The sequence below is a fragment of the Ceratotherium simum genome, chromosome 14 (assembly GCF_057802395.1).
Source record: "Ceratotherium simum simum isolate JZ-2026a chromosome 14, ASM5780239v1, whole genome shotgun sequence".
Lineage (NCBI taxonomy): Eukaryota > Metazoa > Chordata > Mammalia > Perissodactyla > Rhinocerotidae > Ceratotherium > Ceratotherium simum.
The window spans coordinates 50,073,752-50,343,366 of record NC_141913.1 but is presented as its reverse complement, the minus strand read 5'-3'; the positions used below and the strand labels follow the sequence as shown (position 1 = coordinate 50,343,366).

Sequence of the window (269,615 nt, the reverse complement as noted above, 5' to 3'; positions counted from 1 at the left end):
AAAGTTTAGGGATTAAGAAGGAAGAAACAAAATTGTCATTCTCAGATGACATGATTGTGTATGTAAAAAATCCAAATTAATATAAACTTAGAATCTGAAATTAACGTTATAGGATATAAAGTTAATAAATAAAAATTATTGTATTTGTATATTCTGGCAACAGTTGCAGATTGAAATTATGAAAACGATACCAATTATATTAGCATCAGAAAGCATCAAATACCTCAAAATAAATCTGAAAGATGTGTAACGCCTCCACGTAGAAGTAGAAAACTATGAAACATTACCAAAAGAAACTAAAGTAGACCTGAATAAGTAGAGAGATGGGCCCTATTCCTGAGTTGGAAGACTCACTCTATCAAAAACATCAATTCTAGCCAAATTGATTCTAGATTTAATGCATTCCCAAATCCACATCGGGGTGAGATAGATAGATAGGTAATCTCCAGAAACAAAAATAGATGCTTAATAAATTATTGATTGAAAAAAATATTTTATAGTTTGAACGCTTTTTGTAACAGTGTATTAGCTGTGTCTTTCTGTCCATTCATCCGGATATCTGTACATATACATTGAAAGATATCAGGAATTATTTTCACATTATGTTAATTATGTTGTTTGTGGGTAGTGAGATCTGGATTGATTTTTTTACTTTACGTCTTTCATCTCCTTCAGATATATTTTCAGATGTCACCCTTTTAGTAAGACCTGGTCATCCTATTTAAAATTGCAATCCCTCCTGATGCTCGTTGTACCCATTCCCTGCTTTATTTTTCTCTGTGGCACTTATCATCCTCTAACATACTATATAATTTACTATTTTTCTTGTTTGTAATTACTCCTACTAACATGTATGTTCCATGAGAGCTGGGATTTTCTTATCTTTTTTTTTTTCTCTGCCATTATCTCCAGTATCCAGAACAGTGCCTGGTGCCTTATGGGTGCTCAATAAATATTTTTTGAGTGAATGAATCTTCCTATTTTTTCTAAGTTTGAATACTTTACTATGAGCCTGTATAATTTCTGCCCCCTCCCCCCCGCCCAATTTTTACTTGAAAAAAAGAAGAAAATTAGGAGTGAAAACAAGCACACCAAGAAATTAGCAGTGGCTAAATCTGGGTGATTGATAGAAATATGGATGCTTGTTAATTTTTTCTTTGTTTTTATCTTTAGATATTTTAATTTCCCAAAATTAAATTTTAAAAAATTTTTAAGGAAGAATGACAGTCACAGCTGATTGCAGGAACTTGTCTCCTCTTCTGGAACCCCATGAAATAACAGAAAAGGTTTTAAGAAGAGAGAGAGAGAAAACCAGAACAGCAAAGATATTCATCAGACAAATGTACAGTCATGGCGTCACTTAATGACAGGGGTTTTCTGAGAAATGCATCATTAGGCTATTTCATCCTTGTGCCCAAACATCATAAAGTGCACTTACACAAACCTAGATGGTATAGCCTCTTACACACCTAGGCCATATGGTACTAATCTTATGGGACTACCATCGTATATGCGGTCTGTCGTTGACCAAAACATTATGCGGTGCATGACTGTACCTTGGAGGAGTGCTGTTCAGCCAAATGCCTCCCTGGTTTAGGGAATGCCCCTAGCCTCCCATTACAAGAACCAAAGTGGGGAGATTCTATTTTTCTTCATCGCTTGGCAGCCATCACCTGGGCCCTTCACTAGCCTTGGCTTGTGCTGCTACCCAGGTCCTTCAATCTTGAACACCTCAAAGATGGCAGAACATTAAAAACAGGATCGTAACAGCATCAACAGCATCTAACTGGATGAGAATCTGGTAGCTCATGGTGAGACAACTAATTACATTGTCTATGGTTGCATGGAATAAAGTGCCCAGTGAGGACAAGACATTGGGGAACTACTTTGTGGCTGCTGTAGAAGAAAATGAAGGTGTGAAAACTTTAAGGGCTTCTAGTTGGGGTCAAGGCAGGGTTGGAAACCCGGGGATCTCCAGTGATTATACCAAAAAACATTGCTTGCATCCACAGTACTAAAGTAATAAAGAGTGAAACTCAGTATTTGATCCTGTAGGTTGCTAAATTATGTCGGTTGAATTCACAGATTCACCAAGTTTTTATGTGAAGATAAGGAAATTTAGTAGGCAAAGAGCAGGATCCATAGTATTGAAATGTGTATATTTGTGAGAATTTGAAGGATTCTGAGTATCAGGAAATATCTGGAGGACTATGTGTGGGAATGGATTATGTTGGTGATCAGCCAAGAAAAGGAGAGTCTGATTTCAGATGTGATGGAATTTATCAATATGGGTTCAGCCAACAGAGACTCTGAGTTTAGTATTGTGATTTGAGCTACTGAGAGTGGTTTTGTTTGTTTGACTGATAGAAGAAACTGAACTCAACAGTCGACCCCCTCTGAACTCTAACAACATATAATGTGAAAGAAAGAACCCAACATCTTTAGGAAATAGAAGTGCTGGAGTGGATTTATCACGTGAGGACCATTCACAAGACCAGAACGTTCCTGGAGAAGATCCAGAACTCAGTCCCTTAACCAGGGCTTTGATGGGTGAAAGGAATGCATTCCAAAGTGTTTTACTGGCTCTTGGATTTAATTGGAGCTAGAAAGAACCTTTGGTTGCAGAAGCCAAGTCGTGGCAATTTGCCAGCACAATTCAAGTGGACTTGGTCACCACATTAGGGCTAGTGTGATAATCAGAATGGTCTTTCCCACAGAGATCTTAAGCAATAATTCAGTGATGATAGGGTCCCTAGGACCAGAATAAATGGCAGCTCAGCTCACTGAAGTGTACTTCATTAGCTTAACCAAAAACAGAGGCCTGACTATCATAAGAGGGCACTTCACTCAATTTCCAGACCACAATCAGGTCATCGAATCTGTACCACTTGAAAGAGGTGGAGACTCAGCATTGGTGAGGAAGGCTCCTGCAGTAACATCACAAGTACATCCTGTGGTCTTCCTTTCAGCCTTCCCCAGAGGGTCTGAGGCTCCTTATTAAGGCTGCTATGAAATAGAGAAAGGAGATGCTCAGGCTTTGGGGGATTATTGGACACTGTCTCTGAGCTAATATTCTTCACTGGAGACTCAAGAAAGTCATCACGGTGCACTGTTCAAGAGGGGATTTGTGGGAGCAAGCGATAAATGGAGTGGAGTTTTGACCAAAGTCTGCACCACAACAGGCCCAGTGGAACTCGCAACAAGTATCCTCAGCGATGGTCAGAGTCACCATGGCAGTTCCCTGGTGCGTAGAATAAAGGTTAACAGAAAAAGAAGGGCCAGAGAGAAGCCCCTGGAAATTCCACCTCGTACAAATAAAGAAAAGCAATATTTACAACACTAGGAGAAATCACAAATTCTTGCCACCATCAAGGACATGACAGACATGGGTGTAGCATTATCTACCAGGGGCCCATTTAACAATTTGGGATGGACAGTGCAAAAAATAAGTAAATTTTAGGGAATACCAGAGTGTACATACTTTATATGTTCTTCTGTTTGCCTAATATTTTATAATAAAAAGATATATCTGAGATAATTGAGAATTGAAAGGGATGTGGAAGAAAGGATACAGACGTTATATATGCTTAATCTTACAGAACAGGTAGTAACGCCAGGCTTCAAAAGTTGATGGAGCAAGAAAAAGGTTTAAAAATATTAGAGTTTCAAAAGTAACCAATAAAAGAATTCTAAATGGTGATATTGACTGTCAAAAATTGGGAGGGACAGGGGCTGGCCCCATGTCGTAGTTGTTAATTTTGGCACGTTCCGCTTCAGAGGCCTGGGTTCTCGGGTTCAGATCCCAGGCATGGACCTACACCACTCGTCAGCCATGCTGTGGCAGTGACCTACATATAAAGTAGAGGAAGATTGGCAGAGATGTTAGCTCAGGGCTAATCGTACCCAGCAAAAAAAAAAAAAAAAAAAAAATGAGAGGGACAAATGAGGAGTTAATGTAAGTGAGCCCAAGTCTCATCTATTAAAATAGGAAACAGAATAATGTCTAAGGTCAATAAATCGAGATACAGTATAATGAGCAGACGCAGAGATAACTCCGAAAAATGACTTCAGTTCTGTATTGCTGCATCGTAAGTCATTCCAAAACTTCATGTTTAAAACACTAATTATTTTCTCTCTTGGTTTCTGTTAGTCGGGAGCTCATGAGGGCTTGGCTGGGTGGTGCTGGCTAGGAGCCTCTTGCGCAGTTGTGGTCAGACAGTGGCTGGTGCTGGAACAGCAGAGAGCTGAAGTATCTGGGGGCAGTGGGACATCTCCCTCCCTGGAGTCTCAGGGCCTCTCCCCGTGGCCTCTCTGCGTGGAGTCATTTGGGCTTCCACACAGCGTGGCAGCCTCAGGGCAGTCAGACTGAAGGCTCCAGGAGTAAGTGTTCCAGGGAACAAAGCAGAAGCCATATCGCCTTCCATGACAGCCTCAGAAGTCACAGTGTCACTTCTGCGGTACTCTGTTGGTTGAAACAGTCACAAAAGCCCTCCTGTTTCAAGGGGAGAGGGCACAGATCCCACCTGTTGCTGGGAGGCATATCAAGGTCACGTTGTAAGAAGAGCATTTGAGTTGGAAGATACCGTGGCTGTTTTTCAAAAATAAAAGCTGCCACAAGAACCAAACCTAAAAAATTGAAAGTGATTACCCCTGGTGGAGTCGGGAACTGCTGATTTATATTATTGGCCACGATATTGTTTATTTTTATAACCACATGCAGTTATTCTTTTGATTAAAAAACAAAATGAAAATTAAAACACCACAATCACCAAAAGACAAAACAATTGCAGGATTAAAAAAATTATAAGGTATTATCTATGCTGTGTAAAATATATACATGAAGAAAAAACTGAATGTAGAAGTATGGCAGAAATCTAGTTTCATTGAGAACCTTATGTGTGCTTGGCTCTGAGCCTCTTGTGTCCCTGCCCTCAAGAAATTTACAGTCCAGTTAGAAGGAAAGACAAATGAATCAACAATTATTGTGCAACACTTTGAGTTCAATAACAGATATGCATAGGGTCCATGTAACTGTCGGCGAGAAACATCTAAAGAAGACTAGAAAAAAAAGCAGAGAGGGAGAACCTCATTTGCCATCCATGGGGTAAATATTACATCAACTTTTTGTTCTGAAGCTAATAATTTATGGGAAAGATTAAGCATTTGCCCTTCATTTTTAAGAGAAACAGTGGTTTATACCTAGTTGATAAGGGAAAGTTGGCGCTCTGAACAGAAGAATGCCCTCTAATAAATGCAGAGAGAACAATAGAATTGAAACTGCCCTGTGGCAACCCCAATGAAATAATTGATCCAGGCAAGGATCGTCAATGGATGCTAAAACTATTGAGTGAAAGACAGAATATTTACATGGAATCTGTTTCCTGCATAAAAAAAAAAAAAAACACTCAAAATCATAGTGGCTTAAAACACCCTTTATCATTTCTCATGAGAGGGATCGCCTCTGCTCCACATGGTGTTGACTAGGACCGCTTGACCAGGGCTGAAGAATCCAAGATGCCTTCACTCACGTGTCTGGTACCTCCAGCTGGGCTGGCTGGGCCTCTCTCCTTCGGGTAGTCCAGTCTTATCATTCAGTAGTCCAGCCTGAGTTTCTTTACTTGGTGGCTTAATCCCAAGAGGGCTGGGAGGCATAAGGTAACATTGTAAGAAGAGCATTTGAGTTGGAAGCTTAACCTCTTAAGGCCAGGCCCAGAAATAAGGAAATATCGCTTCCACCAGATTATATTGGTCAAACCAAGTTATAAGGCCAGTCCCGATTCAAAGGGTGAAAAATAGATTCACCTACGTCCTGTCCCTTCTGGACCAGACAGCTCTTTGACAATTTTTCTGTTACTTTAGGGGATGTTGAAATTATGGGCACTCACTGGTGGCAAGTCTAAATTTCAGTACACAAACTCCAGTAGGCAAAAAGTATCATATTTCTACATTATCATTAAATCAAAATCATATTTCTACATCATCATTAAATCAAATCGAAATCTGCTGTGCTGTGCTGTCAGCAAAATCACTGTGAGTCTTTATTAGACCTCTTCCTCAAAGGATTGTGCTCAAGTACAAAAGGCTTCTACAGCGCTCAGGACAGGAGATAAATCTCTATCTAATTCATCAAGTCTGTCCTTTACATTGTTCAAGTCCATACACGGCCCTCGGCTCCCTGCTTCCATACCAGGATGAGCATCTTTCCAGGAACCAGAAACCACAGGGCCATCCTGTCTGAGGCTTGGCCACTGGGGGAGTGGGTGGCTCTGACCCTCAGACCTCGTGAGGTGAGAAATCTGTCCCCATTCCCGCCTGTAGCCTACGAAATCTCTCCTCTTTTATCCTGTTGCTCTCAAAGGTATGTAGCTTAATCTCTTCAGTGACATGAGACATTAGGACTTGTTGGTAGGGGGAGCCAGAAGAAAGGAAAATATTTTACAGGCGATTATGCTTTTGCTTGTTGACACAATGCAAGGGAAGCCTGCTACCTTCACACACAGGAGAAGAGACAATGCAGAGAGGAAAACCTAGTATCTTAATAACCCTGCCACGTATTATGAGGTCATCCCAAGAAGATGTCATGAGGAAAGTCTGGAGCAGTTATCTCTCTCTGAGGGATAGAATTGTTACTAATTTAATTTTTTTCTTTATTTTCTTATTTTATGAAGTAAGCGTCTCTTATTTTTTTGTTGTGTTAAAATATACATAACATAAAATTTACCCTTTTTTTCTAAGTTTACAATTCAGTGGCATTAAGTACATTCACAATGTTGTGGAACCATCACCACTATCCATTTCCAGAACTTTCATCAACCCAAACAGAAACTCTCCACCCATTAAATAATAACTTCCCATTCTCCCCTTCCTCCTGCCCCTGGTAATCACTATTCTACTTTCTTTCTCTATGAATTTGCGTATTCTAGGAATCTTATATAAATGGAATCATACAATATTTGCCCTTTTTTATCTGGCTTATTTCACTATGTTGTGACATGTATCAGAACTTCATTTTTTTCAAGCCGAATATATTCAATTGTATGTATATAGCACATTTTGTTTATCCATTCATCTGTTAATGGACATTGAATGGTTTCCACCTTTTGGCTATTGTGAATAATGCTGCTATGAACATGGGTGTGCAAGGATTTCTTTGAATCTCTGCTTTCAGTCCTTTTGGGTATACACCTAGGCATGGAACTGCTGGATCATATGGTAAGTCTGTGTTTAATTTTCTGAGAAACCACCAAATCGTTTCCCACAGTGAAGGCACCACTTTACATTCCAACCAACAATGCACAACGGTTCCAATTTCTCCACATCCTCACCAGCACTTGTTATTGCCAAGTTTTGTTTTGTTTTTTGTTTGTTTTTTATGATAACCATCCTAACGGATGTGAAGTATACTTGTTATTTTTAAAAATCAGAAAAAATCTTGTAATCAACAACTTATAGAGACTGAGAATGAGGTGATAGCCTGTTTCAGACTGATGGCAGCAGGGCTGTAACCCCATTAAAACGTCTGTTATTCATTCAGTTGGTCATGCTAAGACAATCTTTACAACAATTTTGATGTTTTTTCTTCACTGATTTTTTTGCATTAATTTTTATTTTTTTTAAATACTGTCTTAAGATGTTATTTATCTTCATTACTGAGTTTTTGGGCATCTCCTTAAACTTTGTGCCTGAGTCAAGTGCATCAGTGGCTTCACCTTCGTCTTGTCCCGCAATGTTTATAGACTGGAAGCAAAGCTGGAATTATCAGAAATAACGTCAAATTTAGTTGTCAAGGGCTTTCCTTCGTTAAACCTATCAAATTAATAGCCACACATATTTTACACTACAGCTTTTGAGAAAAAAGCTCCTGCTGATGTGCAGGACAGGAGGACTAGTCTAGTCATTCCACGAGTAGCAACAAAGAGTCATTATTTGGGATGATTCTTAGCTTATACCAAAAGTAAGCTTTTTTGTAGTCGGGTCTAAAATCTAATCAGGTTTATTTTACCTTTTGTATAATGCAAATGCTAGAATTTGAGGAAAGTACAAATTATATCTGGGTTTCACAACACCTGAAAAGGGAAGTTGTCAGGGTGAGGGTTGGGTGATACGTGTTGTTACAAGTTGGGTTCCCCAGAAGCCAACAAGAGGTGGAGTTTGGGGGGCAAGATGTTTATTACAGATCAACACCTGTGAACAGAGGGAGGAGGAGGCAGAACTGGGCAGAAGAGCAAGTCAAAACTAATATAGAGAGTTCCTGTATAATCTTTGCAAACTTCCCCTAGGGTTAACTTCTTATATAACCATGGTACAATTATCAAGCCAAGAAACTAACCTTGGCACAATACCACTAACTAAACTACAACTTTATTTTAATTTCACCAAGTTTTCCACTAATGTCCTTTTTCTGTTCCAGGATCCAGTCTAGGATCCCACACTGCATTTAGTCATCATGTCTCCTTAGGCTCCTTCAATCTATGATGTTCCCGCAGTCTTTCCTGTTTTTCACAACCTTGACACTCGTGAAGAGTTTTGGCCAGGTACTTTGTACAATGTCCCTCAATTTAGGTTTGTCTGATGTCTTCTCTTGATTAGACCAAGGTTGTGGATTTGGGGGAAGAAAAGCACATAGACGATGGGCCCTACTCATTGTATCAGATGGGAGGACTTGACACCAACATGTCTTATGCTTTGTGATGTTGATCAACCTTGGTCATGTGATTAAGATGATGTCTGGCAGGTTTCTCCACTGTAAAGTTACTATTTTCCTTTCCACACTCTGTTCTTTAGAAGCCAGTTACAAGTCCAGCCTTAGGGGAAAGGGAAAGAAATTAAGCTATACCTCCTGGAGGGAGAGTATCAAAGAATTTGTAGGGATATGTTAAAATCACACAGTATTTAATAAATATTTGGGCAAGATGCACTGAGGCTATGCATTATCCTATTTCTCCTTAAATTTTTACCCTCTTGTTTTAACATGTGTTGGTCGCTCTTTCCTGAAGCAGCAATTATTACTCGGTGTCCTAATGGTGATTTTCAATTCCCCTCATTCCTGCTACATTTATTAATTGGAATTCTTCTGTATATAAGAATTGCCCTTTCTCTCTCGTTTTCAAGACTGTTTCTTTCTCATTTTGTTTTTAATTTAGAGGTTTACGTGATAAGCTGAACTAGGGAAGTAAAATCTGTATTATTATTTTTAACCTTAATTTATGAAGTATTACAAATTTAGCTAGATTTTTTTTGTAAAAAAACAAAAAATTATTCCTGAATGTGGCAAATAGTGCCTAATGATGATGATGGACTGATTATGAAGAAATGAATACCAAAATATTTGTACTCATTTTATTTGAAATATGATTCAGTTTTGAAGTCATAATTGATGGTGAAGTCCTAAAACAGTAGTGGGTCATTATTAAGGAGATGTACTGACTCATGAAACAATGAAACCACCAAAACTTAAGTGGAATTTACATAAACCATAAAGAAAGAAGTTCAAAACCAAAGGAATTATTTGAAAGAAGATTAAATCATAAAGCCAAGAGAGGCACATGTGAACATCTGGGCTTTGCAGATTTTTTATAAAGTAGCAAGCCTGTTTGCTAAGACTAGAAACCCCTACACAATTGCTGAGACATTGTCACCGACTAACTGCCTCAAAGGAGGTTTCAGAATCACTTAACTGCTTTTCAAAATGGTTCTTTTTTTAGTTATGTTAAGAGCTGCAATTACCAACCGGTCCAAACCCCACCACCAGTGACCCCTGCACAGATGGGCCAAGAAGTGTCCCAGGGTTCATTTTAATATTAAGATCTCCACCCCAGGAGGAGCTTAGGCCTTATTACCATAACACGCCACGTATGTGGAAGCATATTTTCCAACTGCGCCTGCGTGAGCTCATACCCACCTCTGCATGTGATGAGGAAAATTCCCTTTTGAATATTCATTCCCCATCTGAAATAAAACGTCCCTGCTTTCCTCCCTCAGGCAGCCGTGGCTTTGGAAATAATTCCCCATGGGATCCTTATTTGCTGTAAATAAATTTTGCTTTGTGTGACAACTACTTCTGGTGAAGGCCGTGATTCTAACTCACGAAGAAGTGGACCCACTTTGGTTCGGTAACAACATCAGTGAAGGACTGCATCAAAGATGTTTGCTTGGAAATGTTAGTTGAATCTGCATCAAAGAAGGCAGCTAAAAGACTACTTTCCAATGAACCACAACTTAACAATTCAGGAACAGAATACCAATTCATAGAACAAGGAAAGCCAGCTAAGTACTTTTATTGCAACTTGATGGATGCACAGATATTGGTAACACGGCAATTCTTTTAATATATATGCAATTTTAACATGATGATATGAAGGAAAAATTCTTTATTTCCAGTCTCATTGCTGACACACACGACTAGCTCTGAGCTTTACAAAACTGTGAAGGATTCCTTTGTCAACACATAGCTTGTTGTTAAATTTTATGCAGGAATGTGCTCTAATAGGGCAGCTGCAATGTCTGGAAAGCATCCTGGAGTTACTTTGATTAAGGAGCTTGTGCCAGAATGTAAATAAATGCATTGCTCCCTTCTTACTATGAAAATTATCAGCTGAACCAAACTGTATGCTTAGTGAAGTAGTAAAATTTGTGGATTCCATAATGTTTATAAGTTAAATTTGAAATTATTTAATGAGACGATGTCTTAGTCAGCTAGGGCAGCCATAACAAAATACCATAGACAAGGTGGCTTAAACCACAGAAGTTCATTTCACACAGTTCTGGAGGCTGGGAAGTCCAAGATCAAGGTGCCAGCGATTCAATTTCTGGTGAGAGCTCTCTTCCTGACTTGCAGAATTGCCTTCTGGCTGTGTCCTCATGTGGTGGGAGGGGCACAGGGAGAGAGAGACATCTGAAGTCTTCTCTTATAAGGACATTAATCCTATCGGATCAGGGCCCCACCTTTAAGACCTCGTTTAACCTTATTCCTTACTCCAAATACAGTCACATTGGGAGTTAGGGCTTCAACACGTGAATTTTGGGGAGAACACAATTCAGTCCACAGGAGATGACATGGAAGCTACTGACAAACAGCTGAGACATTATGATTATTGAGGGGAAAATTTTCAGTGTAATAAGCCGATCTGGACTGAATTTTTTAAAAGCTGTGAACTAGACAGCTAAATTTGCTTATTTGTCTCATTTTTATGGTATTTTAATTATCTTAATAAACTTTCATGCAAGGGATAAGTGCAACATGTTTTTCAGTGGCTGATAAAAATTGAAGGGCCAAAAGAAAAATTAGAGGCTTGGAAGAACTGAGTGTCTACAGATTGTTATAACAGCTTCCATAGTTCACAACAATCATCAGTGAAGTCAGTGATGATCTTGTATTTTGAGAGGTTTGGTGGATTGGATCGGAGATGTAAAAGAAACTTTCCAACCCAAACGAGTGGACTGAACGTATATTTTATTATATAAAGGAGAGTAAAGGCGATAGTCCACAAACAGATCCGAATAGATCAAATAACAAGAGGGAAATGACACAAATCGATCAGAAAGGGAAACACCAGATTGACCGAGATAGAAGCAGATTCGAATAGGTCTTATAATATGAGGGAAAAACATCAGATCGATCGGAAAGGGAAACACCAGATCGACTGAAGGGAATTAACACAAATCGACCAGAAAGAGAAACAGCAGGTCGAACAAGAGAGAAACATCAGATTGGTTACTCACAACATCCACGCCCCTGCGCCGGGGAGAGTCCCCTCAATTGACACGGCTAGGCTAGGTGGGAGTCCAATCGTCAGAGGTCCTGGGCAGGGCGTCCCCTCCACAGGTGAGACTCTCACCAGGCTTCAGTTTCCAGCAGTTTATATAGCATCAGTAATCTCTAGAATAAGCGTTTGCAGAGTAAGCATTTAGTGTTCCCATGCACAAATGGTTATCAGTTGCCTACGTGCACTGAGCTCCCTGGCTATCATCCCAGCCCGGCACAAATGGCCAGTCCGTCCGGAGCCATGATGCCCAAAGCGCCTTGTAATCTTACAAATTGCAACTAACTCTGGGGGAGAAGAGCCAGTCCCCGGGAGAAAGGCCAGTTCCCACCACACAGAAAGCAGCTTTATATTTCTTTGTGTGCTGGTGGCTGTAGGTCCATGGAACAGCCAAACATGGCTGTACTCATGTCAAGACATCTTGATATTGTGATTCGTCGAAAATTATCGTTGAACCCATTAAGAATTTGGTAGAACATTTTGAATTTTATTTTTCATCAAAAGAAGATCCACTCATAAGAAATTCATGGATCTGGAATCCATTTATTTCATCAAAAGATAGTGTACATTTGATCTTAACTTTACAGGATAAATTATTGGAACTCATAACTCATGAAGGAATTGCAGATGAATTTGGAAATACAGCATTTAGATAAAGTTAGAAATGAATATCCTGAACTTGATGAAATTACTTTAAACTTTTTTCTTGTCAATATTTCTGAGATTTTTTGGGGAGAGTGTTAAAACAAACATTCAAATAGCTTTGGTATACATTATGTCTTCTAAGTTGCATTGGCGATAACCCAACCTACATTAGATAAGTAACAAGAAAGAAGCAAGCTCGTTGCTCCCAAAAACCTCCACATATACATGTTCTTTCAAAGTGTGAATACAGACATGTAATATGAGGAATTGCCATTTAACTCATAATTTTTTTTCGTTAAGAAAGCAAAATGACAACCAGTTACCAGTGTAATAGCGTTTCAGTTATCTATTGCTTCATAACAAATAATTTCAAAACTCAGGGGTTTAAAACAACAACAACCATTTATCTCACTCATGAATGTACAATTTGGGCAGGGCTCAATATGGATGGCCCGTCTCTGCTCCACGCGGTGTCACTGGGAGATGGAGAATGAACTCTCAAAATGGTTCGCCCACATGGCTGGCAAGTTGGTGTCAGCTGTTGGTTGGGAGCTCACCTGGGACTGTGGGCTGGAGGCCTCAGTTCTTCTTCTCATGGACATCTCACAGACTGCTTGAGCTTGCTCAGAGGATGATGGATCAGTTCCAAAGGTGAGTGTCCCAGGAAAAACAGGGAGAATCTACATGGCCTCTTAGAACCTATTGTAAGTCCAGCAGTGTCATTTCTGCCTTAGTCCATTGGTCAAGGCAGTCACAAAGGCCCAGCCAGGTTCAAGGGAAGGGGATGTGCACCTCACCACTCAATGGAATGAGTGTCGAGGTCACATTATAAAAGAGCATATGGGATTGGAGATATCATGGCAGCCATCTTTGGATAATATTGTTCGCTAAAATATTTCTCTATATTAATCACTTTTATGCATACTTTCAACGAAGAGCATGTACAGTTTTGTCATTCTTTTTCTGTATATTATTTTTGTTCAGATTATATTTATTAAAATGTATTTTTAAGTCTGTTGACTCTAGTAGTAACTCATTAAAGTTTGTATTTTGCATATCTTTGTTTTGGTTTGGTTTCATTTCGTTTTTCTTTTTTGTGTGTGTGTGTGAGGAAGATCAGCCCTGAGCTAATATCCGTGCTAATCCTCCTCTTTTTGCTGAGGAAGACCAGCTCTGAGCCAACATCTATTGCCAATCCGTCTCCCTTTTTTTCCCCAAAGCCCCAGTAGATAGTTGTATGTCATAGTGCACATCCTTCTAGTTGCTGTATGTGGGATGCGGCCTCAGCATGGCCGGAGAAGCGGTGCGTAGGTGAGCGTCCAGGATCCGAACTCACACTGCCAGTAGCAGAGCGTGCACACTTAACTGCTAAGCCACAGGGCCGGCCCTCATTTTGTTTTTCTAATTGGTTTGCAACAGAGAGGACATGGAAGAGGAACCTGGACATTCAACGCAGCTTGAGAAGCACTGATCTCCACCAAGAGTGAAAAGGGCAGCACTGCCTGGGGGACACCCATCAGCCCTGCATAACACTGGGAACGCTTGAGACTCAGAAACATCAAGTGCTACGGAAGCAAGAGAGAATGTAATCATAGTATCTATAGAGTGGTAGCATTATTTTCCCTCTTCCTTTTTTATACCTCTCATTAGGAAAGTTTGTGTTATTGTTCCATTCACCTCTATAATTACACCTTATTTAGCTCCATATCCCTCTGCTTCCTCTGATAATGTCTTAGTCCTTCACCATAAACAATGATAAAATTTACATACTTCCTCTTCCTTCTCAAATCATCTGGTTTGAGTCCATAATATATTTCTTTTTTTAAAAATTATTTTATTGAAGTCACATTGGTTTATAACATTGTGTAAATTTCAGGTGTACATAGTTATATGTCAGCTTCTATGTAGACTGCATTGTGTTCACCACCAAAAGTCTAGTTTCCATCCATCATCATACGTACATGCCCCTTTACCCCTTTCGCCCTCCCCCCACCCCTTTCCCCTCTGGTAACCACCAGTCTGTTCTCCTTATCTATGCGTTTGTTTGTTTGTTTATCTTCCACATATGAGTGAAATCATACAGTATTTGTCTTTGCCTGACTTCTTATTTCACTTAGCATAATACCCTCTAGATCCATCCATGTTGTCGCAAATGGCAAGCTTTCATCTTTTTCATGGCTAAGTAGTATTCCATTGCATATATAACCACATCTTCTGTATCCATTCATCTGTTGATGGGCACTTAGGTTGCTTCCAAATCTTGGCTATTGTGAATAATGCTGTGATGAAGTTAGGGATGTATATATCTTTTCCAATTAGTGTTTTCATGTTCTTTGGATAAATACCCAGAAGTGGAACAGCTGGATAATAATATATTTCTTACTGCTTACCTTCATGGTGTGAACTGTTCACACATCTATTGATTTGGCAACTTTAAATGATATCTTTGGACTTCAGTTACAAATGAGGCAATTAGTAAAGTCACTCTACCTTCCATATGTTTTCTTCTTTCCCCTCCCAAAATATGTTTTTTTAATTATTCTTATCTTGTTAAGGTATATAACATTTATATACCATTCTTTACCCTCACAGTTACATTTGTTTTAGTCTTTGTTCTACTATAAATATATCATTTCTCAAATTCTCAAAGATAGTCCTTTTACTATGCTTTTCTCAGTCATCTTTTGGCTGGCTGAAGTTCCTTCTATAGTTGCTATATACTGAATGAATAACACATGAATCCCCCCAAATTCATGTGTTAAATCCTAAAGCCCAACATAATGGTATTTGGAGGCGGGGCCTTTGAGAGGTGATTTTGTTCTCATGAATGGGATTAGTGCTCTTATAAAGAGACCTCAGAGAGCTCCCTTCCCCCTTCCACCATGTGAGGACACAGTGAAAAGACACTGACTATGAACAGGAAAGCAGGTTCTTACCAAACACCAAATTGCCAGTGCCGTGATTTTGGACTTTCAGCCTCCAGAACTGTGAGAAATAAATTTCTGTTGCTTATAAGCCACCCAATCTGTGGTGTTCTGTTATAGCAGCCCAAATGGACTGACAATAGCCCTTATACTTTCCTCAAGAAGCACTCAAGGGAAAAATATTTCCTTGATTATTACATATTCAATGGGTAAAATACAGATTAGCTGGATATAAAACCTTGGCTCAACATTCTTTCCTTGAGGATCTTATGGACGTATCATTGTTCTCTCATGTTGAATGTCACCATGGAGAAATCTAAAACTAGCCCGACTTCTTTTATAAATAAGTCACCTGCTTTTTTTTTGCCTGAATGACCAAAGTCTTCATTCTTTTAAAATCCAATGTTTTTTCCTAAAGGTTTTATAGTTTTACATTTAAGTCCACTAGTCCTTCTGTATTAGTCAGGGTTCTCCAGAGAAACGGAATAAATAGAAGATAAATATAAGATTTATTATAAGGAATTGGCTCATATGATTATGGAGGCTGGCAAGTTCCAAGATCTGCAGGGTGAGTTGGCAAGCTGGAGACCAAGGAAGTGCCGTTGTTTCAACTCAAGTCCAAAGGCAAGATAAAATGCCAATGTTCCAATTCAAAGACCATCAGGCAAGAATAATTCTCTCTTATTTGAGGGAGGGTCAGCCTTTTGGTTCTATTCAGACCTTCAACTGATTGGATGGGACCCACCCACACTGAGGAAGGCAATCTGCTTTACTCAGTCTATAGATTTAAATGCTTATCACATTAAATACACTCTCACAGAAAAACCCAGAATAATATTTGACCGAATATCTGGACACCCCGTGGTCCAGTCAAATTGACACATAAAATTAACCATCCACCATCTGAGTTAATTTTTGCAGAAGATGTAAAGTTCAGGTAGAGGTTCATTTTTTGTCTATGGATGGCCAATTGTCCCAGAACCATTTCTTAAAAAGGCTACCTTCCCTCTATTAAATTGCTTTTGCACTTTTGTCAAAATTCAGTTGGCTGTATTTGCATGGATCTGTTTTTGGGGTCCATTGATCTATGTATCTGTCCCTCTGCCAATACCACACAGTCTTCATTTCTGTAGCTGCATAATAAGTCTTGAAATCAAGTAGACTGATTCCTCCCACTTTATTCTTCTTTTAAAAAAATGTTTTAGCTATTCTAGTTTCTTTGCCTTTACATACAAATTTTAAAATAATCTTGTCTATACAAAAAACCTCACTGGGATTTTGATAGGAAGTGCATTAAAACAGTTTGGGTAGAATTGACATTTTTTTCCCAATTTTTTTATTGTGATTAAATACACATAAAATTTACCATCTTAATCATTTTTAAGTGTACATTCAGTAGTATTAAGTACATTCATATTGCTGTACAACCATCACTACCTTCATCTCCAGAATTCTTTTCATCTTGCAAAACTGAAACTCTGTATCCTATTAAACAGTAACTCTCCATGACGCCCTCCCTCAGTCCCTGGAAACCACCATTCTACTTTTTCTTTTTTTTTAATCTCCCCTTTCTCACATGCCCCAGGCTCTGGTAACCACCATTCTGCTCTCTGTTACTATGAGTTTGGCTTTTTTCTTTTAGGACTCCACATATAAGTGAGTTCATGCAATATCTTTCTTTCTGTGTCACAATATTTCTGTGAAATTTTTTTTGTATTTCACTTAGCATAATGTTCTCCAGGTTCATTCATGTTATCACAAATGGAAGAATTTCCCTATTTTTTAAAGCTGAGTAATATTCCATTGTATATATATGTATACCACATTTTCTTTATCCATTCATCCATTGATGAACATTTAGGTGGTTCTAAAACCTGCTGATGAAGTCCTAACAGGGGCTATAGTTAGGCTGGGAGGATATGGGGCTGCAGTGGTTGATGGGATTAAGGTGAAAGTTTGGACGAAAATTGGGACACTTAGACTCTATGTGAAGCAGTTGCGTCTCCTTCATGTGAGTGTACTATGGGAACGGATTTTGTGTCTGACTGGGGAAAGTTTCCCCTATCTAGTGTCATAAAACAGAAGGCAGGTAAATCTGCCCTTCAGGCAATATTGATTGGCCATGCAAAATGGGAACCAAAAACGTTGCCCGAGCCCACACACAGGTTGTTAACTTTAAACAGTATAGGATACCTGGTGGACAAAATATGTTATAAGACCCATGTCTGGTTTGTTTATTTGGATTTTAGGGGGTGCATATTCCACATCTGGAAATATTGCTAGATCCTTTCCATAAAACCACTTGAAAGAAATCCTGGAATCCTTTCTCAGACCGGGGCTTATGGCAAAAGGCTCTGAGCACCACCTATCAATGACTACTGAGATTTTGGACCAGAGAATTTCCATTTAAGGGGCAATTACTAGCTTGCTATTGGACATTAATCGAAACTGCCCCAGTGACTGAAGGACATAAAATACTCTTGAAAACAGAAACACGCATAATGTCCTGAGTGATGTTAGAGAAACATTCTAATGGAGAAGGCAGTGCCTAGAAGAGCTCTGTAATAACATGGAACTGGTTTTGCAGGAACATGCCACTAGGGGAATGCAAAGAGGTAACACGTGTTCACGGCAGATAGACTCTTTCCCCCTAGGGCCGACTTTGGAAGCACTTGAGGAATTGCTGGACTTGTAGCTACTTGGGCAGTGCCCTGTGAATAGCTCTCTATTGATCAAAAAAGAGCTGCCTGGTTTATAGATGGCAGTTTCAAGGTGAATGGACAGTACCGTGTTTGGAAGGCTGCCACTCTGATGGAAGAAGGTAAAAACAAATCAGCTCAGTGGGCCCCATTACATGCTGGGAGCCCCTCTGTTTGAGTTTTGAACCAACTCATGGGCAGTGGTTATTGTCTTGGCCGTGTGGTTAGGTAGAAAAGCAATGGAAAGCTGGCCTATTAAATGGATGCCTGTAGGGGGCATGGCCCTATGAAAATCACTATGGGAATTCTAGGGGTACACTAAAGTAGGGCATGTCTCTGGTCATCCTAGAAGGAGGATGGGAAGGTGATTGGAACCAGCAAGTGGATATCCTGACGTGCTTACGTGATGTGGCTCCTACATCCATGAAATAAGTGGATGTGGGGGGCTGCAGCAATGCAGAGAAGGAATGAATCTAAACATTGTCCTCTTGTACCCTCTGGGGCACAAAATGCCACTAAGAACTTTTCTATCTGCTGTTAAGAACCGCAGAGGCTGCGGATGGCTATGTTGCAGATTCCCCGGGGGAAGAGCTGGCAGTTCGACTGATCCTCGTAGCCATCAAAGGCTACAAATGGGTCTTGACAGAAATAGACACACTTTGGACTGGACTTTGCATGCCCAGAGGCAGAGGCAAATGCTCAAAGTACTGTCAAAGGACTGGACCAGAAGATATTGCACCAATTTGGACCTCTGAGTAACATTTCTTCAGATCAAAGAACACACTTTACAGTCCATAGTGTCCAACAGTGGGCAAAGAGATATCACTTCAAATGGACATATCATGTTGCATATCATCCTCAGAGTAAAGGGCTAGTAGAGAATTGGAACGGGCAATTGAACGTTTGTTGATTAAAACGGGAAGGGGAGATAAAGGCACAGAAGGGCTGACTTACACACCTTCATGACTTCACACCTCACACTCAGCATGAGGGTGACCAAGGGAGGGTCTTCACTAGATAGATTTCCCCACTTTTCTGAGGGATCTGGAAGAGAAGGGGTTAGGGAGAATGCTGGTATGACTCTGCAGTTCTTCCCATGAGAGACGATGGTGGTATGACTGTATTTTTCTCTTTTTTCTCCACATTGCCTCAATTTTCTTATTTTTTTACCTGATGCAGTAGTCCCAAGGACCAGGGCTTCAACTGTGGGTGCTGGAATCAGGATGATCCCTAAGCAAGAAACTGTAACTAGACTTTTAAACCTTTATACCAGAATTCCTAAGAGGCTGATGGGGTGGATTATGCCTTTGCTAATCTGGCAAAGTTGGGATTAATAGTGAATGCAGTTGTATTGGCTAGTGGTTGAGAAAGCCCACTAGTTGTGTACCTATGTCACCCTACCCTATATGAATGGGAATGGACTGAGGGGGAGGCATATGGTAGACTAGTATTAGTGTTGGCAATCTGGAACAGCATAGTACTAGGCTTAACCCAACGTCCCTTCCAACAGGGAAAAGATTGAGTAAAAATAAATCACAAATAGAGAGAAGAAGAAATAGTAGCTGAGGGTAAAACAATGAATAAATGGATTATGCAACAAGGAAAATCCAATTTTCCTTGAAGGAAGATCAGAGCAAGAGATGGTATTGTCTCTTAAGAGAGCTCAGTTATACCAGATTCCTGAAACGGTGAAGACTGCTCCTGTTTTTGGAAACTGACAGAGTTGAATGGAAGCCTGCAAACCTGAGTGGCATTGCTTTGGGAGACATTTTGATCATATGAAATGATGATGAGCTGGACCAACTGTTGACGATTGAGTGAAACTCGAATAATGTGCCACTATCTTCTGACTCGTATTTTTCAGGTTACGTCTACTACCCATACCGAGAGGCAATATGGTGTAATGCTGGCGTTATCTTATCATTAAGATGGAAATACTGATATTGATAATTAACTCTATTGGGAAATTGAGTTAAGAGCCTCCTACTCCACCCTGCCTCCTCCAAATGTTAGGCATATGTTTGTTTTGCTGTAGGAGAGCTTTGGATAAAGGCCTGGTGGTGGCCTGCATAATAAAGAATTTGGCCTTGCCCAAAGAGAAGGTCTGGCCTTTGTCTTTGGCTTCTGGGAGGTAATCCATGCCATACCTGATAGACATGTCTTTGTTTAGATGAGGGATGGCCAAACTGGATTTTAAGGTGGGGGCTGGCCATGCCAGAAAGACCAACCATGTGATTTAGGTGGAAGCTTTGTGTTGTTATTAGTTGACCCAGGGACTAAGTTCAGTCACGTGGGCAATCAATCAATCATGCCTACATAATGAAGCCCCAGTAAAAACTCTGGACCCCGGATAAGCTTCCCTGGTGAGCTTCCCTGGTACTCCATGCATATTATCACACACCAATGCTGGGAGGGTCACACATCCTGACTCTGTGGGAGATTGATACCAAACCACTTGATCTCAAATTCGTGTGCCCGATGTGCAATAAGCCAATCACTGAGACACCAGTGCTTGCAGATTGAGAAAGTTTTATTTGAATTGGCCAAAACGAAACTGTGGAAGCACAGGTTCTCTCAAATCTGCTTTAAGGAAAGAAGAAATCAGGGAGTCTTTACAGAGCTAAGGGGCTTGGGAGGAGGAGTTTTGGAGAAACAAAGGGGAAGTCCATGTTTCTTTCACTCCAGATAAGCCTTTGGGCAACCAGACTTCCAGGCATCAACGGCAGCTGAGGCTGGTTATCTGGTGGTTGTAACTTCCTTAAAGGCATTCTTTTTCTTCTGCAAAACAAGCTCATAAATCCTTATGACCCTTGAGTCACCCCTCAGATTAAACAAGAAAATAGCAAATTAACAAGATTAACTTCTTTTTATCTGTGTCTGTGTTGGGAACAAGGTCAAAGGGTAACCCTGTTCTTATTACTGTTCTTATTACTCTTATTACTTACTGTTCTTTACAGTAACCCTCAGGTACCCAGCTTCAGGATGGCAACAGAAGTTTTGCATTTGGAGCCCTCTAGACTTTGCCCTATGCACTTCTTCCCTTGGCTGATTTTGATCTGTATCCTTTTCCTGTCATAAACCATAACCATGAACATAACACCTCTTAGTGAGTTCTGTGAGTCCTTCTAGAGAATAATTAAACCTGAAGGTGGTTTGGGAACCCCCCAAACTTGAAATTGGTATCAGAAGTCTTGGAGACTGTGCCCTCAAATGTTGCAATTTGGCTATCTCTGGGCAATTAGTTAGGAAGAAGAAAAACTCAGATCAATTGCTCTGCTCCTGAGCCCCTTAGTATTTCTAAAAATAACAATAAGAAGGAAAAGCAAGCAAGCAAACAAAAATATGTGCCTTATGCACATCAAAACCAGAATAAAATGTCACTTCTCACTCATTAGGAAGGCTATTATTAAAAAGATGATAAGTGTTGGTGAGAAGGTGGAGAAATTGGAATCCTCATCCATTGTTGGTGGGGATATAAAATGGTACAGCTGCTTTGGAAAACAGTTTGGCAGTCCTAGTTAAACATAGACTTCCACAAGATCTAGCAATTCTACTCCTAGGTATGTACTCAAGAAAAATGAAAACCTACGTCCACACAAAAACTTATACATGAATGTTCACAGCAGCATTATTCATGATGGCCCATAACTGGAAACAACCTAAACGTCCATCAGTTGATGAATGGATGAATGAAATGTGATATATCCATACAATGGAATATAATTTGGTGATAAAAAGAATTTAGTCCTGATACATTATACAACATGGATGAACTCTGAAAACATTACGTTAAGTGCAAGAAGCCAGACACAAAAGGCTACATATTTTATAATTCCATTTATATGAAATATCCAGAATAGGCAAATCTATAGAGACAGAAAGATTGGTGATTGCCTGGGACTGGGCAAGGGTTGGGAGGAAACGGGGAGTGACTGCTAATGGGTACAGGACTGGTTGGGTGTAACCATATGTTCTAAAATTGATTGTGGTGATGGTTGCACAACTTTGTGACTATACTAAAAACCATTTATAATGAACTTTAAATGCGTGAATTGTATGGGATGTGACCTAGATCTCAGTAAAGCTTTTTTTAAAATCCCTGCCTTAGCAAAGAAGATGAACTCTCCACTTCAACGAAATTCAATCATCTGAGTGATTTTTTAAACTATGTTAAAGGCCTTCCCGGTCCTCTGAAAAGCGAAAGTGGACTGTGACCATTTTTTAAGTACGCCAAGAAAACCTGAAATGGAGCCCGGGATTTCAGAGCTCGATCTCACGGCTTCCATATTGTAACAAGCTCGGGCGATCCGAGAGCCGGTGTTCAGAATGCTCTGGAAGCCCTCCTCCAGCTCCTGGCCCGCAGCACTCGGCGAGATGGCGGAACTCGCAGGATCGGAGGGGTTCCGACCCCGCGACGCGCGGTTTGGGGGGGTTCTGGAAACCTGCTCTCCGCGGTCCTAAGAAGTACCCTCGACCCAAAGCGGAGCGTCCCCCAGCCCTTCCAGAGGCACTCCCAGGTGGCGCAGCCAGGGCTGGCCCGCTGCGCAATCGGGGAGCTCCCACCTCCCCAGGGGAGGGTGCGGGGCTCTGTCTCCACGCTGGGAGGATTGGGGACCCCGGAGCGCGCAGCTCCAGCGGACCCCGGCCTGGCCTCCCCGCCTCTGGAAGCGCCGCCCCGCCGCGGTCGCGCCCTCCGCCGGCTCCTCCTCTTCCCCTCCGGCCGCCGCCCCGCCCCGCGCTGCGAACCCAAACAGCCGGCTCCTGCGGCGCGGGCCGCGCGTGACCGCCGGGCGCCGCCGAGCCCCGCGCGCCTGAGCCTGCGCCGCCCGCCCCCGGCCCGGCCCGGCCCGGCCGAGCGATGCTGCTGCTGGCGGCCGCCTTCCTCGTGGCGTTCGTGCTGCTGCTCTACATGGTGTCGCCGCTCATCAGCCCCAAGCCCCTCGCCCTGCCCGGGGCGCATGTGGTGGTGAGTGGCCTCCTGTTGCTGCGCCGCCACCTCCCGGCCCGCTCCCCTGGCGCGCCGGCCCGCCGCCCAGGCCGGGCCGCCCACGTCCCTCTCTCCGAATGGAGGGCCACCTGCCGCGGTCCAGCCCGGCACCGTCCCTGCGGAGGGCCTCGGGGACCCGCCCTCCGCTGCGTCTGGCTCCTCCCAGGGCCGGAGAGCGAGGCGGCGGGGACAGCGCCAGCGAGCCGGGTCCCGGCGCTCCGGGGGCTCCGGCGCGCTCGTTAATCCCCGGGGCATCCCTGGGATGTGGATATTTTTGTCCTCAGTTTTCCCGATGAGTCAACTGAGGAACAGAGAGGCTGAGAAACTTTGCCAAGGAGACCGCGGTCGGTGGCCGTGCAGTCCTGGCCGGGTCGCGAGGAGGCGGCGGCAGGGAAGGGGGTCCCAGCCGCCAGGACCCGCCGGGCAGCTCGGAGCTGGAAGATGGCCTGTGCGAGTGACAGAAAGAGCAGTTGCCAAAGGAATCCAGGAAGTGACTCACTTGGGGGAAAAATTGCTCCGAACCCAGTAGGCTGGCAGTCCTGGCCAGCGGTGTTGGGACGCTTCTGTCGCGTCTACACCGCTTGTCTTTCTAAGCTCAGCCTGGGGTCGGCTGATGGCTGTTGCAATGCAGTTCTCTGTCTTCATTCCAGAGTCAGAGGGATGAGCTAAGCGACCTGGCTAGTGCTTCAGGAATGAAGGGGATGTGGATGGGTTTGGTTTGTTTCTTACCGGAAGCTCGTGTCTTCAAATTTCCCTTTTCTGCAGGTGTGGCATCTTTCTTACACTGAGAGAGAATGCCTCCTTACCTGCGCCCCGCGCTTCACCATTTGCAGTGGCTTTCTCAACCGTTTTCTTGTCTGGATCTCACAACCCCGAGGCACGTTGAGGCTGGAGGTTATGAATAAGGAGAGTTAGTTGCTAAGCTGGCAGCACCAATCCTCCTCTGCTGGAGGTGACATGGGGGTGTCTCCGCTGGGGTCCAGCCTCCCCACTGAGCTGTGATGGGATAGAATGGTCATTTCTTTTAGTGTGCCTTAAATCTGGACAAGAGTTTGTGAAGGAGCAAACGTATTTTCTTTAAATTCTCATTTTTTAAAACTATCAGTATATTTCCAACTCCTGCTATTCCTGTTGTGGAAGATAATAGAGGAGGGGAGTGTAAATTCATTAGAGAGGAAGAGAGAAAAGCATCACACTCACAAGAGAACTGCCTCAAAAGCATGGCTTCCAAAGTTAAGAGTCTTCCATGCTTGCAATACATAACTTGAAAAAGGTAAAACTAAAGGCAGTAATGAAAAATTTGAGTCAGTATTTTTAAAAGAATTTCACTTAACCTGGATTCTAGTCCTTCCCCCGCATCATGCTGGGCTGTAGGTAAGATGATAAACAAGTCTGCTGGGATGGACCAAGAGGAATTTCTTATTTTCACCATCCTGTTTTAATACGCCACTAAAAATAATGTGAGGATGACATGAGTAATTCACATGATGTCACCATCTGTCTTCCTTTTTAATCTCATAAGAAGAGTGAAAGTGTGATGCTTTTTCTTGAGGTTCGTTGGGACGAGACTGGGTGTTAGGAGAGGGAGCTACTGTTTAGAATGTCTGCTTTTGTGGCAGTGTGAACAGACTTAGGACATAACTGTTTATTGTATCATTTTTAGAACAGTTCTTGTATACTAGTGTTAGCTCCCTAATTACAGTGGCAAAACTGCGGAAGTCACGGTATGTACTTACTTAAATCGGCTTGTTTTTAAAAAACTTTAATTGACTTGGTGAGAACTGGAAAATCAAGTCCTCGCTGTTTGGTAATGGCTGAGAGCAGCTCTCCTTACAGCAAACCACCCCCTCTCTTGCCCTCAAGAAGAGGTGTGTGGTGTGATTAAAGAGAGAGTAGCATTTCCACAATATTTGCAATGAATAGTAAGAAGGAGTGATAAAGAAAGGCAGTTAAACTGTTATCTGCAGTGGCCCATAGCTGGGCTCAATTGACCAGTTGTTAGGCAACTCAATACATAGTTACCATTTTTCTTAGGCATTATGAAAATCTGTTGTATTTTTTTATAACAGTCAAGAGTAACATAGCCTAGAAGTGATTTATGTATATTCTTAGATAATTGACTAGAAAGTTAGTTTCCCGTGAACCATGATTCAAAAGTTGAAGTCTTATTTTGGTTCTTATGGAAAAATCTTATAAGTTATCAGGTTGAACAGTTCTTTGCTGTGAATTTACACAGCTAGCTTACTTATTACAATCTAGAAAAAGGACAACAATAATAACAATAGCTAATATCTACATAGCACCTTAGAGCATGTAAATTTTCTCAATAACCTTGTAACTTCAACTTCCATTAGTTCATTGAATAACAAATAGGGAAATTTTATTTGCAATTTTTTTTGGCATTGTTTCTTTCAGGGAAATGGCATCAAACAACATATTGCAAATTAATGTAGGCAAATATTTATTTAGCAACTGCTTATGCAAGGCACTGTGCTGGAATGAGAGAGATGCATTGGACTTGGTACTCGTCCTCAAGGAACTCACAGTCTGGCAAAGGAGCTAAGATGTGTACATAAGTGACTGTGCACAAGGTGGAAAGGGACAGGTAGAGGAGAGTCAGGAAAAGGTTCTTGGAGGAGGGGACATTGGAACTGACCACTACAGGGTAGGTTGGATTTGGAAATGTAGGTGTGTGTGGGATGTTGGGTGGAGGGACATCCAGGCAGCAGGAACAACATCATAAAACAGCCGGGACATTTTAGGGATCCTGCTAATTGCTGTGCAATTGGAATGTCTGGTGAAAAAGAATAACCTCCGGTGAAATATCTCGATAGCAAAGAGCTCCTGAGAGGCAACTGTTAGCCGGTGAACAGGTATATTTTGACAGTAACCTGTAGATAATTGGTTAGTTATCTGCCAAAGAAATCTCTTCAGTGGTGGGAAGTTGAGACTAAAGAGAAGTGGGGGAGGCCTCCAAGAGTCCCATGAAGATGGTACATTGTATAGGAGGGGCTTCGTGATGATTTTAAATCATGGGATGGGGTCAGAGATGTTCATTACAGCATGACTTAAATCTAACATTAAAATATTCGAATTAATCAAATGTCTGACTATAGGGAAATGGTTGACTAAGTTTTGATACAGCTATTTAATGCAATATTGTGAAGCCTTTTGGTTTTTTGACATAAGACATTACGAATAATTTTTTTTTAGGTAGGATACAAAAGCCTGTAAGGACAGATGCCTCTCTGACACTTCCCTTCCCCCTTCATATGACAACCCTGGGCTCCCACTCCCCTGGCCCATATTATGTAATTTGCATACGGAAAATGACTAGAAAGATCATGTTGTGTTTGTCTTATTAAGTTAAATATAGAGAGAGTCCTTCGTATAGACCAGGAACTGTGCTAAGTGCCAGGAATATAGTGGGGAGCAAAAACAGGGTTGGTATTTTTATGGAGCTTGTGAGGCAGTGATGGGAAAGATGGTGGTGAATCAGATAATCACACAAATAAATGCATGGCTGCTGGATGATGTGAGTGCCATAAAGTAAAGAAGAAAAGGATACAGTGCTGAAGAGTGGGTTGAGGTGGGGGTGGGAGCAGTCAGTGAAGGCTTTCCTGAGAAAGTGATACTTGAGCTGAGCTTTGTTGGGTGAGTAGGTGCCAGCTGGATGAAAAGAGGGGAGGAGAGCGTTCCTGGCAGAGGAAATAGAATGTGCAAAGTCCCTGTGGTTGGAGAGAGCATGGAACTGAAAGACAGCCAGTATGGTTGAGCTATAGATGGTGAGGGGTAGAACGGTGCACGAAGAAAAGCTTTACCTCTCTGTATTTCCCTGTAATCGTATATTACTTTATAATAAGCAGTCATTTAAGAGATCATAAGATAAAAAAAAATAAAAGATCATAAGATATATGTGGGTGACCATTCTTTTTATCTCTAGTTGAGCTATTCATGCATAGGAAATATGCAGTAAGGAAATAAGATTCATTTGGATTTGGACTCAGAGGCAGACTGATGTATTATTTATGAACTAGATTTATAGGGCACTTTCCCTCCAGTGAACTCAGAAAAATATTATAGGCGTGCAGTTTATAGTTCAGTACTGAAAACGATCTAAGCAGCAGGCGCTGCCGACAGTGTCATGTTTCATATTTGCACTTACTCCATTCATTCAGGTTGGGATGAAGAAGCTACAACAGCTAAAGATTTAGTTCTCATAGATTGGTTTGTAGAGCTCATCCTAGTTATTTTAAAGAAACTTCCCACAGAAGGGACATTTCAAGTGCTAAGCAGATTTTGGTATTTTTGCTTTCAGGTTACAGGAGGCTCCAGTGGCATCGGAAAGTGTATTGCTATTGAATGCTATAAACAAGGAGCGTTTATAACCCTGGTGGCACGAAATGAGGTAAGTCTTCTAGGTACGTTATTCCTAACTTACTTATTCTACTTTAAATTAGCCGAGGAGGCTGTACAAACTTCCTGCCTTGCTGGAAATCACTAACATCTCTGGTTTGAGGTGCGATTCCTGGACCACTGGTTATTTCTGGTATTCAGGACAAAGACTCTGGGTTGAAATCAGGTCAGCTCTGTAAATGTTTATTTAGTGCCAGCAACTGTTAGGCAACATCATAGACACTGCAGATCTTGAGGTGGGAGAGGCCAAGACAGGTAAATAGCACACCTGGCCACAGGAAGCCAGGGAGGGTGCTCCACCTGCCCGAGGTGCCAGCAGAGGTGATCGGGGAGCTGATGCCTGAGTCTTGAAGGATATGTAGGTGTTTCTCTATAATTTGCTTGTGACGTGATACGTATCTCTAGTGAAACCCAGACCCCACAAGGGAATCTCACTGATCTCCAGCAGTTGAGCAAAACATTTGTTTTTCTGCATTGAGTCAACAAGAGGTCTGTTTTTCTTTTTTTCAGGGTCTGTTATTCTTGCCAAAGTTATTTCCGTGGCCCAAAGCAGTGGCACTGTATTCACAGGAACAGTCGTGGAGTCCTCTTGCTCCACGGAGAGGGGCGGGGCCGTGGGGGATGTGACCAGGGCTGTATTGTCCACTGCTATTGTTCTGTGCTTGGCATGATGCTTGGCTCATAGCAGGTGCTCAAAACATTTTTTTTGGATGCAGAAGTGAAGGGAGGGATGATGGAGGGATGGGAACGCCAGTGTCGCATCGTTGCTTGGGGATTTTGGACTCCCCCATGCAGAAGGAGGGCAATAGTATGGTGACTGCCTGGGTAGGGGGTGCCCAGTGGACGGGCAGGCCATGGAGGGCTCTGGGGGAAATATTTAAATAATGACACAAAATTAGGCTTGGATGTCCATAATTTCTTTAGAAATTCAAGGAAGGCAGAATTAGCTACCTTTTATTTATACCCTGACTTCTCTGACAATGAATTTACTTTGGCATTGAAACCGCCTTATGGGAACAAAAACACAGCTTTAATAAAATGGCATTTTCCGAGATTTAAACAATTATATTTGACACGAGACAGATGAACAGGAGATGAGGAAGCCGGCGTGTCAGGTGTTCAGAAGTTCATTCTGTGGTCCTTGCGTTGCTGGAGGTGAATGAGCAGACGAGCCTTCTGGCGTCGAGAAATTATTTATTTTCTAATGTAGCTTTTTATTCCAATTTTGGCAAAGTCAAGTTGTGTGTACGTTTATTAATAGAATAATACAATTGTATTATAGGTATATTCGTGTTTGGAGAACCTGCATGTCTTTCTGAAGGATTCCTCTCCCCTTTTGTTTTTCTCTGGCTGTCAGGATGTATTCAAATTACAACTTTTATAGCAAATTAAGACACTGTAAACTGATATCTGTCTTCTTGAAAATGAGTAAAGCAAGCAAAATTGAGACCTTGGAAGAATAACTCAATTACATGGTTAGATTTGCCTGTCTTACGATTATTTTTGTAAGCAGCCAGGCATAGATTTACCCAGTCCATCTAAAAAGTGCTTTTTAATATATCTGCTTGTATAGTGGAGAAGGAAAATATTGGACCATCTCTTACGAAAGCACTCTTGACATGGAATCATGTGTACCCTTGAGTTTGGGAAGCATTGCGTATCAATATGGTTGTTCTTTTCTATATCCAACTAAATGATGTTAGATCAAAACCTTTATTAGAATTACTGGCAATTGATACTGTCATTTGGGATTTTGAAGTTCATTTATTTTTCGATTATCTTTCACTGCAATGAATTTTAAAACTTGCTATCCCTTAGTCATAGCTTAACATACTTTCAGCTTCTTTTTTGCATAGACTGTGGTCCGTAGCTATGCAATATAGTTGCGATCTTGTGTGTTTTCTAGAATTTGATAAATACTATACAAATAATTGCTTTTTCTCTTCTTTTAAACAAACAAGCAGACAGATAATCACCAGAACTAATTGTTCTTTATTGCTTTCAGGACAAGCTGCTGCAGGCAAAGAAAGAAATTGAAAAACACTCTATTAATGATAAACAGGTAAAATTACTGCCTTCAGGATGCATTTTCTGTAGAAATCAGTACAATCATGTAAAGGAAAAAAGGGGCTGCTTCAACTGTGAATAGTTCATTGAAAACGGGTAGGATTTTCCTGATTAAAATACATATTAGACTGTTTTTTTCCCAGTTTTATTGAGATATAATTGACATACAACACTGTATACGTTTAAGGTGTGCTGCATAATGATTTGACTTACATGTATTGTGAAATGATTACCACAATAAGTTTAGTGAACATCCATCATCTCATATAGATAAAAAAAAAAAGAAGAAAAAAATTTTTTTTCCTTGTGGTGAGAACTCTTAGGCGTTACTCTGTTAACAGCTTTCATATATGTCATACAGCAGTGTTAACTGTAGCCAGTGAGGTGTACATCACACAGACTGTTTTTATAAAGGTGAAATTTTTTGAATTGTCTAGGAATTCAGGTTATAAAAAAATGTATAGATTCTCATACATATATGCACACAAATGATCAAATAACTGAATGTTTTACTAGAAGATGATTTCATTTCAATTCTTTATTTAAATGAACTTTATAAAAACATTTAAGGGACAAGGAGCATTTAAAAAAATTTTTTTTTTGGGGGGGGCCAGCCCCATGGCATAGCGGTTGGGTGCGCGCACTCTGCTGCTGGTGGCCCGGGTTCAGATCCTGGGCGCACACCGGCGCACCGTTTGTTGGGCCATGCTGTGGCGGTGTCCTGTATAAAGTGGAGGAAGATGGGCACAGATGTTAGCCCAGGGCCAGTCTTCCTCAGCAGAAAGAGGAGCATTGGCATGGATGTTAGCTCAGGGCTGATCTTCCTCACCAAAAAAAAAAAAAAAAAAAAGAATTTTTTTTGGTTATGGAATTTTTGGATGGATAAAATGATGTTTGTGTGTGTGTATATATATATATATATATATATATATATATATATATATATAATATATATTTCAATATAAAACATAGTAACAAATTAATAACCACATACTCATCACCCAGCTTAAGAAATGAATTTCCCAGGGGCCAGCCTGGTGGCGTAGTGTTTTAAGTTTACCTGCTTCACTTCAGTGGCCTGAGGTTCACGGGTTCAGATCCCGGGTGCAGACCTACACACTGCTCATCAAGCCATGCTGTGGCGAGGTCCTACATACAAAATAGAGGAAGATTGGCACAGATGTTAGCTCAGGGCTAATCTTCCTCGCCAAAAAAAACAAAAGAAGAAGAAAAGAAATGAATTTCCCAGGGCCTCTGAAGCCCCTTCTGTGAGCCCATATCAGCATATCCTTTTGTCTCCTTCCTAGAGGCAACCCCGCAACCTGACTTTTGTGTTAATCTTCCTTTGCTTTTCTTTATAATTTGACCGTAAGTACATGTGACCTTAAATAGCATATTGTTTACTTCTGCTTCTCTTTGAACTTTATGGTATTATTATTTTTTTGACAGCTTTATTGAGATTTAATTCACCAACATTTAAGTGTATAGTGGTTTTTAGTATATTCAGAGTTGCACAGTTATCACCAGAGTCAATTTTAGAACATTTTCATCAGCCCATCAAGACCACACCCATTAACAGTCACTCGCCATTCCCTTCCAACCCCTTCGCAGCCCAAGGCCATCACTAGTCTACTTTAGATTTGTATCACATCGTTCCTTACATATTCTTGTGCAACTTGATTTGTTTACTTGATACTGTTTTTAAAATTCCTCTATGTTGCTGCATGAAGTGATAGTTCATTCATATTTTTACTGCTATATGGTATTCTCTTGTATGTGTAGACTACCTTTTGTTCATCAGTTCATCAGTTCTTAGGTGGTTTCCTGTTTTTTTTGTTAGTTTATTTTGTTTCTTGCTATTACTAAAGTTTTTCTCTATGTCTATTTGTGCACATGTGCAACATGGAATATAGCTCGAAATGGAATTGCTGAGTTGTCTGTACATGTATCTTCAACTTCACCAAAGTGGTTACACTCCCACTAGTAGTGGCTGGTGGCTCCTGTTGTCCCACATCCTTGCCAACACTTGGTATTGGCAGACTTTCTAATTTTGGCTTTTCTGATGGGTTTTAAATGGTGTTTCATTATAGATGTAATTCCCTCTTTTTTCCTCCAGGATATCTTAGAGATCTTTCCATGTCAATAAAAATAAATCTGCCTCATCTTAAAACTGCTGTGGCATAGTATTGGGTACACCAGGGTTTATTTACTCAGTTCCGTGTTGGGCTGTTTGCCTTTTTTTTTTACTATTGCATTCTAGGCTGCAGGTAGAAATTCTCATCCACATCTCCTTGTGCACGTGTGTGAGTTTTTCTCCAGTACCGTGGCCTCTTCCTGTACCCTCTTCTCTGAGGCCCACAAACATTGGAAAGCTGCCAGATCAGCAGATCTCCCCATCTTTTTTTTCACTTCGTGTAACTTCTGGTAAAGAAGGAAATAGCATCTAAAACCATGAGCTTGAATGCTCCTGACAGAAGGCCAGTCTCGCCTGCTGCCAGCCCCGTCTCTCTGCTCTGGACTTCTTCGTCTTTACTCCTAGCCCCTCTTCGTCCGTCAAAAGGCTTTAGGTCCTGTGGAAAGTTTAAGGGAAGGGAAGATATTCAGGGCAGGAGCAGGCAGGAAGAAGCTGGATCCTGCTGCTGAGCCCAGAATGGGCTTCTTGCTCAACCACTTAGCATAAGCAATTCCCGGGCCGGCCCCGTGGCTTAGTGGTTAAGTGCGCGCGCTCTGCTGCTGGCATCCCGGGTTCGGATTCCGGGTGCGCACAGACGCACCGCTTCTCCGGCCATGCTGAGGCCGTGTCCCACGTACAGCAACTAGAAGGATGTGCAGCTGTGACATACAACTATCTACTGGGGCTTTGGGGGAAAAAATAAATAAGTAAAAAAAAAAAAAAAAAAAAGGCGTAAGCAATTCTCCTGTGGGCGTTTTTTTCCTGGTACTAATCTGTTAACTTTTTTTTTGGAATTTCACCTATCTGTGGTATAGATTTTATTTATAGTGAATGATCTAGTACTATATAAAAAGGCATGTTTAATAATTAATCCTATGATTCCTACTCCCTTTTTAAAAAAATATCTTCTGCATGATGACATAGGGATGAAATCTACCCCTCTGGTCTGGCACACTCCAGGTTCTGTTTGTGAAGGGGGCTGCTTCCTTTTCTCAGGAATTTGGGTCACTTGGGTGGGGTTCCTTCTTGCATTAAGTAAAACTTCCTGCCTGCTGTAACAAATCCTAAGGCAGTGGGTCTCTTTTCATTCAACCCTTTGGCCTCCAATGTCGCAGCTTCCTTTGTCATATCGTGGCTTCTTAGAGTTGGGCGAGATCTTGGTCATCACTGGCTTCTGACACCCTTATTGTACACGTGAGGCCACTGCAGACGTCTCAGCTTCTGCTCAGCTAGTAAATGAAGGGACCGGACTGGAACAAAGGCTTCCCAGGTGCCAGGCCTGTTCTTTCCCCCACACCACGCTGCCCTGGACTCGCAGCTACGCTTGGGTGCGTATGGTTGATATGGGCGTGTGCCCTCCTGTACACACGCATTCTGTCTGCCCCTTAGCTCGGCGGCCAGTCTCAACAGCCAAGAATTCATGGAAAGACTGAGAAATCAAGAACACCTTTCTGCTTCTCTCAGTAACCCGCCTTGGAACGTAGAACATTCCTATGTCAGAGGCCTAAGCTCTGCTTTGAAAACATTACCCAAAAAGGAAAATTAAAACAATAACTCATTATTTGTCCCTATTGTGTTCTCAGCTTCTGTTTCATAAATTTCTGTCCAAGTAAGCACCGGAATATGTGCTTTTCCCCCTTTTTTTCCCCCTTCCTTCCTCCCTCTCTTCCTTTCTTCCTCCCTTCCTTCCTTCCCTCCTTCTTTCCTTTTCAAAGACCAAACGGAATTGTTTTCCATGGTAAGCACAGGCTGAGCCCTTCCTGCCATCCCTCTGTGCTGCGAGCCCCAGTTTGTCCGGGTGGGCTCTGGGGCTCGGCTTGGTGACCCCTTGTCTAGAGAATCTGTGAGTGGCTGGTCAGTCCAGAGTCAGGGATCTCAGACAAAACTCAGAGTGAACCAAATGTGACTTGGCTCCCAGCTCAGTTCCCACAGGCCCCCATCGACCCTAGGCCTTGTAAGATAATGTCACCTGGCTCAGCCTCCAAGCGGGGGCCTGAACGCAGGTGGCTTCTGGAAGGAGGTGGTGTTTGCCTGTCCCTGTTCCACCTGCTGATGCAGAATCCCAGTAGGACAATCATAGCTCTGATATTGCTTCAAGGGGAGTATTTTTTAAACGTATTTATTAGATTTATTTTTATTCTTATTAACAACTTATGATACTAACAACTTGAGATATAATTTATGTACAATTTATGTATTCTTTACGTAATTTGTGTGTTCTTTTCAACAACTTGACGTATAATTGATGTACAGTAAACCACACGCATTTGAAGAGGACAGTTCGATGGCTTTTGACAACTGTCTGCATGTGTGAAACCACCACCAACCAGATAGAGAACATTTCCATCCCCCCCCGGAGTTTGCCTCTGCCCCTTGCAGTCCGTTCCTCCCTCCACTCCTGGTGGCAGGTGGTCTCTGAACTGCTTTCTGTCACTATAGATTAGTGGCATTTCAAGAGGAGCCTTTTTAGACTTTTTTTTTTTTCTATTTCCAGCTTTATAAAGTATAATTAACAAACAAAAGTTGTATATATTTAAGGTGTTCAATGTGATAATTTAATATATGTTTACATTGTGAAATGATTACCACAATCAAGTTGTAAATCAAATCACCTCACAGTTATCATTTTCTTGTGTGTGTGTGGTGAGAGTGCTTAAAATCTTCTCCCTTAGCAAATTTCAAGTCTACAATACAGTGTTAATAACAATAGTCACCATGCTGTGCATTAGATCCCCAGATCTTATTCATCTTATACCTGAAAGTTGGTACCCTTTGACCAACATTTCTTAAAACATTCTTTTGAGTTTGCTCAAAAGAGTTTTCTGTGAAAACTGCCAAGAAAATCAGGCTCTACTGATTGCATTGTCAGCAGATTTCAAACATTGCGGTCTGTACATCCGAAATTGGACTCCTTATCTATTAGAAAGGATTGGCTTTAATAAAAAAAAAAAAATCCTTTAAAAATAGTTTCAGACACCTGCATAGCTTTGATCACTTTTTTCTCTCTCTAACAGGTGGTGCTTTGTATATCTGTCGACGTCTCTCAAGACTATAGCCAAGTAGAGAATGTCATAAGACAAGTAAGAGGCTGGGCTAATTGGAATTAATTCACTTGCCTTTCAATTGGTTCTTACCATGTTGGTATGTGGCTTAGAATTGGTAAATCTTTCCTCTAGGTTTAATCATTTTCTAGATTTTATTTATTGGCTTTCATTTGCTACTGAGTGATTCTTCTCTTCTCTTTCGTAATGCCTGCTCTAATAAATTTCTCCAGGCACAGGAGAAACTGGGCCCCGTCGACATGCTTGTAAACTGTGCAGGAATGTCCCTTTCAGGAAAATTTGAAGATCTTGAAGTTAGTACTTTTGAAGTAAGTAAAAATTTGTTTTTTGCTTATTGGGGTAGCCCGTATGCTGAAAGTAGACCAAGGCCACGGGTAGAGGCTTTACGAATGAAATGGATGAAATGCACTGGGATTTAATAGAAGCTTTAGAAGACTAGAGGAAGAGGCTGGGCAAGGTTTTGGTCCCAGTGACCATCCAACCTTAAGAGTTTAGACAAGTCCCTGAACCTCGGTTTCCCCAGCTGTAAAATGGGAATGAAACCTCCAGTCTGACACAGATTCCTACAACAATTCACCGAGGTCATGTCATCAAGAGGGCTCTTTGTAAGCCAAGAGATGCTGGATTTTCACGTCAAGTATCAGTATTCTTAACAATGAAAAACCAAAACAGTTGAAGAGCAGACTCTTTAGAGTTCTCAAATCAAGATAAAAAGATAATGCCTCATATATATGTTTATATTTTTAAACAGATTTGCCACGGCACCTCTCTTAGTAATTTATTTTAGCCTAAAGATATCCTAAAGAAATGGACATCAGATGTGAAGTCTTTCTTAAGTGCAAAACATTTTTTCAGTTGACACTGCATCAACCATCTTTTTCTTAATGGTCTGTTGAGCCTGCATCGTAGTAATGGGTTTTGAATGCTGTGCTCTGCAAAGTTAAATTGCATTCCCCTTTCAGAGAAAAGAACACTGTTGGAGCAGTAGTTGAGATATGTTGCTTCTGGTGGACTGTGGGAAAGCACCGTCAACTCTATGATTTAAATTCAAGTCAGGGGAGTCCAGATGTACGTACAAGCAGAGTGGTGCCTCACCTGGACTCGAGTGTCTGAAGGCTTCTTTATCAACTAGGCATAAAAGATAGTTGTCTTGACCTGTGTACCTTTATCTGTAAGTAATGAAAGGGAGATTTTGAAGATTATTTCAACAGCTGTGTAAAGAATCAGTTTGGGAAAATACTTATATAGTAGTCTAGGCATGAAATGATGAGGTGAAAGACTTTGGAGGTGGCCAGCAAAAGAGGAGTTGTGTGTGTGTGTGTGTGTTTGCGCGAGTGTGTATGTGAAAGATGATGTGGAGGGAGAATCTCACCTTGACTGAATGTGAAGGGCAAAGAGAGGATTGAGGTATAGGTAGTTGTATGGTTGTAATAAATAAACGCACAACTATAACACTAGGACCTTGGGAAGTGGGCGTGTCTGTTAGGGGGCAGAGGGCGTGGGAATTGTTTACAGTTGTGTGTCTGGTGGAAGTATGAGGATAATTGAGTGAATGTTTTGTGGAATTGTGAGCAGGAATAGAGGAAACTAAGTGTATGACACCAGGTGAATGTGTGTGGGTATCAGTGACAAGGAGAAAATGTGAAGCAGGTGAAATGAAGGAAGAAAAAAGTATGTAGAGAATATGAACCATGTTGAAATATAAAAGACGCGCAATTCTAATCTTTTTGAGAAAACTCAGTGTACTCTCAACCTTCAGTTTCCCATTCACACTGTTTCCTTCCTTCCTTCTCTCTCTCTCTTTCGTTTGAAACAAAACAATCACAACTTATTTCTTCTCCAGCGCCACCAGCGTCTTGTCCACACCTCCGCCCACCACGTAGACGGTTGCTCTGTGCCCAGCAACAGGGTACACTAGAAGAATAGGTGGTCTTGGGCATCAGACTAAACCAGTTTTAAATCTTAGCTCTAATGGCTTCAAGGCTAACCATTCACTAGCTGTGTGATCTCAGGCTAATTCTTTTTTCTTCTGGCCTCAGCTTTTCTTCCGATCTCAGCTTCAACCTCCATAAACTGGCTGTGCAGCTCCCAGAGCTATGAGGATTAAGCAACATAACGTGTGCATAATGCTTAGCCTACGGTAGCTGCATAGTAAATAGTAATGTCCTTCCTCGCTTATTCATTCAACCCACAAATATTCAAGAAAGCTTCTAGTGAGACAAGCATTGTTCTGGGTCCTGGGGATGCCGTGATGAACAAGAAAATCAAGTCTTGGCCCAGGTAAGGTAGGACAGACTGTGCAGGAGCAAGCCGCTTGGCAGTGTGATTTCAGACTGAGTGAAGTGCTGTGGGGGAGAAACGCAGGGAGCTGTGATAGAGAGAAGGGGCGGGGTCTCCAGTAGGTAGGATGGAAGGAGACACAGCCTCTGGGGTCTGCGGGCTGAAGAATGGGTGCAAAGAGACCAGGGAAGAGACCCCGGGTAGAAGAGCCAGTAGTGCAAGGGCCCCGAGGTAGGAAGAGCTTGGCAAAGGCGAGGAATAGACTAGGACTAGACACTAGCTCCCACCTGTGTGCTGGGAGCTACCCGAGCGATGGCAGAGTCGGGCAGCAGCCAGATCTGCTGGGGCCTTGCAGGTTACCACGAGCAGTTTAGATTTTAATCCGAAACCTTTGAAGAGGTTTAAGCTAGGCTAGGGAGTAACATGATCTGCATTTCTATTTTTAAAGGATCTTTCCGCCTGCTGTGTCAGGGAGACTTTTAGGAGCTTTTGGGGTAGTCAAGGCAAGAGATGGTGATGTTGGGAAGTGGATGGAGGTACAGTCGTGGGTGACCATGGAGGGGCGGGCAGAAATCTGCACAGGAGAGGGGCTTAAGCAGCTGATAGGGGATATTGGAAGGGGCCCCACCCCCAACGAGAACTGGCCTTCTAAAAACGAGGAACGGTTAACTCCAAACCTGCTGCCTGTATTCCAGTGACAATGCCTCACTCTCTCTGTTCGTGGCCCTCCTATGGAACGGCCCCTCTTCCCCTGGCTGCCCTGAATGGAGGCAAGAGGCCACCGTACTCGTACTCTGGGGAGTGTCACTTTCCAAGGCCATTATTTGCCCCTCAGCTCTCTCCTGTCTTAGTCTCGGTCACTTGCATTGTTCTAGTCAAGTCCAGGAATGGGCTTCTCATCAATGAGCCCTGTTAGAACACACCACATTTGATGCATTTTCTGAAGATGAGTTCATTTTTATTTAAAATGAATTCAATCTCAATTTTTTGTTTGGTTGGGTGTTTTTAGTTTAATTTTACTGAGGTTCACATGCACTTAAATTGCCTGTACACAATACTTTGTGTGTGTTGTCACAACTCATTGCTGGCGGATTTAAGCGCATCCTATGTGATATCGCAGGGAGAGGACTCCTGGAAACTTCCACCTGGTTTCCTGTGGACTTTGACCTGGGGGACTTTTGCCCTTGCTGATTTTCTTTGCATCCTTTCACTGTAATAAATCTTTTTCATGAGTACACTATGTGCAGGCTCCTGGGAGGCCTTCCAGTGAATCACTGAAACTGGAGGTGGTCTTGGGGAACTCCAACACACTTCTCTTAATTTTCCTTTTTAATGGATTTCTTTATGATTTCTTGGAGCTGTATCTTGTTTTATCTACTTGTGGATATTAATGAGAGTTATTAATTTTTGATTGGGATTACATTGACTCTGTAGATGCATTTGGGGAGAGCTGACATCTTAACAATGTTGAATCTTCTAACCCATGAACATAATACATAATCTCCATTTGTTTATTTATTTATTCATTCATTCATTCATTGATTTTTTGGTGAGGAAGATTGGCCGTGAGCTAACATCTGTTGACAGTCTTCCTCTTTTTGCTTGAGGAAGATTGTCCCTGAGCTAACATCTGTGCCAGTCTTCATCTATTTTGTATGTGGGATGCTGCTACAGCATGGCTTGTGTGTAGGTCCATGCCTGGGGTCCGAACCTGTGAACCCTGGGCCACCAAAGCAGAGGGTGTGAACTTAACCACCATGGCTGGCCCCAGTATTTCACATTTTTGATGCCAGTGTAAATGGTATTTTTTCATTTCAGTTTCTGAGTGTTCACTGATATTATAGAGAAATACCATTGCTTTTTGTGTATTGATCTTGCAATCTTGCTAAACTCAATTATTTATTTTTTTATAATTTTATTTCTTTATTTTTCCCCCAAAGCCCCAGTAGATAGTTGTATGTCATAGCTGCACATCCTTCTAGTTGCTGTATGTGGGATGCGGCCTCAGCATGGCCGGAGAAGCGGTGTGTCGGTGCGCACCCGGGATCCGAATCTGGGCCGCCAGTAGCGGAGCACGCGCACTTAACCGCTAAGCCACAGGGCTAGCCTAAACTCAATTATTAATTCTAGTGCTTGTTAGATTTTCTACATCCAGGATCATGTCATCTGTGACAGTTTTACTTCTTACCTTCCCATCTGGATACCCTTATTGCACTGGTTGGAACTTCCAGTGCAGTGTTGAATGGAAGTGGTGAGAGCAGACATTCCTGTCTTGTTCCTGATCTTAGGGAGAGAGCATTCGGTCTTTTACCACTAAGTATGATGTTTGCTATAGTTTTGTTTTTGTTTTTTTGCTAGATGCCCTTTATCAAGTTGAGAAAGTTCCCTTCCATTCCTAGTTTGTGAATAGTTCTTGTAAGGAATGGATGTTGAATTCTGTCAGATGCTTTTTATGCATCTATTGGGATGATCATAGAATCTTCTGTTTTAGTTTGTTAATATGCGAATTATATTGATTGATTTCCAAATGTTAAACCAATCTTGCGTTCCTGGGATAAACCCCACTTGGTTATGATCTATTCTCCTTTCTGTGTTCTTGAGGGATAGTAGTTGTAGTTTCCTTTTCTTGTAATGTTATCTTCTGGTTTTTGTATAATGGTAATGCTGGCCTCATAACATGAGTTGGGGAGTATTCCATCCTCTTCAGTTTTATGGAAGAATTCGTGTAGAACTGATGTTACTCTTCCTTAAATGTTTGGTAGAATCTACCAGTGAAGCCTGAGATTTTCTTTGTGGAACAGTTTATAACTTTAATTCAATTTCTTTAATAGATGTAGGGCTACATCTGTACCTTCTTATCTATTTCTTTTTGAGTGACCTTTGGTAGCTTGTGTCTTCCAAGGAATTTAATTTCGTCTAAGTCATGGAATTTATTGACACAAAGTTATTCATCATATTCCCTTATTATCGTTTTAATATCCAGAGTTTGTAGTGATGTCACCTCTGTCATTCTTGATATTGATCATTTGTGTCCTCTCTCTTTCCTGACCAGTGTCACCAGAGGTGTATCAGTTTTATTGATCTCTCAATAACCAGCTTTTGGTTGTATGATTTTTCTATTGTTTTTCTGTTTTCTATTTCATTTATTCCTTCTCTTATTTTTATTATTTTCTTTCTTCTGTTTACTTTTCTTTTGCTCCTCTTTTTATAATTTCTTTAAGTGGAATCTAAGGTCATCGATTTGAGGCCTTTTTCTTTTTCTAATACAGATATCAGTGCTACACATTTCCACCTAAGTACTGTTTTAGCAGTGTCCCACAAATTTTGATATGTTGTGTTTTTACATTCATTCAGTTAAAAATATTTTATGATTTCCCTTTTCATTTCTGCTTTGACTCTTGGGTTATTTGGAAATATGTTATTTAGTTTCCAAATATTTGGGGGATTTTCCAGAAATCTTTCTCTTATTGATTTCCAGTTTGATTCCATTGTGGTCAGCAAACATACTTTATTATGATTTGAATCCTTTTAAATTTATTGAGACTTCTTTTATGGTTGAGAATATAGTCTATCTTGTAGCTGTTCTGTGTGCACTTGAAAAGAATGTATATTCCACTGTTTTGGGTGGGGTATTTTTTCAGTGTCAGTTAGGTCCAGTTGACTGATAACAGTGTTAAGTCTTCTATATCCTTACTGATTTCGTGTCCACTTGTTCTATCCATTATTGAAAGAAAGGTATTGAAATCTCTGGATGTAATTGTGGATTTGTCTGAGTATGTTTTAGACAGAGTCATAGTTGAGACTCCTGTCTTTCAGCCCTGTTCCTGCCCTCCTGGCCCAGGGGTACTTGGTGCTGCCTGAGCATTGTGGGGGTTCTGTGGTACAATCTTCCTTTCTAGTTTCTGTGCTCCTTGCTTAGCATTCGCCTTTCAGCTGTTTTAGTTATCACTCATCATTCTGTTTGTCAACTTCCAAGATGTTATTGCTGTTATTTTCTTTGTTCTTGTGGGTTGTTGCCAAAGGAAAAAAAAATCTCTTTACTAAGATTTTAGTGGGGTCTCTGAAGGGAGCAGAAGTAAAAACATGGGCTCAATGTGCCATCTTTTTTCAAATACTTTTTAGAGCCTTTTTATTATCAAAACAATATAATGCTTTTTTTTGTGTGTGTGAGGAAGATCAGCCCTGAGCTAACATCTGCCAATCCTCCTCTTTCTGCTGAGGAAGACTGGCCTTGAGCTAACATCCATGCCCATCTTCCTCCACTTTATATGAGACGCTGCCACAGCATGGCTCGACAAGCGGTGCATCGGTGCACGCCCGGGATCTGAACCAGCGAACCCCAGGCCGCCACAGCGGAATGCACGCACTTAACTGCCTGCACCGCCGGGCCAGCCCTAGCAATATAATGATATTAAAAGACATTTTGGGAAAAAATGGGAATCCCAACATCCTAACACAGTCATTTACAATTTTCTATATTTCCTTGGTTTTGCACCTGTGCACATGTACTTTTATTTAATATTTGAAATAGTTACCGTCACAGTGCACAGAGTTTGCTCTCTGCTTTTTTTAAATTTGTAGCATAAATATTTCTCCCTGTAGCTCCTGGTGTTTCTGGTCTTCGTTTCTAAAACTTACTCTAATAGATCTAATATTTTTATAAGACTTTTAATATAGAAATATTTTAATGCAAGTTTTCTTAGATTTTCAAGTTAAAATGTAAGGTTTTTAAGAGTTCCCAGGATGAAAAGGAAAATATATTCTTGGTAACTGTGTAAGCTCTTACCGATCATAATATAAGAGCTAACATTTATTGAGTACAAATGTGGGTTGGGGGCTGCCCTTATCTTGTGTTCCCTCCCCCAGTCCTTGCAACAGCCCTATGAGATAGTACCAATATTAACCCTGTTTTTGCTGTGGGATTGAGTAGAGTGCCTGGCTTTTCTTGTTCATCATCGAATAGGGAGTAAATGGTAGAGCCAAGGCTTCAAACCACAATCCATGCTGTTAACCACTGTCCTGGTCTCTCTGTGGTATAGGACTAATAGGGCTGGAAATATTTGGAAGCTCCTTTCTAAAACTCTCTCTCAAAAAGTATTCCCCACAATATGCAGTGTACTTTTTATAAGGAGAAAACTAACTTTGACCGGTTTTCAGTAAAGACATAACTGCTGTCATTGTGAGAATGCAAGACTAGATTGAAATGGGCTTCAAATGGGAGATCCTGAGCATCACGGCTCATTGCAAGATCGTTTCATCATTCATTCACTCAGCAGATCGACTGAGGTCCTAGTCACGTGGGCTCCATTGAAGAACTCGAGTCTAGAGAGCAGACAGAATTCCCATGGAGCACAGCCTCGCGGCTTTGACCTTGCTCACTCCGCAGGCCTCTTTGTTCCCTGCAGAGACTGATGAGCGTCAATTACCTGGGCAGCGTGTACCCCAGCCGAGCGGTGATCACCACCATGAAGGAGCGCCGGGTGGGCAGGATCGTCTTTGTGTCCTCCCAGGCGGGCCAGCTGGGATTATTTGGGTTCACGGCCTACTCTCCCTCCAAGTTTGCCATCAGGGGATTGGCTGAAGCTTTGCAGATGGAGGTAAACGCTGTCTTGTTTTATATTTATTCCTCAGCTCAGCAATATATGTTCCCATTTAGTTTGGACCTTCTTTACATGTGTTGCATTGAATTAGATTTCTAGATTTGACATCAGTGAAAGAGAATTGGCTCAGCCCCTGAATTTTGCACTTAATGTTTTTCATTGCATAAAGATTATAGTTGTGATAGAGGCAAAACGGTTGTGAGGTTTTTGCTTGCTTAATTTAACACGCAAAGTGCTACTGATACCTTCATAGTATTATTGGCCTAATGCTGTGTGAGTATGTGTAAGGTTAACCAGATTTCTTTTTCTATAGAGATATTTCTTTAACAAAAATTCTGGCCTTTATGTCTGAATAATAAAATTAGCATGTGTTTGAGGGAAAAGCTTAACTAGCTACTGTCTAGCTCTCAGCTTTTAGACAAATCATTTAACTTGGTCTCAGTTTCCTTATCTGTACAGTGAGAGGGTTGGACTAAAAAACTTGGCTCTCCTAATACTTATATTTTAATATCTTACAGAAATATTGATGAAAGTGAATGCTTTTTATTTTCACAGTTGATAGGACATTTTGTGGAAGAAGGGTGTGGTTAGGATGAGCATCAAAATAAGTACTTGTCATGATGTGACAACCTTACTCGTCAGCCGTGTGAAGTAGACTTCTGCATTGTTGTCACTTGGGGAGGCGTAGAGAGCATCACATGTACCTACCCAAAATCACATACTGAAAAAGGCAAGGTCAAATTCTTTCTATTGTAACATATCCTGAAATATAACACTACATCATGATGTTAAAAGCCCAGAAGAGAATTCATTGTGGCCAGCCTTCTTATATTAAAAGTGTGATTTGGGGATCCTGTTTAATGATTTAGATCAGGGGTTGGCAGAATTTTTTCTGTAAAGGGCCAGACAGTAAATATTTTAGCCTTTAAGGGCTAGATGGTGTCTGTCGTAACTACTCAAGTCTCTTGTAATAGCAGGAAAGCAGCCACGTGCAATATGTAAATAAATGGGGTGGCTGTGTTCCAATAAAATTTTATTTATAAAAACAAGTGGAGGGCCAGATTTGTGCTACAAGCCATAGTTTGCTGACCCCTGATTTAGAAAATCCCCAGAAGAGCCCTCGATGGTGTGTGGCAGAGTGCCACGCTGCCTAGATATTGGACGAGCATTGCAGTACAGAGGAGTTATCTGGTTAGTGACAGAATCCTGATGGGCCACTTAGGGACTGATAGACTGTGCCGTCCTCACCCCAGAGGAACCAGCCACAAATTTCATTTTCATCAACTTGCTTCCTACTCTTAATCAATAATAGGTCATTATAGTATGTTTAGCCAGTAGGGCATGTATGGCTGTGAAATTTCAAACAAGAATATTGGTATTTCTTTTGCAATTTTTACCTTGAAAAGTCCCTTTGTGAATAACTTTTATTTTTATAACAGTTTTGTGAAATATGTGAGGCAGATATTATGCCATTTTATAGATAAGAAAACTGAGTGTTCAATAAGTTCACTGAGTTGCTCAAAGCCACATTGTGACTTTGGGACAGAAATGGTAACGAAGCCCAGGGCTTTTGGCTCCCTGTTGGCTTCTCTTCTGCAGTCGATGATGCACCTCTAATTCAGGTCAGAAGCTGCCCGATACATCTGGCTGGTTGCCTCAGCCCTTTGCTGTGGTCTTAGATAGCTAGTAGGTGAAGGGGTTTTTTTGTAATGAAAAAGCTCCACATTAGGGCTTTTTGTCCCTAAGTCACATCTTGCAGAGCTACTTCAGGATTCACTAATACGGGGCAAAGTGTACGCTCTGGGTGGCCTGGTTTCACCTCAGGTAGAACAGGGATGTTAATAACGAAGAGGGAAAAGAATGTGAGTTGCTAGTACAGAATCCCTGAAGCTTCTTTGTGACACGTGTGGTTCACATGCTGCAAGTAGCTGGCCTGGACTTGCAAGTTTGCCTGACTTTTATCCATATTTGGGATCCATTAAAAATGTCCTCATGTAAACAAAAAATAAAGTAAGCATGTTCCATGAAAAATAGGTTTTGGAGGAAATAAATTCAGTAATCAAAATCTAGTTTGTTCACAGTAGAACTTGCATCAAAACAATTATTTGCCTACAAACTTGGGGTGTTGTGGTTTTGAAACCTGGATAATTAATTCAGTCTGTTTTGCCAACGTGGTTGTGTTTTCTGTGAATGAAACAGTCCTTATAGAATTGCTCGAACTCTAAGTACTTTTGGTAATCCTTTTTGGTTTAATTAACTCTTAAGTCTTCCTGTCCACCCCACCCCTTGCCCCCAAACTAAAGTAGGACCCTAGAGATGTTTTATATACAGTGGAGAATTTTGAAAGAATGCTTTGTTTCCTTTTTTGTCTTTCCTTTTTTTTGTTTACTCAGTTTTTTAGGTACAAATACATTCTTTAAAGATTTTAAAAGTTAATCTTTTTGGAAAGCAGACTTTGGAGGTGGATTATAGCCAAAGATGTAGTAACAGAGACCAAGTAAAAGAGAACTAGGTGTCGTCCTTTCTACTTCTCTTGTCCCAATCATGCTCCCCCTCCCTCTAACTCCATCTTTTCCCACCATGGTCTAAAAGTAAGCTGAAACAAATTCTGGAGCTTCATCTCAACAGCTCTGATCCTCTCTCCAGCCCCCACTTCTTTGTTTGGATGGAATTAGGAGCAACACATTTTAGGTGGGATTACTTTGATAAGATAGTCATGTACTGCATAACAATGTTTCAGTAAACAATGTACCGCATATGCAAGGTGGTCCCATAAGATTAGTACCATATAGCCTAGGTGTGTAGTGTAGTAGGCTGTACCATCTAGGTTTGTATATGTACTGTAGGGGAGGAAGAAATTTTCCTCCACCCTTCTAGGTTCTTCTGTCTGGTCTAAAAATTAAATTGACATGAGACAGATTAACAGCAGAAAAACAAAGAAAAGTTTAATAATGTGTACTTGGGAGAAACCCAGGAAAATTGAGTGACTCGACAAAATGGCGAAAGCCCTCACCTTAAATACCATCCTCAGCTGGAGACAAAAGAAGATGTTGGGGGTGGGAAGAGTCAGGGACTTGAAAGGGAAGAAAGGCAATTCACACACAGGTGAAAAGGAGCAAATGTTTGGAAAACAAGTGTTTGGCCACATAGAAACAGAAGGACACAGAGGGGAGCCCAGCAAACAGCCTTTTCTAGGTTCCTCCTGTCTACCACCTAGTTCATGTTATGCTAAGGTGATAGCTTGCTTTCGGAGACAGGTTTTTGAATCTGAATTCTTTTAGGCACTTAAGGGGAAGGGAACAAGAAAAACTTTTGTATCTTAAAAATAATCAGCCTAGGGGCCGGCCTGGTGGCATAGCGGTTAAGTTCGCGCACTCCACTTCGGTGGCCTGGGGTTCGCGGGTTCGGATCCCGGGCGCAGACCTACACACTGCTTGTCAAGCCATGCTGTGGTGGCGTCCCATATAAAGTGGAGGAAGATGGGCACGATGTTAGCCCAGGGCCAATCTGCCTCAACAAAAAAAAGAGGAGGATTGGCGTCGGATGTTAGCTCAGAGCTGATCTTTCTCACAAAAAAAATAAATAAAAAAATAATCAGCCCAAGATAATCTTCATGTTAAAGATTTTGGGGTGGCAAATGTTCTTCCCCTTCAGTATACTCTATGTGTTCTGACAACAAGAAAATCACCTACCAGTGCATTTCTCAGAATGTATCCCTGTTGTTGCGACACGTGACTGTAAATCAGTTCTTGATCAAGTGGTTGTCTTTCTGATTGAGGCAGAGTCCAGGCAGAGGGGAGAAAGTGACTGTAGGATGGGAGTGGGGTGGAGCTGGAGGACAGAGAATGGGCAATCAACAGGAACAAGGAGAAGCAGACAGTGACTAGGAAAGCAGGGGAATCAGTTAGTGAAGTCCTGGCTTATAATTCTTAGAAAAAGTGGTGATCTCTGGGAATCAGCTCTGTCTTAGCAAGAACAAGTGAAGCCAGAATAACTTCATTTCCTTTTCTGCTGGGGTCATGGGGTTAAAGGAAGGTGTAGATGTAGTTTAGTGTATTTAGATTTCAGCAAATCGTTTGACCAAGAGTTTTAGGAGACTGTAAGCTACATGAGGGCAGGGATTCTTTCTGTTTTGTTCACATCCATATGTTTCATTCTTAGAACTACACATAGTAGTAATTCAATAAATATTCATTAGATGGATAAATAAAATGGGTGGGTTATTAGCCACTGGAGGTATCCAACCATGAGGTGAGAGAATCATTTGGCTCCATGATTGTAGAGAGGATACCAGCACTCAGAACAGGACTAGAGTGGTTTCTCCCAACCCCAGCAATCTGTGGTCCCACGCCAGGAGAAAGCTGTTCTGAAAGCTGTTTTAACCATTTGGAAGCTCAGCCATAACCTTGAGTTTGAGAAACTCTCCTTTGAAATATCGTCTTAACGTTAGCTTGTATACCAGAGTCCTTACTTACTGCAGGGGAGAGGGGCAGAGGAGCAGCACAGAGACAACCACGTCTGAGCAGGCAGCTTTAGACTTTCGATGGGCTTTCTAATTACCAGTTAGTGGCTTTTTGGGTGACGTTTTTCTCCTGTCTGTGCACAACAGAGGGCGAGGCCGTGGGAGACAGTTTTTAAAGTCACTATCTCAAAGCAAGTGGAAGAGAAGTTGCTTGCTCATCAGCCTCACTGCCTGGCTCGGATCCAGAGCTATTTCTGAGCATAGCTGGGCCTTGAAGCTGCGTGCCCGGTTGGTGCTGAGTGAATGAGCTCTCGCACGCACTGCAGCCCAACCAACAGAGACGTCGCCCTCTGCTATTGCACTTTCCAGGCTGGCTGGCCGGGATCTTCTGCCTGCATGCTTCTGCTGACCTTTCTAGCTCCTCCCACAGCCTTCAGAACTGTGCTTCACAGGAGGAACTAGGGAGAAAAAGGGCAACAGGATAAGAAGGGATCCTGGGATATTGTTAGAGGCTGTTGCATGAGGAAGCAGTATTGTCACTTTTCAGCCTCCTTAAGACACACAGTGGCCTGTCTTACCATCAGCTGCCTGTCCACTTCCAACTCCTGTAGGTGTTTTCACGGAGCTGAACAGTGAGCCAAGAGCCAACAAAAGTCATGGCAAAAAGATTCTGATGGTATGAACCACCACGCCTAGAGTCACTAAGAGGCAGGGCAAGACAGGAGCGTGGAGCAGGGCTGCTGCAGGGCAGGGTCTTTGGGAAGGGAGTGTCGGGTCTGACTAGCAGGAGAATCTTCTGGAATTGTTGGGGGTGTGTTTATGAGTGAGAAAATTAAGTGTGGAGGCCAGGAGGTGAGGTAAGCAAGCCTAAGAACCTGTTCTTATGCATTAGAGGAGCCAGGTAGAGTTCCAGATAGGGTGAGGGAGCTGTGGAGAGAAGCTGGGAAGGAGTTTCGACATATAAGTAAGGGATGAAGTGCAGGAGAGGTGCATGGCTGGCCTGACTCGGGGGTTCTACCCCGGGAGAGAATCCTGTTGGCTGCTTCTGTGGAGAAGGAAGGGACTCCCTAATGGGCAGGAGCTGGTTGCATAGGGAGTTCCTGAGCAAGCAAACTTCTCAGAGGATGGATAGTTCTAGACCTGGGTCCGGAGTGACACAAGAAGGGCATAGGCGAAGGGATTTGGATGATCTCAACATATTTTGTGGATGAAATCAACACAAGAAGAGTTTCAGAAGCAGCCATGGAGGAAAACAGATTTGCAGTCTGGTGATGGAGGAGCAGAGCTGTCCCGTTGCCTTGAACACGGTGCCTGAGTGGTGTGCGGTGGGTGCGGAGAGTGAGTGGACTCCCTTTCGCACTGAAGCTCTCCTCATGGGCAGCTCCCAGCGCCTCTGCCTGGTCAGCGGGAGTGGAAGAAACTTAGAAGGAGGTGAATCTCTGTACCTTAGGGCCAGCTGCTTTCTGGAGTAGAGGTCGGGGTGAGCTTTTTGGCTTTATTTCTAAATGATCTGCATAGAGAGGAGTTGCCTGACTCAGTTGGTGGTCATTCTCCTCTTACAGAATCTCCGTGTTGGTCTTGGCACCTCTTGAGAAAATCAGGATTGTATTTATTACGTTTGTCTGGCAGCCAGTGCAGGCTGGTGAGGGAGGATGCGGAATTGTATCTTGTTTACTGCAGAGGCAACTGTTGTTTCTGAAATGCAGGTGAAGCCATATAACGTCTATGTCACGGTTGCCTACCCGCCAGACACAGACACCCCTGGGTTTGCAGAAGAAAACAAAACAAAGGTAAGTAGTCCTTTCTGTGCCCCATTTCGAGGCTTTAACCTTGTAAACCTCTTTGCCTATTCTCTGTCTTTCCCTGCAGCCCGCAGGCATTTTCATCAGTCAGAAAATTGATTGGCTTTCAATTTATGTGCTGGCTAGAGGCCTCTGAACTTTCTGGAACTTCCATTGGAATCTTGGAGAATGCAGCCATATTTTCAAAGCCCCTGATTTTTGCTAATAATCTTCAAAACCTTATTTAGTTAATAAGATGTTTTCTTTATGTTGGAGAGTACAGTCTGTATTTTTAACTAACGACATGGTATTTTTGAAAATAAGAACTTAAAGACCTGGTTGCCTAATCCCTTGTCTCCACCTGAAAGTCTTATGGGCACCTCAGACTTAATGTTTCAGAAGGGGGACTTTTGATTCCCTCTTACTTCCCTTCATTATTTTCCATCTCATTGCTTGGCGCCCACCACTCACGCAGCTGCTCAGGCTAGAAACCGTGAAGCCAGCCATGATTCTTCCTCTCATACCACTCATCCGGTTGATCTGCAAATCCTCTTGGCTTCACTCTCAGAATATATATATAAAATATATATTTTTTTTAACTGCTAATATCACTACCATCCTAGTCGTGATAACCACTGATATTTTGCCTAAACTGCTCTAATGGTCTTCGAACTGGTCTGTCTGCTTCTGTTCTTACCTCCCTGGGGTCTGTTCTTCATAGATTGGCTAGTGATTCTTATAAAGTTTAAGTCAGGTCTTGTCACTCAACTCTTCAAACTGCTGTTGTGCAAAAAAACACCAAAAAACAGAAACAAAAAAACACCCTAAAAGACCAAAAACCTCTTGTGCAGCACAGTCCGATAGAATGTTCTAGAATGATGGAAATATTCTATGTCTGCACTCTCCAATATGGTAGTCATGTGTGGTTTTTGAACACCTGAAATGTGCCTAGTGAGACTGAGAAACTGAATTTTTAATTTTATTTAATTTTAACTCATTTGAAGCTGGAATTAAATAGCACATGTTGGTATTGGCCACGTATTGGGGAGTGCGCCTTTACTGGTTCCCATCATGCCTATAATAGAATCCAGAGGCCTTGAGGCTTATTAGGTACCACTGTGCCTGGACCTTGGCCGCTTGCCCACAGCATTTTCTCCTCTTCTTGCCCTCAGCCACGCTGGAGCCTTGTCTGTTCCTTGAGCTTGCCCGACCTGTTCCCCCCGCGAGCTTGGCTCTTGCTGCTCTCTCTCTCTGGATGTTCGAATGGTTTCCTCCCTTGGTTCTTTCCATCTCTGTGCAGATGTCATCTCAGAGAGGACCTCCCTGACCCTCCTTATCTCAAATATCATTCCTGGGACGTCACCATCCTCTTCCCTGGCTTTATTTTTCTCCATAGTGCTTATCACCAGTGGACATTGACATTATATACAGTGACTGTCAGTCATCCTGAGCTGAATGCAAGCTCTGCACTTTGTTCAAAGGAACCTTCTCTTTGCCTTGACACATAGTAGGCACTCTGAGCACACAAATAAAATGGAGAAGAAAGGCGTCAATCAGAACGTATCCCCTTGACCTGGAGTTGATTGGTTTTCTTCTCTTTCATAGTAATGCTCGGTGGGCGTGATTCTCCACAGCGTAAGAATTGGCACTTATGGTTCACAGACTGTATATTTGCAAAAAGATGTTTATGATTTAAAAGCTTTTTTCCCTATTCGTTTCTCTTTGGCTCTACCTCTTAAAATTATTGCTATTTCAAAGAAGTAAATTTAAGCCAAATGCCCTGTCTTAGAATAAGCGGGGATCTGCTCAGCAGATTTGCAACATTTGGTGAGCAGCCTTTTAGTTTGAAGCCAAAGCTGACAAAGGGTGGTGATTTCCCTGTGAAGATTTGATTTTGATGTTAAGTTGGGTCTTTTGCCTCCAGTAAAATGTTGGGCAGACTTCTCCAGGTAAATAAAATTCTACCTCCGTCTTTCAGCCCTTTAGGGGGCACCATAGTGCTTTTAAATCGACTGCCTAGCTGACCACATATGGTTATGCGGGCCCAGTGGTGGGGAGAATGAATGGTTGAACCTTCAAAAGGGCCTTCCTCTTAATTCAGGTTCATCAAGAAATACTTGATTTTTATGAAGTGCTATGCTTTTCTATTTTAAGAAAATATATTCTGGTTTTTATTTTATTTAATTTTTTCAAGCCTACGTGGTAAATAAAATTTATAGTTTCATGCAGTTTAAGGTTTTAATTTTGAAACTTCTAATTGAAACTCCCTTTTAAAGAATTTTTGAGCGCATGTGTGCACGTTGCTTCAAAGAAGATTAAAAAATACATGAAAAAAAGACCCTTCCCACAAGGAACTTAGGAGGTAAAATGCAAATACGCAAGTAGGTATAATATATGTTAAGGCAGAAGCGTTGAAAGGCGAGAGAGAAATTACTGCCAGTTAAGAAATCAGGAAAGGCTTTTTAAACTAGGTGACCAGTTGAGATGAATCTTTAACCACCCTTGAAGAACACAAGGCTGAGATTTGGGGTTCTGCTGCGCCAGCCCAGTGATGAGCACACAGCCACACTAGGCCCCACGCGGTGTTTTCTCTTTCAGTCTCCTCATTGCCTCCTCTGCAAGTGATTTAAGAAACAGCTGCTGTTGTTGAATGGGGGCTGGGTTGGGACCGTCCCTGCCCAGGGCCTCAGCTCTGTCCACAGGCATAAGTCCTCTGCCGGCCTGGGAGTATGGTGAGAATGGAGATGCTCGTCCTAAGAGCAGACTCACTCGGAACACACGATCTGGGCTCTGCGTAAACACCACTGGTCAAGTGTCTCGCCAGCGGTGAGGATTCAGAGCGGTGTTTCTGGTCCTGTACCAGTGACGTGTTCTCATTCTAGCTTTGATGGTCCTCATTGGAGCTGAGACCATGCATGTCCTACAGAGAATGGTGAGGGCCTTCTTGTCTTGCTGCAGCTACTAGGCTGAATTTTATACAATATCCGGGTAGAAACTGATGTAAAATCCGGGTGGACCTAATTCTAAAAGTCGAAATCTGCCCCAGAGTAGAAAACTGGAATTATTTATAAATCAGGGGGAGGGGCTGTAAGAATTATTTATTAATTTAATGGGCAGTAATGGTGTCGATATGTTCATTTTTCCCACCTTTAGCCTTTGGAGACTCGTCTGATTTCAGAGACCACATCTGTTTGCAAACCAGAGCAAGTGGCCAAACAAATTGTTAAAGATGCCATAGTAAGTAAAATCTTTGTTTTCTTATTATCAATAGTTGCAGTACTGTATTTCTGAAAAGATATATGTCCCAGGGCTTATTTCAAAATATAAATGATTGTATTTTTTGGTCAGTTAGATACATCATATCTAATATTGGACTCTGCTTTTCTTCCTTTAGACACTTTATCAATTCCATGTTAATTAGCAGGCTCCTGGAAACTAATTAGGTATCTTAACCTTAGGAATAGATTGATTAGTAAGGATGTCTGGTTCTTTAAAAGTAAGATTCGGTTCTTTAAAAGAAAATGAGACTTATCTATGATGTATAAACAGTATACACTGTATACACTGTATACTGTATATGGCGTGTTGCCTCTTCTTTCCCACAATATTTTCAGTTTTAGGTTATTTTCGGTACCTTATCGCCAGACTCATTGATTAAGGAATTTTTCTTTCACTTCGTGCTTCCCAGTATCATTTTCCCAAATGTTCACTAATAAGAAAGTGCAACCAGCCCACTGGGCCGTCATCCTGTCAACCCAGCCTCATGTGCTTCCCGGCTGCTGAATTTATTTGGAGTCAAAAATAGTATCTTTAGAAACCATGTGCTATTTTGTAGAATGACATATGTGCCACAAGCTTTTGATAACATTGTTATTAACCCACATGCAGAAAGATATACATTTATGAGGGATGTCTGAAAACCTTAGGCCCACATTGAATTTAGGAAATTTGGGGGACCACTGGGGTGAGAAGTGTCAGCACGCTGTGCACCAGCCTTGAAGGAACACACAGACTGTTGCGTGAGGCCGAACTGAGCAGACTACAAGAAATATCGAACTCCATTAAAATATGTACAGACACTGGAAGAACTTTGCCCTGATTGTATTCAAAGGCACAGAAAGATGCCACCAAGTGATTGGGCTGACTTGGTGTTTCCTGCTTATCTCAAGTCAAAGCAAACACACTCTGTGGTTTTTTGGGGGTTTTTTTTGGTGAGGAAGATTAGCCTTGAGCTAACAACTGTTGCCAATCCTCCTTTTTTTGCTGAGAAAGATTGGCCCTGGGATAGCATCAGTGCCCATCTTCCTCTACTTTATATGTGGGACGCCTGCCACAGCACGGCTTGATAAGCGGTGCATAGGTCCATGCCCAGGATCTGAACCTGCAAACCCTGGACTGCCGAAGCAGAGCGCGCAAAGTTAAACACTACGCCACCAGGCCGGCCCCACACTCTGTGTTTTTTAATGATCTGAAGTAGCTGTTCGTATTTTGGCGTGATTCATGTAGTCTGGTAGTTTTCAAACTTTTCCATCTCTTGACCACTTTATGCTCTAAATTATCGACAATCCCAGAGAACTTTTGTTTACATGGGTTATATTTATTGATATTTTCCATATTAGAAATTGAAACTGTATAATTTAAAAATATTTATTTATTAATTTAAAATAACAGTAATAAATCCCTTACATTTTAATGTAATTTTTACAACAAAAATTGCTTTTCAAAACAAAACTTAGTGAGAAGAGTGGCGTTGTTTTACGTCTCACCAGTCTCTCTAATGTCTGTGTTGATAGAAAACAGCTGGATTCTCCTAGCTGCTCTGCATCCAGTCTGTTGTAATATGTTGTTTTGAATGAAGGATGTAAAGAGAATCTGGCCTTACACAGATATGTAGTTAGAAAAGGGAGGAGTATTTTATAGGCTTCTCAGAGAACTGTGGACATTCGTTTTTGATATTAAACCCAAAACCCATGAATAGTAGTTTCTTAAAGGTTAATTGCAATGTGGAATTGGAAATTATATCAATGTACTTTTTGTTCTCTGTTACATCAAAATCCATTGGCCTTGGCACTTTGAATGTTTTGTACCCATTCATGATTTTGTAACATGCATTAGTCATTTGGAAAATATGGGTTCACTGAGTTATCAAAAAAATTACGTTCATTATCTTGCTGCTGATCTTATCATAAAAGTCTTTACATTTTTGTTTTTGTTTTTGTTTATTTTTTGTGAGGAGGATCGGCCCTGAGCTAACATCTGCCAATCCTCCTCTTTTTGCTGAGGAAGACTGGCCCTAGGCTAACATCCGTGCCCATCTTCCTCCACTTTATATGGGGCGGCTGCCACATCATGGCCTGACAAGCAGTGCGTCAGTGCGCGCCTGGGATCCGAACTGGCGAACCCCAGGCCGCCGCAGCAGAGTGCGCGCACTTACCCACTTGCGCCACCGGGCGGGCCCCCAGTCTTTACATTTTGGAAAGCTGACAATCTCATGATGGCAGATGAAAGTTTTCACAAATCTTAACTTTTCCTTGAAAGCTCAGATTTTAACATTGACCACAAAGGTTGCCAGTTTTCCCGGAAGCGACAGGCTCATTTTATTCATTTTCCACAAAATGTCATCCAGATACCCAAGTCTGAATAACCATAGATTGTCTGTGGTTCTTTCACGTAAAAATGGTGTTCTGTGAAAAAAGCGGCAAGTGTCACACCTTAAACGGTGGCAGGAGGGCTTTCTTCGGGGCAGCCGTGCCCTTTCATCACCGTACACAGCAGAAAGAAGTGCTGGGTGCCTACTCCTCTTTGTGTCACACAGAATATTAAGAAGACATGCCCTTAAAGGTTGAGATTTAATAAAATGATTAATTTTACTGTTTTATCAAGGGCATTTTAAAGCAAAACTGATGTTTTAAAGTTTTTAAAAGATTTTCTAAAATATCTATTTTCTTTGTGTATTACTGCAGGTGTGTGTGGCAGTGGAGAGGCACCACTGTCTTGGTTCGTGCTGATGAGCCAGCAGTTTTGCCCATCAGTGCAAATGTCACTCGTCCAAAAAGGCAATTAATGTCTTAGTATTATTATGACAATCGTTTTGTCCTCATGGACCCCCCTGAAAGGGTCTCAGGACCCCCAGGGTCCATGGACCCACATTTTGACAACCGCCCATCTAGCCGTTCTAGCCCATCTGCCAAGGCCACGGTCATTTATGAGCTGTGGTATGTGCTTTGTTACCCTCTTACCCCCCCTAAAGCGAATGGGCACACTGCATTGTTTCTGATGTGTTGTTTATTCCTTTACATGTTACTCCTGTTGCCTCTTTCTTTTCTCTTCCTTCTCTTGTAGCAAGGGAATTTTAACAGTTCCATTGGCTCGGATGGATACATGCTCTCCTCCCTGACCTGTGGAATGGCTCCTGTAACTTCTATCACTGAAGGGCTCCAGCAGGTGAGCTGTGCCTAGGCCGTCAGACAGATGGACAGACAGACAATGCCTCTCATTAAACCTCAATGAGAAAAGGCTCAAAGAAGACTCAGTAACTTTATCTGAGGATGTGAAGAATTTTTATTGATGGTGTCAACTTTTTCTCTTCCTCGACCAGGGATAAGTCAATAGGAAATAGGTTAAAGGTATAACTTGAGGAGTTGAGGTGGGAAGAAGTCTTCTATGCTGGGCACTGTGGATACAGAGATCAAATGCTGTCTCTGCTGTTGGGGTGTTAATCTGGGTTCTCATCTGAGAATCCCTGATCTGAAGTGTTTGAAAAATGAAATTCTTCTCTGTCTAGAGTAGTTTAGGGGTGGCCTTGCCTAAAAGTACTGGGATATTCGACTGGAACACGTTTTCTAGGGGAGTCAGGCCACAGATAAATAAGCTGAGGAAGATACAAGTCAAGGATTCAACACAGTCCCTGCCCTTACAGAAATTGTAGTTCATCCATAACACGCAAAAGTTAACTGCTCGTTGGTGTGCTCGGTGCCGTGTTTGCTACTAGAGACTCAGAGGTCAGGTCACCTCTCTGACCTCAGGGTGCTTACAGTCTATGGGAGACACTGATACAAAAGGTGACACTAACACAAGGTAATGTAATGAGAGTTATAATCGAGGGGTTGCTCTGGAGAGACAAAGCCATGGATGATGGAGGGTAGAGGGTGGGAAGGCTGCCTACACTGATGGGTAGTTGATGACAAAGGACTAAATTCTGTGCAGTACACCATGCCCAGATTGAAAACCCAAATGACTTAGGTGTGGGTTTTCCTCCCTCTGGAATATACCCACGATTTTGTGCTTCTCTCTTAGAGGCAGACACTGTATCGTATGTAAGCTCTCTGAGGACAGGTCCACACTCTTGTGTTTACATTGTACCCCTCGCAGCCCAGCCTGACACATAGTACGAACTGAGAATGCCTGAGCAGAACCAACTCGTGAATTCCGCACCATCTCTGTGGGCGGTCTTGCCCGTTCTCCCACTTCTGTAGGAGTGATGCCAAATCTCAAACTTCAGCCCATACCTATTTCCTGAACTCCAGTTCTGTATAAGTTTCTTGAGACGTTTTCCCTGGGCTGTGACTCTGCATCTCCAATTCAGCATGTCCACAATAAAACTTGTATCTCCCCAGCATCCTGCCCTCACGTCCTGTCATCGATTCTGTATTCTGTCTCCGTGATGGGTGTTCATGTTCACTCAAGGGCCCAACCAGAAACCGGATGTCCTCACTGACTCCCCTCCTTCTGCCCCTCACATCAGGGATCAGATCCGTCTCTCGTCCCTAGTCCTGGGTCCGATCGCTTTTGCCGGCCCTGCTGCTGCCCCCACAGTTCAGGCCTAGGACACCGCCGTTGGCTCCTTGCCCAAGTTTCATGCTCTGTGAGCCAGAGGTTGTCAACTGGAGGCCCGCAGGCCTGTAAAACCTTTTGTTTGGTTCATCTGGTGTGAGTGTGCTTGTTAAAATAAAATAGCTTTAAAATTAGATTTTCTATAAAAAGTCCAGATTTTGGACTTTTCTTGGAAAATCAGAAGGCCTAGGGCTCAGGGTCTGCATTCTCACCTGGCAGCAATCAGCTGCTCAGGGTGGCAGCTGTTCCCATTACACAGGACACAGTTTCCTAATTCCTGTGGTCTTACAGCACCTGCCCCCGGCCTCGGGTACATTCAAGTGTGCCATCACGTTTTCCATGCTGGTTTTCTAAGCTGCAAATCTATCTTGCGTAGCAACCTTCAGTGGCTCCCCAGTACCATCAGGATAAGGCTTCCATTCCATCGCATGGCACAGCCCTCTGACCTCTGACCCCACTTACCCTCCTAGCCACTCTACTTTCTTCCTTGCCGCTCCTCCTCTTTCTACAACTTTGTCTGTGTCCCTCCATCCCCAGCCTTCCCTTGTCCGACTAACTTCCAGTCTTCCTTCAGGTCTCATCTTAAACATTGCTATTTTCAGAAAACTCCAAGACTAGGTTAAATGCCTGAGACTTACCCCCATTTTAGCACTTTATTCTGCTGTATTATAATTGCTTTTTCTTGAGTTTTTTTTTTCCTTTTGTTTAGTTTTTTTAATAATAGGCATGTTTTTTAAAGCAGTTTTAGATTTATAGAAAATTTGTCTGGAAATTACAGAGTTCCCATATACCCTCCGCTCCCCCTCCCCGCCCCAGTTTCCCCTATTATTAATACCTGGCGTTAGTGTGGTCCATTGTTACAGTTGATGAGCCAGTATTGGTACGTTATTATTAACTGAAGTCCACAGTTTACATTAGAGTTGACTCTCGATGTTGTACATCCATCCTGTGGGTTTGGACCAGTCTATGACATGTACCCACCATGACAGTGTCATACAGAATATTCACTGCCCTAAAAGTCACCTGTGCTCCACCTCCTCATTCCTTCCTTCCTCCTTTTGAACCCCTGGAACCACTGATCTTTCTGTTGTCTCCATAGTTTTGCCTTTTTCCAGCTTCCCTTTGGTTTTTACATTTTTCAAAGTTATCCTTGCACACACTTCAGAGAATCAAATAGTTTTCAAGGCTTGTTCTGAAAACCAGCAGTCCCTCCCTCCATATCCTCCATTTCACCTTTCTCAGAAGCAGCTGCACTCATTTTAGCTGGGCCGCTGATATTTACCTCCGTATCTCTAGATTCTGTACCTCCATGGCCACTTGCGCTGTTTCCCAGTGTGGGATCAGGTATTGACTTCTGACATGAAGGGTGAAGCTTCAGCTCTCTTCCATCCCCTCCTCCTCCCACTTAGACCCACCTCTCCTCCATCCTCAGCCTCCCTTTTTTTTTTTCCCCCAAAGCCCCAGTGGATAGTTGTATGTCATAGCTGCACATCCTTCTAGTTGCTGTATGTGGGACGTGGCCTCAGCATGGCCGGAGAAGCTGTGCGTCGGTGCGCGCCCAGGATCCGAACCCAGGCCACCAGTAGCGGAGCGCGCACACCCAACCGCTAAGCCATGGGGCCGGCCCCTCCCTTTTGTGATATTGGGATTTTGGTTAGATCTGTATTTGAGATAATCATTATTACAGCTATTTAAATGCAATTCACAGCTGAGCTATGTGATATACCAAATTAATTTTTCTTTTTTGTACAACCTTTTGTTTTCCCTGAAACTATTATTGGCCTTTTTCTATGTATTATTAATAATGACTGTCTTCATCTCCTCTCAGAAATACCAGGTACTCTATCAGTTTCACCTTCTAGAAGGAATTGCTCCTGGAGCCTTCTGACCTGCCCGTCAGGACTGGCTGCCCCCATGTCTGGTGCATGGCTGACCGTGGGCCTCCCCATCGCGGTCATCCTGGGGAGCCTTCTGCCTCTCTTTTGTATCGAGCCCTCTGCTTCCCTGTATCACCTGACATTGCATTTCTTGGTTGACCCCTCGCTTGGGCTGTTTACCTCTTCTAGTGGCTTTCTGAAGAAAGGGTGCATGGGAGACAAATTTTTTGAAACTTTGCATATTTAAACATGTTTCTCTTTCTAGTTTTACGCCTTTCAAAAATTCCATTTAGAGGTGTTGTAGTGAGAGTCTTAGTGGAAAGAGTGAAAGTTAATGGATACGGTTAATTGCTGGTTTAACACTGAAACAGTAATGACCTTTCTCCAGTTGATGGTCTTTCCAATTATGGGATAAGCCAGTGAAGGGCAGGACTGTGTCTGTCTCACCACAGAGTCTCGGCACCTAGCATAGCGTCTGACTTTCGTGCTCAGAACATAAACATTAAACCAAAAAGCCTTGAGATGCTGGAGTAGATCTTCCCTAGTTATTAGGACCCTGAGACTACTAAGAATACCTATTTTGTTCTTTGTATAATTTGAATTCATTAATTGGACAAATATTTTGTTTTTACAGATCTGGCAGGCACTGTGTAGACGGTGGTGCAGAGCAGATAGCTTCTGTTCTCACTGTTCTTCTGACAGTTACAGAGTTTTCATGATACTTATTTTTAGAGAAGATTAGAAGATTCATCTTAGAAACTGTTTATTAATAAAGACATATTCTAAAATCCCTTGAAATGAATGGTTCTGTTATACCGTTGGATGAGCTCAAAGGTCTGTCTCTCTCTCACAGGTGGTCACCATGGGCCTTTTCCGCACTATCGCTTTGTTTTACCTTGGAAGTTTCGACAGCATAGTTCGTCGCTGTATGATGCAGAGAGCAAAATCTGAAATTGCAGACAAAACTGCCTAATTCTTACCCCTCGGAAAAAGACTGTTTCTAAATAATCTGAACAGCTTGCTGCTAAATGGACCCAGATTTTGGCCTCCAGACACTTATATATTGCTTTTGAATATGTGAGATTGGACCACTGCTCTTCAGAACCTGGCTGCAAGCAAGGGGATAGAAATTCAACTCCAGACAATATTATTAATACTATGCAAATGTGGAATAGGAGACCCATTTGATTCTCTGAGGTGGAGAGGTGATGACGGTATGGAGTGTGAGCAGGGTAAAGAACAGGATTTCGGAGTGATCATTGAAATTTTTCCTATTTATTCTCTTTTTCCCCATAGAGATCAAGTCCAGAAATATACTTTATGACACATAAGAAGTCTTAAGGACTTTTTAAACCTTCCATGAAAGGCAGTTTATCGGTTTCTAAGGCCTTTTTTTTTTCTTTTTAGCTTGGTGTATTTTATTCAAGATGAGTTTTACACATTGCCAGTGAGTCTGAATGCATAATAGTGTCCCTGACTCACTCTGCTGCTGGTGGACCCTTGTGGCTTCTCTCTCTCTTTGATCCCGTAAAACTACAGTGGGGATGGGAGAGGGCAGTGCAGTGGAAGAGGAGGAGATAAATATTTTCCAGTAGGAAGAATAAAGATTTCTTGCCTACTTTAGACTCGAATGCGTAGGGCACTTTTCGTTTTTCACTCACGGGGAAAGGCAGCCCCCTAAAATGTTTTCTGAAGAAAAATAAAATCCTAGAAGCTTAAAAGTTTACAATTTCTTCAATGGCCATGATGACCTGAAGTCCTATTCCATTATAGTGTCCTCTCATTCTTGCCATCTCTTCCTTTGCAATTTTGCTTATACTGCTATAATATTTTTGTAAGAAAGAAGAGCAGTTAGAACTTTTTGACTTAACTTTTTAAATTAATTCATGAATTAATTAAAAAAAGGAAAAAAATTAAGAAGTGTGACATTCTTCCCCTTGTAGCATATATGTAGCTTTTAGGAAAGGCTGATGAGAGGATATTTAAATTTCACTCATTAAGGAAAAAAAGGATGACAAGGCTGATTTTGAAGATACTTGTTTTTGAAATAAAATGATCACCGCTTTCTTTCTATGACTCCTCCACTGACCCTGAGAACATTCTCTTTGAACCATGTGGTAAGGAAGCCCAGTCATCACTCTCACAGTATAGCCCTGGAAATCCTCTTGGTCCCGGGAATGTTGTTTCCAGATTACAGGCTCCGTTGTTCATTAGTGGATTTCCACAATAAGTGCCTATGATAAGTTTTAGCCAATGTTGCCACTTCATCCAGTCGTCGTATGTGCTCCTCTGACTTGAGGATGGTCACCTTCATTGTGATGCTGTATCCCTTCCTTCTTGCATACACAGTAGCACATTCCAGTTCACTTTGGTGAGAAAAGACTATTGCTTTTGTTTTTTTGTGTGTATGTGTGAGGAAGACCAGCCCTGAGCTAACATCTGCCAATCCTCCTCTTTTTTTGCTGAGGAAGACTGGCCCTGGGCTAACATCCATGCCCATCCTCCTCCACTTTATATGGGACACCGCCACAGCATGGCTTGACAAGTGGTGCATCATTGTGTGCCCAGGATCCGAACCGGCGAACCCTGGGTGGCTGCAGCAGAGCACGCGCACTTAACTGCTTGCACCACTGGGCCGGCCCCATGAGACCACTGCTTTGGAAGAAGAAACTTTTTATTCTTAAAAAAAACACAGTTCTACAAAAGATTAAAGACCTAAAAATTATAGCAAACCTTTTTTGCTCTTGAGTTTTTCAAGCTTTGACTTTAAAATGACTTAATTTTTAAAAAGTAAGATGTTTAATGGCTTTAATCCATGGTGTTTTTTTAATGAAGATCTGAGATTGGCATATTTTAAACACTGATAAAGACAGAAGAAAGTATTATTTAATGTATAAGTTGCTTGAGATGACTTCATTGCAGTTAACGGGAGTGAGCTGATGCCATAATGGTTTCATGAATCTTTCAGTCTTAGGGAGCCATCGTCTGCAAACTCTTTTGAGTCATATTGTACAGCCTCTAAAATGGAGTATTGGCTGTATTTGCCTAATTGGCAGAAAACAATTACATTAATATCTGGATGTTTCTCAACTTTATTATTTTCTCATAAATGTTCCTTGAATGTTGGCACCTTCTCCTGCTGGTGTATATTAAAATCTAGTCCAAGATGGTGTCTCATTTAATAAAATTACCTATTTAATAATAGTTATTTCAATATACATTTCTTAAGGTATCCTAATAGACAGTACTGTCACCCTAGGTAATCTGCCTGAACAAATTTAAGAGCCCCTGTTCTATGGTGAGAGATATTATCTCCAACCCAACTGAAGCTCAGACGTGAGAGCAGATTTGTGGAGGTCATAATGTCAGAGAATGGGCTTCTTTGTCAGTGACGTCAAAGGTCCACAGTCCTATATCCAAAAGGCTTTGGAAAGGTGGTATTTTTTTTTTCTTTCTAAATTTGGTGCCGTAATTCATTTGATAGCAAAACCTGACATGAACTGACGTGAGATTATGATAGTTTTTATTTATGCCACTTTGTGGACTGTTCATTAATTTCACCTGAAGAAATACCAATGGGTTTGTTTATAGATACTGCCTCAGACTCTGTGGTGGTGTTTTGTAATATCCATTATATGCCTCATATTACCTTTTCAAAATCCAAAAAATGAATTCTGAAACACATCTGGGTTGAAGGGTTTTGGATAAGGGATTGTAGACATTTAAGCAGCATCACACAATGATCTGATTTCATCCAAAACATGAAAATATTACAAGACAAATTCTATTTTTTATTTTTTTTGGCTCAATTCTTGTACAACTTTTTTTACACTGACTTTTTTTTGCTCAAGGGAAGAAAAAAAGTCTTGAGTCAGATTGTTAGGGAAACTATTGGCTTTTTTTTTTTAAGGATTGCATTGATTCAACACTTTTATATTATACTCAGAAGCGGATGAGTCTTAACTGTGGCAGACGAAGTTTAATCAGAATTCTGTTGAACTGTTAGCTCTCTGTAAGTGACTAACAACAGCTTTTTATGCGAGTTTCAGTTCTGAAATGTCTGCCTCTGCTAGGTTTGGTTGTACTGTTTTATTATCGTGTGTTTGTGAGTATATTTATTTAAAAATGTTTAATGTCATTCAGCCATAGAAATTCCAGAATACGTTCAAGGACCCTTCATAATTGAAAATCAAGGTATAAAAAATAATCCTCATTTCTTTTTACAAAAACGAAGTCAAGGGAATTGGTCTTTTCTGTATTTTTAATATTTGATTTTCACAGCTGAAAAGAGAAGAAATTAAAAATGCTGTTCGTGATGGTCTCTTTACATTAATACTTGTATATGTTTAGTTATAAATCTTTATTTGGACCTGTTAGACCATATATTGGTGATTCTTGGAAGTGAAACGTTGAGAGACCGTTTTTAATATTTAGATGACAAAAGCGTTTTGGTAATAGTTGCTTCAATTCAAAGAATTGTATGCCTTTGTCTTTCTAGAAGAAGGCAATATATTAATTTTTTTTACTGAATTATATCATCAACTGATTTAATTTCATTACATCATTTCTAATTTAAACATGTCCTACTCACTTGAGGACACTTAAATATTCATATTTTTTGACGTAAGATGCTTTATATCTTTCTCATTTTCTTTAGTTCTTAGTAACTCAGCTCTACAAAGTACCTACTAACCATAACTTTCCATATTTTAGACTAAATGGTGTTTAGTTCAGGGCAGTGACGGCAGATCTGATATTTTGAAGAGATAATAGCTATTATATTTTACACTCGCTTGATGTGAAAACTCTAAAGACATTTTTAAACTGAGAAGAGTGCACATGGCTATTTTGATATATATTAGAACTTGTGTTTGCTACTTTAGAAGCTTTTGTGCCAGAATTGTAACCTAATTTTCATATCTTGTATTTCTGAATCACAAAAAAAAAATAAATGGGGAACAAGCTTTACGGATTTGAAAACTTATTTTTCCAGAAATTTGTGTTTTTTAGGAGACACTTGAAGCAAAACACAAACCTCTTCCATAACATTATTCTAACCTTGCATCTTAAACGCTTGCCAGGGCTTGATTTTTATCATTTTTCAGAAAGTAATATTTTCAGAGTAAGTGCTTGGTATTCTGAGCTCTTGTTTTAAATACGGTCTGTGTTTGTGTGACTCTGGTGTGGAATATATGAGTAAGAGAGAAAGAAATGTGGAATTCAGTAAAATTTCTTAAGTAATTATGTTTCATATACAAATAAATTATTTCCCATACTTTAAACCTTCATATTCTAACAAAGAAATATCTCCTAGACTCTGAAGGGCGTAGAAGACTGATATGTAAAAGAACACGCCTTAATATTTCTCAGTCCTTAAATAGAAAAATTTTGGTCACATTGAGAAGAGATTCCTTGGACATCTTGGTTTGCAAACTTAGCCTTTCTTTAAATTTGAGCAATTTATATACATAAATGGCATATGATACCACTTCTACAATTTTTATGCTTGGATGTTTAAAAAGAAAAATATTTCTTGACTTCTGTTCCACTCCTCATTTTATACCCTCCATTTCGCTCATTTAACATATATTATTGAGTGCTTATGATGACCTTGGTATCCAGGCACCCGGGACACAACTCTGCATAAACTATTTGTCCCTCCCTCGTGGCAATTACATTTCTTGTTTCTTTCCCTGCCCCCTCACTCACCCATCTGAAGGCTCTTACAAGTCTTCCTGGAGAAAGAGGAACCACTCCCCATTCCTTTCTTCAGCTTGGGCCTCTGAATTTTATGCCACAAATATTTGAATGCCAGGCACTATTCTAGGCTGGGAATGCACAAAGGAAAAATATGGTCCCTGCCCTCAAATAGTTTATAATCTAGTGAAAAACACATATGCTGGAAATTACACTGTGATCCAACAACAGCTGTGATTAAGATAGCACAACTGATGTTGGAAATGTCACCCCTTCCAGGCACTGTTGTGAGTGCTTTACATGTAACTCATTTAAATCATACACTAACCCTATGAGTAGTACTGTTTATATCCCTGGGTTACAAATGAGGGTACAGGCACAGAGAGGTTAAGTAGCTAGCACAAGGTCACAGCTGCTAAGAGATGGAGCCAGGATTCAAACCCGTTTTCTGACTTTTAAGCTCCAATTCTGTACTAAACCTTTTCCAGTGGCACAAGTGGAATCTTTGGACTGCCCAGGAAAGTCAAATATGGTCTCACAGAGGGAGAAGTTCTTGAGATGAAACTTGAGGAATGAGTATGAATTTGCCATGAGAAGGTTGGGTGCATTTCAGGGAGATGAGCAGATGTGCAAAGGCAAAGACATGAGAGGTCTTGGCATATTTCAGAAAGCACACTAAGTTAATATAGCTGCAAGAAGGGAATGTAGAGGAAAGAGGGGGGCACCCAGGTGGTAGGCTGGGGCCACATCATGCCATGCAGAGGAGTTGAGATTGTAGCCTCTGAAGAACTTGGAGCAGAAATATGAAATGGCCAGATTTTAGCTTTAGAAAAGATCATGGTTCCGCTTGAAATGTAAGGGGTACTGAGTCCTTGGGCCTTGGCATAAACAATCCCCATGAATTTGAAAGATACCATATTAGATACATATTGTTATGGGTAGAGCTGTATACCCACAAAAGATATTGCTGTCCTAACCCCCAGTACCTATGAATGTGACCTTATTTGGATATGGGGTCTTCATAGATATAATCAAGTTAAGATGAGGTTATTAGGGTCCTAATCCAATATGACTGGTGATCTTATAAGAATAGGAGAAAACACACACAAAGAGAATGCCATGTGACAACAGAGGCAGAGATTGGAATGAAGCAGTTGCAAGCCAAGGAACGCCAAGGATTGCCAGCCACCACCAGAAGCTAGGAAGAGGCAAGGAAGATTCTTCCCTAGAGCCCTCAGAGGGTGTGTGGCCCTGCTGCCATCTTGATTTTGGACTTCCGTTCTCCAGAACTGTGGGAGAATAAATTTCTGTTTTAAGCCACCTAGTCTGTGGTACTTTGTTATTGCAACCCTAGGAAACAAACATATTAACCTTGATTTTTCTAAATGTGTTCATCAGCAATTAATATCTGTGAGATACTGTGCTCTGTGCTAAAGAGCATAAGAGAATAAAAGTTAGTTATTGCACATAAGAATGTAAATTCTTTGCCTATTCCCCCTCAATACCATGACGTCTCACGTTATTTGGTTCTATTACTGTAGTTTCAATCCAACAAGAGCAATAGGCATTTGAAAAGTATAAGACAAGTTTCTACTCGTAGTTTATTTCACTTTAAATGCCAAGTCATTAATTTGAAAGGAAAAAATTGCCACAAGTGAATTTCCTGTGCTTTCCTTTGTAAACCAAGGTAAACATTATTTGCCCACTACTAAATTTGCAGAGCAGCATGATTTATCTGCAGTTCGTTGCCTAGTTTCAAAGGTCGTTGCTTAATTATTCTAAACATCTTTTGAGGTTTAGGACCCACCATAAATTAGTCAGGTGGGTTTCTCAGTTAAACCAAGGCTTGTTGGTTTAGATTTGGCAAAAGAGTTTCCCAATGATGACAAGGATGGTTTGAGAGCACACAGCAGACGACTTGGATATGATCACTCTTAAAGAAGAAAGGCTCAGAGCATAAATGAATGGGGAACGGTATTACTGTTAGTATTGTTAACTAATACAAATTGGGAGTTAGCATTATAATAATAACATTGTTATGTAATGTTTGCCAACAAAGTATGCAAACCATCTGAAAGAGCATGACACTATTTAGCATAAGAATTTATAATATATAAGATAGTTATATCTCTATAAAGCTTGAAACAATCATGTAGAAGACACTTGAAATTGGCAAGTGGTGTTTTGGATTGCTTATCTATGCCTGTGGGATGTTATTTTTTAAGCAGTTCATTTTTCTCTTATGCAGGCTACGTAGACTTCTTGTTTTTTCTTTCCCTCGTCAGTTCGTTTCGTTTGTGGATTTATTTCCACTTCAGTTTGCCTAAATGGTTTGGGGTCATGTTTTATAGTTTTAACTCTTTCATCTTACCTATTAGTCGTCAATTCCCTCTCAGTTAATGGTGTCTATCCTCATTTTAAATAAAAAGTCTAAAAGTTGGGAAGATTTAATACATACCTATATTAAACATTAGTATATCCAGATTAGAATAATGTCCTTTTCGAATTTCATAAACTTTGGGAACATTTATGTTGGTGATGGATGAAGAGAACTTTCTGCATGATGCTGTTAAACATCAACCAGTAGGTGGCGAAAACTGGCAATAAAAAGCTTTTTGTTTGGCAGATTGGAGAATAAAGAAGGAAAACACAGGCCTTTCAGACTCTGGATACAAGCTCCACTCCCTGAATCTTGTTCTTTTTCTTCCTGGTGCCACCCTCCTGCTAGAATCCAGCCAGACAACGCTGGCAAAAGGGTCGTCCATTAGCTCTTAAAAGTGGAATACATCTTGGGAAATGAAAAGCCCACAATGCACACATTTAGAAGATTGTTGGAAGGTCTTTAGGATTCAAACCCACGACTCCTGACTCAGGCCAGTGCCTCCTCCACTATCTCACGAATACCTGCAGACAAATAGTTAATTCACACACTTCTGAAGAATACTTACCCTCATGCTTTAAAGTGGAATCTAAGAAACATGGAATCTGAACAGAGGAATGGTTTCACTCTTTTGAGTGAAAGAGATCCAGAACATTCCCAGGGAATATATAACCTTAGTCAAGGACTGTAACACAGACCTGTCCTGAGAATGTGTGGTTATGGTCAAGATGCCACATAAGGAATCAGTCTCGGAAAATCTGTAAAGTGAGGCTCTGTGGAGCAAAGGAGGGGAAAGAAATAAGGAAGCTTTTCTTTCTCTGGGAATGGGGGTATCCATTTCCTTCTGGCTGCCCCCTTTGCAGAAGTACAATCTCTTTTCCAGCTCTGCCCTCTCATTTCCTCACTCACATGCTGGGTCTCAGAAGCACTAAGGCTTTCAATTCCTCTTAAGTAATTCCGGGAGTTTAAGACAAGGTTCTGAGAAGATCCTTAAACCATTGTGTTGTGGCATTAGTACGGTTTCTACTACTTCTGTGAGAACATATCCGGGGTCAGTGTCTATCTCCATGCCAGAACACCTCCCCGCCACTGCCGTGGATACAAGGGGACCCTGTCACAGCCATCAGAAGACAGAACCAAGCATTTTCCTTCATCCCCTCTTGCCTGGATAAGAAGTTTGTACCAGGCACCCATTCCTACATGCAAGAGGTTGGCACATTGGCTGATTGGGTAAGATAAATGAAGAAATGGAAATAATTTGCTGTGCTTATTTTGCTTAAGAATGGATGCTTGATTTTAGACTAGGAATGAGACAAAATAAAGAGCGTCAGAACATATCTGTACACATTGCTGTGCTCACTTGCCATGTTTCTATAACCACAATAATCCAGTGTCCCTGTATATTTGTACGTGAGCCCTATGAAGTAAGGGGCCCTGCTTTCAGTAAACATTTTTTCTGGGCGCTCTATTTGTCAAGACGCTTAGAGGGAAAAAATAGTTAAACACGTGCAACTTGACTGCCCTCTTGTGCTTTTCTCCTAGGGGCTATTCATGCTGATGAATTAAAAAATGTGTGTGCTTGTGTGTACATATATGTGTGTGTATGTACAGATAACTCGAGAAGGTGCGGCCATCTAGGATTGGCGGCTCGGTCACCGTGGAGGCCTTTGGAAACCCACTCACCCCAGTGTTAGCCCTGTGGGCCTGCAAGTTGCCATGTAGACCTCTGCGGCGTCCAGCCCCAACCCAGGGACGAAATTGTGAGTAGAGGAAAAACATTAACTTAACCATTCTAAAGCCCGTGATATCCCCCACTGCCCCTCCCCGGCCTGCTGAGGGCTGTGTCTGGCCTTGGTCACGGATGGTGTCTCCTGTGTATGTTCTGCGTGGACACCTAGGAAGCAACTTGCAAGTAAACACGACGCTGGGGGCTTCTCTTGCTAGTCAGCGTGCAAAGTCGCCTCTCTTCACGGGAGAGCATCGCTGAGGTCCCTCTGCTCGAGGTCAGCACTGGCCTGGGTCTTCTCCCCGGCGGCCGAGCGCTGGTAACACGATGTGTACACCCACCCACCACACACACACACACACACACACACACGGTTAGAAAGGGTGGAAGCGATTCCCTTTTCCAGCGCTTGTTTTCTCGGCGCACCCACCTCGCAGCCGCCGCCCCGGCCGCGTGCGGGTCCCCGGGTGCCCCGGCCCCGCTCCGGCCCCCGAGCGCGCGCCGGGCCCGCCGCAGGCCCGAGGAGGCCCCTCGCACACCCACCGCGCCGCGGCCGCGCGGGAGGCCTGCGCCGCCCGCGCCACCCACCGGCCGGGCCCGGCGGGCGGAGCGGGCTGGCGGGCGGGGGCCGTCCCGGGCGCGCCCTCCCGGGCCGCGGCCCTGCGCGCCATGTGTCCCCGGCGGGGCGCGCCGCTCCCAGCCCGGCCGCGGCTCCTTTAACCGGGGAGGGGGAGCGGGCGGAGGGGGCGGCGGGGCGGCTCAGAGGAGGGCTCTTTCTTTCTTCTTTTTTTGAATGAACAGAGTGACGTACGTACAGGAAACCAGTCGGTTCGAGCGGAGAATGAAGTAAGAGGCCAGGGCCCCCGCCCGCGCCCGCCCCCTTCCTCCCCGCCCCCTCCCCCGCCCGCCGCGCTCGCGCCCGCGCCCTCGGTTTCCCCGCCGAGCCGCCGAGCCGCCGCCGCCGCTGCCAGCCGAGGTGCCGGGCGCCGGGCCCTCCCCGCCGGCGCGGCCGTCATCGCCCGGAGCGGGTGCGCGGCGGGAGCGCGGGGGAGGCGGCCGCCGCCAGCGCCGCCGCGCAGGAGCAGGAGGAGGAGAAAGGGTGCGCAGCCCGGAGGCGGGGTGCGCCGGTGGGGTGCAGCGGAAGAGGGGGTCCAGGGGGGAGAACTTCGTAGCAGGCATCCTTTATAGGAAAAGAGGGAAAAAATAAAACCCTCCCCCACCACCTCCTTCTCCCCACCACTCGCCGCACCACACACAGCGCGGGCTTCTCGCGCTCGGCACCGGCGGGCCGGGCGCGTCCTGCCTTCATTTATCAAGCAGCTTTTCGGAAAATGCATTTGCCGTTCGGAGTTTAATCGGAAGAGGATTCCTGCCCCCGTGCCCGGCTCGGCCGCCGGCCCCCAGTCCCTGTCTCTCTCCCGGGGAGGCGTGAAGCGGTCCCACGGATAGAGATCCATGTCTGTGCCCGCGCGTGTGTGCGCGCTTGTAAATTGCCGAGAAGGGGAAAATCACAGGACTTCTGCAAATACTGGACTGAAAATTGTAATTCATCTGCTGCCGCCGCTGCCTTTTTTTTCCTCGTGCTCTTGAGATCTCCAGTTGGGATTCCTGCGGATTGACATTTCTTTGAAGAAGTCTGGGAATCAATTTGGAAATTCTCCTAATTTTTACCGCTTCCCCCACCCCCTCCTCAACTCCTGATTCATTTGGAAGTTTCAAAGCAGCTATAACCGGAGAGTTCGGAGGATTTTTGGAATCTTTGCCTTATGCATTTTTATTTTCACAAAAAAGGAAACTTGACAGAGGATCATGCTGTCCTTAAAAAATACAAGTAAGTTCTTTGCACAGGAAATTGGTTTAATGTAACTTTCAATAGAAACATTTGAGATTTTAACTTTAAGTGCATTCGAGTAAGTTTAATTTCCAAGCAGTTTACTACATTCTTTTTATCTGTGTAACTTGGAATGTGTATGCGCTGCTTTCATCCAGTGTGTGAGGGAAAATGCACCTGATTTTGACTTATTAGTTTTTTTCTTAACCTTTCAGCATCACGGAGGAAGTAGATTGATATTAACAATAATTAATAATAATGTGCCTCATGAAATAAAGATCCGAAAGGAATTTAAATGAAAATTTCCTGCATCTCATGCCAAGAGGGAAACACCAGAATCAAGTGTTCCGCGTGACTGAAGACACCCCCCCATCCAAGAATGCAAAGCACATCCAATAAAATAGCTGGATTATAACTATTCTTTCTTTCGGGGCCGTGGGGCGGGAGCGGGGGCGAGAGGTGCTGTTGGTACCCAGCTGCTTTTCCTCGGGGCAAGGATGGCGCACGCTGGGAGAACAGGGTATGATAACCGGGAGATAGTGATGAAGTACATCCACTATAAGCTGTCGCAGAGGGGCTACGAGTGGGATGCCGGAGAGGTGGGGGCCGCCCCCGCGCCGGGTATCTTCTCCTCCCAGCCCGGGCGCACCCCCGCGCCCGCCAGGACCTCGCCGCCGCCGCCCCCGGCCGCCCCTGCCGCCGCTGCGGGACCTGCGCTCAGCCCCGTGCCACCTGTGGTCCACCTGACCCTGCGCCAGGCCGGCGATGACTTCTCCCGTCGCTACCGCCGCGACTTCGCCGAGATGTCCAGCCAGCTGCACCTGACACCCTTCACCGCGAGGGGACGCTTTGCCACGGTAGTGGAGGAGCTCTTCAGGGATGGGGTGAACTGGGGGAGGATTGTGGCCTTCTTTGAGTTCGGTGGGGTCATGTGTGTGGAAAGCGTCAACCGGGAGATGTCGCCCCTGGTGGACAGCATCGCCCTGTGGATGACTGAGTACCTGAACCGACACCTGCACACGTGGATCCAGGATAACGGAGGCTGGGTAGGTGCACGTCTGGTTGAATGTGAGTCTGGGCTGGACCTCTCAGGTCTGAGATGCGGTGGTTGGAGTGTGGATGGGCCCCTGGGCCAAGGGCAGGCTGATGAGCCAGTGAAATAAAATCAGGTTTGTTGCTTCCCCTGTACAGAACTCTCCCTGCCAACCCTGTGACCATTTCTTTCCGCCAAAAGTGTTTTACTTGCTTGTCAGCCGTTGAGGTCCAAAGATTCCGCATTTGCTATTCAGTAGGATCTCGGGATAAATGGAATCCCTTCAGAGTTTCTCGAACTGGGGGTCCAAGGATCCCCAGCATCACAGTTACCTGGCCTGAGTACCTTGTTAATATGGGAGATTTCAGGCACTACTCATGAACCAGACCCAGGTTGGGTCCTGGCAATCGGCATCTTAAACAAGCCCCCCTGGGAGTTTCTTCTTTGTACTAAAATTGGAGAACCACCCAATTAGAACAGACTTCACCAGAGGACCAAGGGCATGAGTTTTCTGACTCACTTGGTAAAATCTACCCAAAGAGGAAAACCAGTGTAGTCCCTTTCCCTGGAAAACTTAGGTGTGTTTGTAAAGGGGTGAGTTGACTTTCCCAAAGTCCAAGGACTCCAACCTACAGTGTGTGCCACATTCCCAGTGGCAGTGACCAAGTGTCTTGAAGAATTTGGCTATGGATGTTTACTTGATCTCATCAGTGACAGAATTTGCATTGGCTGTGTACTTTGTGTTCTATAACTGGTGTATGATTTTAAAGTTTACTGGAATTTTAGTATCTTTTACTTTTCACCATCTAGAATCCACATCATTTGGTGGTCTCCTCTGCTGAAAAATCTTGCATCTACAGTATCTATATAAAGGGTAGAAGAATTGATTCTTAGCTGTGGATTCTCTCATGCTCTGACTGTAGGTGAAGTGATTGATGCCTGGAGTTTTGAAGAACAGCTGTGAGATGATTTTTTTTCTGGTACTGTGCTAGATAGAGCTTCCATTGCGTTACCATAAAGTTCTTTTTTGTGTGTGATTCTTTGAGGGAGGGGTGCAGATCCTAAGACTGAAGAATTGTAATTGATATCTACACTTTGTATCTATAATTATTAATTTATGAAAAAGTAAAAGAGGAATAATTCTTGTCTGAAATTCTTTTAGACTTTTTTTAATCTGAAGAATTATCTTTGAAAAAGGATGCACTTCAGTGTTTTTTTTTATAGTCTCTAGGGAGAATTACTGATGTTGTTGTTTTATAGGACCTAACAGAAGGGAAAAGCCTAAAAATGACTACAAGTGGATTCAATTTCAAGAAGCACGTTACTACAGTTTACAAAATATGCTGATATTAAGGGGCTAAAGAGAGAAAAGGCCAAGAAAAGTAGCTGACTGACATGAACATTTGATCCTATTTGACCAAAGTTGACGAAATATTGATGCCACTGTTCAATGCTTGAAAGTAAAATTAACCAAAATATCCCCCATTTAAATCTCTAAAATTTAGAGACTCTTTATAAATTCTTTGTTTTTTGAGATCCGTATTATCAGATCTTTAGTGATTCTGGAAGAATTCACTAAAGGTTGAAAAGAATATTTTTGTTCCATGTTTGGTTAAGTAGGTGGTTTTATTTTTAACTACCATAACCAAAAAGGTAGGGACTTCCAGACTCCAAAAGGATCATTTTAAAACCAAAGTAAAACTGATTTAACAGTTTTACTATTTCATATTTTATGAAAAAAGCATTTTAAAATTTTCTCTTTAGCTGAAAGAAAGCCAAGGTGGTAACTGTCGTCTATCAAGTAATTTAATAAAAAGATGGGAAACAGAGGTGTATGTTTATGATAGAAATTAAGATATAACCTTGATCTTTGTTGTTGAGTTGTGGTATATTAACATCTCATATAGTTGAGTGTTCTTTTTAAGTGAAGGCTCACTTTTTCCTCCTTTCAAAATAGAGTTTTCATAATAGAGCCTATCTTTGTGGTCAACAGGTATCTGAGGTTGATAAATGTAGAGGCTACGTTTTATGATGCCAAACCACAATGACATACTGTAGAACATGATAACATTTTTTTGACAAAACTTCTTATAGTAAAAATAAATCATATAGAAGCACAAATGGCTGATGGTAAAATGTGTAGTTTTCAGAACAACAGATAGAAGGATGATTGTATGGGAAAGCAAAGGAATTTGGCCAAAAAAAAGTATATGTTGGGAAATGCAATCATAAATGGACACTTTGGAATAAAAGTGGTAGAATTTGAGAGTTATGAGTGATTATCATTTCAAATGTGTGTTATTAATCTAAATTTTTATTTTAGGCATTTAGCATACAGACAGATTTTCCTCCAAATTTGCATCAGTCAGGGCTGCATCTCTAATAATATGTTGCTTCTTATGGTGTAAAGTACTCTTAATAACGATGGTAAAGTTTCAGAAGAGAGCTGGCACATTCTTTTGACATTTGACAGTGACTTGCACTGTTTCCAGGACTTAGTGCATCAGCTCATCTGCTGAATATGTACTAATGGGGGCTTTAGACTTGAAGTCACTTTTTTTTCTTTGCTGCTGCTGATGCAAAATCAGAACCTTCTGAGGCTGAGGAAAACTCTTTGTGTTCCACGTTCCATAACACGGAGAAAGCAGGGCCTTGGAATGAGAGGCGTCTGAGAGATGGTCCCAGAAACCTACAAATTAAATAAAGACTAAAGAAGAAATTACGTGTAGAGTAGAGTGTGGTTATATTCCTAAGTCTGAATAAGGCATTGTGTGGCATCCAGAGAGAGGCAGGACAGAGGGAACAGCGAGACAGCAGCAGTTCTAAGAAGTGTCTATGACCCTGCTGCTCTGGGTGTGGTTTACAGATCAGCAGCATGGGCATCACCTGGCAGCTTCTTAGAGATGCAGAATTTCAGGTCCCACCCCAGAGCTACTGAGTCAGAATCTGTGGTTCACACAACCTACAGGTGTTCACAGGCACGTTAAGCTTAGAGATGCTGGCTGCCATCATCTACCGTTGATTCCTGGGGACATCTTTTAGGAAGAAAGACAATCTGAGATGGATCCTACAGTGTCCCTTTCCAGTGGCCTCACAGGTTCATAGTTTACCTAGAATATTGACTGTTTCCCAGATGTCCACCAGAGTGATCTGACCCTGGGAAGAAATAGGTTGGAATGAGTGAGAGAGAGGAGATTAATTATTATAAGTTCAGTCCTCTCAAGAATGTTTTTCATGGTAGCTATACAATTTGTATTGGCATCACTGACCACATTAAAGTAAGATAGTTTTTCTACTTGAATTAAAAGCAGGAGATTTAGCTCCTTTAATAGCTCCCTTAGTTGTTATTGCATCCCTTTGTAACACAGTTTAAATTCTGTGAACGAGTTTACTGGTCCTGAGACTGCTTCAAGGTGAAGGGGTTCTTACAAGCAAAGGGTTGAGTTACGGGCAAGTTGATGGTGAGTGAAAATTAACAGCACTCTCCAAAGTGAGAAATGTGAGAACATTCAGCTTCGTGTCTTAGAAGAGAGTGAGATGTGGACTACTAAAAGAATGAGATGGCTTAAACAAGAGATTGGCTTCATTCTGTTGATGAGATGGTGGTACGACTTTTTCGTGTGTGTGTCTTTGGGTCTTTGTGGTTTCGGAAGACAGGAACTTACTTCTCCACATCCAGTAGAGGTTAGCTTCCTTTTTATTAGTTGGTCAGCAAGCAGTTTCTCTTTTCTTTATGTAATCCACCTCCAACAAAACATTTGATTAAAGCAATACCATTCTAGTGCCAGTGTGCAAAACGCGTGAAAAAGCATCATTTTTCTAGTGGCTGAGTATCCAATGCTTATGGCCAATTTTGGCAGCAAAATGATAGCATAAAAATAGCCTGAAGATGATCCAGTCTTAAATAATGTATTTAATGATGAACTTTCCTTGGGAAAGTGCTTCTTTCTGCCTGCTAAGAATCACATGACCCCTTTCAATAATGTATTTTGGAGGGAAAAAAAGACTTTATTGCTCCTAGAGTTTGCAGTCATGTGCTGTTGAGTGATTATATTTCTGGACCTTTGTAAAGTTTTATAGTTGATTCAGATTTCTTTTCTGTTTCAGGGCTTTTGTTGCTATTTAATGTCCGTTGAAAACATGGTTTTCTTTTTGTACATCCTGTTACATTTAGCTGTGCTTTCTAGTGAGAACTGATTGATCTTTTTGGCAATCTTTGATTGAACTGGTACATTTCAGATTGCTTAAATGTCATTAGGCCACACAACACACTAGGTAACAGAAAGCCACAGATTTTTTTTTTTAAAAACCAAACTCTTATAGTTTTTCCTTATCTCTACTCCCAGTCCTAGTCAGCTTTTTGGAGGAATGATAAATCCACTCACAAAGCAGGTGTGTGGGTGCTGTGTGTATTAATAGGGGTCTCTCCCACTCATCACACCCCCACACCCATTTCTGAGGTCACTCATCGTGTCTTAGCAATAGTTTAGTAAAGCACTTTCAGAAGTGCATTTGTACTAGAAAAACAACACTGTCTTTGTAGTGTACAAGTAGAAAGGTATTTTTCCCCCCAGAGATATATTGTATTTGAGGTTCAAAGGTTCTGTTAAACCTTTTTAAGGTAATCTAATATCACCTTATTCAGGTATAGCAGTAACCTCAAAGGCTAGTCACCTTTTCCTCCAGCTATATAGAGGAGACCACTCAGTGAATTTACTTCACTCTGAAGTTTCTCTTTCATCCCTCTTGGTTTAATTAAAACAAAATTAGTGTTTGACCTCTAAATGGGATTACCAATGAAAATCATCCAATGACGGAGACGCTTGTTCGACAGACACGATCGCAAGTCTTATATGCCCGATCCTGGGTTAGGTTGGGGGCACAGGAAAGAAAGCTTTACCCCTGCCCTCGATGACCTCACAGGCTGGTGCTCTAGGTGTCTGAGTAAAGTCATAGTCACCACGCAGCCCGATAAGCATGATCCTAGACTCTGAGATTTAGAGGGAAAAAGAAAAAAACTAAAAAGGTGTTATTTTGCATACACTTCAATCTTTATCTAAAAAAGTTATTTCTAACCATATGCCTGTTCATGTGTGCATTAGGCTTGATTTAAATAGGAGAAGAAATGTGGAGAATTTTTAAAATACTCTATAAGGCAGACATATTGCTGAAGAGAACTGAAAGGCAGGGGGAGTTCCCTTGTTAAATATTTACCCATTAAGCACTCTTTATACACGTTAAGAAGACTTACTAAACACTAGCCTGCAGTTTTTAAAGTATTTCATTAATTCTTTTTAAGTCAGAGACAATCAAGGCTCTGATGAGGATGGTTAGAATAGCTTAATTTGAAGAACTTTCTTAAGTCGTTTTTGTATGCAAACATACAAGTAGATTTTGAACCAGAACAGGGGATCTTCCTTCGGGAGAGATAAAACAAAGCTTTTGTTTTGTTTTGGTTTTAGATTATAGTACTGTTCTATTTATTAAGAGGCTTCTCTTCCAAAATGCTGGTTATAGACATTTCTAGTCCACTGTAACATTTGTGTTCCTGAAGAGCAGGTGTTTACCACCTAACTTCACGCATTTGTGGTCCTCTGTCTTTAAATGGAGATTGTAAAACTTCTGAAATTACAACAAAGCTGTTTTCATTTTTATAAGTCTTTTTATAGGTTGCCCTTGTTCTGATGCATGTTCAATTCGATAGTGCCAACACTATTTCTCTGCTCTTTATTTGCCAGGCAAAAGATAAACCCAGCTGTCCTTCAGTGAGAATGGTGATGGAAGGACTGTTCCTACCTCTCCCAAGCCATTTGGGCTTTCTCATCAGGACCCCACCCCAACCTCCATCACTGTCCCCTACCTGCCCATCATCCCACCGCAGGGAGACGTCCTAGGTGTAGCTCCTTGTTACCTTCCAGTACGTGAAGGGTAGGGTTCACCTGAAGAAAAGAGCATCAGATAGCAGCAAGAGGGAGCAGAAATGGGGTCTGATCAAAGCTAGAATACACCCCCTGCTCCAGTTTTGCTAGAGGCAGCAGGGCAAGGAAAAATTCTGTCGACAGATCCGAGATCATAAATTCCAACCCTGTGCAGGGAAAAGATAGAATCTGCTGGCAGAATTTTCACTTGCTCTGATCTCTGCAGTGAGAGATTAGAGGGGGTCATACTCTAGCCTTAGATAAGTTTTGACGAACTAAACTTAACTAAAATAGCTTATACTAAAGACTACTTCCCCAAACGCCTTCTTCAACATGTTAGAAAGGGAATCTCCCTGACATGCTGGTGTGGCCATTTGTAGCAACATAATAAGAGCCACTTGGGTGATTTTCTTGGGTGATGGATGGGATTCTATGAGAAAGTTCCCTAGGGAATGTACCTCTCTTCCACATTGCGCACGGAGCATGCACTTCCCTGGGAAACTCTTTATTTGGAAAATTTTTGTTTCCATTCTGCTCCTTGTTTTGCCTTCAGAATTTCAGGGATAGAGCCATATTCCATTTTTAGTTAATAATCAGCTCCTCAGCTCTCTAGGGCTTCAACATAATGAGTCAGGAACTTATGACCGACTCCACTCTCCTCTTCACTATGTCTCCTGAAAACAACCCGAGGACCCACTGTGTCAAGTGAAGCTTTAATTTTTCAAGGGAGATTTTTCGATTGAGACCAACACATCTTTCTTGTGACAGTTCCAATGACTATATTTCTCTGTTTTTAACTGTCGTTTCTTAAGCTACAAAAGAGTTTGTAGAGTTTACAAATGGAGAGTTTACAAATTTTAATGCTTGTAGCAACAAACAAGGGATCGATGTTACCGGTTGTCTTTTCTTGACTTTTTCCAACTCTTCTTTACAATACTAAGATTTCTTCTGCTTTACAACACGAGGAATGTTATATCTATGTATTAACTCTGAAACTGAATTGTAGCCATATGTTCCACTTAGCTGCATTAGAATTTTCTAAGAGACTATGGGACAGATACTTAGTCCTGTTAATTCAATGCCTGTTTACAATTGGCATAGGAAAAAAATTAATGACAAATTATATCATCAGCTTTAGATATTGATTTTTTTATCCCTTTGGGGGGAAAAAAGCAAATCCATAAAGGATGCCAGTTGGCACTTCTGAGTCTAAAGTTTCAGGACTATCTCCTAGCCATTTCCTTTATGAATTCTTGCCAGCATCTCTTTTTTTTTTTAACATTGAAAACTTTTGAGGTGGTTTTGAGCTATTTGATAAAATTATAAGTATAGTGAGGGCACAGCCACTTACTAAATATTAAAGTGACAGTATAAGGAGAAAACGATTTGAAGAAATCTTAATCAAGGAAAATGAGCAGTTGTTCACAAAACTTAACCCCGAGTGCCTAGTAACCAGGTCAGTGATGGAAGTGGAAAGGGTTATAAAGAGCTTGTTATTTCGTATAGCATGTGCACGAACTGTTTTCATTGAAAAAACATTTATTGAGGGCCTACTCTGTGCAAAGCTCTGTGCCAGGTGTTTGAGTAAAAAATGTGTAAGATAACCTTTGCCTTCAAGGAATTTACAAGCTGTGGTGAGACTAAGATAAGTATGTAAATTGCTGTAATCTTTGACACTCTTTAGTGGATGGAGAGATCGGGTCTCGCTAGAAGGGGATCTGGAAGAGTTTCGTGCAGGAGAGAATAGGTAGGAGATATAAAGAAGGGCATTTCAGGTAACTGGCCTGGAGGTGTCAAAGCAGGCAAGGATGTATGAGGCGTAACTGAGGAATTGTAAAGAGTCTGACTGGACAGGGCATAGAGATCTCTCATGAGCTAAGACTGGGTCCTAATTTGAGAGGTTTGTGTTTAACTTGGTAGAGGTTAAAAGGATATTGAAAGGGTCCTGAGACAAGGCGGGATGTGTGGGCTTTCGGGAGATCGACAATGACTAAGGCTGGACAGTGGAAGACCAGGTAGAAGGTTTGAACCATGGAGGTGGAGTGGAGAATGGAAGAGACAGGACAGATGTGGGAGTCGAACCACAGTTTCAGAAGTGGAACCAAAGGATTTACAACCGCTTGGATGTGAGGAATAAGGGAGGGAAAGAAGCAGAGGACTCGTTTCAAACCTAGCTGGTTCAGAAACTGATAATTGTCCTTAAGAGAGAAAGGAAAGGTAAGAACAGTTACTGTTTTGCGGGGTAAATGTGATGAAATTAATTTTGGACATTTTCAACTTGAGCTTCCAATAGGATAGATATACAAGTGGAAAAGCCCAGTAAGCAGTAGGCCTTAAGGATCTGGAGCTCAGGAGAGAAGCTGGGCTAGAATACAATATGCCTTTTCCCCAAAACTGTGTAAATTTCCCATTTTCTTCATTTCCAAAAGTGGTCCTTACTGCCACTGCTGAGTCTGTCTTCTTTTATTACTGCCTTTCCCCAAAGTCCTTTGTAGACTTCTGTGGATTGGGTGAAGGTGATTAATGTGGATCTTTACTATTCTAAGCTTGGCTCCCCACTACCAGTTTGCCTACTTAAAAAATAATTCAACTTGAGTCAAATAGGTGTTGTTCCCATATCTTAATAGTATCCTCCATTTGTGGCTCTAGGTCTTATACAATCAACGTATTCTCCTTCACTGGAACTTCCTCATTTAATAAAATATTTCTCCTATTAAATTTAACCTTCACCTAGCATAGTAGATAGTAGGTGCACACAGTGATTATGAATGAACGAATTAATAAAATGATTTATTTTAGAGGCACTTTGGGCATCTAACTCATCCTAACCAACTAATGTTCTCCCACTCCCCTTATTATAGAGTGTATGTGTGTCCCATCTTACAGAGCCGTTAATATTTAACAGAAAAGAAAAATACCTATTAAATGTTCTGATTTCATCCTTCATCATTGAATTGAAAAAGTATGACATTCATATCTGAAGAGAAATCTTCTACATTTTGCTTTATATTAAACATTCAACTTTTATTACTCCTAAATGCTAACAGTAGACCAGCCTATCGATTGTCACATTATCTGTTTATACAAAGAATGCATAAACACAGTCTACATATGTATGCATAGTTACTCTCAGTCCTTGTGTTTCATATCTCAAGCCCAGTCCAGTCTGTGAAAGTCGTGATATCTGAGATTATTCATCACCTTGTAATTAAAGAAATCAGGGCTTGTCTGTGGTCATCACAATGGAACAAGGTGGTTTTTTTCCTTCTGGTTAGTGTTGTAGTTCAAATATAAAAGAACTACAGCATAAAAGTCACAAAGATAAATGGTCCCCTAGTTCCTCTCTCGTAAGAACAAGCAGCCAGTTGAAGGTGGAAATCAGCTCAGTGTTCCCAGAGGTGAGAGAACCTAAGATTTCATTTCTCCAGACACTGACCAACAAGAAGACCACCAAGGATGTCATGGATAAAACCACTGGCCTGGCAGCTTTGGGCTGAGTCCTCTGTTCTGGTTGAAGTGAGTATTATAGCCTTTCTGTGGTTTTAAGAACTGGTGGAATTTCTGTTTTGAGAATTCTCATCCCTTGGCATGAAGCAAATTCAAAGCATTATTGCTCATCATTTGTCATCTGTTTGAGAACGATTGTATGATTTGTTTACTTGTAGTGAAGCTTGACCGTACTTCTCTAGGGGCTTTTTAAAAAGAGGGATGTGTCAGCTTACAGATTTGTCCCCATGAATGAAACCACAAGCAAATTTTCTTCTCTCCCCCATCCTCCCTTCCTCCCTCTTGTTTCTTCAGTGGCCATCTGTGCATTATGTTCCCATTGCCAGGCCCTCTTCAAGTGGCTTATCTATGAGTGAATTCAGAAACTTCAAATTATAAAGGACACCCAGATAATTGGCCTGTTCTCCGAAGTATCTGTCCCCTGTGCTGCTGCCAGATTCCTTCTTAATGAATACATCCAGTGACAGTGGGATTCTTGAGCTTGTCTGTATCCGTGAGAAAATGAGCTTCCCTGCTTTGTAACAGCTTGCGGCTCAGGGAAAAAAAATGACAGCCATTGCACAAGTTTCCTTTGAATGTAGTTTTCTTTCCCATAAATGATACTTTGAGAATACACTTAAGGGGTTATTAGTTTTCCATTTCATGCTTGGCCTGTGTGTGAGAATAACACAAGCTGTCACTGCAAATCAGCAACTAAACACGCTTTGTCTGGTTAATGTGAGCATTTAATATTTGGCTCAATTAAAAATTAACTGATGAAAGTACATGTCAAATGGAATTTGAACACACCTTTTGTAAGGAATATTGGAAGGGCATGACCAATGAGTAAATTAGTGGTTTTAAAATGTGGAGACTTTGGGGAAATTTAATATGAGTTGAGACACTTGACTCTTCCTTCAAACCTCTCTACCTGTTTGGCTCGGCACAATATTGAAGAGGATGTCCTCATTCTTCTTATTAAGGACCTACTTGCATCTCTGTGTTTTCTAGAGAATAATTGCTTTTTTGCGCTGGATCGTACAATTAAAGCAGACAGAACAGGAGATCGGTTGTTCGTTTATCCCACACATTTTTTTGTTGAGCGTGTGCTGTAGGCCAGCCCTGGGGAAGTGGGAAGTGGGAACCAGACAGACATGGCTTCCAGTCTGGGGGGTAGAAATCATAAAACAGCAACTAGGAGAGAAGAAATGCAGCAACAGTGGGGGCATTTATTAGAATCAAGGAAGTCTTCCCAGGAAAGGGGGATGAAGCCTGAAGGATGAGCTGGAATAATCGTAGTGAAGTGGGAAGGAGGAGCAAAGTGTGGCCAGCAGACAGAACATAGAGAACAAAGGCGGGAGGCAAGAGAGCACATGGTGAGCTGCAGGAACTGAGGTCCAGCCCGGCTGGAGTGAGGAGTACAGGAGGGTGGACCAGAAAGGTGATGCTGGAGATGTACCACTATGGAGGGGTTTACTCTAGAAAGGTCACTATGGCTCCACTTCATTCAGTTCATGAGACTGGGGAGAAATGAGTGACAGGTAGGAGGCTAGCTCAGTAAATGAGCAAGAGACCATGTGCCTGACCCAGTGGAATGGTGGTGAGGATGGTAAGAAATTGATAGCTTTGAGCAATGATTAGGACTAGAATGGAGAGATTTTTAGGAAGATGGAGTGATCGAGGGAACGCTTCAGAACATTGCTCACTTCTTCAGTTACAGTGGTCTTTTTCTGTAATCGTTTTGAAAAGAATGTGGTCATTGTTCTGGTTATATATGAGTATTTTTTTCTTATTTCCCATTCTCTTAAATCAACACTGCCTGGTTGAAAACTTTATTTTGTTAGAATTCACATTGTAATAAATCTTCATTAACAACCAGTTCACAAAAGTGTATTTGAAGAAAGAATTCAATTATGAAAGGCAGTTTTCATAGAATTTTCCTCAAGGTGAAAAAGTTACAACAATGGTATCCTGCCTCGATGGAGGATTTTTAAGTTTCCAAAGGAATTCTGCATCTGTTGGCCCATTTGGTCTTCACGACAACCCTAGGCGAGGCAGGTATTATATTCCCACTTCTCTCTGCCTTCCTTTCCCCACACCCTTTCTGTTATTTGTTTATTCCCTTGTGAAGAGAAAGCTTTGCCTAACAAAGCTACGTGAGAGCCAGTAAGTCAAGAGGAGCCGGTGTTCATTCCCAGACTTGGAGTCCAGTAGGTATTTCTTTACACTGTGCTGCTTCTCTTGGTTTGTTTTCATAAGGACACCAGACTCCTCAACAGAAACTTAATCAAGTATATCTGATTTTGAAAAATAGTATCCTCTTACTGCTTTTTATCTCAAAAATTTTCAGGAAAATTAAAATGTAGTCTTTTGTTTCCAGTTGTTTTCCCTCCTTTGAGTCAGCTTTTGAAGAGTGTTTCGTGTTTACAGCAGAGGGGCATCTCACCTCTTGCCATTTGATGTCCGCACATTTGAGCAAGACCCCCTGGGTGTGCTTGTGAGCTGGCCGGGCTTGACCATGTCAGCCCTCCTCAGGGGACAGTGCTATGATGGATATGAGAGTTCTCTAAACTCCGTGTGAGGGGTTCTGGGAAACAGCCCCTTTCAACAGGGGGCAGGTGGAATTATATGAACATAGACGATCATTTTTGATTGTTGGTATCTAACTAGCAATCCATGTTTTTATTTACTTTTAAAATTGGGCTCCTCTCTTTAGATAACCAACATAAATTTGGCGAGTGAAGGGCTCGTTGAATTTAAAAAATAGTGGAGCCTTCATGAGTAGGAGTTCCATAGTGTCTAAAGGGCATGTGGCTGTGTTAGTTCAATTTCATTCATTCAGGAAATATTTCTAAGCATGCTGGAGCTACCACAGAAAACATGACAGCCCAGTTCTGTCTCTCATACCTCTCATGAATCCAACATTGTGGGGAAGCCAGAACAGTAAATAGGCAAATAATTAACAGTATAATATAAGGTCTACAGTGTAACAAAAACAGGACAGATTGATACAGGAGTGCTGATGGGGCAATACTAACTTCTTGTATTAGTTTTTGAGGTTCTTCTAGTAGTATTGCAATGTACACAGAAGAGGTTAAATGGCTTTTTTAACTTAGCTGAAAATGCAGTGTTCTACCTTAAAATTAATACATATATTAGTATAATACAGCCTGTACATCAGTTTAAAATGGGTTACCATCGCAATATGGAATTAAAGACGACGTCTACTATTTTTGGCTAAAATGTCTGGAACGCTTTTTGCTTACCCCTACTGATCCTTCCATTTTCCCCATTTCTGTTTATCACAACATTGGTCAATGGCCTCAGTCACTGAAAGTCGGGAGGAAGGAAGGAAAGTAGCATTTATTGAACCCCAATATGTGCCTCACTCTGGGTTTAACACTTTTATGGATAGGAGATTATTTAACCCCAATAACCTCTCCTGAGGGTAGGAAGTGGAATTACAGATGAGGAAACAGAGGTTCTGCAAAATCAAGTAACTTTGCCTAGTAAGAGGCAAAACCAGATCCTTTTTTGGGCAATCCAAGTGGTGATTGATGACTTCTGAAACTTAAAGAAATTTTTAAAAATCTAAAACAGAAACCTATTAAAAAATAACAATTTGATGTATGTGACTTTTTGGTTTCTTTTGTGTTTCTTTAGGAAGCCAATTAGTCATCATTATTTTAGTAACTAGGAGGTAAAATCTTTCACAACACGGATTTAAAATATTCTTTCATAGTTAAAAAAAGAGAAAGAGAAACATTTCATTTCTGTCTGTTTCCTCTTTGGCTCCAATAGTCTGTATATATAGCCTTTGAAAATTAGGGAGTAATCCCTGCTTCATTCCAAGACCAGACACCTGATTCAGAAGCTCTCCCAGGGGTCAGCGTGTGTGTGTGTTGGAATAACAAATCCACAGTGCTTTCCCGGTTCAAGAGAAATGATCTCACTGTCCAATTGTAACCTGCCTAATGCCTTAATCAAAAGGTGGGAAAAGTCTGCGGTTTTACCTCTGATGCGATCGTCAAGCCCTTTGCTGTTCTTATTTTAGGCATGACCTTAGTGTTTTTTTCCAGAGTCCAGAGGTGGAATGACATGTTACTCAAGTTTACAAGATGATGATGTATCTGTTTTTATATTTAGCTGTAAATTTTATTCTACTCATAAACAAACCCACCTTCAGCAACCACGGTGTATCAAGGGAGAGTTATTTCCATCCCCCTCAGTTTAATTTGGATACATTTGGCCTAGAACAGCACAGTGTTTCCATAATAACATTTGAACAGGATGCTGCTGTGTTGATTTGCGGGGCTCAGGGAGTTTCAGCATGGGCCAGGAAACTACTTTCTTGAAAGAAACATTAAATACAAAATTCTGACAAGATAGGAAACTCTTACTAGGTTCCTTATTAAAACCCATCTCTTTTTTTTCTCATTAATGTACACATCTCTTTCTGTTGTTAAACACATATATATTGAATACTTAACTAATTTTAAGTTCATGTGCAGAATAAGTAACTCAAATTCAGAAGAAAAAACCTGTTTTAAGGAGTTTCTTTAATAAAGCATATATAAATAAAAAATCAAACATTTCTCCCAGGCACAACATGTTATAACTTTTAGAGTAGAACTTCATGGTATTTCATAAGGAAGCAGAAAAGGAAGGGAAATTATTCAGGCAGAGGGACAATAGTAACCTTTCATTAAGCGAGACAGAGTTCAACCCCAGGCTCCCCAAACCCTGGGCTCTCTGTTAGTTGAACTGAACATGCCACCAGCGATTTCCTCTCTCTTTTATGAACCAGACTGCTTTAAAAATGTTGGTCCAATATAACCTAAAATGTTTAATTTATAAGCTATAACCCAACAGTATAATATTTAAAAGTCTGCTTCATGTATTTTTACAAATCCTTAAAATCCTAATGACTTCAGATAATTAGGATCTTTGTTGTTTAATGTGATCTCTTAGTTATGGGGATTGATCTCAGGACGAGGGAAGGGTGGATTTGGATTCTGTGCCCAGGACGAGCTCACTGGTTTCCAGTGTGAAGAGGAGAAAGCTCTGCCCTTTCTTGGCCTCAGTTCTCCCTGAGATTATTCATAACGTCTGCGTGCAAATGAAGAGCGCCCGTTTGTCACCAGTATTGTAATTTGTGAATAAAAGGCCTTGATGACTGCAGAGTCCTTTAACACCTTCAGAGATCTCTGTTGAGCAATTATGATGATCTAAACACAACTAGGAACTAGGAAGTAATTTCAACCCCTGCTGTGCAGAAGGATGCCACAAAGTTCACGTGCTGAAGTTCACACCCATTACTCATAAGAGCTTAGCCATCATTCTTAAGAGGTTTGCTTTTTTCTTTTTTTAAAATATATATAGTGGTAAAATATACATACCATAAAATTTACCATTTTAATCATTTTTAAGCGCACAGTTCAGTGGCATGAAGCACAATCACAATGTTGTGCCACCATCACTACTATCCATGTCCAGAACTTTCTCATCACCTCCAACTGAAACTCTGTACCCATTAAATAATAACTCCACCTTCCCGTCACCCCCCAGCCCCTGGTCACCACTATTCTCCTTTCTGTCTCTGTGAATTTGACTATTCTAAGTACCTCATTTAAGTGGAATCACTATTTGTCCTTTTGTGTCTGGCTTTTTTCACTTAACATAATGTTTTTAGGGTTCATCCACATTGTAGCGTGTGTCAGAATTTCATTCCTTTTTAAGGCCTAATAATTTTTCCACCCAGTTATTTTTTTAAATATCCTTTTTTCCCCCAGCCCATAGAAGCAGCAAATACTGTAAATTAGTACTGAGCTGGCAGCAGAGGGCTAGCAAATTATTAGAAAAATTATTTTAAGAGTCTGACTATGAGGAAGAAGATAAAATGCTGTTAAAACCGGCTCAGGAACTAAAAAACACAGCTGTCTGAGGCTTCTCTGTGTGGGGCAGACAGTGATGAAGATCACAACAGCATTTGAGGTTCTCGTGGCCTGTAGCACGGTACAGTCTTAGTTATTCCTAATGATGCTGCTGAGTCATCAAGACAGGGTTATTTTCCACAGAAGAGTGGAAGAGTTCAGGGAAAGTGGGTAATAAGTTTCAGAAATATCTCCATTCCAAATGGTTAAAATTTTTTAAAAGTTTAATCTTCAGTCATCTGAAAAATCCACTTATGTGAAATGATTCATTCCAGAATGTGGTGGAAGAGAAAAGGCAAAGTGATAGCAATGTAAAAAAAATTAAAATAGGCTAAAAAACGTGAAATGGCGTTTGCTTACCTGTTACATTCCTTTTCTTCTCCTACCTCTCTTTTTAGAGTAGAGTGTTAAGAGGAGCTTGACTCCAGTGGATATGGATATTGTTCTTTCTGGGGGAGTTTTTGCTATATTGCTATATCTAAAGTATCCACTCTGTGCATCGGTTACATTGTTTGCATATTTAGAATAGCTGGCCTCGCCTACTGCCTGACGTATAGAGTGGCTCGTGTGCGGAGCTGCCTTGCGATGCCTTAACTCTGAGCATCTGCCTCATGACTGCAATTTGCAAGCACTGCACAATAAAATGTGGTCATTTGTTCATTCAACGTTCTCTGTGCCTACTAGGTTTCTGGACTTGATCTCTGGCCTTGTGGAGGGCAGTCTCCTGGGGAAACACACACAAACAGAAATATTACAATTCAGTGAGTTTCTCCTGAGAAAATTAAGGATGGCTTCACAGAGGTGGTGACATTTGGCCTGAGTCTTGAAAGATAAGTAAGAGCTTTCTCTGAGGAGAACGGGAAACAGTTACATGAGCGAATAGAGTAACAGAGGGTCTGACAAGTTCTGGAATGGTAAAAAGGTCAGTGTAACAAGAATGTAGGTGTGGGATGGAATGGAACGAGGTGAAGCTGAGGGATCATCGAGGCTGACTTACTAGGGCTCTGAGTGTCTCCCCAAGGAATTTAGATTTGATCTTTCATGTAGTGGAAAGGCCAGTGAAGGTTTCTAGCTGAACGGTGAGTGACATGAGCAGAATTTTGTTGAAGAAAATACTGCTGGTAGCAGTATTTTGGTGGGGGAGGGGGCAGCAGAGGGTGGAGGAGGCCGGATGGGAAGATGGGGCAGGTGTTCATCTTAGGATGGCACTGAGCACCTGCCTCTGGACACCTGCCCCATCTTCCCACTGGGTTGGGAGCACTGTGAAAGACATGTCAAAGGTAGAATCAGCAAGGTTGTGCTTCGGAGTTGAGGGGTATGGATGTGATTTGACCACACCGGTGATCAGTGATGCTCAGTGCTTAGCACAGGGCAAGCACATGGTAGGTGCCCAGTAAATGTCTACTGACCAACTGACAATACAGACAGCTGACTGTGCAGACATTACAAGCAGTACAGTGTCAAAGGGACACCCCAGCTATACCCATGACAACCAGAAGTTCATAGGGTGTGTATTCCATGCCAGACACTTTCTAAATGTTCTGTCTACATTAGCGCATGTATTTCTCATGACAGTCTGTCCAGGGAGGTTGGTGTGGTTTTACCTTGTCTTGCAGATAAGGACACACAGAGGCTTGAAGAGGTGACTAATTACAGCTGCTGTGGTGGTTGAGCTGGGATTTGAACCCAGGTGTCCGAGGAGTACTTGGTGCTTTTAATCACAATGCTCTGTGCCCTCTCTTCTCCTGGAATTTCCAGGAAGCTGCTTCTATCAAGGCCCCAGAAGGAGGACTCGGGGCAAACATAACCAGCGGCAGGATGCAGAGAAGCCTGTTTAGGAAACCATTTATCTCATGTAGACGTACCATCTGAGATGACCTAAGTAGAAAGAACAATGGCAGTAATAACAGCATCCCAGTCTTTCCCTGGCATCGGAAACCAGTTTTGTAATGGAAATGGAATTCTCTGGGAGATAGTCCTAGAAAGAAATAGGCAATTGAGATAAGATAACAAAATGTAAGAGTTTCAAATTGTTTTCTGTGTGTTTTCCCCTCCGCACTTGCCTTCTCTGTTGTGTCATTTACTTTGTCCACTTGCCATCCGTAGACTGGGTCCCTCAGTCCCAAAGGAAGAGAAGGGAGTGTGTGCATGTGGAGGCGGTCGCCCCTTGAGTTTGCCCTCAACATACCTGGCTAAAAGGAGAAGGATCCTTCAGGGTAAACTTTGCTTTTGGGATGGAAGCCTGTGGCTTTCTGGAATGAAGGGTGGGGAGTTTGGTTTCCCAGGTGGCTCACAGGCCGGAATCCCAGCTCTGGCATTCAGGTGTGTGTGGTCACGGATCATCACAGCCCCAACTGAAGCTGTGTTTTCATGCCGTAGGTCAGAATCATATAAAATAAACTCTTGTCATAACAAAGGATGCAGCAGCCAGATTACATCTCTGAGTTCCTTCACTCGTTTACCCTGGAGAACACTGATTTTCATGTCAGGGTGGGGAAGGGATTCCATTTTTATGCTGATTCTAATTGGGGGCCTGTCTTGCTCTGTCACCTTCCTAAATGGTGATAAATAGTGGTGGCCATAGCAGCATGGAGAGAGTGTGGCCTGGAAACCCAGCCAAGCTGTCTTGGCTCCAGTTTTATGCAAATTTGCTTAAGAGAATGCAAATGATTTTGCAATGATATGGGACCCAGGGACAAGTACTCATCTGTTTTCAGCAGTCTCCCTGGGCTTTTAGCAGCGGCCACTTTAGAAGCAAGGACAAGTCTGCAGTGAGGCAGGTTACAGGCAGTTTGGGAAGGAATGGCTCACACCATCAATAGAGACCTCGCCTGGAATTTCGTCATGAGCAGCAACTTTCCCTTTGGCAGCCTGCAAGCCAGGACTTCTGTGTTTTGAGAACGTGGAAAGGTCAATACAGACTAATGCCTGTTAAAAGTCCTCCATTCTTTCTCTTATCCTCAAGATATTTCATGATCACAGTATATGTCATTTGCTTGCTACAAGGCACTGTGCTAGGAACTGGAGAAAGGCTTGTGTGCACCATCAAAGTGTGGACCCATAATGCCGTGTCTAAAATCTACTCCTGCACTGTCCAATATGGTAGCCACGAGCCATGTGTGGCTACTGGGCACATGAAATACGGCTAGTCCGAATTGAGATGCAATTAGAGTGTAAAATACACACCAGATTTCAAAGACTTAGTTTGAAAAGATGAATCAGACTGTTTCATTAGTAATTTTTATGTTAATTGCTTGTTGAATTGATAATATTTTAGATATATTGGTTTAAATAAAATGTATTAAATGCGGCTACTAGAAATTTAAAATTGCATACATTGCTCACATATTTTTATTGGACAGCACTGGTCTAGACTGCTAACCATTTGTTGCACAGGATGGTCACCTTTTTATTCCCATATTTGAATATTATTATATAGGAGGGTAGAAAGACCTTTTCTGTTTCCACAGATGGGGTACAGTTTAGACAGTTTCATGGCACGTTGTGTAACTCTTTACAAAGTGTGTTCACATCGAAGTTCTTGTTGCTCCCCTTGTCGATCCACTGAGGTGGGCAGGGAAGGCCTCGGCCACGCTATTATAGGAGAGTATGTTGGAGAATAAGAGGGGGGCTTGCCCACCTGCTCTAAGAGTTGGAGCTGGCAGTAGAACTTCACACTTTCAACTTCTAGTCCAATGCCTGTTAGAAATAAACTAAAAGTTTCCCATGGAAATATTTGCTTGTGTTTCTATACCAAAGATAATAGAACAGGGTGCTATTTAAAAGTAAATATGTGTGTATGTTTGTATCTGTAAATGTACACAAGCATGTCCTGCAGCTGGCTGGTATGACACATTAATCAAAGGTGGTAGCAATATTCAGTGGAGAGATTTGACTTATTGGTTGAATTCAACTAACGGTTGAGTTTTTGGACCCATCAGGTCAAGGGCAGGGGAGGGGTAAGGCATGTTGTCATGACAAGGGGATGTTTTTTTCTGTTGGACGTCAGCTATTGTCATGTCACATTCCTGGCAGCATGAAGCAAGGTTGGTGGGTCTCACCTGTCAGGCTGGACACTGAGTTCAGTCATCCGAGGGATGGAAGGACAAAGCATGTACCCTGGACCAAAGAGACAAGGGATCAGATCCAAGAAGTCACTTCTGAGTTATTTTACTCCCGGCGCTTCTAACACCACACGTGTAGGGGTTTTCCTCACACCAACAGCCAGTTCTCCAAATCTCTGGACATCAGCTAGGTGTTCCATGATTTAATTCAGTTTTGACACTACCTGGAGTTAGCATCAGATCCCACAAGTTTAGGGCTCAATCCCACAAGACTACCCCCACTTTAGACACCAGTTGAAAGTCTGGGCCACCCACGGGTTCTCACAACCCCTTCCTCACGTTTGGTAATTGTTAGAACGGTTCACAGGCCTCAGGAACGTACTTTACTTACGATGACTGGTTTGTTGTAAAGGATACAACTCAGGAACCAAGTGGAAGAGATGCATAGGGCAAGGTATAGGGGAAGGGGCTGGAGCTTCCATGCCCTCTCTGGTAGCACCACCCTTCTAGCACAGCCTGGAAGCTCTCAGAACCCTATAGTTTAGGGGTTTTAATAGAAGTTTCATTATATAGGCATGATTGATTAATTCATTGGCCAATGGTGAATAACTCAATCTACAGCCCCTCTCCCCTCCCCAGGAGGTCAAGAGTGGGGTGAAAGTTCCATCCCCTTGTAAGCATGCCTTGGCCTTTCTGGTGACCAGCCTCTATCCTGAAGTGATCTAGGGGCCCCCAGCCACCAGCCATCTCCTTAGCATATCACCACTCTGGAGATCAAGGTTCTTGGAAGCTCTTGTGTCAGGAACTGGGGACTAAAGCCAAATATTATAAGAAAAGATGCTCCTCTCACCCCATCACTCAGGAAATTACAAGGGTTTTAGGAGCTCTGTGCCAGGAACCGGAGACAAGACCAAATATTTATTTCTTATTTTATCCCAATATCACACACCCAGTACGGACAAAGGGTGGGGAGGTACCCTTCCAGGGAAGACGGGAGAGAAACTGTCAAGGCCAAGCATAGGAGGCGGGTATGGCAGGTGAAATCAGCGAAGTATGGAGGGCACTTAGGGCCAAGGGTTTTGAGTTTCATCCTTCTAACTCTCTCAGGAACTTGCCGTTTGGGCATGTCACACACTTTTCTGAGGTTCAGTTTCTTCATCTGCAAACAAGGGAGTTGGGTTAGAGGGTCTCGCACTAAAATTTTGTGATTCTCTGTGTTTTGAAGGCCAGAGAATCAGGAAGAAGAGTATTGATAAGCTGTCAATGATAGCATCGGGATTTGGATCTTACTGCTGTCCTTTCTTCTGTCTAATATACTTGGGGGCCTTGAGATCCATGGTAAATATAATCATTGGCCTGGACCCTTCTGTTGGCCCTGAATGAGACAAAGATGGGGTCTAGGATTAACTTACAGCTGAGCCAATAGACACGTATTATAGTGTAATACCTAAAAACACTTATACTTATTTGTCTTTCTTGGCTCTCTCTGTTCTCCTCAACCCTGTACTTTCTGTGAGTTACAATTATTTATCTTATATCTTGAGAGTCTAACGTAACACTGGTAGTAATTCCCCCACGTGGATCATCTGCTTTAGTAAATCACTGCTGTTCTCGGTCTACAACTATTTTCTCTACCCTATACTTCCTATGAATTAAATAGCTTCTGGGCCATAGATGAACAACATAAGAATTTAACTACTTTTTCAAGACTGTATTTTAATTGCGTTTAGTAGGTGAGGGGAGACAAAAGCCCTTGGATCTTGAGATAGCTCTGTATTTTATAGAGAATCACCCCAGAAGCACATTCCCCCACTGAGGGTTCCAGCCCCCATTTCCGCCTCATTATACTTTGCTTAGCACTGAGAAGGCTGGCATTGTTTCTGTTGGAATGAAAAGATTGGCAGAGCTGCCCTAGACAGCAGCCCCGCAAAACACTGTGGCAGAAGGTTTGGTCTACATACCAAGACAGCCCGAGTATTAATTGCATTCTCTGTGATCACAAAAAAGGTGCTGAATTATTCTCTTCATGTTTTAAGAATGACAGGCTTTTGCTCTGCCAGCTCTAAGCATAGTGGTATCACATGGCAAGGAGATGCTAGATTTGGAAAAAAAAAAAGGAAGCATAGAAGTGAAGATCTCTCTGGTAGGCAGCTAGTTCTTAAAAAAGGTCTAAAGATGAACTGTTTCATAATTGGTGCCTGAAGAAGGTCAGGAGCAGGAGGAGGAACTGTTTCCATAAATTTACAAGATCTATTAAAACACTTTTCCATTTTGAAATCTCACTTTAAGTTTTGACATGGGACTTTTTGATTTGCCTACTAGTTTGATCCCATTTTCCTTTGTGTTTGTGTGGACTGGCGAAAAAGTGGGCGTGGTGATTTTTATATGTCTTTAATTTCCCCCAGGCCCTGAACAAACACACTCATGAATATTCCAACTATCCAGGGTCTTCCAGATGTGCTATGCTCTCACATGCTGCTGTTCCTTTGAGCGTGTTGTTCCCTCTGCCGGGAATATACCCCCTTCACAGCCCACGCTCACACATACACCGCCCAGCACATGCACGGGCTCTTCCTGGTCACTCTCATCTCTGAACCTGTGGAGGATGTTTCATCAAGAGCTGTTTGTGGTGATTTAACTGGGTTGCGAGGAGAATAGATAAAGCAGGTGTCAGCCTGTGTATTGGGGATTTTCCTATGCTGAAAATTGTTATTCTGTGTAGCACCCCACCCTCCCTTCACAAAAAAGAGAAGTACAAGCATTGCTCATGTTCAGGGTTTGAGTATGTTTTGATTTAAAATGTTCAGTGGATCAGAGAGCATTTCATTCTGGGCAGTGCCGTCTGGAGAAGTATGTTGATTTCATATGATTAAACCTCATCTTCCCATCCCTGCTGCTTGTGTACTCTCTTGTGGGGCAGGAGTCAAGGGGGAACAACCACTGAGAGCCTGGCTTGGCCCTGATGGGAGGAGGGCTGGGTCCAGCCAGCGGCTGGGGTCATCTCTGTGCGCGTCACATGTTCACAGGAGGCTTAGAGCCCAGCCTGACTCTTCTGAACTTCCCCTGCCAGAGCATACCTCCATCCAAAGTGAGCCTCCAGCAGCCAGCAGGCCACGGTAAGAGAGACATCACTGACATTACTTGTCACCTGGAACAGGAGGAAGATGCCCAGACCATGGAAACCTTCTGTCTACTGGCCTCTTTGCCTACTGCACGCAGTAGAGAGCTTGCTTTTTCAGCCTAGTGCGTGGTCTCAGAGAGTGCTTCACTCGGTGGAACCTTCTGCTGCAGAAACCTTTTCTGATAGTCCCTCCCTCCGTGTACACACACACCTGTTTCACCCACAGAATCAAGGAGAACTGTTAAGCCATTGCTCAGTGTCGTATCTCGGGGTCGAAGAATCATTCATTCAAGGCATTGGTGAAAATGGTCTTGCCGTTCTCACTTCTCTTTGAAAGAATTGCCTTCTTTTGCCCATTTCCAGAGCACCTGCTTGGTATTGTGCATTAATCCTTCTGTGTGCAACCCCACTCTTTATTATCAGAATGCAACTCCCAACCTAGGATTGTAAATGTAAGTGGAATATATAAAATCTGGATTATTTATTAAATATATTGCACAATTCAGAAGGAAAGCCTTTCTAAAATTTTGGATTTTGTTTCGATGTTCACTTCGATCTATTAGATGGCTGTTCTTTCATATCTAGGATGGCCATAAAATTTATCATCCAAGCTGGAATACTTGTGAGAGTGAAAAGAAGTGTCGTTAATCATTGCACTGGGACATCAGGGTAAACTGGGATCGCCCCAGGCAAATTGGCACCTGTAGTGATAACCCTGAATACATCCATCTTTTTAAGGATTGGGCATGAATTTTTTCTTTTGATTTTGTGCTGAGTCCTTCCAGTATTTTTCTGAAAACCAAGGGAACTGTTTTGTAGGTTTCTGTGTCATTATAAACCACCCTCCAAACATATCCACTGGAACCACTCTAGTTGAGCCCTTAAGTCTTTCACTAGGTCTTATCCGGACTCTTCATTTCCACCCTTGTGATGTGGCCACATCGCATTTTCCCATTGCCTGGCTCTCCAGTGAGCTTAGCACTGCTTTAAAGTGACTTCTGGCCTTCGTGGACTCTAACTGAACTTCCTTCCCTTGGGATTCTTCTATTTCCCTAAACCGCCCTTGTAGAAATCATTTCTTTGTTTAGGAGTCTAAGAATAGGAAGAAGAGACATAAGCTAGATTTTGTGTCTGTTTTAGTAAGGTTGTCTTCCACCTTTCCAACATGAGAAAGCAATGCATCTAAAAATCCTTTTAGCAGTTTTTTCTATTTTATTGAGAAATAAAGAAATAATACCCCTGTGTACTCCAGGGCCTTGTATGATAGTGTGACAAAAAAGGTTCCAAATAAACTGAGTAGTGCAAAAGCTATTTGCTCACCTTTGTGCTGTTGAATGTGCTTTTGTATGTTTGTTTACAGGTTGGGATAGGACTTCTTGGTTTAAATGGCAAACTCCAAGAGGGGGGAGCTCTGTTTAACTTTCTCTGAATGATGCCCAGAACAGGGCTGTGGACCCGTTGATACTTGATGAGTAGGTTTCCAGTGCTAATGACAATCTGTTGAAGAGCATCAGGCCATATGTGACAGTAGCTTGTCCAACTAAGTAATGTTCCCATCAACACAGTCTTGTGAGTCTTCGGTAAGAAGAATGATGACTTTTTGAAAAATGTAGACTTTTTTTTGTAACCATGAACTTACATCTCCCCAGTCAAAATAATAATACATCTTGAGAACAATTTATAGATTCTTTCAACAAATAAGGAAGAATGAAAACCAAGCGTGTGCGCCTCACGAATTTGATATTGGGAGAAAATCAGCCTCATCTTACTAAATGATGCTTGTGAAAACCTTATCCATTTTTTTGCTTTTTTGCATTTTTCAATCTGCAGCTAAATTAGGCCACAGGAAAAGGATGGTGTACCTTCAAAGAGCCAGTTGGGTTGGCTGGGTTCTTTCTCTTCATGGAAAACAGCTGTGGGTGCCGAGGGTAGAAGTCAGGCTTTAGTTCCATGCAAAGGTGGGAAGGTTCGGTCTTGAGAACATATTGCTCTTCTGTGGAGGAGTTTGCAGATGTTGAGCTGTTTTATCAACATCTTTGAGGCGTTTGAAATGTGTTGATAATGACCTGGGAAAGAGAGACGGGCGGGATGAGGGTGGGAGTAGGAAAGAAACATTCATCCTACACAGTGCTCATATCTTCTCTTGTTTTTGTGTCTGTGGTGACTGCAGATTGAATGAATTAGGTTATTCGTTTCCATTGCCTTCTGCCGAACAGAAGTACTTATATAAGCCTATCGTTATTTTTTCCCGCTGAGTGAAGCATGAATTAAGTCGGTGACAGGAGAGCTGTCCAAAGCCATGGGTTGTATTTCTCTCCTTCCATCATGCTATCTCTCTCAAGTGGAATTCTAGCAATGGAGTCTAGCTTGAGCTTTGTCGGAAAGGATTACTACTATTGCCCTTATTATGAATGAGGTGTTGAGGTTGTTTTCTTTATTTCAAGTTAAATACCAGTTTTAGGAATTCTCTTTTGCTTTGAAAAATGTGTTCTGAGGGACTATGTTGAGTAAATGGTTTGGAAGTTTCTTTAATACTGTTTACTGGGACTCCTCTCTCTCTTTTTTCTGACTCTCTTGTGGGTGACCTTCTCCACCCCCACAGCTTCAGTGTCACCTATATGCAGCTGATTCTCAGATGGGTATTTCTGCAGACTCTAGTTCTGCTTATATCCTATTACCTGATGAACATTTCCACCTGGATTTCTTGTTTGCAGCTGAATTTTAACATTAAAAAATTGTTTAATTTTTTAATTCAGGACTGAACTCATCATCGTGCCTCCAAAACCTTTCTTGGACTCAATAGTCTCTCTTCATGTCACTACCATTCTCCTGATCACCCAGTCTCAAAAACATAGGATGCATTTTTACTGCTGCTGCTCAGCTCCCTGTGGAAGGAGTCACAAGGCCCTGTCATTTCTGGATTCCTCCATTCCTTGCTAGTCTTGCTGCCACCACTGTGATTAACTCTTGCCTAGGTGATTCCATTAACTCTGCTCCAGTCTCTCCTCACTCCACTGTATCTTATGCTTTGTAACAGATTTGATTGAAATTCTTCCCTGATTAAAAAAAAGGCTCCTCCTCTCCTACAAGATAAAGGAGCCCACGTGCTGTTCAAGCTCCTCTCTAATTGTGAATTTTCAGCATTCAGCATTCCCTGCTACTCCTTAAACCCATCCTGTCTTCTCTGCTCTGGGGGTTTTTTTTCCTGCTATTTTTACATCCTAGAGTACTCTACTTTCGTCCAAGTTTTCCAAAATTTGCCATCCCTTAAGGCTCAGACCTCCTGGAGGAAGGTATCCCTGTTGATGAGTGACCCCACTGACCTCTAAATCTCTACCACCCTTCCAACCTCTGTTGTGCCTCCTTCCCACCTTCGCCACATGCTCTCTGATGTGGCTTTGATATACATATGTTTGCTGTCCTTTTCTTTCTTCCTGTCCTAGGTTATAAATGTGTTGAGGCCCAGGGCTGTGTCTTCTGCGTTTGTGTATCCACCACTATGCCTAACAATGGTCTTGCACTTGTAAGTGCTCAGTGATATTTGCTCAATGAATGAATGAATGAATGAGTGGAGTACAGTGGCTTTGCCAACTCTTTAAGACTGACTTACTTCTCTCCTTGCTTCATTCATCCATTCATTCGTTCATTCAACAATTATGTGTTGAGAGCCTACTCCAGTGCTGAGCATGTGGATACATCACTGAGCAAAACAACATTTCCTGCCCTGAAGACGCTTACGTTCTAGCTTCTTCCTAAGACTCACCATCTTTGCATTCACTCTACTCAGCTCTCAAAGAAACAGGAAGCAGTTATTTTCAATGTTATTGACTTTATATTTTGTGATTCTTTGATTAAACTTTGCTGCCAAGAACATTATGCCTTCTTGGTAGTTTGCAACTTTGAGGTTCTGGTTCTTAAAATTGGTTACACATCCCCGTGGCTGCAGGGGTATTGAAAACGGTACTTATTTTCCCTGCCTGACTGTTAAATCAAGTCATTTTGCAAATTGTTCTGGAATACAGGAGTCTCCTTGATTTCAGTCATATCTGCAGCACTGCAACTTTTGCTGGGCTGCTGCCAGTTGACTAGGAGCAAGTCAGTGCTCATCTTCCTTTGGTTATTTGCTACATGTTATGAAACAAAACAGCAGTGCATTACATGCTGGCACCAATAAGAATGGAAAAAAAGGTTTTTCAGTTTGATCTGTATGTTACAGATAAGGAAGAAAACACTTTGGTGTATAGATACATGAAAATATGGTAGTGTTAATGGCAAATGCATTAATGGGGAATGTGCCTGAAATCTTTATTGGATCAGTATCATTCTCTTATTTGTGATTTTAAGTGACTGTCAGTCACACACACACACACACACACACGCGCGCGCGCGCGTGCTTGCGCAACTCAGAATAATCTAATGTGCTGTCTCCACGTAGGACTGTAGAGCCACAAGTTCTTTTCTATGGTAGCTGCAGTGTAGCAGTGCAGTGCAGGTGGATAGATATTGCTTTCAATGCCCAAACCTGACAATTTTGTTTTCAAATTCCTGAAAACTAAAAAAAGAAATCTTGGTGACATAAATATTCCAAATTCAGAATATCCAAACGTGAACTCATCGACTTCCTGCTTGAGCCTGCTGTTCGTGTCTGTTCTGTCTGGTTAATGAGATCACCATCCACCCAGACAAAGCCCACACCCGTAAATCATTTTCAGCTTGGTTTTCTGGGAGACAGAGCTTTTCCTGGGTGATCACTTAAGATCCTTTCCAACTCTAAAAATCTGTAGTCTACAGTTCTGTGATTCCGTCATCACATGTATGCCCCCCACACACCTGAATCCCACCTTTGAAATCTCTCACCTGGATCCCCGCTCCTTTTTTTTTCATCCTGCTATTTCTGTAATTCAACCTCTCTTTACTTCTTGACTATTCTGTAATCTCTCAGCTGCTCTCCTTGTTGTTTTAAAATTTTATTTTTAAATTGACATACAGTAAAATTTACTGTTTTGTGTCTACAGTTTTGAGTTTTGGCAGATGCACAGAGACATAACCAACCCCCTAATCAGGACTCAGAACAGATCCCTCACCCCCTCATGTTGCCCGTTTGTAGTCAAAGCCTCCTCAACCCTTAGCCTCTGGCGACTGCTGACTCCTCTCCATCCCTGGAATTTTGCTATTCCAAAATGGCATATAAATTGGTCTCCCTCTCTTTGAGCACCTGTTCCTAGCCCATCCATTCTCTTTGTCAATGCCATAATATCTTCCTAAAACACCTACATCTTGAGAAATCCTTAATTTCTCTGAGCTCCTGTTTCCTTGTTAGTATGTGACTGGGCAAGAGTATAAAATTATTAGCCTAAAGAATTCTAATAGTTTCTAAGAAGCTTGACTCTCAAGAAGACCCTTTGTCTTGCTAATTCAGCTGTTGGGAAAACCAGAAAAGCAGTAAGTTTCTCTAAGCAATTGTGCCCTAGAGCTATTGGTGTTGGAGAGAAAAAAGAAAGAGGGAGAGAGAGGAGAACAACTACTACAAGGAGCAAAAAGTTGGGGGGAGAGGTGTCCGTAGAGGAGGTTTAGGATGAGAGTCACTGCGAATGTGCTGTCATCTCCTCAGTGCCCTCAGGAACCCTGCAGTAGAGACCCACATTCCTTCAAGTCCCTCAGAGCTGTGTGCGGTGCCTTTTGAATAGGTCTTCGTATTGAGAAGGGAGTCAGGAGACCCAGACCTACAATGGGGATAGTAACATCTACTCCATGGCGTTACCATAAAGGTATCAGGAATAGCAAGCTGGCGCTGTGCCTGGCAGTTGGGTACTAAGGAAATGTTGACACTCTTCCCAAGATTCTATGCCGTCTCCAACCTCTCCTTTTATGTTCCACCCCTCACCTCAAAATTGCCCAATCCTAGCTCTTTAGCTTGGTATACAGGTATACCAGTCCTCATTCCCACTGACCTTCTCTCCTCGCTACTTCCTGCCCCTCCTCCCCGACCCCTCTGCCCCAATCTCATGCTCTTTGTTGAATCCTCCTGTCTTCCCTTCAGTTGGAATTCACCTCTCCTTTGTCTACATTCTCTTTCTGTTTATATAAAGTACAGTAGGTTTTGTATCAGTTATTCATCTATGTCTCTATACCCCCCTTGAGCTGTGTAAAAATTCTCAATTCATATTTGATGAAATGAAATTAATTCCTAAATAATCACAGCAACTTTGAGAGTAGTTAAAGGAACAGTAAGGCATATCTGTTACATCGTGCTCCCATTTTGTATACAAGTAGCATGCCTGTTATGGGGGAGGTTTTGCTCTTAGAGATTTCCTGCAGTTGTGAATACATCAGCCGGTCTGTTTTCAAACAGCTGTCATTTGGTCAGAGCTCATCAGGTGACCTTTTCATGCACACAAGATTAGGACACAGTCCAGGTGTATCCAGCGAAGTATGGGCATCCCCGCACTGACAAAGCTTGGCAGGCTGCTGTTGCAGAAAGCGGAGGGAGAGTGTCCTCTTTTGGTGGCGGGACCTGCTGCCACTGTACCTCCCACCCTCACCCCATCCCCATCAGTTTGTCAAATTTAAGTAGCCAACAGAAGGCAGGGAACACGCAAACACGCTGGCTAAATAAAGTTGAGTGAGTGCCTTTCAGTATCATCCAGACCCGTGCTGAGATGCAGAGCGCCCCCCCCAGACACACACACACACACATTTGCCCTCCACGTAAACTGGCACCACTTCACATCACTGTCTCTCCCGGTACACGATGAGCCTGTTTGTGAAACCCAAGCCCAGGATTCTGTTCCTGTGTGAGCTGTAGCTGTAGCACATGGCTGACATATGTTCAATTTGTGGTGCGCACAAGCCCCTAGAACACCTCTCCCATCTAGTACCTCACCAGCAATTACCCATCTTGTATTTGCATATGTTCCCCTTTCGCAAGACTGTGGGGAGGATGCAGTCTGCAGCTGCCTCCCTACCCAGATACAGCTCCAATAAGACCATGCGTCCTTGGGGAGATGTCAGGAGAATCGCAAGGGCCCCTTCCATCCCCTGGAGCTCAGTTCTAGAGGTCAGCCAGAGAGGACGCAGCAAGGACAGAGCCCCCACCGACATTTCTCTTCCCACCAGCCCATCTCCACGCAATGGCCTTCAGCAGGGAACAACAACCCCTCTTCCCTCGCTAGGGGAGCTGAGTACACACGGCCCTTGGATGAGTGAGAAGTTCCCCGAATGATCTTTATTTTTCCATTTAAAAGGAAGCCTTGTTTCAGTCTCCTTCTCTCCAGCTGCTGCATTTTTGCCCTTTTTGGTCCCTTGGGTGGTACAGCTGCTTGTGGTAGGCCCTGAAAGGCAGAGCGAGGTGAGGAGCCCGGGTTGTGAGACCTCTGCTCCTTGGGGATGCTCTGCATCTGTTGCCAGCAACACTTTTCCCTTTCTTCTTGGCGTCTCCACTCACTGGAGTGGAGCCTGTTGGGAGCCAGCCCCTCTGGCCTTCTAGGATTCTCCTAGTCTGGAGCCAGAGCTGTATAAGCCTGACCTGGGCCTGAGGGGAGGGTGGTTTTAATAAAAACCCACATTTCTTGTTCCCTCAACCTGGAATACACTGCAACCAAAAATTGAGTCAAGATGCCCCTGTGCCCTAAGATGTTCACACTACGAGGGTAGCACAAAGTTCTCTGCTCTGAAATTTTATGCTCTTGAGTCATGGATTTGAAGCTACCTTTTTTGGATTTAAAATTTCAAAATGATGAACTCATTTAAAGTTCCCTGTTGAGGGACCGGCCCAGTTGCATAGTGGTTAAGTGCGCACTCCACTTCGGCAGCCTGGGATTTGCAGGTTCAGATCCAGGGTGCGCACTGACTCACCGCTTGTCAAGCCATGCTGTGGCGGCGTCCCATATAAAGTAGAGGTCAGTGGGCACGGATGTTAGCCCAGGGCCAGTCTTCCTCAACAAAAAGAGGAGGATTGGCAACGGATGTTAGCTCAGGGCTAATCTTCCTCACCAAAAAAACAAAACAAAACAAAAAGGTCCCTGTTGAGTGTTGGGAGCCTGCCGCATAAGTACTGCAGAGGCTGCATATGAGACCGGCATACGGGATTTCATGTTGAAGCAGTGGGCTCAGGGCATACCCTCGCAAAGCTCCCCTTGTTGTGAATGACCCTTGTGAGGAGTCTGAACACCTTTGGTACAACTCAGATCCTGGGAATATCTACTTCTGGGGCCCCCAAATTGGGGACACTGTGCTCAGCACAACATCTGGGTCCGTGTATGAGAGCCCTGCAGAACCATTTGTGACCCTTCCCTCCACCTCTGCTCCGGTTTTGGGGATTCTTAGGCTTCTTAGTGGGGAGGAAGCGGTGGCTGACTATGGGGCTCCTTCCGTTTCTAGGAGCACCAGTCCCCTCGGCTCAGCCCTGGCTTCATTTGTCTGCCTCATAGGGCTTCAGGGAGTTCCACGCCCAGAGGGACGGCCCTCTGGCCCATACTGCATCTCATTTTAAAATGGCATGGGGCATCTTGACCAAATTTTTGGTTTCTCTAGACTGAATGTGTCACCCCAAAATTCATGTGTTGAAACCTAACCTTCAATGTGATGGGAGGTCGGGCCTTTGGGAGGTGATTAGGTCATGAAGGTGGCGCCTTCATCGATAGGATTAGAGCCCTGGTAAAAGAGACCCCAGAGAGCTCATAGGACACAGTGAGAAGACAGCTGTCTATGAACTAGGAAGCGGGCTCTCACCAAACATTGAATCTGCTGGCTCCTTGATCTTGGACTCTAGAACTATGAGAAATAAGTTTCTGTTGTTTATAAGCCACCCTATCTGTGATACTTTGTTATAGCAGCCTGAAGGGACTAAGAGACGGGGGTCCTCAACCTTGGCTGCACATTGAAATCACCCAGGGAACATTTAAAAATTCCGATGCCCAGGCCACATCTCAGATCAATATAATCAGGATATCTGGGGTGGGGTGGAGAGTGGGACCCAGGAATCAGTATTTTTCAAAGCTTCTCAGATGCTCCCTTGGGCCAAGGCTGCCTATGTCACATTTCCAAGCACTCAATGGCAGGCCCATCGGCACCCCTTTTGTTGACCTGCAGCCATTGGGGTGACAAAAGCTGGATTCTGGTTGCCCAGAAAAGTAAAGCTTCTTTTCTGTCGCTGCAGAGTCTGAAGTCAGATTTTCCATTGGAATAGGAAACAGATGCCAAGTTTATTTTAAAAGTGTTCTTGATCTACCTAAAACGAGGAAGTATAAAGAATCCTGTGGGAGCAGTTTACTCTCACATTCGAATGTGCCTTTGCTTCCTCTGAACCAGGCCTGGTGGTTTTATCCATTACTAGAGGGGCCCTGTGACTTAGTGGGAACATAATTGAACTGAAAATTCTGGGGTCGTGCATTGGGTGACTGGGAAAGTGATTGAGACGGTTTTTCACCAGACAGTGGAAAGTAATTTGGAGAGACTACGGGTCCCTATAAATCGCACTCTTTGCTGTCATGTTTCTAAATTGGGGTACGTATCTCACAAGCAGAGAATCTTCCGTGGCTGATTATGTCCAGTGATTATTTGTTTAAATCTTTAAAAGAAGAAGAGCAGATACAGTACATTTGCACTCATTTAACTGTGCAAACATTTGTAGGCTAAGAAAATAAACAACTAAATTGGTGGTTTGTTTTATTACCAAACTGGTCAAGCTGCATAGACAGGCAAGAGTCTAGCTCCTAGACTGGAAAAGGTGAAGTATTCTTGTCAAGGAAGACTAACACCTTGAAAAGCTTTACTATTGGTTGAATTTCACTGAAATCCGAAAGTGATCCATTTGATAGCTAGCTACCAAAGACCTTTAGCGTGCACGTGGAATGTTTTAATTCTGAGAGATGGGGTTTTCAGGATTGCCAATGACATTTGTTTTGGCGTTTGGTGTGTTTGTTGCCATATTTATTGCCTTTAGTTCCTAGTGGGAGTAGTTTTCTGCTCCTAATTACCCAAAGGCAAGAAAAAAAATAACTAGAATTAAAAAAAGAAAGAGGAGAGGAACTATGTCTTGAAGGTTTCATTAATTGCAAAATGAAGTTAAATGGAGCGTTCAATAAAAGTACTTCTCAGAACTGATGGAGGGTTTCTCAGAAAGAGCCCGTTACAGCTGGATCCTCTAAAGCAGTGGAAATCCCAGGAACAAAAGCCAAATGCCTGGGAATTGAGTTTCAGAAGAATTTTGAATTGGTGCAGCTCGGTAATTTACAAAATGGAGTGGAATCACTGACTGTTCTAAAATCTATTCAGCTGAAATGGGATAATACATTTAGCTTACACGGACCATGCACATTCAACTCTTGCTATTATTATATTTTTTACTGCCATTTATTAATCATTTTTCTGTGAGCCAAGGCCTGTGTTTTGACATTCATGATCTTAGTTTTGATGATTACAAAGACTCAGTGCCTTTCACAGAAGTCATTAGTAGATTATGGAAGGCTGACTGGGTGGTGTTTCAAGTAAGTAAGATCTGTAATGACATTTGAAATATTATTTAGATGTACTTTAAAGCTAACCTCGAAAATAAGATTTCCATTCCACTGACATGCTTTACAAATCAGACCTCTATTCAGGAGGAAGAAAGAAAAATAAATGAAGTCAACTTTCTTTATTGCTTAAACCGTGGGCTAAACTGGGTGTTTGGGCAGATCATTTTTAAGGTCATTATAAGCTATTGCATGCGTATCTGGGTTTTTGAAGATTGGCAGCAATTGTGATAAACTTCTAAGGTAAATTTTGATCCTTTGGCATATGAGAGAAGTAACTACTAATTGCATCTGATGGACTGAAATTGCAGTTTAAACATAATCAGAATTGCAATTTAAACATCATCAAAGGGTGACCTGCAGCTTAACTTTCTTAATTACACATGTTGAGAACTTGGGATAATAATACCAACTGAAATAAGTTATTGTCAGGTAATATTAATGCCCTTTTAATCAACTATAATCTTTACCTGATCAGCGTTAAGCTTACCTTAGCTAATTAGGGCTATGGGCTACTCAAACTACAAATAGAATACTCAGTATATCTGATAGTATTGTTACTGCTATGGACTAATTTTAGTTACTTTTTACCGTTAGAAACTCCCATTGGTATTTACATTGAAAAATGAAATAACTTAGGGAAATTGTTAATTGACGGTTGGATGGAGTCATAAAAAAAAAACAACTACCAACAGCCAGACAAACAGTCGTGAGGCTATGTAGATGTGCTGTCTTCTCTCTATTGTGAACATGTTAAAATTAACTTTTCTGGTTTGCGAGTGTACCTTAAAAATAACTGCTGCCAGTTATTTATTTTTTTATTTTTTTGCTGAGGAAGATTGGCCCTGAGCTAACATCTATCGCCAACCTTCCTCTTTTTGCTTGAGGAAGAGTCACCCTGAGCTAACATCTGTGCCAGTCTTCCTCTATTTTGTCTGTGGGTCACGGCCACAGCATGGCCACCGATGAGTGGTGTAAGTCTGCAGCTGGGAACCGAATCCAGGCCGCTGAAGCAGAGCATGCCGAACTTCACCACTAGGCCGTGGGGCCGGCCCCATTTATTTTTTTTTAATTTTAAAGTAGTTTTTAAAATTGTGGTAAAATATGTATAACATACAATTTACTATTTTAACCATTTTTAAATGTACATTTCAGCTGCATTAAGTACATTCACATTGTTGTACAGTCATCACCACCATCCATCTCCAGAACTTTTTTCATTCTCCCAAACAGAAACTCCGTACCCATTAAACACCAACTCCCCATTTTCCCCTCCTCCTCAGCCCCTGGCAACTGCCATTCTACTTTCTGCCTCTATGAATTGACTACTCTAGGTACGTCATGGAAGTGCAATTATATTTGTGTCTGGCTTCATTTCACTTAGCATAATGTCTTCAAGGTGCATCCAGGTTGTAGCAGGTGTTAGAACTTCCTTTTTAGGGCTAAATAATATTCCGTTATATGTATAGACCACATTTCTGTTGGGAACATACCAAGTGGCGGAATTGTTGCAGATGTCATGCCAAATGGCTTTCCAATTTGATTGTATCAATTTACACTCCCACCTGCTATGTATGAGAGTTCCTGATATTTTGCATATACTCCAAACTTAGAATTGTCAGTCTCTTGATTTTAGCATCTTCATAATGGTATCACATTGTGGGGGTTTTTTGCATTCCTCTGATTACTAATTATTTATTACTGGTTGCTTTTCATATGTTTATTGATCATCGTCTTTTGTGATGTGCTCATTTAAGTCTCCTGCTCATTTTTCAACTGTGTCGCCTGCCTTTTTCTTAGGGATTTGTAGGAGTTGTTTAAGTCTTCTGGACTGAACCCTTTAGTCATATGTGTTGCAAATATCTTCTCCTCTTCTGGATCTGCCTTTTTACTCTCTTAACAGAATCTTTTGATGAAACAAAGTTCTTAATTTTAATATAGCCTTATTTATCATTCTTTTCCTTTATGGTTAGTGCTTATTGTGTCTTCTTGAAAATCTCTCCTACCCCAAGGTCATGAAGACTTTTCTCTGATATTAACTTCTAAAAGTTGGATTGTTTTGCCATTCACATTTACATTTATATAATGCACCTGGAATTGAGTTATGGGAATGTTTTGAGCTGGGAGGGCAAAGTTTTCTTTTTTCCCACGTGAGTATCCAGTCAACTCAGCCCCATTTACTGGGGGAAAACGTCTTTTTTCTAATGCTCTGCTATTAGAATTTTCAAAAATTAGGTGTCTATATATGTGGGGGGTCTGTTTATGGGCTCTCTTTTCTATACCATTGGTCTATTTGCCTACACCTGGGCCAGTGCCACACTGTCTTACTTGTTACCACTTTGTAAGTCTTGACATCCAGTAGAATAAGTTCTTTGCCTTATTTTCTTTTCCTCGAGTGTATCCTAGCTGTATTTGGCCTTTTGGGCTTCCCTTTTAGAGTCAGTTTATCAAGTTCCACAAGAATACCTATTGGGATTTTGATTTGAGTAGCATTTCTTCCTGATAATTTCTGAATAAAATTCATTTCACGGAAGCAGGGTGAACGGGCAGTGGCATGATAAAAACCAAAAACCAAGAAAAGAATAAGGAAGGACACTCTTTGGCCGTCACCAGCCAGGATTTAGTGATCCTAAAATATCTATTTTGTTTTTTGGGTGGCATTTGTTGGGTATGGAATTGTGTAAGAAATAATTTTTTATTATTTTTTGAGGGACTTTGCCTTCAATAATGGAATATTTGCCTCCACAGTGTTTCTGTACAGTGAGTAGAGAGGATGGGCAGAGTCTCACAGATTAGGGAGAGCGCCGGTGTTAGAGTCCATTCCACACAGCTCGCCCTGAAAAGATGGTTTTTTAAAAAAATTTACCCTCCTCCTTCTCACTGGCATTTTTCCCTTTAATGCTCTTTACTGGGCAAAGGATTCGGCATCACTGGAAGAAAGAGCACATTTTGCAGCAGTGGTTATGGAAGAATTTGCTGGTTCCCAGGGCAGCTGAGCCCTTTTGTCAGACCAAACTTCAGTTTGTCTGTTTGTTTGTTCCTCTCTTTGTCAACAAATGTTAATAAGTGCCTTGTATGTGTCAGGCACTGTTCCTGGTGGTAGGGAACAAGATAGACAAGTTCTTGGTCTCATAGCACTTAATTCTAGTAGCAAAGTCAACAAACAAGTAAGTATAAAATTTAATGTTGGGCAATGGTAAATTCTATAGAAAGAAAAAGGAGAGTGAGGGGACAGTGGGAGGGAACGGAGGAAGGTAGCCTTGTGCATGTCTGAGAGACTCACCTTCCAGAGAGAGGCCAGGTGGAAGGCCCAGGGCAGGAGCTGGGCCCGTTCAAGGATGAGCAAAGAGGAGGCTCAGAGTGAGATGGAGAGGTGGTGGGAAACGAGCTGGGGGGAAGCAGCCCTGCCAGACCCAAACCTCGCTTTTTATGACATATATTTAGTCACACTCCTGTTACTCTCCTGCAATGAAATTTGTAGAAAATACAACCTACCTACCCACATAATTACACACCATCAATACAGTGCTTTAGCCATAATATATACAACAGAAGAGTCAATTATAATAAAATGAGGATTTCAACATGTCTGTGTGGGCATGACTACACTGGAAGTCCTAACGGTGTGGTCATATGCTTTGCCCCCCCACGTAGGATCGCTGGGAACGTGGCAGCGATAAAGGCAGAGGGCTGCAGATGTGTTACATTGGCGACTCAGTGACCATCAGTGTCCCCTTTAGTGATGTGATATTTCTGAAGTGGCGAATACTTCTCAGGAAAGTTCTAAACAAAACAAAGTACATTATCTCCTAGTGCGTTCCTAGAAATTCAGTGTTTATGAAAATCGTGGAGAAAACCTTTTGTGTTGACATGTAAAATGGCCTTAGGTTTTTACCCAAAGGAACGTCCAGCGTACATTGGAAAGTCATAGGGGACATGGGACCTTTCCCATGCATTTCAGGTGGTCCAGCCTGTCTGGCTCCCTCCCCTGAAACACTACTAATGACCCCTAATTGTCATGTGACTATGCAAATAGTCCCCATGGGTTTCTCGACTGCCCCTAGGGACGGTTCTCCTCCTAGCCAGAACCACTGTAGAGCCTGGTAGATTCTTGCAAGGATTTTGGATTTTGTTTTCCATGATGGGAAGCCAGTGGACAGTTTTGAGCAGGGAAGTGAAGTGGTCTGCCTTAGATTTTAAAGGAGTCTCCTGACCATAAACGAATGAAGTGGAGACTGAGGTTTCAGCGTCCCTCAGCGAGAACTTGTTCCCCGAGAGTGAGCTGCAGAGCTGCCGAGCTGACCTCAGTCTTCCCTGCCTGGAAGTCTGTCTGTCTGTCTGCCCCAGAGCTGTCTAAATCAGCTGTGTGGGCATGTCTGTGTGGGCATGACTACACTGGAAGTCCTAACGGTGTGGTCATATGCTTTGCCCCCCCACGTAGGATCGCTGGGAACGTGGCAGCGATAAAGGCAGAGGGCTGCAGATGTGTTACATTGCAGATGTGTTACATTGAGATGCTTACAGAGGCCCTGTAAGCATCTCAGCAGAACTTTCCTGTCCATGGCAGCGTCTTGTCTTTGGACGGTGCCCCAAGCCCTTTACAAGTACAGGTGTTGGCTGTCACCTCAAACAGATTTCAACGGCGTCCCCCCACATAAATACGCCTAATCTGTTTTTACTCCCCTTCCCACAAAATAAATAACAGATCCATGCAAAGTGGTTAGAAGTAGCTTTGTAGTTGAACTTCACACTGGGGTTATTTTTCTAGGCGGCCTCTCCCTCCAAGCCTCACCCGCTGCGGAGCATACGCAGCCCTCTTGGATATGCCGCCATCTGCTCCAGGGCCTGCGATCGCAGGAACATTTCCTGTAACTGGAATCCCCCGTGCCAGGTCTGCCAGACAACAGATAGATAATTGGATAAATCCTAAACTGGAAACTGCGAACAATAAATGAGAAAACTACACGTGATGTAGTGTGCACGCTACTCCGAGCGAGGCTGTTTACATATGAAACTACTTAAGCCAGTCCTTTATTTTTCAACAACAATGAAACTCGTTTAGTCATGAAACTCAGGGGCACCCTCAAAGTGTGTTAAGAAAAGAGTCAGGGCTATATTGTATTTAGCACCAGAATGGAAAGGCACGGTCCAAGTTCTGGTCCATCCTGTGGCTCCCAGTGGGTTTAGGGATGTAGAGGAGAAGGACGGTAAGGATAGTGCCCCTTGTAACTTGTCATGCTTGGGTGAAGGTGTGGCAGGAGTGAAAGGCATTATTATGGCTGTTGTGTGTGTGTTTTAACGAAATCTAACATTATTTAAGATGGCCCTCAGTAACTCAGTGGTCTTCAGGTCACCTAAACTTTGGCTATCAAAAATTATTTCCAGATTTTTTGATAAAAAGGATATTGGAGCAGAAGAGTGAATGTGTATACCATAGTAGCTGAATCAGTGCTTCCTCAGGGACCACTCACACACTTAGGAAGGCGGAATCTGTTTCTGTTCTTACGTGTGCTGGTGAACTAACGTTTGGGTCCTAAAATGTAATAATAGCGGGACTACGTTCTTTACAGCTTGGGCATAACTGGACTTAGAATTTTCTGTTTAAAAAATTAAGCTTTTATTTAGATTTACCGATTAGGTTGACAAATACCTGGATTCAGCCGAGTGCCTGAAACTTTCTTCCTCTGGGCTCGGAAGGTGGGGCTCATGGCAGAATCACTGCAGGCTCCACACACAGTGCCAGCACTCAGATGTGGCAGGTTGAAGAAAACTTTATTGCTTCAAGAATACAGGAGGGAAGAATTCAAACATTGACCTTTGTAGATATCCAGTGTGGGAAAAGTGTTATTTAAAATACCTTAAAAGGTTAACTCCCATGGTAGATGAGCCTAATCAAAGTTTACCAGGAAGTTCAGAAATCAGGATATGAAATGATAGGCATGAAGGAGTGATCCAAATTTGTCCAAATCAGAAGATGGAGAGAAAATATATATTTCTGTTTTTCCTAATCTTGAGGGAGATGGGAAAAAAGAAAAATCAAGTCTCAAGAATGGGGACTGAGGATGTAAAGTATGAAAATGGCTTTCTGGATCCCTTCTTGAAAAAAAAAAACAACTAGAGAGTTTCCAGAAATGGCTTTTTCCTCCTCACAAATGTGTTTTTCTTCCTTTTTGAGGAATATCATCTCAGTAATCTTAGTTCTTCCTTTTATCCTCTCCTTACTATTCATTTGATCAGAGATGCCTTTAAAACCAAGAAGCAGAAAGCATCTTGATTAGGAAGGTCTGAAAAAGATAATCTGCTACCATTGCTGCGGGGTCCAGAGAACACCGTGTAGACAAAGCCTTGGAAGAGATGAGTCAAGCGAAAAGTTTGGGGGCGTCAGAGTTAGGGGGTGGCCACAGCCTTTGATCATAAACCATGGACCATTAGAGCTGGAAGGAACCTCAGAGCCCCCTTGTTCAACTCCCTCATTTCGTAGATAAGCAAAATAAAGTCTACAGAGCTAAAGAGACTGCCAGAGGTTGAACAGCTAATTAGTGGCTGAGTTAGCAATCTAAGGGCAGATTTTTGATGAGGAACTTTCTGAAGCTCTTCAGAGAAGCTCACATAACTGACACTGAGAGAGTAGAAAGGACTGGAAGCATTTTTTTTTTTTTTGTCATAGGCTGTTTTAATTCTTTATCATTGTCAATTTACTTTGGTTTGTCTTTGACCTTCACGACCCCCACCAGTAAGCATAAATTGTAGTTGTTAATATGCTTTCCTTGATATGTTTGTGAAGGACTCTCTTTTTAAGAAGTTAGTGGGGTTTAGAAGGGAGAGTGTCTGTTGGGCATTGCATACCTCTATTCTGCGATTCAATCCAGAAAAGCCTTGGAAGTTCCTAGTAGGTTGACACAATGCCAGCCCCGGGCTCTGGTCTGCAAAAGTTTGCATGATGCATTCTCCACGTGCATTGGTTGATTGGTTTTGCAGGTAAATCTAACCAAGACAAAGCATTCTGACACCGGCATTAGCCTTGCTGTTCATGCGTCCAATTTATACTCTCTACGTTTTGTCTATAAAATTTGCCACTTAAAAAGAACTATCCTTTCATAGAAAATGGACTTGATTTTTTATATATGTATAGCATTATGGAAATGTTGCTGCATACCCAGACCCTCCTAAAAGATTGGGAAGCTTGTTTTTATTCGATCCCTGTCTTTCCTGTGACTTTAGACAAGGTTGTAAACAAGCCTTAATGCAAAGGGACTACCAAGAGACACACGACAGACACAGCCTCAGAACTAGAAATTGAATTTATAGGCAGTGAGATAGCATAATTAGTTTTTATATTTAAAAATATCTTCAAACCAGAGGAGTCTGTTGTGTCAGATGGAGAATGGAATTGACTTGGAATCTCAATACCTCAAATAACAGTTTAGTGGAAACTGTCTGTTTTGTATAAAATATATATGTAGATTTGCTGTGTGTGTGTGTATATATATATGTATACGTAATATATATATTTCTCTCAAACATATGCGTTAAAGTGTTAGTTCAAGTCCAAAAATTCAGATTGCACAAATCATTTGTACTTAGAATTCTTAGCCTTAAATGTTGCTGATGTAGCTAAAGATAATCTGATTAGCCCACTATCTGCCTTTCTTCTTTGAGTAGTTATTTGGCGTTCCAAAATCAAACAAACAGAAAACTTTTCTGCTTTTTGCATGGAGAGCAAGAACGGTATCTGATGTTTCAAAGTTTTATGTTTTTTATCCAACTGTTGTTCACTACAGAATGTACATTTAAAACACCATGTGTAGGTAAAACAGTGAAAGACCCGAGAATATGAAGTGTCTGCTGATGTTAAATATGTGTAAATTCATCTTACCTTCTGTAATGACAGTGTCTTAGCCACTGGTCTCTGTCATTCTGAATTGGCAGAAACCAGATCCCGGTTTTGGATCTTGAACAGATTTTTTTTTTTCCGGGGTTGCATCACGACTTTGGGAGAGCATCCTGTCTGCGATGGGCCGTCTCCCCAGCCTGGGTCAATGGGGACAGAGAGAAATAGCATCTGTCAGCTGTGCTGACGTCTCCCACATGTGGAGTCACTGGTTCTTTGCTGAGGGTTCAGCTAATGAAACTGCCCCTGCCTGTGGCATCCTCGTTTCCACAGAGAAAAGTCAGAATGGGAGGAACTTGTAAACGAGAGAAAACCATGCCTTCCTCCTCACTTGCTTCTCTCTAGTCTGCCTTCAAGCAAAGAGAAGTCAGAAGCATGAACCTTTTGGTACCTGCTCTGTGGCTCATGGGAGGATTTCATCAACCTGCGATCTTTGTCTCTTTCTCTGCCTTCTGTCGTAAATCTCTGTTTCAAAGGGAGAAAAAGAGCTGGTTGTTAAAGCATAAACCTCCAGATCAGCTCTTGTTACATCAAACCTCAAGATGATGTCCAAAACCTTTTGTTGAACTGAAGTGCTAGATTGGTTTGATATAACTGAGCCATTCATCACCTGGGGATAGGAAATCTTTCTATTGCAAAAAAGTGGCTGGTTGGTTGGTGTGTGCATGTGTTTGCGTTTGTAGAAAGTGGGATGGGCTTCGGAATAGCACTTGCCTTGTGGGGACTGAACACAGAAAGCGGCAAACCCCGATATACCTAAAACCTAGAGAAAGTTGGGGAGGGGAGCTCATCAGTACTTTTAGAGCAGTTTTCGTTCAAGTACAAAGTCTCTCAGTTGCTGGAAGTTTTCAGTGTCAGATCAAGTTTTCTTTCTAGCACCCCCGTACCTCACATGCTTGTTTGCCATCTGTTCATTTCCATTGCAAACTGCTCTTTTACACGATGTTACTTGGTGTTAATTAGAACATGTGTCTCTTTGTTATTCATATGAGGAAGGAGTTAATGATGATTTATGTCCCTTTAATTGGTTTTCCTCCAAACTGTTATATGTCATTTATTGTTTTATAAGAACTTCAAGAGAATGGAAAGAGGAACTATTATCCATAGTTTTAATTGTATGGGTTTAAAAAAAAAAACAAACAAACTAGGCCTAAATGTTTGGTGTTTAAAAAATATGGTCTTTCAAGTTCTTATTGTCGTAATGCACAAGGGAGTGTTATTTGCTGCTTACCAGTGAACATTTATTATTACATATTATTCTGTGTGTATATTTATACTTGTGTATGCACATATGTATATATATGGGTATATGTATATGTACGTGTATATGTATGTGTGTGTATATACTTATTTTCCCCTTTTTTATACGCAGGGTGGCAAACATACCTGATGTTCTGCTTATGTGTTTTTTCACTTAAATACATTGTGGAATTCAGTGCATATCAGGAAGTTAAGAGCCAGCTTCCTCTTTTTTTGTTAAAGCTACCTTGTATTAATGTACTATGACTTATGAACTAGTCCCTTACTGATAGACATTTAGGCTGTTTCCAGTTTTTTCTGGGACAGACAACGATGGAGTGAATAGCTTTGTACTACATTATTTTGCATATCTACAGGAAAGAAATCCTAGAAATGGAATTGCACCAACCAAAAGTGAGTGCATTTCTCATTTTGATTGATTCTGTTGAATTGCCCCCCATAGAAGTTAGAAGTTTACGGCTCCACCAGCAGTATGACTAGCCATCATCTTTTTTTACATTTGTGAAAACAATAGGTGAAATAGCTATCTCAGTTTATGGTTTAGTTAGTCCTTTATCTTATTTTAAGTGCTGTTGGGTATAATGAGCAATTTAAAGTAAAAGATAAATACTTGGACTTAGATGCACATGTATAAATTACAAAGATGGAAATCTATTTGTGCATTTTACCCTGTATCTCCTCAAAATATTAGTAAATTGTATCTGGTTTCTAGTAAATTAGACAGCTAATTTATATATTGCTGTGTTATTAACAGTAAATATGCTATAAATGTTGGAACATACCTGCTATTCTCCTTTTTATGATTACAAAAAGCATATTGCTGAGATCAGATTTCAACTGAAATTATTTTTCAAAATAATGCATTTCAAACAAATCTAATCAGGCTTTGATTTGTAAGGGTACATTACCTGATATCTTTTAAGATACAATATTTCAAGTCAATTAAACTCTAACATATGTTGCTTTTGACTAAAAGTATGCAGATTCTAGAGAAAGCACATTTTGACAGACATGATGAAAAAACTGTTCTTTTAGAGAAAAAATGGCCACTTCGTTGACATTTTTCTTTATGTTGAGCTTTAGATGAAAATCCCTTGTGGCTAATTGTAGTGACTATGGCCTTGCTATAATAACTGAATTCATCTGGATGATCCCAGGACCCCTATTAGAGAGTGAGGTCAGGGGGCCTGTTATTTAGGTTAGGTCTTCTGGTCCATATTCTTTGCTTGCTCTCACAAGTCACATAAAATCTCTACAAGTGGGAAAATGCATTGTCCATTTCTTGGTAACTGAACTTTCTATCTTATAGTTTGAAAAGGCAAGCCTATAATTTACATAGTTCAAGAGTGAACAATAATCTAGGGCTTACATGCCATTTTCTTTCCCTGGAGAGTCTCTAGCTGTGGTTTCTTCAGGAAAAGAGGTGGCTTCTTTGGCAAGTAAGAAATGTGAAAAGTGAGCACCTGTCACCTTGTAATGGTAGGGGTTTCCCTTTGGGATAAATATACTTGCCCTTGCAACAGAGTTTGTGAATAATATAATGGGAATATTTCTATTGTCTAGTCAGGAAATCAACCAGTCTCCAAAAATGAAGTTGCCTTAAATGTTTAATGGCAGTTTTGAATTGTTGAAATATTCCACACTGTCATGAAACCAATTTCAATCCTCCCTCAAATCTAGACTCACAAAATCTTAGAGCCAGAAGGAGATCTGGAGATATCTAACAGTAATCCCGACTTTACAGGGGAAGAAACAGAAGCTGAGAGAAGTTTAGGATCATTTTAGTGAGTGAGTGAGGAACAAAGCTGGCACTCTTGAATCCTGGCCCCAGATGTCACCTGGCTACATTGTTCCAGAAATCTTGCTTAAATATGATTTTTTTTTTTTTAACTAGAAAAGTGTATGCTCCTTTAGAAGTCAGTTCTAAGGTCTCTTAGTAAAACTCTTCGGTAGGTGGACTTAAATGGGGTTGTTTTTGCTGAAGACTCTCAGCAGGAGAAAACCACAGAACGCCCTTTCTAAGAAACACCTAGACAGTGCACCTGTTGAGACAGGCACATGGAAAAATGTCTTCAGGGATGCTTCCCATGGAGATGCACTTGAAGGACAGTAACAGCTTTCTAGTGGCTTCTGCTGTGTGTGAAGAGAGAAGCAAAGGGGGTGGGGGGGAGGAATGTTGGAAAAAATAAAGTCATGGCCACTGATTAGCTGGGACTAGTCAGAAATAGGTTGCTTCATGTGAAGCATTTAAGGAAACCTCTTGTGAGGACTTTTATCCTATTTTTAGGAAGGAAGGAAGAGAGGGGGAAGAGAGAAAAAGAAGTAAGAAGGGAGAGAGGGAAGGAGAGAGGAGGGGAGGGAGGGAGCATGAGTCTTACCTGCATCACAGGTAATTACCTTCTCAAAAGTCTCTTACTTGGACCAAAGGGACCATTGCCATTTGGTGGCAGCTGCCTTAACCGTAGTCCAGAGTATTTAAGTATTAAAAATTTGTTTGGTCCCTCCCAAAGCTATATTTCCAGCCCGATCCTTCATCTGAAGTTTAGACACCTACAGCTAACTAAGATTACCTATGAGACATTTGAGCCTCAACAAATCTGAGACTTAACCTATCATCTCACCCCCACCCCCAACCAGTTCCTTTTTCCGAACTCCTTACGTCAGTGAGTTGCATCGCAGTCCTCCAAATTGGCCATGTCAGAACTCTGGAATTAGCCCTGGTTCCATCTTCTCTCCCACCCCACCCCCCTCCACGCCACAAGCCGGGTTGATTCCGCCTCCTTTGTGTCTCCCGAATGCTTCCTCCCCCACTGCGCCTCGGCCACTGTCTTCATTCACAACCTCATCCTTTCTTCCTTGAGTTGCTGCGGCGGTCTCCAAGTGGCCTCTCTGCCACCCAGTTTTTGCCTCTCTCCAACTTGTCTTCCAGACTGTTGCCAGAGAACTCTTTCTAGGAAAGCCTGTCCAATCGTGGAATTCCCCTGCCTGAAATGCTCCGTTTGCTGCTGTTCCCCACAGAGAAACTGTCCTGACTGGTCCGTGCTCACTCCTTTGGCCATGCCTCTTGCTCTTCCCCATCCTCACAGCATTCACTCCAGCCACCCCCAGCTGCCCTCAGGTGCACCAGCACAGTCCCCTACTCCCTGACTTTTGCACATGCTTTTCCTTCTGAGCAGCACATTCTGCTTCCTCTTCCTTGTCTAATTCCTAGGATCTTTCTGATCTCAGCTTAGATGGCACTTATTTAACAAACACTTGTGTACATTTACTGTGTGCCAGGCGCTGGTCTAAGGGCTTTACATATATTCATTCATTTATTCCTCAAAACCTCAGGAGGAGAGAAGGATTATTATCTCCATTTCATGGATGAGGAAGCTGAGACCTGGTTGAGTGAGTGGTGAAGTAGTTTCTCTCACTAGCCCACTGGCTGCAAGGCTGGGCCAGAAGCCAGCTTTTGCCACTATTTGGCACTTGATTTGGGTTTGTATGTGGTATATATCTATACAGATATATGTGTGTATCCATTCATATATGTGTGTGTGTGTATATATATAATTTATTTTTTGAATAGGTAATATTAGCACATATTATTAAATTCAAAAGATACAAAGTATACAATGACAAGGAAGTCTCCCTCCTACCCTTGTATCCCACCCAATTCTCCGTGGAAGCAACTACAGCTACCAGTCTCTTATGGAACTTTCCAGGAGGTGCGTACAAATAGATATGTATACACTGTATAATTTTGTTTTTACATTTGTGATAGCTTGTTCTGCTTGCAGTTTTTAATTTGCTGTGTTTGCTTAGCAATGTTCCTTGGGGCTTGTTCCATATCAACAGATTAAGAGCTTCCTCTTCTCTTTTATGGTGAAATAATAGGCCATTATGAGGATATACCATAATTTATTTAATCAGTCTCCTTTTGTTGAATATTTAGATTGCTCTCAAACTTTGCTGTTACAAACATTGCTGCAAAGATTGGCTTTCTATAGGCATCATTTTGCACACATATGAGTTTATCTGCAGGATAAAATCCTGGATTTGGAATTTTGGGTCAGAGTGTAAGAACATTTATAATTTTGATAGATAGTGCCAGACTGTCTTCCTAGTGGATGTGGAGAATAAATAAATAAATGGATACATTTATTTTCTCAGTAATTTATGAGAGTGCCTCTCCCCTCATACCCTCACCGTCGCATGTATAATAAAACATTTTGGTGTTCACCAATCCTAATCCTTTTAGTCTGCATTTCTCTTATTATGAGTAAAGTTTAGTATCTTTTAATGTGTTTGTGAACTATTTTGATTTTCTTTTATGTTAGCTGACTCCTCATTTGGCTTTGTTGGATCTTTTCTTATTGATTTATAAGCATTCCTTATATATTAATGAAATTAGCCTTGCTCTATGATTTATGTTCCAAATACTTCTCTGGTTGGTCATTTATCTTTTGTCTTTGTTTATGGTGTATTTTTCCCAGGCAGAAAATTTTTATTTTCATGTAATCAGATTTATCAGTTTTTTTCTTTTATAGCCTCTGGGGTTTGAGTCATAGGGGGACCGGCCTGCCCCACGCCTAGATTATAAAATGCTACTCCATGTGTGTGCGTGTATGGGTAAAGTTGTTTCAGAGAGAGAATCAATCAAGTATAATAGCTTGGAAAACAGATTCTGGAGTCAGACTGACCTAACTTTTAGCCCTGGCTTCATCTCTAACCAGTTCTGTATCCTTGGATGAAATGTTTAAGTGGGTCATTAATGTCTGCATCCTCGGGTTACCATGAAGATCAAATGCGAGAACAGAGGAAAGTGTCCTCTATTTAATTACTGATAGCTGCCTTTATTGTTTTATTACTTCTCTCCAAGTTCAATAATAGTTGCACAAGGACAGAAGCCTTTTCTTCTCTTTCTCCTGCGTTCCCCTTGCCATCAGGCCCTCCCTCACCCCCCCAGCCCACTCCCCACCTCAGGACGGTGCTCTGCTGGAAGCGCATGAGTGCTCATTTTGATTGCTTCACTGTTTATTTTGACTTGAGGGGGAAAGGCCTGGAGTTCTGGCTGGAGCCACCTGGAGTGCCACAGGTGCTTCTCCACGGAGTCCTCACTTGCCAGGCATCTGTTCTCCCAGCTCCTCAAGGACCCTGGCGCCTTGCCGGATCTTGAAGCTTTGTTTCTTTCCATGGGTCATCAGCGAGAGTCCGTGCTCTTCCCTGTGAACCACCCCGCAACCCCCTGCTCTGTAGGTCCCCTTGCATCTGTGCCTTCCGCTCTGTGGACAGTCTTCCTCTGGTCGTGTAAAAAGTCTCCTCATCTCCCGTTGCTGTGTCTCTGCGGGCTGGTGCCTTTCCTTTGCCTGTTCACATTCTGAGGGGACTTGATACAGTCCACACAGTAGGGGCCCAGTAAATACTGTGAGCAAATGAGTGGGGAGGAGTAAGAGGTTTGGGGTGTAGGTACTGATCGTAAGAGCCGTAAGTCACTTGGCTTGATCTCTATTCTGATCAACCATGTTGGAAGAGATAATCCAAAGTAGCAGGTTTTTAGTGGATGATCACCCTAAAAATTTCCATTTATGTTAGTTTCTGTTAATATTTACTAAAATTTTAGTTAGTTGTCATAAATGTTAACTCCTTAAAAATGTTTAATGTTATGCAAGATACCAGTGCCTTAGAGGCAGAGCTGAAAATTAGGCCATAATTTCCTGACTCATCTCTGTCGCTCTCTTTAATTCTCCTTTGCCTCTTGAAGTATTTCCTTTGTATACTTAATTTTAGCAGTGGCCCCTTGACATTCCAGTGGTAGGAGATGCAGTGAAGCAGTAAGGTCATCTCATATTTAAATTTGCCAGTGTCCTTACCATTAATAAAAAATGCTTGGAGCACAAGTGTCGAGTTTTAGAGTGAGGTATATCAGATGTTAATCATGACTAATCCGAAGCCTGTTAGTACAGTGCCAGGGAGGGAGTTTTAAGGGCAAAGGCACAGGACACATTATGAGGAAAAAAACAAAAGAGGAAGTAAGACGTCTTACTATTTTGTTAAATTTAACATGAGCCCCTACTATGGGCAAAGTGCTGTTGGAGATACAAAGATGAATAAGTCACAGCCCCTGAACTCAAAAGCAGGACTACATGCTGAGCACTCTTCTTATATTTTTATGTTTGAGATTTGCAACAATCGTAAAGGATGGGAATCTTTATTCCAATTTTATGGGTGAGGAAGTTGAGTTGAAGAGAAGTTGACGTTGATCCCAAGGAGATCGTGGAGCTACGATGAAGATGGTGAACCTGGTGTCAAAGCCCAAGGTATCCAGGCGTATTACATTGCCTTCCAGGAACTTACAGTCCAATAAAGGGTAGAGGGTGATGAACAGCCATGTGACTGTTTTCAGTGAAAAAGTAAAGTAATGACATAAAAATAAGAGAAATGTACTTATACCCTTGAGTTTTCTCAAGGTTGAGGTTTTGGCTCTAGGTTCAATATGGTGAACAGTCAAGAGAGAAAGGTCACTCATCAGCCGTCCTGCTCCCCTAGCCCCGACCTTAACAAAAGATGCCTCCTTACCACCTGACTCACCTGCAGGTAACAAAACAGGTTTTAAAATATGTAATAAAGAAGCACTGCTTGTTCCTTTCTGGCAGCAATCCCGGCGGAGGTAAATCTACACTGGCACTGCCTGGGAACCTGGGCCCAAGGTGTTAATGGAAAAAAAATGCTTGAGGTTCCTGAGTGCCCATGGTATGTTACTAGAACATTCTGTAGCTTTAAAAACTCTAAGCCCTCATTTCTCCCTACCCCATAGCTATTCCACATGTTTGGGGATAGATCGTCTCACCATCCACACTGGATACCCCTAAATGTTGACATTCACTATCAGCACAGAGTTTTCTTGAAAGGATTTCAGTCTCTCTGTGAGAGATTTCAGTTATCTCCCCTCTTGCTTCCAGAAGTAGCTTCTTTACCCCAACTTGAAATCTTGCTGTATTCCTAAGTGTTTTGAAAACAAAATGTGCAGTGAGAGAATTCCTGCTTTGTGAATATTGGATCACTTCGTTCCCTGGCACAACAATCTCTCCTTTGTATCAAACTTCTGAGAACAGAAGTTCTAAATAACATTTTTATATTCCCTGTTGATATGAGCTCTTTATTTTGGGACAACAGTTCGGTCCTTGTTCCCCTGTCAAGTTCTGATGTACTTTCCTCTTCTTAAATGACAAGGATGCTCCTGACTCACAGCCTGGAATTGCACTTGTGTAGTGGTGATGAGTGGGGCCTGCCCCCTGGGACTTTCTTGTTGGGCCTCTCCTGTCTGCAGTGAGTGGCCCATGTCATTGTGGGATGGCTGACTCGTCGGAGCAAAGGCACCTAATCCACTGGCCTGACTGTGAGCTGAGAGGCTGAGCTAGCCAGTTACAAAGAGACCAGATGGGCAGACAGACCAAAATAGCCACTTATCCACCTTCTTCCTGGAAACACACAAGGGCTGCCCCAGAGGTTTGAGAAGGCCTAATTTGGTTAAAAAACCAGCACTTACTCTGAACAGGAGGTTGAGTTGTGACCCTGGCATGAGGGTCCCCAAGAATGTTTATATTTCTGTGTAAGTTTCAAAGCTGTCCCTTTTTCTTATTCATTTGACAGATACACGTCGAGTTGTCTTACACGAGGCAAGGCTGCCCTGCGTGGCTCTCTTATAGCTAATACAAGGAGCACGTTGGCTCTGGTGTTTTATCACTTTGGGTCAGAGATACGTTTCTTGCTCCTTATTCCTTCAGTGGGTATTTATTTCGTACTTCCTGTGGGCCAGGCAGAGTGCTGGTTTTCTCCCTGTCTGCCTTGCTCCGGATGGGAGTGGTGGGAATGGTGGTGGTGTTTTCCTCCTTGGAGGAAGGGGCGATGTTTGGTCTCATGCACACCCCAGCAGCTGGTCCTCAGTACAGCCAGGAGAGCGCCTTGGAAATAGGTGCCCCAACGGAAGACTCCACTAGCCTTAGGCACTGGGATGGACTCGATTATTTCTAAGTGGAAGAACATTCTACTGCTCCTATTTAACCTTTCCTTGAAACTAAAATGGGAAAATCACTCTCTGAACAGACAAGCTCAGGTGATAATAAAAAATCCCCTCTACGAGGCAGCCTGACAGTACCTGCATTAGTCAGGCAGTGTTTGGATAAGAACAAGCCCCTCGAGGCGGAGTGGAACCCTTCTCCAGACCTTAATTGATTTTTGTGTTCGTTCTGCTTCTTTTAATTCTTTCTGGAAAAAGTGATTTGTCGTGTAGACTGGCTTTACGTGTTATAGGCACTGTATTATGTAATACCGCTCTTATCGAAGGATCATTTCTACTTGTTTTGCCTTTTTTTTTGTTCTGATCCAGCTCATGTTTATTTTTCTTTTTCATTTTATTTCTTCTTTTTCATACAGTTATTGTTCCTCTTATTCCTCCCACTTCATCAACCTGCATCTTCTGCCAGGGGAATGGGAGGAGAGAGGGGCACTTGGTTCATTCCTGTTTTTTTTTTTTTTTTCATTTTTAAAATCAGTTGGCTGGACATCTTCAGAAATACTCACCTTTTCCCTAGTGAGTTGGTTACATAATGTGTAGCCTCATTCATAATAGATCTGACCCCTAACCTAACCCCCTGGGTCATGTTCCTTCCTAAGGATTAAGGAACTGCCCAGGCCTGGTTGTCCCTTTGGGGTCTGTTCTGTCACTCACCCCTGCTGACCAAGGTGAGCCTGGCTCATGAACAGGGCAGCTCCTGATAGAGGTACCCTGTTATATAAGAAAGTTCTGTAGAATAGTAGCTACTAAAATCTCTTTTGGTAAAATGAGGTTGCAAAGCCCTCAATCACGTGTCTCTTAAACAATTTACATAATAAATCCAGAACTTGGAGCTCCAAAGGGTGTTGGCATGTTTTCACTTATGTTGCTAGGGAACTCTGCCTGTGTCCTCATATGATACACTGCTCTGTGTGTGTGTGCATGTGCGTGCGTGTATGTATGGAATGAGAAAAATGAGATAGTCCATTGTTATGTACTATAGGGAAAGACTTGTTAGGCTTATACCGTAACTAAAAAGACAGAATTTGTTTACAGCAGTATTAATGTGACTAAGAACCAAATAGATGAGATGTAGCCAGGCATGATCAAAGCACATCTAATATATCAGGTTTCTGGAATGTTTGAGTCTAAGGGTTTGGTCTTCATCATGATATGTTGAGAGGTGATGTTTTAAAAGCAAGCTAGGAGAAAAGGCTGCTGTGGAGAAGGGTAACTGAGACAGTTAGAAAGCAGATGTGTGTGCTTGAATGTAGTCAGTTCTAAATGGATCCACACTCTTCTGTCTGCAAGGCTGGAGGGAGAGTCCCGTGAAAGGTCACATAATAAAAATCATGCCATTCTGTTCTTTCCATTCAGTCTAGAGTCACACATGCAGTGGCTCTGTGGATTGTGACTTGATTTCTCATGGGCACAATTCACACCTGTCTTTGGAAGTCCATTCCAGGTGACCTTGCCACCTCCAACATGGAAGGGAAGACACTTGCTGAGTCTGGACATCTGACAGCCAGGTGGGTGGGGAAGGTAACCCCCTGGGTGGCTGTGAGGTGTTACCCATGGAAACTGAAGGCTGGGATGAAAATAAAAGCAAACTGTTCCCCTTGGGAAATGCCTTGACCGCAGTCAGGATTCTCCTCCTGATAAAACGCCGCCCCTTTCTTCTGCTTGCTGTGTGCCCGTCCGTGTGATTGCTGTGAGACATTTCATTCAGTTTTCATCCACCTGGCGTGGCTTCAGTGCCAACAAACAGCAAGGTGCTCCCCAGCTGTCCGGGGAGCTGTGTACAAACAGACCAGAGCAAAGGCCTTAGTGCACACATGCCATATTTGTCTTCTGCATTCTGTTTCTCTCCCCCTGGCGTGTTAGGCACACTAACACGCTGGCCTGCTCTTTCTGTGATGGGGGCTGGTGCCCTTGTACTAGGTTCCACAGTCATCAATAGGCCTGTTCATGTGGGAGGTGACAGCACATTTTGCCACAACATTACAGGCTGCTGGACTCAATGTGAGCATTCTTCTTGGAATGAGCTAAGGGCATGGCACTTCTTACGGCCGGGAAAGTCACAGCCCACACCACAGATCCAAGATACTTGATCCAGGCCACGGGGAGCACTTAGCATCTCTTTTTGTGGGTTAGACAAAATTTGATGAGCAAACGTGTGTGATTAAGCTCTATTGTGAGGTTTTCCCATAATGTATAACCTAATCACTGAAATCTTGCTCAGGCGTTGTTTTGCATGTTAATCTGCAAAGGAAGCCAGTGACAAGCTCTGTGATGTTCTCTGTTTTCACTGTAGTCGATTTGGAATCATCCAAGTCAGTAGGGGAAATTACCATCATTGATGATACAAACCCACAAAAAGTCCAAAAATACATTGTGTTTGATTTTGAGATGTGGACAGCAGGCGAGTGGGCACCCATGTGTTCAGACATTCAGCCACTGAGCATCCTGGCTTAACTCCCTCGCTGCTTGGCTCCGGCTCTCCCTGAAGACAGACGGGACAACGTCCAGGAAGTGTGCACTGGAGAGGAGAGGGCAAGGCCAGGGGGACGGGCGGAGGCGGTGGTCATCAGTCCTCAGAGTATAGCATCAGCTGTGGAGAAAGCTGACTTTGGCTTTGATGACATCACATGGATATTTTATTTATACTTTTTTAAGATCAAAGTAACACGTGTGTGGTTAAAAAGCCAAATAGTATGGAAGGCATTTAATAAAAATGATGGCCCCTCTGCTGCTGCTCTCCTCCCTTAGGCCCACTTCCCAGAGACAACACCTTTTAACCTCCCACCCTTGTGAAGTTCTTTTGGTGATTACCTTCATATCTTTAAATAATATATGTATACCATTTGTACTAGTGTCCTGGGGTGGCTGTAACAAAGGACCACAAACTGGGTGGCTTAAAGCAATAGAAATGTATTCTCTCGCAGTTCTGGAGACTGGAAGTCCAAAATCAACGTGTTGGCAGGGCCGTGCTCCCTCTGAAGGCTCCAGGGAAGAAGCTCTGCTTGCCTCTTCCGGCTTCTGGTGGTGGCAGTCGATCCCTGGCATTCCTTGTCTTGCAGCTGCATCTCTCGTCTCTGCTTCTGTCGTCGCATGTGTTTGTCTTCACCCGGTGTTTCCGTCTTCTTATTAAGACACCAGTCATTGGATTTGGGCCTACCCCAGTGACCTCATCTTAACTAGATTACTCTGCAAAAACCCTATTTCCAAAAAAGTCACATTCACAGGTACCAGAGTTGAGACTTGAACATATCTTTTGGGGGGACGCAATTTAACCCATAACACCACTCTTGCTCAGTTTATAAACGTTTGGCTTTGTTGACTTCGTTTTAGCGTAAATGAGGCTTCTCTCTCTTACTCAGCCCCATCTCTCCCCTGAGCACGTTCCCTCCTTGGTTATGTCACTCTTCTCAGTTCCTTCTCCTAAAGGACATTGCTTATGTTTCAAAGTCTTGAAACTTCATTTCTTTTTCTATTAACCATAGAGAGCTTCACTTAATTGCCCATTAAAAAATTGAGAACATTAGATCTTCTGACTCTTCTCCCCTCTCCCATCTCCCAGCCTCTGTCAACTAGTGCCAAGGTCAGTAACACCTGGGTTCTTTTTGGTTAACTGAATGGTTAAGTCCTCTGCCATCTGTCTTCAGACACAGAATCGATGTTTGCCTATGGCTCCTATAAATGGGATCTACAAGTGGAAAACCAGTAAACAGTGTTTTCATTCTTGATTGTTATGATGATGTCTGCTGGATTATATTGTCTTTGTGTGCCCTCTGGGTTTTAATTAAAATTCTTTCTACCATTTGAAGGGTGACAATATAGTGTATGTTTGTATAGAACTTTAGAATCTACATTGCATTTGATTTTAGATGGCAGCAGACTTTCCTAGCTGAGTTTGGAAACTCCATTTATTAGTACAGCTTGAAATCCTTTTGCATTACATGTTGAAATGAGGCTTTGTGCCTTATTAGGAATCATTTGATCACGTGAAATAATACCCATGTGAGTCTCTACTCCTTATGAGTTTTTAACAGCAGGTAACTCATTCTAAGGCAGTGCTAGTCAAACTTTTGGATTTCAAAACTTTTTTTTTAAATTTAGTATAGAGGTGCTAACTTCTTATTTTGCCATGTTGGGATATTAAGAAATCAGTTACTGTTTACTCTCACTGGTAAAATAAAGAACATTTAACACCAAAAAAGTAGGAAAGACATAATCTCGGAATAAATTACACTATTTTTAAATGGAATGAATTTAACTTGAAAAGAAAAACTTACTACCTTCCCTAATTTTTCCCATTTCGTGTAGACTGGTAAAAACAGTCTGAATGGAGGGTGTCCTGCATCAACCTTGTTTAGTGGACATGTGTTGGGTTAAATGGATGATGAGTATGACTGTTAACTCTCCCCTTATTCTTGACTGGTTAAGTTGATTCATTAGAGCCCAGTACAGAGACACTCAAGACCAGGGGGTGGGCTCTGAGTCCGGTGGGAAGGGTGATCTCCCTGTTTTGTGACCCCTAGCTATAAATAGACCCCTATCCCAACTATATACCCCTAGTTCAGGCCAACTGAACCAGCTCACACATGTGGGGTGCTGGGCGTGAGAGGAAACAGGTGAGAGGAATTTAAGATGCATCACCTTTATATATGTAACCCTTGAATAAATCACCCCTTAACTCTGTCTTAGTTGCTTTTTCTGTAAAGTGGGCACAAAACAGTATCTACCCATATATATTCTACCAGGGTCATTTTGTAACTGAGGTAATTAACAAACTTAAGCATTCACCAGATGCACGATGACGGCGTTTTTATAGTATTCTCAAACTCAACTAAATCTAAAACAGAATGAGATTACTGACTATATTTGTTCCATCAAATATATTTGATTAATTAATCATCTGGTTAAGTTCTTTCTCTCCTTGAATTACTTGTAGATTGGGATATCACCATTACTGAGTTTTAGTACCTTCCATTGCCACGTTCAATTGGATTTAGTTTTCAGAATGTTATATTTTTAATATGACATTTTGTGAAATCCCTCCAAATAAGAATAGAATGAATTCCTTGCTTTTTTTTTTTTTTTGGTAAGAAATGTTGGTGTGTGTGCCTGTAACCACCCACAGCCGATTGTAATGATGGGAACATACAGCTCCTTGCGCTATCCCAGGACCATGCAGTTTAACGCATTAATTAGGTGATCTTCACAGCATCCCTGAGAGGTAGTTAGACATCTTCCCAGATTTTTACACAGGGGAAATCCAAGGTAGACCAAGGTTAAGAAGCAAGTAGCCCAGGTTTACTCAGCAAGTCAGTTGCGACGTGAGAAAAGGAAGTCCAGTCTCTGAAAACCATGTCACCTATCCTGGCTGGTAACTGGCATCTCCCTGAGTCCGTATTCCGGACTTTCAGCATTCACACTAGACCATTTTGGTTTTTGAAGAACTGAATGGTTGAATGAATCCAATGTGGCTTTTCAGTTAGAAGCACAGGGAGTCATGTCCCTCGAGGTTTCGGTGCTCTGAGAAATGGAGGTAGAGGTAGATGGCTGTTGTGCTCCTCGGGCTCAGTCCATAGAGGAGGAAGGGGGCTCTGAACCTGCAACATCACTGAGTTTGCTCTGTTTATTAGATGTAATGACGTAGATCGAGCTGTCCACGCTGCCATCCCGTTTCACTGGTGACCAGTACCATACTACAGAAAAGATCCAGCTGTAATTTATGGAGTTGGGAAAGGTGACCAGTGCTGGCCTTACACTGCTCTAACTTTGGGTCACTTAGCTCTTTTGGACCTCAGCTGTACCATCAGTAAAATGGCAAAATGATGTTAATTGCCTGAAGGCGGGCGATCAGACCAGACCTTCCCATTGTATGTGTGTTGATTTTTCTAAATGCCCTTAAGAGGACTCAGACTTGTAACCACGTGCTCTTTAGGTCTATGCACTCAACAGTGGGGTCCCCAACCCGAGGACCAGATCCAGGTACAGGCATTGCCCGCGTGTGTAGCTTTGCATTCTTCTTTCTGCCTTTCATCTCTGCCCGTGTTCCATGTGACCTTTGGAAGACCTCATGCCTCACTGTCTTTTTGTTCCCATCCAATGGTTTTTGTTGAGATCTGGGGAACACGCAACCCGTGTGCTATCAGGGAGCCTTGTGGCGATCCACCTGAGGATACGATCTTCATTTGAGTTGAAATCTAATCCTCAGTGTGAAGAATGAGGACAGGACAACTCAAAGGTTTGGACTACTACGTATTGCAGCTTTTCCATAACCCATATTTGGAATATATGTATTGACTTATAATACAAACATTGGGAAATTTCAAATAACATTGAACTATGAAAAAACAAGCATCGATAACCATGATCCTAATTATGAGGAGTATTCGTCAAAGGAAGATGGAATTCAGTTTGAGCGCATTTTAGTTTTTGTCCGGTCATGTTGTACATGGTAATTGTTATAAAGCAGAAAAACCACCAGGCATTCCTTTATCTCCCAAGCAAACATTCTAAATAGTCGGGAGTTTGCTGTACATAAAAGGAAGCTTTCTCTCACACCGCAGCTTGCCAAACAAATTGTGACTCCTAAAAGGAAAGCCCAACGAAAGAATAACTTACACAAGCTTTGAGTGGGTGGAAAATAAACACTAACTTTATATATATTTCAAGAACGTAGAAGACACAGGTGGGAAATGAATCCTCCTCGATAAGAAAGAAATGCTTAGCAGGGTGGAAAAAAAAGAAAACAGTCAGCAGATTTTGGAACTGTGCAAGTCCAGACAGTTTCTTTCTTTCCTTTTTTTTTTTTTTCTGGTTAGCTGCTCATAGCCACAAATATGTATATTATTTCCTTCTTGCCCACAATTATACTAAGAGTCATCTTTCTAATATACTGGGGAATCCCAAATAAAAATCTCATTTTCCTAAAAACAGACAAGTCTTTAACTCTAGCAATTAAATTATTCAGTTATTCATATCCAGAATGTAAAAGAAATAATCAAATTGTCAGAATAGAGGTCCCTAATGTCCACCTCAAATCGTTTTCTCCCCAAATTTATACTGTAAATGGCTGATGTTCTTAGGGAGGGGTTTGCGCTGGTCTCTGATGTTTTGAAATAGCACCCAGGAACATCCTTTGTGAGGTTCCCCAGTGATTAGGCTGCCCTACTTATGCGATATGGTGGGAGGATGACAGAATATTTTAACCCTTTCCTGAATATTGAAATATATATTTATGGGAAATGATTATTAACTACTTTGACTATGCTTCTTATCCAAGCATGTCAGAATAGCAAAGCCAGCCACCTTCATAACTGGTTAGTACGCTGTCAGGTCTTAGCAGCATGGACCCGAGCCAGCCTGTCTGGATTCAAACCCCAGCTCTGCTCTTTTCCACCTAGTTCTCGATGCTTCCTTTTCCTCATCTGCAAAGTGCCAATTGTAATAGTACCTTCCTTATAGTGTTGTTGTGAGTTAATGGGAGTCCGGACCTTAGAACAGTGCCTGGCAAGCACTAAACACTATGTAAGTGGCTGCTATTATTATTTTTCACAACAAGGGAAACGAGGAACAAATCCAAACTGTGTTCATCCCAGGGATAATTCTATTTACCATTCAAATATGTTTTTGTTTATAGAGTTGGTATCTGTTGTCTGTGCGTTCACTTAAAAAAAATCAGATCTGAAATAGCAGATGCTAGGAAGCTATTCATTTTGCCTATTCTGTTTTCTTCTTAATTTCTGCCTGCTACCTAGTCTGTTCTAGACCTAGATCTGATAGATTTCTCCATGCAGATTTCTCTATGCCAAACTGACCCTATCCAATTCACTTGGATGTGGGAGGAAGTAAAACACTATTTTTTATAGGAGCTCTCCCACTAAGACGAGGACATGTACAGCAAGTGAATAAATAAAGGGAGTTTGGAATGTTAATGAAGCAAGTGATCAAGGCAAGCAGGGTGTTGTCAATTCACTTGAAAGTAAATTTTCTGTTGATAAACCATGACACGGTTGATCAAGATTTTAACAAGTTCTGTTTCCTTGTAAAGTTTTCCTTCTTCGTTATATCTAATAATCTTAGTGAAGGAAGATCTCACCGATGTCTTTTTTGAGGCAGTAGGAAAATTATCATTACTCATATTTGAGGACTAAAAGGTTGGTGGAGATGTAAATTCACCTTTGTAATTTGTTTTTGTTTTTAATTTCCAGATGCTAAAATTCACTACCTAACATTGACTAAAAACTTTGTCTTGACATTCAAATATAAAATACCCTTCTTAGTCATTCTTTTTCTTAAAGTTACACAGTCGTGGTTGATTTCTAAATTCTAAAATTAAAATTTTCTCCTACCAATATTGAAACTCCACGGTATCTGTAAGCTAGGTTGCACATTAATTATTGTAAAGAGCAATATAAATCCTCCCAGGCCAGTATTTTTTTTATTTGATTACTCATGGATTTGTGACTATTATTATTTCCTGTTGGTTTATTGTTGTTGTTATTTTTAATATTTTACTTGGACTCACGGATCACATGTTGCTTCAGAAATTCTCGAAAAGATAGTCATTCCATTAGTAAGTAGAAAAAAAATCACTTACTAGTGTTCAGAATACCTCAAAAGTGCAACTAAAGAAGTTTGAATTTTTAAATTCGGATTACTGAGATATGAATATGAAAAAGAACACTCTTGTAGTTGATCAATTGATTATATCTGAAGAAAATTTCCTTTCGCTGTTAGGACTATAGCAGTTTTGAATAGTATGTGTTTTTGTATATAAGATTAAAATCTACTACCACCACGCCACCATCATCATCATACTCACTGGACTTGTGCCCATCAGAGATTTCACAAAACATAACTGAAGTGAATCAACACTTGACAGGAGAAACCAATAAATTCTAACATTAAATGGTCATGCAAAACTTTGCAAATATATTATTTGTGATATTCACTAATAACAGAATTCAGTTCTCATTGCTTGATTAACTTGATTCAATTTTCATTAATTAAAAATTTTAATTTCATTAATAGTGAATTAAAAAATCCCTTATCTTCTTCACATTCACAAATGATAGAATTTTTGGTGGAAAACAAAGGCTCACTTTGGGTTCTTCATTACAGCAGTGGCAATAGTCTCTGCCCCTAATTTCAGATATGCAAATTCCTGGTTTAATGTGTAATTCAGCCTGCATCTATCGAGGGCCTCTTTGCTGAGGGAGTGTAATACCCTGCAGGAGTATGTGTTTGGAGTCAAACTGTTCTTGGCTCAAATCCTGGCACAGCTACTTGCTCACTGTGTGGCCTTGAGCTTCCTTGTCTTTCAAATACCGACCAGCAGAGTCGTTTGAGTTAAGTGGGAGGATGTAGGTACGAGTGTGTGGCGTTCAGGGGGTGCTCTGGTGGCTTCCCGTCTCGTCCCTTGCCTCTCCTTCCCAGCCAGGGCCTACTGTTGTAATCCCTGTCCACGCTGTGGATGGGGAAGCAGAGCATAGGTGCTTGAAACCGCCCCTGCCTTTAGGGAGCTAGACATACTGTATTGTGACAACTTAGGCCAGTCCCTTCACTTCGGGGGCCTTGGTTAACAAGTCTGTTAAATTCAGGGGTTGACCTTTACTTGACGGTTATTTCTTAGAGCACTTCCAGATCTGACCTTCTGTGAGTCTATGATATTATGAAGCAATAGGTTAAAGAATAGGAAAGTAACAGGGTGTTAAATGGGCAGTAGCCACCACAATCATATATCGTGAAGGAAGAATCAATTGGACTTAACGACAGATGAGATACGATTAGACATGAATCAGAGATTACTCTAGGGTAGCGATGCTTACTGTGTCCTCTGCAAAACACCAGTTCCTCAGGATGGTAATAGGTATTAATTTAGAAAAGGTTTCTGAAAATCATTTGGGAAATGCTGACTTAAACAGGTTTTTTTTCTGCAGGATTTCTTAGAATCTTTAATATGCTCATATGCATTATGATTCCGAATTGGGGGAATGTAGTAATAGGATGAAGCATTTCCAAAATATATTGCATCATGGAATCAGAATTATTTTGCACCCAAGTAGCATCTTGCAGGACTAGTATTTCGTGGGAGGTATTTTGCAAAATCCTGCTCTATGGTTTTAAACCAAGTATGTAGTAGAACATGGATACCATTGATTCAACCCACTGAATATGCTAGGTGTTGACACTTACAGGGTCTGGCGGAAGCCAGAGATGAATGAGATCCAGTCTTTGCAACAAGTCTGGTGACATGGCTTCAAGTTTGGTATATCTATAAGGCTAAGAGCAGGGGTGCCCTGGGAAGACAGTATCCCAGCAGATTATTAATGCAGAATCAGTTGAGGCAGTATCCTGAGAGTGAAGAGTCTTGGTTTCTGCCTTGAATGTGTTTTTCTCTCTCTCTCTCTCTCAAGCTCTTATAATGGCATTTGCATCCTGTTCAGCTCAGAGAAATTCTGAAGATAAAATGAATGTGCGGTGCCCAAACTCAGGTGGTTGGAATCAAACCAAGGAAGTTTGATTTAGGAGCTGATTTTACAAAATTGACTCTGAGCTTTGCTTTTGAGTACAGTTGGCGCTCTGTATCCGCAGATGCGAACCCGCGGATACAGAGGGCCGACTGTATTCACTGTACTACACGATTTTATATGAGGGACTTGAGCATCCATGGATTTTGGTGTCCACGGGTGTTCCTGGAACCCAACCTGCGGATATGGAGGGACAACTGTACTGTGGTTTCACTGCCATTTTGACACTCAGCTCTAAAGTCAAAATATAAGCTAAGGAGAGGAGCCTGAAAAAACATACTACACACGTAGACAGCCTAGTTCTTTATGCAGGACATGGTGTTTAAATGCTGGTTGAACCTGATGGTATAATCTATATCTTTATTTCATATTGATGAAATATGAGCTAGAGGCCTCATGGCAGATTTTACTGCGACGAACTTTTTCTTCCCCCTAGTCAGATCTGTAGACTGTTTCGCCACTTGAGTTTTCTGCCTGTTCAGCCTTAGGAAACATTTTGGCAGGTTGTGCCGTTATTTTGCTCATGTTGTGAGTAGCATTTCTCTGACCTTTTGTTATTTACTGAAACAGTCCGGCCTGTTTTCTTTTAAGAGAAGCGTGAAATGAAGGGGAGTCAGTCAGCGCACTGAAGGCCCAGGCTGCTTGGCTCCAAGGATACTTTCCAAGTTAAGGGGTCATTGCCTCCCTCTTTCTTGTTCCCACCATTTTAAGGGGTCTTTTGGGGAAGTTTTTTTTCCTCACTAAAGCAGATACGTGTAGGGTTAGTCATTTATTTAAAACATGTCACCACATCTAAAAACACAACCTGCTAAGAGTTTTCTTCTGACACCTTGGGCATGGAGGGTTGTCCGAAGCCTCTCCTATTTTGAACAGTGATGTGACGTGTTCCAGGGGAAGACGGTTCTAGATGGGTGACTTGGTGACAGGGCAGCCCTCACTCCTGACCTCCCACAACCCTTGTGAGTCCACACACGGTAGGCGATGACATCATTCAGGACACTCGCAGCGTCTCCCTTCTCTCTGCCTACCTGAGCTCACCTGCTGCTCTTCTGCCTCTGGCTCTGGTAGAGGACTCCTCGTTCATTGCAGCCCGACTTACAAGGGTAAAGGAAGTATCAAGATCCCATCACATCTTTGGAGATGAGAAAATGGGTATTTAGATACACATTTGTTCCTATATCCCCATCTATCTAGTTACCTACTATTGATCTCTTTCTACCTCAGAAAGAAAATTCACCAGGAATCATATCTTTTCTTTGGGAGTCCCATAACTCTTGAACTCAGCTGCTCATGTCAAAGACACCACTCAAATTTCTGTCATGTTTATTCTCTTAGCCAAACATAAAATAACCTTGACATACAGAAACCAGCCTGAATGATTGTTAATAAAGGCTCTGTGTCATTTAATAATGATCTGTGTGTTTGAGAATTGCCTTAGTCTAATAATAGGCCCTTGCTTTGGAGCTGTTTCATTCATTTCTTCAGTCATTCGGTCAACAAATACTCACTGCACCGTGCTCAGTGATGGGGATACAGTGGTGAGCAGAAGGATCAAGCTGTTCATGGAGCTCATATGTGAATGCTGACATATAGGTGATAAATGAGGAAACCAAAAAGTAAGGTGGTGGTAGACCACAAAAAGGATAATGTCGAATAACTGGGGAGGGGCAGATGAGTTTAGATCAGAATGTCACAGAAGATGGTGCTTTGGCCCCAGACCGGTAGGCTGAAGAGAAGCCATGAGAAGTCCTGGGGAAACTTTTGGAGACAGAAGAAGGAATAAAACCTTGGCCTGAGTTAGACTCCTCTCTCCTCCCTGTTCCTCTTCTAATGACCTCATGGATATGTTTGCCACTTGGGGCTACGACCTGATCACTCTTTAAACCTCTGCGTCATTGGGAACACCCACGAAACAACAGAAAGATGCTGTCCTGTAACGCAGAACACTGGTGAGTCCAGTATGAACCTTTCAGAAACCTCGTTATCCCTTCCCATCCCTCTCTGCAGCTCTCCTACTCAGAGAGGCTACATTGTACAGATCAGAAGATAAGTTTACTTCATTTCGTAGAGAAAGGTCGTAGGAAATACTTGACAATACTGTAAGTAGAAAAAGCAGCAACATAAAGCTTCAAATACAGTTAGGCTAAGTCGGGCAAGCTGCTGCCGGACACGCACTGACTTTCTCATGGCACTTCTTAAACTTTTATTTTGCAATAAATATAGACTCATAGGAAGTTGTAAAAATAGTACAGAGAGGTCCCATGTACCCTTCATCTGGCTTCCCCCAATAGTAACATCTTGCATAACTATCGCGTATAGTATAATGTATATGGTATATACATTATCAACACCAGGAAATTGATGTTAGCATTGTCTCCAGACCTGACTCAGGTTTCATCAGTTTTTACAAGCACTCATTTGTGTGTGTGTGCATGTGTGTATTTTACCCATGTCTAGATTCCTGTAACCACCACTACCATCAGGATACAGAACTATTCCATCACCACCAAGAAACTCTCTTGTCTCTTGGCACTTTTGTGTATGAGAAATAGCAGCAGATGCTATCCTCCTTCTTGTCTGGATCATATTCAGGATGAATCTGTACTGAGGTTGGATAAGTCCCTGAAATCTATTGCTTGGTTTGGCTGCCATGGAATTTGCATAATTGACTTACAAATGGAGATCCTTGGTCTGACTTGTATGAAGAGCATCTACAAGCCCAGAACAAAAGCCATACGTTTGAATAAATAGGGCTGACCACATCATGGGAGCCCATCAGTTGATACCCAGTGGATTTAAGAGGCTGATACCAGTCATGTGACCTCAGTAGTTTGCTGCTAAAAAGAAGAAATCCCTTTCTGATGCCACATAACTTTGGGGACTTGAATCTATATGGGGCTTTTATTGCAGTATTTCTTGAAGATGACCGAGGAAGCAAACACACCAGTAATGGGTTAACAGGTTACCTGATGAGTGGGTGCATTCCTTATAGAAAAGAGAACAAATTGTAGAAAAATGCCCCTTTGTGTGTGGAGGGAGGAAACCTGTAGGACGTGCAGTTAGCAGTAAGAACTTGAGGTGGAGGGAGAAAGGGAAAGAACTATAAACAGATTGAGAGAGAGACAACGGATTTAAGGGAAAACATCTGCCTGCTCCATCTAACATCCAAAAGCTGCATCTGTGGCCTAGGACCAGTCTTGTGATGCTTAAAAAAGGAATGCGAGGGGGCCCAAAGCAGGCTCTGAAAATTTCTTTTTTTTCCTCGAGATTTTCTGTTTGCTTTGTCCAGAATGCTGCCAGGGACTGATGAAATAAACTCACGTGGTCCTGTTTCTTGGTGTTGGAGTAGCATTCCTTAGAAGATAACTTTAGAATGATTGGTTTAAAAAGACATTTTACCTGTATTGTTCTAGACACACTAAATAGAGGAGCCTGTTTACTTTGCATTTTAAATAAGACCTCTGGATATCCCGAGATGGGCTCTTCAAAGATTTCATATCTCAAGTAGAAGTTTTTGGTGTTACAGAAGCTGGAAACTGGAAGAAAGGAGCATATAATGTTCTCATGAAGCCTCAGAAGAGATTAAGAGCATCTCTCTTCATGTTAGATTGAACTTAAAATTTGTCAAATCAATCCCTTGACTTATGCATTATTTTTTCTCTTGAGTCATTTGTTTGCCTCCTGTAGGCACAGCCCAAGAGGCTAATTTAAAGGAAATAGAGATCAAGTGTTCTCCGTAGATATGCTAGTTCTCAATTTGTCTGAATGGAAGCAAAAGAGGATTCTGAGTAAAGCGTTCTAGTCTTCAGTCTTGGACATCATCCTTCCTCCTCCTCACAGTCTTCACAGTGGGGTGTTGACACATTTATACTTCACGTTCAGTCATTTTTTTCCCTCAAAGAACGTAAACGACCCAATCCATGTTACCTGAAGACTGCCCTAACTGAGATGGAGGAAGTTGGCCTAAATTATTCTAAACAGCCTTTTTGGAAATTTCACAGTACTCCCTTGTTTTATACTTCCCTCTCATTGTCTACGCAACATGATCCCTCTTTTTAACTCTTGTCTTTCTTTTTATACATCTGACCCCAAACCAAGATTGCCATAAGATTCCTATGTGCCACTGCCATATGTGTTTTAAGAAATTTGAAATTTTATCAAATATGAATTAAGTTTGTGTGAATAATATGACTTCGTGTACACGATGCTGTTTGCTGGAGCTCTGCTCTGAATGATGAGGAGCATGGCTTCCGTGTGCTATGGCAGGGAGGAGGAGGGGATGTTGCAATGAGGAGTGACTGGTAATAAGGGATGTGGCAAGACTAGAAGGGTAGGAAATTCAGTAAACAGAAGGGAGGAACTAAGGATGGTTGGGCACTAGAGTGTCGCAAAAAAAGCAGTAAGTGATGATCACCTGCTCTTCGTGCTCAGAATCTGTGGCATATTCACTTTCCACTCTCCAACGCAGGCACATAATAGGCTGTCGACATTTGTTGAAATAAATTGGGCCATATACAGTGTGTCCTCTGTTCTCCAGATTTCTCCTCAGTAATGTGTATATCCTAGCCCTGTGTTGAAAGTTAGGACAAGTTACATTCAAGTCAGTTAATCTGCCTCAAGTCACGTAGGTTGACTGGTAGATTTGAACTCAGGTCTTTTGACCCCCCCAGTGGTACCTTCCATTTGCAAATCAGTGCTTTCGCATTTTCTTAAGGCACAGAATCCTCATTTTTGGAACCTGGTTCGGGTGTTGAGGAGAAGCTTTGCATAATGGAAAGGCTCAAACTTCATTTTTTCTTTCGTAAAAGAAATTTCTAGAACTCTTTCATGACACCCTGGGGATGACTGATACAGTTTGAAGATCCCCACCTGAGAGTAGCCCATCTCAAAAAATGTCAGCTTGGATGCTCATTTGTATGTTGCTTGCTGTGTATTTCCTCATACCTCGAAAAAGACGAGTTGAATTTTTCCAAACCAAGCAGTTGACCTTACGACTTTTCATCCTTTGAGTTTCCACCACAATTCAAATCCAACTCCTTTTTTTAACATTGTATTTTGCACAAAAGGTGGCCTGATAGTGAGGCGAAGAGTCATGATGGGCGGGGCACTCTCAAATCAGGCCAGGGTGACAGGCTAGGACATCTTGTTTTCATCAAATTCTTGTAGCTACCCTTTACTTCTCTGTGTGTTTGCTGGGCTTTTGAGATTCTGTTTGCTCTTTGTAGCTGGATGTTTTCCAGAGGGTCATTAAGAAAAAGGAGTATCCTCTGCATTAATAACCTTTGGAAGGATTTTTAGCGGTAAAATCAGAGACCAGATGATCTGGTGGAGAGCAGGAATGGGGGGTGGGGGGCTTTTATTCCCCCTTTCCAGGAAAATGTCAAGTTCACCATGCCCCAGCACCAGACTTTTCACCCAATAACTCTGAGATCTTATATCAAGTTTATTCAACAATAATGATCTAAATGGCAAAACTACTACCCTTTTTTTTGGGGGATAAGAATTGTTCCTTTTACAGGCATACAATATACAAAACAAGCGACCATGAAATACACTTGGAGTAGCAGTAAATTTCTGTGTGTGCTTTACTGTTTATTGGGGTGTTTTTTTTTTTAGTGAATTCATTAATGTGGAGTTCCAAAATAACTCTTGAATGAATGTTTACATTTTCTGCACTTTATCTAATTACTGAAAAGCACAGGTGTCATATGAAAATTTAAAGAATATACTGAGGTTTATGGCAGAGATAAACACCATAGACCAGGGGTCAGGAAACTCTGACCTGTGGGCCAGATCTGGCTTGCTACTTTTTTTTGTAAAGACAGTGTTTTGGAACACAGCCATGCCCATTTGTTTATGGATTGTCTGTGGTTGTTTTCCTCTTATAACAGCAGAGTAGTTGTGACAGAGACCGTATGCCTTAAAATATTTACTATCTAGTTTTTACTGAAGAGTTTCCAACCCCTGTCATAGATATCTCCATGTTATTTATTTACTCGCTCATTCATTTATTCATCCTTTTAGTGATGCTCTGGGGACTATCAAGATGAGTAATGCAGTCCCTAAGGGTCAAGAACTTATAATGTAACAGAGGCAAGTCATGTACTCAAATTGCCACCTGACAAGGTGGACTACAACACAGACCGTAGACAAGAAATATCTAAATTGCTGTGTAGTTCAGAGGTGTAGTTCAAAGGTGGCCCTTGACAAAGGGAAGGAATTGGGGTGAGCAGAAGCATATCGCTTTCATAACTGTGGCTCACAGTGATTTCCCAGTGGGAACTTCATGAGAAGTACAAGTCATTTCCTTCACGGAATTTTATAAAGTGTAGTATCCAAAGGGTGGAAATGATTTAAGATATTACTTAGCATCAAGATTTCTTTATCTGGAAGCGTATTTCCCCTGTAGCTATGGGAATAATCATATTTCTAGAAAATTTTTAAAGATTTGAAGGAAGGCTTCCTTCTTCAGGGTGGGAAGACAGGGAATTCCTTTTCTTTTTTACTGACTGTTCACTGAACAAAGTAACATTAAATGGTCTGGGTCTCCAAGAAGGGATCTTAACAGGAAACCCCTCAAATATCAGATGGATGAAAAACAGGGTAAAATTTTGTAGAAGCGCAGCCATGAATTAGCATGACTCGGTGACAGTTATATCTCGTTCTCTCCAGAAGACCACAGTATACAAGTGTGAACGGAGCTTTTGGTAAAGGTTCAGGTCCAGTGCCACCTCACCTTGCGAAGATTCCATGCAGGAAGCCTTCTTGAATCCTCCAGTTGGGAATAAGGTCTTCCTCTTCATTTGTGACCTGCTTTGAGGGCAGGGTTCAGGCCTTTTTTATTTTTATATCACCAGTAGCACCTACTTCATTATTTGAGTTTTCCAAATGTCTATTGAATTAACGTGAATTGAATGCAGACCGACACTGTGCATTCAAAATCTAGGTGGTAAATGTGTGATTTTGGTAAAGGATTTCAGATTAGACAAAAAATGGAACAAGTGAGACTCCTTCCATTCTACTTCCCTCAGAGTATCAAAATTGTCAGCTAAATTCTGGCCACCCGTTCTCTGTATTCATAATGATAAGGATACCAGAGCGAATGCAGCTTAGTTTTGTTTCAGAATACAACTCTGTGACATTCACCCACGGAGAGCATAATATTTTGACTGATAAAGTGAGTATGTTTGGTGAGAAAACTACTGAAAGAAAATGATATTGGACCCCAATAGGTAGTTTTACTGTCTTAGGAAGCACCAAGCCCAAATATTTCACAGTTCCTCCCTCTCAGGAGGAGAGCCCCTGAATTTAGCCCCCGACTGCCACCCCACAGCATCCCCTGGGACTCTGGCCTCCTGTTACCAAGAAGCTCAAACCAGCCTGTCTTCCAGTGTTTCCCTACAGCTCGCTTTCACAATAGCCTGGGTGCCAGTAGACGGTCCCAGATAGAGACGAGAAGAGAGAGACACGTTCTGGAAGGTCATTTTGCTTGTCCCCTTCCCCTCCCTTAGCCTGAAGAGGAAAATCCAGCCCTTGTGTATGGAGAACACACTTGAGGGCATTTCCTGACAAATAGATGAGTCCCTGCACACACATGTGAGTGCTGTATTCTATCAGAACTGTCTAAATAAACAGAGACTCCGCTGTCTCCTTCAAGCCCCACCGTGTATTTATGAATGGGATTGCTTCATCATTTTCCTTTAATGTCAGTAGCAGGGAAGTCAGAAAGCATTACCTCTAAAATGGGGAAAGAACATTGCAAATACATACATTTCCAGCCAGCTGCAGCAATAACCAGCAAACAAAATTACTTCATCCCACCGTCATGGGCCCCGTTCCTATGGGATTTTTCCTTAGTTTCTGATTTATAATGATCACTTTTGAAGGCCTAGAAATGCTTAGGTGAGATTAGATTACTGATTATCCTAAAGTTCTGTTTTCACTGGAGTCTTTCTGGACGGCTGCTGATTCCGTCCCATGTGAAGCATTCAGTGGCATGAATCCACTCGGTTTCTGCCCACATCACTGCATTCCTGGGATGCCTTTCACAGGCCTTCGCAAGATCATCTGACAGCCGCCTGTGAGGTCAATGAACTTTATCCATAATTAAACATACGCAGTTAGGAGAATTAACTTTTTTTTCCTCCCTGAGAAGCAGAGAAAGGGTACGTGTTATGTTGCCCTCCATTACTGAGTAAAAGTTCTGTGGAGTAATCAGGCTAGTTTCACATGATTTAATGCTGAACCGAATAAGAAAGTGATTGCATCCTCTACTGGGCCTCACAGAACAGTCACCACCCACACTGTTTATTCAGACTCGGATCTTGGCCATTTGGGGTTTAAGCCAGAAGAAAGGGGAAAAAAAAATCCAACCCTGGAATGAAAGCTTTTGAAACTCTGTATTCTTGATGAAATGCAGCCAAGGATTCTTTTAAAAATCTATTTAAAATCAATTACTGGGATCCTATTTTCATTTACAATGGATTGTTAGCAACAGCTCATTTTCTCTGTTTCCATCCAGCTTTGGAGTTGAGGCTGGGATTGTTTTGCCTGCGTATCTGATGCTACCACCAAACTATGTGTGGGTAGTTGGGCAACTCTGACCCTTGACCAGCTTTCCATAACATAGCAAGGAAAGGTGTGAGGGGGCAAGGAAGCGAAGGAAAACAAGCCTAAGGATTGCACTAAGTGTGCTTCATGAGGGGGAAGAAAACACACAGGAGGCAGATATAGTATAGAGGAGAGTAAGAGAAAGCAAGAGGCAGGACCGTGTGCCTGGGAGGGCAGGCACCAGTACCTCTGTCTCTAGTCAGGATTGCAAAAAACCCTCTCAGATACGTGAATTGTATCGGGTTTTTAAAGATCTCCAGAGGAGACTCTGCAACCTCCCTCAGTTACCCACCCTCCTATTTGGCAGTTCCTACAGCCAGGAAATTATTTCTTATTTCCAGCCTAAAATGTGCGTTTCGGGCTGCGTCAGGGGATAAGTTATTGATCGGGACCACCCCACCTTCCCACAGCATATTTTACTCTGAGGGTGGGACGGAGCATATTACTTGCTGATTAGTTAAAGCTACAGTCGCTTTGACCTCTGTCCCTAAGAGTCCGCAGGCCCCCTGAGTGGGAATGGTGCTGGGGAGTGGGGCGGAGGAGGAACATTTATTCAGATTTCCAGATACCATGTACTATTACTTAGCGTTTTTTGTATGTCACCAGGGGGAAGGAACGTAGCTGTGGCATGTCCAGCACTGAGCCTCAAAACCATGTGCAAATATTAAAATGTGGAAGCTCCTCTTTTAAAAGAAAAGAAAAAAGTCCAGAAAAACAGAAGGGAGATAGATTCTGGAATTTCGCTGGCCTCGAGATAGTGGTCCATCTCCTCAGTTTTAAATAAGAGCTAAAAGCCAGAGGGCGTAAGGGACCAATCCTGGACTGGATCTCAGATCTCATGCCTCCCATGCAGCATCCAGTCCTGCCCTTTATAGGATGGTGTGCTCTGAAGGCGAAGTCATGCTGGAACTGAGGTCACTTTCTCACTTCCTCCGGCCCCTTCCTCCTCCTCAGCAGGTGCACAGTGAATGGTCAGCTTCTCCACGAGTGAATTACAGATTCATTGAGAAGCTGTCAAATGACCCGGGCAGCCCGGCTTCTTCCCTTTTTATCAAGTTATGTCATTGCCCTTCCTCAGGCTACGGTTTGTTCCGGAAGGGAAGAGATTGTCTTCTCCTTCACCCGCCCACTCTAAGTTGCATCAAGTTCCACTTCCCTGTGTTATATAAATTACTGAATGAGTGGAGGGAGCATCACAATGTGATGATGAGAGCCTTGAGCCCTCAGAGAATCAACCGTGTGCCCACCGTGCCCCCTCCTCCCTCACCTTCATCGTCTGTCAAGTAATAATAGTTACACTTGCCCTACCTCCCTTAGGGGCTCCTAGGAACAAATGATAATATCTATTGATATCTTTAAAATTTGTAAAACATGGTGTTTTTAAATTATTTCAAGCAAGCAGGAAATATAGAGAATAATATAGCAAATGCATGGGTATCTGTCATCGTTTTGTCATCTCTTTACACCATATTTGCTTCAGATTTTCCCACCTACCTTTTTTTTTAAAAAAAAAAGGGAAATAAAGCACTTCCCCACCTCATTACCCTCCTCCCTTCCCTGAACTTCACAGCATCAGTTTAAATTTGATGCTTATTATTACCATGCATGATTGCATCTTTTACACGTGTGTGTCCATAGACAATGTGTATGTTTTAAAATGTTTTTAACCTTTATCTAAATATCATTGGGTTTGTATCCTCCATTACATTTGTAAGATTTATCTGTTGTAAAACACGTGTCTCTACTTCATCCATGTTCTGTGCTGTGTAGTATTCTATCAATGGAAGGACTTGAAGGTTGTTTCTAACTTTTAAAATGTCCTTTTGAAGAGTATTATAGTTGTCTAACTTTTCAACATCACAGACAGTGCTATACCATGAACATATTCTTTGCACACATGCGGGAGAAGTTCCTTTGGGTATATATACACCCAGTAGCAAAGTGATAAAGTTAGCACATCTTCAACCTTCCTGGATGTCACCAAATTGCTCTGCAAAGTGACGGTACCAATTCACCTTCCCACCAGCATGGTTTGAGAATTCCTGTTGCTCCATATTCTCTCCAATACATGTCATCGTCATATTTTAAAAATTTCTTATGCCAATTTGATAGTTGTTTAGGGTTTAGATTGTGATTTCCTGATTACCAGTGAAGTTGAGCATCTTGTCATTTGCTTATCCAAGTCAGGTTCCCTCTTTTATGAATTATCTCCTTGTATCCTTTGCCCGTTTTTCTGTTGGTGTGTTTGTTTCCCTATTGATTTATTGGAGTCTGTAATATATTCTTGATACCAATCCCCTGTGTATTATATGCATAGCAAATGTCTTCTCTTGGTTTTGTAATTTTATTTTGTTGATGGTGTTGTGCTAAGAGTTCTTCATTTTTAATTTTGTTTTATTCTTATAACAAGTTCGTGAGCTAAATACTATCTCTATTCCCATTTTATAGATGAGGATAATGCCTCTTAGAGACAATTGACTAAGGTCTCAGGGCTGGTAAGTAGTGAGGCTGGGGATCAAATCTAGATCTATCTAATTCCAGAGTGCTTTTTAAGACATCAGCACTACGACTATCCCCATTTTACAGATGAGCTCACTGAGGCCCAGAGAGATTCAGTGATTTGCTCAGGGTCACATAGTGTAGCAGTGTTAGAACTAGGACCATTCTTCAGGTCTCCAGACTGCTAACACAACCGTATACCTATATAGAAAGATGGGGGAAATGGGCAAATAAATATCACATACACACATCCTTTTAAAACATAACTTTAAAAAATTACAAACTATTTGAAATACAAAAAAAAAATCACAGAGAATAATATAGGGAACAATAGGCATCCACAACTCAGATTTAATAAATGTTGACATTTAGCCACATTTTAAAAAGATTTTTTACAGAAAATGTTACAGTTAAAGCCTCTTTTCTACCCCACCCTGATCTCATTCCCCCTGGAGCTTTCCTAGAAGTAACCACTCTTCCAAAGTTGTGTTGTTACATACATGTTGTTGCATTTGGCTCCCTGGTTATGCGTCATAAACAATAACTAGTATTATTTTGTGAGTTTGAGACATCTACGGTAATGTTCTCACTCAGTAATCCATCTTTCTGCAACTTGCTTTATCACTCAAAATTATGTTTTTGAGATTTATCTTTACTGATTTATGTAGAGCTAGTTTCCTTAACTGCCTGCTACGTCAACTCCTTTCTATGAATATATCATAATATATCCATTCCCTAATTGATGGGAGTTGAGGCTGTGTCCACATTTTCGTTTTACACACAGTGCTGTTGTGAACATCTTTCCGTGGGGGCATGTTAGGCTTCTCAAAAGTATAGATGCTGATGTGGACTTGCAGGGTCTTAGGGTACAAGCATCATCAACTTTTGGCCAAATTGCTCTCAATTTACACTTGCAGCAACAATGTATGAGGGGTCTTGTTGCTCTGCATCTTCTCCAACTCGTGGCCTTATCAGGCTTTTACATTTTGCTAATCCGATAGATTGAAAAGGTGTCTCATTGTGGTACTGACTTATGTTTCTCTGATTTCTGGTGAGGTTATGCTTGTCTTTCTCATGATTGTTGGTCATTTGGGTTTCTTTTTCTATGTATTGTCATTTTATAGACTCTGCTCATTTTTTGTAGTGGATTATTTGGAGTTTTTTTTCCATTATAGATTATTATTATGTGTTCACTATCCATCCTGGATACTTTATTATTTTTTTTTTAATCTTCTCTCTCTCAGTCTGTTACCTTTAAACTTTGTTTTTTGGTGTCTTTTGTCACATAAGAAGTTTTAAAATCAAATTTATCAACATTTTTTGCTTTTCTTCAGCTTTATGGTTTGTGATAGTGTGTCATTCCCTAGCCCAAGATGATAAAAATAGTGCCTTTTTTTTTTTTTTTTTCCTAAATATTTTAAAGTTAACTGTAATTCTCTTGGAATTCACTCTTGGGTATAGTGTGAGTTAGAAATCTATTTATTTTTCCATGTGAATAACCAATTGCCCCAGAACCATCTATTAAATAGTTCAGTCATTTCCCACAGTTTTATAATGCTGTCTCTGTCACATCCCAAGTTCCTGTACATGGACAGACTTTCTCTATTGCATTGGTCTAGTTATTTATATCTGCACCAATCATATTGTGTCTTAATTATAAGGCTATAATAAATGTCCTGATATCTAGTAGGACAAGTCCCCATTTTATACTTTTTCAATATTATCTTGGCTGATTTTTGACCTTAATTCTTCTATATGAATTTTAAAACAAGCTAAAAATGTTCATGAAAAACCTTTCTGAGATTTTAATATGAATTACATTCAAGTTGTATATTAACTTAGGAGGAATTGATGTTGATATTAAATCTTCTCATCTCTGAGCATGATATATATCTCTGTTTATTTAGGTCTTATGACTTTCAGTGAAGTTTTATAATTTGTTTTCATATGACTGTTGTACCTCTTTCCTTAGATTTATTCCTAGGTTTGTCATAGTTTATTGCTATTGCTAATAGGATCTTTAAAAAATTACATTTTCTCATTGGTTGTTGCTGATAAGGATGCCACGGTTGTTTGTATATTAATCTTGTCTCCAGCATTCTTGCCAAACTCTCACATTACTTGTAATTGTTTGTAGTTTCTCATGGATTCTCTATGTGGACAATCTTATCATCTGCAAATAATGCTTCTTTTGTTTCTTCGTTTCTGATCCTTGTTTCTCTTACTCTTTTTTCTTGTTTTATTGCATCAGCTAGATATCTCACACAATGATGAATGGAGGGGTGGTGGAAAAAGCGTATTGGTCTTGTTCCTAACTTTAATGGAAATATGTTCCTAAAGTTTATTGTAGGTTCTTAGTAGAAACTACTTAGTGAAAACTTCCTTCTGTTCTTGGTTGACTAGGTATTTTATTGTATTTTTAAACTGTGAGTGTTAGATTTTGTTAAATGCTTTTCTGTATCTATTAAGATGATTATATAGTTTTTCCTTCTTAATCTGTTGATGTGGTGAATTACGTTAAGACTTTCTAATGTTAAATCTTCCTTGAGTTTCTGGGATAAACCCTACTGGATCATCAGAAACACACACACACGTGCGTGCATGCACGCACACCATATATTTATCATGTGATAAATATGATATATGTGATACATGGTATGTATGATACATTATATATATGATACAAAAAAACATATATTTTAAAAGAAATATATATTTATTCAAACACTACACTGCTGGGTATGTTTGCTAATTGTTTTTTAGGATTTTTGCATTTGTATTTTTAACTAAGGTTGACCTATTGCTTTCCTTTTTTGTACTGTCAATCTATTTCTAAAATCTAGCTTTAGACTGAACTTATAAAAATACATTCAGGAGCTTTTGTTCTTTTTCTGTTTTTTTGTATGTCAATTTTGGTAACTTTTTTTCTAGGAGAGTTTCCATTTCATCTGTTTTTAGATATGTTACTTTAAAGTAGAGAATAGAATTCTCATACTTAAAAAAATGATCTTAACTATATTTATAGTTATGGCTTCTTTTCATGCCTAATAGTGTTTATTTGTGCCTTCTTTCATTTCTCTTGCTCATTCTTGTTGAATATCTACCTATTTTATTAGTCTTTTTAAAGAATCAACCTTTATTTTGTTCCTACTTTCTATATTGTTTCTTTGTTTTTATTTTATTGATTCATTATCTTTATTATTGCCTTTCTACTACTTTATCTTTATCCATTTGTGAAAAAAGTTTCTTCTGTTGTCTGTGTTTACTTTACTGCTCTTTCTTTATCTTCTTAATTTTAAATTATTCTTGTTTTCTGATACTGCATTTAATGCTAAACATTTCTTCTGCTGAAATCTAGGGTTTTAATTATTGTTCAGTTCTAAATGTTTTGTTACTTTCATTTTGATTTCACATTAATAATTTAGCAGTATGTTTTTGAAATTTCAAAATGTACTGGGGTTTGGGGGTTGTGGTTTTGTTATTGATTTCAACTTTTATTGTATTTTGGTTGATGAATGTGGTCTGAATGTTAGCAGTTCTTTGAAATTTGTTGAGAATTGCTCTGTGGCCTAGAACCTGGTCAATTTTTATAAACATTTCGTGCGTATTCTTTATTTTTTGGGTGGAGGGTTCTCTTTCCATATCCATTAGATGAAGTTTGTAATATGCATTATTTAAATCTGTATTTTTTTCTGTTTTTTAGCTTGGTCTGTTGCCTTCATAGAGATGTGTGCTAAAGTCTCTCTGTAATTTTGAATTTGTTACTTTCATATAATTAAATCAATTTTTGCTATATATATTTGACACTCTATTGTTAGATATATGGAAGGAGTCCTAGTGAATATATCCTTTTTTATCATTAAGCAGTGATCCTCTTTAACCCCCCCAAATGCTTTTGGCTATAAAGTCTGTTTTATCAGATTATTCATTCATTCAATTAAAACAAATATTTATTGAACATTTATTATTTGTAGGGATACTTATTATTTGAACATATTATTTTATGTTTATCCTTGCTGTGACATTATGTTTTAGGCTTCTCTCTTGTAAACAGCTGGAGTTTTACAAAATTCAATCTGAGGACTTCTGCCTTTTAATGGATTAGTTTAAGCCATTTACATTTATTATGATTAGTCATATATTTGGAATTCACTAGGAATCCAAATGTTTTCTATATGCCATGCCTCTTCTTTTCTTATTTTTTCTTCCTATTCTGTCTTCTATTAGATTACTTGAGTTTTCCTGTTCATTTCACTTTCCCTTTCCTGTGCCCACTCCTTGCTTCTCATGAGATGCTAGGCCCCCCGACCATGGCCGTGCTCAGGATCCAGGCAGAAGCCTAAGCCCAAGTGGATGTGTTCTGGGAAGACCCATGTAAAAGACAGAGAACCTGCTCAGGAGCTATTTCCTCAAGAAGATTTCTGAGTTGGATGCATTTTTATAGGAGACAGCTCTCAGTGAAGCCAGCCTGGGTAATCTGAAGGCCCTGTTGGACATCCTGACGCCTGATCAAGTCAAGGTGAAAGAGAAGGAGGGCAGAAGAAGCAGCAAGAGAAGGAAGATAAGGATGAAAAGACGAAAGGGGAAGATGAAGGCCAAGGTCCTCCTGGTGACCCAGTGAATGGCAAGGAGAAGATGGTAGTCATCCTGCAGTGCCTCAAGCCTGGGACGAAGGATGTCATTGAACAGTCAGTCTGGTCACCATCTCGTTGCAGCTGCAGATACCTTGGATTGAGGATTGGAACAGTTTTGGAGTGGCTGTCCAGGAGAAGGTGTTTGAGCTGATGACCACCCTCCACACCAAGATGGAAGGCTTCCACATTCCAACCTTCAAGGATTCCTCTGAGCCCAGCAGTTCCCTGTGCACAATTATCAAGAGCTGGTGCGCATTCTGGGTAAGGCAGAGTACCGGGACCATGGCTGATGGTCATGGAGATCCACAATGCTTGTTCTGTGTTATGTGACATCATCCTGCAAGAAGCCCAGGGGAGAAACAAAGGGAATGATGTACAAGAGCCTCCTCTCGCATCCGTGATGGGTCCAGCGGAGACCTTCCTGCTCTTACTGGGAACTCCAGACTTTCCCCCACCTTTCCCCTGTTGAGGTTTCTCCCTCACCTTGCCTCCCAAGTACAATAAATATAGTCATACCATTAAAAAAAAAAAGATTATTGTTTTCCTCTTGATTTGTAATGTATATGTTATATTATTTTATCTGTTACCCTTAAACCTTAAAAATTATCTTTCGTAGTCTCACAGTACACTTTTCCACTAGGCTGATCACATCAGTAATCTGTTAGTTCTAGTACTTCTTTTCCTGGTGACATTCCTCCTGGAGACTTCCATTTTCCTTGTATCTGGACCTTAGGTCTGCTGCACAGCCATCATGCTGGGATTTCTCTTCCTTGTTATTCTAGAACTTTCCTTTGCCTTTCTTGTGAGTTGGATTCCCCTTCCTGATTTACTCCATTGTTTGGGGGAGCACACCCTCCTGCAGGCTATCAGAATTAAAACCTAGTGCAGGGTGGTGGCCCTCAATATGTCTTTCTCTCTGTCCACTGGTCCAGTCTGGTTGAACTGCTCTCTCTGCCTGCAGACCAGTTGTCAGCTCACCTCACTGCGTCATCCCTCTGCTTTAGTCCTGTGTTGGATAGCATAAAATTCCCTTTTTTTTTCACTCACTCATTTTTGTGACTCCCAGCCTGCAGTAGCCTATCAAAAATGAATCCACAAGAGATACATTCACGCTTTGAATGTCTGAAAAGGTCTTTATTCTGTCTTCTCACTTGATGGCTTGTCTGTCTTGCAGAAGGAAATTAGGTCAAAAGTAAATTTTCTTCAGAAGTTTGAAGACACTGCTTTATTGTGTGCTGTCCCCCATTGTTGCTATCAGAAGGCTAAAGCCATTCTGATTCTTGATGCTTTGCACCTGATTTTTTTTTCTTACTCCTTGCAGAATCTTTGCTTTTCCCCAGTATTCTAAATTTCATGATAATTTTCTTATGTGCGAATCTGTTTTCATCTATTGTACTAAGCAATCAATGTGTTCTTTCAATCTGTTGCTATTTGCTTCTCTGTTAGCTTTCCAGAACGCCTATTATTTGGGTGTTGTACTTTCTGGACCAGTCCTCTAATTTGGTCATATCTTCTCTTCTGTTTTCCATCTCTTTATCTTTTTGGGCAATTTCTTCAACTTCAATTTCCAAGCTGTCTATTGGGTTTTCATTTCTGTTATTGTTTTAAATTTCCTCTTTTCATCTATAAATAGTTGGGTTTTTTTTAAGCATTCTGTTCTGTTTTCATGTGTGTGACATTCTCTTAGCTTTCTGAAAAAACATTTGTCTTTTGAAATTTTCTTCTCCCTTCAGGGTCTCTATTTCCTCCTTGTTGCCTTTTTCTGTTTGTTATTTTGAACTCTCTTCCATGTACAGGCTTTCCTTACATGTCTGGTAATCCTTGGCTGTCTGCTCATATTTAAGAAGGAAAACTAGTAAGCTTATTGGAAGCTCTGAGGATGTGTGAGGGGCTTATTGACTTTGAGCATCACTGTAGAATAATATGTTTATGCTGTTTGTTGGGGAACTCCTAATGTCGACCCCCAAAGTCTCCTACTGGGGAACCGAGGGGATGGTCAGATTCTCCAGAGAACGCTCTTCCAAACTCTCACCTAGAGGGTGAAGATCTGCTTGTCCCAGTGCTGAGAGCTCAGGTGAGGAGTAAGACTGGAGGGGTCAGCATTCGGTATGCAGTTTTCTGTTTTGTTTAAGGTGTGGCATCTCCCAATCCAGGAACCCTGTCTTTAGAGACCAAACCTCCAGTTTTACCAGTTGGGATAGAGGCTGCTGCCCAGCAGGGTGGAGTTGAGAAGGGGATCTGGGGATCTAGAGATATGACTGGTTCTTAAACACCTTCCATCCCATTCTCTTATTTTAGTCACTCCTTCCTTCTCCTCCCTCCCTGCTTCAAGATGTAACTAGCACTATGTCTTCCTGGACCTTTGAGCATCTGCTGGTTGGTTCCTAACTTGTCTTACTCCTAATTTAAAAGTCAGCTTCCTTTGGTCTGCTAGTTCTATCACTACTTTTCCATCTATTTTCCATCTTCTAAAATCTTATTACTGTTATCCCTTAACCTGTTCTCCCTGTCCTTGTGGGTTTATGTCTTTTAAATGGTCAGTTTCCCTAGTTTTAGTGAGGTTTCAGGTGAGACCAGTATTAGATATGGTGTGTTCAATTCTCCATTTTTGCTTGGAAGTCCTTTACGTTTTGGTTGATTTCCTCAAATCTATCTTTCCAGTTCACTTTCCAGTTCTATATTTGTGTTACTCTGCTGTCTAACTTTTCCATTGAGTTATTTGTAGGAGTTCCATTTTGTTCTTTTGTCAAATCTGCTTATTTTATTTTTTTCATTTATTCCTATTATTTCATTATGGTTTTTAGTCTTTCTTTTATCACTTTAATAATTTAAAGCAATCTTATTTTGTAGTCCATTTCAGATTGTAGTATTGTTCCAATTCTTAGGATTTTAGTTTTAAAAAATTTCCCTTTATGACTGTCCCTCATGGTAGTTTATTTCCGTGTGTGTGTGTGTGTGTGTGTGTGTTTGTGTGTGTGTTTTGGCAAGTTCATCTTCACAGAGATTTCTTTTCTGTGGGAATCTTGCAAGTCCCAAGTTGTGAAATTGCATATTGGCCTTACGTATTGGCCACGTATTGTTTTTTCTGAAGATCTAAGGAGTTTTGATGGTCCTGGAACTGTGTTTATGTTCACTTCTTGTCATGGAACTCCCATACCCAGATACACAGATGCTGTAAATTCTGATCCTATAGCTGAATGTGGTTCATGTTTAGGGTTTTGATTTCTCAAAGGTGTTCTGAGCTCTGGGTATAAGGCTCTTCACCTTTGGGCCAGTGGGCAGGTACTTTTAGTCCCCTTTTCATGGATACAGTGACTTTTTAAGGCTTTGAGACTTATGAAAGAGGCTCAGTTCTGGCCTCCCCCTACCTCACGCAGGACCAAGGCCATGTCCTTTCTTCATGGGCATTAGAATCTAATCGCTATCCCCAGATCCCCAGGGACATTTCTGTAGGTCTGAAACTCTCTTGGGCATGGTGGAGTCAACTTTTTGTTAAAGCTCTGGCTACAGTTTTTATCTTCATTCTTGGAGCCTATGCCTCTCTCTTCCTTCCTAGCTTAGCTCTATGATGTTTTCTTGAGAATTTCTCATCTTTGTAGTCGGAAGGGACCAAAAGATCCACCTAGTGTTTGCCGTTTTGCTGGAAATGAACACTCACATCCACTATTGAGCTAAACCTAGAACATACTAAACAAAACCTGGAATTGACTGTAAAGGGGCGTGGATTGCCAGAGATCGAAAGGTTCTCAGAGATCACTTCATCCAACCCTAGCATTTTATTTAAGGAAACTGAGGCTCAAAACTGATGAAACCACTTGCCCACAGACACCTGGCCAGTTAGTGAAAAAGCTGGGGATAGAACTCAAAAGGTGGCTGCCTTTTTCTCACCACATCACAGGGAGGAGCACTGTCATCTAGCAGCCAGCACTTGTCTGGTTGAAACACACCTCCATCTGATGATTGTCGTGCCTTAAATCACTGCGAGATTTCGGGAAAGCCACATAGACCATTTGTGTTTGTTTTGTCTTATTTTTATCTTCTAAAATATATAATAATAATGCCTGTAGAATCACTTAAGTGGTTTTTTTCTCGTCTCAATTTTGTTTGTTTTCTACTTTTATTTTTTCAGAGGAGAACACCTTTTCCTTTCCTTTCTTCCTTTTCCTTGCTTTAAAGCCCAGTTCAGGTTCCATCATCTCCCAGAAACCTTTCCTGAAGTCTATAGAGCGATTTTTTCCTTCTCTAACTCCTATTGAAATTGTCATTTGAACCACATAGTTGGCACCATCTTATGAATATATCTGACTGTGTTTAATTATTGAATGTGGATGTCCTTTATCTCCCCAACTAAACTGTAAGTGCTAGTTTGCAGAAACTATGCTTAGGCATCTTTACCATTTCGCAAAGTGTTTTTCTTGATTAATTGATGAGGAAGCAACTTAGAGGAAATATGTTCTGTGAGATAGAGCCCAGGCTTTGTGTCAGGAAGCCTGGATTCCACCCCTTTTCTTGGCATCAGCTCCCTGGTGTGTTTGAACAAACCATCTTGCCTTGTATGGACAGGCCACTGAAATCTGACAATATGCTCATAGATAGAATGGTCATATAATTTATTATTCAAACTGCGACAGTTATGAGAGTAAAAGGAGGGGCACTATTAATAATTTTGCAGGGACAACAGGTGTAAACCAGGACTCTCTCTGACAAGCTGGGACATATAGTCACCTTATGTCATAGATCACCTTGAGCTCTTCAGAAAAATTTGCACAGCTGCTATCAAAATACCAGTCTTCCAACAAAAAATTATCATCCCTTACACAAGTTTTCATCCACCAGCACAGCTTCACAGGTAATAGAATTTTTAGTTCCCAGACATTCATGTTTTCTCAGCTACTTTCATGGCTTTAAATGCTCATTATAACTGAAGTTAAGGTAAATATTGGGTTTGAAAATTAGGGCTGCTAAGAAATGAATGCCTTTATTTTCCCTATCAACCCACTCTCTCTCCTGGAAGGAAAGACAGCCCTGACTTCCAGACTTGTGAGCCTCCTTTTCTTGAGTGCTTTTTGAAACATAGGGATCTTCCCCCTAGGATATCCAGCGACAGAGGGAAGGTCAGTGAATGATTGCTAATCCGCAAGACTGATTAAGTCTTCATATAATGGTGTATTTGGTGGCTTAGCATAGTAAAGTGAGGTAGGTCTTTAAAAAGACACTTTATAAGCACCATAGCTCACTAGCTGGCTCGCTTCTGCAGCTCCTGCTAGAGTATTCTGTACATAATAGGTACTTCAGAAATGTTTGTTAGCTTGAAATTCTGAGGAACACTTGGAAGACAGTGGTAGCTAGTAAATTCACTTACCAGTGCTAGTAACCTCATTTCTGCTTATGCTTCAGGAGTACTGCCATGGTTGGGGCATGGTGTTGGAATGCGAAGTAAAACAGATACTATCTCTACCTTCCAGGATTTTATGATCTAGAGGCAGTGTTAGAGCTGTAAACAACTAAGCCTAAGAAAGTTCAGAAGAAAGAACAATCACTTTTGACCTGGGGGAGTGAGGTGGCATTTGAGCTAGGCTTGAAAAGTAGGATTTTACTGTAGGACAGAGGTGGGAGAAGGCCACTTCACACAGAGGGAACAGCACAAACAAAAACCTGCAGGAGTACGGTTGCTTGGTATGTTGGGGAATGAGAAGAAGTCCTGTGTGTTTGCAAGATAAGCTTTAATACGTAGTGGGTTGGGAAAGGCAGACATCCTTTAATGTCAAACTGGGGAGCTCAGGTTACATTATGCAGACAACAGGAATCACATAAAGTTTTGGATGCCTGCAGTGATGTCAACCAGCTCATGCGTTAGAATGATAACCTGGTTGCAGGGAGACCAGAAGGAGGGAGACCAGTTATGAAGAGGCATTGGTGTTTAGGAGAGGTATAAATGCAGGGGAATAAAAAGGAGGAGGAAGGTAGGAGATCCAGAGTTGGCAGTTGGTTGGAAGTAAGGCTGAGGAGGAGAGGAGAACCAAACACAACACCAAGGGACTGAGTAGGTGGTGACACCATGAAAAGCCCCTAGAAAGCTAGAGAGGAGCAGAATTCAACTGGTAGAGAACTGTTGATTTCTAGGGAGGTTTGTGAGGAGTTGAAAAAACCTTGAGCAGTGCTTTGCATAAAGGAGGTGCTCTGTAAACACTACAATTGAAGGAAGGAGGGAGGGAAGGACAGAAAAGAAGGAAGGAAAAAAGAAAAGAAGGAACTTTTCCCTTCTCCCCACTGTGCCATAACATGGGTTTTAGGGGATGTGGTGGGAATCATTCATTAGGGCTATTCTTGCTAATTATTTTGTGTTAAGTGTACAGACCACGAGAGGACTCAGAAAGGATGGAAGATCAGAATTCATTGGTGTCAGACAGAAGAGAGGTGAGCTTTGAGCCAGACTTGGAAGAAGAGAGAGAATTGAGGTGATGAAGAAGCCGTACTGAGACGGAGAGGGTAGCAGGGGAGAAGGCAAGAAGGCAGAAGCAAGCACACCATGCATGTAGAGAAAGAGAATAACTCTGATGGACACTGGAGGTAGTTTCCACGTGTGGAGAAAGGTCATGGGTGAGCTATGGGGGTATTCATCTGGAGGAGGTTGTTTGCTTACTTTCTGACAAGCCTATCCTGAAACTCTATCAAGAGAACTCAGTTTCTCTATGAAAACCAACCTAATTCCTCCTAGATGTTTTTCCTGCCCATTTGGAATAATAGCCTGGCAATCCTTTGTGTGATTAGAAACCAAGCAACATTGACTTTTTCTGAAGAGCCATTTCAGGATAACTCTCAATAAATCCTTTTATTGGAAGTACTGGCCAGTACTTTGTCTTACAAAATGCTTTTTGGTTTCTTTGCCTCAGTCTTTGATTATTTGGTAAACATTTTAGTTCCGTGATTACATGGTGTTTAGATGGCAATGCATGAGTTGCATTACTAAAATTGTTTGCCTTCAGTTATATTACATCTGCTCCAGGAATGCTAGAAAATACAAATGCAGTTTATTTAGCAGGCTACCTCAACTGGAGCATCTGAGAGAGAAGGTGTAAAATCTAGCAGTTGGTGTGATGTCTCATCTTGAATCAGAGAATCTTGAAGCTGGGAAGTTCTTGGAAGCCTTCTATGCCACCTTCTTCAGCACGGTGCCACCCATCCTCTTCCTGAATAGTTCTAATGAAGGGGAGTTCTCAGAATGTGCCAACTTTTAGAAAAAGGCAAACCACAATTGAATAAAAACTTTAAAATTTATTTCTCGTGTAACACTGATCCTAAACTTGTTAGGTTGGCTACAGTATAAAATAAATGGAAGCCAGAAGTTTCCTGGGAATATTTTCACTTGATCTACAAAATCCCAGTGTGTGTCTGATACAATGCTTGTCAGTGGTGCACGTCTTTTCTGGGTGGAGGAAAGATTTTACGTCATCTTATCACATAATTTCTCTTCATTGTATGGTTTCTCCCACTTATTTTGTCTTTTCCCTTGGGTATTGCACCTTTCCTTGATTTGAGTTCCAAGATGTGGCTGCATTTAGAGACTTGTTATTAAAAATGGGCAGGTCTCTAAAACAGTCACAGTTCTCTATAACTTTTGGATTAAATCAACCTACTTTGACATTTGGCTGTGTGTTTGCAGACATCCGTATAAACTATGCGAAGTGCCCCTGAGACTTAGCAGTTCTTCTTCAGCAATGTTTCACTCATTCATCTGTTTATTTAGAAAACACCTGAGGCCCACTGTGTTCCTTTCCATTTCCACCATTTCCTCTTTATTTGGGGCCCTTATCATCTCATACTGACACTCCTGCTTCATACATGGGTTTTAATCTCTGCCTGTGGGGACCACTGCATGATATCCTAAAACGTCACTTTGATGATTACCCTCTCCCACTTAACAGCCTTCGTGGCAGAATTTTTTAAATAATGTTTTTGTTTTGATTACAGAAGCAAGATATAGTTTTTGCAGAAAATCTGGAAAATAGAGAAAAGAAAAAAAATTGCTCATAATCTATCACCAAAAAAACCAAAAAAGAGCATGTTGTTAAGATGTTTGTACACATACTATAAGTTGCTCTTCTCCTGTCTTTGCCTAGCACTGAGAACCTTCCCAGTCTGGTCCCAGCTTGACTTTATAACCTTATCTCTCTACTTGTTTCTGCTCTGAGGCTCTATATTGCCTTGTATAAGACTTTTCATATTTCACCCATAATGAATTTTTTCTGATTATATAAATAACACATGTCATTGTAAATATTTTTTTAAAGTACATATAAGGAATAAAATAAAAATGATCTTCAAAAATATCTCAACACCCTGAAATGAAAACCATTGACATTTTGTAGACCATTTGTCATCATCTGTTTATAGACGTGTGCCTAAGTACACACACATGATTTCCTATAAATGAGATCATAGCATCCATGTGGTTTTTATGGTTGACATCTTCTTTCATTTTCACTTATTTCTTTCCTCCCACTCCCCTCCTTCCCTCTACCCTAATCCCTCTCCTCCAGACCGCCGGTGTTATTAACCTTGTATATATCCTTCTATGCTTTACTCCATGCTCATACAATTATATCAAACATTTAGATAGATAGATAGATAGATAGATAGATAGATATAAAATATTCACACATACATGTTGTGATTTTTGTCATTGTTTTATAAAAATCAGATCATATGTCCCTCTCTGCATCTTGCTTTTTACTCACTTAATGGTGATACATTATTGAAATTCCTCCATTCTTTCTTTTTCATGACTGCATACTAGTTCTTGGTTGACTGTAGCATGGCTTATTGAATGATTCTACTACAAACAATGCTGTAGTGAACATCCCTGTGCTCATATGGGCATGAGATGGCTTGATTGTGGACAGCAGTTTTAAATTTGGATATGTGTTTCCAAATGGTGCAGTGATTTCTATTTCCACCAGCATGTCTGAAAGTACCTTTTTCTGCATCCTGCCATGTGGCTGTGACATTGTCACCTCCAAAGGGCAGTGCCTCTAAATTGCAGGGGAGATGGGGGACAGGGTCCCTTTGAAATACAAAATTTCAAGACAAATATGGGGCCTAAATAAGACCATCACAGTAACATATGTAAGAGGATTCATTAAGAGGAGATCACTGGAGTTGGGTTCTGGGGAAGGCATATTTATAGAAATGAACCCTATGGCCTGAAGTGTTATTTTTGTTTTTAGGATGATTTTCTTTTTACCTGACATTATTTGGTTAACATGGCAGCTAGAAGTTTCCCTCTTGGCTTTAATTTGCTTCTTTACAGCTTATGTCAGAACTCAAAAGGTAAGACACATCACACATGACTTTTGAACATTTGCATCAAACCTTGAGAATACGCAGATGGAGGGATGTCAAGGTGAGATCTGACTGCGAGTTCCCTGTGAACATGGTTTATATTTTAAATACTTTCAAATTAACTGTATGTGTGGTGTTAAAAGTTGGGAAGCAGGTGGAAGGGCTGGAGCTAACAGACCGACTGCTGAGTGTGTGGGGAGGTTTGTCTCACCTCCTGGCCTCTGAGGCGGCTCCCGTTCACTTTCCCTCCTCACTGGCTAAGTCCTCACTCCCTTCCTCCGAGTCACGGACTGTCTGGCGCTTCCTGCCCTCGTCCTGGATGCCGATATTTGCCACCACTTCTCTTGTCCTCCTCAGTTTTCTTGTTCACGCCTTCTGCCTCTCTCCCTTCCATTTCTTCTCAGCTTTCCCACCAAGAGGCTTGGCTTTTGCAGCCATTGCCTGCCGTTGAGATTGCCTTTTTTGGCCAGCAAGCCTGCCCTCCCACGTTGTTTGATGTGCAACCTGAAGGTCATCGGCCTGTCTTAGCTGTTTTCATCCCTGATTTTTCTGTTGATAGGCTCTCCACCTGACAGCAAGGCTTCTTCCAGCTTCCCTTTAATTTTTTTAACTGACACCGTTTTGGGACCTCGAGTCCCTGAGGGCCTGAGGCTTCCCTGTACTTTAAGGTAGAAAGAGATTCCATCTCTGAGAGATCTCTGACCAGCCTGTTCTGCAAAAGCATGTTGGCTGTCGGTGTCCTATCAAGTGAAGAGCTTCTGGATTCCTGTGGGTTGTTAGAGCTGTGTGGAGAACACATGAGGTCATCTAGAATACGGTGCCGTCATTCTTCAATATATTCTCAATGTCAGGGAAAGTCAGGATGAGGATTCTGGTCTTAACACCTTAATTCTGCATTTACTCACAGTTGTGGATTAGACAAAACCTAAACATTATTTTGATGTTGTGTGTGTTTGTGTATGTGTGGTTTAATATGTACAGCTTGTCTGAACGCAGTAGCTCTGTGGTTTTTCTTTTACTGAGAACTGCATTTTTTTTCCTTTTCTAAGAAAATGCTAGCTTCCTAGCTAAAGTCTTTCTTTTGAGTTTGTCAGCAGTGAGGGGTGCTGTGCGAGGACCTGTTGGTGATAATCAGATCAAACAATCACCCAATTCAGGTGACTTGAACACATCATATTGACTAAAATAGTATTAAGCATGTGATGCTGGCGTGTGACTTTTGAATGTTTGCCAAGAAAAGCACCCAAGTGGCTTCGACTGGCTGCAAGAGTAAGAGATTTGCCTGTTTTACTGTTTTCACATGCATTTTTATTTGAGAATCTGAAACCAACCCTTATAGTTTGGGGAGGGAAAGTAACACATACAGTCAGCGTGAATCTGTTTACCTGCTTTTCCCTTTCACTGCCTGTAAGAATTCAGGTCACACAGTCCTGATCAAGAGCCATGTATGAATTAGGGGACGTGTATCTTAACAAATTCGAAATTACTGTATGTTCCTTCTCTCTCACACCTCGTTCCTGCAACTCCTTTCCACACTTTTTCATCCTTCATGGAAAGGTAGGGACCTGTATTTGATAAAGCTTGGAATTCAGACCTAAGATACCCGGGTCTCAGTTGTGGCTTGTGGCCACTTATTACCATGAGAGTCACTCTCTAGTCTTGGTTTTCTAATCTCTAAAATGGGACACCTTACTTCACGTGGCTGTTAAAAGCATCATAACTTCCTTCCTTTCCTCCTTTCTTTTGGAGAAACTCACTATTTTCAAAACTATTAAATGCAGTATTTTTAGGGCCACTTAGAAGTGTCCCCTAACAACAGAAGGCAACTAGAAATGCCATATTTTACCGTCATATTCATTACAGTCCTCCCCCCGCCTCCAATAAAGAAAATGACTACATTTCTGATAAAACCTGATTGCATTCTGATACAAACTGTGCAGGAACTAGGATGATCAATAGATGAGGTGTCTCCTGATGTTCCCGATTTAAGAGTTTCACTCTGGTGCCTCTGTAGAAGGGCCTTCACATAACGTGGCTCTGCCGTGTGGGCAAATGCATCATTAGCTATGTAGAGACAGCGATTGCAGCCAAGTTAGAATAATGACAAATGCCATGGTATTTTACATTCCAGGGAAAAAGAACTACATATCAGCAACATATATTATTGTCAAGTACCTATTTCACTATACATGTCTGAGGGTCTAAAATATGTCCAGACCCCCCCTAAAATAAAATGTAGAAACTCAGGGTTTACCAAAACTGCAGTGCTTCACCAAAGGGAATTTTAGTTAAGAATTACAAGGGACTACTTTAAAAAGGTAGATGGCTTAAAACTGGAAATAAAGGATGCCACACAGAGACTCTTGTGGGCTCAGAAAATCAGAAGATGAAGGTTTGTGTCAAGAGAAAACAAGACCAGCCACTCTCAGGAGGCAGTTTTCTGAAGGCTATGGAAAGATGTAAAGAAATACAGGCTGTGAAATGACAAATGGACACAGGGAGAACAAGCAACGTTTGAGGGTAAAACTTGATATTTGGGATGAGCTGGAATGAAGTAAAGAGAAAGGCTGGAGATTCGGAACTGGGTCAGAGAACAATCAAATCACGAGTGAGGATCCAGCGTGTGGGTTACCAGGATGACAGGAGGGGCGGAATCTTCAAAGTCAGACGAAGCTCGAAGCAACTGGATTTATTTAGCGAGTCCTACAGAAGTGAATAACAGGAAAATAAAAACCTACATTAGGGTATGAATGGCAGGGGGAAAAATGAACTGAAAGGAAAGCAGGAGGCTTATGGGCAAGATAAGCTCATTCTGAGACATATGACTGAACTGAAACCCAGATAAAATATTATCTTTTAATCCAGTGTCTTTCATTATAAGTTTAGTTTCTTTGTATTTCATTCACAAAAGAGCAGTATGCATTTAAATTAATATATTTGCTCATAAAATTGTGGCTAGAAACTCATTGCTGATGAGAATATTACGAATTAAAGACGTTTTAACAAATAGTTCTTGGAAAGTATAACATGGGACTGAAATTTTAAGCCCATGATAAGATAATAAAGACTCAACGCTAATCTTACAGTCACTGTTTTGTAAAGAATGAAAGATTACTCTTCCTTGGGCCTGAAGGCCACACTTCCCCATCCCGCCACCAAGATGATAACCACAGGGTGAGCCTCCAGGCCTCCCCTGCTGAGGCCTCTGGGAATCGCCTCCTGTTCATTCACGTTCTGTCCTCTCTGCCTCTTGTCCTCTGTTTGAATAGTCCAGGCTGTTCCAGGAGTCCCCAGCCATCCCTCACCTTCCAGAACCTTCACGATCTCCCCTTTACCACTTGCAAGTGTATCCAGGGATCCCAAATCCTGGAAAAAACTGCCTTTAATTCTGCTGCTCCTTTAGACTGCCATCATCTCTCCTCCCCATGTTTTTAAGCTTCTTAAAAGCTGGCTGGTCTCTCTCTAACTCTACTTCTTCCCCCCCTCTTCCCCCTTCCCCCCACCCCTCCTGTGAGTCTTCTGTTTCTATCGCTCTAATAAAACAGCTGTCTTAGAAGGGGATTACACACCAACTTCTGAGGACATCCAGAGCCATGCTGTTTTACTTTTCTGTAGCAGCTGGAACCCGGGAAACGTCTCTCTTTAAACACTAGACCTTCTTGCTGCTGTTACACAAGCCTAATTCCTCCTCCAACCTTGCTGACCAGCCCGTCTCCATGCAACACACCAGCTTTTCTTTCCTTTCCCACTAGGGTAAGTACAGGCATTGGTCCCAGTACAGGCCTTACGCTCTTCGCTGTTTTCTCTCTCTTGGAAATCTCATCTACTCTCTCTAAACCTTTCAACTTGTATGCAGGTTGTTCCAAAACCCCTATCTCTGGACATGACCGTTCTCCTGTTTCCATCCCAAATTTCCAGCTCTCTGCTAGTCACATCCACTTGGATAATCCACCACCATTTTGAACCCAGCCCCACCTCCTCCTGCCCCAAGCCAAGCCCTACCCCTGATGTTGCCAGTGTCTGGTAATGGGGGTACCTCGTCCTGGTCCCCACATCTCAGTCATGTTTGGTTCCATCTTCTCGCTTTCTTCTATATCCACTCACTAACACCTCAGTTCCTTCATTTCTTTTTTTTTTTTTTTTAAGTTTTTATTTTTATTTATTTTTTTTCCCCCCAAAGTCCCAGTAGATAGTTGTATGTCATAGTTGCACAGCCTTCTAGTTGCTGTATGTGGGACGCGGCCTCAGCATGGCCAGAGAAGCGATGCATCGGTGCGCGCCCGGGATCCAATCCCCGGGCTGCCAGCAGCGGAGCGCACGCGCGCGCTTAACCGCTAAGCCACGGGGCCGGCCCAGTTCCTTCATTTCAAACTCTGTTCTCATGGTGTTGTTCCTAAAAGTGAAATGGATGGGCAGTCTACTGAACTCTTACTTGACCTGTGTAAGCAGAAGTTAGACATAAGTCTAACTTGAATCATAAAAATAGAGAGTCATGGCCCCTCAATCAATTTCCAGACTTGAGCCAGTTTACAGACCCAGAACCCCTTGAAGGAAGGGGAGGCTGGGTCCCCTTGAGGAAGGACCCTGCCACACTGCCAAAAATTTATGCTGTAAATCTTTCACCTAGCCTTCCCCAAAGGGACCTACAGCCTTTTACCAGGGTAACTGTGCACTGGGGAGAAGGAAATAATTAGACCTTTCGAGGGTTACCGGACACAGGCTCTGAACTGATGCTGATTCCAGGAGACCCAAAACATCCCTGTGGGCCGCGAGTCAAAGCAGCGGCATCAGGAGAGGTCCACTGATCCCTGGGGCTTTCACTCCATCCTGCGTCCATTCCCACAGCACTTTGTGCGGCTGGCCGGGCTGCCTGCAGGCTTCCTCCCTCTCCTCGGTCCCGCCAAAGCACCTCTATGACCTTTACATTCCTTGGCTCCAAACTTCCACTGGTGCCCAGTTCTCAGGAAAAGGCCAGCCTTCCTTAGCCGGATCGTTCAAGCCCTCCACAAGGACTGCTTCCCCTCTCCCCAAGCCTTCTTGGCTGCCGGTCCTTCGCCCTATACTCTGCCCTGCACCCCACCCCAGATCTGCGTGGCACGCTTTCCTTCCTCTCGCTTTTGCCTTAACTCGCGTTATTCCCTGCATCTGGTATTTCTTTTGGGTCCCCTTCTCTGCATTTGTGTGCTGCCTGTTTTTGGCACAAATATACCACGTCCCCTTGTAAAACCGTTTTTCTCCACTTTGGCCCGTAACAGCCAGGGAAATGAGCAAAAAAGTGTGGATGGATTAATTCACCAGAGTTGGGAGAGAGGAGGGGTCCTTCTAGGAGTGGGTCGTTAACAACGTTCATAAACAAAAGATTGCCTTGTTTATACCTGTTCTTCAGAGTCAGCATTTCTTAAATCTGCTTAAGGTGAAAGTGAGTGCTTTGTGTTTAAAAAATCATATGGGAAGCACAGAAATAAGAAATGTTCACTTTGTTTAATGTGTGAGTATTCCACGACAGGTGGCCTCTCGACTTGCACAAATAAAACGGAATTGGCTGAAACCTATCAGCAGAGTAGACGGAATAATGACCAGGTGGTGGGACCAGGAGCAGATGGGGAATATTTACTTAGATTTTCAGTTCTTCTTGTTAAGAGTCCCTCTAATCAAGTACCTTCCTCAGATGTGAAATAAACTTCCAGTGTCTTTGAATAGTCTTTTTGTAAAAAAGGTAATTCGCATGCCGGTTTCTCCTTTTTCCAAAATCAAGGGTAGAATAACCAGATAGGGTCAGTGGAGTCCATGCAAGCTTCAATTTCCCAAGTTTCCTTTCAGACTTTTATTTGAAGTTTCCAGATCTCACAGTCAAAACAGCACAGAAATTAAATTGAAAATATGATAAATCCCGGGGATTTTTTTCATACCAAATAAGGCAACGTCACCCTGGAGATCTGTGCAGACTCTAACATGGAGGCAGAGTTTGACATGACCACTGTTCACCCGGCCTGGCACTCCAGTGGACCTGCTGCCAGGAGCCCTCAGTGTTCCCTTTGGTCTTCAGAAAATCTTGTAATTCTCCATGCAGCATTAGCCCTCGAGCATCTTAGAATTATGCTTCTCCTTTGACTTACGCAACATGGCTCTATTGCTGGTTTTCTTCTCACTTCTCTGACTACTGCATTTCCATTTCCCTTTATAAATGTTTACCAAACATTTATGTAGCACCTACTGGGGGCCAGAGCTGCACTTAGTTGCATGGATCTATGCAAAGATGAGTGGGACGTGCCCCTGCCCTTTAGGGGCTCCCAGCACCCCCATGCTCGTCCCACCGCCTCTCTGCATGTCTCCTTCCTCCTCCGCCGTAACTCTGAGCACTCGGCACGGTCCCCAAGCCGTTCCCTTCTTCTCTTCTCCGCTGTGCACTTGCTTCTTCAGAAAGGTTCTTTCTCGTGGCATCAGTCATAAAACTATATTCCCTGTCCTATTTTCTCATCTGAAGTTTAGTACTGAATTTCCTCTTGTTTTCTCCAAAATTCGGTGAGGCCAACCAGCTCCCCGTGAGTGCTCTCTACCTCTGTCAGGAGTGGCTCAAGTTTCCCTTTTTTCTAGACTCCAAATCTGGAAACCATCCTAGGTCATCCTCCCCTTCTTTCTGTGTGTCCAGGAATCAGTGTTCAGGCTTTCTCTGTCCTGCTCATTGATTCTTTCCTTCTTCACCATTCCCACTGTCTCCATCCTACCTGGTCCTGATGACCACCCACCTGCCTTAGCCCTTCCAATGAGCTCTGCATATCCATCCAACATCATCTTTAAATCCTCTTATCGATATCCCTCTTAAGTGGCAGAGATGATGTCTTACTCTTTCATATCTCTGACAGCATATTACCCAGCACCTTGCACATAGTAGGCACATAACCAATGCTCATTGATCTGTTGTTGCAAAAGCATACCTGGATTTTAGCTTGTCAACCTCAGCTTTCCTACTCTGTTTACCTTGCAGAACTTCCAGATAGTGATTCCAGCGATGACAGTCCCCACTGTCATGGCTGTGGAGGAAGTGCAGGGAATTGGCAGAGAACAGTGAAACTAATCAAAACACTGGGAAATGAAATGAAGGAGGGAAATTCAGGAATTGGAATTCTTTGATATGGAAGAGACAAGGATAGTGAGGGCTTACTGTCTACCTCGTTATTGCCCACGGCCCTTGTGTTGTGTTGCGTTGTGTTAATGGAGCACAGACAGTGCCAAGGCCGCATAATGCCGTTGGGTGGCGCAGTCCAGGACACACAAGAGGTGGGAGGCTCTGCACGCTGACCGAGCAGATCCTGGAGGGAGAGCTATGGACACAGCCATGGAGGTGAGCCAGACTTCCTCCTCAAAGAGCTTAAGCTTTCATAGGGGTCAGACATGGAGACAGTGAACTATAATAGAAGAGGAAGAGGGTAAGGCACAGTCGGAAAGGTACAGGTTCAAAGTGAGGGAAGATTTCTAGTGAGAATTGTCAAGCCCCGAAATGGGTTACGAAGAAAGCTGTGGCCTCTTCTTTCCTAGAAATGCTCGAGTTGTAGCAGACAAACTCTCCACAGTGGCCTGAGCGCTGACTTCTCTGGAGGCTGGAGGATGGGAGAGAGCCTCTGGCTTTCCATTCCCACAGCCCATTTATCTGGATCGCTCAGTTTGCTTTGCAGAGTTAGTTTGCTGCAGGCTGCTGCTTAGTCAACCACAGAAGTGAAATTTGCGACTTATGAGAAATAATAAAAGATCTTTCTTTTTCTAGACTTCCTCTAGTCAAATGGGTGTTGTTGTTTTCTTTCTAAATGGGGGAGTTTGTTTTGCTTTTTTTCCTTTCGTGGCATTCAAATTTAGCTTTTGTATATACTCTGCCCAGGAGTTGAGTACATTTATGAGAGAAGCAAGGCCCAGATCATAATGAATTCTCACCATTTTCTCAAGATGGTGTGTGGAGAGTGTGTACAGATGGAAGAAGTTAGGCTGTTGAAGACTGTATGGAACTCAGTGGCATTAACGGTGGAGACTTTTACTTTGACTCAACCATTTAAGCACTTACTCCGTGCTCTGCTCAATGCTTGTCAGTTGCAAAAGAAACAAAAATGCATGAGACATTTTTGTCCTGCTTTCAGGGGGGGCACTTACAATCTAGCAGGGAATATAAAAATATGTGTGCAAAAAAACATATGTGTATTACAAGAAAAGATTCTTCTGGTTCAAAGGAAGGCCATCATCGAGGATGACGTCTTGGTAGAATTATAGTAGTCCGTTGAAATTCAGCTTTTTAAATCTTTGTCATTTCTATCTTGTATTAGTCTGGTTTTTCACTTTTTAAAAAATATTATTTCTGGATAGGTAATACATTCATGTTGTTCATATACTGAAACAGTTTAGAAAGGTATTTGTTGATGTCGCACTCCTACCCCTGTGCCCGTCTACCCAATTCACTACTCCCTTACTCCACTGAAACAGGTAATTATGTATGTTAATTTCTTGAGTATATATCCAGTATCTCTTCATGCAAAATAAATACATATTATTTTAAATTTTCAGTTTTTCTTACACGAAAGGCAGCATACTGCTTCCCTTGTTCTTCACTTGGCCTGTTAATTTAACGGTATATCTTGGAGACCTTAGCATGTCAGTACACAGAGTGCATCCTTTTTCTTTCTTCATAGGTAGGATGCTACCATCCTACTATTTCGTTGTTTTGGAGATATCAGGGTGTATCAGTTATCTATTGCTGCATAACGCACTGCTCCATAACTTAGTGGCTTAAAACAAGAACAGTTTTATTTATTCACAATACTATGGGTGAGCTATTTGGACCTGGGTCAGCTGGGTGGGTTTCTTCTGGTTTTGCATGGATTTGCTCATATGGATGAGGTCACTGGCAGCTTGGCCAGGGCTAGATGGTCCAAGATGGCTTCACTCACATGTTGGTGGTGGATTCTGACCACTGCTTGGAATATGTGTCTCCAGGAGACTAGCCCAGGTTTCCTCACATGGTGACTGGATTCCAAAAGTAGAGAGGGATTATGCCCCAGTGCAAAAAGCTTATTAAGCCTCTGCTTGCATCACGTTTGCTGATGTTCCATTACCAAAGCAGGTTATAGGACCAAGCCCAGCATCCGTGTGGGAAGGACCTTCACAAGGGAGTGAACATGGGAGGGATGATTCGTTGGAGGTCATTATGTAACTATCTACTACATATGGTTAATTACCCACCTCTATTGATGGACACCCAGTTATTTCCAATCTCTTGGTATCACAAATAATGCTCCAACAGATAACCTTGTTCATCAGTCAGTTCATATGTGTGCAGGATAAATTACCAGAAGCAGTTGCTGGGGCAAAGGGTAAATGCTTTTTACGTTATCTATCTATTCTATTTCTGTGGTGCTATTTCACTGGTTATTTTAAGCTTGTGTTCTTCTATTACTTGTGCAGGAGCTTTGAAAATGTGAAAAGAATTTAGATAGGAAATGCATATAAATTGAATTAATTAGAAACTAATTCCTAAAATAACAAAAAAGATGAAAGCTATACTAGAAATCAAGTAACTTTGAATAAAATAACATGTATTTGAATGAATACATCTATTATTATAATAGTTCTTTAGGTTTCTATTGTGTTTACAGTATAGAAACAGTTTGCTTATAGTATCTCACTTAATTCTCAGTACAATTCTATGATTTGAAGATATAATTGGCCGCATTGTATATATATATATAATGTGTGTGCGTGTGGTTTTTCTTCAGACTTAAAGAAGTTACATGACTTGCCCCAACCAGCAGGTTATAGCCAGGATACATACCCAGCCCTGTGACAACAAACTTGACCTTTTCCTATTAACTACATCTCATTAGTAGGGACTGCGTCTTGTATCTTAACTTAGCTTCAAGTGACATTAATTCGCTCTACTTGCTAATTGCCACACTCATACATCACAATCACAAGTAGTGTCTTCTCAGGAGGCTCTTTTTAAAAAATTAGAAATAGTTCATTTCTAATTTTTGAATACTTGGGAACATCCCTCAAGTTTTCTCTTGTTTTGCGTGTGACATCACTGTCCAAGCTGAGAGCTCTGTTTCCTGAGCTTAGGCACTAGTAAATCCTGCAAGAGGAATTCTCTTTAAGCCCGCAGGCTTGCTTTCAGCCTTCAGAGGAAAAGAGGAGTTATTTTTAAATAAACCCTTGTCTTGGCCCTCCTGCAGTGGACAGGGAAAGTAAACTGTTTTCTTTTTTTCACTCACACTCAGACATTTTCGTAGGGGCTTGGTCACGGCAAAGTGGGCCCCGCGTACAAACCACCCGCTTCCCTGAAGCATGATTGATTAGCAAAGCTGTTCTGCCCAAGGGCAGCCTGTTTGCTTGAGCCTGGATGTTGACAGTTCCTACATGCACAGATTTTAAAACAGGTCTCTCTTCCCTGGGCTGCAGGCTACGGGCCAGGATGCTTATTCTTGAGGTAGGGGAGAGGAGAAAGGATCCACTTTGGGGAGCAGGGCAGGCTGCATGGCTCAGGAATCACTCATTCTAGAATTCCCAAACCGTGGCAGCTTATGCCTACATAGTCCCTGTTGAGAGACTTCGGACGTGCTGGGTCCGGGCTGCAGAAGACATGTGAAGTGCACCTGAATGTAAAGGATGCTTAGGCCAAGCCTGTGCAAATAGGAGTGGACCCTGTCTGACTAAGAATCTCTAAACATCAAAGAGAGGCATAGATTTAAAGAAAGATAGAAATTTGATGCCTAGTCAAAGTAACCTGTGATGGAAGTTTGGAAGTACAGCCAAGTAATGACACTGTAAACAGGATGAGGTCGAGACCATGTCTTCGTCTGTTTGCCTCCTTTGTGGCACCCAGCACAGTGTCTTTTACAGAGTAGAATCCACATAAATATTTAGTGCTCCAATGCCAAGGCTGAAGGTAACCTTAGAAACCATCTTGTCCAGGCCTCCCCATTCTAGAGATAAGTAAACTGAGGCGCAGGAAGGTTAGGTAAATGGCCTTAGGTTATTTAGCGGCAGAGCCAGGGCTTCTGAATCTTAGTAAAGTTAGTTGTCATAAAATTCTGCTGCCAATATTCCAATGAATGTTAAGTGAATGAAGGAATAAATTGATTTCCTTTTTAAGGAAACTTACTCAAAAACCACTCATTCAGTAAAGTCACGTGGAATTGTCTGCTTAATTTACTTATATATTAATCTTAGGAGATCACCCCAGATACATTCTGTTGGGGGTGGTGGGAAAAGAGGAGTTTATAAGGGTGAATCCATTAGTGTCTTTTGAAAGACTTTCAGGAATCTGGGTTTCAAGACATTTTAGCCATCTTACAGAAAGTCTTAAATGTCAGCGTTGGATGAAAAAACTGGACTTTTCTTACAGTGAATTGTTAGATGCTCAAGGTGCAGATAGCCTGGGAGGGAACATTTGGCCTGAGGCTAAGAGTGGTCTTTATGTGCACGTTAGTGAATTGGATATCAGGGTAGCAGAAGCCGTTAAGGAAGAGAGGCCCCAGTCTTTACTTGATTCCTCTGCAGGGCTGCCTGCTCACTGCCCACCTCACACAGAAGGTGCCTGGCTTGTTCCAAACACCCCTCTTGATGGTGCTTAGGGCTCAGCAGCAGCCTCATGTGAGTGCCACCTCTTTGTTCAAAGCTTAATTTTTCTTCCATCACACGGTCCACTGTCAATTCTCTATCATCTTTGGCTCTTGACTGTCTTGCCACCTAGGATGGTAGGTGAGTGCTTTCACAGCTGCGACAGGCTCTGTTGTCATGAATAAATTTTGACACCTGACAAAAGAGTGTCTAGAATCTTACTTTCCTCTACAAGGTGTGAGGGGTAAGTCATTGTCTCCCTTTTCGGGAAATAAATCAGTTATTGTTCTGCCGGCCACTGAGAACATTTTAGAAGCCCATTTATCAATGTCTGTAGCACTGCCCTCATCTTTGGTTTCCTGTGTTGTAAAGAAAAACCTGCAAATAACTAGAAGTAGGGATCCCAATGAAATGTGGCTTCTATTTCACTATATCTGGTGTGGGAGGCTGTGTAACTCTAACTCTAAGAATACCGGTAGTGGTATCTATCTACATTCTAAGAATTTAGGGAGGCAGGGTTTGTACTGAATTAAATCACCCTGTCATCTGTGAGGCTTCCTGTAGAATGAAGGCAAAAATAAACCCAAACAAACAAAACGGGAACATGTTTGAAAACAGAGACATACTCCTCGAACAGTAAGGATTTTCAATTGATCCTTGAAAATTTCATTGGAGATCTACTTGCTTGAAATGATGCTTTTTTTTTGGTGGTGTTGTTTTGTTGTTATTGTTTTGGTATTGGTTCTTAGTATCATATTTACCCCATATGTGGTTGGAAATGTCAGGATTTTCTTGATAAAAAGGGGAGGGGAAATAAGAGATTCTGCTACCCACACCACAGGAGAAGTGGGATGACCCTAGCTAGGATATGCGCATGTGTGTGTCTCTGTGTATGTGTTTCTGTGTCTGTGTGTGTCCATCTGTATCTGTGTGTGTCTCTTTGTATGTGTGTGTGTCTCTGTGTGTGTGTGTGTGTGTGTGTGCACCTGTATGTGTCCCTGTGTGTATCCGTGTGTGTGTCTGTGTATGGTTGACATATATGCAGATGCATAGCATTGTCATGCTAAACCTTCTTCCTTCAGTGTCACAATTCTCCTTTCCTCAACCTGAAACTACTTTGTTTTGTTGTTAAAGCAAACATAACTACTTTCTTACAAAATAAAGACCAAATAACCTGAAAAGCTCAAGTAAAATCCACCTTATGACCCAGTATTAAAAAACACAGGAATTTTCCATGGAGAAAATCCCACACCAGACTGAGGAAGACAGACCGATTTTACTTGAGTCTTGCTTGTTTGTACTTCTTGTCTACCCCATTTGCCAACAAAAGAATGCTGTCTCACCAACTACACATTTCTCCATATCTGCCTGATGATGGTTTTCATTTGAATTTAAAATACTTGGTGGTGATTGGAGAAGGATGAGGATGAGAGGTTGAATATTGCATTATCTTATGAAAACTTTCCTCCTTCCCTCCCTCCCTCTCTCCTTTATCTCCATCGCTGTTGATGTTTCCCCTGATTTACCAGATGTGAGCATGCAAAAGCCTAGCTCTAGAGGTGGTTGCCACCTCCCAGCACTATTCCTCTGAGGCAGCTGCTCCTGGAGGAACTTCACAGAAAATGCAGGAAGAGTTAGGCATGCAATTGCATCCTGCACGTCTCGAGCAGGACAGATTGCTGCAGAAGATGATAACAGAAATAGCCACCAGGTAGTGAGTTCTCACCACATGACAGACACCGTGCTAAGTGCCTGACTTGCACTGTCTGAGTCCTGAAAACCACTCACAGGTACGAGCCTTTTCCTCATTTTCAGACCGGGAAACCGAAGCTCAGAGAAGGCTCTGCCAGTGATGGCACAGTTCTGAAGGGACAGGGTGGGGCTTGAGGCCAGGTTGGACTCAAGGTCATGCTCTTGGTCATTGCAGCATCCTTAGAAGAAGCCAAGCCCTTAGTTACACATTCAGATCTATTGCAACGGCTATGAATTTGGCAGCTACGTGTCACCAAGCTGTAACTTTGTTACCCTTGCAGGAAAATGTTACTTTTTCTCACCCATGTTTATAATCATTCTATTTTCTGTTCCAAAATCACTAGTGAAGAAGATAGATTGAGGAAGAATTGTTTTTTGCCACTTCTGATTGTGAGGTGCAGTCTGGGAGATAGAGTTTAGATGCTAAAATATTGGGATTTCTGACATATATATTAACGGTTAGAGGAAAAGTAGGTTGCAATGTGGAGTTAAGACATCCGAGAAATGTAGGAAATCCAAGCCGAGAGGTACCCATAGCTATAATGCTTCCAGGTGTAGGAAAGGTCAAGTCCGCCTGTGCCCCGGCCTTCCGGAAAGGTGTTTGTATTTTACCCGTGTGAGAAAGGCCCACATAGTTCTCTCTTGCTGCCTGAGTTAACTAAGCATATTAACTGCATGCAATGCTCAGCTCTCATTAATTTTCTATAGGCTCTTTTGACTTTGATCTTTTCATTTCAAGGCCCAAAAAGGCCATATAGAGGGAGAAACAATCATGTTCTATCTCCTCCAATATGCGTATTTCAACCCCTAATGATGCCTTTCAATTGGGAAAAAGGTTTTAGTAACCAAGTGACTAAGTTACACAACAAAACATTCCCCCTCCGCCTTTATCTCCACTTAATTAGTACTGACTTGGCTAAATCCCATTTCAAAACCTGCACAAATGAACATTTTCCATCACTGAACCTTTTAAAGTGTACATTTGAAATATCTTGAAGCCTAAGAGAATAGTTTTTAGACAAGTTACACATTGATTTCCTCTTACCCTGAATTATTTCTCGCCTGATTTTCCTGAGGTTGTTCCTGAAACATTCTTCGTGGTTCATTGAACACAAAAAACAAACCATGTACTGGGTTCGGTAGGGTTATAGGGATGTGGGAAACATGGCATTTGTTCTCAAGGAGCTTAAAAGTCTCTTCGAGAAAATAAGACACTTCGACAGATAGCCATAAGGTAAAATAGAAAATTGTCAAGCGTTGTCATTTTAATGTTGATTACTACATACCTCAAAGCTGGTTAAATTACAGTTTTATGGAATGCTAACGAATTATTACTCCCCTCCTGCACAGAATTTTAAAAACTCTCTACTTTATCTGGCTTATAATTACGGCGACCACATTTTCCATACCAAAAATTAAGACATGTTTCTTGACATGGTTTCACAAAGGATTCTTGTGCCACTTCTAGGTGTGAGACCACCGAATAGTTGGTTTTTTTTTTTAAAGCAGGCTTTTTTAGGTAGGCTTTATAAAAACAGAGGTTTGTTAAATAGGTATGTTTTTAGACTTTTCATTAAAAACCTACCATACAAACAGTATTTTATTTTATATCTGAATCAACATGTTCTATCCTAAAGCACGATTTTACAGCCTAAGGGTATGTGTTAGTCTATTCATAAAAACATGCTGCTGGAAGGAGTAATAATACCTACCATTATCCAGGTGTAATAAAAAGGTCCCAGTGGTCTACTCCAGGACTTTAATTTTCCTTTTGAAGATAAAGCTCCTTATTTCACTTTCAAGGTTCAATGTTTTTGAACCTTGCAAATGATTACCATTGAGGCGTGCCAGATGTGAGCAATTGTGAGCAGTAGTTCTTGAAAAGAGGGTGAAGGAGTGACTTTTTCTTCCTTATTTTCTCCCCATATTATCATCTGTGGTTTCTACATATGTAGTTTTTCACAACAGCAAGGCCATGTGGATGGATACTGGCTTGGGCTGCCATAGTCCAGGCGTGGGACTTTTGAACTTTTAAAGATAAAATAGGCCAGTGTTGATAATTTAAACATGATGAAACCAAGGCCTGCTTGGCCAAATATTAAATGACTTACCCAAAACCACACAGCTTGTTGGTGGCAGAACTAGCTCCTGATCTCCAGCTTTCTGACCAAGGTAGGTTTCTATTCTCTAGCCTGATGTTTTCTTCTGTTCTGGAGTCATTCTGGTCAATTCCCAATGACTCTGATGTTGGGGCAGCCCCAGCCCTGAAGAGGTGATGACTGGAGAGGTGGCCTTGCAGGCACCAGGACTTCCTCAGGCTGACCCTCAGCTAGCCTACAGTTGAGTTCAAGCTGAGTCTTATATATATGGTGGTTCCCCCATTCTTGGGATCATTGACCTCCTGCTGATCCAAGAGCCCTTGAGTCTAGGCTTTTCCTGTTAATGCTTTATTTGAGGTTGGAATATCATAGTATATAGTTGAACCACTGCTCTCTTTAATAGATGATTTTGATTATCTATTTTGTAAGATGGCTGCGTCTATAAGTTGATCTGAATGCACTTTCACAATATATCTCTTCCATCAAAAACATATCAGACAATTCAGCTATTAAGATAATTGACCTTCACATTCAACCTCGTGTCACTGTAACCTCCCGTTCATTCACTCATTCAGTGACTCTTGAGCACCTGCTATAGGGCAGGCACTTTTCTGGGTGCTGAAGATACAGCCGTGAACAGATAAAAATTCCAGCTCTTTTGAGGCTTATATGTCATTGGATGGTATTAATAAATGTACCCCCAAAATTAAACTCTTAGCTTCTTAAAAATGTGGATTACCATAGAAGCCAAAAGCTAAAGGAAACGTAAACTGACAGTTATTGGATGTCTGAAACTTTGTCATATGCTGTCTTGGGTGCTTTATCTCATTTAATCATCACAACAACCCTATGAAAGATGGATATGATTATCTTTATTTTGTACAGATGAGGAACCAGCATTTAGGAATGTAATCTATCTTGCTCAAGGTCATGCTAGTAAGGAACTAAATCTATGTCAGTCTTTTCAATACCATGCTGGATGTGATTATATCCTTTCAGAACCATGTTTTTGATGTATGGCCACTATCATGGAAAAATAACTTGAAAACCCTTAGGGCACATTTTTGCCAATGTTAGTAATAAATATCAAGAAATGTCATTTCAGACTCGTTTGAAGGGTCGTTTGAAATTTAGTTATTCTGTCCATGTTCCCTTTACCATTTATGTCAATTTATTTAAATTTCTGAAGAGCAGGAATCACTCTAGTACACTCTAGTTTCATAACAAGCATCTTCTATGGAACACCTCACCCCAGATTAGCTATTTGATGACCACAAGAACATGTGCTTCTCAGATAACACATGACCTCTCATTTGGCTCAGAACTTGGTGGTTGACTTTGCTAAAAATAGGTCCTTAATGGTGGAGTGTGACATTCATCACGGGGTGCTGATATTTGGGAGTTTTTCTCCTCATATCATGAAACATGCCCATGTGTGGCTGCAGAATTTGTTAACCTCGTCTCTTTGATGAAATGCATTAAGAATTTCAGAGATAGTTCCCTGTATTTTTGTCCCCCAAAATAGTTAGCAGAAGTATAGAATCTGCCAGTGCTTCGGGGGCCCAAATCCTTCAGTGTATCTAAACACAGAGTAGACTGGGGCCGTATTTGTGGGAAGGAGTGGGAGGCTGGATTAAGTCTGGGAGCTGGGGCAGGGTCAAAGGAGAAGGTCTTTTGCTGACTTTGGTCTTGACCAAACAAGTGCTGATGTAATGGCATGTGCTGTGGTCACATGCTGATGTCCTTCCAAGAACCCAGCTGCCATTAGCAGCCTCACTGATTGGGTGAGGGGTGTCAGGAGATGAGCACACTTCAGCCACCCCTTCCCCCCACTCTCTTTGGTCGTCTCTCTAGTTTTGGGTCTTTGCAGAAGAGTTGTGTTTCAGTTCATCTTATCACCCCAAACACTTCCGATAACCTTTAGGATAATATCCAAACTCCTCTGTCTGATTTACAGAGTCTTGCACACTCTGACCCCTTCACAGCTCTCAAGCCTCATCTCTTACCATTTGCCCATTGCTCACGAGCTACCTGGGCTGAATTCCTGATCCTCTAGCACGACAAGCTCGCCCCCCTCAGGGCCCTCCGCTACCTGTGACCTCTGCCTGGATTGCACCGCTCCTGATTGTCCCAGGGCCGCTCCTTCTTGCCTTGCAAACTCTCTGTTTAAATGTCACTTGCTCAGAGAAGCTCCCCCTGACCTCCCACTCCTTCTCTCTCCTATCACCATACTTTAACCCTCTGGATATTTTCATATTAGACAGTCAATGCCTTGCGTATTTATTCTTTCAGCTCCGTGGCGGCAGGGACCATGCCTGTCTGATTGCCACAACCGCCCAGCACCTAGAGCACCCAGCACACAGTAGTTGAATGAACAGCTGTCAAACGCAGGAAAGAGGCACTCAAATTGTAGGTGATTTAAATGCCACACACTATATTTTTAGATTATTTTTTAATAATGCGAAAGAAATAAAAACCAAGTCCCTTTTTTTTTTTTTCTTAATTTCACCTTTCTCCTTAACATGTAGCCACTTTTGATTAGTCAGAGATTAATCACATACAGCAGCCTGTCCGAAGGGGATCTAAATGCACTGCTCTTTTAAGCTTTGCAAATGCACTATCCTAAAACCTTGCTCTCTGGCACTGATTTCAGAATCTCTACTTAATGCATCAGAAACCTTTAGGGCTTCTCTGGAACTTCAAGGCTGGCTTCCCTCCTGCAGTAAACAGCTGCTCTGCACGATTGCCCACTGTGAGTGATTTCACAGAAACCCACCTCAGATACTTAAATCGAGTTTGATGTATTTCACACACACACAAAAAGCACTTTTTCATTTGAGTAGGTTAGCGACGCTATTGAATACCAATGATCTGTTCCTGAATATACTGGAATCTCACTAAAATTTTTCTGGCTAGAAAGTGGAATTCAGTAGAAGATAGACTTGTCATAGACAGACCAGGGGATTTATAGTTACTAAAATAAAGACTCTCAAAAATAGTTTCATTTGCTAGGGTGGGCCCTTGGTTTCTAGGGCTCGGAAACCATCTCCAGGGGCTTGGCCTTCAGAACGGGAGCAGGAGAATCCCTTCTTCCCTTGCAGGGGCAGGGGGCGGGGTGGTGATTGTGGGGTGTGGTCTTGCTGTCTGAAGGTGAGGTGTGGATTCTGGTAAGTGGAGAGTTAGGTCCCACAGTACGGTTGGTGTCCAGCGTCTGATACTTTATGGAACACATCTTCATACTTGTGGATCTAACCTTGTTAACATTGAAAGAAAATGTAGATTGAGTTTCAAAAAGCTGACTTTTGGAAAACTTTCAGAAAAAAAATTTTTTTAATAAATTAGGGGCTACTTTTGTGTTAGCAAATCACAGAGAATATACTGTGGCATAAAATCGTTTCGTCAAGCTTTGCATTCCAAACCAATTACTTATTTGGTCTAATCTCAATGATTTAGCTGTTCAGTGGGAGATCGTTAATAAGGGTGGATTTAAGAGAGTTGCACTGGATTTTGATGAAGGGAATGAAGGGAAATAGCTCTTTTTCGAATTTTTTATCCTGGGCAGGGGGCATCTTTTCTTTTTTTTTTTTTTTTAAAGATTTTATTTATTTTATTTTTTCCCCCCAAAGCCCCAGTAGATAGTTGTATGTCATAGCTGCACATCCTTCTAGTTGCTGTATGTGGGACTCGGCCTCAGGATGGACGGAGAAGTGGTGCCTCGATGCGCACCCGGGATCCGAACCCGGGCCACCAGCATTGCAGCGTGCGCACTTAACCACCAAGCCACAGGGCCGGCCCAAGGGGGCATCTTTTCTTTTGCCCAGTTGGACAGTAGGAGTGTAGTAAATAATAAGAACTTTTGATGGTGAGATCAGGGGTAAGTAATAGGTAAATCCCAGTTTATCTTAAATACAGTAAATTCTCCAGTTAGCTAGAAGAGTGAGGTATTCTGGTTAACTTAACATTCTCTTTAACCTAAAGGTACCCAATAGACCACTAGTCTATGACTAATTTTTATAGAACGCAAATACAACAAAATATACCCAACACCAAAACTAGAGCAGACACATGTATCTCTCTCTTAATCATTCAGAAGATATTTGAAGATCTTGCCGAGCCTTGGGGTCATCAAGAAAAACATCAGATATCTTGGGGTTGATAGAAGGCTGGCCTCACATTTCCTTAGGGGAGAAGCATGGGGGGTGGGGTTGGGAGGGAGTGAGGGGAGGGGACTTTGACTGTTCACCAGAGGTGAAGGACAGTTCTTATTTTCCCAGGTCTCATCAGGCAATCTGTGAGGCTTTTATTGGGCTTATAAATACGAATACACAGACCCTAAAATGAGATAATGTATGTGGAAGTACCCAGTGCTGAGTCTAGCCCACAGGGAAGCCTTGGGTAAAGGCAAGGTAACTTGAATGCGTTTATCTGTGAAGAGTTTGCTTTATTGTTGCTTTTTTCTTTTGGAGGTTGGGGAGGTTTCCCTATGCCTCTTTCCTAGCTGGAGGAACTTTATATACCTAAACTAGGACAGGCAGAAACGTTGTGACCTCCAGCGTTGTTTACATTTTTCAATGAAGCATCTACAGATGAGAACTGCAAGGAACTATCATGAATTAAAAGTAAATACTGAAGGGTAAATAAATTTCAGTCAGTTAATATTATGACTTCAGACTGTGCTTTCTTCTCTGGGACAAGTCTAGAAGGAATGAGAATTAGGAGAAGCAAGTGTAAAAAAGTCTAGAGTTTTTTTTCATACACTGTTAAAGGAAGGGTATATTCTTGTAAATTTTTTGGAGGACAATTTGACCTTAATTTTGAAAATACTGAGTTTATGTACCCTTTAACTCAGCAATGTCACTTATAAGAGTTTTTCCTACATATATGTAAGGACATCCATTGTAGCATTATTTACTTTGTTTTTGCAGCAAAAGCAAAAAAAACAAACTGGGGAAGAAGAAAGAAATTTCTGTGTAGGGGACTGAGTAAATTAAAGTAAATTGATATTATGAAATAAAATACAGGTGTTAAAAAATGTGATAGGGTGGGGCTGGCCTGGTGGCATAGTGGTTAAGTTCGTGCTCTCTGCTTCAGTGGCCTGGGGTTCATGGGTTGAGACCCTACACGGACCTACACACCGCTCATCATGCCATGCTGTGGCAGTGTCCTACATACAAAATAGAGGAGGATTGGCAAAGATGTTAGTTCAGCAACAATCTTCCTCAAGCAAAAAGAGAAAGATTGGCAACAGATGTTAGCTCAGGGCCAATATTCCTCACCCAAAAAAAAAAACACATGATAGGTATATGTGAAATCACATAGAAAGATGCCTGAGATTATTGTAGAGTGAAAAAATTAAAGTCTGTGTGGAGAGTATGATCTCATAGATGAGAAAAAAATTACATACACATAGGTATACATGTATATGCCTAGCATTTTCTGGAAGAATACACAATATACCAATATACTGTTCCATTACTATAATAATTATGAATATTACACATTAAAATGAATAATTATGACAAATTAATACAAATAAAGATTAGTTGATATAAACATATCGTTTATAGTAAAATGGGTTTATTAAATTACTTAAAAGTTTTCTCTCTCATGTTTAAGTATTTTCTAGTTTGCATTCTTCTTTGCTTATTCAGGCCTTTATGCATATCATATATACAGTTAAACTTCAGTCCAGCTTAGGATCGTTCATAATTTCCAAATTGATGCTTTTACTGTTTCTTGGACAGTGTTGAAGACAGTGGTGACCAAGCTAGCCATTACTTATGGAACCCCCAGTATGTGATAAACACTTGTACCTATATTTTCTCTAAACCTCACAAAATCCTGAAAGATGATGAGGAAATGGGGGATCTACCAACTTAAGTAACTTGCCAAAGTTGCACAGCCAGAAGTTTGGGAGTTAGCACTCAAACTTGATCCAACTCCAAAGACCATGCTATCTCCATATGTCGTTCAGCCTGAGATATGGCGCTATGGAATTAATTTCTCAGAGAGTTTGTTTTGCTGTTGAAACAGATAATTTTGAAAAAAGATATAGCAGAAAACATGCTTTGTTTGCTATTATTATTGCTTTCTAGCACATTCTACTCACCATTGTTATTATTTATTCTGTGCTTCACATTTATCTGAACTTTGAACATATACTTATGAAGCTAATGGAAACTTCCCAAGCCCATTTGATTCTGCTGATATTTCCGTAGTATAAATGCCAACCCTGTGTTAGCAGGGCTAAGTGGAGCATGCCATCCAAAAACTGCTCCAGTCTTCAGGGTTGGAGCTGAATCAGATGAGAATGCCATACCATTGTTTATTTTCTGGAGATAAAGAACAAAGAAAAATAAGAGCAAAATAACATTTAAGTAATGTAATTTTTATTAGTTGAACTAATTTTAGGCTTGGCCTGGTTTTGGTTTAAGACATTTCCACAGTTCCATAGGGTGCACCTAGGGTGGCCATGCAGCAGTAACAATAACAATCATAGGAGGGCCCCTCCAAGCCCCCATCAACCCGTCTTGCTTTTCTGATGTCCTTCATCCCTTCTTTCATCCTACTCTTTCCTGAGACCTACCTGCTTTGTATCTGAAGACGATCCTGGCATTTTCAACCCAGTAAGATAAGTGGGGTGGAGATAGGGAGCTATGCCCACAAAATAGGCATGCAACCTAGTTTTAGGAAAGGCTTTTTAGAGGAAATAACTAAACTGAGTCCTGAAAGAGAAACAATAGAGGTGCCCAGTTCTCTAGGAAGAGAGAACAGAATGTGCAGAAGCCCAGAGGTAAAAGAGAACTCGGTGCATCTGCACAACTGTGAGGCTGCAAGTGTCTGACCATCTCTTTTGAGTGAGGATATTGACTACAGATGAGTTCCTTGACCTTGTTAAAGGCTCATCGTATCAGTACTACTGGGGTACAGCAACATTCCTAGAATAAACAGCTTTGTTTCTAGACACTCCTCCAACACCATTATTGATACTGTGGGTATTTTTCACTCTTTTATCTCTTGTATCTGGTCATACTTGTTCCATCTTCCTAAATTCATATTGGCAGATGACACACCTGAGCACTGTGAAAACTTTAGGGATGCATGTAGAATGAAATGATAACTGCCAGTTCTTGAAAAGGGACTCTTGGTATAAAATTCTTTTTGTAAGAACAGGGAAATGCTTAAGGCGGAGTTTCTGTTTTTAAACAAAGATGGATATTCACATGAGGGAAACACAAAAGAAAACAGAATGCTCCAGCTTTAAGCTAAGCATTTGGGCTATTTTTAGTCCAGTTTTGTCACTGACAGAAACAATCAGATGACAACCCTTTCTTAATTTCTCTTTATGCATCCAGCACTAAGGCTTGCTACTAAATCTTAAGTTCTCTTAACTCCTGGCAATGCATAAAGCTGCTTTCCTGGTTTATAAAGACCATAGTTTTGGGCCTTCATCTATCCTCCAGCTAGTAGAGGAAACCTTTCTTTGGAGTTCTTTTCCTTACTCTGACTATTTCATCATCTAAATTTATTTTTTTGCCCATGAATATGAAAACTGAAAAGGTTAAGACCAAATTTTGAAATTCATGTGTGCAAATACACTAATCAACTTTAAAAAAAATAAGAAAAAAATATATATTAGACTTCAGAAAGTCAACTGAGTAAAAAAGGCAACTGTACTTATAGTTTTAAAATAACAGATCTGTTCTGGTTCAAGGTCAGACATTAATGGAATTGTAAAGAAAGGATACCAAATAATATATGGTTAATATTGAGGGACAAGAGCGGTCATATCATGGGGCTGGCCCGGTGGTGCAAGCGGTTAGGTGCGCGCGCTCCGCTGCGGCGGCCCAGAGTTTGCCAGTTCAGAGTCCGGGCATGCACTGACGCACCGCTTCTTAAGCCATGCTGTGGTGGCGTCCCATATAAAGTAGAGGAAGATGGGCACAGATGTTAGCCCAGGGCCAGTCTTCCTCAGCAAAAAAGAGAGGATTGGTATCAGATGTTGGCTCAGGGCTGGTCTTCCTCACAAAAAAAAGAATGGTCATATCATATACAAAGTGTATTTAGCTAAAAGAGAAATAGTAAAATGCCGTTCTTTTAATTGTCAGCAGATTTCCACTAATTATAAATTGAAGGCAGTCAGTCCATCCCTTAGCTAAAAAAGCTAGTTGAAAACCGAGAATCCTGTAGTAAATATTAAGCATTGTAGGGTACATTAGTCACATGTGTATAATAAAGACAATAAATCGACATAAGTATAGCTATGATGAAATGTGTATAAAGCACTTTGAACTCCACAGAAGTAAGCAAAGTATAAATAGATAGCATGCTCAGGCAGAGAGAAAATCGAGTGCTATTTTAGCACTTGGGCGAGTGGTAATTTATTGTTCCGGCTCTCCAGTTGAGTCAATGTTTATATGGCGCTGTATATTAACTGAGACAAAAATAGTCTGTACGCATCACTGTCTTGGATAGATTACTGAGTGATCAGCAGAAACTGTACCAAATGACCACTCCCTTGCAAGCAAGGGATTTATAATATTTTAAATATTCATCCTAGAAATCCAAGCTGTTTTGACAATTTTGTCTGGTGACAAATATGGTTCCAAGAGAGGCGGTACGGTGTATGTAATGGAAGAAGACAGTAAAGTGGTTAACATTCCAAACTCAGGGCTCAGATTGCCTGGATTCAAATCTCAGCTCTGTCACTGATGAGCTGTGTTGACCTTGGGCAAGTTACTTAACCTCTCTTTGCCTTGTTTTCCTCATCAATAAAGAGGGTTGGTAATAGTACTGACCTCACAGGGTTGTTGTAGAAGTGAAATGAGTTAATGCAATAAAGTGTTTGGATACTGCCTGATGCAGAATGAATGTGAACTATCTCTGTGCCTTTCCTCATCCTTTTCCCTTCTGCATGGATATTTTTTAACGACCGTTTCTTGAGCACCTCTTTGTGTGGCAGGCACTTTGTTGCCACCCCGCTTAGCCTTACCCATACTTTCTGTAGTCACAGTCAAGCCTTTGAACTCAGGTCAGTTTGACTTCAAGACCCATCCTTCTTATCACAACGCCAAGCTGCTTTTCCTTAGAAATGCTTCTTTCAGAAAGCCTTTTGAGATTAACTACACCCAATTCTGGCTCACTCCTTCATCAGTTTGGGCTGTATTTTTATTGGTGACATCGAACATGTTTGTGTGATCATTTCGTGTATATATCTCCCCAACTAAATCCTGCGTTCTTTGAGAGCAAGCATCTCTCCTGACTCCTTCTGGGCAACCTTTTGGACTGACTTTCAGTCTGATTATATCTGAATCAGGCGTGGCTGAGGGAAAACAGATCAGAATTTATATCAGCTGTGAAGTTTTCCGTATCACTAAGGAGCGAAACAGCTGCTCACTGCTCTTGGCACCATGGAAATCACGCACAGCATCCAGGCCCTGTAAAACTCAGGTCATTTCTGAATCTACAGTCTTCACTCAAGAAAAAGGGTAGAAGTTCAAGAAGTAGTCATGGAAGACTTTTAACAATTTGTTGGACTGTCACCACAGGAAGACTAAGGGCATGACCTCCAAGAGACCTCTGAGGGTGGCATTACTTGCTAAATTCACCACAGTCCAGGGTCTGAACCTCATCCTGGTGGCTCAAAGATCTGATTTGTCCATCCCCCCAGGACAGATCCATCTCTTAGGGGCTGACTCCTATTAACAGCCCACTGGACAGGTGTTTAAACCAGAATGCCAGTATATTCATTTGTAATGAGACATGTATGCTTACCTGCCCCAGCGCATGCTCTCCCTGAGGGCAGATTTTGTTGGGAAGCCCAGATTTTCTTGAGCTTCAGAGGTAGCTTGTTGAGCACAGAAGCTGAACAAAGAAAATTAGGAGACTGGGTTGGTGTCAAGATAATAGCACCAAGATGATGTCGCACACTTACTCCTAAGATTGCCTTGGCTAGTTGGCCAAGGTTGACGTGGACATCGCTAATGTTGGCCTCTCCAGCTCACTGACCAACAACGGACAAGTCTCTGTTCTGATTGGCATAGCCATTCCCTAAATATGTCCGGTGGGTTGTAGTCAAACATTTCAGGATCAGGTCCACTCTGTTTCTTTAAGGTGACTTTTTCTTTTCTACTCTGGCCACCATTTATCTACTCCTGTGTGGTCCTGGAGACAGGGCGTGTTTGAGGTGGAATGAGGTGTTGGTGCTCCACGACAAGCTGCCTTCAGAAGAAGCTCAAAGTCAGGCAATAAGAGAGGAGTACAGTTATTCTTGCTAAAATAAATCACACCACTTAATGTACACAAGAGATAGGAAAGAGAAGAGAGCAAAAGAATTCTCTCCAGGCAAATGTTTACTATTCCAACTGCATGATTACAGATGTCCATATAGAGTTCTCAGACACATTTTTTCTAGCTCCCCACACCCATACAGAGGGCGATGTCATGATTTCCCCTTCCTCTGAACTCCTGCCGCACATGTAACCATTCAAATGCCACCCCTTGTCTTCAGTCACCTTTTTCCGAGTTGGTTTAATTCCTGATGTCTTTGAAACTCCTCTCATTTATAAGCTGCTTCAGCTCTCTGAGGTACCCATGGGCACAGCTGAGCTGGCAGCCAACTGTGGGGCCCCCATCTGCAGCTGTCTCTCATGAGGAACAGCTGTCCTGAGCTGAGAGAGTGATGCCTCTGTCTCGAACCATCTCTGTGCACCCCCCTTGTGGCTAACGTGGAGCCTCGTGGGATCTGGGGCATGTGCCACGACACTAGCTCCTACAGGAGGCTGGTTTTCCTCACCTGGGGAGCTGGGGGAGCAGATGCAGCACCTCTGCTCTTCTTCTCTTCCTTGTCCCTGGCCCACAGCCAAGGAGAGGGGTGTCTGGAGGAGTCTTTTCCTGCCCTCCCTGGCTTGCACTCGGGGGGTGCCCTTGCTCCTCTGCATTCTGATCTGCCAGCTGGTCTTACTGCGTGTGGAAAACTTCATGTTTGTTATCCTTCCCCAGCATTTCCTTGTCCATGGCAAGTAGTGGGTTTAAGCCCCACCTTCAACATGACACGCATTTGCTCATTCACTGGTGACCTACGTGCACCAGGCTGTGTGCCAAGTGCTGGAGATACAATGCGTGCTTCCACAGCAGGACCATGACTTCAACGGGTTGCAGAAGCTTTCAGATGTTTTCATAATGTTCTGTTTCCAGCCTGCTCATCCCTGTTGGGCTGCAGTCCGTGTTACATGTGGAATCCTTGGCATTGAGTTGTTTTTATCCTCAGGCAAATGCCCCAGGTAGGAACGTGAGGTTTTGTTACAGTCTGAAAGACTTCCTTAAGGAGATTGGTGCAAAGCAGAGTTCTATATAAAATTTTCTGTCCTCCATGGGGTATGTATGTTTGTGTGTGTAATAAAACTGGGGAGCTGGTTTGCAGAATGGGCCAATGATATAGTTTTATGATCTACTTTATGGTGTGGATCTCACTGGGAGAGCCGAGTTTGCACAGCCACTCCTTGTTTCAGGCAATTTAAAATGCAGAGAGGCTGTGATAACTACTCTTCATCCTGTTACCCACCCTGTGGACATCTCCTGGTCCTGAGGGAGCAGCATATGCTTTCCCATAGTCCTTCTGCAGAGACCTGCCAAGGCACGCTTGCCCATCCAGGTGTTGGGATTCTCACTCCATGTGGTCAGCTGGTGTAGCCAGGTCTTCTCTCAGCTGATGTGGCTAGAGTGTCGCTGGAGGCCACCTCATGCCTCTGCATGGTGCTCTATTTAGAACAGTGGCCAGTGGTCAGCTGCCTTTTCAGGCTGAGCGTGTCCAGGTGGATTTCCTGATTCTGCAGGCTGTGTCTGACGGGCTCTTCAATCCTAGCTGCACATTAGAATCACCCAGGAGTATTTAAAAATCCTGAAGCCCAGGCCACATCCTGGACTAATTCTGCCAAACTCTCTACGGGTGGGACCCGGAACTCTCTGAGTGACTTCACTATGTTAACGAGACTAACTGCTCTCAGGGAAAAGAGAAACGATGATGGCAAAGCAAGATAAGAGGAAAGAATGATCAGGAAGAAGAGAAGAAACAAGGGTTGCCCAAGTGTGGTGGAGAGGGGTGGTCCGACCAGCAGATGCCGAGTGCTCACCTGCAAAAGGGCCAAGGGTGCCCTGGCCCTGGCCCCCGGGTCGTGAATGTGAGGAATGGCGGCAGCGCTGGAATCTAGGTGTGGTGAATGCGTCTGGTCTTTCCATCAGCCGAACTACTTACTAGCTGTGTATCCCTACAAAAGTTCACGTGAACCTCTCTGAGCTTCTGGGTCCTCAGCAATGAAACAGGGATGTTCAGTCCTCCCCTGGGGTCATGGTATGGATTTGATGGGATGACAGTGGAGTTGGGCAGATGCCAGGCATTCCGCAAGTGGCAGCTTAGTATTAAGCATTAGAATAAATTTGCATTTCTATTTTAATAAAATTTTACCAACTCTTCTCATCAATTATTTCTCTCCACTCTCTTGAAAGGCAGCGGTTCTGGAACATTGGTTTAGGAGAGCTGATACAAAGCACAGAAGGGCCCAGGCATCTGCATTGTCACCAGGCTCCCAGGTGATTCTGATTCAGCTGAAGGCAGAGCCTTGCTGTCAGATAAAACAGAATCCTCACCATCTGTGGGTGAGGACACGGAGTTCTGGTCAAGTAGAGGCACTGGGGAGGCTCTGCAGCTGAGTCTCACCACCTTCCACTTCTTGCTTCTCACCTCCTAGTTTTCTGAACTTTCTAATGATTTTGGTGAACTTCTGCCCCACCCCAACATAGAAAAGAGGGGTCTGTGAGGCGTGTTGGGGCCGGCAGCCACACAGTGGGGTAATTTTGGCTAGGTTCCACCTTTCATTTACAAGTCAAACTGAGACCAACTCTAAAACTGGCATCCTCTGAATTAGTAACCCTTAGCCAAACAAGTCGAAAACTTTTTCATTTCTAACTGCAGAGGCAAAAATGAGTTGTCTCTCCCTTTTTGTACTTGATCGCCCTGAAAGCATCTCATTTGGCGCCTTCGGTCATCAGCTCTGGGAGTGCATAGTGAGACAAAGCACCCTCTCAGTGTTCATATTTATTTTTAAAGCCATGAGAAGCCCCTTGGACCACAATGAATCAAAGGGTCTGTGCATTGACAAGTTTCCTTGGGTATTGTGAGAATGTTGGTCTGTGGGAACCCAAAGGACCCTCGGTGGATTTACTGCTTATTGTTTTTGTTGTAACTATAGTAGGAAAAAGGATGTGTCTGCCCATGGGAGCAGCTACTGTAGGAGCCCTGCTGGAAAGACCTGGGAGCTGAGAGGCATGGAGCTTTGATGATGGAGCCCCATTGCTAGAAGGGGTCTACGGAGTGTTGAGGGGAGACCCACCTACTCCACAGTGTAGTATCCATCCCCCGGATTCTTGGAGACAGAGTTCTCACCAGAAGCAGCCTAGCCACTCAGCTGGTGGGCAGCAAATCATTCACGTTGCCCTGGTTGGCCTGGGAAAGTGGAAAACACCATGGAGACTAAGCCTGGACTACGGGCTGGGCAGACAGCCTGCCTCCACCCCTTCTCTCCAGGGGAGTAAATGCTGCCCAGGAGCCCCTATAGAGCAAGGGAGGCAGCAGGTGGTTCATTTCCCACTTGGTGAAGGGGGAGACAGGATTCCTGCTGCAGTTTTTGCTTGAGGACAAGAATTCCTAGCAACACCATGGCCTTCTGCTTTATGGCAGGATTTTAATTTCTCTCTCCCCTGCTCTTCACGATTTGGCGAGGGTCCTGATTTGATTCAGAAAAGCAACTTTATAAATGACATTTATCTTCATACTATAACCCATCAGGAATCAATAAAATATCTGCTAGGAACCTTTAGAGGATTTGGAAGGGAGAAAAGAGAAAGGAAGGAAGGAATGTTGCAGAAATGTAGGTTTTTCAAAATCATGTCAAAAATGGTGCTTACCTGACTGATAGATAACAAGTGTAGTTTGCTATATGCTTATTTAACTGGGACCCTGGAGTTCTTTCAGGAAGGAAGGGGGATATTAAACATTCACCAAAATACCTGTTTGACATGTGTCAAAATACAGAATTCTCATTGAGTGAGAAAACAGAAAACTAAATGAATAAAGAGTCAGAATAATGGCACTCACACCAGTAATGACATTTCGTATCTGTTGAACACCTACTGTGTGCCAGGTTCTATTTAAAGCACTGCACATGTCAGCTCATTTCATCTTCCCAAACACCCTAACCTGTGAGTTAGGTACCATTATTATCCTCATTTTAGAACGGAGGATGAGCTGACTGGATGAAAGTCTCTTGACTTGAACAATCAACAAATGTTTCTTCAATGTCAGTGTCCATCCAAAGACCGATGGTAGTATTCACACCAGGTAACGGTCAGGCCCCTTGCTAGGGTGTGCTCCCTCCCTAGGATGGAGTTGGGGGCCCGCCCTCCCACACACCAGTATGTGGCTCTCTGGGAACCAAAGCCATGGGATTAGAACTCCTTTGGTATCACCCTTCTTGCTTCATCTTTACAAATGGCACCAGGAGAGAACATGAGGAGGATTCTGTGTAGAATAGACATGGGCACTTCCAAAGGCGTGGAATCAGGTGAGAGACTCAGGGGATCTGGAGGGCTCCAGGGCTGCCTTCTTGAAAGCTGGGGTGTCCTGTGTGTCTGAGAATCTGGCGAGGCTGCCAAACCAGGCAGCTTTCTTACAGTCTGTTTCAAACTCTCTGGTCTTTTCCCCCCATGCCTTGAGAACTTGTATACTTTTTCTTTTCCCCCCATTCCAGCAACTTTGCTAAGCACCGACTGGCTCTCAGGAAATGTTCAGCAGTGGGTGGACCATTCATTCTCATTCTCCATTGCAGAATCTTTGTGTGTCAAGGGCAAGAAAGTAGGTAAAAACAGCCATTCGCTCGGCACCCATGCTGTGCTTCAGGAAACCTGCTCTGAGATTCCCAAGCAGCCTCAAGAATGGAAGCAGAGAACAAGCCAGAATGTCCTTGTCGCTTTATTTTACTATTATTTTTAAATTGTGGGCTTGTGCTTTTCCATTAATTTTAATTGAGTCAAGCCCCATGACTTTTGTGATCCCCAAATCCTCCATAAATTCACTGCAACTGACTGTTTTTTTCCCCTTGAACCCCTCTCCCTTCCCCGCCTGGGAACATGCCCTTTAAATTTGACATGGCTAGGATTTTAATCTCTCCTCAAAGGCACAGTGACAATTTCACAACAAAGCGGGGAGGTTGGGTGGGGGGGAGGGAGTTTTGTTTTCTGCTCCCATTAAGAGAGCAACTGTTCTCTCTTTGTCCCGTGGGGCCAGCTCTTGGCACCAGACTGGGGAGACCTCAAACTTGGTATTGCAACATCCATCAGACCCAAGTGAGTCTGGGCTCCTCAAAGGTGAACTGCAGCTGTTTGGATAAAATTCTAAAATCTTGTTTGTGAGATTCTCAGCCCTTGTTTTACAATCGTTCTTCCTGGCAGAGAAACCAGGAAGTTTTACTTTCCCAGGATCCCAGGCAGGTAATTGTTTTCCCAAACTGCATTTTAATCTCTGATGGAAAAGGACGTTCTCTCTCTCGCTCTGAGAACCTTCGCCCACAGCTATAAACCGTTTGTATTCTCCTCGAGCATTGGAGAGGCCCAAAAACCCAGAGACTGACTCCATTACAGAATGTCCCCTCCCGCCCCCTAGCCCCCTAGATGCGTTTCCATCTCTGGTTATAATTTAGGGCCATTTACATTTCTAAACAACGTTTAAGAGCCTTTTAGTCTCTTGGAATCTTAGAGCACTTTCCTGTCAAGCGGCTGGCCATGTCCAGGTGGCGGATGATCTCCTGAGGATGAGAATTGGCAAAATCTGTTACTCGGTGCCATTTTTAAGCCAAGTAGCATAAACTGCGACTAGCTGGTAGTTTATGCCATAGCCAAGTGCTTTTGTGGCGCCCGGTGTCCTGTTGATTTATCATGAGGCCCCTTGCTTGGGGGACACAACTCAGAATGAGGACCTCAGAAGCCCTTACAGCACATTGGGCCTGTGAGCTTAGGGAAGTGACTGATTGCCAAATATTATTGAGAGGTGTGCACATCTTACAAGCCGGTGCAGGCTGACGTGGTGGTGCTGTTCTGTAGAGGAGGAGGGTGAGTTAATTCTCCACCACCATCTCCTCCTGGAGGTGGGGAGGGTGTGCTACAGGAAGCGCATCCCGGCCCTGCCCGGGAATTGTCAGTCTGCACGCAGATTGGCTTGGAAGCTCACCTTCTCAGACACGTCCTGTCACCCTGCTCCTCCAGCCTCTCTGAGAGCCCACCACCACTTCTTACCCCAGAGTTTGGGGCTCTGTTTCCTCAGGGTCGCTAAAAACGAAAAGCCAAAACACTTGAGTGGAAAAGTCTAACCTGCCATAATGTTTTTGCTATTCATCCACCGTTATGGATCTGTCAGGCCTGGTGCCGGGTGCCCCAATACTGGAGAAGTCGCAATCCAATTTCAAACCCGAGCAAAGACTCCAGTCCAAGGCAGTCTGCGGCCAGGGGAGGTGGACGATGAGAAGTGCAGTGAGGAGGGCCTCCTGGGCGACATGGGACTTGTCCGTGGTCTCCTAAGGTGGGCTATTTAGGAAAGTTGTCCAGGCTGAGCAGACAGCATGATGGCAGGAAGCTCAGGGTGGATATTCAGAGAACTGCAAGGGGACCTTCTGGCATATTGTCATGGAGGGGACCTGTGTCTGGAATCAGAGGCTCCGGGGTAGGTTTTTTTAAAGTGTTCTTTGTGCTAGTCCTCATTTTGTGGAGAGGCATGACGGTAGAGGTGAATTAGATGAAATATGCAAAGGTATGGCTGAATAGTTAACCCTTCACCTGCCCTTAGGAAAGGCGTGTTTGGTATATTCTACCTGAGCGGTCCCAGGAATCGACTAAAGTCTGAGTATTACTTGCCTTTGGCCACTTACCCACCCACCTACCACTCACTCACTCATTCACTCACTTATTCACTAACTCATTCATTATTTCTTTAACTTGTTCATCACTCACTCATTCGATCAACAAACATTTCCGGAGCAAGCACTCACTATGCACTGGACGCTGTGCTAGGCAGACAAGCATCCTATCGTGAACCAACAGCAGGAAAGTTTTAGAAGCCTGGTCCCCAGGTGCCTGACCACCCACATCAGCCTCCTAGGCCTCCCTCCACATGCCCACTGGGTCTCTGGTGTCAGAAAGATGTGGAGAGAGGATGAGAGACAGACCAATTTCTCAGGCTGGGTCTCATCATTATGGAAAATACTGATTAGTCTGCAGGTAATTTTATCACAAGGGTTCTCTAAACACTCATTTCCATTCCCGCCACTGCTCCGTGTCCTAATAAAGAAATATCATGTCAGTGGACCATGCAGAATGCTGACTGGAGTAAACTGAATGGCTCATCTGGGAAAGGACGCAACCAAATGACAATGGCAGTAGTTTCAGCTGAGATCATTTCTAAGATTTACCTTTGCTTGAAAATACCCTCCACAGTTTTCACGTGGATGTGAAATTGTGACCTTTCCATCATCCCAAGTCAGATCTCTGGTGTGAGTGCCTCTGGTGGATTCCAGTGAAGCTAGTGCTACAGACTCAGCCCCCATCACTGTGTTCTCAGAGGGGCAAGCTCCACAGAAAGCTTGAGAGCAGAGGTCACCTGTCCCACAGGCTCTAAAAATGTGTCTAAATAGATCATCTCCTGAGTGGTCCCAATAACTTTGCTGTCCCATGTGGCGTGGGGCTTCAGGCAACCTAGTCTCCCTGAGAACGTTTTTGGTCACCTGTGTAGTGGGAGGAGGATAGAGCAGGGTCAGAAAATCTGAATTTGAATCCCATCTCTACCATTGACTGACCGACCGGTCCAGGCCACCTCTTAACTCCTCTGCGCTCCTGTTTGCTCACCTTGAGTGTCTTCTTAAACCTGTTGGTAAAACAGGTTTAGCACCAATAGGGACCTCAAATAAACTAACAAGGGCTGGAATTCACCCGGGATGCCCCAGCACAGCTGTGCCAGTTGTTCACAGCTGACTGAAGTCTATTCTGATTGGCTTGGGTGCATACCATGCCGGTTGTTAAATATTTTGACTATGACTCCTGGAAATAATTTATGTGAAAGAGCTTGTAGACAGTACAGCACACGGTTAGCTAGTTTGACCGTGGCGTTTGCATAGTTGCCACTTGCAAGTCTAACTTAAAATATGTATTCCCTATATACCTTTTTTTCATCAGCTGACAAATTAATAATCTTCAAATTAGCCTATATCCTTTGAGGCTCAACCAAGAAGTACTGCAACGTTTAGGTTCAGACATTCTTATCTGTCATTTTTCTTGAGTGCTAATGAGTTGGCTCCCTGAGGTTCCAGGGAATGAACCGTATCTGAGCCTCGGGAAGTGACTGAAGGACCACTCATGTTGGCCTTTTGGATGAAGACTATATTTGAGGAAGGTGACTTTTGACAAAACATGGCAGATTTCTATAGAATGTCAGGATACCCCTTAACTTTGATTTGTGGTTCAGCGTGATGTCTTAGGTGAAATAGCAGACACTAAACATTTTTAAAAGGGCGTCTGCTCTGTGGTTCTTAATAGAATGCCACGAAATTCAACGTTTTGGTGGAGATGACAGAGAGATGCAATTACCTTGAGGGAGGGCTGTAGAACCTCTTTAGGCTACTTATAATGGAAAATGGACATTCTGTTCTTCAGTTTGTTCTTAGAGAAGAAAAGTATGACTTGGTGTTTAACTTTAGACCAGGATATAATCGACAGGAGACCCATCCACGTGCATCAGGGAAAGAAGAGTAGAGAGATGAAAATACAAAGCCAGTGCAGACACCCGCTCACCCACCCATCCGTGTGTGTTACGGCACCTGCTAGAAATCCAGGTTCCAATTTTGTTTCTCAGTGAGTAATGTTTCGGGTTCATAGTCTTCTTTGGGTCCCTTAGCATTTAGCAAAACAACTGCTAACCTAGAAAATAGTAATCTGGGTTCTAGAATGGACTATGCTACAAATTGATATATGACTCAGGACAAATCATTTACCTTTTCTAGGTCTCAATTTATCATCTGTAAAATGAGGATCAAAATAGTACTTATTTCACAAGGTTTTTATAAGGAATTAAATGAGTGTGTATGTATATGTGTTTGTGTGTGTATACCTGTATATATGTATATCTGATAATAAATATTTGTGTATATATAATATGTATATAAATCTCCTTTGAGAATTAAATTAAAGCTCTGTGCCTTGTCCCCAGAAAAATTCACAAACACAGGAAACTTAGCCTAATATTTTCAGGAAATTTATGGATTCCCTGAAGCCATAGGCGTCCTAATAAAGAGTTCTGTTATCCAAGGGAGGAAACTATGGGTGTGATGTCCCTTTCTACGTGAAAATTCTTATTATGTTTTTCTCACTTAAAAGGAAACTGCAAGTCAAATTTGATTATAGTCAATATTCTACAATAGATATTTATGATCACCACCCCTTAAGATTTTTAAGCTCAATTAGTCAAGAGTATACCAAATGATAAAAAGTCTGGTACAAAAAAGAGGTTTTCTGGCGCCGGCCTAGTGGCGTAGTGGTTGGGTTCACGTGCTCCGCTTCAGCAGCCCAGGGTTCATGGCTTTGGGTCCCAGGCGTGGGCCTACACAGCACTCATCAAGTCATGCTGTGGCCGTGTCCCCCGTGCAAAATGGAGGAAGATTGGCACAGATGTTAGCTCAGCGACAATCTTCCTCAAGCAAAAAGAGGAAGATTGGCAACAGATGTTAACTCAGGGCCACTCTTCCTCACCAAAAAAAAAAAAAGAGGTTTTCTACGATTATTATAGTTCATAGTAACAGGATTTGATATATAATAACAAGAAAAATTATTATATGGACATATATTAATTTATTTCTAAGCTTAACTCAATATGAGGAATAGTTTTTCATTCCTCACTTGTACAGGGTAGAGATGTACTTTTTTCTCTCAATTTGTTTTTCCACATCTATTTAGAGCAACCCAAATAGGAAAACTACCACACAGGTCCTAAAATTCACTTCCTCCATCCGTTGTCTGTACTCCGTTCCAGGTCTGATGAATATAACTTTTTAAACATGTCATTTATTTTTATTTTTATTTTAGTCTAAATGTCCCTTCAGAAACACCAGGGGAAAATATTTTTAGCTTAACTAAGAAAACAAACATGTTTAAACAACTAACACCCAAAATGTTCAGGTAGAGTTAGTGTTTTTGGCATTTGTGTAATTTAACAGAGAGCCTGTAAGATATACACTGAAACAAAATTTTTTTTCATCTTAAATGTACCAATTTCTTTCTGGAGTAAAACAAAGAGAACAATTGATCTCAACTTTTATATTGGAACTAAACTTTTTGTTGTTTTGAAAGGTAATTTCAAGCTAGACAATATGCTGCCTTTTTTCCCTCAGTTTTCAATCACTATTTATAGACATCCTGTGCAGAACCAGTGGAAATGCAGATAATGGTGCAAACGAAGAAAAAGATGCACTAGAAGATGAATGAATGCTAAGTTGAGCCCCACCCCTGCACCATAAAGATAGACTTTTCTGCCTTCATGACCTCATAGGAGACTTTTTAAATTTTCAGTAGAATTGATGATTTAAAACTCATCATTTCCCATTTTGATCCCTCCTCTAAGGACATGATCCTTGACTCCCTGAAGATCGAAGGTGGAAAAATAATTATATTTTGATTAAAAAGCAAGATCCATCTCACCCATTCGTCAGGGCCTTTAAGATGCAGTCCTGGCATCTTTAATGTCTGCATTGTTCCTGTTCAATAAACAGATGAGTATGAAATACTACTCATGAATGAGTATATATTCACTGAGTGAGTCAACGAATGAAAAGATGAATAAATTACCTGGTGAGGTGCTCCATCCACCTTTAAAAATTGTTCATTGGGATTGCATTCATTCACTGGGTTTCTAACTACAGAGAACATGAATGAGCCCAGCACTCTGCATTATGGGGGTCAGCTGGAATAATCTGTGCCTTGAATGTGTTACCCCAACCGTAGGTCAGAGTTGAAGTCTCTGTTCTCTGAATTGTATTTACTGTCTCTGTCTTCTATAACTTGAAGCATGTTTACCATTTATATTTGACTAGCTTTCTTCCAAAAGGTTTTCCAGTTTCATTTTACCCGTTGCATTGTGTAGCTCTTTCGTGAGTGCACTTAACTAGACTCGTGCAAGAATAAATGACGTTATCAATCTGTTGGTTGTTGTCAGTAACATCCCTTCTCATCTCATGATTATAAGTGCTTTTCTCTTGCAAGCCTTCTGAACCCTGCAGGGCCCCCAGTTGCTAAGCATTTTCATTACACTTTATCTGAATTTATCAGGATCTCCTAACCTCCCTCACCCTGGCAGTGAATCAGGCTCATTCACACCGTGCTAGTAGAATGGCAGGGTAGAAACTATGAAATGTATCAGCAGGCTATTTAAATCCTTTCATTTCCTAAAAGGTTAAAAGGCCAGATCTTTGAAATTAACGTGCTTTTTCTTTAACCCATTAGGCTGGCACAGGGACTGAAACTTGAAAAGTATGCAGTAAATGCTAACCATTGGCAGGGGGGTGCATTCATATCACACATGGCTATGAATGTGTAGGCAAACACGGTTTTTAGACTTATCCAAAAAAAGTTCACTTTGAATTCAGATAGAAGAAAACATCAATTATAACAGTGAGAAAATCCCACAGAAACTCAGTTTATAATATTTTATTAACATTATCCCAAAGGTAAATTAATTCTTTTCCAGTCTTCTCGAAAAGGTCTATTTACCAAGAATACCTAATGAAGGGGTTGTCTTCTTTCTGATTCTAAGTTTTTGGAAAAAGGCACCTGATAGGTATAATTGCCTTTGTACCAATGCCCAGCCAACGCCAACAGCAACACAGTGACCTTCCATGACCAGCCTGATGAACTGCATGCCCCCTTTTCATGTTACCATTTGTACCTATGTTTCCTCATGTGCAAAACAGAAATACGAGTGGATGAAGATTTCAAAGGGTGCAGGTGGCACCAAGATTTGAAGACGCAAGTATAAAGAGAGGACGTGAGGGAAAACTTGTAGGAGGACAGTGAAGCAGGGGAAAAGAACTCCAAAATGGGACCCAACTCACTGGTCATATATCAGTAAGGTCAACAGGACTCGGCATCTCACTGTGTTGGAGGATTCCCTCTGACCTGGGGCTGGGGCTGGGCTTTTCTCCCTGAACACCAAAGATGGCAGAGAGGAAGGAAAATGTAACGTGGTACTCTAGAGCTCTAGAAGGATAAGTCAAGGTCATAAACAATGGTTCAAAATAAAAGTGGGGCCCAGGTACCCAAGGTATTTATTAATTGCCAACATGGAGCATGTACTATGCGCCAGGCACCGTTCCAAGCTCTTTGCTGTATTATTGTATCCTGTTTAAAACCCAGGTTCCTAGATGCTGCCTCATCTGCTTGGTGTTGATTAGTTCTATGATTTGTTAATTCCTAATAATAATAATAGCTAACATAGAGTACTTACCATGTGCCAGGCCCCACTTTAAGCATGTTACATATAACTCATTTAACCCTCTTAAGAACCTAATGAGGTAGGTACCGTCATTATCCCCACTTTGCAGATGAAGGAACTGAAGCATGGAGACATTTAGCACCTTGCCTAAGATCATGCCATAGTAAGTGGCTGAGCCAGGATTAAACCCATGTTTGTGCTCTTAACCCCCCATGTCAGGCTTCCTCTGTGGCTAAGATTATAATCCTATATAGCTATATTATAATCCTAATATAGTTATTGATTATATTCATTTGGTTGTTATAATTACAAAGAAAACATTGAAAAATGTAAAAGAATATAAACAGATCACCTCTTATCTACCCCTAAAAGAAAATGCAACTCTTTTGTCTGCATTTAATTTAGAAAATAAGGCCTGGTTGCTTCTGACAGCCCCAAAGAAGCCCTCCATGGAATCACCTAGGGAATGAAAGTCACCAGACATTGTTGGGTGCTTACCTGTGCCTGTGGACTTGCGAAGCCCTTGTCAGACTTTAAGAATCAGGGGCCAGACCTTCTCCAAGAGAGTGAACCAGAGCCTCAGAATCAGGCCTGTTGGTTCAATGCTGTTAGGCCAATAAGCAGCTCTTATCAAAGACCATTAAGCCGGCAAGAAAGACTCACGACTACTGAGGCTGCTCACTGTGTAGGAGGTAATGGTGTTTACGTTCAGCTGTTGAGGTTGGCTCGTCGCATTGGTTTGGATTTCAGGAGAGAAAGTCTAAGAACCATTGGTCAGCAGTGTTTCTAGATACCACCCTCAGATTACCTTTCCTCTTCCCACAGACATGCAGGCCACCGAAAAAGCCCTGACATTCCAGGAGGACTTTATACTTAGCAGAAGATGAGGGAACCTTTGGGAATTTGTGCTACAGAGTCCAAGTTTACCAGCAAATGAAGCAGTCTGCATTTCCCTCCAATTGGAAATAGATCAGAAGCTTTAGGGTATTAGAAAATGCAAGCTATATAACAAAATTCTGAGTTCAAACATCTCATGGATTTTTGGCTCTTGATGTCAGATATGGATGCTTATAACTCTGGTGTGACTCTCAGTGCAGAGTTGGCAGTCTCTATTAGAACTGCAGCCAACTGCAACGGTGACCTCTAAGATCTGGAAATGTGCCCTCCATGGCTGCCATTCCTCACCTCAGCTTTTGGCCTGGGCAGCCAGCCCCAATATTGAAAAGATAGCAGCTGCTTGTGGTCCAAGGGGACTTACAGGTTCTTGGCAACAACGAAAACAAGGATGCATAGGAGCCCTCGAAAAGTCCTCTAGTCAGCCCCACTGCCTTCAGGCAGGACCACCCAACCGTCCCAGCCAGATGAGAATAATCCTGTTTTTAATGACTTCAAGAGAAGGAACTCTAAACTCCTTTGTCAACTTTCACTTTGGCAGAATGATTTTTGGCACCTAGGCTGTCCCTGCACCACAAAGAGGAACCTGCCTTAGAAAGTATTGTGATTTAAAATGTTCTAGATGATTGATTGATTGATAGATAGATAGATAGATGATTAAATAGACAGATGATAGATTGAGAGAGAGGTAGATAGATGAATAGATAGAGGGAGAGAGAGAAAAAAAATAGGTATTGTGAGAGACAGCTAAATCCCTAGCAAATGAGACATATGAGAAATATTTATTGTAGAATTATACGCCAGAGGAGTCCTCTAAAACCCATTCAAAACAGATGCCACCTTCCATCGTGCTCCCATACCATTTTCCACATACCTCCGTTATAGCACCTTCTCGTGTTGCAGCATTAGAATTTGTTAGCTGTTGGTCTCCTTGTCTGCAGTGTGAGCTCCATAAGGCAGAGATCGTATCTTATTCTTCTGCGTAGTCTCAGCATCTAACCCAGTGCCTAGCTCCATGGAAGGAAGGAAAGAAGAGAGGGAGGTAAGTAGGTCAACCAATAGGATAAATAAATTCACATGAGATAATCATGCCCCCTTTAAGGAGTGCATCATTCTTATATAATCTTTAACGTTTTCCTACCTAAACTTAACCTATCTAGTGTCCCATTTCTCCTCAGTTAGCTATCACACTCAAAGTCAATATGATTATATAATCTACCCAGTATTGGAAGGGTTTGTTAATACTTATCCCCATTTAACACCATTCTAAGGAACATCAATTCATTATAATACTATAATTTCCCCCAAAATGTATTTCATTAGAGTCCGCTGTTTATATATATACATTTTCCATGATCTGCATACTATTGTATGGTCTCGGCCACTGAGAGCCAGTGTGGCAAACTGTGGGGAATCCTCTAGGCCAATGACGATTAGTGAACCTTATGCAATGTTCTCAGCCCGTGAGTTCTCTCTGCGTTTTCCATCGGTGAGTGTGTTCTGTTTCGCTTGGCTCTCTTTCTGCCATTGACAAACAATGGCTGACAAAAAGTGTGGGAATGAAAGGACTAGCTCCAAATGCCATGGTGGGAAATTAAGAGAAATGGGGCAAAGATCAGCTGGCGATTCAGGTTTGTCGGCAAGTCTTGTGACCTGGTGAAGGGCATGGTCAATATCACCGTAGCCTGGAAGGAGTGACTGTGAAGGGAACTGGAAAGGATTGGGGCTGGAGGCATGGCATAACTTTGAGGGGATTTAGGAGAATGGGAAGTGACAGAGCGTGATGCTAGGGACACCACTCCACAGTGACCCTATATGCCCAAGATCGTGTCCCTGAGCCATTCAGGGTATGCATGCATTATCCCTGCCCCTCCAGAGCTCCTGTCTAGAGTGACTCCCCTCCCTTCTGCCCAAGTCGAAATCTTCTCATCTTTCAAGGCTCAATCCAAGGTTTGGCCAAGTTTCTTCTCCTCCACAGAATATCCTTCTCCTTCCCTTGGAGCTGTCTCCTCCTTAGCACCTCCTGGCGTCCCTCTTTTCCCAGTTAACTTCCTCTCTCTGGGGCATTGTACTGGACCGTCTCTAAAGCCCTGAGTGCCTGTCACGCCCACAGTCCCCTTCTGCAGAGGGTGGCCAGCAGCAGTTCCTCATGCCAAGGGGCCAGGCTTTGTGTGTCTTGTGGGCCTGCAACCCTGACCGTAACCAATACTGGATTAAGGCCATGGTTTAACAAAAAGGCAGTGGACTTGCTGTAAGGTAGACAGCACAGCTTGTAAGGTGATCTGGCACAAGAACTCTGCCCGTTTGGGGTGTTGGTTTTCCACGATAACTGTCTGGTTCAATTAGACCCTTCCTGGGAGTCATCTTTGTTTTTAACATTGTCATCAAGTTTGTTTGTTATTTACAGTTTCCCTTGGGCTGAGGTCTTTTTTATTCCTTCTCTGGGTCCTTGAGGACAGAGTCTTACCCAATCCTTCTTTTCTCCACCTCTGTACATGGGCTCTGGCATTTGGTAAATGTTTGTTGAGCAGGTGAATGTGAAATGCCGAGGCCTGATGCCTTCACCCAAGGAGTAAATTCCTCTCGTGACTTCTTTCAGGTTGTGCAGCCAACTAGTACCAGAGAGATTTGGGATCAGAGAGGTCTCCCAGCTTTACTCATCAGTGTGAACTGGGCCACTGAGCAGGGTAGTGGAGGCAGGAGCAGCAGTTGACCAAGGATGTGGTTGGAGGGATAAGCACAGAAGATGCTGCGGGCCACCCAGGCCAGAGAGGTCTGAGGCTTGGGGCCTGGGACATGGGGACAAAACAGTCCTCAAACAGTGAAGACAGAGCCAGAGACGTGAAAAGTGATAGCCAGTCCAGGGAGAGGGACAGACATACATACAGACAGAGTTATACCAAATGATGTTCATCCAAACCGGAACATTTCTCCTAGTGCTTGTCAGCCTCCAACTCCTGTTTCCTCCCCTGGGTTGTAAATTGCTCATGAGCAGGGGTTGCATTTGTTCATCTAGATATGCTCAGGGCCTCGCAGGGAGTGCATGGGTCCTGGCACGTAGTGGGCTGCCAGGAATGGTTGTTAACCTAAACTGAATTGATAAAAGAGGATTTTGCAGCCTGTCTTGACAGTATATCCAAAGGGCTACCAAGGTTTCAGTTACCTTGGACATTATGAAGTTCTCTCTTTAAATCTAACAGTGCTTTCTTGACACAGCTTAGGTCCATTTCCTCTCAGATGGCTTAAAATGCATGGGATGATTTTTCAGCCATTTGGGAAGAAGGAATGCTGTGTATAAAGCCTGGATTCAATAAAACCAGATTTTTAAAAAACAGCTCTTAGCATCTTCTGCTACAGACACTGGTCTGGGCAGGGCTTTTTACTTTATTGAATCCAGCTGAATAGCTTGACTACATTAATAATGGGGCTTCATTTCTAACCACTGCCTCCCAGTCTTTTCCCCTAAAAGCCTTATGCTACTTAAGCAACTGCTAATACATGAATAATTGCTGGTGGCATCATTTCCTGCCATGATTTGACCACCAGGATGAGGTTTTTCTTCCTGTACCTAATCTGGAGTTCTCAAGCATGCCGTGTGTGAGCCTGCAAGATCATATTTAAAGTATGGTAAACAAATCTCAACGTAGCTCTGATTTCGGTTGTACTGAGTTTCTTTATGTAGAGAAATAAAGGATTTGGGAAGATTCTGTTGGGTGTACAGTAACATTGGTCTGAAGGGGATCCTACCTCAAGGTGGCGCAGAGGTTCGAACCTGGTATTTCTGCAGAGCGTGGGCAGGGCCATTTTGCAGGGTCCCCAGGACAGACTGGCAGATTTTACTCCCTACACTTCAAAGAAGATGCTATTTATTTAGCTGCCATACAGCCTTTCTTCTTTTTGAAGTTTCCCTGGAAGATGACATCTCACCATCAGTTCTCTTTACAGCGGACTTGAGTGGTGATGGTTTTTAGTAGATGTAACTGCGAGAAGGTGGCTGTGTAGAAGACAGGCTCCTGAAAACACACACCTGTTGACAGGAAGGTAGCATAGCACCTGAGAGCACAGACTAGAGCCACATGGTCTGAGTTTGAATCCATCTCAGCCACTTTCTAGCTATGTGGCTTTGACAAGTTACCTACGCTGCCTCAGTCTCCTCATGTGTGAAGTGGGGATTTGACAGTACCTACTTCATTGGGTCAGTATGAAGTTCAGATGAATTGGTATTTGCTGTGCTTAGGTCAATGCTTATACATAGTGCTATGTAAATGTCTGTCATTGCCTGGGTTTGTCGTTTTGTTGAATATCCAAAGCATTTATGCCTCTCCACATAGCCTCCAACTAGGATGAATAGCGAAGTTTATGTTTCTGGTGACGTGCAGTCAAATTTAACAGAGGACCAAAGGTAAGACCTTGCATATTACACTTTTTTGGCAAAAATAAAATGTTACTTCTTTTAATTTGGAAGCTCGATTTGCCCATTGCTGTGGGCTTGGTACTCTGGGGATATGTGGGGGTAAAGTATGTGATTCCCCTCCTCAAAGAACTTGCCTTCGAACTGGAGAAATATGACTATCATCTATCACGTAGCAAAATAAAGCTGGAGAGCAGATGTAATGGAGTATCAGAGAAATTGAGGAGACATAGATGGTAAGACAGCTTGAATGGTCAGGTGAGGCTTCATGGAAGGTGTTCAGGGGGGATGAGCTGAGTTTGAGGACTGGGTGAGATTTGGGGGATGAAGGTGAGAAGACGCCGTGAGGTTGAAGAGGTGGAGAGGGTGATGAAGGGTGAGGGCGTTCGGAGGGAATGGAGGAAGCTCTGGGATGGAAACAATTGAGCTCATTGGAGGGGCAGTGAAGACAGTACCTCAGCTGTAGCCAAGGAGAAACTGTACGGTTAACATAGACTGTGCTAGAAAATAAAGTGAGACAGGCCAGATTGTGGAGGTCGTCACAAAGCAGGCAAATGAGTTTTTAGATTTGGTTTAATAGAAAAAAGGAAGTGAGAAGGAGGTAGGAAACACTGTCTAGAGTGCTTGGCAGCTGTGTCACCCGACGTCCTTCCTGCAACAGCAGTGTCCCCGAGCTGGGCCTTGCACCATTCTTCAGTGATGGAAGAATACAGACAAGTTAGAGAAATAAAAACATTTTAATAGATGTGAGTTATCAAGTCAAACCCCAGCAGATGCCAGGAATATTTTTCTGTTTTAGAAATCAAGAAATGGTGTGTTATTTGGGGTGTGTGTATGTGTGTGTTCTCTACTTCTTTAGGTCTAAACTTCTACTGGAACAGAAAGAGACGGAACTTAGAGTAGTTTTTGTTTATGTGGATCCTCATCACATTAGATTTTTATGGGTTTTTCTCAGAGCTTCTTGATAATCTACTAATCCAAAATAAGTTTATTAGGTCGTTCGCCTGTCTCCTTCCTCCTCGGGTCCCTTTTCTTTTCTCTTGTTGGATGATGGGCTCTGTTTCCTCTAGTGGACCCATTCCAGGTTTGAGTAAGGAGTAGGCAGTCCCCAGCAGCTCATCTGTATCATCGCTCAGTCCCTGTGAAGTGAAGGGAAATAAACAGCACGTGGGAGGGGGGAAATCTGTGTTCTAAGAACTGCTTTGGTTTACACATATATAGATACACTCAACCAACACTGTGGGTCACATGTACCGGCTGGTGAAGCTGAGCATGAGTCATTTTTAAATTAGTCATAGAGAAAGAAATATGTTTCTAAAAGCCAGCGCCGTTGGCTTACACACGGAGCTGGGGGAGTGAGCAGGCAGCCTCATAAAGCACTCAGGCCTCCCATGACAGCTGGCGTGCACAGTGCATCTGGTGGGAAGAAGGGGTCCTGGGCCTGAGAGCTCTTTGCTGTGCATTATGTTTGGAGGTGAGAGTCTCCCTCAACGGAAGCCCCTGCACTGGGGCAGTGGGTGCTTGGGGTACATCGTCAATCTAGCCAATCTTTCTCTGACTGTCTCATTTTGTAATTGGCACTAGAACTCTTGATTAAGGCCTTCAATAACGCAGTCTAGTGCTGGAGACCAAACCATCTGAGCCTGAAATATGGAGAAGTGTGTCAGTTCAACAAAAGGTCAGGTAGAGAAGGGCCGAGGAGAGAGAAGTCTAAGAGCGTCATGGAGTACATGAATTTCATCTGAGCCTTGGAGGGCTTAGTTCTGAAGGAGAAGGAATTCCATCCCAAGCAAGATGGAAAAACCATCTGAGCTGAAACAAAGCATAAAGGGCAAAAGCTGCACCTTCTGTTTATCCGTCGTGAGTCTAAATTTTTTTGACAGAAAAAAATAGAGAAGACAGGAGAACAATCACCAAGGGAGCCCAAGGCACTGCTTACTAAATTAGTCCAAAGGAGGGATTTCACCAAATGCAAATGACAAAGAACAATACATGTGACTCAAAATATCCGTTATGCGAGAGGGTGTGAGGCAGGGAGGTGACCTTTGAAAGGTTTTAAAGTTGTAAACTTTTGCAACCACATTGTTTTGATTGCTGGGAGACTTAAGAAAGGATTACTTCAGGGTACCATTTTGGAAAAGAGATTTTTTAAAAAACTGCTTCCTGCATAATATTTTGGGCCATTTTTTTCTTTCTGTTTTTGTTTTGAAGACATACAATTCAAATGTCCATGAAGTAGCCCAACCTTTCATGAGAAACTAATGCCCAGAAGTCTAGAGGTGCCTGGTTCCTGCTCCATCTGGTCTCCCACTCATGGTCTCTCTGCCAGAATTTTGGTTCACTGGAGCTGGAGTACCCCCACCCCGCCCCAAAGGAAGTCCATTTAGCCTTGACTTTCCTCGCCCCCCCACCCCTTCCCCCGTTGACAGGCTGGTAGGGCAACATCATGCCAAAGTGGAGACGTCGTCCCTTGCCCTGAATGAGCGACTCTGGGCCAGACGTTCCCTGAAGGTCTCCTCTGAAATTTGGGAAACAGGAAATGTTAAGAAAATTTCTAATTTGCCTGGTCATGTGAGCTCCTCTTTTGATGTTGCAACAGAATTTTGGAAAGGAGTGCTCTGGGCCCTGGTTGAACCCTCCTAATCAGAGAGCATTTGCTCCTTTGAGAATATAGTAGATTTGACTATCCAGCCTCAACTTCCCTCTTTCTAAACATGTAAACTCTGATGCCTAAAGAACAAAACCAGAAAAGAAACCCCTGCAGTCTCAGTTACATGGTCAAGTGCCAGCAGGGCTGCTGAGAGGGGCCCACGTGCCTGTCCCTGAAAAGCCCCTTGGCATTTAATGAAAGCGCCCGTCCCCACAGACGTGTCTGTGCAGGCTCCCACACCGTCAGACCCTTCACTACCTGCACTTGTCGTAGATGATTGATGACTAGCCTCTCTTCCCACACATTTGGCTTTGATAATCTCCCCGAAGAAACATTCAGGTGCAAATAATTTAAAAACAAAGTAGCTTCGAGGGATCTTTCTGGGAAGATGGAAATCCTCCATATCTTGATAGGGGAGTGGGTTCTGGGGTGTATGCTTTTGTCAAAATTTATCCAACTGTACACAGAAAACGTGTTCATTTTGCTGTATGTAAATTATACCTCATTGAAAATTTTTTGAGTAATAAACTTGCTTGAGTTTGGAAAAAATGAAAAGTGGACATGATGTAGATGACCCCATTTAAAGGGATTTAGAAACATACAAGTTGGCCAGCAGAAACTAAGATATGCGTATATGTGGGCAGTCCCCACTGTATGGGAAATCTTTGCAAGGTGAGTAGATTTAGCCCAGTTTATAGAAACTACAGCTGGTTATGTGCATGCATCTGTGTTTTTGTCTGTGTTTTTTTTTATCTTTATGCCCATTTTTGTTTGGCTCATTTCCCTGTTCAATTGGATTTTATCTTCTATTTCCTGAATACGACTCCCCCACCAGTACCACAATACTAGGCCAGTAAAAAGTGAAATCCCAGTAAATGTGCACTCACCCTCTGAGATGGAGTGCTTCCCCAGGCTCTGGAACATTCTATTGAATTAGCCAGTGCATGTTAGCCTTAAATGCATATGTAAAAATGGAAAGTGAAAGGAGAAACATCCATACTTGCACTAGTTTTGATACGATTCCCAGCTATCTCTGCTTCTAAAAAATCCATTTCAGAACTCTTACTTGGGAAAAATTATTTTTGCCCAACAAGAAAAATAAAACTTGTGCCCAATAAGTAGTGATACTATTTTACAATAAGAAGACAGAGTTCATGGTTATGTCTGAAGGTGGGCGAGTGGGGGCCAAGGTACCCTTGCTTTCTCTCTCTCCTCCTGTTCGTGGCAAATCAGAAGAACAGGTGTGGAAATTCCCGAAACTTATTCTGTGTCGGTTTGCACGTTTGTACACGGGGTTTCATGTTTTTTCTGACAAGTCAGTCTTTTTGTCATCATCTCATCTTGAAACTAGAGAGGAAGGGAATGGAAGGGCGAATTGCTAATATCAGAGGCTTCTGGAAATTCCCCTTTTATGGTACATGAGTCTTTCTTAAGAATAGTTCTCTTTCAGTTGTGTTTTTGTGATTTTGGTGAAAATCACTCTGCCCAGCCCTGCCTCTGCTTAACTTAAGCAGGATCGCAGCTCTCTTTAGAGCGAGGGCTGGAGATGGTGGGAGGGAGGGTAACTTGATTTGCACTGTTTGGGAGAAAAGAGCCCAACATAGACACTTTTTTTTTAAGTAAATAATCTGAGCATAAATCTGTATTCACATGATTTTAAATAATTAACTTATCCAGTGTCTTTGATACACTGATGAATCTCATGAACTAATGACTCACCGCTGCCTGAATGATGGTGGGCAGACCGGCTGCTCTATAAATGACTATTGGCATTTTGTGTGTTAATGATGTCCATGATCAGTTCCAGTTACAGCCTGGCTTACTTGAAGCTGACCGACCTGTTTTCAAGTCAGACCAGTGCAAGGTTACTTTAAAGCAAAAAACCTTTTTTCCCACGTAGCTTCAAAAGATGCCTTATTGAAGATGGATGTAGGCCTTGGATTCTGGTGCTGGGACGGGCTTGTGACCGATGTGCCCGCAGGTAGAGAGGGCCAGCAGGTGGAAGGGGCCCCTGGAGAAGGCAGATCTTGCTGCTTTTGGGACTGGTTGGCAGGCTGCCTGGGGGGCTCAGAGGACCCAATGCAGACTGATGCCTGGAATGTAGGAGAGCGTGTGACAGCCAGGCCCAAGCCTGGGCTATGAGGGACTATGCTAATTAGCAAAGTCCCTGCTGGGGTCAGGTCACTCGGCGGCCAGGTAAACGGTGTCAGGTTATTTCTGTGTTGGCGAGGGAGGCGGGGGGTGAGATGCCTTCACTGCAGAATTGCTTGTGGCAGTTACTCATTAATTGCACCTTAAGGCACCCCTAGGTTAGACAAGAAAACTCTCCTCCAGCAGCTCTCTCTCTGACTTCCTCACTCCCCCAACATCTTACAATCCGCTCCTCCAGTGTGGGAAACAGGAGGGACCGCCTACCTGGGACCTCCTCTGAGGACAGCCAGCCTCCCAGGTCCCTGGGCTACACAGCCTGTTCCCTCCTCAATCAAAGGAACCCTAGATTCTCGGCCAGGTGAGTTTAGACCCAGTCGGAGCTTTTCTTATGAAACGTCTTGACTTTTGAGTTTCTTTTTCCTGCTACGTTGAGCCCTGTATCTGTTTGTTTTCGTTCTAATTTTGGCTTTAAAAAAAAAAGAAAAAGAATGTTTGGGTACAGTGTAAAAGTTTTCTCATATCCAGACTGGAAACTCCCTAGTCACCCTGAAACCGGACAGGTGCCTGTTTGTTTCTCTGTCAGTCATCAGTGCGTGCGTGGCCTGGAAGTAAACTGCTGGTAGCCACAGTGGATCTGGGCCTGAGTGTTCGAGAAGGGCTGAATGGCCCTGCGTTAGGAGTAACGCCTGTCTCTCCTCTTCTTTTTTGATCTTCTGATAGAGACCACAGTGTTCTCTTCACGGTGTTTTGATGGCATATGGCGTATAAACACAGGTGTGACCTTTACACCGTGCACATCGTTACAATTATCGTAAGTGAGAGAAGATAAAGCCAGCTGGAGTTTAAGGTTAAAGGCGAAAACAGCTAATACTAATTTTCACTGAAAACAATGTCGCCGAGCCAGGCATAGGTGCCCCTCTGGGGGACTCTGTTCAGGTGCCTGTTGAATGGTTTTATGAACAGCCCCAGGCGAAGGGTTTCCATGAAATAAGGTACAGACATCCTTAGTGACACACACTCTGAGGACACCGTCCAGGGCCGCCCTCCCGTGGCATGTTCCTAATGCTCCTCTGGATAGAGGGAAGCATTGGGAACTGTGTTTAGGATGAGGCATCCTGATGTGTCTGGTCCTGGCTTCTGTGCTGGCTGGCATTTCAATTCTCTGAGACTCAGTTTCCTCACTTAAAAAACAAAGGGACTTGGGCCCTGTTTCTTCAGCTTCTTGCATTCTGGTTTTTCCAGATCCAGCCAGGCTCAGCCTGGAATCCTAACCCCACTTGGGTACTTAATTCCTCAGGAAAAAAAAATTTTTGTCAGACCCACAATTAACTTAATTGTTTATTTGTGCAAAGGCTTTCTGATTTAGCTTGAGGACTCGCTGTCTACGTTTGAAGGAGAGTGGCCCCAGATTCATATTCACATGAGTAGCTGCTGTGGCTTTATCTTACTAAGTACCAGCTCAGGGGAGAAAAAATGGAGAGCAAAGTCTCCAGAGTGTACCCCTCCACCTCAGAGCTGCCTCTGGGCAAACGCTTCTGAGTCTCTGGTTGCCCTGGGAAATTGGGAAATCAGGACTCAGCGCAGAGTCCCTGAGGTTATGAAGTCCACTGGTTTTGCAGTTACTAAGCGGAGCAAGAGAGGGACCCCCCCCTCCCAGTCAGGACTTGGAAAGCGATTCCCGGGCCTCTGAAGGAAGCCTCTGTTTCTGTTTCTGTGCAAGTCCAGTGGACCCGCAGGTGGCTGCGGGGCATCCTTGTGGTTCTCAGGTAAGGGCGAGACGGGAGAGGAAGCACAGCGCGGGCCTTTGCGGAGGGCCCAACGAAGCTGTAAGGCAGGGCTTCTCGGTGGGGTGAGTTAGTCCTAACTAGGCAGGGGTTTCTACTGGGATTTAGTGGGTGGAGGCCAGAAACGCTGCTAAACATCCTGCGATGCCCTCCCCCAACCAAGAATTATCCAGCCCAGGATGCCAACTGATCTAAGTCCTAAAGCCTAGTCGTATTTTGTAAGTTTAAAGCACAGGGCTGACGCGAATGGGAAAAGTTATTTGCAATTTTTCCCCCCAAGGGACAATCCGCTGCTGGAGAAGGCTCTGTTAACGCCTGCTTCCTTCACTGCTCCCTGTCTTATGCCCCCTGGGCGTTTTTTTTTTTTTTTTTTTGCTTCTCAGCAAACTTCATGAATATTAACGGTAGCATTATTCAGGCTAAAATGGTTTCAGGCCTTACTTGGGAAATGCCCTCAGCTCAGGCAGGACAAACAGTGAGCAGAGGAGTCCCAAGAATGCTAAGTGCATCCCACCTTGGTCACACCAGTGGTGCACACTGGGGTCCTGGGTGAGGAAGGGTGAGCCTCTGATCTGCAAAGAGAAAATGGGAGTGGGGTGGGGTACAACAAGCACTGCAGGGAAGAAGGAGGAGAGGGCTCAAGGTGACCCTGACCAGCAGGGCCTGCAGTTGGCAAAGGGCCTGACATCTGGCAGAGCAGCCCTCCTCTTGTGCCCAACTCCACCACCTGCCGCATTGCCCCCTTTCTCTTTGCTTTCCTCACTAGCTAGCCCTTCCCTCTCTCCATCTCAGTCGTCTCTTCCCTCTCCACACCAACAGGGGGCAGCAGAGAGCGGCAGAAGGAGCCTAAAAGCAGCAAACCCAATCTCTGAACCCTCCCCTCACCTGGACTCTAGGGTGCCCTGTGGCTTCCACCCAGGCAGGTGGACTCTCTGAGACCCTCTTCTTCCACCAATCTCTCTCCTCCCCCTCACCCCCCAGAGAGCTCTTCCCACTCAGAGCACCTACATCCCCACGCCATGGATGGCTATGGATCGTGTTTGGCCTCAAGACTCATCTGATATTGTTGACTTGCTGTATAGTTTCTCAGCCTTTCAAAGAGGATATTTTGCTTCTTCAACTTGACTGTCCATCCCTTGAGGCGGGAGCTGGGCTCTGACCCCGTCCAGCACCTTTCACAGAGTCTGTGTTCAGTTCAGTTCTGTTGATCAATGGAGGGAGCACTGCCGTCTGCTGCCAGCCCACTGTGCCCTCCACAGGACACCTGGCATACATTACCCCATGGCATTCTCACCCCAGCCTTTGCGGCCGATGCTATCGTCCCTTCATCTTGATAGGTGGATAAACTAAGGCTCAGAGGCATTAGATCTCTTAGCCAAGGTCTTAAAGGTATGAGGTAGTCAACTTGGAAATTGAACTCAATGTTCTAGATTCTACCACACACCATGTTGCTGTCCCAATCCCAGACAGTCCTGAGACTCGTTTACCAAAGTTTAATGAGTCCATCTCCTTGAGCATAGCACAATCTTTATGGATTGTGCTGTTTAAATAGTGTTAGTTTTGGTTCATTTATTCATTCATTCCGCACACATTTACATGGTTTTTACCAGGTGCCAGGCGCTGTTAGAACCTGGGAAGACAGAGGTGAATAACACGCAGGTGCTGCCCTCGAGGAGACGGAGCCAGGCATGCCGCAGTGAGCTCAACAGTGAGCAGAGATGGGGCAGAATCAGAAAATGGATGTGGTGGGGAGGTGATGGGGCTTGGTCAAGAAAGGTTTCACAGAGGAGGAGGTGTTTGAACAGAGTCTGGAGAGGCACGAGGATGTGGTGTGAGGCAGGGTCAGCTGGAGGTATGAGGTTTCAGGCTGATGCTGCCAGTAGTTACATGGAGTTTAAGGTACAAGATGGGAGTGGGGAGAGTGAGGCTGGAGGTGTGGATCAGTTCACCCTATGGACAATGGGGAGCTACTCAGTGCGTTTGAATGAGAGAGAGGGACACAATAGGTTTGTGGTTTAAGGGGAACCCCCTGGCAGCAGTGCCAAGGGCAGGCTGGAGGGAGCAAGGTGAGGTAGGAAGATCAGGAGTGGGGTTAAGGGATCTGGCATCAGTAGGACTGGAAAGAGGAGACATCCATACAGGGGAGATGACAGTGATGGTGTGTCGGTGGGGAGGGACGAGAGGGGAGTTGAGGATCACTCCCGGGTTTCCAGCTAAGTTGTAGGCTGTCGGGGGGCTGATTGGGCTTTAGAGGCAGATTTGGGGAAAGCTTAGTGAGCTCCCTCGGGGTGTGTTGAGTTTAAAGTGCCTGATGTATATGTGGATACATTTGGTTCCAAATTAGGGTTTGGCTCATAAGAGATTTGGGAGCCATAAACCTAAAGGCCCCTTAGCAAGGTTGTAGCTGAAGTCAAGGAATGGTTTGAGGTCTCTACTGCTTGTGGGGTGGCCATTTCCATAAATCTGTCCCTCTGTGTGAATAGTATTGCATTATCTTTGTCCCTAAACTACCCAGTCCAGGTTGACAGGAATGGCCCAGAGTTGGAAAGTTCAGTACCTGATGACTAGGTGATTTTCATCTTTTCTGTGCCATTAAGAGTTCATGAATATGGCCAGCATCCGCATTCAGGCTTCCCCTTTTCAGGGCCACGCCTGATTTTTAAATATTATTGTCTTATGGAAGGCTCCTCTCCCCTTGACTATGTCAACTGTCTGTCTTCCTCTGGACCTGCCATTGGCTTTTTGAAGCAGTCAGCTCTGCATAGAGCGTTCCAGGTGGGGACCTTGGTACAAGGGGGCTTAGTACAAGTCAGATGTTCCTCTTCTTGGGTTGGAAGTCCCTTCCTGAAGTGGACCAGGCTGGCCTTTCTGTACTGAGGTCTTAAAGAAGTAGCTTCTACTGACTCCAGAACTCTTCGTCTTGGCTCGTAGCTGATAGCTCAAAGGTAACGAGTCTAGGGGCCGGCCCGGTGGCGCAAGCGGTTAAGTGCGCGTGCTCCGCTGCAGCGGCCGGGGGTTCGCTGGTTCGGATCCTGGGCACGCACTGACGCACCGCTTGGCAAGCCATGCTGTGGCAGCATCTCATATAAAGTGGAGGAAGATGGGCATGGATGTTAGCCCAGGGCCAGTCTTCCTCAGCAAAAAAAAACAGGAGGATTGGCAGATGTTAGCACAGGGCTGATCTCACACACACACAAAAAAGGTAACGAGTCTAGTTTGAATTGATTTTGTAAGAACTTACCTTGACTCATGATATTAGGGAATAAGATCATAAAATAAAAAACTACAAACCTTGCAAAAAGAACTTTACCAGCTTCAAACTTTTCACACTGCTATTTTCATATGTGCATTTCTTATCACCTCCTTGCAAATAAAGAAAGTACCCAGGAAAGGAAAATTGAGATCTCTGACAGTTCAATGGAAAGAGAAGAGAGGAATGGAAAGGAATCACAATAACTGAATGCCAGTCCAGGAAGCTAAGCCTTCACAGAAGTCATTTATTCTCATGACAACTTTAGAACTAGGATCTTATTTTCCATGTTTTATGAATTAAGAAATTGAGGCTCAGAGAAGTCAAAGAACTCATGTAACATGAGTTAGGTTTAAGCATCCAGGGAAAGAAAGGAGAACAGGTAACTCATCCAACCCATTGACACAGAAGTTGCAGAGCGAAGTTCAAGCCCAGACCTACCTCATTCTCATGTGTGTGCTCCTTCCTCTCTATCAAGCTGCCTCCTTGAGGGGTAAAAAGTGGAGGAGGAGCAGAATCAGAGGCTGAGTGAGGTACTTTCTCAGATGAGAGAGAATAGGTAGGCAAGAGAATTGGATGCCATCTGAAATCCGAGCCGAAGTTGTATGGGTATGCTAGCCTCTTGTATTCTCTGCTGAAGGATCCTTTGTCAAATAGGTAGAAAATACTAAACTGAAGACATGGTGAGGCATTATCACCTGACCGATCCACCATCCAGTTATAATGGGTATCCTACAATCTCCCCAAACCCAAGTAATTCCTTTCCAGCTAGAAAGGAACCTCTAGTGGGTGCTGAGGACAGGCATGTGAGTTATTATTTTTTTGCCTCCTGGGAACACTTTGCACTTAGTAATAAGAACATTCAGGAGTCTCACTCTACAGATAGGTTGGCTGGTTAGTTTGACGAAAGCCCTGTGCACAGATGCTAGGAGATGAAAGAATAGATTTGGTCATTGCAATCCCTTCTGCCCTCCCTTGACTTGACAGTAAACTCTCCAGCATTTGGACTGACTGGGGAAGGTTTTTCCAAATTAATGAAAAAATCTTCAATTTTAGAATTTTCTTAAAAGAGATATGTTTTTAAAATTTCAAGTACCTAGAATTGGGCACACAAAGTGTTGCCAAGTGGTGGCTCTGCTTAGCAAATAATGACCACATCAAAACACCAGGCTCAATATAGTGTGCACCATTTCTGCTCCTATAGCAGTTACATCGGTTTGGTGTCAAATGCATGTTTTTAAAGAACTTGAACACTGTTTTCTCTTAGTTAGATAAACAAACTCCTTGATGTCTATTTATAACTATTTGTTAGTGAGTCTCTCATAAGCTAGACAAAGCGGTTAGAACACGAAGATGTTTTGCAGGTTGGCTGTTGAGTGGAGACCGTCTGTTTTGATCAGGGTCTCAGCACCTCCTACCCAAGTGCCTACTTGAAGTTCTGAATTAGTATTTCTCAGATTGTCTTCCAGAGCTGTCCTGCCAGCTGCTGTAGATTGCATACGTAGAGAGCAGCTACTAAATTTGCTACTTCCCATGAAGGAGCCTGGCCTTGAGAATTAGCCAACGAGCCCATTTAACTCTGTTTTCTAGGTCGTTTATCCCAGGGCTCAATGCACCATTGAAAACCTTCATAGAACAGAAAGCCAGTGTTTGGGGGGCATTTGGTTTCAACTTGCTTGTGTTTGAACATTTATATTTATAATAGTGCTAATCTCTAAGGGACTCAAATCACATTAAGAGCTTTATCTAAGGCTGCCAAGGAAATTAGCATGTATCCACATGACTGGGAATGATGAGAAATTGGGTTGGACCTACAGAAATTTAATAAGCTCCGACTTACACTTCAATTATCTTTTGCATGAGATTTTGTTTTGAAGCCCATGCAGTCACGCGTTCCCTGTGTACACATCTCTCCCGTCCACCTGCGGCTTGTGCTGTCACCCTCGCCGTCCGTGGCCACCTTGCCTGGATGAACTGGCTGCTCGGTCTAGTCCTTCTTGAACCCTCGTGGCCCAAGTGTCTGTGCCACACGTTCTGCCACTTAGGCTCTTGCTTCCTGTATAGCTCCCTCCTGGCTTCCCACATCCTTGTCTCCAACTAGAGGGAGAGGAATGGTGGTAATTTTCTCCTGAGTCCACCCCAGAGTTTAGTCATGCTAGTCATGTAACTGATGCCCAGTAAATACCGTGGGATGGATGGTTAGTCAGTCAGGGGGTGGACTGGTGTGGTGAGAGGTGGATGGGCCATAGGGGAAAGTAGCTTAGGCTCTCGACAGACACTGTCAGTGTGGGGAAGGGAATTTTGGGGGGAAATCTGAACAGATTAATTTGACCAATATATAAGGCTAATTTATAGAAAAAGCACAAGAAGGGGAAAATTCCCTTTGAGCAATTAGTGAGATGAGAGAGAAGCAGGGAATGCCCCTGATTGCGTTACCAAAGGGGAAACCAAGATGACTTACAAAGTCATTTGCTGAAGCTGCAGTGAGAGCTCAGTGTAGTCAGAATGAAGAGGCCATTTGCCTTCTTTGTGGAGACACGGCTTAGTACTCTTTGAAGAGTGTTGCCTGTCAAACTAGGAGAATGTGACAGGAGTGGCCCAGTGGAGGTTGGAGAGTCAGTCCCCACTCTCCGAACCTGGATAACTCCTTCCTAAGCATGAGATTTTATATTGCAGTCCAACATTCCTAGAACTTGTACTGCCAGAAGTTCTCCAAAATGTGTTAGGTAATCTTCAGCATTTTCAGGAATCCCTATCTAAATCTACTTCTTTATCCCTACATGGAGACTGCTGGTGGATCAGACTAAAACAGCCCACTAGAAGGCTGAGCAGAGTCTGGTTCTAGAATTTGTGCCAGGCTGTGGGATACAGAGAAGTCTTAGTAATGGTAGTTTCACAGCAGAGGCAGAATGTAACTTGAGAGAAGACTGATGGGAGCAAAGACAAATGCTAAGAGAAAGTGAGAGGATGGCAGATTGAGAGGGATAAGAAAAAAATCAGTAGATTACATAGCAGTAAAAGAAGAAAAATCATTTCAATGCCTGATGGACAGAAAAGTGATTTTTCTGTTTTTCTTTGTGCCCACCACTATGGCTAGAACGTGAAAGCAGAATGCTTTCCATGGAATCCACTCTTGACGTGGTGTTGCAGAAAGAAGAGGAAAGAAACCTTAGCAATCTCTCTACCAGATCTCCATTTCTTTTATTTTCAGTCTGACTCCAGTAAAGTGGGGAAAAATCTGGACAAAGGAAACTTCTCTCCCCAAATTTAAAAGCCTTACATCAAGAGAACCCTTCCTATAGAGAGCCATGTAGTTAAGCATTGTACTTGATTCCAACCAAAAACTAGATAAAGGGTTAGAAATCAACATTATTAGTGGCATCTCTTCTCTTCTGCACTGCAAGCCCTCTGCCAGGCCACTCAAATAACAGTGTTTTTCATGCCTCAAAGAAAAATTGGAGATTCCATCAAGAACATGCTTTTAAAGGAAGGTTGTGTTATTGCATTATTATTTGGACTCTTACTCTAAATATATGAATGATTCCAATTTCTTTTAATATGGCTTGAGGGTGGTGGAATTAAATCATGCTGGGCTAGAATAGTGACTTAGGCGGAAACAAGTCAAAGCCCTCTGTTGTCAGCCAACATTTATGATGTAAATGAGCTTGACTTTTTTCCTCATAATTTAAACTTTTTCAGAGACAGAGCTATTATAAATAAGCAAGCCACCACTGTATTCAAGCTTACCACATCTTGGCTCTGTGCAAGCCCCTTTAGCTGGGAGTCATAACTCCATCGAGGGAGGCCATGTGATACAGTAGAAAGGCAAGATATTTTATGTCAGATTTCTGGGTTTGAGATGTAATTCCACCATTGATGAACAATGTGTCCTTGGAAAAGTTACCTATTCTTGGCCATCTGTAAAGTGGGGGTGACAAGAGTCATAACTTATCAATGGGGTGTTGTGAGAATCAAACCAGGTGATAGCGATGGAAACACTGTATCACTTATAGTATGCCCTGTGAGTATTTGTGTTCATTTACAATAGGTACCTTTATAATAATTGGAAAGAGAAGGCTCTTGCTTCATCCTCAATATATGTGCATTTTTACTCAACAACGCTTTTTGTGTCCTGCTCTGCTCCAGCTAGCAGACCAGAAACCAGGAGGATCCGTTGCCACTTCCTGGTATTACATTGCATTAGTGTGAGGTTTACTGCTTATCCAGCACCAAACAATAATTTTTGGCCTTTAAAAATAAGGATAAAAGGGGGCCGGCCTGGTGGTGTAGCGGTTAAGTTTGCATGTTCCACTTTGGCAGCCTGGGGTTCGCCAGTTCAGATCCTGGGCGCAGACCTACTCACCGCTCATCAAGCCATGCTGAGGCGTGTCCCATACAGAAGAGCTACAACTCTACAACTATGATATACAACAATGTACTGGGGCTTTGGGGAGGAAAAAAAAAGAAAAAGAGGAAGATTGGCAACAGATGTTAGCGCAGGGCCAATCTTCCTCAAAATAATAATAATAATAATAATAAGGATAAAATTCTAAGAGCCAGAAAGATTAAGGATTAAATGAATTTTTAAAATAACAAATCTTTTCATATATTCTCTTCTCATTTATATGGTGCCGGTAATTTTTAAAATTAGATTTTCCTCTGGGCATTTCATACTAAAAATGATGAAGTTCCCTGTCCCTTGTAATTGCATTTCTTCTGATTTTCTTTTATTATGACTTGCATATCACTGACACTTTTTTCCTGGAATGTTAGAAGTATACATCATTCAGCTAAAAGGAAAAAATACTGTCTTCATAAAAGTAGAAAAGAGAGGGGGAGAAAGTGTATATTTCTCTCTTTTGGTTCCAAACAAGGCAAAGTCCTCATTCCTTGTTCTTCATACATGCCAGAGTTGATGTCATAGATCCAAACCGGTTTTGAGTTATCTGAAATGAAAAAAAAAAGAGGCAGTTTAACAATCTTCTGAAGCTTGAAAAACAAATTTTCCACAGTCTGATAACCCAACAATGACTGAACGGATTTTCTCTGTAATTTCCAGAGGGGGTGTTGGGGGAGAAGGAAACGTTCTGGGAAAAGACTGAAAGATGGAAAGTTTCAGTTCAGGGGGAGCTCTAGAAGATCCAAGAAGTGCTGGAGGGGCCAAAAAGGAATAATGTGGTAATTTTGAGTAGCATGTGGTTCTATTATCTGAGGAACAGAGATGAAAACCATAAAATTCCTTTGGTTGATGTATTAGTTTATCATTGAAAGTTACCATTAATGAATATGACTTATGAGTGGTAAGTAGGACGCATCCAGAGAAGGCATCTCTCAATTTTTCGTAAAATCATCCCTGCGTTATTGAAATATGGCTTTCATTCCATTTGAATTGTAATCCTAAATTGCTGTTCCGTGGATTCCTAAGTTGGGACTTTGGGAACCCTGCCTGGGATTCTCATTTCTGGTGCCTTAAAGGTTTGGGCACTTGTTTCTTTTGATATCTGGAATATCAAGCACATTTCTAGCTTCTCTATTAGGGCAGTTACTTCCAGGTTTGCTCTCATAAAACCAGCTCTAGGATTCAGGCCTCCATTTGCCCCTGATATAGATGGAATGGCAACTCTGGAACTTTCAGTGAGAATCAAAAAGGCCCGAATAGCCTGTTTCTCCTAGTCTCCCGATAACTTAACTCTTTTCACCCTTCCTGCTTTTGATGCACAAACACAAAACAGAGTCCCTACCAGTTATGTAGCCTTAGAACTGGAAAGGGCCTTCAGAGGACGCCTGGGGCCTTCCGCTTCTTGTCATAAACAAGGCTCCTGAAACCTTGACAGCAAGGAGAGGGCCTGGGCTAGGAGTAGTGGATCCTCAGACCCAGCAGCTTGCCTACTGCATATGGATTGTGATGAGACCAAGGACAGTGTGATGAGCTTCTGAGCCGGGGCACAGCTCCGCTCAGACTTCTGCCTTTGTGTCCCGTTGTCAAACATTAAAACTTGGAATTCTTACTTTCTCATCAAAAAATCTTACAGACTTGATGGCAGTGAAATTTTATTTTTTTATTGAGATATAATTGACATATAAGATTATATTAGTTTCAGGTGTACAACAATGATTTCATATATGTACATATTGCAAAATGATCACCACAATAAGTCTAACATCCATCACTACACATAGTTACAATTTCTTTTTCTTGTGATAAGAACTTTTAAGATCTATTCTTTTAGCAACTTTCAAATATACAGTACAGTATTGTTAACTATAGTCACCATGCTGTACATTACATCTCCAGGATTTATTTATTTATATCTGGAAGTTTGTACAAAAGGTCTCGTAGACATGATGGCAGTGAATTATAACATTTTTTTTAATGTTATAATTTTTTAACATTTAAAATTACCCTCAGTAAAATTACCTTTTCCAACTGATGTACCAAGTTAGTAAAACTTACCTATTCAAATCTGTAATCCATCAACCATGAATTTAAGCCTGGGGCCAAACATCTCTCAGAAACCCTCCAGGTGTGTGTGGAATTACCCTAATATTTTTTTCGCAGTTTTTCAGGTTGTTTTAGTAGGTTAAGATTACCTCAAAAGACATTTAAATGATGTTTCAGGTTGAAACGGAAATGAAAAGTACATAAAGTTGTAAGACTTAAGAATTTCAAGAATTCGGGGCTGGCCCGCTGATGTAGCGGTTAAGTTTGCGTGCTCCGCTTCAGCGGCCTGGGGTTCGCTGGTTCGGATCCTGGGCACAGACCTACTCACCACTCATCAGGCCGTGCATGTGCGGCGGCCCATACAGAGCAACTGGAAGCATGTATAGCTATGACATACAACTATCTCCTGGGGTTTTAGGGAGAAAAAAGGAGGAAGATTGGCAACAGATGTTCGCTCAGGGCCAATCTTCCTCAAAAAAAAAATAAAAAGTCCTTAAGATGTAGCTTAAAAAAAAAAAGCGCTCAGTGTATGAAAAAAAGAATTTCAAGAATTTGGCAGAGGTGAAAACTCAAAGAAAACATGACATTCAGACACTTTTGTTCTGCTCATTTATCCAACACACATCCCTCACCAGTTGACCCATCACTACATCGCCAGTATTTAACCCTGCAAGGGTTAATGGAGGCTTCTAGAGCAAGCATCTGGCTCAGACTCCAGCCAGGATCGCAGGCCTGGCATCCTGTCAGGCTGCTATGTCAGATGGCAACAGAACGTCTTGCACCATCTCCCGCAGGTTTCAGGTCCAGCCCAGATTCTCCCATCAGTGCCCACAGCCAGTGTCCTTCCACCAGGACAAGGGCTGGAAGTCCCTATGCAGACATGGCCAAGCCCTTCCTGTGTCTGCAGAGGCCTCACTTGTTCCGCTCAGCCAACATGCTATCCTCTGCACATCTGAGAAGGCGGGGAATCACCGTCTTCTGGAACACTCAGAGCAGGCCTGTCCTAGAAAGGGCAGACAGAGAGAGACCAGGAACAAAAATCAGATCCGAGGAATGAACTTGAGCTGATAAAACGCAAGACAAGGAGAGAACAGGAAAGCAAAGCAAAGGACCAAGGCAATGGAGGAAAACAGGGGATTTCAGGGGGAGAGGGATTTGGGATGTAAGAGGAGCATCCTATCTGCGTTACAGCGGAGTCAGGCCGCCAGGTTGTGAGGTCTCCAAGGACCGGCTCAGGCCCAGCCTCGTCTGTTCAGTACATCCACCAGGCAGGTTGTAAGGCATCCTGTGCCACTGATCATACGCCAGTGTCTGGCAGACCCGGGGATTCTGCCTTCACTCGTCTGTCTTTGATTTGGCGTCTGGGAGGCATGGCCCCGAACGTATTCTCCCTCAGTTACAACTCCTGAACTGTTTCGAGAAAGTGTTTCTGACTTGTTTGGCCTGCCTGCAGCCGTCACAAACTTGAAACTTGCAGCCTTCCAGAAACACGCCGAACATCTAAAGGATTAAACACTCAGCGAGCAGATAGGTCCTTGTGCTCTGTGGACAGGTTCCAAGGAATTGAAAAGTCTCTGGTTCTGTTAAATTATGAAGAATTTCCAAATTTAAGTCAGCAGACAGAACTGTTAATGTTCATGAGACGGAGTGGGTGGTGCCTGCAGGAGACACCCGCAGCATTGCTGGCTGGATTGTGGGCTGTTGAGTGGGGTCTGGATGGTGTGGCTGGGGGGCCCGCGTGCCTCCCTCACCCTTGCTCTGCCCGTGGTGGGGGCTGCTCCTGGTCCTGCCTGCTGGGGACATGATTGCTTTTGATCCAGCAGGAACTGTTGATTAGGGCCCTTGGAAGGATGGAAATCCAGTCACCACTGCGGAGGCTTTTGGGCCACCTATTTTAATATTCAGAATAGGCCTCAAGTTGACTTGTTTTTGTGACTCAGGGAAATTTTGCTCTCCTTCACATTCCAGAATTCCCTGCAAAGCAGCCTAGTAAACAGGAGGACTTTACCTGAATACTGTAGAAGGAATTTCTCCGTAGAGATTTATGTCTCTGTCTACGTGACATTTTTAAGTACTCTTGAGGCGGCACGTGCAGTATCAGCCATCAGGGCCAAACCACAGACTGAGGGATTCCAGGCTGCCCCACACGTTCCCGCGGGATCGAGTCATGCCAAGTGCCCAGGGCGGGAGTGTGGGGGTCCTTGTGACTTGTGCTTTCTCCACGGTCACAGAGTTTTCATCCTGTTAATGCGGCCCTGCCTGCTCTGCCTCACCCCTGCCTGCACACACAAGCCCACTTCAGGACCTGCACAGTATGGCCCCTGACCCCCACCTGATTCCGTGCCCTGAAGTGCCATCCCCACTTTTCTTCCGTTATGCAAAGTCCTTCAGACTCAGCTCCTGTCTAACCTTGTCCCCTCCAGCCCATCGTAGAGACTCTTGATGCATTTATGGAGCCTGCCCTGTCACTCCTCAGGACTTTCTGTTCAACCTCTCATGTTTATTGCTTGTCTCCCCAAGGCCTGGATCTCATTCTTCTTCTCTGTCTTCAACAGGAGAAGCAAAGTATGGTTTAAAAAGCACATGCCGAGGGGTCACACAGTCCTAGATTCAAATTGTAGCTTGACCACTATGAGCTGTGTGACCCTGGGCAAGTTGTGTAACCTTTCTGACCGTAGTCTCTTCTGTATAATGTCGTTTATAAGAGCCACCTCATGGGGTTTGGCATAACAGTTAGTTCTCTCTCCTCATCCCAGAAGTAGACACTAAGTAAGTACTTTGATAAGTGATTTGACTGCAGTTGGACTGCTTGATTCAGATATGGCCGAAGGAGAGATCAAAGCAAGAGGAACCAGGGCCACCCTCATGAAAAAAGACCCATGCGGTGCTGGCAAGAGCCGTCCGTGTTTGCACCAATTTTATTATGAAAAGCATGTTGCACGTGGATCCAAGATTCATGCATTTGGCCAAAGGGTTCCTCAGTGGAAATAATTTGCTAGACCCAAAATCCCACCTGAAGGCTTTACCAGCTCAAACTTGAGCTTCTGCTCATGACTTTAGGGGTGAACAATATTTCCAGTGAGACACTGCTGTCTCTGAGTTGTCTCGCTGGAGAGTGATTGTTGAGTCCTTGATTGGCTAAGGTGCTGTATTGGGTCCAAGGAGCTCGTTGTCACACAGATGCCGTGGTCACCTGCATTTCCCTGCAGCACTGAGCGCAGTGCTATGCACAGAGAAGGTGCCCGGTGGATGTTTGCATCATGGAATTCAACGTGAGCTGACCTGCTCCAAGGTGTTAGCAATGGCAGGATCTGCAAGGCCATGCATGTAGAGGAGGGCACTGACCACTGACCACTGACCTGCCAGGTGCCCCTGTGAAGTTCCAGCCCTCCCACTTGCTTGAGGAGTAGTTGGTGTAGTAAGGCCCAGGCGTGTAGTTCAGATCCCACTCGGGGCCCAGCATCTTCTGCCAACAGGTCCCGCAGTCTCCGCACTGCCAGCTGCAAATGTGTCTGAGCATAAGTGACAGGAAGTGATGGTTGCCTTGGAAGTCGAGCTCCCAGGGGCACGGCTTCTCTCCTTGTAAGTGCCCACTGCCAGCAACACCGAGAGGCCTTGTCCAGTGTGCACATGTCGTATTCTGACCTTGTTGGTGTCCACAGCAGGCTCAATTCACTGCAAGGTGTCCTTATGTCAAGTCAGCCAGCATCAACTGTCCCCCTGGAGGCTCTGCTGATGGACGATTGTCAGCCCCTCCTCTCACTTGAAGCTGATCCATAATTGCTTTCAGGATCTCTCTCTCTGTCTCTCTGTCTGTGAGTCTCTCTCTGTCTCCCTCTCTGTCTCTCTCTATCTGTCCCTGTCTCCCTCTCTGTGTCTCTCTCTTTCTGTCTCCCTCTCTCTATCTCTCTCTGTCTCTCTTCGTGTCTCTCTCTCTGTGTCTCTCTCTGTCTCTGTCTCTCTCTGTGTCTCTCTCTGTTTCTCTCTGTCTGTCTCTGTGAGTCTCTCTCTGTCTCCCTCTCTCTGTCTCTCTGTCTCTGTCTCTGTGTCCATCTCTCACTTTGTGTTTATGGCCCTGTATTGTTCTGGTCACAGAGAGCACCCACTGTCACAAGTCCTCCACAGTAAGCATCTCCTCAGACCAGAGCCCATGCCAGCGTATCTGCAGTCCACGTGCTAATGAGCCTGAATCCAGAACCACAGCACTGACCTTGCCTGGGTCTGTCCGCCCCAGCACTAACAGCTGTTGCCATTGATGGAGACTTTGTGTTTTCCTTGGGATGGAGAGGTCTGCTATCGTCCCTGGACACAGGAAGACTGTCGGATGCGGAAGGAAAAGGATTGTCAAAGAGCCAGGCAGTGCGCCTTGAAATGCATCTGTTTTTATTCATATTGAGTCTTTCCAGGTGAACTGAACTAAATCATAAACTATAAAATGAAAGCAGATTGTTCTTAGTGCTCCCATACAGAGCCCCCTGAGCGAGTTCACCACCGTGCTCCGGCTCCTCTGCCCCAGAGCCCGGAGCTCTGACTGAGGGGGGATCCACCGTGTTGGGGAGAGGCTGCTCGGAAGAAAACCTTGGTCATTTTGACTGTCACACAATGACTCACGGGGGTGCAGAATGAGGAGCTGGGAACAGGGTAAGGCTTGTTCTGTCTCGGAGTGCTTTTGAGTAGGGTGTTAGCAGCCTGGGAAGTTTAAGCAGAGTTTGTGACTTATTTGCCACAAACTGAGAACAGAAGGACCGGTACCGTCGGGGGGCAGATCTGGTCCTGGACACGTGTCTGAGCCTGTCATCGAGGCAAAGGCCCTGGAGCCGGTGTGAGGAAGAGCTTCCAGAAAGATGCCCATGCTGATTTCTTAACTTCCTGAAAGCATGCATCAGACCAGGCCAGACTGGAGGCTGGCGGTGCCCCGCAGAGGATGGCGCGCACACAATCTCACTTTGCTTGGCTCTTTCCACTCTGACATACCCCCTCCAGGTCTGAGGCCATTTTCAGCAAGTTCCTATTAGGAAATGCGGGTTCTTTGTACTCCCCCACCCACCAACCTCAGTCAACACTTGCTGATTTAAACAAGTGAGAATCAGACATTCAGCCCTCCACTCTGGCCCTCCACGTTTAATAAATGAAGGACCCCTTCCCGCCTGCCCCCCCCAGCAGCGGCATCCTGATGACAGCGATTAGGCCAGGCTGCAGAACTCGGCGAGCATCTGCTTTTGGTTCCCATTTTTGGCATATTTTCATGAATTAACTCTTGCAGCGGCAGGGAGAGGGGTAGGTACCTCGGCCGCGCTGTGCATTCACAGGCCAGGTGCCAGGCACGGTGGAGCCCTGCATGCTTGGCCCAGACAACTACCTATAGGGAGCACACTCACCTGCCGCCAAGTGCACCGTGATGAACTTCATGCTTACATACCCCGAGGCAGGTCTGGACATGGGTGAGGGGCGGGGAGGGTAGCCACACCCCCTCCAGAACCCAGGAAAGAACAGTTGGTGGATATATTCCAAATGCTGGTCTGCCCGAGGAGTTCCTGGGCAACATCAGGCAATGGAGAGTCCTGTCTGATACTGAGGAGAAGCGAAGCCTTCCATCTACTCCTCACTCTGGGACACTGACGTCACCAGTTCTAATTAATATTGGCCTGAGAGTCAGAGGGTTCTGAGGGACAAATGCCTGGATTATGATAATAAAAACAAAGAGATGGGAAGCACACAGACACGTCAGAGGCCACAGCAGCTTGGCTACCATGCTGGAGAGAGGAGGGACTCGAGGAGCCCAGAGGATGAAGCTCACAGCAGGAGGCACTGAGGCCATGTGTGGATTTGGGGGAAAGGAAGGGTGTAGAGGCCAGAGCGTGGTAGGGACTGTCCACACGGAGAGGAGCCAGGTCAGCCATTTACAGTTGGTGTGGAAACACAGTTTCTAGCAAGCATCAGGATATCCCAAATCACATCCTAAGAGATGCATGAGAAAAGATGGAGAATACTGTCATTAACTGTGTAAGCCCATGGTGGTAGACTGCAGGAAAGAATCCTTGGAGATGAGCTACTGATCGAGTCTTCAGATGAAGGAAACTTAAGGCCCAGGAGGTAAAGTGAGTTGCTCACCCAGATTGGCACTCAGCCATCCTAGCTTCTCATCCAGAACCATCTTCACCCACCATCCACCTCCTACGTTTTTAAAAATTCATTAAAAGGAGAATAATGATTGTGCAGAGTTTCTGACCAGAGGAGCCCCATCCCCCACACACCTGTGAGCAAGGGGTACAGAGCAAGCGAGTCCTTCTGTCAAATTCCATGTGTGTAAAAATCGTTTAATCTCCTTCTTCGTGTATTGCAAGAAATGAAATTGTCTTTTTTATAACTGACATACCATAAAATTAAATTTAAAGTGATTCATTGGTTTTTAGTATATTCACAAGGTTGTGCAACTATCACCATTATCTAATTCCAGAACTTTTTCATCACTCCTAAAAGAAAAAGCCCTGTTACCCACTGGCAGTCACTCTCCATTCTCCTATCTCCCTAGCCCTTGGCAACCACTAATCTACTTCTGTCCCCATGGATTTGCATATTTTGGACACTTATATATAAATGGCATCATACATTATGTGACCGTTTATGCCTGGCTTCTTTCACTGAGCATAATGTTTTCAAAGTTAGTCCATATTGTAGCTTGTATCAGTGCCTCATTCCTTTTTATGGCTGAATAATCTTCTGTCATATGGGTGTACCATCTTTTGTTTATCTCTTCATTCGTTGATGGACACTTGGGTCATTTCCACTTTGGGCTATTATGAATAATGCTAATGTGAATATCTGTGTACAAGTTTTTGTGTGAACATATATTTTTAGTCACTTTGGGTACATATCTAGGAGTGGAATTGCTGGATCACATGGTAACTGTTCAACTTTTTGAGGAACCACCACTGTTTTCCACAGCGACTGTGCCATTTTCCATTCCCACTGGCAATGTGTGTAGCCTCCAGTTTCTCTTCCTCCTTGCCAACACTTGTTATTGTCCATTTTTTACATTATAGCCAGTTAGTGGGTGTGAAGTGATATCTCATTGTGGCTTTGATTTGCATTTCTCTAATGACTAGTGATGTTGAGCATCTTTTCTTGAGCGTCTTGGTGAAATGTCTATTCAAATCTTTGCCCGTTTTTTAACTGGGCTATTTGTCTTTTTATTGTTGAATTGTAGTAATTACACTTCTTTTGCTTGACATCCTTTCATGCTCAACATAATATCATAAAGTGATATTTCCCCCAAAACAGTGAAAATAGCATAAGCCCAAAGCCAGAAGGGGCCAAGTGCCAGAAAATGCAGGGCACTCAGAGGCTTGTAGCCAAAAGAAGGTAGTGGAATGAGGAAGGTAAGGAAGAAAAGTGAAGAAACTTTGTTTTAAAGCCACAACACTGTGAGGCAGGTTACTGCAGCCTCTGTGCCTGTGAGATCCTGCGGAAGGCACCCTTCTTAGTTAGGGCCACAGGAGGCGTGGCTGTAGAATGAGGACAGCTGCCTGGGTCTCTTCTCCCCTCCCCAGAACCCTGCGGGATAAATGCACCTACACACACGCAAAGTGCTTTGAACATACTGAGAAAACTCTCACGCCCGTTAAAGCCACTGTGAATGCATGAGAATATTATGAGCAGTTCTTACAGGGCAGGGCCTGGGTCTTATTTAGCTTTAAGACTCCTCAGCACCTTATAGAAATGCTTGGTTCTTGAATGAATAAGTGACCCAAAGATGCGATTTCAAGGTCTAGTATAGATATGGCCTTTAGTCTCTCCTGTTTTGGTTTATTGTATGAACATGATGAACCAAATAGCACAATTATTAACATATTTTTAGCACATTTTGCTAGAGATGCATTGCTTTGCCTGTTTCCACCTACGGCCTTTTGAAGCACTGGACTGTTCGCACCTCCTGGCGGGAGGGACCTAACCCCACAGGTGTCTAAGCACCCTCTCCCTACAGCATTTGCATAGCTGGTGCAGCGGGGAATTTGTCTCTGTGCTAACCTCCAGATAGCACCTCCTACCCCAGCCTGGAGGGCAGTTAGATGACCAGAACCTCTGAGATCCCACCCTGGGATCCTGCTCTGGCTCACATTTCCTCCGGCAGGTGGACACGGCAAGCAGAGCTTTGACCTGGCTCCGTGCCCACAGGTCCCGGGAGCATCAGACTCCTTTGCAAATTATTTTCAAACTGTGCCCTGCTCAGGAAAGGAAGGAACCATTTGGGCTTCTCATTTTTCAGCCCGTCCCCCCCCCCCAGCTCCTGAGGGCCCCAGCCTGATTTGCATCCGCAACTCAATTTGCATAACAAAATACACCAAAACTTCACTAGACCAACTGCAGTAGGTGGTAGGCAGGCAAGTTTTGTTTTTTGTTTTGTTTGGGTGTTTCATCTCCTGCCATTTCTCTAGCAGGTTTCTGGTTACATCCAGATGACACTTAGATTAGGTTTCATTTCATGTCGTCGGCCTGTGATTCAACTAGCCCCTCTCTGGGCCCAGAGTCCCTCCAAGATCAGGTCCCTTTCACTGGAAATGGCTTTGGGGGCAGCCCTGCGAGCCTGGTAGAGGAGTCATCCCACTTCTCGTGCTTGGGTCCTCTTCACAATCTGCAGGCCGGGCAGCTGTGTGTCCTTCAGTTATACACTCGAGAGTTGGTTTTTTTTTTTTTCTCTTTCCTTTTCCTCCAAACCCGGAATCAATATTTTGGGAGTAACGGGAGGGTGAGGGAGGAAGAGCCACAGGGGACAGCAGCTTTGCAACTGCCAAAGCAGCTCTCATCTGCAGACGGAACCCTCAAGACTCATTCAGCACAAAGTGGCTGCAGGGGAAATCCTGCCGAGCCAATGATAAGGGGGGAAATGGAGTCACTTCCTCACCAGCTGCTTTATTCAGGTAGAAAAAGTCCTCACTTCCTCGCGTGTGCTCTGCTGGCCACCCCTCACAGCAGCCCGGGCTGCTTGCTTCCCCTTTTGATCTCAGTTACCGCCCCGTGGGTGACAGGTGAATTACTGCTTTCTTAGCTTCAGGGAGGACTCTCATCTCTGCGTGCATGTGTCTCCCTCCCTCCCTCCTTCGCTTCCTTCTTTCTCTTTCTCCAAGCATCCTCTCTTGCCTGGCAATTGCATGTCTATAGGCTCTGTGCGTTGGCGCAGCCACAGAGTATACTGGGAATGGGTCTCACCCCACAGTAGAGTCCAGGACTGGTTGCCATCAGTGGGGTTTACGTTCCCAAGGATGTCCAGTAACAGCTTGGGGCCTGTGATCATCTCCCCGGTCCTGTTCAACGGGCACCAAAGCTGCCTTTCTTGCCAATGCCCAGGACTTTTGCTTTTTTACCTCAGGCAGCATTTTCAAAATGTGTCTTCATAACACAGCAGGAATCTCCCTGACAGGGGTAAATGGTCAAATGAGTTTGGAAAATGCTGCACAGCGTATGCCTCTCTTGGAAACTCACAAGCATACAGGTAGGGATCTTATTCAAAATATTTAACAAGCAGTATGGCACAGACGCTGACCCATGAGATCCGACGCTGACCGTTATGATCTAGCTAAGCATCAGCCCCTCACGGGAAGACACTAGAGGCTGCTGCAAAAAAAAATAAGCCCGTCATTTATTTGTCCTTTGAACACCTCCTCTTTTAAAAATATATCACCTATTAAGATAGGTTTGGAAAATCTGTTCTGTAGTAAAAGAAATCAGTTTATTTCAGCTCCACAAACATTTGCTGAGTGCCTGATATGTGACAGACATATGCTCCAGGAATCCAAAGATAAATAAAACGTGGTCCCTGCACCTCCAGGTGCTAATAATGGAATGGGGGGAGACAGACGTGTAAACAGATGATCTTCAGATAATAAAGTGAACAGTTAATAGCTGAGGATTATTTAGCTCAACCTAGGGCCTTGGAGAAAGTTGCCTGCAGAAAATGGTTGCAGTGAAGCTCTGAATGAACCGGAGTTAGCTTATAAGTGACAGACGCTGAGCAGAGAGCTAGACTGGGCCCAGAGCATTGGGAGCCTAGGATGCCATGTTAAAGAATTTGGACTTAAGCGTGGAAGTAACTGATTTGGTTCTGAATAGATCACTCTGACTGCAATATGGAGAGGTGATTGAAGGGCAAGGCACAAGACTGGAGGCAGAGAGATCAGATGGGCAGTCATAGCAATAACCCGGGGGAGAGAAGGTAATGGGGATAAAGAAATATCTAGGTGGTCAAATTGGTGGTGCATATACTGCCCTGTTGTGTCGCCTTGCCACTTCAGTGCTCACTAGCTTGACCTCCAGCCCCGTCTCTTTCCCTGAGGGCTGTCTCTGGCCTCTAGAGCCCACTTTGCCTGTGCATATGACCGACCGGAAGTGCTGGGATATTGACACCTCCATAGGAGCAGCCCTCACCCAATGAATGTAAGGAGTAAGTGTATAAATAGCCCAGCTCTCTAGTCCCTTAGTGGAATAACAGATGTGAATTTTCTGCACTGGCTGCAGGTTTCCCAGCAGGATTGAGCTCCATTTGCCAGCAGCAGATCCTGGATCATCCCCCAAATAAACCACTTATACTCAAATCTTTGGCTTAGGGTCTGCTTATGGGGGAACCCAACCTAAGACTATGGGATTTATCAATGAATGGATGAGCGGGTGAGGAAGAGGAAAACATCTAGGGGACTCTCAGGGTGTGGGTTTACTTGATAGCATGGGCTCGGTGAAAGCAAGAAGAAAGGCAGGCTTGCTGGAGGGGGCTATGATAGCTCCAGTTTGGGACAGATTGCATTGTCACTTCCAGTGGGACATCGTAGCAAATCATTGGGATGAGAATCTGACATTCAGAGGAGCAGGTGGGGCTGGATATAAAGATTTCAGAGACATCATCATAGAGATGGTATTTAAGGCCACAAGAGTGAAGGAGATTAGCCAAAGAGAGAGAAGACAGTCCAGACAGAAGCCCGGGGAGCATCGAGTACCTGTCAGGGCAGGCAGAAGAAGAGGTGTCCATGAAGGAGGCAGAGAAGAAGTTCTCCAGGAAGCAGAAACTTTCAGTGATCTCGGTGTCCAGTGCATCAAAGCACCCGGTTAAGATACAACCTGAAGAGCATCCAGAGGATTTAGCCACATCCAGGGTATTAGTGGTCTCTGGGGTGTAGTTTCAGAGGTACCATGGAGGAAGAAGCCAGCCTGAGTGGATTAAAATGAGGGTGGGAAGACAGCCAATGAGGTGGGTTAGCAGCTTGTCCTGGAGGGCAAGGAGAGAGAAGATAATGGTTAAGGTGGAACATAGCATCAGCATGGACATTTTCAGGAAATCTGAATGTTTATACGCCAAGGATAAAGAGACAGAAGGAAGGATGAGGTTGAAATTGTAGTTGGGAGCAGGGACAATTGATGGAGGAAGGTTCCAGAAGCAATGGGAGACAGTGGGCTAAGAGCGCAGGATGGGAAAGACAGATGGAGATGTAAGTCAGTGGATGTGCCAGGATAGGAACCTGTGGTAATTCTTGCCCGCTGGCCCCGATTTTGTCAGAGAAGAAAGAGGTGACTTCAGCTGTTACACAGTGCGGAGAACACCTGAGAAAAGTGGTGGCTGTTTGGAATAGTCATGGAAAGGAACAGAGAAAAGATCAGACCAAGGGAAGGAGTGCTAAGTGGTTTCAAGAACTCACTGAGTTTGGAGACCATGAATTTAAAGCAGCACCGGTCTGAGTGGTTGGGCGACTTTCTTCAGCAACACTTGGAAGGCCAGACGAGGCTGCTGTGGGATGGGGTCAGGGTCGGGGCACAGAGGAAGGTCGGGGGTGGGAGGAAGCAAGTTGAGGGAGGCTGGGAGGAGGCGCCCAGGGAGAAAGAAGAACCAGCTGCTTGCCAGTGTCCTAACCCATTAAGCACAGAAGGCAGGAGACATAAACCCAGCCTCCACTCTCCTCCTCCCCCTCCTATCTTCTTATTAGGACATACTGTAAGTAATTTACTTTACTTGTCTAGATGTCATTTGCCTCACCATTAAAAACGGGCTAATATCTTTATTAGGCAATATTACACCAGTGCAGGAGATCTAAACTCACTTGGAGGCTCCTTCCAGCTCAGTTTTGTATTCCTGTGGTTCACCTTTTCCTTTTTCTTTTCCTTCACTAACCCTCAGGTTATCATGAGGGAGGTGATCCCCATGGAGACAAAATTATAAAGCCATGAAAAATAGAAAATGTCAAAGGCATTTGATAACAGTGACTTCCTGTTGGCACCATCTGATTTTCTTTTTACGTTCTTCTTCCTGCTGACCGGATCTTCTGCTCTGTGCAGGACACAAAATGGCAGCGCACCTTGATTTCGTGCACATAGAGGAATCATCTCTCTCTAGATTGTAACCTCCTTGAGGGCTAGATGCCTTCCCCCCCGCTTAGGATCTCCCATAGATCATAGAATGCCTGTATCCACAGTCAGCTCAAAGATTGTGGAATGTAGCTGAATTTCTAATTTGTTTATAGCCAACCAAGCCATATTAAATTTCCCCACGCTATAAGGAGACCTGAGAACCAGTGCTGAGCCGGGGGCCTGAACTTGCAGACGTTGGTTTAGCTGTTACCTGTTTCATTCAATGTTATGTTGGGAACATCCTTCCTTGCCGGTAAATATAGGGTACAATGTTTAATGGTTGAACAGTATTCCATTGTATGGATGTGCTAAAAGTTATTTCACCAGTTATATTTTCAGGCATTTAAGTTGTTTTCAGGTTTTAACCACTAGAAACACCCTGTGCACTTTAATTATTTTTTCAAAATAAATAACTAGAAGTGGAATTACTAATAAAAGGATAATATTTTTAAAGCTTTTGATGCACATTGCCAAATATGAAAAGTCTCTACACTTCCCTTTACTGGGGAGTCCATCAATTGTGTAAGAATGTCTGGGTCTCCCACCCCAAACCCACCCCATCCTTTCCAGCAGAACTCAGTATTCTTTTCACTTTTTGCCAGTCTGACTTGTTTGTTTTTAAATCTTTTTTTATTTGGAATCAGGTTTAAACGAAACTTCTTGAAGCGTTCTGAAGGAGAAAGGAAAATCTTAGAGGCTGTGCTGCCTCAAGGGAGGGGTGTGTGTGAGAGAGAGAGAGAGAGACAGAGAGAGACAGAGAGATAGGGAAAGAAGGAGAGAGACAGAAAGAGAGAGAGGGAGGGAGGAAGGAAGGGAGGGAAAGAGAAAGAGAGGTGGGAGTGGTCCTACCACCAGTCCCAGTGCAGAAGGGAGAGGACGCTTTTGCTGCCTGCCACACACACACAGACACACACACCCACACACACACACCCCCCACAAGCTTAGGAATCCTGAGTCTGGTCTGTGCCCGTCCACACCTCCCTGGCTTACTTGCAACCTTGCAGCAAGGGTCTGGGGCTGGGAGTTTGGCCATCTGCCCGTTGATGCCACCCTGGGTGGAACTCAAACTCAGACCACCTGTGGCCTTGAATTTGCAGTTTGTAGAGAAGCTGTCTGCGAAAGAGAAAGAGCAGTCAGAGCTGGCCACTGCCTGCCTCCTCTCTGACATGAGGGGCCAGCGAAAGGAGAAAGGAACCTCCCCCTGGAACCTACAGTGCACATCCCTGAGATCGGGCAGAGCCCTTGTCAGTCCTGACACGAGCAAGAGCGAGGGGTGTGTTGCCTCCTAAATATATGGACTGGGATTTTGTCCGAACCACAGGATGATGGCCCAGGTTTTCTTTTTCCCTCTTTGTTGCTTTTAATACATAAAATGAGCATGTGTTTATTTAAAACAGCTTTCAAACTTAAACAAATAATGACGGACTGTTCAAACAGACTTCGGAAATAGCCCTAATCAGAATGTTTGAAAAAGCAAGAAGACTCTCTATGAAAGTCGCTTTTAGGACCTTCAGTCCTGAAACCACAGGGTCTGCTTTGCACTTTGGAATCACAGATGGGCAAAGCTCAGGGGCCATATTCAATCATGGGGGGTTAAAGGATGCCCCTCAGCCATACGACCCGACCTCACAATTTATGAGGAAGTATAGGTGAGCATTGTATTATCACCTCCCATTTTCCACCAGAACATGTCATGTGTATATTTTAATTCACAATTTCTATAGAAATCACCAACCATCTCGGAACAAAAAGCTGACGCCTTAGAAGGAGCTAGTAAATTGCTTCTGTAAACTAGCAGGCTTGGTAGACCGTCTGGAGAAGGGCAGGTTTAAGAGGAAGGTAGCAGGTTTGCGAGAGGACGGACTAGAGAGCAAGTTGTTAATACTGCCACTACTTCACATTCTGGACTACATTTACAAATGGCTTTGAGTTAATCTTCACAGCAACCAATTTTATGGGTGAAATAAATAAGGCTCAGGCTTGATAGTTTGCCCAAGGTCCTAAGCACTAGAATGTCAAAGCCAAGATTTCACCCAGATCTTCTCTCCCAAGTCCAAAGCCGTTCCCAGAGCTGTGGGGCTGTGTCAGCACCTCTGTGCTCATTTTTGGGGTCAAGAAATGCTACTCTCCCTCATCCCACTCTGGAAATGATGTGTGTTTGTTTTTTTATAAAGCACATCAGAAGTGGCCCAGTAGGTCCATTAGAAGCCGAGTTATTTATGTGAGGGGATGGGGGTCGGGAGAGGGGATTAGTCCAGCCCCAGAGAGGAAGGGATATTTGGAGAGGCATTTCTTCTGCCCCCTGGTACTGTGCACCAGGCAAATTGGGAGAAAATGCCAGCCCGAGTTTGTTCCTGCTTCCTCCACTTTCCCAGGACGGCTCCATGTCCAGAAAGGTCAGATGGACAGGGACTTAGTCAGTTTCATAGTCTGCCACAGAAAACTTCATTGGTAATGAAGGGAATGCAGGGCCCAGCCATTGACCCTCTCAGTGTCAGGCTGAATTGCATGCAGCACAGGGCCAGTTCCCTGAGGAATTTGGGGGGTCATTTGGCTGGACTGTTAGGGGTTCCAGCCCGACCATCCCTCAGAGAGAGCAGCATGGCAGGGAGGGCTATTGGACATTTGCAGCTGTGTCTGTGAGATCTTGGGATGAACGTTGCAAGAGGCAGAGTTTCTCCAGCTCACAAATATGTCCTGACCCCTTCCTGCCCCGTTTATCCCTGATTATATGTAGGGGAAGTATGTCTCTAGACAAACAGTCACGATTGTTGCCTCAGCTTTGTACTAAGGCACTAAGCATGCATTTCATTTATGTCTATTGCCTCGCTTTGCTAAGGCTCAAATTTAGAAAAATTTAACAATAGATTAAAAAAGAAGAAAACCCTTGCGCCCTCTCCTGGTAAAAGTTAATCCAGGACATCTGAAGGTATAGCTCACCCACTTGTTGGGAAGCAGTTGCTTGTCTAGGCTAACTAATCTTGTGCTAATTTGGCCAAAGTTGTTGACCCATTAGATGTTCTGTTGGATCTTTTGTGGTCTGTGATCACAGAGTTCTTCTAAACCTTTCTTCACAGGGTTTCTTTCGGCTGGAGAATTCTTTGTGATGAGGACGGTCCTGTACATTGTAGGATGTTGAACAGCATCCCTGGCCTCTGCCCACTAGATGCCAGCAGCACCCCCACCCCAAATCATGACTAGCAAAAATGTTTCCAGACATTGCCAAATGTCCCGTGGGGGGCAAGATCACCCCCAGGGAGAACCACTGCCCTAAACCCTTGTCTGCAGCCAGACAAGGCACAGGGCAACCAGTGAGAGAGTGAGGATGGCTGAGCACAAACCCTTCGTGACTGCGGGAAGGCGGGAAGCGATTCTGATGACTGGACAACTGGGTTCACCTCTAGAAATTTGTCTCAAAAAAACATCTGAACAAGTAGACAAGAATTTATGTATAAAGATGTATCATAACATTGTTTGTATTAGCAAAAGTTTAAACAACCCACATCAAGAACTGGTTAAATAAAGTACAGATGGAATACTATGTAGTCATGAAAAAATAATTGTGTAAATCAATGTTTAATAATGTGGGCCGTTCCCCTAATGATGCCTTAAACTGTCACCTTCAAGACTACTCCAAGATTCCCAGAGGCTGTTGTATACAGATGGAATAATTTCAAACAAGCAGAATAAGCATTGGGTGATGGATTAGGCGAAACACAGAATTCAAACCAATGATTGAATTCAGAAAACTTTAATCATTAATTGAGCAAACATTTATTAAGCACCTATATGTACCAAGACCACACACAGCACTGGGGAGACAAAGATGATACCTGGTCCCTCTACAGCAATACTTGCCCCAAACAGACAAACACACTGTGAACATTGGCAGAACCTCCTCTGCACAGCAGCCAGAAGTGTTGGTATGTTACTGTCTGCCATAATGAAATCGTGTGCTCCAATTCCAGATTGTTGGGAGTAAAATGAAACTATGTCTTGTTTTCCTCTTAATGCCTGAATAAATCACAGCTGAATAAAGTGAAAAGCATTTCATTTACTGATTTATATATTTAGAGAGTTGTCCAAATACTCATTGGGTCCAAATGTGGAACCTGATCTTCCCCAACAAATCTAAGAAACGAGCATTCCATGATTGGCTCAATCTAAGACGATCCAGAGAACTCTGCTACAACACACTGCAGGCCGGACTTCGATGCAGCGATAGGAAGGGAAAACAGGAGCCATCTTCTTTCCTCAGGGACCCGGGTTACCAGTGACACATAAGTGACCATAAATGACCACATGCTTTGTAAGTGCACAACTTGAATTAAACAGAGTTGTGGTCGTCCAGTCTAGCCATCCCCGGGGAGGAACCCTGCAACAGCTTCCTTTCCCAGGGAGAGCCCTACCCTTGACCTCAGAGGCCAGCATGCCACCAGTGGAGGCCACCCTGCTTGTGTCCACCACATCAGCATCCCAGTGACCAAGCACTGTCACAGCTGCTGTCGGTCTTGTGAGGGCATCAAAAGACTGAAGGGCACTGGTCTGGATCTGGGTTCAAATCCTGGCCCTGTCACTGATTAGACAAATCCTTAGCCTCTGTGAGTCTCAGGTTTTTTTCCTCTACAGAACAGGAACAAATAAAATGACTCCATAAGATGGGTATGAAGAACGAATAAAATAACGCACGTGAGGCATTCCTTACAAGGGCCTGGCGTAGAGCAGGCACTCAGTACAGGAGTGTAGTCCTAGTCGTAGTTTTTGTATTATTTTTACGAATGGCCATGCTAACTGAAATTGCAAAGCCTCCAATATTTCTACCTGCCTTTGCTGTTTTATTTTTCCCCTTAGCACTCTCTAACACACTGCATGATACATTTATTTTGTTTACCCTCTATCCCACTCGTCTAGATAAAAGCTTCGTGCAACAGGAACTTCCAGTCTATTTCATTCACGGCTGTATCTCTCTGGTGCCTGGCACTCAAATAGGGTCTCAATAAATATTTCTTGAAGGAAAGTGAAAAGAATGGGTCTGAAATCATGGCCCTAAAGAGCGTTTTACCTTTCCCTTCAGAGGGGAATTGCGAGGGCAGTCTGGCACGCCGCCTCTCTCCCTGTGAGCTGGCATTCTGTGCCCTTTCTCTAATACTCTTTCTTTTTCTTCCCTCCTCTCCCCCGCTGCAGGACGCCTTTGTGGAACTGTACGGCCCCAGCATGCGGCCTCTGTTTGATTTCTCCTGGCTGTCTCTGAAGGCGCTGCTCAGTCTGGCTCTGGTGGGAGCTTGCATCACCCTGGGTGCGTATCTGGGCCACAAGTGAAGTCAACAGGCCTGCCACAAACAAATATGCAAAAGGTTCACTAAAGCAGTAGAAATATATGCATTGCCAGTGATGTACCATGAAGCGAAGCTGTGGTCTCTTAAAAAGAAAAAAAAACAAAAACAGCTTTCAAGCTCAACGTCGAATCAGCTATTTACTGCCAAAGGGAAATACCATTTATTTTTTACATTATTAAGAAAAGAAAGATTTATTTATTTAAGACAGTCCCATCCACCCTCCTGTCTTTGGAAACCCTACCACTAACTGCCAAGCCCCACCTGAGCAGCTCCACCTGGATCTCCTGTGCCTATCAACACGGATTTGTTTTCCATGTTGTTGGCTGGACTGACTCACCATCTGAAGAGCAAACAAACTGACAAAGGCCTTGACTGTTCCAGAAGCTGGGTTTCTGGCTGCTGGAGGTTAGGAGGAAGGTGTTCCTTTTCTTTGCATTTATTTGCCCTGGGGGCTGTGATATTAACAGAGGGAAGGTGCTTGTAAGGGAAGTCCATTCTTCCCTGACCTGAAGAGCAGACACTTTGCATATGGCTCGCATGGTACACACCCAGTTGGAAGAAAAAAATTGGGAACTTCAGATGGACTTGGCATCTGCCAAGAGTTCCACACCGAAGGACAAGATGGGGAAAATGCCGTTAAACCATAGGAAAGTATTTTTTTAAGCTACCAATTGTGCCGAGAAGCAATTTTAGCAATTTATACAATATCATCCAGTACCTTAAGCCCTGATGTGTATATTCATATATTTTGGATACGCTCCCCCTCCAAATACTGGCTCTGTCTGTGTATGAAACAGAATTCTCTGGAATGCGAGGAAGTGAACGTTTAGGTGACTTCTTCAGCATCAGGAAGGCTTGAGTTACCCAGAAGCATCAGGCCACCACAAGTGCCTGCTTTTCCGCAAGAGGCTGCAGTCTGACATCCTGCCTTGCCCCAGCTCGGAGGCCTCGTGCTGGAACTGAGCCTGGGCACTCGCTGGCCTGTTCGAGGGGTTTGAAACAGAGCACGGTGGTCTCTGAATGTCTGGAAGCTGACAGCTCAGAATTCCACTGTCGAAAAAGAAGAGTATGTAGGCCTGGGCCTGTTACCCTGCAGCCCTCTAGTTAGGCCCGAGTCCACGTGGATATGGAACCTGGGAGCCGAGACTCTTAAGACGGTTATATCACTGGGGAGGAAAGGAAACAGCGGCACTGAGCCTCTCCTAGCAGAGGGAGGTGCTGAAGGCTGGAAATGCCCCTACCGAAAGGACACTCGAGGAGAGGAGACGTGTGCGGCCTGCGCGCCGTGTGGCCGCGGCGCATGCGTGTTGGCCGCGTGTCAGCCCGCTTGCCTGCGCAGTTTAAAGCAAGGCTTTAAAGGACTTTGGGGAGGGTCATAAATCCTAAAGGAAGCGTTGAAATGAGGTGTCATGGATTAATTGACCCATGTCTGTGGAATTACGATGTAAAACATTATCTTGTCATTGTAGTTTGGTTTTATTTGAAAACCTGACAGAGGGAAAAAAAAAAAAGTTCCAGGTGTGGAATGTGGGGATTATCTGTACAGCCTGGGGCATTAAAAAAGAAAAAAAGAAAATCAGTGGTGGAAAACTCTAGAGAAGTAGCAAAAGAAGTGGAATCTCCAGCTAATAAACTAGAAAATATTTTTTCAAGTTTAGAATCCGCCTTGAGACATATGTGGAATAACTGTGGCATTATGGCATTATATACCATTTATCTGTATTAACTTTGGAATGTACTATGTTCAATGTTTAATGCTGTGGTTGATATTTCGAAAGCTGCTTTTTAAAAAAATTACATGCATCTCAGCATTTTTTTAAAAAATTGTATTTAGTTATGGCCTCTACACTATTTGTTAGCAAAAAATGATCATTTTTCCATTTGAGATTTTTGTCTCTGAATTCTTTAAAAGCATTTATGAGAGGTGAGATAAGCCCTGGGTCTCAGCTACCTGAGAAACCCTGGCACGTGCTGGCCACGGAGGCGTGTTACTTCAACCAAGTTATGTGCACTTCTATGTCAACAGAATTGTTTGTTGTGGGCGATGTGTCTGTTGTCCCTGTGACCTTGTTCCTTGAAGGTTTACTTGTCCCTGGGCAAATCAGAATTTAACTCACATTGTTTAAGATTGCATACATGTTTGGTTAAACCCATGAGGTTCATTCAGTTGAAAATCCATATGGGAAATGACCAGGGGATTAAATTCTGGCTATGATGGTTTGACCTTTAGAGAGTAGCTTTACATGGCCTGTTTCCACATAGACCCATCTAGAGCCCTCCTGCCCTCCTTCCACAGGGCCCTTTTCCGTGGCTGTCCTTCAGGTTCTTCCTGAAATGCAGAGGCACTTAACGCCCCACACCGAGAAAGCAGGAAATCCATGGTATGAAGCCAGAGCTCCCTGGCAGGCCTCAGGGAACAGGACGATCAGACCTTTGAATGATTCTAATTTTTAAGCAAATATTATTTTATGAAAGGTTTACATTGTCAAAAGTGATGAATATGTAATATCAAATCCTGTGCTGCTATCCTGCCAAGATCATTTTAATGGAGTCAGTTTGCAGTACACTCCAAGTGGCGAGATCCTCCAAGCTGCTTTCAAGTAACAATGAAGAACATGGACATTTTTAATATAAAGCCTATTTGTCTTTTGTTGTTGTTGTTATTGTTCAAACTTGGATTTGCAGAGTATTCTAAAAAATGTATATATAAAGAAGGTCATGGGGGCTAACTTCTGGCTGGCTTCCTTTTGCTGTAGGGTTTTGTTATCTGGATTTTAATGGTAAATATACTCAGCCTGACCCCAGAACTGTACAGTATTGTGGCTGCACTCGCTCTAAGAGTAGTTGATGTTGCATTTTTCTTATTGTTAAAAACATGTTAGAAGCAATGATGTATATAAAAGCCTCAACTAGTCGTTTTTTCTCCTCCTTTTTTTCATGGTCTCAGTTATTTTGCGATCTGGACAACAGAGAACCATTCCTACTTATTTTGTATTGAGAAGGGATTCACACCTGAATTAACCATCAGCATGGTGCATATTTTGGTCAAGGTCTGGGCTAAATAGAACACATGCATTTTCCAAATTGGAGTCAAGGGCTCTTAAAAAGAGCCACAAAGAGAAAAGTACCCAAGAACCTCCTTGGTCCTCCCAAGCCTTCACTGCACAAGCGCTCTGAAAGAGAGATCAGAACAGCTGACATGTTCTACAGCAAACAGTTCATCTCAGACTTGACAGTGGCTGAAAATTCTTGTAGGTTTAAGATTTGGACTAAAGTCACATTTTGAATTAAGGAAGCACCTTGCTATAGTTTAAGCAAAAACCTGGCATCCTCTGCCCGAGGCTGCTTACCGCTGCATATTCAGAGATGGTCTTCCATTTAGATGTGACTTTTATTTCCTTAGTAAATATTTATAGCTTATCGTCTCAAGACCTAGTACTGGCCCAATGTGGGAAATTAGCAAGTGATTGTAAATCAAGAGGAGTTATAATAATCAGCATGAAACGTAAGAAAGTAAGGCAGTCCCAACACGTGTCTAGCTTTCGCATCAAGGATCTGCTGAACGAACAGAATTGCAAATAGTCTATATTGTAATTAAACTTATGCTAAAATGACTGATTTATCATTGTGAACTTAAATTCTAATTTCAATTGTACTTTTAAGGCAGTGGCTTTTTTTATACTTTCTTATCACTCATAGTTAGTAATGGACACCTACTCTATCAGAAAAAAACAGGAAGGGCTTGAAATATAAGCCATTCTAAGGAAATAAGGGAGTCAGTTGAAATTCTATTCTGATCTTATTCTGTGGTGTCTCTTGCAGCCCAGACAAATGTGGTTGTTACACACTTTTTAAGAAATACAATCCCACATTGTCAAGCTCATGAAGGTTCCAATCAGATCTTTATTGTTGTTCAATTTGGATCTTTCAGGGATTTTTTTTTAATTATTATGGGACAAAGGACATTTGTTGCGGGGGTGGGAGGGAGGAAGAATTTTCAAATGAGCAAAACATTCCCAAGATTGGGTCAGGGTGCAGAGGTTTTCAGAATAGCCAGGACTGGGATATGAAATAGAAACAAATGGGACCTTTATTGGGGTCAATGTGATGCCTCTGTGAAGGACCTTATGTGACAAACAAGAAGCATTTTTAAGTTCTGTGATGTGTTTAGATTCTAGAGACATCAGCACAACTCAGAGTCCAGCTCTGTGTGGCCGCGCAGATGGACCCAAACTCGTTTACAACATTTGCCATCGATGGTATTAATTTCAAGGCTGAATATGTCTAAAGGCCATTTAAACAATAAGTTTGCAGTTTTAACCAACACAATATTTAATGAAAACCTTCTGGTCGGTAGGGACATCTGTTTCTAAATAGTTATTATAAATAATACAAAAAAAACAAAACAAAAATCAGTGTGAAACTGAATTGGGCAAGTGATAATACAAGTCCCTTATTTTTACCCAAAGAATCATTCTGTTACTTGTCTGTGCTTGTAGGACAGACGTTGGACAACCATAAAATACACATCCCACTGGACACAAAGAAAACCAGATGGAGTATGAATGGTATTGCACCAATTCATCATGACTACCCCAGAAAAATAACTTAAAGCCAATATCCTATTGATGACAAGGAGAAGACAAACACACTTGTGGAAAATGGAAAGTCTTAATCGAAAGATCCTGGGACTGTTACTGAATAAGACTGTGGTACAGATACTTGGTAATGCCATACACCTAAACCCTTAGGGGAATCAGCAGTGGGCCTTCCAGCCTGCTAGTTTCACTAGGTTCTTCCCTCCGGGTTAGCATTTGAAGGAGTGATTGCCGATCAAATTTCTTTTGGGGAAGCTTTGGTGGTTGTGTTTATTATATTATCATCTTAAATTACCAACCAAGTTTTGCTTTTGTTTTGAGTTACTGGGATTATTTTTGTTTTCACTAGAATAAGTGTATAAAAAGTGTTTTTGTATTGAAAGCTTTTGTTATCAAGATTTCATGCTTTTACCTTCCATGGGCTGTTTTTAAGATTGAAACTTTTTAGGGGTGGCTGATATCCTGCAACACTGTACACACACACAAAAATATATGGTAAGCATACTTTAGATAGTTAAGATAAAGTAAGTCTCTGGTTGGCCAGCATTCAATATAATGGCACTTTCTTTGTGTTGTTGGGAAAATTCACGTTGCCATTAAACTTTCCTTGTCTGTCCAGCTAATATTGTGAAGAAAAATAAAGTACGATGTGAGATATTGGTTGTGCCCTGGAATTGTTTATAATGTGGTGACATGATTTTGCCCTGCCATTCATCGTCATTAAACAAGACTTTAAAAACTTAACAAGCAAGTAGAGCCACTAGGAACCTCAACTCTAATGGAACCCTGGGGGACCAGGCTACGGGATTGGCTTATAGGTGAAACCACCTGAGCAAGAGGCCCTTTTGTTTCTTGGTTACTTACCCTCTTGGTTTGTCCAAGATGGACAAGCCTTGAGTTCTTCTTCCTCAGAAAGCCATTGTTGCTCTTGGGTATGTTTTCCCACACCAAGTGAGGATCCCAGCCTCTGCATTCCATGAGATAAAAGGTTGTATAAAAAGGGGAGAAACAAGCTGAAAGTTCTAGTTTGAAGTTAGCATTCTAAGATAACCAAAGCGGTTACTTGCTTTGGAGCATAAAAACCCTAAGTAGCAAGGCATCTGTGTTTCCCTCTTATACTGAAACCCTACACATCAATCCTTCAAGTCTCTCCTCTTTGACTCAATTAAAAGGACTCTGATAGTGACAGCCATCTGTTGAGCATCTGCTGGATGCCTGCACTGTGGCTTTTACTACCTTGGAAGGTAGGTATTGGCTTCTCCTATTTTATAGGAGAAAAATGAGACTCATAGAAGTTGAACAATATGTCCAAGTCGTCAAACATCATAAGTTACAGAGGCAGGATTTGAGCCGTGGTCTGGCTGACTCCAAGGCCTGTGTTCCTCCTCTCAATCAGTGGTCTTCAAGTGGCTGCACAGGGAGCCTTGGGGACACAGCCTTTCTAAGGGGTAGGCAGACATGACATGTTTAAAGGAATCAGTGTTCTCGAAATCCATGGGTGCTCTGTCATAAACTCATCTTGAGAACACCCTTGAGGTCAAGCCAGTTCTCATCTCCCACCTTCCCTTTGACAATCATCCGTCACATTTCATGAAACAGAGGCACACTGCTCTCCCTCTCGGAATCCTGCTGTGAGGCACTGCAGTGTGTAGAGGCTGCCTCACAGTGGCTGGGGGAGCCAACAGTGTGCATCTCTTCCCAGCTCCATGTCAGTGAAGTCAAGTTGGTAGCTTGAAATTGGCCGTGGTAGAAGTAGTTACACCACGGAAATGATCAAAAGCTACAAAGCAGAGCTTTTTTTTCCCCTTCTTTCTTTCTTTCTTTTTTTTTTTTCCCAGCGAGCCAATTTACCTGCACATCCCTGGGCATTGTCCTGGAGTATTAAAACCCTCAGGTTACCAAAAGGTCTGATTTGAAATCCTTGGGCTATATTAGACTCTAATGACCGAGGAGCTAATCCTTTTGCAAATCGTTTTTCCAATTTTTTGCTTTCAACAAAGTTGAAAGAGTACCTAGTCAAGAGAGCTGGCAGATGTTTTTTTAATGTAATTTCAGAATATAACTCAAGTTGAATAACATTACTATAACAAACTCCTTCCACTCCCATGTACTTGTTTTATGAAAATACTCCTCAGGCTATCCCTAAAAACAAAAAATAAGAGTAGACTTGAGGGTGAACTCCAGCTCTTTCTAGTAATGGGTAATTTCTATTGATTTTTTGTGGCGGGGGGGACATAAATCAGCCCCATTCATCTCATTTAGAGGTATTTTCCAATCAAATTTAAATTTTATATTTAATTATTTATCAAAATGTGTAATATATTTGTACATTTTTATCAATTGGGTAATAATAATAATTGTAATAATTATTGAACCCAGGAACGAAAATGTAAAGCCTTATGGTCACAAAAACTCATAGACTTACTTTTGTGTAGAAAATTATGAGAGGTTAATTTTAAACTTTCAGTTGTAAGAAATATCAGATTAGGTTAAAGTGGAGGGTAGAAATATGAATTTGAGGGGAGAAAAGGAACAATGTAAAATTTCCAGGTGTCAAATAGTGCCTTGTTCCTGTATTTTTCATGTAGATGACACTGGGTATCGTATCATTATGGTATTTAGATTCCATTGTCTATAATTAAAAAGTGATGTAACAAATTTATTTTAAAAAAATTGTTAAAATAAGTTCTCAGACAAACTTGTTATTGGTATGTGTGAAAATTCTATTTTGAACTGGCCTCAATGCAGGGATTCTCTCCTGGAAGAAACATCTAGAGAAAAAAGAAATGGCGCCACAACCAAAGAATGGCCAAAGTCTGATTGACGTGTTTTAAGATAGCTGAGTGGGGAACCCTAACTTCTCAGGATTTCTTAATCCCATTAAAGTCTATCCGGAAATTACTCAAGCGTTTTATCAGGAATCATAATGACTTCATGGAAGGGGCCATAAATTACATCATACAAAAAACTTCTGCCACAGTTTTGGAACAACTTTCTTTCTCATACTATTAACAACACATTAGAAATTAAATCCTTTGCAACTATTTACATTTAAATTTTAAAAGTTAAATTTCAACTTAAACATATGCAAGGGAAGTACATGTCTTTCAAACTTTCTTTAGTGGCCCAGCAGCAACTTGTTGGAAGACCCCTGCCCTGTATGCCCCTCTCTGCACTCCTCCAGACTTCACTCTAAGCTCCAAGGTGAATGGGAGGAAGAAGATATCCTTCCTCCCTCTAGGACCTAGTAGGTCTTTTGTATTGAAATGAATCTTCCTGTCAGCACCAAGGAAGCAGGTAATTGGGTAATAATAATTATAATAATTACTCATTCCAGGAACAAAAATAAATAAATAAAGCCTTAGGGTCACAAAAATTCATTAAAATGTATAGACTTACTTTTGTTGTAAAGTATGAGAGGCTAATCAATTTTGAATGTATTCTTTTTGTTGCAAATTTATGTTAAAAATTCCCTTTTTTTGTTTTGCATTAATAAGAAAAACAAAAAATGCAGCTCATTGCCCACCTTATCTGACTTGTCATTTGTCTGTCTGCCTGTGTATTGTTTCATGCTCCCATACCATCCTTAATATATGCTGCTGAAATATCTGAGCCCACATCCATAATGAAAGGCATGCCCCATAGCAACCAGGCCCTTTCTTTCCTTCTCTCTATTCTAAAGAACTCTCTTTGACTTGACTTTAATTACAGACTCCTTTCCGGATCTCCTACAGTTCCTCCATGAACCCCAGAATAAGAATCTCTGAGAGTGACTGTCAAAAACTCAGAAGGCCCTGAGAATTTTCCCTACTTACCAGCTAACAAGTCCACCTGCCACCATTATACGGATGCTCGTTGAAAACATGAGATTCCTGGGTTGGAGACAAAAGACAGTGTATCACTCACCGCAATTGCAGTAGCTGGAGTATCAGCATTTTTGAGCCTGGTCTCCGAGCCCCAATTCCCACAAGACGACATGAAGAGGATCAGACGACATCTGCACACAGTGGGTTGTGATACAGGAGAGGAACTCTGAGTTTAGGAAACTCGAATCTTTTATAATGAGAAATAACCACGTCTGCCCTCTGCTCTGGACGAGGACATGATGTCTGTCTTCCAAGGCAGTAAGCAAATCTGCCCTTTGCTCTGGAGGGAACACTTATCTCTGCTTTCCAAGGCTGTTTGCTATACAAACACCCTTGGAAAGAGTCTAGAACAGGGGTCGGCCTGGTGGCACAAGCGGTTAAGTGCGCGCGCTCCGCTGTGGCGGCCCGGCCTGGGGTTCGCTGGTGTGGATCCCGGGCACGCACCGACGCACCGCTTGGCAATCCATGCCGTGGCGGCGTCCCATATAAAGTGGAGGAAGATGGGCACGGATGTTAGCCCACGGCCAATCTTTCTCAGCAAAAAGAGGAGGATTGGCAGATGTTAGCTCAGGGCGGATCTTCCTCACACACACACAAAAGAGTCTAGAACAAAGAGCAGTCAGTGTCTTGCTTGCAGCAGAAGCAGAAACATGCGAGACCCATGACAAATTGTCTCCCAGCAGTGACACACTACCTCTGCTGCAGGTCAGGCCCTCAAACACAAAGACAGCAAAATAAATCCCTTGTAGGCTTTGGTCCCCGAAGCTGAATGTTCTAGCCACAATTCTCAGTGCTACACAACCCTAGTTCCTTTATTTGGATACACCCCATGTGTCAATATCTCTTTAAAAGGATTACACCAGATGAGACGGTGGTTCCTTAGTTAAGAGCTGACTTGATGCTGCCGATCATCAAAGATAGCCTTGAGTCCTCCCTTTTCAGCTACCTGCTGTCCCTGGGCAACTGGATCTTTACTATCATCTCAACACATTAGCCAAATCTAATTTATAATCTACTCCCAAGACCAGGTCTTTCCCTAGCTTCCTCTTTTCTATCAATGGTATTATCATTTCTCTAATTTTCCGGACATTATCATGTCTCCAACACCTTGGGCACATCATTCCCACTCAATGCTCTTTATACGGGTTGATTAATGGATCCAGTCATCCAATAAACATTTGTTGAGTCCACTCTGAGGACAGGTATGTGGGTGGGCTCTAGGCTTTAGGAATTATTAAGACTCAAACCTTAACCTTAAGAACTCTCATTCTAGTACCTTGCCTGTTTGGTTTTTCCTTTTTTAAAATCTTTATCAAGTCCCATTTAATGGGCTCCTTGTTTTCTGGGGTCATCCTTAGCATCAATCAGGAGTAACTTGCTATTTACATTACTAAATGATGTCTTTCAAAATGGGTTGTTTAGGGGCAGGTTCCAACAGACAAACCATAAACATTTCTCTCTCTAGCCAAGCCTTGGACTTTTCTGTCTGAAACAACCAGCTTAGATGGTACGTAGCTATGAATTTTTTTCTGTATTCTTTCTCTGTTTTTCCAAAGTTTTGAGCCCACTTCATCTCCGAGCCCCACAGGGGGCGGGAGTAGAAGTTGCAAAGACTGTGAGTAAAACTCAGCAGCAAGTAGACCCAGGGTGACTTTGATCTTCTCTCCCAAGGGAATCATCATCTCCTACATTCATGTGGAACTCCTCAACTGGCGAACGAAAGAAAGAAAAGGAGAACTAAAATATTTATAGGAAAATTATTTCTCTCAAGCAAGCATTTGTTCTAAAAGCTTTTAGAAATGTAATTATTTTTCTTCTTCTTGGGCTTTTCTGTTTTTAATATGAAACACTTTCAAGTCCCCTGGTTCGATTTCCAGGAAGCAATAATCCATTTTGCCTTGGGTGGAATTTAGGAAAGAAACTAGGTTTCAGAAGTGAAAATGTTTCCATTGAAATTGCCACATGGAACTTGAGCTGCTGCTTTAATGTCTTGCATAAGAAGGGCCCCATTCCCAAGGGCAGGGTGGACCGGCATTTTTCTGGCCCTCTGCTGCAAGTCTCTGTCCTATTTGGGACACAGCTGGACTCCTGGCCTCATTTACCCTCACCTACCAAGTGACTGCCTTATCCAAAAGGGAAAACCTCTGGACCAGCACTGTCCAATAGAAATAAAATGTAAACCACAGACGTGAGCCACATATGTAATTTTTCGTTTTCCAGCAGTCACATTAAAAAAATTAAAAATAATACATGAAATTAATTTTAATAATATATTTTACTTAACTCAATATATCATGTCAACATATAATCAAAATAAAATTTATTGAGATCGTTTCCATCCTTTTTTTTTATATGAAGTCTTTGAAATCAGTGTGGAATTGATAGTTGTACCACACCTTAATTCAAATAAGCCACATTCAAGTACCCAATAGCCACATGAGCCTGGTGGCTAACATGTTGGACATCACAGCTCTAGACTCACGTACAGATATTTTACAGCTCAGACACCAACAATGTGTCTGTAAAATGCCTTCCTCTGCCTGCCCCCACTCCCCCATCCTCCACTTGCTAATTAAATTGCTAAAGCTGGAAGGCATCTTTCTCTCCAACTCTCTCTTCTTTTCCAGACTTACCTAAAAAAGTTCTTACTTTTGAAACATTTGCTGTCAGTTGAAAGGGAAAACTAGATTGCATTGTGTTCAATGAAAGTATTGCAAGCCCTGTTGGTGGGCGTCAAATGCTTGACATCAGATCTGGCTTCGAATTCTGGCTTGCTAAAAGTATGAGCTTGGGTAAAGCATTCTGCCTCTTTTGAGTCTTAGTTTTCTCATCCATTCAGTGGGAACTTACTGTTTCTCCTACCACATCCTACCAGCCTCATGGGATAGTGGTGTGCAGGAGATCAAAATGGTGAATGTGAAGGAGTTGTGATGCCACATAAAATGGAAAATAACATTATTTATTATTCGAAACCACTAAAAGCTGTGCAGCCACAGAAAATAATAAACCCACACTATCTACGAAGACAGAGTAAAGGTTTAAATTAAGAAACTGTATCAAGGAAGCAAATTCCTATAATTATCCACAATGTCAACGATTTTCTTAATCATTACCAAATCTTGACTTTTCATTTTTATTTACTGAGAGAGACAGAGAGAGAGAGAATGATAAATGACCCCCAGGATAATAATCAACTGTGGTCCTTGGAGCCAGGTACATATCATGAGAATCCATCTTGATAATGCCTAGCTATAAAGTCAGTAACGATCTTGACAATGACACTGCAGAGAACATTGCACGTGGACCCTATTTTCAAAGACCAACAATTTTGGATGTCTATAGAGAGTTCCTGCAATATCTCTACCCCATAACCACCTGGCTATTTCCTTGCCCTGATAGCTTTTAAATTAGTAGCATTAGCTTCTAACATTCCCTATGACACCACTTAAAACTTACCTTCTCATTGTTTTCTTTAAAAGGAGATCTGTGTGCAGGGGACTAGGGAAATATGTTGTCTTCATTCCTAAATTGTTCTCTCCCAAGTGTTACTTAAAAACAAAATTCCAATTTTGGACTTTCCCATTTGCCTTCACTAATTACTTCCTTTAGGTTCCACCCAGTGGTACCACAACTAATTCAAGTTCAAACAAAACTTAGTCACTATTTCATCACATACATCTCCTACCCCTGGGGAAGCCATGTACACTCCACCAAGACAGAAACCAAGAGGGGTCTTGGGCTTCATGAGGCCACAGTTGTTGTCCCTCTGATCTGATCACATGTGACCAAATTTGTCCACGTCCAGGAGCATAGAGCATGTTCTCACCCCAAAATCCACACTCACCAGTTATGTGGTGTGTGGAAATAAACAAAGACCAACCAAATGAGAACAAGCAAAGGCTGTTTATTCACAGCTTGCTATATATAGCGAGCCACATCACTTGCCTTTGGCAGAGACCCAAAAGGCAGGCAGAGGAGTGGGAAAGCTTTATAATGGAAAAAAGGAAGGCTTTGGGTATGTCCCGATTGGTGACTATTGGCCTAGGGAAGCTGTAGGGCCAACTAAAAGTGGTCCTCCTATGTGATTGGTTAGGGGTATTTATTCGGCTTTCTCTGGTTGGTCCTAAGTTGGAAGTGGGGACAACAATTAGGGAAGCTGTCACTTATTAATCAAATCCTGGCCATTCGGGGCTGATTGTTTCATAGGTTATTGTTTAGCTTCCTGGACTGTTACTAGAGATAGAGATCTGACTTCCTACAGTCTGATTTATAGAGCGCAGGTTGACTTCCTGGGCTGGTTACTGTAGTTAATGGGTTGATCTCCTGAGCTGATTGCTGTGGTTGCCAATCAGAGTTCTATTTTTATATATGGTCTGGCCCTTGTCTGCTCGTATATTCAGTCTCTCAGGTGCAAAACAAAGCCAGTGAAAATGGCAGGAACCTAGAGGGGATCAACATGAGTGATCAGGAAATTATCAAATGAAGTCACCAGAGTTGTGCAACACCTTGGCAGCCGCCCAACCATTTGTTAATGAGCTTCTCTGAGTCCTTCTCACCCACTTCACAGCCACACAGCTTGGTGACATTTTTCAGTCTCCATTGCCACATTATCTGAGAGAGTACCTCAAGTGCACCTGCAATGCTTCGGTCGCCACCAAGGACATGGCTGTGTGGAGCTGGAAGGCAGGAATTCAGTCACACCTCTGTGGGACTGACAATGCAACAGGTTACCCAAGGAGGACCCTGGGGTCCCCAAAGCTTTCTGAGATAAAGGACTTGGAAGCATCTCTTGGGTTCCAGCAATCCTATAACAGAGTGCTGTTTTACCATATTTTCTTTGGAAGACCTGCATCCACTTCCAACCACACCAAATTGTCCTTGGTACAGTGTAGTGGGTGGGCTTTAAGTCATACTTGGGACCCAACCCTGGCTCTGTTAATATAATTTTTTTTTTTTGAGGAAGATCAGCCCTGAGCTAATATCCATGCTAATCCTCCTCTTTTTTTTTTTTTTTTTGCTGAGGAAGACCGGCTCTGAGTTAACATCTATTGCCAATCCTCCTCCTTTTGTTTTTCCCCAAAGCCCCAGTAGATAATTGTATGTCATAGTTGCACATCATTCTAGTTGCTGTATGTGGGACGCAGCCTCAGCATGGCCAGAGAAGGGGTGCGTCGGTGTGCGCCCAGGATCCGAACCCAGGCCGCCAGTAGCGGAGCGCGTGCACTTAACCGCTAAGCCATGGGGCTGGCCCTGTTAATATAATTTTTAAAAACACATGATGAAACCATCTACCATTTACTTGGCCAACACTTTGCTAAGTGATTTAGATATTTTGTTTCCTTTAACCCATCACATCAGCCCAATGAGGTGGGTACCATTATTGTTGAATGTTATAGGTCCCATTGAGCTAAAATCAAGGTGTCATTAGAGCTGTCTTCTCTCTGGAGGCTCTAGGGGAGAATATTTCCTTTCCTTTTCTAGCTTCTAGAGGCTGTCCATGTTCCTTGGCTCGTGGTCCCTTCCTCGCATCACTCCAACCTCTGCTTACGTCATCATATCCCCTCTCTCACTCTCACTCTGATGCTCCAGCATCCCTCTCATAAGAACCCCGTGATGACACAGGGCCCACCCAGACAACCCAGGATAGTCTTCCCATCTTGAGATCCTTAACTTAATCACATCTGCAAAGTCCATTTTACCAGGTGAGGTAACATATTCACAGGTTCCAGAGATTAGGACATGGACATCTTTGGGGGGCAATTATTCAGCCTACCACAATAGATAAAGAAACTGAGGTTCAGAGAGGTTGATTTATTCCCACAAAGCCTCATAGCTTGTAGTACTGGAGCTAAGGTTTGAGTGTTCCAACAACATCAGTCTTCCCTTTCTGAGTTCACCAGCAATGCCCTTAGTCACTAGCACAGACAGCACAGTGTCATGTGTGCAAAGTATAACCTTCACCCCTGCACGTCCCCAGGCATGCTGGCCCCCATCACCACCAGCCAGCATAGCCATCTCTGGCTGTCCACATGTCTTGATCCAGAAGCTCCAGCATTTAGGGAGACCTCCATTTGTAGGGACAAAGTCTGGTGGCCAGAGATGCCTGTATTTAAAGCTCAGCCTCCACTTCCACAGCCGCAGCCCAGCAGTTCTCTCTGGTTCATTTCATCTTGCTTACTATGCATCTTCTGGGTACCACTTCACTTCCACTCTGGACCCCTTAGATTTCTTTCCTAGCTCTGTCCTCAAAGCACATAGGGATAATGCCTTCCCTTCAGTCCCTCTCTCCATTTCTTCCATATAATAGGTCAAGGGTTAGGAAGAATATCTGATTTAACCACTAATTATTTTCAAAAAACATGATTATACCAGCACCTGAATGGTCAGCATGCCGTGGATCAGAGGGCTCATTCTTGAAACCTGCACAGCACGGCACATCTCCAGGCTGAGTCCAGGTCAAAGAAGGGCTCACCTTGAGAGGAGGAGGATACTCTTGGCATTGCCATGGAGGCCTCATCTTCTGCCCCACCTTAACCTTCCCTCTTAACTGGAAGAAAACTCAGGGAGTCCTTGCTCCACCATACAGGGCAGAAAAACAAAAGAGAGCAGAATACTACCATTGGGTTTGCTAATTCTCTGACCTTCTGGGCTCTGGCCCTTACTTTCCCAAGCTGTGGTATTTGATGGATGCTCCATGCCTCAGCTGGTCTGCCTTGACTTGGTCTCCTCTCTTCTGTGTCCTCACAAGTTGGTTTGCTATTCTGGGATGCACCTTCTTATCATGTAATTCACCCGAAACTGGCCAGAACCTCTTCCACTGTCCCAGTACTCAGTGTCTGTTCAATGAAATCACATCCACGGGGTACATTGGCCTTTCATGGTGACTTCTCCAACAAGTCAAGTCCCCAGAGTTAGAGAAACACAACCCGCTGTGCCAAGAGGAGATGCTCGGCTGCTTTGTTTTGGATTTCCTTATCGCATGTGGGTGGACAAGGGCTTGGAAGAACATAAGGAGAGGTATTCATTATAAAGAGGAAATTAATAAAGGCCACGGTGAGCCAAGATTCTTTCTTTTATCTTCTCTCTATGCCATGGTTCAGTTAACTGTTAGAATAATTGCAGATCAATTTCATTTAATTAATAACTTAAAACAGTTGCCCAGAATTCCCTTTGATCTCCATAGGGATAAATTGTATGCAAGGAAGCCTGGTAGGAAATGTGATTCTCAGAGAACATTCTTGGGCCCCTCCTATGTAGGAGGGATCTTTTCAAGAGTCCCCAAGTCCTGAATTCTCCATCTTTAATGCTCTATGGCTCTTTGTATTTGATTTCTGCAACTGAGCAAGGTTTCAGCCCTCCCACCCACAGTGAATTCTGGCCCCACTGAGATCTTGCATTAGGCACTGCATAAATCCTGGACACGGTTGACTGAGGGAGACATTTATCATCTGTCTTGGCTCTAAGTGAAGCTAAATGTCTACAAAGAATAGTTGGGACACACCTGTGATAAGCCTGTACCACTGTCCTTCCACCCTGAGTCTGACCAATGATATTGACTGACTGTGGATTTTGTAATGATGGGTCATGTGACTCCAGGCCACAGCTGACCTGCTGGCTTTCTCATGTAGTGGATTCCAGTGTTCCGAGTGTCTTTAGGAGCATAACAATATTACTAGCACAATACAGGATAGCGAAAAAATATAGTGACATTTCTCCAAAATTAAACCAGGCTTCCTCTTTCTTGTGAAATTCACAAGCCATTAAAAATAGGGAAATAACTTAGACATAATTGACTATATCATGTTGAGCATCTCCAAAAAGAATCGGTGTTTTTATACTTCAAGACCATCACCATATTAGATTATTTTACTTGTAAAAATCAAATGTACTGGGGCCGGCCTGGTGTTACAGCAGTTAAGTTTGCACATTCTGCTTTGGTGGCCCAGTGTTCATGGGTTCGGATCCTGGGCACAGACCTACTCACCACTCTTCAAGCCATGCTGAGGCAGCGTCCCACATAGAACTAGGAGGACCTACAACTAGGATATACAACTATGTACTGGGGGCTTTGGGGAGAAAAAAATTAAAACGAGGAAGATGGGCAACAGATGTTAGCTCAGGGCCAATCTCCCTAAAAAAAAAAACAAAAAAGAATCAAATGTACGTTTGATATAGAAAATTTCTTTCAAAAATCAAGACTAAAGTTAAAAACATCCCTCAGGATTCCAAAACAGCCAAGAAAGATATTTTCACAAATCCCTGGATATCCTTGGAAAAGTCATTTAACCTTTATGGGTCTCAGTTTCTTAAAATCCAGTAAAAATGAAGGCCTTGGCTGGGTACTCTCTGAGGTAGCACAGTTCAACAGAACTTTCTGTGATGACAGAAATGTTCTATAACTGCACTGTCCGATATGATAACCACCTTGAGCATTTGAAATGTGACTAATGTGACTGAGGAACTAAATTTTAAATTTCATTTAATTAAAATTTAAATAGGCAAATGTGACTAGTGGCTATGTACCGCACAGGGCAGCTCTAAAGGGTCCTTTCTTGAAGGTGGAGGCTGATGTTCTAGGACTAGAGTAGACCTTGGGTCTACACTTATCACGCTGCTGTTCATAGGGTTGTCATGGCCAATTTTTTCAGAAGTGGGTGGCCAGGTCCTTGTTCCTAAAAGGACAATCTGTCCACCATGGGTGACCCTGCTGGTATTTGAAATATGGCTGTCATAGCTTTCAGCTCACAGCAACATGCAGCCGCCACAGTATGACAACTGACAGATGGGTGGTGTGTGTGGTTCCTTGACCAGGGAAACAAACCCAGGGCACAGCGGTGAGAGCACCGAATCTTAACCACTAGATCACCAGGGCTGGCTACTACAGAGAGCTACTCCTCTGCTAAAAGTATGCACTCAGTCACTTTCAGCTGGGCGAGGAAGGGAAGGCTGCAGGGCCCAGTAAACACACACCTGCTTTGTGATTAGCAAGACCATTTAGAACCCAAAGGAAAAAGGAGAGAGGAACTGGGTAAGCACTTGTCAGTTATGACTCAATAGCAACATGACGTCAGAGGTGTAAGAACAGAACAAACTCTTCCATGATCTATTTGGCCTTCCTGGATGTTCTGGGTTTTTGGAGAGAACCGGGCACTTAGTCCAATTAGATAAGAGAGCTGGCTCCCTGCCGCCAGTCAATCAGAAAGCTTTTAAGATGGGAGTCTATGAAATATCTATTAAATACAAAAAAAAAAAAAAATCGAGAGCAGTGAAGTTTTCAACTTAGAAGCACTCCTGAGGGCCAGAGTCCAGGTTCTCACAACATAAAATCTGCATTAAGACCTTCTTCCCTCTTGGACTTGAATCCACCTTTCCTAAGGGATCAGCAGGGTCCATCAAGGTATTTCCCTTTTGCGGGGGAGGAGGATCTGAAATGTGGTACTTTTCTACCCTCCCCCAGAGCTAATTTCCTTTCTGACGGAAACAAAAGCAACAGAAACACTCATTTGTGCCATTGTGTTTTGCACAATCACTCGTCTTGAAATTGCCACATTAAAAACTCTTTCCAGGGCCCTGTGGAGTTAGGTGATTACCTTTAATATAACCACCTGGGTTTTGGTTTCATGCAGACCAACAAAGAATATGGAAACACGTAATTCCATACTGCCCAAAGTACTTCTGCAGTTTGAGCCTCAATTAAAATGTTTGTTTACTTATCTGCTAATCTCATTATTTTTTCTAAATTCGCTCTCAGTAAGCGAGAGTTCAGAATTTGAAGTTCAGCCATTGCTGAAATATGACCAAAATGGAAACCTGGAGAGAGAGCTATTCAAGTGGGGAAAAGAAATACATAAACCCCCAAATGAATGGCTTGGAGTGTCCGTGAACTTTCCCAAACAGAAAACCATTTTCTATGGAAAAGGTATGTGCACAAAGGAATAACTTTTTAGAAATTTACCAGTGATTTTATCATGGTAAATTGAGCCATGGTCCCAATGAGAATACACGCTATTATTGCTAGAAATGCATAGAGCCTGTATTTATTTTCAGAGGGGTTTGGTATCATTTTTATTAGCTGCTCTTCACAAAAAGCAAAACAGAAACCCCCTCAGATCTCTGAGAGGTAGATCAGATTTTATCTCTATTTTTTTCTTCTTTCCAAATGAGGAAACCACACAAAATGATTTGCCCTTGGGTCAGCCAGCCCATCGGTGGCTGGACTGGGGTTAGAAGGTCTAGTCTCTAGATTCCCAACCTGCTGAATTGTCCCTGGAGGCTGATCCTTCTGTCTCCACTGGGGACATGCTGTGGGGCGCTGTGCAACCAGTAACTATGCCGACAGACATGTCCTTCTCCCTAAATACTCCCCAGTTTCACCATCCCACAGCCCCTGAGTGCTCAGAACCACCTCAGCAGTGAGACCTTCTCAGGAGCTTCTTTTGGTTCCTTTGTAACTATCACCACTGGGATGGAATCCAAGATCCTCGTTATTCTGAATTCTCTTCTATAGCAAATAAGTCATATTATTTTTCACTATGATCTGTCCATGCCCTGCAGGCTGTTCTAAAGTCCCCGTTGGTTGTCTTCCCCAAGAGAGAATGTTATTCAGACAGAGCATGGCTCTCCCACATCTATCTGCACACAGGTGTGGTGGAGGGGTGGGGAGAGCGCTTCCCAAGCTTGCCACGAGATTGCCAAGCTGAGTAATCTCATCCCTGTCCTCAGGAAGGCTAGAGAAGGGCTATTGTCAAGGTGAGCCCACTCTTGCCTGCAGGCTAGTCACAAGGAGAGCAAATGCATTGTCCCAAGGCTACCCTCAGCAGCAGACTCTGGGAAAGAGATCCCAGCTTCTAGAAGGGAACAAAGCAAGAATAAGAAAAGAAAACTCAATAGGTCAGTGAAACAAGAGCTCAGCTCTGCACCCAAGTTTCCAAGTTAGCACATTATCCACATTTCCCATGACTGCCTACCAGTGTTCCCCAAAGAGGGTTCTATGGAACACCAGCTCCAGGAGGTGCTTTGCAGAAATGAGGTCTCATTGTCAAACAAGTTTGAGAAATACCATGTATTACATTTTCCTCTTGTCGAGTCGCATTGGCATATCAATCCCATTGGCATATCGAAGGCTATGAGATGTTCCACGATGAAGAACCCTTACCTTGTTCAACCCAGTGCTCCCGAAATTCACCCAGTGGTAGACCCTCCTTTGTATGAAACGCTAACATACCACAGAACACACTTTGGGAGACGTGGCTGTGGTGTCCTAGCCTGAAGTCATTTCTCACCTCCCAGTGCTCTCCTGAAAGCTTCCTCTCTGCTCCAGGTGTTAACTCTCCAGGCACTCTCCTTGGCTTCACCAGTCTTGACCTCAGGCATCTTCTGTCTTTATCCTGTGTTGTTCCGCTTAGAAAATGCTTCCAGCTGATATCAAAGGGGAGTAACCCAATGGAAGATTTTCATCATTTCAGGGTTCTCCCTGGATGTCCCTGCCACCAGCCCTACCCTGAGGGAAGTGGAGAGACTCCAATCTTCCCTGGCCAGGGGTCACTTGTGCTGCCACAGTGTTTCTGCTGACGTGGGCCTGGGTTTATCCCCTCTCAGAGAAGTACCTGATCCTTCTGACCCTTATTACTCTATAGGATCTTTTCTCCAACTTCAGTTTTAAAGAACCAGGTCTTTTCTAACACAATTGGGATCCCAAGGAATCCAAAGGAGCATTGCTGAACCAGGTTCTAGTCAAAGCAAAGAGGTTTTCTGGTTTCTTTCATGTTCTCAGCTTTTACTCCTGCTCAACAGACCCTTGTTCCTTGCTCTTCTCTCCTGTCTCTTCCTGATCACCAGCCAAGGTCTTTTGAAATAATTTACTCTGGCCCGTTCCAGTGATGTCCTACTGCACTTTTCTTCCTCGAATATTTGTGCACACACACACATATGCATGCATGCACACACATACACACACACAGAATCTCCCTCCACATTCGCCTTCCAATCTGTGACACTGTCTTCCTTCCAACATTTTATCCTAGGTGTAGACAACTTCGTACAGTATAAACTAGAATGCAGAATGAAAACGGTAGGGATTTCTTTATCTATCTGTCAGCGTCTCTTCATTACGGCTGAGCTAACTTGAAATGAGGAGACTCTTTGCCTCCCACTGCCGTACCCGAGGAACATCTTTTTACGCCGCAGATGTTCATCCACTTGCGCACAGTGCGGTGACGAGAAGCTGTGGCTTCCCAGGTGGGCACAGGTGAGAAAGCTCCTGTCAGTGCCTTGTGAGCATTGGGAGGGACGATGAGGAGTGGAGAAGCAGAGGAGGCATAATGCCCGGAGAGGAGCCAGAAATGCTGAACCGAAAAAGACACTAGGATGACAAAGGGAACTAAGAAAGATCAAGAAGTGTTTGTTCTTCTTAACCAGTCCAAGTGAAGGGTAAGTTTCCAGGAACCCTTTTACAGGTTATCAGTGAACTCCATCGTTATCAACACTCTCTCCCTTGACCTTTTTTTTTTTTTCTCTTTAATTCCTAGAATCATGCACAGCCGGCACTAATTGTCTCTGTCACAAAAGACAGTTTCAAATTATTGGTGAGCAACTGGTGGTCGCATGGGAGCGGGGAGAGGTGGCGAGACAAGAGAATGATCGATTGTTGGGGGCTGGGGATTACATATGCATAGCAGAGCCAGGGAGGTCAGACTGGGGATTGCCATCCTTGACCACATCTGTTTAAATTCAGCGATGGTAAAATGTTGGTGCACGGGAAGGCTGTCCGTGCTGTGCACAGCACCAGGAAGAGGGTGAGCCCCGCCCAGTGCTCCAGGCCCAACTCAGAACAGGAATTAGAAGCCAGGTGTGTAGAGAGGCTGTAGCTGAGGTGGGGGACCCAGAGCCATGCAGTCAGGGACGCTGGTTAGCTCACCTATGGCCCCCCAGGTGAGATATGGGAGCAGTTTAGGTGCAATGTTTAGTTTGCATGATCCTACACTTCACAGAGCCTTGTTTGAAAGCATTGTGTGATTCTCATAGCCTTTGTTTGGGTTGGAGCTTCAACATCCTTGAATGTGCCACAGAACCTGTCAAAGCCCATTTTGTTAGGGGTTTGGAGCTTCATCGAGCCTCCGCCGACGTCTGAGAGCAGAGATGAGATGACCATGGGCTCAGGCCCCAGGGTGCCCCTTGCCCTACTGGCAGGGAGCCCCACCGTTGGTCCCTCACAACTGAGCCCAGAGGAGCAAGGAACCGCAAGCCCTCCGAGCTGGTCATTCCCCTCCACACAGTCCGGAGTTGGGGGGGCGCTGCCTGGAGGAGAAATGGGCCTCCGGGGGTCATACCCTGGCTGGCCATCTGCTGGCTCTCCTGGTCTCAGGGTTAGCACTGCTTTGCACCAGTGTCAGGTACGGCAAGCCAGGGCTGGGGTGGCACCTGTGCAAACCCCTCCCCTCACTCGGTCCTCCTTCTCCTGCTTTCTCTCCCTTTCTCAGTCATTTGAGGGGTTGTTTGCCTCTCTTATTCTTTTTCTTTTTTCTTGAGCCTTAGGGCGTATCAATGCACTCACAGCTTTGGCTTATCCTACCTTGGAATTTAAAGATAACCTGCCCTGGATATACAGTCTTTGGGATATACAGTTCCTCCATGGGTGAGACTGAAGCGCCAGAGGCTCCCATGCCACTCAAGCTTGCATGGCGGAATTAGCTTATAATCAGGCAAAAATACACGTTTTATATCTTCGCTGCTTCCTTGAAGTCTTACACTTGCTGCCAGACAGACAACTATGATGGAGATGAAATAAATGAGCAGCCATTGCACAGGAGGGTGTGTGCAGCTGATCTCAGAGCGAGGGCTGCAGGTGGAGTCCATCTGAGGGGAGGCTAATGGCTCTGATGGGGAGAACTTCATGGCAGGGTGAGGACCTGATTGGCGAGTTGTTGGGTGTGAGTTTGGGGACGCAGCTGTCAGAGAGAATATTCCTTCTTGAGAGAGCAGAAGGCTTCATGAACGCGCTGAACAGGCCACAGCACTGAATTCACTGTTTGCCACATGGCCAAGCTCGTCAGCTCATCGCAAATGGGACCCGTGGCCTGAGCCTTATGGGCACCCAACTCTGGTCAACGGTGAACAACAGCCCCGGGCACATCTTGAACCAGGAAAGGAAGCAGGAGGCCAGAGGCCAGATACCAGGCTGGTGCTGAGTGCGTGAAAGGAAGAATCACCTTCCGTCCTCCCCACCACACACACACAAAAACACTTAATTAAGACCAGCTTGAAAACTAAAAATAGGGGATGGAGTGGAGATGGTGCAGAGGACAGCCCTAAAGGAAATTCGTTTTTAACCATAGAGGTTGGAAAAGGTTCGTCTCCTCCCTCAGTTGGCAAAGTGGTTGATTGTGCAACCTGTGAGACTCAGCCCGCCACCTCTTATGCGGGCTGTCGGTTAAACTGACAGGAGGGGACTCTCCCCACCCCCGAGCCGTAATTAGCGCAGACTCTGAGCTGGGACCCGTCTGGGATGGAAACCTTCCAGGTGTTAGCTATTTGCTCTAAAGGGACCCATTGCAGTAGCAACCCTGTCCACTTTGTGCTCCTTCCCCATCCAGGCTAAGGACTCCCGCTGTCCCCAAGAGGCCATGGCAGAGGCTGTGCGACTGAAGCCACACAGCGTGGAGCTGAGGGGCACCCCGAGCTGCCGTCCTTGCACACACCAGTTCGAGTGTCATTCAGTCCTTGGCTTCCCAGGGAGAATCAAAGCCAGGTTAATAAGTTAACCGTTTACAGGCCACCTCGTCCCCTTAAAAGATAAGGGGAGCCCTCAACCTGGCGATAAACTCTGTCCAAGGTCAGAAGTCTCTGGGGGAGGTTGTCTTTGAAAAACACTGTTTCCTACAGTCAGGGCTGACCCAGCCTTCCAGGCCCTCCCAGAAGGAAGCACAAAGACAGGTCCCGTGCACCTACTGGACATAGTGTGGCTGTGGGGTGCACACCCAGGACACACTCGCCACTCAGGCTGGCCTGAATCCTTCATCTGGGCCCTTCTGCAGCCCTGCCTTAGGCCATGGGCCTCCCATCACTTTCCCATTTCCCGTGAACGTTCGAAAGATTGTGGCATCTGCCATCACGCACTTCAAAATAAAAATGATTCCAAATCATCAGTTTAAGAATTCCAAAGAATTCTGATGTTCTCGTAATGATTATTTTAATAATAATGCTGCTGCTTCTCCTCCTCCTCCTCCTTTTTTCTCTTCTTCTTCAAGTGTCAAATTCTTTCAAAACGTTCATTTCATTTAGTGTCCGTGCTTTCCTGGTGCCCTGAGCACAGGCTCGATCTGCTGTTCCATGCTGGCCCTCACAGTGCTGGCCTGTCCTCACTGTGGGCAAACAGCTTCCAGCTGTGAGATGTGCACCTTGATCTCCAGGACGCAACCCACTCACCAGGACTAATTCACCAATTCCAGTGATGTCGTTAAGTCATTAAATTACAGACACAGATGCAACATGTCTCCTTAGAATGAACTTGAGCCAGGAGACCAGAGACCCAGGTACCAGCGCAAGCTCTGTCTCCAACAGGCTCTGTCTCTTAGTCAAAGCACCGACCCCCCCAGACTCAGTTTCCTCAGTGGTAAAATGAGGACATTTCTTCATCTGTAAAGTGACTAGAAGATCGCTGAGGTTCTTTCCAACTACTGCAGTCTACGCCTCTGCCATCAACTGGATTCAGGCCTGGACAGCATGCAGCCCTTTCACTGTGGTACCTCTGTCATTCCTGCCTCAAGCTTAGTTTTTATCCAGGAGAAGACTATAGGGGTCAAGATAGTGAGAGAAGGCTGAGTAGCAATTCACTCCCCAAATCAAGGATCCGGATCCAGTTGGGGAGTGGGGGGTAAACTCAATGCCCAGACCTGACATGTTAACCACTGGATGAATTATTTTCACTTCTGTGAAAAAGGCCTCTGCTGTCACTTCACCAAGAGGCCTGCCCCATCTTAAAACCACTGGTGTCACGAGCTGTCTTATGGAAAGTGGAAATGGGCAGGATGTGGTTTGAACTGACAAAAAAATGAGGCAGCCCATTCCTCATCAGGGAGTTTGAAGTGATGGCAGGGGGTGAGAATGAGAGACAGTGTCTTTCTGATTTGGAGCCAACTGGCCGGTCAAGTCTGGAACCGCCAAACCAGTTGCTTAGTACCGAAATGGTAAAAAACAACAACAAAACACAGACACACACAACCACCACCAAAAAACAAAATTAAATCAACTAACACTATATCTTGTTTTCAGTAGGAAGACTTTGCATCTATATAGCAACTCACACACTTCAAGAAATGCTCACATATGCCTGATGCTTGCAATAGCCTACCAAGCAATGCAGAGCTGGGTGATATTCCTATTTTCTTGATAAGAACACTGAAATGGGGCATAGCTATGAAGATGGCAAGTTACAAAGCAGGCCCAGGAATCCAGGACTCCCTGATGCCCGATCCAAATCTAGTGTCTGGTTCTTCTGGACTCTGGAAACAGAGTCCCTTTCAGAAAGAAACAGGCCCCAAGGCAGCAGCTTCCCGTGTCATTGTAGCATGCACCCATTGCACTGCCTTGGTCTGGGGGCGACGTCCCTGCTTTACCATGTGCCCTAGGTTCCTGTCACCTTACTGGCCCATTGAGACACTCAGTAAAAGTCTGCTAACTCAACAATTTATTGTAAATAATGAAAACACCCAGAGGCCACCAATCTCCAAAGATTTAGATACAGAATTCTCTGAGCTACTATAGGATCTCACGGTAATAAGGTTTTGCCCTGCCCTCCTAAGCCACTTAGAGAGATGAAAAGCCTTTTTCTTAGCTTTCCTGGAAAGGAGGATCGTTGACATGAAAAGAACAAGGGTTGAATGAGTACCTAGAAACCAACGGTGGTGCACATTTCTCAGAACGGAGAATTCACCTGGCTAGATCACTTCACATCCCAGGACCTTCCCCATGACCCATCTGCAGGACTTCCTCAGTGTGTTTGTTGGCACTTGATGTCTTTGCTGAGAGGAACTGTTTTGAAGAAGGTAACAGTCCCAGCACCTGTGTTGATTGTCTGGTTTAGCTGCATTTTAGATAGTTGTCCTTCCGAACGACTTTGGGGGAAGTGACATGACATCTCTGGGCCTCAGTTTCCTCATCTCTAAGCTCGGAGTGATGACAGTAACACACACATCATGGGTGGTCATGAGGATGGGAGTGATGTCATCCGTGTAAGTGCTCAGAACGGTACCCTGGCATTGAGTGGATGCCCAATACATGGGAGATATTGTCCGTCTTGCAGGGTTCTTGAAGCGCTCTGATCATATTTAAATCATAAAACCTCGGCCTGCTTTCCTTCTTCATAGACATTCTCCAGAGCAGCAGACCTTGTTTAATGTTTTCCTGGCTTCCTTCCCTCTGTTTTCAGTCTCTGGGGAGGAAGGGGGTAGGGCAGAGGGAAAAGTAAGGACATCCACATGTTGCAAACACCATCTCTGCAAACGCCTCCCATTAATTCACGGCACTCAACAGAAATTACGTTTTATTTTTAGCACACGTAAGTATTTAACATATGATAAACGTTACACTACACATCAGTTGGGAGTGAAAAGACCTCTCAGTAAATGAAGTTGGAACAAGTGGCCAATTATTTAGGAAAATAATTTCATCTTTGTTTTCTATTTCATTTATTTATTTTCTATTTCTATTTATTTATTTTCTATTTTCATCTTTAACCACCCACCCAAAATTTTACAGATGGATCAGAAATTAATGCCCCCTCAATCCAAAATCAAATAGATATATATCAGAATGAGGAATGCCTTTCTACGTATAAAAGTAATAGAAAGAAAGACATACAGATTTGACCGCATAAAATACAAGCCCATGAAAATCACAAAAATATTAAGATCAAAGAGTAAATGTCATGCCGGATTAAAATATTTGTAACATATGTGAAAGTTCATTGTTCCATTGGGTTACTTATCCTTTTATTGTCTTTCAAGAGCTCTTTGTATATTAAGGAAATCAGTGTGCCATTATCTACTTATTTGTGATATTCCCCAGGTCTCGAAGAAACGTTTAACTGCTATGCAGTTAAATTTGTAAATCTAACAGAAATTAATTATAAGATGACTTCATTGTATGTGTATATCTTTATAGTCACCTTTGATGTCACCAGAGATCTGAGCCTTGCCAAGAATAACATAAGTGGTGCCGAAGAACTGTTTGTTGTTGTTAGAGTTTTAGTTAAGAGGGATTATAGAGAATTTTAGATCTAGACTCTCCTGCTGCCTTAAAAAAATGGAGGGGGGGTGCTGATAACTATTTTTGTTGGAATTTTGACATAAAGCTGCCATTCTTAAAGTCATAAAGCCCTGTTGTTTTCAATCTATGCCCTCATTTCTTTGTCTGAAATACCAACCAAGTCACCAACTTTCACTGAATGTTTTTAGAGGCAGAAGCCAGAAAAGTCATTTCATCCATGAGTGACTGGATCCACGCTGAGTGGCAGGCACCAAACGTCCTCTGATGTTGTTCCTCATACCTTTCAAGGTCTCCCCCATCTGTGTAGGCTAGATATCAATGTACCCAATTCCTTGACTGGTTTCCATTCTGTTTTTCAAAGCTGGGCATGTAGAATTTCCAAATAAGAACTAGCACAGGTAGGCATGGAATCCAATGCTCCTGATTTCATTAGGTGTCTCTAAATCTCTGTGAAGTTTTTATTAGTTCTGGTAACCAAGAAAGAAAGAAAAAAAAAAAAAACCCAGCAAGTCATTTGTTAAAGTCATAAAGCTGAACTAAATGGATAAGGTCCTCTAATTGACCTCGAGGAAGCTCAGGGACACTGTAGATCAGCTGCTAAATGACTTGTGATGTCTCGATTTAGAGAAGATGTCTGGCTCCCTAGCAAGTTTGTCTGCCCATAAATTTCTTGATTAGGCTAAAGGCCTCTGCCAACATAGCCAGACCTTCAATTCAGTATGTCCATCATTTGAGCTAATATTGTGACTGAAAGCACGTTTGATCTGAGTGACACAATATTTAAATTTAAAATTGTGAAAAATAAAAAATAAAATAAAATAAAATTGTGTTCACAGTTCATTTCCAAGAGATCAATTTATTAATCTAGGTGGGAGATGGAGATCACGAAGGTTGTAGCTAAGATGATTTTGGAGGTTTATGAAATGGAACTGTGGGCTGAGGCAGAAGCTCCCTCTGACTTCATGCTGCCTGCCACGATGCCTTGTTTTAAGTACATCAGTGCCCCTTGTGGGAAAATACTGGTAAACATTTATTTTTGATGGTCCAGTTCAGGCTCCACAAGACATCACTGAAATGTCTAAAGTAAATTCTTAGTATAAATCATTGGCATTGAAGGTAAGCCAAGAGCTTCTCACCAGATCTCAGATGTCTGTTCAAAAGAGGGCAACTGGTTAAAGAAGCTGCATGGAATTTGGGGCTTATTTACCAACTTTTCCACCCTTCAGCTATTGGAAGTACAGATATAGGGACAACATACTCCCTTCTAAATTGCTATGTCTCTCCCTCTTTTTTTTTTAACTCCTGATATTCTTTCCATCCAGAAAAAGAAGCTTATAATAGAAGAAGTGCAAAAATCTGGCTTAGGAATGCTAGAGGAAAAAAAGAAAGAGAGAAAAGAAAAGAAAACCAAAAAAACTCAGAAATTTTGATTTTTCTGGAACTTTCTTTTTCCTAGCAAGTAACCGATTTTCTTCTGGGTAGGAAGTTTCCTCCTACCAAGTATAACTAAAGAGCTCTCTCAACCAGGAAGATTCAGAACAAAAATAAATAGATCCCACCAAAACAGAATTGCTTTGGGATAAAATTACTTCTGCCAATGATTCTTTAACACTGGTAAAGTCGAAGCCATTGACATAGGATCATACATCGCCAGCATCTCAAATTAATTGAACATTAAAGAAACGAGGCCTAATTACTTGATTTCTATTTTTGTTTCTTTCTTTTTTTTAAAAAATATTTTATTGAGGTCACATTGGTTTATAACAGTGTGTAAATTTCAGGTATATGTCATTATATTTCAGCTCCTGTATAGACTGCATCATGTTCACCACCAAAAGTTTAGTTGGTTTTTCTTTTTTTTTTTTTTGGTGAGGAAGATTCGCCCTGAGCTAATGTCTATGCCAGTCTTCGTCTATTTTGTATGTCAGTCACCACCTCAGCATGGCTGATGAGTGGTGTATGTCCGAGGTCGGGATCTGAACCCAAGAGCCTGGGCCGCTGAAACAGGGTGCGTGGAACTTCAACAACTATGCCACAGGGCTGGCCCCCTGAATGTCTGGTTTTTATCTGTCACTGTACACTTGTGCCCCTTTACCCCTTTCACCCTCTCCCCACCCCCTTCCCCTCTGGTAACCACCAATCTGTTCTCTTTATCTATGTGTTTGTTTGTTTATCTTCCCCATATGAGTGAAATCATACAGTGTTTGTCTTTCTCTGTCTGACTTATTTTGCTTAGCATAATACCCTCAAGGTCCATCCACGTTGTCACAAATCTACTTTTGTTTCTAAACATGAAATGGAATATTCAGACTCTCTCTTCAATCTTCTTGTGGAAGAAAGTTACTCCTAGATGAGTGCTTGGAAGTAGTGTTCCCCGAGAGCCTATAAGTTGTACATGAGTTGATATTTTGATCTTTTTATCATCTTATGAATTTCCTTCCTATTCCTTGGCCTCCCATCCACTTCACAATTCCCTGAATACCAGGGGCAAAGGAAAGGCTGGGCTCCCTTTAACCAACCATAGGAGACCTAGAATTTGCCTCCTGTGGGGCAAGAACACCCTATTTCTGCATAGGACATGCCAGGACATACTGGATCGTCCCTCAGGCAGTCTCCCAGGCATAAACGGGGAAAATTCTTCTGTAAATTCCCCTGCGGTATAGAGATTGCTTGTGTAGTATGTATAAATCTCATTCCATAAACTCAGATGCGTAAGAAATAAGACATATCTTTATTTTATTTAAATCAAATTAAATGAGACTCTAAACCTCCCTTCCACTGGGCTGGCAGAATCTTATTCTTCTTAGAAGAAGATCTCTCTTTCCCTAGGACAGAAGAACTCAGGAGGTTCTCGCCTAGAAATGGAGGATGAGCCAAGATCTCCAGTTCATCATGGCCAACACTGATACCATTTTCCAGGGCCAAGGTGATCTCTGAAAGACAGGTACCCTACTGCTTCTGGGCAAGGATTGGGCAGGGATCTCTGCCAAGTCTGGGTGCCCCAGGATCCAAGACTAAGCCTCATCAGCTACCCCATAAGCCATCTTCTCAGAAGTTATTCCCCATCACCAGGCACTGCCAAGAGCAAGGATTGGGCTCTGCTTCTCTTTGTGGAGAGGCCGCCATATTGCCCACATCTGAAACATTATGCCTCCTTCCCTGTCTTGGAGCTCTCTCTCTCTCTGTGTACAATGAAGCATCTCCCTGCCCCCTAAAAATGTTCTGTCTTTTCAGCATCTCTCCAATCATGTTCCAATTGCGGATACCTTGTGGAAGAGTAATGTTACCTGTCTATGCCCTCAAAGGGACCACCCCCACCCCCTGCAATGGTCTTCAACTCAACCCCCTCCAGAAACTCTGGCTTCTCTGACACAAAGCGGCTGTCTGCAGACAACTTCCACTTTCCCTTTGCAATCGAAACCTCCTAGACAAGCCCTGGTCATTGTTTCTTCATTATATTTTAATACACATTTATTTATTTAAATATATTGAATACACTGCTTTCATGTTTGTTCTCTAGTCATTCCAGCACCTCCTGTCTTTGTGACTCTTATTCTAGGTTGTGGTTTCTGTTGACTCTCGCTTATGGTGACCTGTTCCCTCGTATATTTGCTGATTTCTATGTGAGCTCATCTCCCCTGGAACTGTACCTGTGGTGGAACCGGGTTTGAAGTGTGTTCCTCCAGAGAGGTTTCCTGTGTGCTCCTGCCCGCCACCTGGGATGCTACCAGCCTGGAACTCTCTTAAACAAAATCTGGGGCTTAGGATTTGGGGGCCCCATGAGAACTATGAATTTTGGCCACAGACCACATGAATGTAGGCTTGTGGCTCTTTCATGGGAGACTTTTTTAGGAGTCTTTTCATGGGAGACTTTTTTAGGAGTCTTTTCATGGGATACTTTTGGTTTTCTTTTTTGCTTCACTCAGAGCCAAGGTTTAGATAAACAGGTGTTCTTATTGTTCCTCTGTCTGGTGATTTTTTCTAGTTCAAGAGAGGCACTTGTCAGTATCTCTTGTCTGACATTCCATCTTGTGTGGCCTGAGATTTATTCACTGCCACCAGGGCCATAGCCTCTTAAAGCCCAAGATCTAGAACACCATGAATGGTGAACACCTGTGGGGTGAATAGCAGCTTTGGTTTTCTGTTACATCATTTCAGGTCTTTAATGATCTCCCTTTCTTTCCCTTTACCTCAGCCAAACATTTGTAAAGTTATATAGGGAGGTTTCTCCAGACACCGAGGCCACCATATTGCCCACATATGATTTCCTACTATAGTCTCTTTTTTTGTCCCTACTATAGTCTTTCTCTATTTTTTTTGTTCCCTCAGTCCTTCCGGCACTTCTATAACCAAGTTCTTGTATTAAATCCTCTCTGTTTGAAATATTTAGAATGATTTCTGTTTTCTTGACTGGACCTCGGATACAGACACAATCCCTGAGTCTGGCTCAGCTCCCAGCACTGACCTCCATCTTCTTTCTCATCCTCCCACTGCAGGGACAGTAACTGAGCTGCAAAGCAGGTTGTGGATAAGAAAATACAAAGTTAAAATAATCCTGAGTAACTCTCGCACATTAATTAATGCAATTGCATAAATTAGTGTCGGGGAAAGAAAAGGGGTTTGGGAGTCAGTACTGAGTTCCAATTTTCTCTGCACTTGAGGCAGTGTTATCTTAAGCAAGATACTTCCTTATGTGTTATGGGTTGAATTGTGTCCCCCAAAAAGATATGTGGAAGATCTAACCCTCAGTACCTCAGAATGTGACCTTATTTGGAAATAGGGTCATTGAGATGTAATTAGTTAAGTTGAGATAAGGTCTTCCTGGAGGAGGGTGTGTTCTTAATCCAATATGACTGCTATTCTTATAAGAAGAGAAGACGACACAGACATCAAGACACACAGAGGGGAGAGTGTCGCAGGGGGACAGAGGCAGAGATTGGAGTGATGTGGCTGTAAGCCAAAGAACCTCAAGGATCGACAGCCACAGTGAGGAGCTAGGAGGAGGCAAGGACGGACTCTATCCAGAATCTCAGAGAGAGCACCACCCTTCTGACACCTTGCATTCAGACTTCCAGCCTCCAGTACTGTGAGAGAGTGAATTTCTGTTGATTTAAGCCACCCAGTTTGTGGTACTTTGTTACAGCAGCCCTGGCAAACTCATACATTATCTGGGTCTCACTTTCCTCATCTGTGAAAGTGGGATAGTAATAGTTTATAGAGTTATTTAGAAAATTAAAATAAGATAATGTATGCAAAGCATCTGGCTTGTTGAAGGCAAACAAGACATAGTAACTCATCATTATTTTGCAATATTGAGACAGCTGGCTCTCAACACAACTACTTTCCTGTCAACAGTGCCTTCCTCCCTACACACACACACACACACACACACACACACACACACACACACTCTCTGTTCTGTATGTAGCCCTGTGCTACGTTGTAGCAAAGTCTAATGTGCTTTTGCCCCTTTCAAAACTTCCGCGATGTTCACTTCAGCCAGGCTTGACCTGTATAAAAGGTTTGGGCAGGTGCAAAGGGATCCGAATTTGGCCACAACCCTGGAGATAGGACAGTTGGAAAACATCACGTTCTTAGCTTGGCCCCTGCCCCACCTGGAAACATTACTCCCTGTGGCTTTAACATCTGTGGCCTTAGCTTATCACCACAAGGAGTTGCCAGTTATAAAAAGTTGAGTGAAAAGTGCACTTGCTTTACATTTGCCAAGGTGTTTGCCCAAGTTCCATAAAAATGGCCATAACTTCTGTTCTTTTGATATGCCCTTCTTTAAAAAAACATTGATTGCTGGTGACACCCCAAACTCAGATGGAGGGAGACAGCACAGGTTGGGTTGGGTTGGGTTTGAACCTGTGTTGGGAGAGGGGAGCCTGCAGTGCCTGGTTCCTCTCTGGGTACTCAAGGGATCTGCTTGTCATTCTTACCACCACTTAGGAACACTCGAATATAATTTTTCAATGGAAGGAGGTAGCTTTCCAAATGTCCGCAGTGCAAATGAGAAACAGAGAGGCTGCAGCCTCACACAAGTGTGCAAGAAGAGCCCAGCTGCAGAGAGAACACGGATGTGCCTGCCTCTGGGGTCCCCTCATTTCTGGCTACCAGCTGCTCAGAGCTGAAATTGCAGCAGCCACAGACCAAAGATGCTGCCTGCAAATATGTCTTCGTGACCCCCACAGCGCCAACGGTGCTCCAGCTCCTCCAACTGCCGAACAAATCAGGACTACAGGAAAAAAAGCAGAGCTCCAGGCCTGACCTGCTCCCTATCTGACCCGTCTCACCTTTGAGCCATAGTTGGCCGGAGCTTCAGACCCATTCATAGCGCCCCTCTCCAACCAATACATGACTGCCTGAAGAGAAACAGTCCCTGGAACTCTAAACAGCAATTCGACAAAATCCTAAATTACAGAGTTCCCACTCCGCAGAGAAATGCAAATTATCATTTTGCCTCCTCCAAAAGCCCACAGCCTGATTTTGCTCTCCATCTGCAAAAGGCTTCCATCCTCAACAAGTCTTTCCTGGAGAAGCCACAAAGCGAGCTCATGTAGGTCAGCTGTCTCTGTGCTTCTGCTGCGACCCTGGAGAGAAGGAAGGGAGGGAGGGAAGGAGGAAAGGAAGGAGGGGGAGGCAGAGGGAGGGAGGGAGCAAGCAAGAGAAAGAAAGAGAGAGGGAGGGAGGCAGAGAGAGTAGAAGTGAGAAAGAGGGGAGCAGGGGAAGGAAAGAGAGAGAAAGAGAGAGAAGGAGAGGGATTTTGCATTTGCATTGTTTTTACCAACCACCAATATGTGCTGGGCACTGACTATGTGCTAAGCACTGTTGTAGATAAAGTATGAGATATAACCCTTATGCTCAAGCAGTTTCCAATCAAGTCAGAAAAGAAAAAAACAAAAAACAAACACAATTTCTTCAAGCACTTAATGCTATGCCACAGGTGACTTAGGGCTGTAGAAATTCAGGGAAGGGGAGGTCGCTGGAAGCTAGAGGAGGAAATGCGTCATGGAGGAGAGGGGACCAGAGGCAGACCCGAGAGACAAGCGGAATGTGGACAGAGGGGATGGGGAGAGGAAGAATTGGTCCAGGAGAGGGAACACAGCCAAGTCCCGGGGCGGCCGCATGTGGGGGAGCCGCCCTCCTCCCCGGACCTAGAGCGGCCCTCTGTCCTCCCCGCCTCCCCTGGACCACGGACAGCAGCCTGATGAGCAGCAGCCCTCCCTTAGGCCTCATTCAAGCACTTCTCAGGTTCAGCCGTGATTTCCTCTGTGCCTCCCTGTGCCTTGCTCTCCTCCATTAGCCCAGTGTCTCCCCAGGATCCCAGAGACCCTGGAGGGCAGGGGCTGTCTTCCTGCTTCGTGCCCAGCCCAGAGCTCAGTGCCTGTGACACAAGGCCAAGGACCCGAGTTGCTGGATGACTGGGCGAGTGCAGGAGAATGACAAGAGCTGACAGGTAACCCCAGGGAAGACCTCTACCCACCCACCTTCCACGTTCTCTAGTTCACCATCATCTCCTTGTGTTCTTAAGGACGGTTCAGTGGGCTCTCGGTGAGGGTGGCCACTGCCTGAACAAGTCAGAGAAATGTCAGCTGGGCGGCTGTCCCTGCCCCGTTCCTCCGAGGTGCCCTGAGGTTTCCTGCCTCGTTAGGTTTCTCAGGCCCCTGTCTCTTCCAGCCCCATCCCAGTTGTTCCTGCAGATTTTGCTCCAGAACCAGTGAGCTCTCTACTCAGCAGGGAATCGGGTTTCCTCTCTTCCTCAGTGGGGCTGGGAGACAACCCCTGAGACATGACTGCTGTGGCTCCACAGAGCCCAGAGGATAAGTGGGGGGCTCAACCGAGCCTCCTCCTCTCCTTGGGGCTCTTCCGACCCTGTTTCTAATCTTCTGGATCACAGGAATTTCCTCCTTCACTCTCACAGTCCCATCTGAGAGAGGAGCTTCCTGAGCACGCAGATCTGAGCCGGGCCTGATGAGCAGGAGCCCAGGGTAGTTAAGGAAGGCCAGGCAAGGGGGTACCAGGAGTTTTCTGGAATGCTTGGCACGCAGGGCCTGCTGGGGGAGCCGTGGGAAGGGGTCAACTCTAGGAGGCCCTTGAGCATTGAGAATTTACCCTGTGGTAAAGGGGAGCCACTAATGAGTTTTCAGCAGAGGGGACACATGGTTAGATCTGTGTTTGGAAAGATAACCCTGAGCTTTGATATTTTTAGCTATAAAGGGTTGCCTAGGTTAATGAATCACTTTTTACAGGTCTTGTCTGGTATGTAGTCATCCATCAATACCCATCTCTAATTCATTATCCAGACACCAGGGCACTCAGATTTACGGGGATGTAGGAGATAGTCAAGTATATAATGGAGGGGGAGAATTCCGAACAGGGAGCCTTTGAGGTCCCTCTGACCTGGGATATTCTATCACCCCATGTCCCAGGGTAAAGTCTAATTTCTCCACCAATCATTTGGATTT

The 269,615-nt window shown here is 42.8% G+C and overlaps 2 protein-coding genes and 1 pseudogene across 4 annotated transcripts; all 3 read left to right on the top strand.

Annotated features, from left to right (window-relative positions):
* The first annotated feature begins 22,812 nt into the window (after positions 1 to 22,812).
* On the top strand, positions 22,813 to 63,536 carry KDSR (3-ketodihydrosphingosine reductase). Of its 3 annotated transcripts, XM_004422602.3 has the most exons (10): positions 22,817 to 22,996; positions 27,336 to 27,425; positions 29,439 to 29,495; positions 34,688 to 34,753; positions 34,948 to 35,043; positions 42,421 to 42,612; positions 48,784 to 48,867; positions 52,012 to 52,095; positions 55,201 to 55,302; positions 59,422 to 63,536. In XM_004422602.3, exons 1-10 carry the CDS (start codon positions 22,889 to 22,891, stop codon positions 59,539 to 59,541), a joined length of 999 nt encoding a protein of 332 aa, XP_004422659.1. In that variant the 5' UTR covers positions 22,817 to 22,888; the 3' UTR covers positions 59,542 to 63,536. The 3 variants fall into 3 exon arrangements, with proteins under 3 accessions (XP_087295447.1, XP_087295446.1, XP_004422659.1); XM_087439321.1 differs by lacking the exon at positions 42,421 to 42,612 and having other exon boundaries at positions 22,813 to 22,996; XM_087439320.1 differs by lacking the exons at positions 55,201 to 55,302; positions 59,422 to 63,536 and adding an exon at positions 54,822 to 55,184 and having other exon boundaries at positions 22,814 to 22,996.
* A 7,141-nt stretch (positions 63,537 to 70,677) lies between these two features.
* Positions 70,678 to 239,672, top strand: BCL2 (BCL2 apoptosis regulator). Its single transcript, XM_004422601.3, has 2 exons — positions 70,678 to 71,248; positions 234,268 to 239,672. Exons 1-2 carry the CDS (start codon positions 70,700 to 70,702, stop codon positions 234,400 to 234,402), a joined length of 684 nt encoding a protein of 227 aa, XP_004422658.1. The 5' UTR covers positions 70,678 to 70,699; the 3' UTR covers positions 234,403 to 239,672.
* LOC106800614 (proteasome activator complex subunit 1 pseudogene) lies at positions 147,424 to 148,148 on the top strand (annotated as a pseudogene).
* Positions 239,673 to 269,615: the final 29,943 nt, after the last annotated feature.

Bases quoted from the DNA above. Each gene is read 5' to 3' on its own strand.
- KDSR (XM_004422602.3), top strand. From the start codon at position 22,889: ATGCTGCTGCTGGCGGCCGCCTTCCTCGTGGCGTTCGTGCTGCTGCTC. The intron at 29,496-34,687 runs GTAAAATTACTG...TCTCTCTAACAG, and splicing joins ACTCTATTAATGATAAACAG to GTGGTGCTTTGTATATCTGT. The intron at 48,868-52,011 runs GTAAGTAGTCCT...TCCCACCTTTAG, and splicing joins CAGAAGAAAACAAAACAAAG to CCTTTGGAGACTCGTCTGAT.
- BCL2 (XM_004422601.3), top strand. From the start codon at position 70,700: ATGGCGCACGCTGGGAGAACAGGGTATGATAACCGGGAGATAGTGATG. The intron at 71,249-234,267 runs GTAGGTGCACGT...CCCCCGCTGCAG, and splicing joins TCCAGGATAACGGAGGCTGG to GACGCCTTTGTGGAACTGTA.